The following is a 253,049-nucleotide window of genomic DNA, read 5'->3' as shown; positions in this document are numbered from 1 at the left end:
ATGAGGATGGATAGGAGGTTTAGCATAAAGCAATTCATTCATTCTTAACAGTGCATTGTGACATTTCAGAAAAACACAATGGTTTTGGTTGAGGGGGAAAATAGAGGGATGTGTTGATACTGTTGGGCACTACTAAGGGAGGTTGACTATGTAGTGTAACAGATATGCAAAATTCTTACTGGATGCTACAGGTAGCACTACTCTGCCAGTTGTTGTTTTGGCTGGTAGGCCTGTAGGAAGTTGTAGAAGATTGGATAAAACTCTGGTATGTGGATTCGATATGCTATTACAGTCAACACCAAAGATATATGGACAGTGACACACATTTTAGATCTGTACTTCTCCACCTCAGATTTGAAATGAATGTGAATTCATGAATTTCTGTACAGCACTTTGAGAATATCAGCTGATGTACGAAGGGCTATATAAAAATAAATTTGATTTTGATTTGAAATTTGATGTGACAGCTTAATTTGATGATACTCTATATGGCCAAAAGTATGTGGACACCTGGCCATCACACCTATATGAGCTTGTTGGACATCCCATTCCAAAACCATGGGCATTAATATGGAGTTGGGCCCCCCTTTGTGGATATGACAGCTGCCACTCTTTTGGGAAGGCTTTCCACAAGATTTTGGAGTGTGTCTGTGGGACACAGTCATGCTGGAACAGGAAAGGGCCTTCCCCAAACTGTTTTCACAAAGTTGGAAGCACCCAATTGTCTAAAATGACTTTGTATCCTGGAGCATTAAAATGACCCTTCACTGGAGCTAAAGGCTCAGCTGGATTTTATGCACCTGTTAGCAATGGGTGTGGCTGAAACACCTGAACTCAATAATTAGTAGGGGTGTCCACATACTTTTGGCCATATAGTGTATGTCACTGTCCAAAATGTTGGGAACTCTTTGGAGGCCTTTCCTTTTTGTGGGATATCTTTTGGGTACTTACAACTCATAAGAAGCATGATTTATTTGGCATTGCATTGGGCAGAAATTCTGTTCGTTGTGAAATCATAAATAATTTTTCCATGCAAGACACTTTGTCCTGATATCTGGGCGGTAGGGGTAAACAAAGTTTTCTCTGGAAAGCAGGGTTCCATAAAGAACTCATCTATATCAGCTGTTGGGTACAAAACAGAAAACATGTCATAAGCATCGGATCTACACGTGTTAATATACTCAGTGTATAATCAACTTACTGCTGCATGTATTGGTCGTGTCACTGAGATTTTATATATATATATATATATAATCTCAATGACAGCTGGATCGTTGACTGGCTGTTTGGCAGGCTTAAACTGTAGACAGAAAACAGAGATTGCCATGTTTCAATGCAAGGTGACTTGATTTAAGTTACGTTGAAACAGCTGTGTCAGTGAACACACCCGAGGCTTGGTTTGAGAAACCCGAAGCAGCAGTAACTTACTTGGCAAAAGGAGAATGATGACCCGAAGAACACAAGGCAAGGGAGTAACGTTACGGCTGGTCAGCTGGCTGGTTAACTAGCAGAACGGTAACGTTAGTGTTAATAAGCCTAGTTGACTTGAACGTTAGTCAATTTAGCTAGCGTTACGTTTAGTGAGTCAACGGAGTTAGGTAAGCTAACGTTACCTTGTACTAAAACGTTAACTTACTTAACTTAATGTTAACTAGATAACTCCAGGCATTCAGTTGTTTAATAATCGAACATCAACACTGATTACATAAAATCTAATGTTACATGTTATCACACATACAAATTACCCATTGACCCGACGACGTTACTGCTGAATTCGCGTATCGGCATTCAGCAAAAAGTACCAAATCCCTACCTGTTGGAATAGGTTTCAGATACATTTATTTAAAACGCTCATTTTGTAACCTTCTGACAACGTTTAGAAACATTGGCCAAGAGTTCCTTTTCATACGTGTCAAACAGTACCAAATCTCAACCTATTGGCAATTTTGAAAGATGTTTCAAATATCTTTATTTAGGAATGTTGGGAGAACATTGTTACGTTTGTTTTTGTAACACCAATATACAACCTGAATCCAAAGTTGGTTTAGGTTCCAGGAGCGTGTTGTGCTACTTAGGAGTAGCCTATTTGGGACTCTGCAGATACTTGCCGTGACCTTTCAATATAAAGTATCTCTAAATGACATTTTAGAAAGGTATGGCGTTTTCATTGTAGAAAACCTTGCTTTTCTGAGTAAACTTGGGTCTATATTATTTATGTAGCCTACACTCTGTCCTTCCTTGTCAAATCAAAGAATCCCTCAAAAGTCCCTGAAATATATTTTACATTTACATTTAAGTCATTTAGCAGACGCTCTTATCCAGAGCGACTTACAAAATGGTGCATTCACCTTATGATATCCAGTGGAACAACCACTTTACAATAGTGCATCTAAATCTTTTAAGGGGGGGGGTTAGAAGGATTACTTTATCCTATCCTAGGTATTCCTTAAAGAGGTGGGGTTTCAGGTGTCTCCGGAAGGTGGTGATTGACTCCGCTGTCCTGGCGTCGTGAGGGAGCTTGTTCCACCATTGTTTTTTATTTTGCCTTTCATTGACAGCAATACACATCTGCAGTGCAAGGTTGAGAAAAAACATTTATTCTGTGAAATTAACTTGAACTGTATTTTGTGTTCTGTGCGTACTCTGTTCTTGTCAGACCAAAGAATGGATCAAATGTCCCTGAATATAAATGGCTTTGCTGGTGCTGCTAGGTGGCTCACTTCAACAGTTGACAACAATACACATTGCCCAGATATTCAAGTCAACAATTGCAGGAAAATGAAATCAGAGAGCCTTTTTCCTTAGTCAATCAGATCCTAAAACCAAGATCACGTTGGACATCTAGCTGAACAAAGCAAGGAAATGCACTCTCTAAACAGTACGAATACATCTCAACTCTTTTGGAAACAAAACCATAGCATCAAACAAGAGGTTGGGTCTATCTGCTTACTTTTTAAAATGTTTTTATTTAACTAGGCAAGTCAGTTTCAAGAAGAAAATCTTATTTTACAATGACCTTCCCCTAACCGGATGATGCTGGGCCAATTGTGTGCCGCCCTATGGAACTCCCGATCATGGACTGTTGTGATACAGCCCGGGATCGAACCAGGGTCTGTAGTGACGCCTCTAGCACTGCTTACCTCCCCCCTCTCCTTTTCTTTCATCTCAGGTTGAGGTACCTTTTGTCCCTCCCCCTCTTTCCCTTTCTGGCTTTTTCTCAATTTTACTTCCCTTTGTCTTGTTAGGTTAGTAAATGAACATCTTTACTGGACTGCCTCAAATAGTCCTCGGGGGCCCTTTTGCCCTCCTTTGTAAAAAATTGCCTTTTAATTGCCTTTAAAAAAAAATACGTTTTACTGATCTTATTTTATTTTTGGACTCTTCTCACTTGTAGCTTTAAATGCAACAAATTGCCTATCAAACTAGATAATTTCTCAAACTCATGAATCTTGGAAAAAGTCCTTTAGCCACCGCGAGTGAGGCAGTGCGTTGCTGCACTCGTCTTTGTCGCATGCACGAGCTGTCCACCGGCACCGAGCTGTGAGTTTGAAATGAATACTGAGCGGTGAGTTTGAAATGAATACTGCTAGTAGTAGGTTACTTTGGATTGCTAGCATGTGTTGTCTCCCGGTCAGGGACAGGATATTAGCTAGGATATTTGACTGAATATCCTAGCTAACTAGCTGATTCATCTAGCCTACATTAGAGATGATCAGATGATATAGCACACCCCATTAGTATTTCTAGCAAAGATACTTCACTAATTCCCTTTTATCTTTGGTTTTAGCTTGCTTAGCATACAATGTGTGATGACTGTGTTTTTGCAGAAAATTAAGGCCCATGATATACAAATAATTTGTCTACAGGAGCAGTAAGAAAGTATCAATATAATTGAAGAATGGGGGGCAGCCCTACCAAAGGTCTATCCATGGTGCTGATGGGGCTCCAGGGAAGAGCGAGTTAATACAGGGGGCCTTGTATACAACTTGAGTCATTCAGTGACTCGCTGTGTGTGTCTGATTTTCAGTTGAATACGCAGATTACTTTTATACATATTCTTTGAAATAAACACAGATTCAGTCTGGCCCTACTCATTGATAACCACTATCTGACATGACAGGGTTGGTGTACTGCATGCTGTTATTGCTGAATTGTGGAATCCTTACTTTCACCTGACTATCTGACCATGTTAAGTCAGTGTTTACTTGAAGGAAGGACAGAAGGATGCATTCTCAAAATATTGGAACCCAGCATCCTCCTGGCCTATATTTCTTTCTCCTCTCTCTATGTGTTCTCACTGCGGTCCTGTATGGCTGTTGGTATAGCATGACGCTTGCAAAGCCAGGATTGTGGGTTCGATTCCCTCGGCCACGATACGTAAAATGTATGCAAGCACGACTAGGTCGCTTTGGATAAAAGCGTCTGCTAAAGGGCATACGTTATTGTTATATTACTAACCTTCTGGTGCATCTTGTCCTGTAGATGCATTTCCTGCTGCTCTTCAGTCGCCAAGGCAAGCTCCGCCTCCAGAAGTGGTTCACGCCCATCCCTGAGCGAGAGAAGAAGAAGATCGTCAGGGACATGACCACCATGGTGTTGGGACGGAAGCCACGCTCCTGCAACTTCCTGCATTGGAAAGACCTGAAGATCGTCTACAAGAAGTGAGAAGGGGAGTGTACGGGAGGGAGTGGGAGGGGAGATGAATAGCAAGCGGTGTGCTCTCCTCTCCTAAGGTTGCTTATCAAACGACTAAAGTGGCTTCCTCTTCTTCATATTCAATCATCTGAACTCTAACTGTATTGCTGTATTACTCTGTTATTCCTCTCTCTCTCTCTCTCTCACTGTCTCTACCACTTTCTCTCTCTCGGTACGGTAGGTATGCCAGTCTGTATTTCTGCTGTGGTCTGGATGCTGAGGAGAATGAGCTATTAGCCCTGGAGGTGCTGCATCGCTATGTGGAGCTGTTGGACAAGTACTTTGGCAACGTATGATTCTCTCACACAGCGCTCCATTTGTGTTGATCTCTCTCTCTCCCCCTCCAATTTCCTCCTCTTTGTCTTTTTCAACAAACTGCACTGCCTGCATAGTATGTATTTAACACCGTAAACTGATTTGTGCTAGACTGGACTCTACTTCTTGAACCTTGGGTCATTTTCTCTTCCTCTACCAAGGTATGTGAGCTGGACATAATCTTTAACTTTGAAAAGGCTTACTTCATCCTGGATGAGTTTCTGTTGGGGGGAGAGGTACAGGAGACGTCCAAACAGGTCGTATCCCGCTCCATCGAGGCCTCAGACATGCTACAGGAGGTGAGTGTGAGACCACACTCAAGGTAGATGTTGCCCATGACACAGATCTAGGATCAGTGTTTTCCGCTTCCAATCTTAACTGAGACTATTTGGGGGAGAATTGCAAAAACTAACCTTAGATCAGTGTATAGAAGCAACATTGTAAACACTTTATCTTATGGTCTGATATTGACCTGTTTTTTTACATATGATTTGCCTGGTACAATTGTTATAGTTGCATAATAATTAACCTAATGTTTATTTAGGATTTAATGCACCATTTAGTTACAAGTAGTTACCAATTTTAATGAATTCTTTAAAGTAGGTACTGAAAAGTACCCATTTTACCCTATAATTCCTTAGTAAAAACCAGATGAAAGTGGACTGTTGAAATGGTGTTAATGTCTTGTGGGTTGAATGTGCAGTGCTGTTGACTGACTCCTGATGAGCTCTCTGCTCCTATCTCATAGCTAATAGGCTTCCCTACATGACCCATATTAACTGGTTTACTTATGGCTCTATTATCCTCATTCTGTCTCTCTGTCGGTCTCTGTCCATAAGACTGAACCAATTTAGATTCTTCTCGCTCTCTCGTTGCTGTATGTCTGCTTTGGCAGGAGCTGTCTACTCTCTGTACTATCCATCCAGCCTCTCTGTGGCGCTATAGGCACTAAGCGACACTCTGCATGGCCCTTTTTGGTTTTACTTAGGGATGGGCATTTGAAAACTCGTACTATGCATGTTATTGTGAAATGGGGAAGAAGTTTGTGGTATGCTATTGGTCGTTCCAATTACTGGTTGTTCTGATACAACTGAAAAGGAAATGTAACATAATTTTACTGCACTTGACATAGTCCACAAACAATAAGTTCATCTTAGAATTTGACATTTTGTCAGCGGTTATAAATTCCACCTGCTAAATAGTTGCATTGTAAGTGTTGAGTACTTTTATTTGACTATTAGCAAACAAATACAAACCTTGAATCGAGTACTCGCGCCCATCCCTAGTTTCACTATCTGCTTGCTTAGTAAATACAACTAACATTTTGATCCTAGTCTCTATTGCAACTGTTCAGATAGCATGCATCATCACTCATTTGAATCTTCATCACCTTCATCATCATTGCTTTAGGCTGAGATTGACAACAGTGATTATGAACTGGAGCTTGGATGGCCTTGAATTTGAACAAAGGTTAGAGGCTAATGATTGTGATTCTATTAGTAGCATAGTGCCGTGTGTAAACGTTCCATGCTTATGTCTTAATGGATGTGAGCTACATACAAAGATGTTATGTAGGTGTGACGGAATATTCATGACATTAAAACAAGGCTTGTTGATATGGAGATCACACAATGAATTTGTCCATCTCTCCTCTCCAGACCATGGAGGAATACATGAGCAAGCCTGCGTTCTAATACTGGAACCGGGGGTCTACACACACAAGAAGGAATTTGGAATACAGGACCATTCCAGAACTGGAAGTCTTCCTACTGTACAGAATCCATGGAATTACGAGTTCTAGAATTCTATTTCTATGACGGTATCTGTCTGTTTAGGTGGGCAGGACATTTTATCCTGGATTGAGTGTTCTAAATACTGCTTTATTTTTCCTCGTAAGATAAGGACGAGCCTTTTGCTGTTATTATTGATATGATCACCCATCCTCCTGGATCCTTGAAGTTGTTACTGAAAACTGTGGTTATAACAATCCTAATATATCACCACGAAGTGCTTTTGAATCAATTCTTGATTTCTTCAATGACATGTTGTGCATGTAAGATGTATATCGAAATTGAAGAAGTGCCTCTTTAGAATATGTATTTGAAGTTGCGTTTTAAAATCTTGTAGACTAGCCTTGTTTTGTATTATCTTGGTTGGGACTAGCCTTTTTGGAAAGGGAATTATTTATCTGGGTGAATGTTACTGTTTGTTTTTTATATAACTAATTATTGATTTTGAATGTTGAAGACTTTGGGATTAAAGTGTATTTTGATACCAGAATCTTCTGGGGATTTGTATTTCTGTTGTCGGCTAGACTATTTAATGTTTGTCATTGTTTTTGATGTTTTATCTGCGGTACATGGCCATGGTCCTGAAGTTTTGATTTTCAAACTATTTCACTTAAGCGCACGATAAGCAATGATAAAACACATTTATCGGTATATTTTTAATTTATAGGCAGCCACTGACACTTTTAATTGTACATCTAATTCTGCTTCAACGTTATTTAGGTCCAAGCTTGCACTAGAAGGAAGGGAAGTATAAAAAGAAAAAGCGCTTGTGGAATCCATATACAGTTGAAGTCGGAAGTTTACATACACTTAGGTTGGAGTCATTAAAACTCGTTTTTCAACCACTCCACAAATGTCTTGTTAACAAACTATAGTTTTGGCAAGTCGGATAGGACATCTACTTTGTGCATGACACAAGTAATTTTTCTAACAATTGTTTAGACAGATTATTTCACTGCGAGTAGGGAGGCCTACGAACCTGACTCAGTTACACCAGCTCTGTCAGGAGGAATGGGCCAAAATTCACCCAACTTATTGTGGGAAGCTTGTGGATGGCTACCTGAAACGTTTGACCCAAGTTAAACAATTTAAATCCAATGCTACCAAATACTAATTGAGTGTATGTGAACTTCTGACCCACTGGGAATGTGATGAAAGAATTAAAAGCTGAAATAAATCATTCTCTCTACTATTCTGACATTTCACATTCTTAAAATAAAGTGGTGATCCTAACTGACCTAAGACAGGGAATTTTTACTAGGATTAAATGTCAGGAATTATGAAAAACAGAGTTTAAATGTATTTGGCTGAGGTGTATGTAAACTTCCGACTTCAACTGTATATATAATCATCACTGTATCAATGTAGGTCTAGTGATCAGTGTATTATAATAAGACAACAGAACGCAGCAAGAAGAAAATAATACAGCTAATGCTTTATTAGTCTCCAACTTGTCACACATTATTGAACACATACAAAATGGTTTAGAAATGACCATATATATACCACAACAACCGAAAGAGTCCAACTATTACAGCGCTTGCAGCATCAGGGGGTTGGAAGGCAGGATGGTGACGTCTTAATCTCTAGCCTATATCAGGGAATGACATTTTCACAATGATACAAGATTGGGAACTCACAAACCCAGATATATACACGACACACACACTGCCTCCAGCCCAGCACACTGATTTACGTTATATGTATATATATAAATAATATATTATTTCCTTCATATACACATTTTATGTAAACTAGTAGAATGTTATTGATAGTATAAACATTTATTTAGTAGAGGATGTCTTAAGTCGCTTGTCTTCACAACGTAGCCTACATTCCAGCAACCGGTTTTCCGTGATGCTCCTTTTCCTCCTCCGTCTCTGGAGCTGCGGTCTCCTGTGGAACCTGATCTTTCACCTGGATCTCCGCGGGCTCCACTACCTCCTCATTACCCTCTGAATCTCTCTTTGTCGTTGTGTCCGCTTGGTCAAAGTAATCTTTCATGGCTTGTTCGTATAGCTCGTAAGGAAACTGTCCGTTCGCCTGAGATTGGGTGTTGCGTTTGCTGATCGTGCTGGGGTACTTAGTTAATATTTTGGCCGCCAGAAATGTCATCATCTCATCTTCGTCCGCCTCATCATCGTTGGCAGATTCTCTCTTAAAAGGCATCTTGTTGAGCTCCGACATAAATAAGTTTTCCCTTCGGCCGGATGAGGATGGGACTTTTGGAGCAGCCGCGGGAGGCGGTGCTGGTGCTAAAACTCTCGCCGGGGCGGGTGGTGCTGAAACTCGGGGCGGGGAAGGGGCACTCTTGAGCAGCCGCCGATTCACAGGATAGTCGTTGCTGATGGTTTCCATTTCGACGATATTCAGGAAGTTTTCCTCGTCCATGTCTTCAGGAGTGTTTTTGACTGGCAGTCTCCGGCTGTAGTATCTGATCTTCGGTTTGCTGCTGGTCGTGTAGCGGGTGATAGCTTGTGGGTGATGGTCTAGTTTTCTGATTTCCTCAGTGATCAGCATGTCGATAAGGTCCTCAGGGGGGATGTGGAGTTTGAGGGAGATCTTTAACAGCTCGTTCAGGGCCCGGGGGTCCACCAGGGGGTGGCGGATTAGTCTCTTTTTTTGCTCTCCGGCTTGCCTATTGGCTGTCTCATGTTTGCTCATTCCCAGGATCTTTAACAGGTAATAATCTACTAGTTTAGTATCGGGGTCCTCTTTATTCTGGCCGGCTCTGCGTTGCATCTGCATTCCGTCGCCCTTCTCTTCCTCCTCCTCGTCATAGTTCTGCTGCAGAGCCCTGTCGAACTCCTCGTGGCTCCTGTTCACCACCTCCTCTGTCTCGACATTCTCCTCTACAGGAATCCACTCCTCCCCACCCGCCACGTTCTCGTAGGCCAGGTTCCTCGGACTGAATAAATCGTCATCATCGTCAAAGATTTGGCGCTTCTGGCTGTTGGAGGTGGATGGTTTCCGCAGCTCTTTGAAGATGGATCGCAGGTTGGTGAGGCTCTGAGGGGTGTATTTTTCCTTCAGGTCCTCTGTGGCGCGCTTGGAGCTGTCTCTATTTTCCTCGTCCTCGAACATCAGTGGGTACTTCTTGTGCGGCCTCGGGAAGCCACTGTAGGCAGGCGTGTTCACGGGGCTGCCTGTGCTCGCTGAGGGGTGCCTGTGCACGCGGCGGTCATTCACCGGCACCACAAGGGCGGGTCTGGGGGGACTAGCGGGCTGCTCCTGGAGGGTCCTGAGCAAGGCTCTCACCAACTGCTCAGCCGGGATGTCCTGCTGCCTCTGGGCCGGCGGGGAGGACTGCCTTTCGTGTGCGCCTTCGCCCTGGAGAGAGGCGAGCTGGAGGAGAATGCGGAACTTCTCGACCTCATCATAGTCTTTTGTTGGCTCCTCTCTCTCTTGGCCCCCATCTGTCCGCTGCTTCAGGCTCTCGATGTACTCCAGGGCTTTGATCATGTCGGGGCTGGGCGGGTAGACGGCGGGTTGCAGTTCTTCGGCCTCCCCACCTCTGAGCCTGTGGTGGCGAGGGCGGGACGCGCCCTGCACAGAGAATGCATGGAGGAGGAGGCAGGCGAGAACAACAGCTTTTCCTGTGGATAGTTTGAAGAGTGACAGCATCTTATTATAGCCTAGAGAGAGAGAGACAAAGGGAGGAGTTCAATACAATGATATGCCTGAACACAGGGGCGTCAGGCACCCATTATTTTAGAGGGGGCACAAAGTATTTGAAGATGGGGGGGCGGTTGGAGAATTTAGCATTTTTCAAACACCTGAAACAGCTTTTTCCTGCAATCTAGAGCCACAATCATTATTTTTCTGCATAGGTTATCTAAGCAGACCTCTTTACCTGTTCAATTATCATTTTAATAAAAAATGCACATTGATTCTGTAGCCCTTTCCTGCAGTCAAATTACCTAGCTAGTGGCCTCATGGGTGGAATGTTATTCATATTTTTCATAATTTCATAATTAAAAACCCGCTGAAAATCCAGTGTTTATATTTGAAACGGTTCTGTTATATTTCAGTCTTCTGTGATGTATATAAGGTGTAATATTGGGAAGCAAACTCAAAACTGAATACATTTCAACTGTATATATGACATGGTACAGGTGTCTTCTTTTTTGTAAGCCCATAACCATGTGTGTGAGGTGTATACTTTTGTTTCAAGCAGATTTGTTTAAGACCCTGATTTAGCCCACTGCAGTACAATTAAGAACTGTTATGCTTTAGGAGTTTAGTACAACTGCCACACTTGTATATAGTATCACAGCCCAAGAATTAAAGTATTTTCTGTATTTTCTGAAGTTTAGCAGCCTTGCCAGCAGGCATGCTAGCTAAGATACAGATAACTGTCAAAATAAAGGAAACACTTGAGTGTATGAGGGGAAACCAAGTGTATTGAAAGCAGGTGCTTCCACACAAGTGTGGTTCCTGAGTTAATTAATCAATTAACATTACATCATGCTCAGTAGGGTCATGTATAAAATGCCCATTTGCCCATTATTTTGGCTACCATGGCTAGAAGAAGAGATCTCAGTGACTTTGAAAGAGTGGTCTCAAAGGAGCATAGGGGATTTAAAGTGTCTGTCTGTCTGTCTGTCTGTCTGTCTGTCTGTCTGTCTGTCTGTCTGTCTGTCTGTCTGTCTGTCTGTCTGTCTGTCTGTCTGTCTGTCTGTCTGTCTGTCTGTCTGTCTGTCTGTCACCAGATCTCAACCCAATTGAACACTTATGGGATTCTGGAGTAGCGCCTGAGATGGCGTTTTCTGCCACATCCACAGAACACCAAATTATGGAATTTCTCAGAAGAATGGTGTCGCACCCCTCCAATTGATTTCCAGACACTTGTAGAATCTTTGCCAAGGCACATTGAAGCTGTTCTGGTGGCACTTTATGTTGGTGTTTCCTTTATTTGGACAGTCACCTGTACTTAGACAAGCTATTTTAACTTAATTGATAGTTTGAAATGGCTTGGTAGCTAGTTATGAGGTTGGGAGATTGGGAACCTATCTAGCTGGCTAGCTAAAGCCAACTTCATAAAATTGCTAGGTGGCTGGTATTACAAAGAAACAACAAAACATTACTTTTTATTTATTCATCAATAAGGAATAAACAAACTGCATAGCTTGATCAAATTCATTTACAAACATACATCCTGCAAGTCCTGCCCATCACCAGCAGCTAAAATCAAATCAAAGGCTCCTCCACTGATGATGCTGTCTGTATGCACTAGAGTATATAGCATCCTGTCTAGCATATCTTTGCTCCATGGTGCACCTTGGAAGGAACCACTTACCTGGGAGGGTGTGCCCCCTCCGCAAAATACCAAAATACACTGACAGATCTTTTTAGAAATAACTATGATAAAACACGGGCTTAAAAATGAAGTTTAGTAATTAATTAAACATCTGAAAAAAAAACTATGGGCTGCACATTTATTATTTATTTTATCTGAGATGTTATCTTTACAATTCTTAGAATCTACTAATACTCTTTAAAAAATATTATTATTTTAATGAAATGTCCCCACTGTTTGTTCAGAATCTCAGTTCATTGATAATCCATAGACTATAAGTGGTTATTCAATGCACAAATGATAAAAAGTTGGAAAGTGGGCTATATTTGCGAATCATTCTGTTTTAAATGACTACAGCCTACATCACAGGATGAGTCACTGGCCGTTGTCAGGGCAAGCTTTCGCTTGTGGCTGCCTTTCTCCAAACCTTCATCTCTATTAAAACCCATATGAAACCAATTTCGCGAGGGATAGAATCAAAATTACTTCACATCTCAATTTTGCCCAGTGACAAAATACATGAATAGACTATTTGGCATTCATCACAACAACACACAGCTATCACTTATTCAAAGAAATTCCAAGTGATTAGCGAGATCTGATAAGAGATGAGAACTTGAGCGAGGAGAGATGAGGAGAGACAAAATCAAAAGATGGAATGCTAGAATGTCCACACATGAACCTACAAAACATCTTACTTAGTCTTTGCTTGAGACATGCTAAAAGTCATACGCATGATTTTTTACCTTTGGCAAGATGCTCAGATCGGAGTAGTGAACGTGTATAGCATCTCCTCCCAGTCTTAGGACGAGCGATTCTGTTTTCAGCACCAGGACAGCTCCCAGCGATATATGAAGCAACACCTGATTCGCGCGTCATCACAGCAGTACGCACGCAATAACCAGTCTTTGGAAATAATTATACATTATTTAGGCTTATGATATGGCATGTTAAGAATGCTAATGTGCTGAAAATATATATGAATGTTGTCTGTTTCTAGCTGTATCAATTCTTATCTAAGCCCTATTCATAATTCCCATTGAAAAAGTGGTGGGCTATTTTTGGGAAAATGCTTGTACCAATTAGCTTTGTGAAGGCCAATAGCTATCAATTTGACAATAATTCGTATAGCATTTAATTGTGTAGCTTCATTTACCACCCCATTCAGATTGCAATTCTTGTATTTGCTAATGAGGCACAAATTTACTCAGCAACTAATTAGCTTGTTTATTGACATCCATTGCAATGATTTGCACTAATGGGATTATATGAACAACAAGGCGTCACAGGGTGTTGTCGTATCCTATCCTATTATATCCGTCCCTCTCAGGAGATAAGGGGTTAAATCCCCAGCGATGACTCACTCACTGAACCCACCACCGAGGAACGCTGAAATCGCTGTCGCAGTTCACTCTCGCTCTCTCTCTCTCGCTCTCCCTCCCTCCTCCCGCCGCGGAGGAACGATGCCGGTAAAATATAAACGCAACATGTAAAGTGTTGGACACCTGTTTCATGAGCTGAAACATGGGACCAACCAACAAAAAAGCGTATTTCTCTCAAATTTTGTGCACATAATTTTTTATTTTCCTCGTGTGCATTTCTCCTTTGCCAGAATAATTCATCCACCTGACATATGTGGTTTATCAAGAAGCTGATTAAACAGCATGATCGTTACACAGGTGAACCTTGTGCTGGGGATAAAAGGCCACTCTAAAATGTGCAGTTTTGGCAGCACATGTAACCATTCCATCCCAGGACCTCCACATCCGGCTTCTTCACCTGTGGGATCGTTATTTAAATTGACTGATTTCCTTATATGAACTGTAACTCAGTAAAATGGTTGAAATTGTTGCATGTTCCATATTTTTGTTCAGTATACATATTTTTCAGCATGTGTATCCCTGAAAATAATCAGAATTCATGTAAACATAACAGTTTTGAAAACATAGCTTGTCCAAAAAAAGTGGTCTCTTGGCACAACTTACCCCGGTATGGGGTAAATTGGGCATATGGACAGGGTAAGTTGAACCGCCTTGGGGTAAGTGGGTGATGCTATACTGTGACTGCTGGTAGGTCAACATTTAATTCAGATCGCTCTGTTCAATATCACTTACCCTTCCATTTCTCTGCTACTATACACTGAGTGTACAAAACATCTTCCAAATTATGGGTGGGGTGGGGGTGTTTGCTACTTAATATTTGGAAGGTGTTCTTCATGTTTTGTACACTCAGTGTATAGTAGCAGAGAAATAGAAGGGTAATTGATATTGAACATAGAGATCTGAATTAAATGTTGACCTACCTGCACCCAGCACACCATCACACCTTTCCTACACACTTCTCAGTAGTTGATATATATATATATATATATTGTAAAATCTTTATTTATCTAGGCAAGTCAGTTAAGAACAAATTCTTATTTACAATGATGGCCTAGGAATAGTGGGTTAACTGCCTTGTTCAGGGGTAGAACTACAGAGTTTCACCTTGTCAGCTCGGGGATTCGATCTGGCAACCTTCCGGTTATTGGCCCAACACTCTAACCACTAGACTACCTGCCGTCTCAGTTTCCGACTTACCTTAAGTAGGTGCATAATGGACTTGCAGGCGTGGTTCCCTTGCATGCATTGAATACATTTAATTGAACCGTTGCAAACCCTCCCACTTGCTGGCCAACAGATTTTCTCATGGAGTTTACATTCAATAGGGTTTTCAGTACATTTATCTAAAGCCATCCCTTTAAATTTGGTACCTTTAATTAAAAATGTTTCAACAGATTATATTGAGAAAAGGGTTCAGAATATTAGGGATCAATGAAATAAAGCCATGTAAATACACACATATTTGTCTCCTTTTCAGCACCAATTGGTAGATAAAAAAATACTCTGATCTTGTGTATTATTTATTTAAGGTTAGGAAAATATTTATGAATTATATGAAAAAAAAGAGGTTTGGAGAGCCTTTATGAACAAAATATATTGGCGAATAAAAGACACAGTGGTTTGATTAATCCTAAAAGTTGCCATATTCAATTGTTCAATCCATGAAATATTGGAAAGTGAGAAAAGTGTACAATAGTCTCTATAGAAGTCTATAAATCTACCTTAATAATCCTCACTAATCATGGAACTATGATGACGACGGTCCTGTCATCATGAACCGTGCGCCAGGCTCCAGGTTTAAAATGTTATGAATGGTCTGCATTCCATAATGATTCAAAGAGGCTACATGTCCCAAATGATTGCACAACTGTCACGTCTGCTCTCGCTCCCCCTCTCTGGTGATCGAGGGCGCCAGGCGACCCATCATTACGCACACCTGTCACCATCGTTACGCATATCATCCCTTCATGGGACTCACCTGGACTCTATTACTTTATTGAATACCTCTCCTATATCTGTCACTTCCTAAGTTTCTTCCATGTGTCGGCGTTATTGTCGTTATGTTTCCCCTGTCCCGAAGCTGTCCTTGTTTGTTTTATGTCGGTTATTTATTAAATGTTCACTCCCTGTACTTGCTTCTCGTCTCCCAGCATCTGTCCTGACACTAATATTGGAAGCATCGGGGAGTTTTTTTTGTTGGGTTGGTGACGTCGGGTCCGGGTGCCGCTGCCGAAGGAACCAGGGATGCCTTAGCTGGCTCTTCGGGCTTCCATGCCTTAGCTGGCTCGAGAGCCTTTCTTGCCTCGGTTGGCTCGCCAGTCTCCCATCCCACGTCACGCCTCAGCCGGCTCGTCGGGCTCACACGCCTCAGCCGGCTCATCAGGCTCCCATTCCACGTCATGTCTCAGCCAGCTCGTCAGGCTCCCATCCCACATCATCTCTCAGCCGGCTCGTCAGGCTCCCATCCCATGTCATGTCTCAGCCGGCCCATCGGGCTCCCACGCCTCGGCCGGCCCGACAGGCTCGGCCAGGTGGGACGCGGGTGGTGCCCCAAGGGGGTGGGTACTGTCACACCTGCTCCTGCTCCCCCTCTCTGGCACGCGAGGGCACCAGGTGGCCCATCATTACGCACACCTGTCACCATCATTGCGCGCATCAGCTCTTCATGGGACTCACCTGGACTCTATTATTTTATTGATTACCTCTCCTATATCTGTCACTTCCTCAGTTTCTTCCATGTGTCGACGCTATTGTCGTTATTTTTCCCCTGTCCCGACGTTGTCCTTGTTTGTTTTATGTCGGTTATTTATTAAATGTTCACTCCCTGTACTTGCTTCTCGTCTCCCAGCGTCTGTCCTCACAACAACTTGTAATGCGTTAGCCTTATAGGATCCTTTAATCCACTATTGCTAGTGATCCTCAGGAACAACCACACTAACTTGACAGCGGAAAGAAAGGTAAACTAAGGATGTAATGTAACAAGGTAAACAATGGGCCACATGTTATTCAGAGCCTAAATAGTATGCCTCATTCCATTTCCTCTGCAAAATGCTCTCATGGTCAACAGAGCTGTTGGATATTCAGACAAACCGTAGCAATATACAATAGCATTTCTATTGTTTTGTCACTAATTACAGAATACAGTTCACCAATACACTTCATCACAATAATTAGTAAAGCCTGAGTCACCGTAGAAGTTTACACATAAGGGAATGCACATGAAAACAGCATACAATAAGTGTACTGGACAATTTATTGGTGCCTCTGCATTAGCATTATAAATTACAATATGTTCAGAATTGTATGTATTGATCATTTACAACAGGCCAGCATAGCCAAAATATTGATAATTTGACCCCCCCCAAAAATATTAGAGCCATAAGCCTAATATAGGCACCTGGTCGCCCTACAGTGTGCAGCAGGACCCATTGATATGTACAATTTGTAACACTTATCTCCCATCTGAATGCTTGAAAGAAATTATACAAAGTAACAAAATGTTTTCTCTCAGGAAAATGTACCAAACCTTAGGGACAGATTCACAATTTACTGGGGGGAGGGGTGGTCCAAAATAGGGGAGGGTTGTCAAAAAAATGTCTTGCTTTGGGGAGGGTTGTGTGGTTTTTTATTGGGCACAGGGGAGGGTTGTGTGGTTTTTTATTGGGCACAGGGGAGTGTTGTGTGTTTTTTTTATTGGGCACAGGGGAGTGTTGTGTGGTTTTTTATTGGGCACAGGGGAGGGTTGTGTGGTTTTTTATTGGGCACAGGGGAGTGTTGTGTGTTTTTTTTATTGGGCACAGGGGAGGGTTGTGTGGTTTTTTATTGGGCACAGGGGAGAGTAGTGTGGTTTTTTATTGGGCACAGGGAGGGTTGTGTGTTTTTTTATTGGGCACAGGGGAGGGTTGTGTGGTTTTTTATTGGGCACAGGGGAGAGTAGTGTGGTTTTTTATTGGGCACAGGGGAGGGTTGTGTGGTTTTTTATTGGGCACAGGGGAGGGTTGTGTGGTTTTTTATTGGGCACAGGGGAGGGTTGTGAGTTTTTTTCCCTCATTAACATTCACACTTTTGCATGTTTTACTATATCATTTCAATCCATCCTAGACAGATTTCCTCATCATGTGCCTTCCCTATATCAAGCTGTTTTGGTACTTCCCTTATGCACTACGCTTTTCCGTATTGGTAAATGTTACTATACCACAGGTCAGTATAGTCTAATGGTCTATCCTGCCCTCTATCCACCATTTATAGTGACAATAGTGGCAGGTGGATCGTTTGTCAATAGGCTAACTAGCAATCATACCACACATAAAAGCATTCAAAGCTGCATACATTTTCTATATGAATAGACAAGAACAAATAGGAATAGCTGATAGGCAGTGGACAAGCCAGGTGCATCATTCAGCATGAAAAAACTGAAGACATGAAACACACAGCTCAAAAAGCTCCCCTACTGATCTTGTTTAGGGACAATACGATTATCCTACCTAGACTATAGTAGCCTACAACACCACAATGCAATAAATAATTGCATTATTGTTTTCAAGTGAGTACAAAATTCTACTCTAGGCTGCAGGGGAAATAACGGTGCAAAAGCCCTGTGATTTGAACGTTTCATTATATTTGGATCAGTTGTGTGTCTACTCTTGACAGTTTATAAGGTCTAGAAAGGCACAGTAGCAGGTCAGTCTGGCTGTATTTTTACTTCTGATACTGAATGTGCTGTCTGTTTCAGATCATCATTCTCCCAAGTCTTCCTATAATAATGTGGCCACATAGAGTATTCTCCCGGCAGGCCCAGTTATTCAGGAAACCTTAATGAGCACTCTGCGTCCTCTCCAATCCGAGCGGCTATTCTTTGCGCACCTAGAACCTAACGCTTCAATATAGCCTAAATATTTATTATTTAACTTTTAAAATGTATTACCTTTTATATGTGGCATAAACACAACCAGTCACAATGTTTTAATCTGATTAGGCTACTTCAAAAGTCTCCTGTAGGCATGCGCACATTCAACCAAAATATAATTCCAGCATCCTCAAAATGGCTTGACATTAACCAGGTTTCCATCCAAACGTTTTATGCAGTAAAGTAGCCTACATGTTGGATAAAAAAATGTCATGACATCATGGAAAAGCATTCAGTTTATTAGGCTACAGATGATCTAGAACTTCACAGGGTGGTGAAAGTGCTCAGTGAGGAAGTTGATGCTCTTTTCAATAAATATGGAGGGTCTTATTCTGGTTCACATATTGATTGATGATTGGCTGCCATTTGTCAAATAAAAATAATCTCGCAATTATCTTCTGTTCGTAACAATCTCATCATGTAATAGGCTATATCTGCACTGTAGCTGCAAGCAGTTGGCTAGAGAGCATGTGCCAATACCAGAGTGGGCACATTCTCTATACCTACGCAACATTGTCTGTGACAAAACCATCAGCAGGCCTAGAGTTCAAAATACCAAGGAAACTAATTTAACTTTTTTATTCGGTACATGGGAATTTAACCACAAAAGTTATTTTTATATGCACTACGTATTTACACACAAACTTTAATCTGCAACAAGTCAATTTGATGGAAACACAACTCTGATGGGAAAATGCGCCAGGGACGATACATTTTTTTAAAGCCAATAAATAAAATTGTAGCTGGGCCAAATTGTCAAGGAGAGGCTGTCTATCATAGCCTACACCATGAATTCGAGCTTTAGTACTATTCTATCATGCCTTGCGTGCATGTGAGCCTGCTGCTGAGGAAAGAAAGCATGAGAGAGGAGCCTTGGCTTAGCCCACTGTTGATTGTGAAGATGGAGGCCTTTTTCATTGAGGTAAAACAAAAGTTAGAGGAAAAAGAGTATGGCTATAGTGAAAAGCCTACAAGTGGAATTTAATATACTGTAAGCTTTAATATTGTAGTGGAAGACGAGAAGAACGTTGGCATGGCCAAATGCAGGCTACTGTGCAACTCCCTATTCAGGTAGGATGCAATTTTGGAACTTACATTTTGAATCATTTGTTTTATCATTATTATTATTATATATACTTGTTATTGTTTTAAACATATTTATAAATCGAAACCAGTTTTTTAAATATGCAAAACCCGTTTTGTTTAATTCTGTTGAGACATTTTCATTGTCTAAATTAAATTAGATCTGTTTTTTTTAAATTGTGTGCTCCTTATTTAGTTTAAGATAGGTTATAAGTAGGTCTGTTGGGAATGCTAGGCACTTGCCTTTATTGGCAATTGCTTCTGATTAGTAATTTTCTTTGGCCAAATTAAGTTCCAACTGTAATGCTGAGTTTGCCGCAATATAATAGCCTGCTCATATATTCTCTATAAACGTTAGCTTGACTTACTTTGATATTACCCTAATGAAGTGTATACACTTTTGTGAAGGTTTGGTGTGGTGTGTCTATTACTAAGCTGTAGCTACTAAAAGCCTATGATATGAAGGCAGTGTGCACCAGAGCTCCAACTGACTCTAACAGTTGAACTTGAGGTGAGGAAGAATGTTTCAGGCCTACCAGCTTCTCTTCCTTCAGGAGAAATAAAACAAGAATGGGCAAATTAAGTCATGCATTCAAAATCTTGACACACAGGTCCATGTGTGCACACATGCAAAAAAATGTACATTTTTATTTTGCCTTTATTTAACCAGGTAGGCTAGTTGAGAACAAGTTCTCATTTACAACAGCGACCAAATCAGTTTGAAATCAAATTAAAATCATCTGCTTTGGGACATCCCAAGGACCTCTTCTAGCTGGTTGATCCAAGTCTTAATGGAGGGAAGAAATGTGTTGTGCTGTTGTGTTATATAATACAGTAGACACCTAAGCCTATAAGAGTATGCATGCAATGCCTTGATGCATTTAGTGTTCAAATCTCTTGCAGCTTAACCGTGAGGTGGACAATTATTGTTTTAGGAAAGTAGCCTAAAAAAACAATGAAACATATTTTTTAAGGACATGTAAATGTGGCTCATTTGGCCAATATCTGTCATTTATTGATGGCGCTGGCTGTGCCAAGTCAGATCTGAATGCATATTGATGCCCGGTAAATTTGTCAAATGTCTGGTAAATTAAAATCTTCCTGGTCACGTTGTCTGGCGCCAAATTGTCCTAAAGCAAACCCTGTAATGCTCATATTGTTTATATGCAGATTTTAGAATACAGCACTCTACCAATCAGGCCTTTATGGTAGAGTGGCCAGACGGAAGCCAGTCCTCAGTAAAAGGCACGACAGCCCACTTGGAGTTTGCCAAAAGGCATCTAAAGGACTCAGACCAGGAGAAACAAGATTCTCTGGTTTGATGAAACCAAGATTGAATTCTTTGGCCTGAATGCCAAGCGTCACATCTGGAGGAAACGTGGCACCATCCCTATGGTGAAGCATGGTGGTGGCAGTATCATGCTGTGGGGATGTTTTTCAGCGGCAGGGACTGGGAAACTAGTCAGGATTAATGAAAAGATGAACGGAGCAAAGTACAGAGAGATCCTTGAGTGCTCAGGACCTCAGACTAGAGCGAAGGTTCACCTTCCAACAGGACAACGACCCTAAGCACACAGCCAAGACAATGCAGGAATGGCTTCGGGACAAATCTCTGAATGTCCTTGAGTGGCCCATTCAGAGCCCAGACTTGACCCCAATCAAACTTCTCTGGAGAGACCTGAAAATAGCTGTGCAGCGACGCTCCCCATCCAATCTGACAGAAGTTGAGAGGCAGAGAAGAATGGGAGAAATTCCCCAAATACAGGTGTGCCAAGCTTGTAGCATCATACCCAAGAAGATTGAGGCTGTAATCACTGCCAAAGGTGCTTCAACAAAGTACAGAGTAAACGGTCTGAATACTTAAATGTTATGTTTCCGTTTTAAAAATGTATACATTTGCAAACATTTCTAAGAAATGTTTTTGCTTTGTCATTATAGGGTATTGTGTGTAGATTGATGAGGGGAAAAAAACTATTTAATACATTTTAGAATAAGGCTGTAACGTAACAAAATGTGATAAAAGTCAAAACCTCCCGAATGCACTGTAAATATCATGCGGCTGTCCATGGTACTGATTTGTGTGTGTGTGTGTGTGTGTGCATGCGTATACAAGTAAAACAAATAAGTTGACTCACCCTACTTGTAGATTAGTTGAAAGCCAATGCCATCCTCCTCTCATTCATGTTGGCAAAACGTTCTATGGCTCTGTCATACAGTAAGCTTTTAGTTTTTGTTGTCATAGGCTACCTAGCTAAAATGCTTGCTAGCCTAACTCCCTGACTTGGGCAACAATGAACCAGCTAAGTTAGCTTGCTAGTTAATGTGAGCCTACTAGGCTACATATTGAACTTCAATCGTCTCAGGGCAGTGGCACAATATATTTGTTTATGGTTAGATCCGAATTGTCATCATAATCATTGGCCTGTACAGTTAATTAATTCAAAAACACAATTCCAAATTCCCATCTCCATCCTCGGCTTAGGAAAGGGCCAATTTAGCAAGATAGCTGCTGCAGGACATCAACACAAGCAGACCAGAAACAGACACGTTTTCTGACAATGACATTTTGCTTTGGATGTGATTTGATTGGTGTGAAGCCAAATCCAAACTGGCCTCCTTTGGGGGGCATTTTGCTGCAGCACAACACTGATTGGCTATTTATTTTATATAGTTTTTTTAAATCAAGGGACACCAAACGCTTGCCGCCATCAATCAATCAAAAGGTACGGCGGCAACATGTCATACTTTTTTGTTTAGACAGCATCAGACACATACTGAGACAGACAGGTGCTGTTTCCCTCGCTCTGATGATTTCTCCGGTGAGATTCAGCTTGCAAATTGAAGTAAAATTATGAAAACACAGAGATAAAAAAAGAGAAATGACTGTATCATTCTTTTTATTTTTGGGGTTCAAATATGTGGGAAAGCCTGGCTTCCCTTGGCATCCATGAATACATGCCATTGGTCTTGATCATATACATAATGCACTGACTGCTAATTTGACCGCAAGGAGTGTTACCTTTAAAACAGCCTACAAGGCAGAATCCTGACTTATTGGCCTCTGAGGTTGCTATTAAATATGATCAAGCTCTGAGGCTGAAATTTTGATCAGCCTGTCAGGATATTTTTTTAATTTTTTTTTCACCTTTCTTTAACCAGGTAGGCCAGTTGAGAACAAGTTCTCATTTACAACTGCGACCTGGCCAAGATAAAGCAAAGCAGTGCGACAAAAAACAACAACACAGAGTTGTTCGTGGGATAAACAAAAGTACGGTCAATAACACAATAAAAAAATCTATATACAGTGCAAATGGAGTAAGGAGGTAAGGCAATAAATAGGCCATAGTAGCGAAGTAATTACAATTTAGCAAATGAACACTGGAGTGATAGATGTGCAGATGATGATGTGCAAGTAGAAATACTGATGTGCAAAAGAGCAAAAAAAATGTAAATAAAAACAATATGGGGATGAGGTAGGTAGTTGGATGGGCTATTTACAGATGGGTTGTGTACAGCTGCAGCGATCGGTAAGCTGCTCAGATAGCTGATGCTTAAACTTAGTGAGGGAGATATAAGTCTCCAACTTCAGCGATTTTTGCAATTTGTTCCAGTCATTGGCAGAGGAGAACTGGAAGGAAAGGCAGCCAAAGGAGGTGTTGGCTTTAGGGATGACCAGTTGGAGCGCGTGCTACAGGTGGGTGTTGCTATAGTGACCAGTGAGCTGAGATAAGGCAGCGCTTTACCTAGCAAAGACTTATAGATGACCTGGAGCCAGTGGGTTTGGCGAAGAATATGTAATGAGAGCCAGCCGACGATAGCGTACAGGTTGCAGTGGTGGGTAGTATATGGGGCTTTGGTGACAAAGGACTGGAGCTCACTCACTCTGTGCATTTTAATATTATCCATAAAACATTAAGTGTCCCTTACAATTATACACATATCAGTTATGCAAGCTAACAGCCATCAGAGATAACAAGCTAGCTTGTTGAGCAGACTACATTTTTACATTTTAGTCATTTAGAAGACACTCTTATTCAGGGCAACTTACAGTAGTGAATGCATACATTTAATACATAATTGTTTTTTGTACTGGCCCCCCGTGGGAATTGAACCCTCAACCCTGGCATTGCACACACCATGCTCTACCAACTGAGCCACAGGGAAGACTACCTAAGTAGCTAGCTAGCTAGCTTGCTCACTCACTCACAAGACTAGCCACGTTAGCTGTGTTGTTGCGTGCATGCGATTGTCTGTGGTCTTGGGGATGACACACGCAAGGGAGACAGTGCTGTGTGTCAGGTATCATTCAGGGCTTAAATGCTCCACGAGGGCTTAGATGCCCCAAGAGCTCTTAGAAAGGTCAGGGACATTTAGCTTGTTAAAATTCTAACTTAGAAACTGATAATGAACTCCAAACACAAATGAAAGCATGATGTTAACATGAAATGTACCATCCCTTAGTTTAGCACTCAATAAAAACACATGCGCTGATCCACCGTGCGTTCTGCCGCCTCAGCCATACTGTCACTGTCCACTCCTATTTATAGAGTTTATCTCATGATCTGGACAAAACAACTTTCGTTATGTCGATATCATGAGAAAAATCTTGTGATCTGGACCAAAAAAACGTTTGATATGTTTTGATCGTGAGATAAATAAGTTGTGATCTCGACATAATGTCCTCTCTGGACTTCCGTATCTAATAGAAACTGTATCCACTGGTTAAATGGAAGAGAATGAGGTGGTTGCCATCTTAGAGCCCACATTTGTTTTGCAACAGCCTGCCATCAGTAATCTTCTCTGATTGATTGAGAGATTCAAGGGGCTGTCATCGTTATGTAACATAATAGGTGGAAAGCATTGAATATTTAAATTAATGAGCTTTGAAATGAACTCTGTAACTTTGCATTTAACTGCAGGGCACTCCCGCATCATATGAAGGAATGTGCCTGCCTGATTTAGGGGACACAGTGAACAGTTGGGAGTTGGGGCCAATTTCATCGTAAAACGTTTCATTGGTGTTAAATACATTCTGTGAACAAACTTAAAATGTATAAATTGATGGTTCAGATTACGAGATGCCATGGTCATATTTTTCCATATTCTGTTCCAGTTAAAGCGTGGCTCAGAGTCAATTAGATCTTTCCCTCTTTGTAAATGTATTAATTTTATCCGGATCGTTTACCTTGCCGTATAAATTTTGAAACCGCACTATGAATTTGATCCAAATAGGGGGAGCCATGGGAAGCATTGAACTACAGAAATTCTGCAGTGGCAATATTCATTTTTATAATATACATTCTGCCGGTTAAAGCAACTGGGGATATTATTCCATCTACTGAGGTCAGATTTATTTCATTTTATTATATATCAGAAATATACCTACTGTGGTGTCAGTGGACTTGGAGCCTACATTGACTGTTGGCACAGAACTGTTGACATTTTTACTAGTTACATTGTGAATGCTTAGCAGGAAAGGAACATTTTCCAATTCACACAGTTATCAAGAGAACATCCCTGGTCATCCCTACTTCCTCTGATCTGTCGGACTCACCAAACACACATGCTTAGTTTGTAAATTATGTTGGAGTGTGCCCCTGGCTATCCTTAAATAGAAAATGGTGCCATCTGGTTTGCTTAATAAATGGAATTTGAAATGATTTATACTTTAACCTTTGATACTTAAGTATATTTTACAATTACATTTACTTTCGTAACATTTAAACGTAAAACATGTTTTAATTTGCTTTTGCACTGCATGGATCACCGGTGCGGTTGAACGCAGCATTGCTGTATGGCGCACTGATAATGTATTGAAGTAGCCAGCTTAGAGCAGACACTCGACCGACGCATGTCCCCCAATACTCTACCAGGGTTTTTCTACAACATAACTAAGTTAACCCTTTGTTACATTTTATCTTAGGCAATGTAGCTGTAATATGCTTACATGTTTCTCATTTGCATGGTGTTTAGTTTTTTGGTTATTCATTGTCCAGCTTTAAAAACAGTAGTCAGACTGCAACATTTTAGTAGCCTAGCTAGGACTGTGGCATGTGTCTGTACACTTTCCCTCCGCAGTGCGCTGTGAACGCGACACACGAAAGCAGCGCAATTGACACTGAATTCACAGATGTAAGCAGCATCAGGCTGTAATGATGCGAGCGCTTCAGCCTGTAATTTCCAAAGTAGATGACTCAACTGTTGACTCATTTATACTCACTGTGTGTCCTAATGTTCTTTAGTGGTCATTTATATCCACGAGTGAATCCTTTATCCTTTACATTTTTGACAACCAAGACAACATTTTCTGTAGGCTACAGCAATGACCTGTTAGAACCGAAACTTGGCATGGACATTTATCCTACAACACCTTTAAACTTTCGGTCTGGTAAAGATGTGGCATTAGTGATAATATCATACAGCCTGGCTCGTGTTTATGGCTGGGAGGAAGTGGTGTGTGTGTGTGTGTGTGTGTGTGTGTGTGTGTGTGTGTGTGTGTGTGTGTGTGTGTGTGTGTGGCAATGCACTGCCATTTCGTGTGCAGCACATTGGCATCGCTTGCTGTGACTTGTAGTGCAGTGCATCGCAGTCAGTATGGACGCGGGCCAAAATTAATTGACAACCCAAATCATTGCAAGGGCCAGATTGAAATGTGTCAAGGGCCGGATTTGGCCCAAGGGCCTTGGGTTTGACACCTGCTATAGTGCAATGCATTGCAGTCAGTATGGAAGTGGGCCAAAATTATTTGACAACCCAAATCATTGCGTGGGCCAGATTGAAATGTGTGAAGGGCCGGATTTGCCCCAAGGGCCTTGGGTTTGACACAATAAATTCATTTGACTTTGTGAAAATCAATTTTTTGGACCTAACTTCCTTATTGTAACGCCCTGGCCATAGAGAGGGGTTTTTGTTCTTTACTTTGGTTAGGCCAGGGTGTTAGATTGGGTGGGTGTTCTATGTTCATTTTTCTATGTTTTTGTATTTCTTTGTTTTGGGCCGTGTGTGGCTCCCAATCAGGCACAGCTGTAGTTCGTTGTTGCTGATTGGGAGTCACACATAAGGAGCCTGTTTCCTTTGGGTTTTTGTGGGTGATTGTTTCTGTTTAGTGCTTTCTGTTTCATTGTTAGTACCTGACAGAACTGTCGGCTGTCATTTTGTTTATTTTGTCAAGTGTTCTCTTTTTGTATTAAAATTCATTCAAGATGAACACATCCTCCGCTGCACCTTGGTCTTTCTCTAACGACGGCCGTTACACTTATCACTTTTTCCCATGTGTTTTTTTCCTTCACAGACTCTATGAAATTATGACCTCTTCCTAAATATTTGGTCACATGATTCATTTTGTGTATGATTTCCTAGAAACTTTGGGTGGCTCAAGTAAACCCTTGGCTCAGCTTACCCACTCTCCCCTAAAATAAGGCCATTGATCAGGGCACCAATCACAGACCATCACAGGCTGGCGCAAGGTCAGCGCAAAGCAGTGGCAGGCTTAAAATGATAGCTGTGTGTATCAACAACATGCCAAAGGACCTACCCAGTTATAGTCACTAAAAATACAATTTATTGGTGGGAATTTCTATATAATGGTATTCACACACTTGTATTACTCAACCTTACGAATCCTCATAAAACCCAGCAAATTGAATCATTTAAATGTCACCCATTGATGCCTAAACCACTTCTCAGGGTCCTTCTACCTTCCAAAGTGCATCAAACTGTTCACTTAGAAACCCATAAACTCCCAGCATTCACCCATAAGTGCTCTTCCAATTCACCCATAAGTGCTCTTCCAATTCACCCTTGCAATGCCCTTCACATAACCAACAAGTCACTTGCTCCCATCATGTACAATAACTTGAGCTTTTTGCACTCCCACCAACGTTGTAGCCACTAAAGTACTGACTAATTCCTCCCTCTTTACCCCCCAGGTGTGCTTCATTTTGTGGAGATCTCATGGAGGACACGTTTCATTTGACTGCTATTGGAGGTGTTTTTCTTTAACATGCCATCAGCTGACTATTCTCTAGGCTAGGGAGAGCAGAATTTGTGTGTGTGTGTTTGTGTGCGTGCATGTAGTATGTGCTTGTGTGTGTATACGTGCTTGTGTTTTACTTGTGTGTGTGTGTGTGTGTGTGTGTGTGTGTGTGTGTGTGTGTGTGTGTGTGTGTGTGTGATAAGGCTGTTGTGTAATACCTCCGCATCATGTTTCTGACATCATCACTCCCTCCATTCATAAAAATACAGCTTTTAGCCAGTGGGACAGAGATTCAGAGATTAGGTGATATGGGGGTGATGGAAACATGCAATCTTCTGCATTACATCATGTACATGTTATGTTATGTGAGTTCTTCATTATGAAATGTTTGCCCTAGCCGATAGGGTGTGTGTGTGTGTGTGTGTGTGTGTGTGTGTGTGTGTGTGTGTGTGTGTGTGTGTGTGTGTGTGTGTGTGTGTGTGTGTGTGTGTGTGAGCACGTCTTCCTGACACTGATGGAGAAGTGTGATGCTATGACTCTCTCTGACATGGCAAGCTTGTTATCACCCTGTCCATAAAAAATCTAACCGTCTGAAGGTTGCTGTGGTGTGTGTGTGTGTGTGTGTGTACGTGTGTGTCTGTGTGTGTGTGTGTAACAACGTAACAGATGCAGCTATCTGACAGTGTGTGTGTGTAACAACGTAACAGATACAGCTGTCTGACTGAGTGTGTGTGTGTAACAACGTAACAGATACAGCTGTCTGAGTGAGTGTGTGTGTGTGTAACAACGTAACAGATGCAGCTGTCTGACAGTGTGTGTGTGTAACAACGTAACAGATGCAGCTGTCTGACTGAGTGTGTGTGTAACAACGTAACAGATGCAGCTCTCTGAGTGTGTGTGTGTGTAGCAACGTAACAGATGCAGCTGTCTGACTGAGTGTGTGTGTGTAACAACGTAACAGATGCAGCTGTCTGACTGAGTGTGTGTGTGTGTAACAACATAACAGATACAGCTGTCTGAGTGTGTGTGTGTGTGTGTGTAACAACGTAACAGATGCAGCTGTCTGACAGTGTGTGTGTGTAACAACGTAACAGATACAGCTGTCTGAGTGAGTGTGTGTGTAACAACGTAACAGATGCAGCTGTCTGACAGTGTGTGTGTGTAACAACGTAACAGATGCAGCTGTCTGACTGAGTGTGTGTGTGTAACAACATAACAGATACAGCTGTCTGACTGAGTGTGTGTGTAACAACGTAACAGATGCAGCTGTCTGACAGTGTGTGTGTGTAACAACGTAACAGATGCAGCTGTCTGACTGAGTGTGTGTGTAACAACATAACAGATACAGCTGTCTGAGTGTGTGTGTGTGTAACAACGTAACAGATGCAGCTGTCTGACAGTGTGTGTGTGTAGCAACGTAACAGATACAGCTGTCTGAGTGTGTGTGTGTGTGTGTGTGTGTGTGTGTGTAACAACGTAACAGATACAGCTGTCTGACTGAGTGTGTGTGTTTCTAACAACGTAACAGATACAGCTGTCTGACTGAGTGTGTGTGTTTCTAACAACGTAACAGATGCAGCTGTCTGACTGAGTGTGTGTGTGTAACAATGTAACAGATGCAGCTGTCTGACAGTGTGTGTGTGTAACAACGTAACAGATACAGCTGTCTGACTGAGTGTGTGTGTGTAACAACGTAACAGATACAGCTGTCTGACTGAGTGTGTGTGTGTAACAACGTAACAGATACAGCTGTCTGACTGAGTGTGTGTGTGGGAGGGACTGCTCTGCTAGGGATTTTCTCGACACATTAATTGCATCTTTTAAAAAAAGGCGGTAAAACCTTGAAAAAAAGACTTGATGAGAATTTGAATTTATTAAAGAGCAGTTGAAAGTGGCACTCTGTGTAACACTCTCTTTCTTTGAGCCGGATGAAGTACACATTTTATGTTGCAAAGAGATCGGAGGTTAACAGTTTAGTACAGGAGATAGAGAATGGGACTCTGGTGTCCAGTTCGGCTAGGATACTGATTTAACTCCTAGCTGGGTGTGAGAGAAATGATAAGAGGCAGACAAATGAGTCCATGGCCCTCCAACTCCAGCACCACATAAAAGATGATTTGTTACAGAAACCTTTACTAAAGAGAGAAACGGACTGGATCAAAGGCAACGATGCAGGGGATACCCCCAAGACTGTGACAAGGGGTGTAAGTAAAACTTGTTTGAGTCAGTTAGCTGAATTATATCTAAATTTGTTATTACATTATAGCCAAATCAGCCAGCTCTTAGGTTGATCTGCGTTTAATTATTTACATTAGAATATCTGTCTTCAGATTACACATTTTATCAATTCCTCAATTGCTTTTCAAAACTTTCAAGAAATACAAAATGGTAGTGTCTTTCACGTGTTTGTGATATGCTGTGTTCCCAGTGCAACATTGAGCTGCCATCTCAGTTCCCCTTAAAGCCTCTTTATGACAAAGTGATGACTGAGCCTGTGTCACGGCTGTCGAAAGGAGCAGACCAAAGTGCAGCGTGGTTGTAGTTCCACATTTGATTAAATCTGTGAAACTTTGCAAAAAAACCATAAATAACTGAATATGACAAAACAACAAACCGTGACACAGAGAGAAACAAACACTACTCAAAAGATAATAACCCACAAAACCCAGGAAGAAAAACCCCTACTTAAATATGATCTCCAATTAGAGACAACGAGGACCAGCTGCCTCCAATTGGAGATCAACCCCCCCAAAAAAACATAGAAATAGAAAACTAGAACTAAACATAGATATAGAAAACATAGAACAAAACACAAAACACCCCCTGTCACGCCCTGACCTACTCTACCATAGAAAATAACATCTTACTATGGTCAGGACGTGACAGCCTGTGATGCCTCTTCAGCGTCATCCAGGCCTGTGCTGTGAAATGTTCCATACTTACTCACATAGTAATGACATGAAGGCACACACACAATGATGTTTATAAATTTTCTGGAATTGAAATCTATGCATTTGCGTGTGTAGATGTGTTTTTAATGTAAATTTGATTGGTGGATTCAAATTAAAGTATTTCAAATGTGTGCATGTGTGTGTGGGGGGGGGGGGGGGAGGATAGGCTGCTGCACCCATGGCAGTGAGAGTCACAGTAAATGAGTGTAATTATGAAAAGTGCTCATTGTGTCATGCACATAGAGTTACCTCATCCTCATGTCTTTTTCTCTCTCTCATTATTACTGTACAACCTCTCTCTCGCTCACCTCCTCTTATTACTTCTCCCTGATCCCTTTATAAGCTCTCATCTATCTCCCTCTGTCTCTCCCTCTCCCTGTCATATCTCCATCTATCTCCCTATGTCTCTCCCCCTCCCTGTCATATCTCCATCTATCTCCCTCTCCCTGTCATATCTCCATCTATCTCCCTCTGTCTCTCCCTCTCCCTGTCATATCTCCATCTATCTCCCTCTGTCTCTCCCCCTCCCTGTCATATCTCCATCTATCTCCCTCTGTCTCTCCCTCTCCATCATATCTCCATCTCTCTTCCTCCTCTGTCTCTCTCTCTCCCTGTCATATCTCCATCTATCTCCCTTTGTCTCTCCCTCTCCCTGTCATATCTCCATCTCTCTTCCTCCTCTGTCTCTCCCTCTCCCTGTCATATCTCCATCTATCTCCCTCTGTCTCTCCCTCTCCCTGTCATATCTCCATCTATCTCCCTCTCCCTCTCCCTGTCATATCTCCATCTCTCTTCCTCCTCTGTCTCTCTCTCTCCCCATCTCTCTCTGTCATCTACTTGCCTCTCCTCATCATGCTCTCCAAAGTTTCTACAGTAAACTGGTTCACCAGTAGTGTTTATTGGGATGTCAGTCACAGCCTACAGAGTATTAGTCAGCTCCTGCACACACAACACACGCGCACACACCCACACAGACAATGAAGCTCCAGCTCAAGAGCTCAAGGCCTCGTATGCCGCTATCACTGTGTATGTGTGTGTGTGCGTCACAGCTCTTGGGATTCATGACGTTCATATTTCCGCCTAGAAGCCAAGGTAGCTCTTTGTCAAGAAACATTTTAATGAATTGTTATGACCTCGGTTCCCATCTCCGATGTCATTATGTTCTATTAAGTTATTCTGCCTTTATTTGTAACAAATTGAATGTGTGTGTAACACTGACAGACAGAGAGAGAGAAAGAGAGAGATAGATTACATTTCTCTTTCATTGTCTTTCATTGGGTGAATTGATCACTAATGTGGCTCTCGTCGTCTCTGTAGACCAGAGGATGAGAAAAAGGAGTGAGGGAGAGAGAGAGAGGGCTGAGGAATGAATGGCACACAGTTGCCATGGTTCACCTTTCTTTCAACTAAGGTATCCATGGTGACTTCTTCTCACAATTCAGCTCTCTTGACTCTCCCACCCAGGGCCAGATTAATGCAGGGGCTTACTGAGGCTGAAGCCCCTTAGCCCAGGCCTTTGGTGGGCCCAAGCAGCAGTACATGTTTATACTTTTTTTAAAGTACAAAAATGTAATAAATGAATAACCCTTTAGAATCCATAATGGCCGTCAACAGCCTTTCTTAAAATTACTATAGCGGCCGCGAACACCTTGTTTTTGTAACAATAATATCTTCGTCAATATTGCTAAACTAACTTGCTAACAACCTGTTGTCGTATTTGTGTGGCTGTTGTCATCAACCAGAAACTGGAAACAGGGTATACTGTCATTTGACCTTAAAAAAACTTTGGACAAGAGGTTGTATCTTTGTTGGTTAGTGATACGGATTCTGACACGTCATTGCACTTTGAAAGCGATGATGTCGAGATGAGTGAAATAAGTAAACAGCAGATATATGTTTGGTGTTGTTGATGTTTGATGCTGTGAAACTTGGGGAATAGCTCTCAGATTAGCAAATCCTGTCATGATCACTTGGTTGGTACAGGCGAGCACATCAGCGGTGGAGCAGGAACTTGAATGATTCCTCTCCGTTTCATGGAAATAGTTGCAGTGTTTAGCTGTATATAGTCATCTAACTTGTTGGTTGTTTGGTCTTGTTTTTACCGATGTAATTCATATGGAAACCTCCCAAACTGCTTGCTATAGCTAGCTAGCTAGCTAGCTAGTTGTGCAGGGCGGTAAATTTGGGCTGCCCTTGCGATACTTCAACCTCAGCTGTCACGTTCAATAGCTAGCCATACAGACAACCAGCTAACTAGCCACCGAAATGGATATTAGAGTAATTTGTGTTTATCTGTTGGGTTTACGTTATGGTTTTCCATGTTTGTTAGGTACAGATATTCATAGACTATACATTGCCTCATTTTCCTATCATTTAAAAGATCAGCTCTTTCTGATATTTGTTTACATAGCCAATTAACAAGTTGCTTGTTTTGTCCTGTTTCTACCAATGTAATTCATTTGGAAACTGTCCCAGCTTTGTAACTAATCAGCTAAAATAGGTTAACTCAGTAGTTAGTCTGTCAAGCAAGAAAACGAGAGTTTGAGTCAACATTGTACGACCCTGCCTCACACAGGAAGCGGCGCAGGTCCTAATCCAGGCACTTGTCATCTCCCGTCTGGATTACTGCAACTCGCTGTTGGCTGGGCTCCCTGCCTGTGCCATTAAACCCCTACAACTCATCCAGAACGCCGCAGCCCGTCTGGTGTTCAACCTTCCCAAGTTCTCTCACGTCATCCCGCTCCTCCGCTCTCTCCACTGGCTTCCAGTTGAAGCTCGCATCCGCTACAAGACCATGGTGATTGCCTACGGAGCTGTGAAGGGAACGGCACCTCCATACCTTCAGGCTCTGATCAGGCCCTACACCCAAACAAGGGCACTGCGTTCATCCACCTCTGGCCTGCTGGCCCCCTACCTCTGAGGAAGCACAGTTCCCGCTCAGCCCAGTCAAAACTGTTCGCTGCTCTGGCACCCCAATGGTGGAACAAGCTCCCTCACGACGCCAGGACAGCGGAGTCAGTCACCACCTTCCGGAGACACCTGAAACCCCACCTCTTTAAGGAATACCTAGGATAGGATAAAGTAATCCTTCTAACCCCCCCCCCCTTAAAAGATTTAGATGCACTATTGTAAAGTGGTTGTTCCACTGGATATCATAAGGTGAATGCACCAATTTGTAAGTCGCTCTGGATAAGAGCGTCTGCTAAATGACTTAAATCTAAATGTAAATGTAATTGTGCTTCACTCGCCACGCTGTCACTTGATCGTCTTACTCCCTCCCTACAAAGACAACCAGCTAAATATGCCCATCAAAATAAATGAATTATTCGAAACCTGTTTTGCTAAATTGCACAGTGTCATCTTTGTCATCTTTTACTTTCAACATCCTAAAAAAATAAACAATAGTTGATGATGTGTTGAATGTGTAAACCATTGTGCCACATACTTTGACTTCTTACCATCTATGAAAAGTTATATGACCATGGGTATTGAAGTGTGTGTACCCTATATAGCCTTTATGGTTACGATCTCCCCCACTCTATCTATATTCATGAACATCCTTTTGTGTACTCTATCCTGTCTGACTATCCATCAGTCTGACATACATATGTAGCACACCATGAACTGAGAAACACACACTCACAACAGTTCCAAAAGAATAAAGACATGTCTATATACAGTGTTGTAACAATGTGCAAATAGTTAAAAGTACAAAAGGGGGGAAAAAAACATAAATATGGGTTGTATTTACAATGGTCTTTGTTGTTCACTGGTTGCCCTTTTCTTGTGGCAACAGGTCACAAATATTGCTGCTGTGATTGCACACTGTGGAATTTCTCCCAATAGATATGGGACTTTATCAAAATGTTATTTGTTTTCGAATTCTCTCTCTCTCTTTCTCTCTCTGTCTCTTTCTCCCTCCCTCCCTCCCTCCCTCCCTTAGTCTGTTCCTCTAGGTCAGTGAAAGCAACAGAAGTGATGTGGAGAGTCAGGGCTCAGAAGCAGAAGGCAGGGAGGAAGAGGAGTTAGAAATTATGGGAGGGATAGAGACGTGGAGAGAGAAGGCAGGAGAAGAGAGTGGAGGGAGAGAGGAAGAGAAGAGTGAAGAGGAGGGAGAGGAGAGAGGAGGGAGAGAAGAGTGGGGGGAGAGGAAGAGGAACCAAAATGAGTGGATACTCTGATCAATCTGGTCTTGCATTCAAACAAACAATAGCCCAGGCCAATGAAGCGACACACAGATTATACTGTCGTGAAAATTTTACACAGGGACACTCGAAGTCAATCTTAAATGAATAATTCTTTATTATCAGCGCGCTGGAGAGGTTCCAACCAACTCAATGCACAAAGTACACATGTCGATCAGGAGCTCCACCTGGGGCAGCCTCTTTAGTTCTCTCAGTAGAAAAATAAGTATATATACAATGTGAGCAAATGAGGTGAGATAAGGGAGGTAAAGGCAAAAAAGGCCATGGTGGCAAAGTAAATACAATATAGCAAGTAAAACACTGGAATGGTAGATTTGTAGTAGAGGAAAGTGCAAAGTAGAAATAAATAATGGGGTGCAAAGGAGCAAAATAAATAAAATAAATAAATACAGCATGGTGAAGTTATTAATGACACTTTGGATGGTGTATCAATACACCCAGTCACTACAAAGATACAGGTGTCCTTCCTAACTCAGTTGCCGGAGAGGAAGGAAACACAGGCAATGGAACATCTGGATAGAAGAAACGGCTCAAGTCGCACAAAAGGGAATATATCGTTGCGGATGAAGTTAGTATAAAATTTATGCCGCAGGCTTTGGCTCCGAGGGTCATGTGTTCAATCCCAGTGCTAAGCACTAGTGATGAGAAACCGAGGCTTTCTAAATGCTTCAGAGCTTTCACCAAATTGTGCCGAAGAAACAGTTTATTACACTGAGCTACATTATCGGTTCACAATGCACATTAATAACATCTACTGGTCAGCAATAATTAGCTGCAAGTGATTATCAGGTATAATTGTTTTCTACACTGTTTTCATCAAAACGCCGTGGCGCTGTGGTAAGTCATTGGCTTTAGCAGCACATAGCCTAATCAGTTGGAATACCAGGTTTGCATCTTACAACATGCTTCCCTTTTCTGCCTTCAAGTTTACTATACTGAACAAAAATATAAACGCAACATGCAACAATTTGAATGATTTTACAGAGTTACTGTTTATATAAGGAAATCAGTCAATTGAAATAAATGAATTAGGCCTCAATATATGGATTTCACATGACTGGGAAGGGGTGCAGCCATGGGTGGGCCTGAGAGGTCATAGACATACCTACTTGGGAGCCAGGCCCAGCCAATCAGAATGTGTTTTCCCCCACAAAAGGGCTTTATTACAGACAGAAATACTCTGCAGTTTCATCAGCTGTCCGGGTGACTAGTTTCAGAGGATCCCGCAGGTGACGAAGCCAGATGTGGAGGTCCTGGGCTGGTGTAGTTACACGTGGTCTGCGGTTGTGAGGCCAGTTGAACGTACTGCCAAATTCTCTAAAACAACATTGGAGGCAGCTTATGCTAGAGAAACTAACATTGAATTATCTGGCAACAGCTCTGGTGGACATTCCTGCAGTCAGCATGACAATTGCATGCTCACTCAAAACTTAAGATATCTGTGGCATTGTGTTGTGTGAAAAAACGGCACATTTTAGAGTGGTATTTTGTCCCCAGCACAAGGCGCACCTGTGTAATGATCATGGTATTTAATCAGCTTCTTGATATGCCACACTTGTCAGGTGGATGGATTATCTTGACAAAGGAGAAATGCTCAGTAACAGGGATGTAAACAAATTTGTGCTCAAAAGTTGAGAGAAATAAGCTTTTTGTGCGTATGGAACATTTCTGGGATCTTTTATTTCAGCTCATGAAACATGGGACCAACACGTTACATGTTGCATTTATATTTCTGTTCAGTATAATAAAATAAAAAATTGCAATCCATGGCATTATTATAAATGCTTAAGACAGAAGCTTATACTATACTAAATAAAATGAATTATTTGAACACCCGTGCCGAAAGTGTGATTTCACATAAAACTATTTTCAAAAGTGTGCCTTTAACAGGATTTTACCTTATACCCTCAAATCCCTGTGTCACATCTTCTCCTGCTACGCCCTCTGGTGTTCATCCGGTGTCTTCTTGACCTGCAGTTACTTCCCCTGTACACTCTCCCTCTCCCTCTCCCTCTCCCTCTCCCTCTCCCTCTCCCTCTCCCTCTCCCTCTCCCTCTCCCTCTCCCTCTCCCTCTCCCTCTCTGTGTGATTGTGTGGTTGGAGACAGGTGTGCTGGAGTCAGAGCAGATCCCTACCAGCTGCAACTCGTTCCATAATCAAGACCTCTACAAATACTCAGTCCTGCCACTTCCACTCTGCCAGATTGTAATCTCTGCTCAGTTAGTTCATGATGCGAACCGTTTATGATTACGCAAGATCCAGTTACTCTGCTGTGCCTGTTTCCCTGCCTGACACCATTTATCCTCTCATTGCAGTTACCGCTCTGGCTCCTGTTCCACATCTCACTACCCAACTACCTTGCTCCGGATTTTACTCACCACTACCTTGAATTCCTCTCAGAACCTGTTTACCCTGATCTACCAGCTAACTCCAACCTCCGTCTCCACATCTGGCTTTTCTGCAACTCATCCGAGCTTCCCCGGATCTGCACTCCATATCTCTCTCTGTGTAACAAATATTTTGGTTTATTCATCCCTGTTTCCTCATCTGAGTCTGCTCTTGGGTTCCCCTGTGTCACTCCGCTTAACAGTGTTCCATAGTTCTCTACTCTATCAGCTAAGGTACCAGTCTGACAAAACTGCACGTCCAAAATCCTAGCTATATTTGTAAGTATGGTGTCTAGTTGAGGTCAGTGTTTGGAAGCACCGGAACCACGCCGAATCAGTGGGATCTCGCATTTTGTAACTCACGATTTGAAAAAGCATGTGAACAAACAAAGCTTTGTTTTAAGCCTTCTTGAAACCTTAACCCTTAACCTACCCAAAACAATTCATGCCTAAACTTAAGTTTTAGTTACTTTGTTTTTTTGACTGACAGCTAAGATACAGCTCCACATGGCATAATTAAAACGTCAAGCCGTGACGTAATTCTGTTGCTGCAGTTACACCACGGGTTGGCGTTTTAATTTGTTGGTTGGGTATTTGGTAGCGTTCATGATACCGTTGACCTTAACAGGGGCCCAGGAAAAGTGGAAGCATAACAGCCCCCTAACAAAGATCCACCACAATATTTTACAGTAGATGTGAGGTTATTTTCTGCATACATCCTCCTTCCGACGCCAAACCCACCGCTGGTTTGCGTGGCCGACAAGCTCTATTTTAGGTTAATTTGACCATAGCATCCGGTTCAAATCCAAGGGCCTCCAGGTGTTTACTTTTGTTGGTTTCTCTCAAGGCTTTTTTTCTGGCTACCCTTACAAAGAGGGGCCGTGTAAATTTAGAGATCATTTTGTTCATAAAATCAATCATCCAAAACGGAAAGAATTGTATCTCACGGAATAATGGTTACTGTAACAGTGAGTGATTCGTGCTTTTTGAGGTTGGTTTTGATTCTATTATATATTTTGTTTAAAATCCTTTTTTTTTTTACATTAAATGCATTGTGGGTTGAATGCTGTAACAGGAAAAAAAGTTCCATGATGGTAGTGCCTGCCCATTATTGCTTAACCATTTATTCACTTTACAATATTTTTGTGATTACTTTATTTAATTCCAAGTCTATCTTCTCATCTCTTTAGAGCTGCTGCCTATACTGTCTGACGAAATCACTATTTTAGTAGTTCTTCAAAGTAAATAAGGCATAGTTTTGACTGAATACCAACTATCAATCACATAAGTCATGTATTTTCAGGCTCGCGACATGTTCTCTTCTCCATGTCTGCTCCACACAGACCGGAAGAGTTTAAACTGACACGTAATGGATTATGGTCGTTGTAGTTAATTACCAAGTTTTCTGCACTAAACTGTCGAATATTGGCTTGTTGGAAACTGCAACTCCCTACTACATCGCACAGTTCAGGTTTGATCTGATTTATCTCTAGAGAAACTGCCCATTGATCTCACTGAAAAAAACCAAACAATTGAATTCAAATAATTGAACCGACTTCGATCGGGCGCACCAACATTTCGGTTAATCGCTCAGCACTATTGTAACAGTTTTCCTTGGTTTGGGTTTATTTAAATCCTTCTCACATGCGCAAAGCATACATTCAGAGCGACCCGATCATAATACCCATGGTCAATTTGGTTTGACGTTCGATATCCCTATGGGGCTAGTTATGGGTGTAAATATTGTTCCATTTTTTTTGGAGCAAAATAGCTCAGTATTTGTATTTATTTGAGTATTTTATTGCTTATTATCAAGGGTTCCAATCATTTGAGGTGACTACATCCTCCTGCCAATCTACTCTCATCTTCCTCCTCCCTCCCTCTTCATCCCCCCTCTCCTGCCCCTCGCTTCACGCTAAAAGCAGGGGGTTGCTAATGTGCTAAATTTATGAGGTGATTAGCACAGAAATATGCTGATTAAGAGAGGAGAGGATATGAGAGGAGTGGAGAGGGGATGAGAATAGGTCAAAGAGAAGAGAGGAAGATGGAGAGGAAAGGATACAAAAGGGAGAGGAGGAGAGAAGAGATGAAAGAAAAGAGAAGGCAAAGAAGAGAGGAAGAGAGAGAAGAAAAGAGGAAGCATGGATGCTTTTTATTAGGGGAGAGAAGAAGGGGCCTAGAGGTGTGACTCAGAAGACTGCAGGAGACTATTGGTATTTTATTCACAGTGTCAGACAGACATTTATCTTGTTACCTATGCACACTTACCCTATCACCAAAAAGCATAATACCTGGGTAAATGCAAAGTCATTTGACAGATATTTGAATTATATTATCTCTCTTACCTTTCCAATCAGTGAGCATCATAATGTAAATTATAATGTAAACTTATTTTCCTCTTTTTTACAATGTCCATATGTTGTTTTTCTTTCTTGTTCTCTGCTTCTCTCGTCTATTCAGTTTTCAAACATACAGTATGTGTTCTTAACTTTCTTATCTTCTCCTCCTCTGTTCATCCCAATCCCCCCTCCTCTCCGCCACACTCTTTCTCTCCTCCGCCTACCTTTGTCACATTCACTCGTTCTACTGTGTGTTATTCAGACTTTTCCTCTCCCTGCTCTTCTCGCTTGTCTCGACCTCTCCACCTACTCTTTCTGTATATCCCCCTCTACCTCCACCTCTCTCTCCCCCCACTCTGTCTTTCTCTAATCTCCTTTATGCCCTCCACCGCTCTCTCATGTAGAGTGTGTGTGTGTGTATCAGTAGCGGTCGGTGACGTTTAAGATGAGGGAGGACAATATTTTTTTCATGGGCTTGGCTTCATTTCTATTGACATCTGTCGCTTTGATTATTTCTGCTGTAGACCTTCATTGCAAAACAGTGTGTTTTAATCAATTTTTTGGTGACTTGAATGAGAGGTACACAGTGTGACGCAGTCTCTGTCGTAAGGGCAGTGAGAGGGGAGGCTTGCCTTCTAGCCCAGCTTTAAAACTGTTCCACCACTATAACTAATGAAGACCTCCTGTATCTCTTCTTGTTCCTTGCATCCTTCTTCATCTTTAAGTTATATGGTCCATTGTACACCGAGTGTACAAAACATTAGGAACACCTGTTCTTTCCGTGAAATAGACGGACCAGGTGAACCCAGGTGAAAGCTATGATCCTTTTTGATGTCACCTGTTAAATAGATGAAGGAGAGACAGGTTAAATTATTATTTTTAAGCCTTGAGACAATTAAGACATGGATTGTGTATGTGTGCCATTCACATGGTTGAATGGGCAAGACAAAATATTTAACCGCCTTTGAACGGGGTATGGTAGTAGGTGCCAGGCGCACTGGTTTGAGTACGTCAAGAACTGTAACGTTGCTGGGTTTTTCCACGCTCAACAGTTTCCTGTGTGTATCAAGAATGGTCCATCACCCAATGGACCTCTAGCCAACTTGGCAACTCTGGGAAGCACTGGAGTCAACATAGGCCAGCATCTCTGTGGAATACATTCGACATCTTGTAGAGTCCATTCCCAGACAAATTGAGGCTGTTCTGAGTTCAAAAAGGGGTGCAACTCAATATTAGGAAAGTGTTCCTAATGTTTTGTACACTCTGTATGTTCCTATGTATGGTAATTGTTATACCATCTTATGGATTAACTCATTAAGACTCCTAATGTATTAGTCATAAAAGTACACTTGGCTCACCTTTCTTTTTTTTACTAGGCAAGTCAGTTAAGAACAAATTCTTATTTTCAATGCCTAGGAACAGTGGGGTAACTGCCTTGTTCAGGGGCAGAACGACAGATTTGTACCTTGTCATCTCAGGGATTCGATCTTGCAACCTTTCGGTTACTAGTCCAATGCTCTAACCACTAGGCTACGCTGCCATCCCACCTGATGGGAACTGTCATACTTAGGCTATGCAGACATATTTTTAAGACCTTAGTGTTAGTGTTTTTGGATAACGAGCAAAAGTGTGTATATTCACACATACTGTTCAGTGTATTGTACCATTCTCTTTCTATAATGACCTTCATTGGTTGCTACTTGACTAATGGCCTTGGCACGCATAGCTCACAGCACACAGTGGGAGGTTATTTGTTCATTACAGTCCTCCACCTTTCCCTCGCTCCATTCCTCCATCCCTCCCTCCATCCCCTGACAATGTGAGGTTGTGGAGGCGTTGTTCTGGAGAAGAGTCTGCAATGGTAATTGATGTGATGGTGTTGATAACGCCAGCATTTGACCACACTGGAGACAAAGCTCATTATAGAGAAAAACGTACACACATGAAATCAGATGGAAATGGGAAGACAGATAAATGCACATGTACTTATATGAGTGAGAAATATGCTCTCAAGTGCACAAACCTGCACACACTCACTTCAGCTTTCTGAGTCATCAAACCAGCAGCAGTCTGCCACACCCTAGCCTCCCTGAGAACTGTAATTGGAAAGCCTGGTGAAGTTAATGGCAGAAAGTAGCTAAAAAGGGGTGGAATCACAGTTTAAAACAGTGACGCCTCACATCACGTTAAACCAATCGAATGCCTTGCTTGGGCAGAGCAGAGTTGTAATGCCTTCATCACTCTATTTTGTATATAGAGCACACTTCTGGCAAAAAAACAATAACTCTTTTGTATATAGAGCACACTTCTGGCAAAAAAATAACTCTGTTTTGTATATTGAGCACACTTCTGGCAAAAAAATTACAGTTTTTCCTCCAGGTTTTTCTTCCATTTTCTGCAATGTTGCAAACTAGCATACGCAACAGCTCTCTGCTCTTTGTCCTAATCCTGTCAGAAAACAGTGACGTGACGAACATAACACGCAGCACTCTTTCTACGGGCATGTGGGGGGGATGGTTCTTGAAATGTAACATCCAATAAAAATGTAGCTGTTGAAACACAGCGGACCATTCTAGCCGTTTCGGCGTACACAAAATTCTCCAGACCTACACAGGTGGCGTGACAACAACGTGATTTCGACATATGGCTAAGCAAGACTAGCCACACCCCAATCCACGCCTGGGATTTGTTATTATAGTGAGATTTTCATAACCGATCCTCCCACTACCTTCTCTTATTCTTCTCCCTCATCACCCTCTCTCCCCCGCATTTATTTTCCTCCTTCCTTTCTCTTTCTCTCCAGCACATTTCACCCATCATACCTATCTTCTCTTTTTCTCTTTTTATTCCTGCATTTGTCCTCTCTCTCGCTCTGTGTTGGTTGTGTGATGATACTACTGTGGCTGTCTCCAAAATCGTTTGCCCCCATGACTCCCCCCTCTGTGTCCCGTGACTCCCCTTCTACATCCCCCCACACTCATTCTATAAATACCCAGCACTGGTGAGTCATTGGTGAAACGTCTGTCGCTCCCTCTTGCTCTTCTTCCCACATCCCCCTCTCCCTCCCTCATCCCTCTCTCTCTTTCATCTCTCCATCTCGCTCCCTGCTGAGTCTCTTCCTCATTAAAGAGCTCACACACCAACACAGCACAGTACGGCACAGTCCATTCCAACTCAACACAGCACAGCCCCAGTCCCGGCCCCAGTCTCAGTCCCAGCCCAGACCTGCCAGTGTGAGCAAGAGAGCAGAGCCAGGTTGTGGGTGAGTTCAGTTCAACAACTTTGGTGTTATTTGTGTGCATTCTCAGAATCAGACTATAAGCTCTGATTCTGAGAATGCACACAAAACAACATTTAAAGGTATTGAACTCTGAGAGTGTGGGCTAAACATTGTACTTGAAGGAGACAAAGGGGTATGCATGGGCGGAGAGAAAGAAGTAGGTGCGAGACCAGGGGTTGGAACAAAAATTATTTCCCAATCATTTCATTTTGAACAGAGCCCCCAAAATTGTTTGTTCCATTACAGTACCAGTCAAGAGTTAACACACCTACTAATTCAAGGGTTTTTCTTTATTTTTACTATTTTCTACATGGAATCATATAGTAACCAAAAAAGTGTTAATGAAATCAAAATATATTTAATATTTGAGATTCTTCAAATAGCCACCATTTGCCTTGATGACAGCTTTGCACACTCTTGGCATTCTCTCAACCAGCTTCCTGAGGAATGCTTTTCCAACAGTCTTGGAGGAGTTCCCACATATGCTGAGCACTTGTTGGCTACTTTTCCTTCACTGTGCGGTCCAACTCATCCCAAACCATCTCAATTAGTTGGAGGTCGTGTGATTGTGGAGGCCAGGTCATCTGATGCAGCACTCCATCACTCTCCTTCTTGGTGAAATAGCCCTTACACAGCCTGGAGGTGTATTTTTGGTCATTGTCCTGTTGAAAAACAAATGATAGTCCCGCAAAGCTTAAACAAGATGGGATGGCATATTGCTGCAGAATGCTGTTGTAGCCATGCTGGTTAAGTGTGCCTTGAATTCTAAATAAATCACAGACAGTGTCACCAGCAAATCACCCCCACACCATAACACCACCTCCTCCATGCATCAAGGTGGGAACCACACATGCGGAGGTCATCCGTTCACCCACACCGCGTCTCATAAAGACACGGTGGTTACAACCAAAAATCGCAAATTTGGACTCATCAAACCAAAGAACAGATTTCCACCGGTCTAATGTCCATTGCTCGTGTTTCTTGGCCCAAGCAAGTCTGTTCTTCTTATTGGTGTCCTTTAGTAGTGGTTTCTTTGCAGCAATTCGACCATGAAGGCCTGATCCACGCAGTCTCCTCTGAACAGTTGATGTTGAGATGTGTCTGTTACTTGAACTCTGTGAAGCATTTATTTGGGCTGCAATCTGAGGTGCAGTTAACTCTAAATAACTTATCCTCTGCTGCAGAGGTAACTCTGGGTCTTCCTTTCCTGTGGTGGTCCTCATAAGAGCCAGTTTCAACATTGCGCTTGAGGGTTTTTGCGACTGCACTTTCAAAGTTCTTGAAATGTTCTGCAATGACTGACCTTCATGTCTTAAAGTAATGATGGACTGTCATTTCTCTTTGCTTATTTGAGCTGTTCTTGCCATAATATGGACTTGGTCATTTACCAAATATGTCTATCTTCTGTATACCACCCCAACCTTGTCACAACACAACCGATGGCTCAAACGCATTACGAAGAAAATAAATTCCACAAATTAACTTTTAACAAGGCACACCTGTTAATTGAAATCCATTCCAGGTGATTACCCCAGGAAGCATGTTGAGAGAATGCCAAGAATGTGCAAAGTTGTCATCAAGGCAACGGGTGGCTACATTGAAGAATCTAAAATATATTTTGATTTGTTAAAACTTATTTGGTTACGATATGATTCCATGTGTTATTTCATAGTTTTTATGTCTTCACAATTATTCTACCATGTAGAAAGTAGGAAAAATAAAGAAAAACCCTTGAATGACTAGGTGTGTCCAAACTTTTGACTGGTACTGTATATCGTTCATTTCTGTTCCTTTTTAAACCTTGGAAATCGACATGTTTTTACATTTAGCTCTAAATGAAATTACCTCAGCAATCAGTGCGGATAGAGCATCTGGACAAACAAGTGTAGGGCGTGAGTTGTGACTGAAATTTTGCAGGGGGCAAGAGACCAAGAGACGTTGGAGGAGAAGTCTTGGCTTGAAGCCCTGGACATCTTGTTATGACATGCATTATTTGAATTAGGCCCACGGAATTATACCTATAGAGGAGTGAGTGGCTTCTATGAAGGAACTTTCAATGTCTTTGTAATTTTAGGCGAAAATTGAAAAAAAGGGTCTGATCCTTTAGAGGTTAAAGTTGGACAAGAGCTAGCAAGCTAGCTAGCTAACAAGAGTGTGTGTGCAGAGCGGCACCAGAATTAAAATAAAAACATGTTTTACCTTTTTGTAGTTTACTATTGCATCCTTAACTAGCATTGAAAAAGTTAATCCATTCTTCTCTAATTAAAAATACCTGTCCGTAATTTTTGAATCACGCTTGTAACGTCAGTAGGCTACAGTAGACTATGCTTCGAGGGGCAGGTAGCCTACACAGGCACTCGCACTGGCAACATTTTTCAGCTGGCAGGCAGACACTGGAATAAGTTTCTGAGTGACAGAGGGAGGGCTTTGCATAGGTGCTTTGTGCTTTTTTGTCGGACTGGGGGGAAACAAATGCACGTAACATAAAATAACGTTATTAACCGCTTTTAAAATAACGGTTTGGTTCCAGAATAGTATAAAAATGACTTTTGCACTTTCTGAATCTGTTCTTCAAATCATTTTGTTATTTTCCGGTTTTCGGTTCTGTTCCATGAACCAGTTCCAACCCCTGGTACACACACACACGCACGCACGCACACCAAGTGTATGTGTGTCCTGCTGGTGGTGGTTTCCATTCGGTTTTGCCTGACCCGCCACTCCTGCCTGCATGTGTGTGCGTCAGAGGGTCAGTGGGCCAATACAGAATGTGTTACTGATGGGAGGTAAGTCAGACTCAAGCGCCAGTAGGTCTGAAGGAGGGACAGCCAGGGGAGCTGCCATTGACGATGACTACCTATCTCTCAGTAGTACTCTACAATGGCTTCTGCTCCAAGTCTTCCACCCACTCTCCTTTTCCTTCCCTGATATGTACAATAATTGGAACTTTCTAAGGGAAGGAGATAAGGAGATGAATAAAGGAAGGAAAGCATTAAGGGAGTTAAGGGAGGGCGGAATCTTAAAGTTGTCCGTGACTATTTTGGAGGGTGAAATGGTAATATGAAATAATATTAATTTGGTGGGTGCTTATATCTGTCCTATTTCACACATGTACAAGTGTGTATTAATATGCCTGTGTGAATTGGAAATGTGTTTTGCATATTTTAGAGTGGGGTTACGTCACGGCCTGCTTTACAGTAACAAATATTGGGACCTATTCCAACTCCCCCTGAGACACCCACGTAGCTTGGGGTCACGTCACGGCCTGCTCTTCAGTAACACATATAGGTGATGATAATAATAAAGGATTTCATCCACAGTATTGCATCTATCTATACAGTATTTTGCCACCTTTCATTACAAACCACAGTCCCGCACGTTTGTTTGCATATGAATGTATTGGAATTATCCTGATATTCATGCAGCAAGGGTATAGATTTAGCCCTTGATAGAATGGAATTATAACGTAATTTCATCCTAGTCTGCCGGGATCAGGGGAATTGACTTCCTGTGCGTTAGCATGGAAGGCTTTTGTTTACTCGAGCTGATATGAATGACTGTGAGTGTTGTATGAGATGAGTGATATGAGGTTGTAGGGGAGTGGACGGAATATGTAATGAGAGAACCTGGAACAGTTTGTTCTGTCCACGTCAATTCATCATGCATCACACAATCATCTTCACAACTGACACACACACACACACACACACACACACACACACACACACACACACACACACACACACACACACACACACACACACTCTTCCTCCTGGCCTTCATTGCCATAGAAACGCTCACTTCGAGACACGATTCTAATCAAGCCACCGTGTTAGTCACTCTGTGTCTGTGATGGAATGTACAGGTGTACATACAGTACATGCACAGACACGGTTACAAGATCATTCTCATTCAAAAGGCATATCCGCATTCACAAGAATCACAATAATCCTCACAGCAACTATGAATGACACGGAATGAGCACATACAAATATGGGCATTTTTTTAGACCAATCACAAACTTTGATTTTCATGACAGTTTTCCAAGGTCAAATTAGAAATATATCAATCAAATTTATTTATAAAGCCCTTCTTACATCAGCTGATGTCACAAAGTGCTGTACAGAAACCCAGCCTTAAAACCCCAAACAGCAAGCAATGCAGGTGTAGAAGCACAGTGGCTAGGAAAAACTCCCTAGAAAGGCCAGAACCTAGGAAGAAACTTAGAGAGGAACCAGGCTATGAGGGGTGGCCAGTCCTCTTCTGGCTGTGCCGGGTGAAGATGCTTTTTTATAAGGAATGTGACACTTGCAAACAGCCCATGATGTCAGTAACCCACACAAATGTATAAATAGTGTACATTCAATCTGTATTTCATATTTCATCAATAATAGTAACCATAACTAGAGCTATAACAAAAAAATAGGACTATGTATTATTGTAATACCAAAAGGGATATCCGAGTAAATAGGTTACTGTCTGACACAAACAAACACACAGTCTTCCAAACGGCTATCAAAAAGGCAACCAATTATAGATCTGGACTACAATTCATTGGTTCTTTTGGAAACATCCATGCAGTACATTGCAGCATATAAAGCAATACTGTAATACTCATTTGCCATTGGACAACTATTATAAAGTATGTTGTGATTGCTCCAACACAGTTTTCTTAGCTGTCACCAAACCAAACTCACATTACAACATATTCTCAATCACCCTGTTTTAGTTTTATCTCAATAAAATGTTCATCTGTGATTAAATATAGAGAGATACATGTGCATACTTGTATCTTTACTACTCAAAATCAGATCAAAACTTAAAAAGACAGGTTAAACATGTCTAAGTGAGGACAAGTAATCAAAACTTTAACATTCAAATTTAAAAGTTTTACAATGAGAAGAGATAATGAAAGAAATGTAAAGGACCATAATCTAATGACTCAGAACTTCAAGTAAAGGTGTCAGTCAATGTAAAAAGCTGCTCAGAACACAATCTAAAATTAGGTGTAAGTCTGCCATCTTGTGGCGGTTTTGGATGAGGCCGCAGAAATACTTTTATTGAAAAAATGCACGTATATGTATAATTCATAACTGTGTATATTTTGGGGGAATGAATCTACTTGGGTTGTGGCCATTTTGTATGGATTTCTTGACATATGAGTGACCTGATATTTTAGCTTTTTTTCTATAGATGGTGTAATAATTTTCTATTATCTTAAATGTCTTTGGTATTCACTTGCCTCTGCTGTTTTATACATTTTAAATAAGCCTACTACTACATTCTATTGTGAAGTATTCTCTGATGCGATGAAGCATTTTCTAGTACGTTCCTCTAATTAGCTAAATTGACCACCTGATGTCACTGTTGTCACATGCAAACCCAAAACCAACTCGTGCACGCACAAACTCATGGGTGCATACTTGGAACATTAAAAAAAGTTTAAACTTTTTCTGTCTCAAAATGCACATTATCCAATTAAAATCATTGACATGGTTACAAGGGATAAAACACTACATGTTAGCTGTTAACAAAACCTAGAGGGCACTTTTAGCCCTATGCTAACCTGACCAGGTGGCATTGATTATGTCCAGTAACAAATTCTGCATCAGCCAATTACAAATGTTGACGTAGTTGGACTTAATGGAACACTTTCCATGAGTGTCCTTAACATAAGCAAACGGCACCATAAAAGTTCTTAAAACACCCACAAAATTTCACTAATAGCACACAGTGTAGCCAGCCTGACTCCAAGTAATTTTCCCGTTTGTGGCAAGTTTGAAATCCAGGTGAGATATTGGCCGTGTTTGACAGCATCAAAACGACTGCCGACTGACTGATTGATCTACCAATTGCATAATAAATATAGGCTCATTAGTAGATCAGTCAGTCAGTCAAAATGTACCTATGGTACATTGCGGTTTTGATTCTCTCAAACACAGCCAAATGTTTTTCCTTTGAAATGTAGCATTACATTTATTCTAGTTAGGCCTGCGCCTAACTGGGCACAGACACCAGTTCAATGTTTAGTTTTGATTAACATTTGGTTGAGTTGTCAACTAACGTGAATTCAACTTGAAATCAACAAAATATCTCACCATGTCATTGGATTTAGGTTCAAAGTTGGTTGAAAAAACTACGAAATTCCTTTACGTTGATGACTTTTTGCAAATCCAATCAGTTTTCCACGTTAATTCAACGTCACCGAATTGCATTTTTTTTGTTGAAGTGATAATGCCCTCGAAGCTGGTGTTCGGAGGATATATTGGCACAGTTTGTTGGCCCTCGGCGAAAATAACACCCGTGCCAATATCCTCCAAACACCGGCTTCTCTGGCATAATCACTTAGGGCTTGTTTGTAAATTCAATCTGGAGTGCCAAAGTGCACTCAGAGTGCGCTCCGGCCGTTCGTTAATTCAGAGCGTTGTCAGATTGTCCATTCGTAAATTCAGAGCGTTTGGAGGAGTAGGGTTGATCCGAGTGTTCTGACCTCACAACGGCAGTCAAGCACCCAAGCTAACTGGCTAACGTTGGCTAGCTTGCTAGCTACTTCCAGACACAAATGAGAGAACACCTCACTCTGACCATTTTACCTGCCCTATTTTTTTATTTTTTATTTCACCTTTATTTAACCAGGTAGGCCAGTTGAGAACAAGTTCTCATTTACAACTGCGACCTGGCCAAGATAGAGCAAAGCAGTGCGGTACAAACAACACAGAGTTACACATGGGATAAACAAACATACAGTCAATAACACAATTGAAAAGTCTATACAGTGTGTGCAAATGTACTAAGATTAGGGAGGTAAAGCAATAAATAGGCCATTGTGGCAAAATAATTACAATTTAGCAATTAAACACTGGAGTGATAGATGTGCAGAAGATGAATGTGCAAGTAGAGAGCAAACAAATAAGGAGCAAACAAATAAATAGCAATATCAGGATGAGGTAGTTGGGTGGGCTATTTACAGATGGGCTGTGTACAGGTGCAATGATCGGTAAGCTGCTCTGACAGCTGATGTTTAAAGTTAGTGAGGGAGATATATGTCTCCAGTTTCAGTGATTTTTGCAATTCGTTCCAGTCATTGGCAGCAGAGAACTGGAAGGAAAGGCGACCAAAGGGGGAGTTGGCTTTGGTGGTGACCAGTGAAATATACCTGCTGTAGCACGTGCTACGGGTGGGTGCTGCTATGGTGACCAGTAAGCTGAGATAAGGCGGGGCTTTACCTAGCAAAGACTTATAGATGATCTGGAGCCAGTGGGTTTGGCGACGAATATGGAGAGAGAGGGCCAGCCGACGAGAGCATACAGGTCGCAGTGGTGGGTAGTATATGGGGCATTGATGACAAAACTGATGGCACTGTGATAGACTACATCCAATTTGCTGAGTAGAGTGTTGGAGGCTATTTTGTAAATAACATCGCCGAAGTAAAGGATCGGTAGGATAGTCAGTTTTACGAGGGTATGTTTGGCAGCATGAGTGAAGGATTCTCTTTGTTGCGAAATAGAAAGCCGATTCTAGATTTAATTTTGGATTGGAGATGCTTAATGTGAGTCTGGAAGGAAAGTTTACATTTACATTACATTTACATTACATTTAAGTCATTTAGCAGACGCTCTTATCCAGAGCGACTTACAAATTGGTGCATTCACCTTATGATATCCAGTGGAACAACCACTTTACAATAGTGCATCTAAATCTTTTAGGGGGGGGGTTAGAAGGATTACTTTATCCTATCCTAGGTATTCCTTAAAGAGGTGGGGTTTCAGTTGTCTCCGGAAGGTGGTGATTGACTCCGCTGTCCTGGCGTCGTGAGGGAGCTTGTTCCACCATTGGGGTGCCAGAGCAGCGAACAGTTTTGACTGGGCTGAGCGGGAACTGTGCTTCCTCAGAGGTAGGGGGGCCAGCAGGCCAGAGGTGGATGAGCGCAGTGCCCTTGTTTGGGTGTAGGGCCTGATCAGAGCCTGAAGGTATGGAGGTGCCGTTCCCTTCACAGCTCCGTAGGCAATCACCATGGTCTTGTAGCGGATGCGAGCTTCAACTGGAAGCCAGTGGAGAGAGCGGAGGAGCGGGGTGACGTGAGAGAACTTGGGAAGGTTGAACACCAGACAGGCTGCGGCGTTCTGGATGAGTTGTAGGGGTTTAATGGCACAGGCAGGGAGCCCAGCCAACAGCGAGTTGCAGTAATCCAGACGGGAGATGACAAGTGCCTGGATTAGGACCTGCGCCGCTTCCTGTGTGAGGCAGGGTCGTACTCTGCGAATGTTGTAGAGCATGAACCTACAGGATCGGGTCACCGCCTTGATGTTAGTGGAGAACGACAGGGTGTTGTCCAGGATCACGCCAAGGTTCTTAGCACTCTGGGAGGAGGACACAAGGGAGTTGTCAACCGTGATGGCGAGATCATGGAACGGGCAGTCCTTCCCCGGGAGGAAGAGCAGCTCCGTCTTGCCGAGGTTCAGCTTGAGGTGGTGATCCGTCATCCACACTGATATGTCTGACAGACATGCAGAGATGCGATTCGCCGCCTGGTTATCAGAAGGGGAAAGGAGAAGATTAATTGTGTGTCATCTGCATAGCAATGATAGGAGAGACCATGTGAGGATATGACAGAGCCAAGTGACTTGGTGTATAGCGAGAATAGGAGAGGGCCTAGAACAGAGCCCTGGGGGACACCAGTGGTGAGACCGCATGGTGCGGAGACAGATTCTCGCCACGCCACCTGGTAGGAGCGACCTGTCAGGTAGGACGCAATCCAAGCGTGGGCCGCGCCGGAGATGCCCAACTCGGAGAGGGTGGAGAGGAGGATCTGATGGTTCACAGTATCAAAGGCAGCAGATAGGTCTAGAAGGATGAGAGCAGAGGAGAGAGAGTTAGCTTTAGCAGTGCGGAGAGCCTCCGTGACACAGAGAAGAGCAGTCTCAGTTGAATGCCCAGTCTTGAAACCTGACTGATTAGGATCAAGAAGGTAATTCTGAGAGAGATAGCAGGAGAGCTGGCCAAGGACGGCACGTTCAAGAGTTTTTGAGAGAAAAGAAAGAAGGGATACTGGTCTGTAGTTGTTGACATCGGAGGGATCGAGTGTAGGTTTTTTCAGAAGGGGTGCAACTCTCGCTCTCTTGAAGACGGAAGGGACGTAGCCAGCGGTCAAGGATGAGTTGATGAGCGAGGTGAGGTAGGGGAGAAGGTCTCCGGAAATGGTCTGGAGAAGAGAGGAGGGGATAGGGTCAAGTGGGCAGGTTGTTGGGCGGCCGGCCGTCACAAGACGCGAGATTTCATCTGGAGAGAGAGGGGAGAAATAGGTCAAAGCACAGGGTAGGGCAGTGTGAGCAGGACCAGCGGTGTCGTTTGACTTAGCAAACGAGGATCGGATATCGTCAACCTTCTTTTCAAAATGGTTGACGAAGTCATCCGCAGAGAGGGAGGAGGGGGGAGGATTCAGGAGGGAGGAGAAGGTAGCAAAGAGCTTCCTAGGGTTAGAGGCAGATGCTTGGAATTTAGAGTGGTAGAAAGTGGCTTTAGCAGCAGAGACAGAAGAGGAGAATGTAGGGAGGAGGGAGTGAAAAGATGCCAGGTCCGCAGGGAGGCGAGTTTTCCTCCATTTCCGCTCGGCTGCCCGGAGCCCTGTTCTGTGAGCTCGTAGTGAGTCGTCGAGCCACGGAGCAGGAGGGGAGGACCGAGCCGGCCTGGAGGATAGGGGACAGAGAAAATCAAAGGATGCAGAAAGGGAGGAGAGGAGGGTTGAGGAGGCAGAATCAGGAGATAGGTTGGAGAAGGTTTGAGCAGAGGGAAGAGATGATAGGATGGAAGAGGAGAGAGTAGCGGGAGAGAGAGAGAGCGAAGGTTGGGACGGCGCAATACCATCCGAGTAGGGGCAGAGTGAGAAGTGTTGGATGAGAGCAAGAGGGAAAAGGATACAAGGTAGTGGTCGGAGATTTGGAGGGGAGTTGCAATGAGATTAGTGGAAGAACAGCATCTAGTAAAGATGAGGTCAAGCGTATTGCCTGCCTTGTGAGTAGGGGGGGAAGGTGAGAGGGTGAGGTCAAAAGAGGAGAGGAGTGGAAAGAAGGAGGCAGAGAGGAATGAGTCAAAGGTAGACGTGGGGAGGTTAAAGTCACCCAGAACTGTGAGAGGTGAGCCATCCTCAGGAAAGGAACTTATCAAGGTGTCAAGCTCATTGATGAACTCTCCAAGGGAACCTGGAGGGCGATAAATGATAAGGATGTTAAGCTTGAAAGGGCTGGTAACTGTGACAGCATGGAATTCAAATGAGGAGATAGACAGATGGGTCAGGGGAGAAAGAGAGAATGTCCACTTGGGAGAGATGAGGATTCCAGTGCCACCACCCCGCTGGCTCGATGCTCTCGGGGTATGCGAGAACACGTGGGTAGACGAAGAGAGAGCAGTAGGAGTAGCAGTGTTATCTGTGGTAATCCATGTTTCCGTCAGCGCCAGGAAGTCTAGGGACTGGAGGGTAGCATAGGTTGAGATGAACTGGCTGCAGACCGGCAGTTCCAGAGGCTGCCGGAGACCTGGAACTCCACGTGGGTCGTGCGCGCTGGGACCACCAGGTTAGAGTGGCAGCGGCCACGCGGTGTGAAGCGTTTGTATGGCCTGTGCAGAGGGGAGAGAACAGGGATAGACAGACACATAGTTGACAAGCTACAGAAGTGTTGTTTCTTGTATTATTGTCTCTTGTGTCTTTAGAGAACTGTTTCACTTTGATATCCTTTTTCTTCTGTCCTGATTTTCTCTTTCTTTTCTTCTGTTAACTAGATATTCTTTGTTGTTCTTCGTTAGCTAGCTAGCTTCTTCCAAAAGAGTCCCTAGCAACTGCTTAGCAACTGGTAAACAATTCAGCTAGCTAAGATAACTACAATTTTATGAAAAATAGTTATTTTTCAAAAGCCTATCTTCTTTGTTTGTTGGTTGTTTTTTCTCCTATTCAGTCTTGCAGTTTTCTTTTGCTTTTTCCGATGTACTTCACTCTAAAAACCATGTAAATGTCAATATTTGTAGGAGCTCATTTTTCAGCTGCTGCTGCTCAAATTGGAGTTCCGGAATCGGAATCGTTTACAGTCTAACCAGACACCTAGGTATTTGTAGTTGTCCACATATTCAGGATTAATATCCTAGCAGAAGCACTCAGACGAGAGTGCTCTGAAATCGGAGTAGATAGCCAGAGTGAATTTTTGAATGCAGCCTTAATTGGAACTCTCCACAGATCGAGTTTGAGTCTGGTTGCTGAGCAACCGTGTTTTATTTGTCCAAATGATACCAGTCAAAAGTTGCTAGCTCATGTCTAAATTCTCTAACTAAATACATACTGCAATTCCAACCCCAGAACATCTTATCTTTGAAACCTCAAAATATCTCAACTTGATTAGCTAACAGCTTGAAGCTCCACATTTTGCCATGGAATTATTAACGTTATGTTCAACAACCAATCAGTGATCACACACAAAATACAGCTGCATAATGCCATTACCGAAAGGCCAGTCTCTTTGGGACACAGAGTACAAGGAGTGGAATGTTAGCTGAACAGACTGGTACCCAGGCTATCGAGGACCAGCAGTGAACAGTTTTATCCTTAACAAAAACGCATGATTCAAGGGGGGCTCGAACCAATAATGTATGTACCCGGCCAACTTCATGTCAACCGCTTTAGCGATTTGTGCCACCTGCAGTGATGGTAATAACTGAAGTCCATAAGGCTCTTCTACTTTTTTTAAATGATGTATGTTTAAACGTACATGTTGCAATTAATATTTTTTCCGTAAAAGCAAGCGTGTGAAATGAATAAGCAAAAATGTGGTATTTCGTAATATACTGTATGCTAAAACATGCCTTTTTAGTTTGTCTAACGTAGGTATTAGTAGCTAGTAGCCTAGTCCAGGGGTTCCCAAACTTTTTCACTCAGGCCCCCTTCCAGCATCGGGGAACATCTCGCGCCCCCCATTTCTATGGACACAAGCACTATTCATACACAAACTGTTCACACCCCTCTTGTTGGCTGAGAGAAAATGTTGCATGTTTAAAGTTTATTTCCTGTAATTCTACACATTTTGGCAACGGGGTGCAAAGAAAATGTAGCAGTTTTAAAGCAAATTTTCTTGCAATTCTATACATTTTTCCATGACTAATATGTATTCATGTGATATTTGAGTAACTCGAACATTACTACAACATCTATGGGCTAAAAAACATAGCTAAAAAATGTTAGCTGACATGGGCTAGTTGATCTGGACTTTTCTGACAAGTTATAAATAGCTCCCTAAGTTATGCAATGACTGACATGACAAGAGGAGTAGTGATGATGCACTACCCAATTTCGAAATGTCACCTTGTGCATTCTACTATTACAACTTTCAAGAGTAAGTTGAAAGATGGACTGAGTTCCTTAAAAAAACACTGGCCTAGTCAAGGATGCATCAATCATGTAATATTGGGACTACATTTTACAGACCAGGTAGAACAAAAGTAAACCTTGAATTTTGAGGTTTAAAATTACCCTTTGGTGGCCAAGTTGAGCTATTTTAAAGGCCCAGTGCAGTCAAAAACGTCACTTCCCTGTGTTTTAAATATATTTCCACACTATGAGGCTGGAATAATACTGTGAAAATTATGTGTAAGAGCTGTTTGAGCCATGTGGCTCAGTTGGTAGAGCATGGTGTTTGCAACGCCAGGGTTGTGGGTTTGATTCCCATGGGGGACCAGTACATGGAAAAAATGTATGAAATGAATGTATTCACTACTGTAAGTCGCTCTGGATAAGAGCGTCTGCTAAATGACTAAAATGTAATATTCAGACTATTTTGGTGTGAGCGAGTTTTGGCCTTCCCTGGTGACATCACCATGCAGTAAATTAGTCAATAGACCAATAAGAAAGAGTTCCAGCCTCTCTGCCAATAACAGCTAATTGTCAGTTTCCCCATCCTCACTCAAATCACTCCTAGACAGTCCTAGCAAAATTCTTGATTGAGAAATTGCTCTGCGCTAAGAAGCTATTGCTAAAAAGCTATTTTGGTTTCATTTGACCATTTTAATTGAAAGCAGGATGTCTAAGTTGTCATTTTCAGGATGGTAAAACAGTTTGTGTCAACTTAACATACCAAAACCAGATAGAAAGCATGCAGAAAAGATATTGAACTATATATATTTTTTAAATAATACCATCTTTGAGAACTACCAATCAAATAAAAGCTAGACAGTCAGGGAGAATTGAAAATTCCCAAAATTGTCTCTGAGCTCCATTCAAAACGATGTAGAATTGCTAGAAATGAGCATCAACAATGTGTATTTTTTTTTATTTTTATCTCAGCTCAATGGACAATGTGTAGAAGTGCAGAAAATGTGCTTACAACAGCACAATTTTCTCTATGCTGCCAAGATAATGGTACCTTTCTAGCTAAATGTTAGAGTTTACACTTTCTCCTCCAATGAAATGTGGGGAGGTCAAAATAATGAAACTGTCTTCCAAATCTAGTAATGTTAAAATGCTGATTACTTGCCATTATCATTCACTTGATAAGACAATATGTTTTTTTGTTGGTGCTAACATATGATGGGGGTTCCTGGGTCGCTGGTTTGCCTGGGCGGGTGCCCTGGGCAAGAAAAGTTTGAAAACCCCTATAGGCAGCTCAGCCTCTCTCAGGGACACCCACGTGTGACTGCTGCGTAACAGGGGAATGAATGGTCCCAAAATAGCAATATGAATTTCAGCAAACAAAGAAAGGCACGCAACTACAGAGGACAAACATAGGTAAGTGTTTCATAATTAGCATTTTTTTTATGATTGACCTTGTAGTCTGAGCTGAATTCCACAAAGCCTGGTCTCTGTTCAACTCCGTTGGTGGTGTTCATCAGACACTTCCTTCACCATGAAGGTTAGTTTAGTCAGATTGAAATATATTTATACAGGGATGATGACGAGGACACAGTGCTAAAACGTATTGGGTCTTTCAATAGGGAAAGATGTGGAAAATAATGTTATGTATCTATATCCCATATCCTTGCTTTTAATGAAAACTAAACTCATAGACTACCATCTTTCATCATCTGAGGGAATATAGAATAATCAATAACCATGCATTGCCATCAAGAAAATGCCATATTATCGCTTCATGAAAGAGTGATAGCTAAGAAATAACTGATCTCAACAAATAGTTTATTGATTGACTATTGCCATAATATTAATATTCAATAATTATAGGTCAATGGTAAAAACTTGCAGAAACATACACATTTGCCAATCAGGATAGTGTACTTCAGAGTGAGTGTTGATGATTTAGGGCAGGGGTCCCCATTACATTCAGCCGTGGGCTGACATGCAGTAGTTGTAAATCAATTGTACACTGAAAATTGCCCACAATAATCCCAATCAGTATTTGACGAAAACAGAATAATTTCTGACCTGGGATATGATCACATATGTCTCTATTTATGCGTTTGATTACTTGGGAACAGATTTCCTAAACGAAAATAAGTTTGACCTCATTTCCTGGTGATTTTAGTCTTATGTCCAAGAAAAAAATATGTAATTGTTTTGTTTTGCTCAGAAAACTTTGGGGGCCCAAATAAAATGCCGACTATTGGGGAACCCTGATTTAGGGGGACTTAATTTGTTATGGGCCCCACACAGACGGTGATCCACTGGTATCATGTCTTCAATATTAGAGAGGAAGTGATTTAGCACAATCCTATAAGAAAATATCCATTCACTGTTGAAAATCTGAACACATTCTGGTCTCAGGTTGGGACGGAGGGGCCGGGCCGCCCTTACTTGCTCGGCCGTCTCTAGAACGAGGATCTACTGTGTTGTATTGTGAGTTTTCATCCGCAAATCGTGGAAGATGGCCGACGTACCGGCGGAGTGCACCATCAAAGTGATGTGCCGTTTCAGGCCCTTGAATAGTTCAGAGGTGGCCAGAGGGGACAAATACATCCCAAAGTTTCAAGGGGAAGACCATGTGGTCGTCGGGGTAAGTTGGTTGCCATAGCTATTTATTTGTATGCAAGCGAGTGCCCTCGATAGTGCTCTGCGCCATTGGTGATCGGCCAGTGTCAGAACAGTAGCTAGTTAGCTTAGCTGGCTAACATACCTGTCCACCCACATCAGCTATGTTTTGCACTAACGTTAGTTGTAGGCTAGCTCACCCACACCATCGCTGATCAGGACAGGACAGTATTTTTGGCTAACAATTGGTGGCCAGTCAAGTGTGTATAAGTTGCTAGCTGTATTTCGCTGATTTGGCGAGTCGACTTCAGTCGACGTGATTAGTTAATCTTGCCGTATCGGCTAGCTAGCCAGTCAGCTGTCACTCAACAACAATGGCAGCCAAGTGCTTGCTAACGCCTTTGCTAACGTCAGCTAACTACACTAGCGCCAACGTGATCTGCTAACAACATGTAACTAACTACACGTTGCGTTCAAAATAATTGCACATCTTTTGAGGTAACACCCAAAATCTGCTGGGACTGAGTTAATTTATTTAACTAGCTAACGTTAGCTTTCAAATCATAGCAATGCTTGAAATTGCTATCTAGTTAGGCCAGTAGAACTGGCAATGGCAAATTAACTAGTTTGTCTAACGTTAGCTACACCCAGCAGCAAAGATGTTTAAGAATTTTACTAGTTAACTAGTATGAACTATTTCATCAACAAGATCACTGACAAGCCAGCTATGATGATGATGCCCCCTGACCCTAGTAAATTTAGTCAAACAAGACTGCTGTGGGATACGGAACACATCACGATACAGCACTGTGACTGTATCAAGAGCAGAATTCAGATGCAATATATTTCGTTCATTTATAACCACTGACAGTACATGTGTTTTGTAGCTAGAATTTATTCATTTCATAGTCTGTAGCCTAAAATAGGGTTCTAACATGATGTAGACAAATACATTTCATAATGATGTTATTGTACTTGGCTACATTAGTTATTTCTGAACATATCTGGTTACAGTTACACCACTGGTCCATTAGTAAATAGATTCAGGAAATGGACGTTTGTTTGTTTTCTTTGGCCTAATTAGTCATCTTGAATTGTAAAACATTGGGCACGTCTCAAATCGCTCCCTGTGTAGTACACTACTTTTGACCAGAGCCCTATGGGGTGTACTGTATATAGGGAATAGGGTGCCATTCAAGATGCACACTTGTTATGACAAAAGAAGGAAGTGCCTTCTACACAAAGTGGTGCTTAGAATGTTTTCAAACAGCAGACCTGGCCATCATTCCTGATTTAATGGAGAAATCTGTTCGAAAGAAAAAACTATGTACATGTCATTAAATTAAATCATCCATATGTATTGATCACATCTTTACTAATGCTGCAGAAATCTGCTCTAATGCAGTATCCACATCCATTGGATGTAGTGATCATAATATAATAGCCATATCTAGCAAAACCAAAGTTCCAAACGCTGGGCCTAATATAGTGTATAAGAGATCATACAAGAGGTTTGGTAGTGATTCCTATGTTGAAGATGTAAAGAACATTTGCTGGTCTGTTGTGTGTAATATGGACTAAGCAGAAACTGCACTTGATACATTTATGAAATTGATTATTCCAGTTACCAATAAGCATTCAGCTATTAAGAAAATGACCTGGCCTTCATTCCTTATTTAATGGAAAATTAATGGTTTTGAAAGATAAAACAATGTACTCGTCATATAATGCCATATTTGCGCTACAGGCCCTCAGAGAATAAGAACGATATGAGGAATGACCTTCCTTTGTCATTGTTCAAACAGAGCTTTAACTTTACAATGAAAGAACATAGAGTAACTCCAACGGAACCAGGTTAGAAATAACTGGACTATTCCTCAAATTGACAGTAAAGCAATAGACATGAAAAAGGATGGTTAAGTATTATATTTTCACTACAAGATATCCTCCTGTTTCTCATGGACTTTGATGCACTGGACATGCCTCACCAAAGCCAACATCATTAAGTCTATAAAGCTTTTTACTGACAGAAATAAATTGTAGTTCAGTAACTTATTTGCACTGAGTGTGTCCTCACAAATCTTCACCGTCAACCTACCTTTCAACACAGTCAGTGTCTCTTGTTTTCATTTAGGTAGTGCACTATTTAAGCAATAAGGCACGAGGGGGTGTGGTATATGGTCAATATACCACGGCTAAGGGCTGTTCTTATGCTCAACACAGAGTGCCTGGACACAGCCCTTAGCCGTGGTATATTGGCCATATATTACAAACCCCCAATGTGCCTTATTGCTATTATAAACTGTTTACCAACAGAATTAGAGCAGTAAAAAGCAGTTTTGTCATACCCGTGGTATATGGTCTGATATACCACGGCTGTCAGCCAATCAGCATTCAGGGCTCAAACCACCCAGTTTATAAATAATAATAACACACTTTGGTATAGCCTAGTCGTAGGACTTGGCCTAGATTTGGAGGCTGAATGAAGAATTGCATAATTCATGGGAAACACACTCAAGATCAACAGACCTTTGGCGGTTATGGCCTACTATATGTCATCATGGCTGTTGGCTACTGAAAGGGATGCTCAGTAGGGATATATTTGGGCCAGGGGTGGATCTGATCTATCAAAATGGGACTAGGCCAGCTTGCCTATCATCCAAGTTGGAAGATAATAATATAGTGTTTCGTAATATAAAATATAAAATAGATTTTGAAGGTGATGGTTGTCTCCGGTGCTTGTTTTGTTTACATTTTCAGGGCTTGTGACATCACTTTCCCAGCATATTATCAGCTAGTTGTAGGATCTGAGTTTAGGCTTATCTGTATGTGTAACTAGACTCCACATCTCAATCTGGGCCTAGAGGTGTAAAAGGGACTATCAGATACATTTGATTGATTGATTAGTACCATGACCTCCACTGATGCTACCGTTGTGCTTACAACAGACTCCCCATCACACGCATACACACACAGCACCATGAGAGTGTGCTACTTTTAGCTTTAGCAGTGGAAACTAACAGCAGGAGGAGAAGGGGAAGAGGATTGTAACTGGGAGTAGCCAACTATTCAGGCAGTTATTACCAATGTCCTTCACTTGTCCTTCAACTCCTTTGCTACCCCTGTGGCTATTTATTTTGCTCTCTGAGTGATCTTGGATTTATCACTGGCCTATTGATTAGAAGTGTTTGTACATTCAAGACATCAGATTTGCCTAAAGGGTGTTAGACCAAGAAGCCAGTAGTAGTATGCATGAAAGAGATGACTTCTAAATTCTAAAACAATGGTTTCACTGTGTCATCATGATTATCACTGAGTAATCATTGTTTCCGGCTGCAGTGTAGTGGAGGTAACTGGGGCACTGCCTTCCAGACTCATGGGGACTTTGAACTGGGGCAGTGCTCAGGCTGTACTGTTAGTAAGGGGCCTGGCTGACCTGATGTTATGGGTACAGCTACAATTCTTGGCTTCAGTGGCGGTCATGAGTTTGGTCCAAATGGCACCCTTTCCCATATATAGTGCAATACTTTTGACCAAGCTCCGTACGATATAGGGAATAGGGTGCAGTGCAATAGGGTAACAATTGGGACTAAACCTCGGTCTGGTTATGTTGTGTCTGGCTGAACTTTAAGTGTCAAGTCTCGTGACTGACCAGTAGGTCAGGTGATGCCAGGCAGATAACTGTTTATATTTAGAGTCATATTCCTGTAAAGCTTAGAACGGATCTCATGTCAAATGCTGTTGAAGTAATATGGTTACAGGTTCACCAGCCTCATCTTAAGCCTATTCTTGTGGGAAGTTGCTATAGACCACCGAGTGCTAACAGTCAGTATCTGGATAATATGTGTGAAATGCTTGAAAATGTATGCGATAACAACAGAGGTATATTTTCTGTGTGACCTAAATATTGACTGGTTTTCATGAAGCTGCCCACAAGCTTCAAACTGTAACCAGCCTGCAACCTGGTTCAGGTTATCAGTCAACCTACCAGGGTATTTGCAAACAGCACAGGAATTAAATCATCCATATGTATTGATCACATCTTTACTAATGCTGAAGAAATCTGCTCTAATGCAGTATCCACATCCATCGGATGTAGTGATCATAATATAATAGCCATATCTAGCAAAACCAAAGTTCCAAAGGCTGGGCCTAATATAGTGTATAAGAGATCATACAAGAGGTTTGGTAGTGATTCCTATGTTGAAGATGTAAAGAACATTTGCTGGTCTGTTGTGTGTAATACAGACCAAGCAGAAACTGCACTTGATGCATTTATGAAATTGATTATTCCAGTTACTAATAAGGATTCAGCTATTAAGAAAATTACTAAAATGTGTTAAATCCCCGTGGTTTGATGAGGAATTTAAAAATTGTATGGTTGAGAGGGATGAGGCAAAAGGAATGGCAAATAAATCTGGCTGCACAGCTGATCATCAAATGTACTGTAAATTGAGAAATCATGTGACTAACCTTATTAACAAAAAGAAGAAACTACTATGAAACAAAGATGAATGATGGTAAAAAGATTTGGAGCAAAAGGTGGACTCTGCTCCATCCTTCATTGGATCAGATGGCTCATTCATCACAAAACCCACTCCTGCCAACTATTTCATATTTTTGTTCATTGGCAAGATTAGCAATTTTGGGCTTGGCATGCCAACAATAAACTCTGAACTACACATCCATTCAAAACTGACCAAATTATGAATGACAAGCATTGTAATGTTGAAGGGAAGGGAAGCAAAAGTAATTATGGTACCTAAGAGTAGCACAGCACCCTTTACTGGCTCAAACAGCTGACCAATTAGCCTGCTACCAACCCTAAGTAAACTTTTGGAAAAAATTGTGTTTGACCAAATACATTGCTGTGTCACAGTAAACAAATGAATAACTGACTTTCTGCATGCTTATAGGGAAGTACACTCAACATGTACAGCACTTACACAAATGACTGAGGATTGGCTAAAAGAAGTTGATAATTAGAAGCTTGTGGGAGCTGTTTTATTAGACCAGTGCAGCTTTTGACATTATCGGTCATAATATGCTGCTGTGAAAACATATGTGTTATGGCTTTAGATCACTGCTATATCATGTATAGAGTTATTTGTCTACAGAACACAGAGGGTGTTCTTTAATGGAAGCCTCTCCTACATAATCCAGGTAGTCGGGCATTCCTCAGGGCAGTTGTCTAGGCCCCATTTTTCAATCTTTACTAATGACCTGGCACTGAGTAAAGCCTGTGTGTCTATGTATGCCGATGACTTGACATTATACACATCAGCTACCACAGTAAGTAAAATCACTGCAACACTTAACAAAGAGCTGCAGTCAGTTTTGGAATGGGTGGCAAGTAGTAAGCTAGTACTAAACATTTCAAACTAAAAGCATTGCATTTGGGACAAACCCTAAACCTTGGGACAACCCTAAACCTCAACTAAATCTTGTTATGAATAATGTGGAAATTGAGCAAGTTGAGGAGACTAAACTGCTTGGTGTAACTATGAATTATAAACTGTCATGGTCAAAACATATTGATGCAACGGTAGCTAAGATGGGTAGAGGTCTGTCCTCAATAAAGTGCTGTTCTACTTTCTTGACATTGCTATCAACAAAACAAGTCCTACAGGCCCTAGTTTTGTCACACCTGGACTACTGCCCAGTCATATGTTCAAGTGCCACAAAGAGGGGCATAAGCAAATTACAGTTGGCCAAGAACAGAGCAGCACGTCTGGCCCTTGTATATGGAGAGATAACATCAATGACATGCATGTCAATCTCTTCTGGCTCAAAGTAGAGAGATTGACTGCATCACTATTGGTCTTTGTGAGAGGTATTGACATGTTGAAAGCACCGAGATGTCTGTTCAAATGACTAGCACACAGCTCAGACACCCATGCATACCCCACAAAACATGCCACCAGGGGTCTCTTCACATTCCCCAAGTCCAGAATATGGGAAATGCACAGTACTACACAGAGCCATGGCTACATGGAACTCTATTCCAAATCAAGTAACTCATGCAAGCAGTAGAATCAGATTTAAAAAACAGATAAAACTACATCTTATGGAACAACGCAAACTGTGAGGAACACACACAGGCACACACTCTTCGCACACGTACACTGTGGTATTGTTGTATGGTGATATTGTACATTTTCTGTTGTGGTATAGTAATGTTATACTCCTTTATTTGTAGTTTTTTTGTATGATGTGCCATAATGTGTTTGGACTCCAGGAAGAGTAGCTGCTGCCTTTGCCGTGTGTGTTGCTTAGTTTATGGTCTAGATTACAATGTTAACTAGCAAGCTGCGCTAATGTTGCTATTTTGTAGAAAGCCTTTATTGATACTAGCCAGATGGCCAAAGCTAGATAACTACCTAGCAAGATGACGAAGAAACGATTTAATTCACTTTCCATAAACTCTTACTGCCAGTGCCAGCCCATAACCAAATGTTTAGCCAGCTAGCTAACGTTATTCGCTAGCTAGCACAATATAGCTAGAGCGCTAGCTAGCTAAGGACGCTGCACTAACTCGGAAGCTGTTTCATGGAAACTAATCCATTGTGATTTAATTATGTCAATAGTAGCTAGAGTGGTTAGCTAGCTTGGAGGAATTATTTAGTGTTGTGTGCATTGTGTCTGTTTATTTAGCTACCATCCCATTGCCCAATAATGTTTGTACTATGTTTTTGTGCTGCTACCATGTTGTGTTGCTACCATGCTGTGTTATGTTGTCTTAGGTCTCTCTTTATGTAGTGTTGTGCTGTCTCTTGTTGTGATGTGTGTTTTGTCCTGTATTTATTTTTTTAATCCCATGCCCCCGTCCTCGCAGGATGCCTTTTGGTAGGCCGTCGTTTTAAATAAGAATTTGTTCTTAACTGACTTGCCTAGTTAAATAAAGGTTAAATAAATAAAATAAAAAATCCCATAGCCTACGTTTCCTATGAAGTGTGACTGGCTCATGACATTTAACAGTGGACGTATGAAAAAAATTCCATATTAAAAGAAAGTGTCACTCCTGTTGGCTCCCCACGTGGGGGTTTGTGCTCTCTGATTGGCTCAAAGTCAAGTTGTTGGCCACTGATTAGCATTGCACTTCTACAAGGAGAAGGGGCAGGTTCATCGCTTCGGTCGGCACGCAGCAGGTACAGCTTTTGTTCTAGCAAGAGAAAGAAAGGCCTCCCACTGTGATAAGTACCTATCGGCAGGGAGATTCTCGGGGTGTTTCATGCTTAGGACACTAGTTCTACAACACCTTGCTACGAAAGTAGCTTGCAACTTAGTTTCATCACGTCATGTAAATACATGGTATCAACTGCGAGTTGAATGCCTGGTCTTGAGTCAGCTCAGCTGTCCTACAACAAAATATTCTATAGCTGGCTAGATTTGTCTCATCTCGTCTCTCCTTAAGTACGTTGTTTGATCTATCCAGGGGGAAAAATCCCAAATGACTTTTATCCCTACAACCGGTGTAGGCTACATGTGGACATTGCACAGACATCGCCCAGTTTGAGTGTAGATACATTTATCAACTAAAAACCTATGTTCGTGTTACAAAGACAAAACATTCTGTGCTGTAAATATCATACTGATGTGCTTATAAAGACAGTATGTCTACACTTACCTAGCAAATAAAAATAAGTTGTGTATAGACTACAACTTCAGCGGTCTAACCAGAACTAGAATGCCATTCTATTTGGCCAAATCTTAGGAGGAAGCTTTGTCAGTAGCCTACAGAGTAATACGAGAAGAGTGAAATTGCTGAACTTATGTAGACATTCTGAACAAAGTGTTTTGATAACTTTCAAGTGTAACAGTTCCATGTTGAATAGACCATAGTTCACATAGTACTGTACTGTTAATATAACAATGTGCAAATATTATACCTTCCTGTCCTGTATAAGACAGGTGTTCCCGGATATGTTTGAAGAATACACAGGGGCCCCACCCAACTGATGGTACCATTCGATTCAATAATAACAGAAGACAACAAAATGTAATAGATGTCTTATAATTGTAATGCAAGGTCTCAGTATCAACCTGTCTTTCAGTCAGAGGAATCCATTTCAAAAGCATCTCTTCTGCCCAGCTGTAGAAAAATGAGGAAGAGTTGATGAGTGACATGTATCGAAAGAGTGATATTACTAAACACTTGTAATGTACTGTTTTATTAGTAATTACCCTTTGTCCCTTCTGAGGTGTTTGCCAACATCTGATGGGCATGGCAGCGTAGATCAGCTCCAGGCCCCTCTCGTCACAGATACTGGTCATGAAGGAGCCCAACTTCAGCTCCTATATCACGGAGGGAGATAGAGAAGGACTGTCACCATACAGTCATGGAAGCCAACAGTAAATACACAGTTGAACACAGCCAATCAGAGATCCTGATTCACAGCATGGTTGGGTTTACAATAGAAATAGAATGACTAATGTCATACTCGGCTTCCTGCCATAATCAGTTTAATATTGAATTATTCTATTTCTGTGGGCATTACTCACTCGGGCACAGGTGTAATCCGTTGGCACAGTGGAGGGGGGCACCTCTTTACACCATACAAGCACACAGTGCCTTCGGAAAGTATTCAGACCCCTTTACTTTTCCCCCATTTTGTTATGTTACAGCCTTATTCTAAAATTGATTGAATCGTTTTTTCCCCTCATCAGTCTACACACAATACACCATAATGACGAAACAAAAATAGGCTTTTAGAAATTTTAGCTAATTTATAAACATTTAAAAATAGAAATATTCTATTTACGTTGAAGCACCTTTGACAGCGATTACAGCCTCGAGTCTTCTTGGGTATGACACTGCAAGCTTGGCACACCTGTATGAGTAGTTTCTACCATTCTTCTCTTAAGATCCTCTCAAGCTCTGTCAGTTTGGATGGGGAGCATTGCTGCACAGCTATTTTCAGATCTCTCCAGAGGTTTGATGGGTTCTGAATTCTAAACTTGAAATATTGTTAATCATCAGGTATTCTATGGAAAGGATAAGGGCCACTGGTTGTTACACCAGAAGTTAATGGTTATCTGTAGGAGTAATGTATATGGTGTAGTCAGTTAAGGTTGGATATGAGCCAGGGGCTTGGAATGTACTGAGGAAAGGAAAGGCAATTCATTTTATTTTTTATTTAACCTTTATTTAGTCAGTTAAGAACAAATTCTTATCTACAATGACGGCCTACCCCAGCCAAAGCCTAACCCAGACGACGCTGGGCCAATTGTGCGCCGCTTATGGGACTCCCAATCACGGCCGGTTGGAATTGAACTAGGGTCTGTAGTGACGCCTCTAGCACTGAGATGCAGTGCCTTAAACCGCTGCGCCACTCGGGATAAGGGTTGATAAGGGTGGATTAGTGAGGAATGGGGGCCGAGGTCAGGTCAGAGTAAGGGAGAAGGAACAGTTTATTACCCACATCACTTAACTTCCTGCCTAGCAATAAAGATGTAATGTTTAGAGGGAAGGAGGAGACTTCACCTAAATTGGGGTATATATACACTTGTGCTGGTGGGAACATGTCTTTGTCTGTTCAGCTGTCTGACCCATTGGGTGAATAAACTTCGTTTGAGCTTTAATAATCGTCTGAGTTTTTACTCTGTTAATTTAGAACCTTCCAGGCTCTGGCTGGGCCACTCAAGGACATTCAGAGACTTGTCCTGAAGCCACTACTGCATTGTCTTGGCTGTGTGCTTAGGGTCATTGTCCTGTTGGAAGGGGAACCTTCACCCCAGTCTGAGGTCCTTAGCACTCTGGAGCAGGTTTTCATCAAGGATCTCTGTGCTTTGCTCCATTCATCTTTCCCTCGATTCTGACTAGTCTCCCAGTCCCTGCTGCTGAAAAACATCCCCACAGCATGATGCTGCCAGCACCATGCTTCACCGTAGGGATGGTGACAGGTTTCCTCCAGACGTGATGCTTGGCATTCAGGCCAAAGAGTTGAATCTTGGTTTCATCAGACCAGAGAATCTTGTTTCTCATGGTCTGACAGTCTTTAGGTGCCTTTTGGCAAACTCCAAGCGGGCTGTCATGTGCCCTTTACTGAGGAGTGGTTTCTGTCTGGCCACTCTACCATAAAGGCCTGATTGGTGGAGTGCTGCAGAGATGGTTGTCCTTCTGGAAGTTTCTCCCATCTCCACAGCGGAACTCTAGAGCTCTGTCAGAGTGTCCATCAGGGTCTCGGTCACCTCCCTGACCAAGGCCCTTCTCCCCCGGTTACTCAGTTTGGCCGGGCGGCCAGCTCTAGGAAGGGTTCCAAACTCCTTCCATTTAAGAATGATGGAGGCCACTGTGTTTTTGGGGACCTTCAATGTTGAAGAAAGGTTTTGGTACCCTTCCCCAGATCTGTGCCTCGACATGATCCTGTCTTGGAGCTCTACGGACAATTCCTTCGACTTCATGGCTTGGTTTTTGCTCTGACATGCACTGTCAACTGTGCACTGTCAAATACATTTGCAAACATTTCTAAAAACCTCTTTTCGCTTTGTCATTATGGGGTATTGTGTGTAGATTGCTGAGGATTTTTTGGTATTTTATCCATTTTAGAATAAGGCTGTAAAGTAACAAAATGTGGGGGGGGGGGAATCAAGGTGTCTGAATACTTTCCCAAGGCACTCTATACACACAGCACTAATTACATTGTCAATGGTGGTAATGTGAATTCCAGGACAGATAGTATTTTGACCTTTTGACCATATGAAATGTGACCAACCTGATTCAGGTGTGCTCCATTACTCTGAAGCTGGACTAGTGTCTGGCCACAGCCTCAGCCTTCTGTTACAGCTCATGATATGGTAAAGGGGTTCCAACGATGCTGCTGAACATCAAATCCATCAGGTTTGGCACGTAGCCTGTGAATGAAGTAAAATATCATCACTCAATAAACCAATAGCGAGAGATAACTTTCACTACTTTGGAAGTCATTTATATGCTAATAAAGGGACTGTAAAGTTACAGAATAGATTCAGGCCGGTGACGCTGACGCCGTTTCTATGCAATCAGCTGTGTACGTTGCTGAATTGTTTTATTTAACCTTTATTTAACTAGGCAAGTCAGTTAAGAGCAAAATCTTATTTACAATGATGGCCTACCCCGGCCAAACCTGGACGACGCTTGGCCAATTGCCCTATGGGACTCCCAATCACAGCCGGATGTGATACAGCCTGGAATGGAACCAGGGACTGTGGTGACGCCTCTTGCACTGAGATACAGTGCCTTAGACCGCTGCGCCACTCGGGAGTGCAAAATGCTTGCTGATATATTTTTGTTAATTTCTGCCTGAGCCATATTTGTAGTTGACCACCCACATTTTTTGGTGCCATCCATTCATTTTTGCCCTACAAAATACACTTTAAACTTTGAGAACGGGCATGTTGTTTTGGGTTAGCAGATGAAACCCCCGAATGCTAACTAGCTAACTACCTAACTTGCAAATCCGGGTTAGTTATATCTTTGTCCAAGTTGAAATGAGTTGACTTGCTAGCTAATGTTAGCTAGCCAATTTGAGTTTAAAGATTATTGAAAGAAAGATGTCTACATCCTATTAGCAAGCTAGTATCCAAGTGCCTGCCCTAACATGACCTATGCACATCTTCCTCTGACATGCTACATCACATTACACGTTAGTTTGATAGATTTAACTAGCGACCGTATCATTCATCTGTGGTATCATAAACTAGCCTGGCCCGCTGGCATTATCAAATCATGTTGTATAACCAAAAGTAGCTACTAGCAAGCTCGTACCAGCTATCTACTTAGCTAACGTACTAACCAACACCAGTGTGTTGACAGGCAGCAGAAGTGACCGCGTCGGATGTAATCCATTAATGGCCATCTGGCAATATTGTTGAAATGCGTTGGAATTTTGCACCGACTTTATGGAAGACAATTTTCACTCCTATTAGCCAAGCAAAATGTCCATGCGTTGGACCATATCATATACAGACTTGACTACAAATGTCCACATGGCAGCTGGGCAATTGGCCATCACTGAAAAAAGTGGCCATGTAAGTAATCATACCCAACCCTCCAGGATGTCATGACGAACTCACTTTTGGATGAGACTGACTTTATGGCCAAAATTATCCTATTTACACTTTAGCCAATTTAGGTGTTTTTAATTCAGCCTGATAATTACTGCTGGGAGGACAATGATATGGTCTGGTCTGCCCCCAGATCAGGCCAATGGTCTAGTCCGACGTGGCTTTGTGAATGGTTCGTGTCCATCTGGTGGATAGGGAGGGGGAGAGAGGAAGGTTTTTGCACAGTCCTAACTGGGGCCTTATCTATCAAGCATTTCAGAGTATGAGTGCTGATCCAGGATCAGGTCCACCCTGTCCATTTAATGTTATTCATTAATGTGATGAAAAATGCTAAACTGATCCTAAATCAGCACTCCTACTCTGAGTCACTTTATACAGTTCTTCAAGCTGAACCGCTAAAGTGCCTATAGTTAAGCAAAAAGGCACGAAGGGGTGTGGTATATGTCCAATATACCATGGCTACGGACTGTATCCAGGCACGACGCAACGCGGAGTGCCTGGATACAGCCCTTAGACGTGGTATATTGGCCATAAACCACAACCCCCTGAGGTACCTTATTGCTATTATAAACTGGTTACCAACGTAATTAGAGTAGTAAAAATATGTTTTGTCATACCCATGGTATATGGTCTTATATACCACGGCTGTCAGCCAATCAGCATTCAGGGCTTGAACCACCAAGTTTATAACATCAGTTTAATACCCTCTGTGGTTGACTTTTTAAAATGTATTCTTATGTCCATTATTGCCATCTCATTAGAATGGTATGTGCTTTGTTTTCTCCCTCCGTGCTGCTCTCCTCTGAATTGGCACCTTATTCCCTACATAATGCACTACTATTTACTAGAGCACTATATAGGGAATATGGTGCCATTTAGGAGACAGACCATTTTTGATGTAGGCTACCTAGCTCATTAGGCCAGAGCTGCAGAGCTGAAGCCCAGAGCTGTGGGAGTGGGGAGACGAGAGCCACCGCACTATTCTGCATCCAAAATGGCACCCTATTCCATATATATTACACTACTTTGACCAGCTCACTATATTGGTTATCTGTTGTGGACAGACTACATAAACATAAATGATCTGACCAAATTACGGAAGATTTTAGTTCTGGGTTAACCAAGATTACTACTGTGTATATACAGCACCAGTCAAAAGTTTGGACACACCTACTCATTCAAGGGTTTTTCTTTATTTGTATTATTTTATACATTGTAGAATAATAGTGAAGACATCAAAACTATGAAATAACACATGGGATCATGTAGTAACCAAAAAAGTGTTAAAAAGTCTAAATATATTTGAGATTCTTCAAAGTAGCCACCCTTTGCCTTGATGACGGCTTTGCACACTTTTGGCATTCTCTCAACCAGCTTCATGAAGAATGCTTTTCCAACAGTCTTGAAGGAGTTCCAACATGCTGAGCACTTGTTGGCTGCTTTTCCTTCACTCTGCGGTCCAACTCATCCCAAACAATTTCAAGTGGGTTGAGGTTGGGTGATTGTGGAGGCCAGGTCATCTGATGCAGCACTCCATTACTCTCCTTGGTCAAATAGCCCTTAAACAGCCTGGAGATGTGTTTTGGTTCATTGTCCTGTTGAAAAACAAATGATAGTCCCACTAAGGGCAAACCAGATGGGATGGCGTATCACTGCAGAATGCTGCGGTAGCCATGCTGGTTAAGTGTGCCTTGAATTCTAAAATAAATCACAGACAGTGTCACCAGCAAATCACCCCCACACCATCACACCACCTCATCCGTGCTTCATGGTGGGAACCACACATGCGGAGATGATCCGTTCACCTACTCTGCGTCTCACAAAGACATGGCGGTTGGAACCAAAAATCTCAAATTTGGACTCATCAGACCAAAGGACAGATGTCCACCGGTCTAATGTCCATTGCTCATGTTTCTTGGCCCAAGCAAGTCTCTTCTTATTATTGGTGTCCTTTAGTAGTTGTTTCTTTGCAGCATTTCGACCATGAAGGCCTGATTCACGCAGTCTCCTCTGAACAGTTGATGTTTAGATGTGTCTGTTACTCTGAAGCATTTATTTGGGCTGAAATCTGAGGTGCAGTTTACTGTAATGAACTTATCCTCTGCAGCAGAGGTAACTCTGGGTCTTCATTTTCTGTGGCTGTCCTCATGAGAGCCAGTTTCATCATAGCGCTTGATGGTTTTTGCGACTGCACTTGAAGAAACTTTCAAAGTTCTTGAAATTTTCTGCATTGACTGATCTTCATGTCTTAAAGTAATGGACTGTCGCTTCTCTTTGCTTATTTGAGCTGTTCTTGCTATAATATGGACTTGTTCTTTGACCAAATAGGGCTATCTTCTGTATACCACCCCAACCCTGACACAACACAACTGATTGTCTCAAACGCATTAAGATGGGAAGAAACTCTACAAATTAAGTTTTAACAAGGCACACCTGTTAATTTAAATGCATTCCAGCTGACTACCTCATGAAGCTGGTTGAGAGAAGGCCAATGGTGTGCAAAGCTGTCATCAAGGCAAAGGGTGGCTACTTTGAAGAATCTCAAATTTCAAATTTGATTTGTTTAACACTTTTTGGTTACTACATGATTATTTCATTGTTTTGATGTCTTCACTATTATTCTACAATGTAGAAAATAGTCAAAATAAAGAAAAACCCTGGAATGAGTAGGTGTCCAAACTTTTAACTGGTACTTTAGGTAATAGGTTGGCTTTTGGGACGTAGCATGGGTTAGCCTCTATGGGCTAGGCGGGACGAATTCGTCCCACCTACGTAACAGCCACTTGAAGCCTGTGGCGCGATTTTCAAAACCTTAAAAATCCTATTACTTCAATTTCTCAAACATATGACTATTTTACAGCTATTTAAAGACAAGACTCTCGTTAATCTAACCACACTGTCCGATTTCAAAAAGGCTTTACAACGAAAGCAAAACATTAGATTATGTCAGCAGAGTACCAAGCCAGAAATAATCAGACACCCATTTTTCAAGCAAGCATATAATGTCACCAAAACCCAGAAGACAGCTAAATGCAGCACTCACCTTTGATGATCTTCATCAGATGACAACCCTAGGACATTATGTTATACAATACATGCATGTTTTGTTCAATCAAGTTCATATTTATATCAAAAACCAGCTTTTTACATTAGCATGTGACGTTCAGAACTAGTACCCGCAAACTTCCGGGGAATTCGCTAACATTTTACTAAATTACTCACGATAAACGTTCACAAAAAGCATAACAATTATTTTAAGAATTATAGATACAGAACTCCTCTATGCACTCGATATGTCCGATTTTAAAATAGCTTTTTGGTGAAAGCACATTTTGCAATATTCTAAGTACATATCACGGGCTAGCTATTTAGACACCCGGCAAGTTTAGCACTCACCATAATCATATTTACTATTATAAAAGTTTGATTACCTTTTGTTGTCTTCGTCAGAATGCACTCCCAGGACTGCTACTTCAATAACAAATGTTGGTTTGGTCCAAAATAATCCATCGTTATATCCGAATAGCGGCGTTTTGTTCGTGCGTTCCAGACACTATCCGAAATGGTAAAGAAGTGTCGAGCGCATGGCGCAATTCGTGACATTTTTTTTTTTAATATTCCATTACCGTACTTCGAAGCATGTCAACCGCTGTTTAAAATCAATTTTTACGCCATTTTTCTCGTAGAAAAGCGATAATATTCCGACAGGGAATCTCCTTTTCGGCAAACAGAGGAAAAAATCACAAAGGCGGGGGCGGTCGGGTCACGCGCCTAAGCCTAGAGTCCCTTGATCGGCCACTTGAGAAAGGCGATAATGTGTTTCAGCCTGGGGCTGGGATGACGACATTCTGTTTTTTCCCGGGCTCTGAGCGCCTATGGACGACGTAGGAAGTGTCACGTTAGAGCAGAGATCCTTAGTAAAAGATGGAGATGGAAAAGAAGTTCAAGAAATGGTCAGACAGGCCACTTCCTGTAAAGGAATCTCTCAGGTTTTGACCTGCCATTTGAGTTCTGTTATACTCACAGACACCATTCAAACAGTTTTAGAAACTTTAGGGTGTTATCTATCCATATGTAATAAGTATATGCATATTGTAGTTACTGGGTAGGAGTGGTAACCAGATTAAATCGGGTATGTTTTTTATCCAGCCGTGTCAATACTGCCCCCTAGCCCTAACAGGTTAACATTCTATTGGGCTGTCTGTGTGTGGAGTTGATCATGGGGTTGTTTTGACAGAGTGGTGGGGTGTTGTATTTATTGGTGGTTATAATTAGCTTTTTCTGTCGAAGAGAGCTGTGTTTCTTGGGTGTGCATGTGAGAGCAGATTGATACCTTTTTGATAGCTCATTTGGATGGTATAGCCCCTTACTGTGGCACACTTTATGTTGGCTTCATCTTGATTTTAAAGCTGTGTTTAAATTGAATGTCAGACAAGTTGTTAAACTCATCCTCTAATCTCTCTCTTTCTGTCTGTCTCTCTCTCTGTCTCGCAGAGCAAACCATTCCAGTTTGACAGAGTGTTCCAGCCCAATACGACACAGGAGCAAGTATACAACGCCTGCGCCCAGAAGATCGTCAAAGGTGAGCTCTCCTCATTCATTGTTTATGAACACTCTCCCTACTGTAGGTGTTTTGTTAATGTGTCCATGCACAAACCTGAGGAGAAAGCCGGTCTGAAAGAGGATTAATTTTGCAGTGACTACTTCCTTCTGGCTGTCTATTTGGTTTCTTTTTGTGTATTTCTGTGAGAGGGGTTGAGTACAGAAGACACATTACTGTCTCGTATGAATTCATGAAGTAGTCTTCTTCTTTCAGATGTTCTGGAGGGGTACAACGGGACAATATTTGCATACGGACAGACATCTTCCGGCAAAACACACACAATGGAGGGTAACCTCCATGACACAGATGGAATGGGGATCATCCCCAGGATAGTGCAGGACATCTTTAACTACATCTATTCCATGGACGAGAACCTGGAGTTCCACATCAAGGTAGGTACTGGTTAGTTCTCTACAAATACATCCCCCTGCTTGCCTCCTAAATTGCACTCTTTTCCCTAGATGGTGCACTACTTTTGTCAGGGCCCATAGTTTCTGGTCAAAAGTAGTGCATTATGTAGGGAATAGGGTGCCATTTGGGATGCATATTTGTTCTGTCCAAGTAGAACAACTCTTCCTACTCTCCATAGGCAGCATGCTAACCTTGAATTGCCACAGCTAGTTCAAAGACACTCCGTAGCATCACTTCACTTAGCAGGTTTTTAAAACCTATTGATTTCTCTATGTGGGATCTCTGCTAATAAGAGATGACTCTTCTCTTCCAGGTTTCATATTTTGAAATTTACTTGGACAAGATTCGGGACCTCTTGGATGGTATGTCCCAGGCAGAGTGAACACAGACTGTCCCAATGGCACCCTTTTCCCTACTTTTGACCAAGGCTCTCTGGTGAAAAGTAGTGTACTACGTAGGGAATTTGGGTGCCATTTGGAACACACAATGTATAGCGTACCTCTCCTTTTTGCTCGTGGCCATGCTACAGTAGTGTGGATAATTGGCTAGTTTACATAACGATCTGTTGAAAGGCTATGTAGAGCTTATCTAATGAATGAAAATTTGCATGTTGAAAAGGGTGGAAATGTTACTGATATTGGAATGAATATTCAGTTCATTTTTGGACTGAAAAGAATGTCTGCATATTGGTACGTTAATATGCTGTATCTGCATCTGCCATTACGTAAATTCTCCACACCCAGTTTGAGCATGAGGTTTCTTCACACACGCTATGGCTGCATTTACACAGACAGCCCAATTCTGATCTTTTCCCCAATTATTGGCAAAAAGCTGATCTGATTGGTCAAAATATCAATTAGTGGAAACAAGTCAGAATTACTCTGCCTGTGTAAACGCTGTCAAGGATACTTAAATGGCTAATTCAGGAGTCTCCAACCTTTTCTAGCATGAAAGCTGCTTAAAAAAAATCAACATGTCATTAGCAAAACATTTTTTCAAGCTTTAAAATAGGCACATTCTTCTTTTCTCTCTCCTGCAACTCGTCCCCGGGTCCTTAGTATACATGAGAAAGTAGTGCACTATGTTTTCTGTCAATATACCTAGTAAAATAATGGTTAATAAACAACTCTTAAGGGGGGCCCTATAAAATCTGTGACTCTTTTTTTTTTCACCCAAATTATTTTGTATATATTGTTTTTGTATATTGGTTTTTCACTCTCAAAATTACAATTGTTCATAGAGAAGCAACGAAATTGTATGTTCTGAGACCATGTCAATGCTTACATCGCATTCGAATACCATTTTATTTTAGGTCTGGAAGAACACTAACACACTTCGATAATTTAATTGCACATCTGACCCTTTAATTGCACATCTAGCGTGTACTGAATGTGCAGTCTAATATGCTGGTTTAGTGACGCTGCTGCTAATTTCATAGCAAAGTTTGCAAATAACAGATACAAATGATATACTTACTGCCAGGTAAACCCTACTTTGCAGTTAACATTTAATTGAGAAGGTTTTGGGGGAAGTATTTCTGTCAACCCACAAGATGGTTATTGCATAAACTGGCTACACACGGAGTGACAGGCAAACGCGCGCACCACACAGACAGACAGTGGCAAAATGGCTGGCAATTATTTGGCAGATAGTGTGTTAGGTTTGGCTTTTTAAGCTAATATGTGAGATTTGTTTATGACAGTTTGCGGTGGAACACGTGAATATTGCATATACTTTTAGAATTGTTTGGCGAGCTACTCGTAGGTGGGCTGAGAGCGACTGGTAGCTGGCGATCGACCTGCTGGAGACCACTAGGATAATGAAATGTATGTTTCCTTCTCTCTTCTCCAGTGTCAAAGACAAACCTGTCGGTGCACGAAGACAAAAACAGAGTTCCCTATGTCAAGGTGAGGCTTCAATCCAGGGATGAACTAACTATCCCTCACCCATTCAACTGTCACAGAGTTAGACCGCAGCCACCTAATAACAAAAGACATGAAGGTGTCACCTGACCTTGTTAATGTAGCTATTCCCTATGAAAAGACACATTATCTGAAGATATGTATGCACGCACTAGTGCAAGTCGCTCTGAATAAAAGTATTTGTTGAAATGGCATTTATTATTGTTATTATTATGTTATTTAGAATGTATAAGATTGCCCAGTGTCACATCATTGTTTTTTTTGTCCACAGGGATGCACTGAGAGATTTGTCTGCAGCCCAGAGGAAGTCATGGACACCATCGACGAAGGAAAATCTAACAGACACGTAGCAGTTACAAGTAAGAGACCGCACCAAATCTGCATCCCAAATGGCGCCCTATTCCTTTTATAGTGCACTACTTTTGCTCAATCCCCATAGGGCTCTGGTATGGGCCCTGGTCAAAAGTAGTGCACTATAAAGGGAATAGAGTACCTTATGGGACGCATCCCAAAGCACCAACCCTGAGCCTCACTTATCTTGTGTGTCCATTTCAGTGCCATATTCTTTGCTGAAATGGTTCCACTGTCTGTAATGTTACCTGATACGCCTCAATAGGTCATTGAGCTTGATTTTCTTTTTGTTCTGATTTAAGAAATGGTGCTCAATGGTTTCTCACGCTACCCTGGTCCCAGATCTGTTTCTGCTCTCTTAACGACTCGTCACGCATTGCCACGCCAAACATGGCATGACAGTTCCATAAAGTAGTTGGCAAGAGAACACAAACAGATCTAGCATCCAGGCGATTCTCACACGTGTCAGAGCTCTGGTTACCGTAACCGACTCATCCATAAAATCGGACCAATCTACTGTATACAATAAGAAACAGTGTCCAACATACTACATGATCATGCACTCTGTAGTGTATATTCATTCCCTTTATAGTGCACTACTTTTGAGGGCTCTGGTCTATGTAGGGAATGGGGTGCCATATAAATGCCTGTTCAGTGCTGATCCCAGATGTGTTGTCTTGCTGTAGATATGAATGAGCACAGCTCCAGAAGTCACAGTATCTTCCAGATCAACGTGAAGCAGGAGAACACTGCTACCGAGCAGAAACTCAGCGGAAAGCTCTACCTCGTCGACCTGGCTGGAAGTGAAAAGGTTGGAAAAGCCCTCGCACGTCTGAGTTAGCTTGTTGCAGGGGCGTGGGAGTAAACAATGATATTAGAGAAGAGAAACCTGAACACTGCTCTTTCGTGTTCTGATGACGGCTGAGGCAGATACCGTTACGTAATCTTAATAAAGGTATACTGGCAAGAGCGGTCTCTCTCGCTCTCTCTTCGGCACTCTCTCACACTTAGTCCTCTCTGCTACATGGTAGAAATGGAAAAAAGATTTCCATCTCTGAGCAAATGCACATAGCCCTTCTGTCTTTTCCCAGTTGCCTAATGTTGTTATTATCAGAACGGATATCAGAACTGATTAACATTGTTAGGCAATGTCATTCAGACCACATGCTTGACCCATGATAATATACTATTAAGACCTCTTAAGGACTCTGTTGCAAAGAAAGTGTTAATGTTCAAGTCCTCCATCTTACCAGAAGGTCCCTGTCTGTCTCTTTCCTCCCAGGTCAGCAAGACGGGAGCAGAGGGTGCCGTGTTGGATGAGGCCAAGAACATCAACAAGTCTCTGTCATCACTGGGCAATGTCATTTCAGCTCTGGCCGAAGGGTCTGTGAGTACTTCTCTACTATGACGGATGTTATGACTGGCGGTTTGTTTGGTGTTCATTCAGTGCAAAGACGCGTAGACTCACTAAAGACCAATACCTCACATCAAAAGTATCCTCAATTCTTTAAGAGATGAAAATACATGTACCTCAAGGCAAGGTTTTGGTTCAAGCTGATTCAAACTTGTCTAATTCTACACCATTTGTTTTAATGATAGATTGGTTTGTTTTGTTTCTTTGCTCAGAATTTCACAACCTGGAGGCAATTCTATTGTTGTTTCTCTTAATGAATTTTCTTTGTTTGTTTGGTCTGCTTTGTTTCAGGGCTATATCCCATACAGAGACAGTAAAATGACCAGAATCCTTCAGGATTCTTTGGGGGGGAACTGTAGGACCACCATCGTCATCTGCGCCTCCCCCTCCGCCTACAACGAGTCGGAGACCAAGTCCACTCTCATGTTCGGACAGAGGTGGGCACACTCACTAGCTCTTAAAAGGATAGTTCACTCAAAAACGATCTTCTCAGTAGTCCACTGTTGATACAATCCCCTAAAAAGTGTGCATGTCAGCAGTCACATTTTCAACATAGAGCAAAACGTGTGATGATGATGAGTTTTACATCATATGAAAAAAATACATAAACATTTGACAATGAGTTACCAACAATCACTATTTTGTGAGCTATTCAGGGCTGTTGAATTAGAATAGGGTGTAATGCTTTTGTCCTGTTTATGATGTTTCCAGAGCGAAGACCATTAAGAACACAGTGTGTGTGAACGTGGAGCTGACGGCAGAACAGTGGAAGAAGAAGTACGAGAGGGAGAAGGAGAAGGGAAAGGCCTTGAGGAACACCATCACCTGGCTGGAGAATGAGCTCAACCGCTGGAGGAACGGTGAGGAGGAGAGGACATTCACCTGCGCTGAGTCCCATATGGCATCCTATTACCTATGAAGTGCACTACCTTTGACCAGGGCCTACATAACATTGACACCCTTGACAGCCCATAGGGCTCTGGTCAAAAGTAGTGCACTATATAGTGAATAGGGCGCCATTTGAGACGCACACGAGGTTTGGGCACAGCTCTTCACATAATGGTCTCATTTTAGCTGAGTGGCTGCATCATTCACTGGAAACCATCTGCACTGAGTGGAAAGACTCCAACCCCCCCCCCCCAGCTTCATCCCAAAAATGTATTAATCGTAGATTATTCAAATAATCCTCCCTCCCGAACACGACACCAAACGTACACATGTACGCACGCACCCACACACATGTTAACCATGCAAACCTGGGGCGTGTTATTGGGTGCAAACCGGAAGAAAACCACTCTTTTGTGAACAGTCTCGCTACGTTATGCCTTACCTTAATGAACAAGACCTGCTGTTCTACTAGGTCTGTGCTGTACAGTAAAGGCCTTGCAGGGTGTCTGTCTGACCTCTCTGGGGTAAAGTCTCCTCTCGGTACAGATCTAGGATCAGCTTTCCCTCCACCAATCCTAACCTTAACCCTTAGTGGGGAAAATGCAAAAGTGACTGAAGTTCAGCTTCTAGAAGCAACTTCATCCTACTCCTTTCTGAGCTTTCTGTGTCACCACGCTGCCCCCTGCAGGTGAGAGTGTGCCGGTGGACGAGCAGTTTGACAAGGAGAAGGCCCAAGCTGAGGTGTTGGCCCTGGACAATGTGCCCAACGACAAGCCTGCCTCCACCCCCAACATGCCCCAGCTCCGTCTGACCGACGCAGAGAAGGACAAGTGTGAGGTGGAGCTGGCCAAGCTCTACAAGCAGCTGGATGATAAGGTGAGAGAGACCTGCCACAGAGCGTGGTGTGTGTGTGTGTGTGTGTGTGTGTGTGTGTGTGTGTGTGTCTAAGCTCATCTTTCATCTTTGCAATGACCGCTTCTGTGACAGCCATCAATGGCCCTGCCCATGCTGTCTCCATTATGGGCCAGTTGCACCCTCGTTCCAACTCAAGGGTGAAACCGGTCCCAGAACCTCCAGTCCTGTAGGAACAGAACAGCCAGCCACACTGTGGTCATAGAGACCACAGCGTGGAACGGTCAATGGTTGAATTCAGAGAGGGTACTGTGCTTGAGCGAGAGCAGGCTCTGAGGTTATGTGCTGCAGTCTTCTCTCAGAAACACCGCCATGGACTCCGTGTTAACCACTTCATTTTGAAGGTAGACAATGCTCAAACTGAGGCCAAAATGTAGACAAACTTGATTGTTTAAACATACAGTTTGAGCCCTGTTTAAATGAGTGATGCTAACCATGTCCTCTATCTGTGTGTCCAGGATGATGAGATCAACCAGCAGAGCCAGCTGGCAGAGAAGCTCAAGCAGCAGATGTTGGACCAGGAGGAGGTGAGTTTGTCTGTTTCCCAAATGGCACCCTTTGCCCTATATAGTGCAGTACTTTTAACCAGAGCCCTATGGGTTGAATCATAAAATGGATTCAAAACATGTTTGTATTTGTAGCTACTGGCGTCGTCTCGGCGCGACCACGATAACCTGCAGTCAGAGCTGAACCGCCTGCAGGCTGAGAACGAGGCTTCCAAGGATGAGGTGAAGGAGGTTCTGCAGGCATTGGAGGAGCTGGCTGTTAACTATGACCAGAAGAGCCAGGAGGTCGAGGACAAGACCAAGGAGTTTGAGATGGTCAGCGATGAGCTCAACCAGAAATCGGTGAGACAATGTTCCTCACTGTCCCTGCTCATGAAGAGAGCTGTCTGTGTCCTATTCATTGTGATGCATTCTAGGACCTGCATGTCATTTTTTCCTGGTCGCTTTAATATATTCTTATAATATTTTAAATACATTACCAGTCAAAAGTTTGGACACACCTACTCATTCCAGGGTTTTTCTTTATTTTGACTATTTTCTACATTGTAGAATAATAGTGAAGACATCAGAACTATGAAATAACACATATGGAATCGTGTAGTATCCAAAAAAGTGTTAAACGAATCCAAATATATTTTAGATTTTAGATTCTTCAAAGTAGCCACCCTTTGCCTTGATGACAGCTTTGCACACTCTTGGCATTTTCTCAACCAGTTTCATGAGGTCACCTGGAATGCATTTCAATTAACAGGTGTGCCTTGTTAAAAGTTCATTTGTGGAATTTCTTTACTTAATGCATTTGAGCCAATCAGTTGTGTTGTGACAAGGTTGGGGTGGGATACAGAAGATAGTCCTATTTGGTAAAAGACCAAGTACATTTTATGGCAAGAACAGCTCAAATAAGCAAAGAGAAACGACAGTCCATCATTACTTAACGACATGAAGGTCAGTCATTCCGGAAAATTTCAAGAACTTTGAACGTTTCTTCAAGTGCAGTCGCAAAAACCATCAAGCGCTATGATGAGACTGGCTCTCATGAGGACCGCCACAGGAAAGGAAGACCCAGAGTTACCTCTGATGCAGGGGATAAGTTCATTAGAGTTACCAGCCTCAGAAATTGCAGCACAAATAAATGCTTCACAGAGTTCAAGTAACAGACACATCTCAACATGAACTGTTCAGAGGAGACTGCATGAATCAGGCCTTCATGGTCGAATTGCTGCAAAGAAACCACTACTAAAGGATACCAATAAGAAGAAGAGACTTGCTTGGGCCAAGAAACATGATCAATGGGCATTAGATCGGTGGAAATCTGTCCTTTGGTCTGATAAGAATTTGAGATTTTTGGTTCTAACCGCCATGTCTTTGTGAGACGCAGAGTAGGTGAACGATCTCCGCATGTGTGGTTCCCACCCTGAAGCATGGAGGAGGTGTGATGGTGTGGTTTGCTGGTGACACTGTCTGTGATTTATTTAGAATTCATTTAATACTTTTTTGGTTACTACATGATTCCATATGTGTTATTTCATAGTTGTGATGTCTTCACTATTATTCTGCAATGTAGAAAATAGTAAAAAATAAAGAAAAACCCTTGAACGAGTAGGTGTGTCCAAACTTTTGACTGGTACTGTATGTGAGTTATAGCCCTTTTTTGCCCCTAATGTTTAGGAAATGTTCATGTTAAAATGTTTTTCTCTCTCTCTCTCTCTCCAGAGCGTCCTGACGTCCATTGACTCTGAGCTGCAGAAACTGAAGGACATGAGCAACCACCAGAAGAAGAGGGTCTCTGAGATGATGTCATCACTACTGAAAGACCTGGCAGAGATTGGCATCGCCGTGGGCAGTACCGAGATCAAGGTAAAAGCACATGACACCTCACCACATCACACTCCAAAGATGGGTATTATTTTATTGGCAACTAAAGGAAATATTTAATGTCATTTTCTCCAATCAATCAATCAATCAAATGTATTTATAAAGCCCTTTTTACATCAGCCGATGTCACAAAGTGCGATACAGAAACCCAGCCTAAAACCCCAAACAGCAAGCAATGCAGATGTAGAAGCACGGTGGCTAGGAAAAACTCCCTAGAAAGGCAGAAACCTAGAGAGGAACCAGGCTCTGAGGAGTGGCCAGTCCTCTTCTGGCTATGCCAGGTGGAGATTATAACAGAACAGCAGGGTCAAATAATAATAATCACAGTGGTTGTAGAGGGTGCAACAGGTCAGCACCTCAGGAGTAAATGTCAGTTGGCTTTTCATAGCCGAGCATTCACAGTTAGGGACAGCAGGTGCGGTAGAGAGAGCGAGTCGAAAACAGCAGGTCCGGGACTACGTAGCACGTCTGGTGAACCGGTCAGGGTTCCATAGCCGCAGGCAGAACAGTTGAAATAGGAGCAGCAGCACGACCAGGGGGACTGGGGACAGCAAGGAGTCATCAGGCCAGTTGGGTAGTCCTGAGGCATGGTCCCAGGGCTCAGGTCCTCCGGGAGGAGAGGGAGAGAGAGAGAATTAGAGGGATCATACTTAAATTCACACAGGACACCAGATAAGACAGGAGAAATACTCCAGATATAACACTGACCCTAGCCCCCCGACACGAACTACTGCAGCATAAATACTGGAGGCTGAGACAGGAGGGGTTGGGAGACACTGTGGCCCCGTCCGACGATACCCCCGGACAGGGCCAACCTGAATAAAATGAAACACTACTCCGACTCCTTTCTCTCTGTTTCTCATTCTCTCTCACTCACCTCCCTCACCCCTAGCAACACGACGGCAGTGGTCTGATAGATGAGGACTTTACGGTGGCTCGTCTGTACATCAGTAAGATGAAGTCGGAGGTGAAGACCATGGTGAAACGCAGCAAACAGCTGGAGAGCACCCAGTCAGAGAGCAACAAGAAGATGGACGAGAACGACAAGGAGCTGGCCGCCTGTCAACTAAGGATCCAACAGGTATTACCACATTGTTTCATATAGAAAGTGTATTATTAAAGGATCTCTATGGGTATTAGCCCGCTTCTCTCATCGTAGTTCTAGATCTACACACTCCACAACAGCCTCAATCTGCCACTGTCAGGGTTGTGCTCAATTCCATTTAAATTCAGTCATTTCAGGAAGTAAACAAATTCTAATGCAATTCCCTTCCTGAATTGACTGAATTTAAATGGAATTGGCCATAACACTGGCCACCATACCATAATCACTCTCGCCAACCTAATCTTCCACTGATGTTTGGCTTGACAATGAAAGTGGAGTAGGCAAAGCACAAACAGATCTGGGATCAGGCTTACTCTTTCCTGTTCCTCCCATGAACACAGTAATCAAACTGAGACCTGCTAAAGAATCACTAGCTATTTAATCCACATAAACCCCATGTGTTTGTGTAATTAACATTCTCCATCCCCCCCTGCAGCACGAGGCTAAGATCAAGTCCCTGACAGAGTATCTTCAGAACGTGGAGCAGAAGAAGAGACAGCTTGAGGAGAACGTTGACTCTCTGAACGAAGAACTGGTCAAGATCAGTGCCCAGGGTACCACACACACACACACACACACACACACACACACACACACACACACACACACACAGCTACTCTCTATGCACTGACAACACATAATGGAATACATTGCATATAAACATCTCTAAAACAGATTGAAGGCCTATAGTGCCACCTAGTGACAAATGTTTCCCTTTTGCAGAGAAAGTCAACGCCATGGAGAAGGAGAACGAGATCCAATCAGCCAATGAAGTCAAGGTACGATGTCTTCTCCATACCACAGGGCTGCCTTCTACTCCAAATTAAATTTCAGATCAGTGGTGTGACCCAAATAGTGCACTACTTTTGACCTAGCGGACTAAACTCCACTCCATGGTGAAGGAAGTTTCTGATGAATTTCACCAACGGCGTGGAACCGAGACCAGGCTTCATAAAGTATTGGCCTTGGGCGAATTGAGTAGTCGGAGCTAGATTCCACAGAACCTGGTCTCGGCTCCACGCCGTTGGTGGAGTTCATCATAAACTTCCCTCATCGTGGAGTTTAGTCTGCTACTTTTGACCAGGCTCTGGTTAAAAGTAGTGCACTATATAGGGAATATATACCAGTACCAGTTGGGACGCAGACCAGAAGTCATGATATATTCCAGATGATTCAGTTGATTGGTGAACTCTTGGTAAGACTAGTCCAGACTTGTCCACTTGTCCGACTGCCTACTATGATGATATGTTAGGGATGTTGATTGGTGTCCCTTGACCTCTGTGTGTCATCCCCAGGAGGCTGTAGAGAAGCAGATCGCTGGTCACCGTGAGGCCCATCAGAAACAGATCAGCAGCCTCAGGGATGAGCTGGACAAGAAGGCGCACCACATCACTGAACTGCAGGAGTAAGAGACTAAACATACCCCATGTACACATTGTCCACTGTTTACTGTGGTTATGTCCCATTTGGGAGGCAACTACTATGTCTCCTGTCTCCAGTGCTAGGGTGTTATATTGTGTTGTTGTGTTACACTGGGGCCAACCTTCCTGCCATTCAGGACCTCTATACCAGGCTATACCAGGCGGTGTCAGAGGAAGGCCCTAAAAATTGTCAAAGAGTCCAGCCACCCGAATCATAGACTGTTCTCCAAAAGGCTTCTTAACAGCTTCTCTACCCCCAAGCCACAAGACTGCTCAACAGTTAATCAAATGGCTACCTTGACTATTTGTATTGACCCCCTTTTTACACTGCTGCCACTCACTGTTTATTATCTATGTATAGTCACTTTACCCCTAGCTACATGTACATATGACATCAATGACCTGGACTAACCCGTACACCAGCACATTGACTCGGCACCTGTTGTATTCGGCGCATGTGAAAAATACAATTTGATTTTGATTTGTTCCAGTCTCAACCAGAAGATCATGCTGGAACGGGAGCGTCTCAGGGTGGAACACGAGAAACTCAAGTCTACCGACCAGGAGAAGAGCCGCAAACTTCACGAGCTAACGTACGATACATACACGTACTGACAGTGGGCATGTTCAGAATATGTGATCGCTAATTGCTGTGTGGCATATACACAATGATGTTGGTTAGCTTAGATTAGCACTATACTTGTCTAATGTTACTGCAGTCAAGCTGTGGCTAATGCGTCTGTGTGTTGTGCTGTGCAGGGTGATGCAGGACAGGAGAGAACAGGCCAGACAGGACCTGAAGGGATTGGAGGAGACCGTGGTGAGTAGACTACAATTAACAACAGCTCTTCGGCTTTCCCCTTAAAGGGCGGTTAAAAGGTACATTTTAATTAACCTTTATAGTCAAACTTCTTTCTTTTCATGAATCTCTATGCCTTTCTATGATTAATAATTGCAAAAAAGAAGGGTAATTTGGGTGAGTGTTTCCATCCTCCTTTAACCTCTCTAACACTTCCCCTACTCCTCCAGGCCAAGGAGCTCCAGACTCTGCACAACCTTAGAAAGCTGTTTGTCCAGGACCTGGCTACCCGAGTGAAGAAGAGTGCTGAGATGGACTCTGATGACACAGGAGGCAGCGCAGCTCAGAAACAGAAGATCTCCTTTCTGGAGAACAACCTGGAGCAGCTTACCAAGGTTCACAAACAGGTATGTTCTCAACTATGAAACCAACAAATACACCCAAACACACTGAAATCATACCAACTCTAGTGCTTTTGGAGATGGCTAATTTGTCAAACCTCTCTCTCTCTCTCTCTCCCTCTCAGCTGGTACGTGATAATGCAGACCTGCGCTGTGAGCTTCCTAAACTGGAGAAGCGTCTGCGTGCTACGGCTGAGCGGGTCAAGGCCCTGGAGTCGGCACTGAAGGAGGCCAAAGAGAACGCTGCACGCGACCGCAAACGTTACCAGCAAGAGGTGGACCGCATCAAAGATGCCGTCAGGGCTAAGAACATGGCCAGGAGGGGCCACTCTGCTCAGATCGGTGAGGAGAGAGGGAAGATGCACACACACACTGAATGCTGTAATCCTGGTGGTTAATGTATGGTTGGATATTCAGTATATTAATGGATGCCATTCCTAAACTGAGTTCCTCTAGCATATATTTTTGTGTACTGCTTTTACATTGACTGCCTTGTGTGTGACTTATGCTTTTATTGTTTTTGCGCTCATACAAAACACATTGCAATATATGTATTCCAATACCTACAAATGGCTTAATAAACTTGATCCTTGAACGTTGAACACAAACGTTATTCAGTACATAAATGGATGCCATTCCTAAACTGTTGTGTTCCTCTGCCCCCCTCCACAGCCAAACCCATTCGTCCTGGCCAGCCTCCAGTGGCGTCCCCCACCCACCCCAACGTGAACCGCGGCGGAGGGGGTTTCTACCAGAACAGCCAGGCCGTGGCCATCAGGGGAGGAGGAGGCATGAAGCCAGACAAGAAGTGAGTGACTGACTACTGCCTCAATGGGAAAAATATACTGTAGAATATGATGAGAAACACAAGTTTGATCCTGGATCCATAACTCCCAACATGGGGATCATTTCGACTTCTCCCATATATCTAAGAGTTGATGCAGTGTAGTAATGTGTGTAGGGCCTGTGTGGCTCAGTTGGTAGACCATGGTGCTTGCAATCAATGCCAGGATTGTGGGTTTGTGTCCCACTGCTGCCCCCCATACAAAAATGTATGCAAGCACTACTGTAAGTTGCTTTGGATAAAAGTGTATTTTATATGGCATATACACACAGTTTATTAGGTACACCCATCTAGAACCGGGTCGGACCCCCCCCCCCCCTTTGCCTCCAGAACAGCCTGAATTCTTCGGGGCGTGGAACCGTTTCTGAATTGGTGTCAAGGGACCTAACGTGTGCCAGGAAAACATTCCCCACAACATTACACAACCACCAGCAGTCTGTACTGTTGACACCAGGCAGGGTGGGTCCATGGAGTCATGCTGCTTACTGCAAATCCTGACTCCTCCATCAGCATGACGTAACAGGAACTGGGATTCGTCGGACCAGGCAATGTTTTTCCACTCCTCAATATTCAGTGTTGGTGATGGCGTGCCCACTGGAGACCCTTCTTGTTTTTAGCTGATATGAGTGGAACCCGGTGTGTTCGTCTGCTGCATTAGCCCATCCAACGAGTTGTGCGTTCCGAGATGCCGTTCTGCACACCACTGTTGTACTGCGCAGTTATTTGCCTGTTTGTGGCCCGCCTGTTAGTTTGCACGATTCTTGCCATTCTCCTTCGACCTCTCATCTACAAGCTGTTTTCGCCGAAAAGACTGCCGCTGACTGGATGTTTATTTGTTTGTTACACCATTTTGGTAAACCCTAGACACTGTCGTGCGTGAAAAGCACAGGAGGCCGGACGTTTCTGAGATAATGGAACCGCGCCCCTAGCACCGATGATCATACCACACTCAAAGTAGCTCAGGTCACACGTTTTGCTCATTCGAACGTTCAATTGAACAGTAAGTGAATGCCTGTCTTGCCTCTTTATTTAGCAAGCCACAGCCACATAACTCACTGTTTGTAGCAGCAAACCATTTTTTTTAAGAACGGGATGGTGTACCTAATAAACTGTTAACAGAGTGTATATATTATAGTGTATGCAGTGTAGTAATTCTGATGACCCCCTCCATACCACATAGGTCAGATGGCTAGAGTAGAGACCGGATCTGATACACAGGTGAGATGGACAGGTACCTCTGTGGCGGAGGAGGCAGGGATGATGCCCATAACACGCTTAGTATGAATGGGCCTGTTTGAGAGGCAGCTAACCACAGGGCTTGGGAGTTTTTAATGGGTCAATTTCCTACTGTAATTGACCTGTGTTAACAGATTCGAAATAGTAGAGCTCTGAAGAAAACTGCTGTGTGGTTGAATGGCCTTGACTTTTCTGGTGGCTAGCATGGATCCTCTGATATGAGTCATGTTTGTTTTTTGCTAACCCCTGCTAATGTTTTCTAAAATCTTATTACCACATGTACATCTAACATGCCAGATTATTTCTCTCTTGGGAGATGCCAGTAACACTTTGTGTTAGTAGACGTCACCCATGTCTGGTAAGACTAACAGCCCTCCCTCTCTTCCTCTCCCTACCTTCCTCTCTCTCTCTCTCTCTCTACCTTCCCTCTCTCTCTCTCTCTACTCCCTACCTCCTCTCTTCCTCTCCTCCCAACTTCCCTCTTTTCCTCTCTTCCCCAATTTCCCTCTTTTACTCTCCTCCCCACCTTCCCTCTATTCCTTTCCTCCCCACCTCCCCTCTCTCTCTCTCTCTTCCTCTCCTCCTCTCACATCTGAAGCCTTTGAAGATGGGAGGGGACATGACCACAGAAGATGCAGATGGATATCACCCTGGCAACCTGTCATTCCATTACAGCCATTGGCTTCCTGCAGGCTATATATTAGAGAGAGGGAGGAGTTTTAATATAAATATAGAAATATTCCTGCCCTGTACAGATCCACCTACCTTCATGTTTCTTCTCTCCGGAACAAACAACAACAATGAAATCAATTTAATATACAAAACAAAACACACACCCAGACACCCACCAACTGCAGGGTACAGTCTTGGCTCAATGAACTACATTTGACTTGAATGTGTAGCTTTGTTTTTCGTGGCACAGTTTGTTGTCATCTTTGATGTCTTAAGGTTTAGTTTGCACTGTGCCAATGTGAATGTACGCTAACCGGGATTTCAAAAGAGATGAGAAAAAAAGAAAAGGCGACTGATCCTTGATACCACAAACATTCTTAGGCTAATCCCTTGTACAGTACATTACTATTATACTGGTTGTACCACACTTCTTTCTATCAATAGATTTTACAAGCTTCTTAAAAGGTTTAAACTGAAATAGATGCCATTTTGAGCACTACTATCCTGTTGTACATATGTAATATGGCACTGAACATGCTTCCTTAAGAGGTGTTTGGCTTTGAAATGCCAAGAGGTGCGATTTCAGTTTAGATTTAATTAGAGTACCTGTGGTGGCCATTGTTTTTATTGTAAGGAAAATAAAGCGACACATACTTGTGCGGTGACTACATTAAACAGATGTCAGAAGGAAAGAGGAGTCTGATCAGGAGCAAGCTTTCATGCCTGCGTCCCAAATGTCTTTACTTCTTCAACGGTTTTCAATGCAGTGTTACTGCTTGGATGTTATTTATCTATCTGCACATTGGAGCACATAGATGGCACACACACGCTTGTCCTAGCTAGCTAGGTCCTCTCATCCACTCGCCATCTTTGTCCTGACCTCCTCTAAACAAACCATTGGCTGGTGGTTGTATTAACATTTTATTTGTAAATGAACTGTTTATAGTACTTTTATCAATGGGCTCCTTTCAGTGCCCTCACCCCCACCACCAGTAATGTCATAACGAGTGGAGTAAATACATTTAGGGGAGCCTCTGATTAAATTCATATTGGGAATCGATATAAGGCAGACGTTTTCCAAAATCACCCTCTTTTCATTAAGTCAGGTCAAGTGCACATGTCATCTTATTGTGGATTGGTGTAGTTGTATATCTGTCTCACTGTTCTCTAGCTTGACAAGCATATCTGATCTGTATTGGTTGGAATGTTGGATGGCAGTGTTCGATTGGCTCGCCCTTGCCACTGATCAGCCAGTTAGATGAGCAGGGGGCCTTTGGCTAGGAAGGGGATTGGTCGGGTTCAGTCTGCTGGTAAACTAGTCTGGGTCCGAAATGGCACAGCCCTATGGGCCCTGGTCAAAACTACATAGTGAATACGGTGCCGTTTCAGACACAGCCTATCCGAAAGCAGTGCATCTTGGAAAGTGGTTTATTAATTATCAAAGTTGCAATCAGGAGCCAAGGACTTTATACATTTTACACTTCTTGTCTTCTTGTTTTGTTGTTTTCTTTTCCTATGTGAGAGTAAAATGTCTCTCCAACCCTTGTTTTTATGTCATTTTGTGTAAATTCTGAAGCATTTGCTGTTGCTGTGATTGCAGCATGAAACAAAAACACTGACATCTTGTGAGTACAATATTATATATCAATGATATACTGTTAGGTGTGACCAGGATTGAGTCTTTTTAATAGTCTGCAGCCACAGCAAGGTGTCGGTGTTTTATGTTATGAACTTTTGTTGTTTTGGAAGGATTTGACATAAAATTTACATAAGATAGCACTTCAGAATTATTCATCCGATACTCCTGCGCTTCGTGTAAAGTTTAAACCTTTAAACTGGGTTAGAAAACACTCCAACTTGGTAATTTATGGGGGTGTAAACCATGATTTTCTGCTATTAGAGGCTAGTTTGGGAGAGGTAGGTATCCTATACCTTTGACAGGACAATGTCTATCAAGTTTTCATCTTTGTAACCTTTAGAACAGTAAACACTTTGCAACATGGTCTTCAAAGTGCATAGTACCCTATCCTTACCTGCCAGGGTTCCACTGTACTCCATCAATTTAATGGATATGAAATGGGAAAGTACAGAAAAAGAACAATAACCATTTGTCCATGATGTTTACCAAATTAATTTGTTTGCATTGATTCTAAAGTAAAGCGTAGCCACTTTATTACTGTGTAATAGTTACTTAAATTTCTAATTGACAGATAAGGATTCCATCAATGGAAAAAGGTACTGGATCATTCCGAGGGTACGTCCCAAATGGCACCCTATTCCTTATGTAGTGCACTACTTTTGACTGCATAGGGAATAGGGTGCCATTTGGGACAGAACATAGAGACCTGGGGAGGAGTTGGAGGGGATGTTCAAAGTTTATTGATATCACCATTTTGGATTGACTGCATGATGTAAATGTATGTGTGATTAAATAATTATGAGGAAAACCTACCTGGTGTCGTCTAATTCAGTGCTTGACTCATTCGGTCTCATTCAAACTTTCTTATGGAGTGCATGGCAAGTTCTAGGATGATATTTCTGGGTGGGCAGACAGAAATTTGTTGGCTATATCTGAGCTAATAGGACTCAAGCGTTTTAACATGACTCGAGCGAGGGTAATCATTTGGGCTGGCAACAATGACGTTTGGGAGGGAAATGCCCTGCCCTGCACCCCAACTAGAGACGGCCCTGTGGAGGTGATCTAGATTCTATTGTGTCGGATATTGAAAATGCTAAAAGTAACCTGACGTTGCCAATTTTGCATTAGACTATCTTTGTTATATTGTTCATACCACTGAGAATTTCAGTTGTAATGGGGTGTAACCTTGATAGATAGATAGTGTCAAATTGCATGTGACAATGAAAATAATCCGGCAATAAATATTGAGATCTGATATACTGTGAACAGTACTGCATACAGTAGCTTTATGAGTCTGCTGTAGCCATACTTGACATTACTGCAGTGACCACCAACCTGTTTTCAGAGCATTTCATATTATTCTGTACACCCATTTAGTATGATATGTTATGTTTCGTACGGTATGTAATAATTTGTTGATGTCCATCACTCATTCTGTATTATATGTAAGGAATGTGCAAAGCTTACAATGTATTACGAATTTGCAAAATGTACAATGTGTTGCGAATTTTCAAAACGTACGATATGTTACGAATTCTAGCTAGGTGGCTAACGTTAGCTAGGCTAGAGGTTAGGGTTAAGGTTAGTGTTAGGGGAAGGGCTAGCTACAAGGTTTAGGGAAAGGGTTAGCTAGCATGCTAAGTAGTTGCAAAGTAGCTAAAAAGTGGTAAGTAGTTGAAAAGTTGCTAATGATCTAAAATTGTAAAGTTGTCTGTTGCCAAAGTTAGTTACTTTAAGGAGCATTTCTCTCTCTGTGGGTCTAACCCCAAGAAGTTCTGGAAAATGTTAAACCTGGAGAATAAACCCTCCTCCTCACATCTGCCAATATCCCTTAATGTTGATGATGGGGTTGTTACTGACAAGAAGCACATGCCTGAGCTCTTTAATCACCACTTCATTAAGTCAGGATTCCTATTTGACTCAGCCATGCCTCCTTGCTTGTCCAACATTTCCTCATCTCCCACCCCTTCTAATGCAACTATCCCCAATGCTTCTCCCTCTTTTTTCCCCTGTCCCGCTACAAAGTTTCTCCCTGCAGGCAGTCATTGATTCTGAGGTGCTAAAGGAGCTCCTTAAACTTGACCCCAAAAAAACATCTGGGTCAGAAGGTTTAGACCCTTTCTTCTTTTAAGGTTGCTGCCCTATCATCGTCAAGCCTATCTCCAACCTGTCTCTCATTTCTGGGGAGGTTCCCATTGCTTGTAAGGCAGCCCCAGTTCGTCCTTTTTTTTAAAAGAGGGAGATCAAGCTGATCCTAACTGTAATAGGCCTATTTCTATTTTGCCCTGTTATTCAAAAGTCATGGAAAAACATGTCAATAATCAACTGACTGGCTTTCTTGATGTCTATAGTATTCTCTCGGGTATGCAATCTGGTTTCTGGCTCAGGTTATGAATGTGTCACTGCAACCTTAAAGATCCTCACTGATGTCACCATTGCCCTTGATTCTAAGCAATATTGTGCTGCTATTTTTATTGACTTGGCCAAAGCTTTTGATACGGTTCACCATTCCATTCTTGTGGGCCGGCTAAGGAGTATTGGTGTCTCTGAGGGGTCTTTGGCCTGGTTTGCTAACTACCTCTCTGAGTGCAGTGTATAAAGTCAGAAAATCTGCTGTCTCAGCCACTGCCTGTCACCAAGGGAGTACCCCAAGGCTCAATCCTAGGCCCCACACTCTTCTCAATTTACATCAACAACATAGCTCAGGCAGTAGGAAGCTCTCTCATTTATATGCAGATGATACATTTATATGCAGATGATAGTCTTATACTCAGCTGGCCCCTCCCTGGATTTTGTGTTAAATGCTCTACAACAAAGCTTTCTTAGTGTCCAACAAGCTTTCTCTACCCTTAACCTTGTTCTGAAAACCTCCAAAACAAAGGTCATGTGGTTTAGTAAGAAGAATGCCCCTCTTCCGACAGGTGTTATTACTACCTCTGAAGGTTTAGAGCTTGAGGTAGTCACCTCATACAAGTACTTGGGAGTATGGCTAGACTGTGCACTGTCCTTCTCTCAGCACAAATCAAAGCTGCAGGCTAAAGTTCAATCGAGACTCGGTTTCCTCTATCGTAATCGCTCCTCTTTCACTCACCCCAGCTGCCAAACTAACCCTGATTCAGAAGACCATCCTACCCATGCTAGATTACGGAGACATCATTTATAGATCGGCCGGTAAGGGTGCTCTCGAGCGGCTAGAAGTTCTTTACCATTCGGCCATCAGATTTGCACAAATGCTCCTTATAGGACACATCACTGCACTCTATACTCCTCTGTAAACTGGTCATCTCTGTATACCTGTCGCAAGACCCACTGATTGATGCTTATTTATAAAACCCTCTTAGACCTCACTCCCCCCTCTCTGAGATATCTATTGCAGCCCTCATCCTCCACATACAACATCCGTTCTGCCAGTCACATTCTGTTAAAGGTCCCCAAAGCACACACATCCCTGGGTCGCTCCTCTTTTTAGTTCGCTGGCGACTGGAACGAGCTGCAAACAAACACTCAGACTGGACAGTTTAATCTCAATCTCTACATTCAAAGACTCAATCATGGACACTTTTACTGACAGTTGTGGCTGCTTTGTGTAATGTATTGTTGTCTCTACCTTCTTGACATTTGTGCTGTTGACTCTGCTCAATAATGTTTGTACCATGTTTTGTGCTGCTACCCTATTGTTATGTTGTGTTGCTACCATGCTGTGTTGTCATGTGTTGCTGCCTTGCTATGTTGTTGTCTTAGGTCTCTTTATGTAGTGTTGTGCTGTCTCTTGTTGTGATGTGTGTTTTGTCCGATATTTATATTTGATTTATTATTATTTTTTAAACCCAGACCCCCGTCCCCGCAGGAGGCCTTTTGGTAGGCAATCATTGTAAATAAGAATTTGTTCTTAACTGACTTGCCTAGTTAAATAAAGGTTCAATTAAATAAAAATGAGATTCAAACTCACAACCTTCGGCTAGACGCCAAGCCACCTTACTTTAGTTTTTGCCTTAAGTAACCATCTGTCTTACATAACCATACCTAAGGTAACATATACTAATTTCAGTGTCCCGGATTTAAATTGACTCTGTTAGGTCTACTATGTTACGTCTAGTCTATGAGACCAGGCTGCGACCACAGGTGTTTGGAGACGTTTTCCCTTCCGCCACAAGGTGGCGGCAGTACCCCATCACTGCTCTCTCCCTCAAAAAAAGGTTGCGGGCTGTCTTGTGGTAGCGAAGTTTGTAGGTAGGCAAAAGCGGGAGCGAGCACGTCAGGGAAAAGTGGAAACGAGGTGGAGAAAATGTGTGTAGTGCTGCAACCAGTGGTGTGACTTCAGTGTTGGGTTGACGGGGAAGTGAAGGGGAAAACACAGACGAAAAGTTGATGGAATTAACGTTATACCCTCATCACAAGTGCTTAGTTTTACAAAACAAGGATTATCACCGCCAGAAGAAAAGGTATGTCAAGTCTGATTTATTGTGTCTTTTCCAAGGAGATTGAAAAATGTCTTATTTAGCAACCATAGTTAACGTTAGTGCGTCTTTCCACAAATGTATATGTTTTCAGCTAGCAAAATTACCCAATTTTCGGGAATTAGAATCAACCTGTTTAGACTCGCCGTTTCACGGCACACGACACTGGTCGTTAGATTGTCGACAAGTAAATTACTGGTTAGGTGAGAGCTTGGAAACATTGACCATGTACCTAGGAGGTAAACACAGACCAGGTAGAGTTGCTTATTTTGTGCCCTGGAATGTGAAAATGAGTATGTTAAGACTCGTCTTCCCTTACACCACCTAGCTAGCTGTAGTTACCTATTGAGAAAGGCAGCCTGGTCTCAGAGCAAAACCTATTATATTTGACTAAAATCAGTGTCACTTCATTTAGTATACTGCTACTTATGTTAGGTTACATTACATTGACTACACGTTACATAAATGTAAATACGAAACACTCATAAGTTTGTTTGGTATGGACAGTAGGTTGCTTAAGGCAAAAATGAAAGGAGGGTGGTTGGTTGGGCGTATACCTCAAAGGTCTAGCAAACCAAAGGTAACGTGTTTGAATCTCATCACAGACATCTTTAGCATTTTAGCTAATTAGGAACTTAGGATGTTAGGTTAAAGGGTTAACCTCTTACATCTAGACGTTCCGCTAGCGGAACACCTGCTCCAATATCCAATGATGGGCGTGGCGCGAAATACAAATTCCTCTAAAATCCGAAAACTTCCATTTTTCAAACATATGACTATTTTACAGCATTTTAAAGACAAGACTCTCGTTAATCTAACCACACTGTCCGATTTCAAAAAGGCTTTACAGCGAAAGCAAAACATTAGATTATGTCAGCAGAGTACCCAGCCAGAAATAATCAGACACCCATTTTTCAAGCTAGCATATGTCACAAAAACCCAGAAGACAGCTAAATGCAGCACTAACCTTTGATGATCTTCATCAGATGACACACCTAGGACATTATGTTATACAATACATGCATGTTTTGTTCAATCAAGTTCATATTTATATCAAAAAACAGCTTTTTACATTAGCATGTGACGTTCAGAACTAGCATACCCCCCGCAAACTTCCGGGGAATTTACTAACAATTTACTAAATTACTCACAATAAACGTTCACAAAAAGCATAACAATTATTTAAAGAATTATAGATACAGAACTCCTCTATGCACTCGATATGTCCGATTTTAAAATAGCTTTTTGGTGAAAGCACATTTTGCAATATTCGAAGTACATGGGCTAGCTATTTAGACACCCGGCAAGTTTAGCCTTCACCAAAATCAGATTTACTATTACAAAAGTTTGATTACCTTTTGTTGTCTTCGTCAGAATGCACTCCCAGGACTGCTACTTCAATAACAAATGTTGGTTTGGTCCAAAATAATCCATCGTTATATCCGAATAGCGGCGTTTTGTTCGTGCGTTCCAGAAACTATCCGAAATGGTAAATCAGGGTTGCGCGCATTTCGTGACAAAAAAATTGTAAATATTCCATTACCGTACTTCGAAGCATGTCAACCGCTGTTTAAAATACATTTTTATGCAATTTATCTCGTAAAAAAGCGATAATATTCTGACCGGGAATCTCCTTTTCGGTAAACAGAGGAAAAAACAGAAAGACGGGGGGCGGCCAGTGCACGCGCCTAAGCCCACTGTCCCTTGATCGGCCACTTGAGAAAGGCGATAATGTGTTTCAGCCTGGGGCTGGAATGACGACGTTCAGGTTTTTCCCGGGCTCTGAGAGCCTATTGGAGCCGTGGGAAGTGTCACGTTACCGCAGAGATCCTACATTTTGGAATGAGATGTCAAAGAAAGACAATAAATGGTCAGACAGGCCACTTCCTGTAAAGGAATCTCTCAGGTTTTGACCTGCCATTTGAGTTCTGTTATACTCACAGACACCATTCAAACAGTTTTAGAAACTTTGGAGTGTTTTCTATCCAAAGCTAATAATTATATGCATATTCTAGTTTCTGGGCAGGAGTAATAATCAGATTAAATCGGGTACGTTTTTTATCCAGCCGTGAAAATACTGCCCCCTAGCCATAAGAGGTTAAGGTTAGTATCTAATGTACTATATCATACTAAAGCAGTCAAACATAATATATCATGTTAAACGGGTCAAATGATATCCAGACATAGGATACTATGTCATACAACTTGTATTATATTGTACGACCACTATTAAATTGGTAGGCCAGTGTAACGCTAACGTAAAGTAACATTAAATGAAGTGGCATGGATTTAGTCAAATCTATTACGTTTTGCTCTGAGACTAGGTTGAGAGAGGAGAGGCAGAAATATTCCAGGAAGCTATGCATTGGCACCGACCTTCATTCTGTTACCAAACTTTGCATTTGCAGGGTGATTGTGTTTTTATAAAATGTTATGTAGAAATTGTTTGAAGTAGTCCTTGTAAATAAAGTTGTTTAACTTTGCAATCATTGTTTTTTGTTTGACATTTTAAAGTGAAAAATCTGAGTCTCAGCATCAATCATTTACTGTGGAATTGCCCTGATTACAGCATAACCTCATCCCCAGCCTCAATTGCTAGAGAGTGGGCTGGCCTGGGACAAGATTAGTTGCAGTGTTGCAATAGCATCACGATGCCCTCTGTGTATTTTAGTCCAGGATCTGTGTCTTCTCTTACCCTTGAAAGTTTCCTCTAATCCCGGTGTTAGTTTCCAAGTTCTCTTATATCTCCTTACCTTGGTGTCTGTCTCTTTCTATTCTGTAAATAACTGAATGCAGCATCAATGAAATGTTCTAAAATAAAGGCATCTTAAACAGCAGTACAGCAGCAGGCCATTGTGTAGGCCTGAATGAATATTGCCTTAAACCAAAGTCTAGACAATTGAAATAACCTTCAGTAAAAGTTGCTGATGTCAATGTTACTTCCTCAGTCAATGCCTTATTATCTGTGAGGGAGGGAGGGTAGCTAAGTGGTGTGCTGACGGTGGCAGATTCTCCATTCCAGTCCATGTAGCCCTTTGCTCATTAGATGAAAACCCCGGGCCCTCGTCAAAAGTAGTGCACTATATAGGGAATAGGGTGCCATTTGGGATGCAAACACGGAGTTCCATCATTCCTAACTTGGCCTGACTTCTGTCCTGTAGCTAGTGACACTTTGTATTCAGTCAGTGCCATTGAAACTGCCCCTCCCAATCCTATCCCATCCAACACCTCATTGTACTTATACCATCTTTGTTCCTGGAGGAACATAGGGCGTGTACTAAAGCACCTCATGTAAATCCCATTATAACAGAACACCGAAGTGGCATTTCAAATGCAATTCTGTGCCTCAGTGGGTATTAGCGCTCTGTAGTGAGCAGGCAGATCAAAACCAGACGTGGTAAAGGGATAATGTGACATTTTGGCAATTAGCATGCTAGCTGTTGCTGTAGACTTCCAGTCATTGCACTAACGCTCGTTGGCAATGGTTCCAGAAACTACCTTAACTCCACGCAGAGATGGTATCCATGAGTTCATCAGATTGGGTAAATAGAAAAAAGGGCTTAATTGCCAAAATGTCACACTATCCCTTAAGGCACTGTGTCAAACACAATGCCTGACACATCTCTCTCCGTCCCTTGCAATGATTTGGGTTGTCAATTCATTTTATCCCGCTTTCATACCGCCTGTGACACACTGCACTACAAGTCCCAGCAAGTACTGCCAACATGCTGCGTGCCAAATGGCAGTGCATTGCCACATACACCCGCAGCGTTGGGCCGAGATGATCTATGGAGGGAGGAGCTGGTTTTTACATTGTGTATATTTATTTCTTCTGAGCATATTTCTGTTTGTTGGCAACGTCAATTCTTGCAACGAAATAATACTTGTTTTGTTCGCTAACTGGACAGGCAAACGCAGTCGAGTACTAAACTGTAAACCAATCAAAACTTGTGTACTCTCATACATGGTACTATCTCTGCTGATCACGTCTGGCAATCATGTTATCCGAACCAAAGGTAGTAGACAGCTGGCGACGGCTCGAGAGAGATCTGTCAGACCAACTGCTATCAGGTAGTCTTATTTATTTGTAATCTAATTAACTTTTTTGTTTATAGAAATGTGATACCAACAATGCAAGCTGTAAAATGACTCCCAACTTAGAACACAGCAACCTTCGTAATGTAACTAGCTTGCTATTTAGTTACAAGTAGATCTGTTACTAGCTAGCAGAAGCAGATAGCTTTATCACGAGTTAGCATGCCATTCCGGGACAAGAAACGTATTAGCTATTGGTTTATTCCAAATCAACCTCTACAGGATCGGTGTGTCCCCCGCGCAGGATGGTTGAGCTAACGTAGGCTAATGTGATTAGCATGAGGTTGTAAAAATTCCCAGGACATAGACATATCTGATATGGGCAGAAAGCTTAAATTCTTGTTAATCTAATTGAACTGTCCAATTTACAGTAGCTATTACAGTGAAATAATACCATGCTATTGTTTGAGGAGTGTGCACAATTATGAACTTCAAAATGTATTAATAAACCAATTAGGCACATTTGGGCAGTCTTGATACCATTGCATATTTGTTCAAAATGTTGTATCAGTCTAAAACTTTGCACATACACTGCTGTCATCTAGTGGCCAAAATCTAAATTGCGCCTGGGCTGGAATAATACATTATGGCCTTTCTCTTGCATTTCAAAGATGATGGTACAAACAAAAAAAACAATGCATGTTTTTTTTACTTTGTATTATCTTTTACCAGCTCTGTGTTATATTCTCCTACATTAATTTCACATTTCCACAAACTTCAAAGTGTTTCCTTTCAAATGGTATCAAGAATATGCATATCCTTGCTTCAGGTCCTGAGCTACAGGCAGTTAGATTTTGAATTGAAATTGAAAAAAAGGGTTCGATCCTTTTAAGACCATAAAAATCTATAGGACAAGTAGTGTAAAGGTAATACAGTCAAGGCAGGACCCACTAATTTCATTCATACTGACAATTAAGAAATGCCACATTATCCCTGTCAATAGTTGGAGTAGGATGATTACAGAGCACCCTGCCTCAGAATGTCAGGATGTTCATTTTCTAGCTCACAAACTACATTCTTGCTGTGATAATCAAATAAAATTATCACTTTTGTCTCACATTATCTATCCAGCGCTCCTGTGTCCTGCTCCCAGAGATCAACCAAGTGCTATTCACCAAGCATGGGCTGATTCACTCACCTGTAAGGAGAACAATCCTACCTGCAGTTTCAACTAGCCCTGCTGTCAGTATTTAGACATTGGGACCACATATGCATTTGCCTGTTGTCTTTTCTTTGTGGGTTTTGTCTTACACAGTCTATTGCGTTTTAGAGTGGAAAAACACCCACTACAGGTACACATGCTTGTTTGAGCATCTCGGAGACTAAATTCAATGTAGAATCAGTTTGACAGGTGACAACTTATTTTACTGTAACATGCAGTGGTGAGAATTCTATTCTCCCCGTCTGGAGCCCAGGCTTTTGACATAGATGAGAGTTCTCGTCTCTGGACCACACAAGCTTTCTATTGTGTTCTTCAAAGGCACTTGTCTCTCTCTACAGATCTCTCGGTCAGATACATTGGTGACCAGGGTGGGATCCTTTTGAGAAGCCTATGGGTCTTGGCACACAAATGCTCCTTGAGAGAAGGGGGAACAGTGAAGCATGCGCTGTTGACCGTTGAGTCTCCATCAGAGGCCCAGGCCCGGGCTTTTGGCATTTTTTGGAAACTCTCATTTCTGGACTGCCGCATTGTAAGATTGTGCCCTCCAAGGCACTTGATATCAAGGCCTAAAATGAACACCCGCCAGGAGGACGGCTCTCATAGTAATGTCTGGAATGGCATCAAACCATGTGTTTGATACGTTCCAATAACTCCAGTTATTACCACAAGCCTGTCCTCCCCAATTAATGTGCCACCATCATCCAGTGCAAGTGTTTCACTCACGTTTGTGGATAAAAATAGAGTTATAAGTCAAGTATGGCTGAGACACCCTTGCTATTTGTCTTTGTACTCAATAAATGGTGAAACACTGTTTGTGATGGTGTTCTTTGCTGGAATGTATACTGAACAAGAATATAAACACAACATGAAACAATTTTACAGTTCATATAAAGAAATCAGTCAATTGAAATAAAATCATTAGGCCCTATGGCACTGCATCTCTGTGCAAGAGGCATCGCTACAGTACCTGGTTCGAATCCAGGCTGTATCACATCTGGCCGTGATTGGGAGTCCCATAGGGTGGCGCACAATTGGCTGCTTTGTCCGGGTTTGGCCGGAGTAGGCCGTCATTGTAAATACGAATTTGTTCTTAACTAACTTGCAAGTTAAATAAAGGTTAAATAATTGTATTTAAATAAATAATCTATGGATTTCACATGACTGGGCAGGGGCGCAGCCATGGGTGTGCAGTCTTGGGTGTGCCTGGGAGGGCTTAGGCACACCCACTTGGGAGCCAGGCCAAGCCTATCTGAATGAGTTCTTCCTCACAAAAGCGCTTTATTACAGACATAAATACTCCTCGGTTCCATAAACTGTCTGGGTGGCAGGTCTCTGATGATCCCGCAGGTGAAGATGCCGGATGTGGAGGTCCTGAGCTGGCGTGGTTACACGTGGTCTGAGTACATGTACTGTCAAATTCTCTAAAACTATTTTCTGGGCAGCTTTCAATCCTCTGGCAAAAGCTCTGGTGGACATTCCTGCAGTCAGCATGCCAATTGCACGCTCCCTCAAAACTTGAGACATCTGTGGCATTGTGTTGCATGACAAAACTGCAAATTTGAGTGGCCTTTTATTGTCCTCAGCACAAGGTGCATCTGTGTAATGATCATGCTGTTTAATCAGCTTTTTGATATGCCACACGTGTCAGGTGAATGGATTATCTTGGCAAAGTAGAAATGCTCACTAACAGGGATGTAAACAAATTTGTGCACAACATTTGAGAGAAATAAGCGTTTTGTGCATATGGAACATTTCTGCAATCTCTTATTTCAGTTCATGAAAAATGGGACCAACACTTTACATGCTGCGTTTTATATTTTTGTTCAGTATTTATGCATATAACGTACATTATGGAAAACATGTATCGCACTCAGTCATGGTAGAATAATGAATGCATTGGCAAGATTTTGTTTGGCACTGTCAACTTTTACAATGTTAGTAGGAAAGTTAATAATATAAAATACCTAAATATACTCGCATTCACTGAACATTTAGTATTTGAAACTCAAACATTGTATTTCTATCATTCTCCATACTTTATATTCCGACGCATCCGATATTGTGTTATTGGGCAGCTGCTATTTGAGAACTCATCTGGTTTAGAAATCTAACTCTTATTGCAGCGCACTGTACTATTTTAGAGAATATTTTATTGTAAGGTATGCTATATGGGCATATCCATCGAACAGGACCTATGAGCACCAACATGAAGTTCTCAGGAGCACGTCACATTGGGTGTAAATGAAAGCTAAGAGTATATTTTGAGAAATTAATGCATTTCTTTAAAAAAATGTAACCTTTTTCCAATCCTAAAAATTAGGAATAAGCAAAGGCTTTGATTTCTAGTCAAACAGATGGAAAAGGCGTCTTAGACAACATCTACCAGAAAAAGTCTTAAAAGGTATTAGAAATACATCAGAACCCTTCCAACTAATATCAACACATTTAGTTTTGGAGAAATGATTTGCCTACTGTAAGTTTAAGAAACATTGCTTTGTCTTGCAATTCCGTTACCAAAACGATACCACGGCACAAAACATTTAAAAAAAAGAAAATTGATGTCAAAATGACACTTTTTAAGAATAATTACCACTTTCTAAGAATAATAAAAATGTTTACTTGTCAGAGGCACCTGAAAAGCCTCAGGGAAGCAAGGTTGCTGGAAGAGACTTGTCCTGGCTACTCTCGATTGTCTCCTCAGAGTTAGATATGGATTATATAGAGCTGCTGCGTCTTCCTGTCATTCTGGCCACCCGAATTAGGAGTCCTCTCATCAACAGTCTGTCTGGAAAAGATGCAGGCAATCAGACAGACCCAGGCTCCGTCCCAAATGGCACCCTATTCCCTATGTCAGTGTTTCCCAAACCTTGTCCTCGAGTACCCCTGACAGTACACATTTTTGTTGTAGCCCTAAACAAACACACCTCGTTCAGCTCTTTGAGGGCTTGATGATTAGTTGACGAGTTGAATAAGGTGTGCTTGTCCAGGGTTACAATAAAAATGTGTACTGTTGGGGGAACTCGAGGACCAGGGTTGGGAAACACTGCCCTATGTAGTGCAATACTTTAGAACAGACCTATGGGCTCAGATTTAACATTCTGTAAACCATTGATGATTGGTGGGATTATTAGCCATGGCCCATGTACAGTAATGTAGTAATCCAGGGATGGTGATATGGCTGTTGTTGCTGAGGTATTCCTATTAGGAAGGGTTAATCCCACTGGAGTTAGCAGAGTTTTCCACTTCACTTATTCAACTTCACTTCAGGCATCTTTTCATTTCATTTTGCTTGTCAGAAAAGTCTGTATAGCCTTCTCCCTCTAGAATGAACGATATGCATCTCCTAGTGATTTATTGACAGGACAGACACCTGTCAGTCACAAAGCGAGCGATGACAGGGAAACACTGTTCATTTGTCAGTCTTCTGTCTGTCCCACCTCTCGGTACCCGTGTTATTTTTGTGCACTGTGGTTGGTTGCAGTCTAATTTATTTTCATTGAGGGAGAGCATGATGCTTCTTCATCGTCTCCTGTGAGTGAATTTACACGTCCCATGTAATGTAAGTGGTAAAGATGAGTTGAAATCTCATAATAATTGTTTTGTGGCACATTCATTTATTTACTTTCACGTGTTTCAACTTTCATATAGCCAGCCAGTAGATGGGCTATTAACTGTGCTTTGACTGACGACCGAACAGCATTGTTGACTAGTTTATAAAAGGTGTTGAATAAAGTAAATCTCTTACACTACCGGTCAAAAGTTTTAGAACACCTACTCATTCAATGGTTGTAGAATAATAGTGAAGACATAAACTATGAAATAACACATATGGAATCATGTAGTAACCAAAAAAGTGTTAATAAACAGATCAAAATATATTTGAGATTTTTCAAATAGCCACCCTTTGCCTTGATGACAGCTTTGCACACTCCTGGCATTCTCTCAACCAGCTTCATGAGGTAGTCACCTGGAATGCATTTCAATTAACAGGTGTGCCTTGTTAAAAGTTCATTTGTGGAATTAATTTCCCTCTTACTGTGTTTGAGCCAATCAGTTGTGTTGTGACAAGGTAGGCGGGGTATACAGAAGATAGCCCTATTTGGTTAAAGACCATGTCCACATTATGGCAAGAACAGCTCAAATATGCAAAGAGAAACGACAGTCCATCATTACTTTAAGACGTGAAGGTCAGTCAATACGGAACATTTCAAGAACTTTGAAAGTTTCTTCAAGTGCAGTCGCAAAAACCATCAAACGCTATGATGAAACTGGCTCTCATGAGGACCAACACAGGATTGTCAGACCCAGAGTTACCTCTGCTGCAGAGGATAAGTTCTTTAGAGTTACCAGCCTTAGAAATTGCATACCAAATAAATGCTTCACTGAGTTCACAAGTAACAGACACATCTCAACATCAACTGTTCAGAGGAGACTGTGTGAGTCAGGCCTTCATGGTCGAATTTCTGCAAAGAAACCACTACTAAAGGACACCAATAAGAAGAAGAGACTTGCTTGGGCCAAGAAACACGAGCAATGGACATTAGACCGGTGGAAATTTGTCCTTTGGTCTGGAGTCCAAATTGGAGATTTTGGGTTCCAACCACTGTGTCTTTGTGAGACGCGGTGTGGGTGAACAGATGATCTCCGCATGTGTATTTCCCACCGGAAAGCATGGAGGAGGTGGAGTTATGGTGTGGGGGTGCTTTGCTGGTGACACTGTCTGATTTTATTTAGAATTCAAGGCACATTTAACCAGCATGGCTACCGCAGCATTCTGCAGCAATACACCAATCCATCTGGTTTAAGCTTAGTCGAACTATCATTTGTTTTTCAACAGGACAATGACCCAGCACACCTCCCAGGCTGTGTAAGGGCTATTTTACCAAGAAGGAGAGTGATGGAGTGCTGCATCAGATGATCTGGCCTCCACAATCTCCCGACCTCAACCCAATTGAGATGGTTCGGGATGAGTCGGACGGCAGAGTGGGAACAGCCAACAAGTGCTCAGCATATGTGGGAACTTCTTCAAGACTGTTGGAAAAGCATTCCAGGTGAAGCTGGTTGAGAGAATGCTAAGAGTGTGGCTGCAAAGTTGGCTGGATGACCTTTGGGCGGTGGACTATTCTTGATAAACACAGGAAACTGTTGTGTGCAATACCCAGCAGCGTTGCAGTTCTTGACACAAACCGGTGTGCCTGGCATCTACTGCCGTACCCTTTTCAAAGGCACAAAAATATTTTGTCTTGCCCATTCAACCTCTGAATGGCACACCTACACAATCCATGTCTCAATTGTCTCAAGGCTGAAAAATCCTTCTTTAACCTGGCTTCTCCCCTTCATCTACACTGATTTAAGTGGATTTAACAGGTGACATCAATAAGAGATCATAGCTTTCACCTGGTCAGTCTGTCATGGAAGAGCAGATGTGCTTAGTGTTTTGTATACTCAGTGTATGTACATGGTATCGTATTAGGAAAAGTAAACCGAAGATCTTGCTTGTATTTTCCTAGGATTCTAAGCCCATGTTGAGACTTGCAAGTGACCGCTAAAGTGACTTGGCAGTTTAGCCTAGAAATTGGTTCTCTTTTTTTTTTTTTAAATGATCTTTTATGTGAACGTCGGGAACTGAATCACATCGGTGAAAGAGCCGTTCATTTGGCTCCCAAATTTATGTACTGGCAGGCTACTACTGCTTTTTCGCAATTATCTGCAAATAAGTTATGAACACATTCAATGAAGAGGTTTAATCCTCACTACAGGAGCAATAGGTAGTGGAGAGAGAGAGACTCATTCTGGTCCAAAATATGGTAAAATGAAACATATTGACGTTTATAAAAGCTAATGATATTTATATGGTGTTATTAAAGATATTGATATATTGTAGGCCTACTTATTTGATCAACTGCATTTTTAAAACCATTTTCCTGCAATTGTATATTGTTTTTCTACAGGGAATCCATGTTAACTTGACAGAAGACAACCTTTTTTCTTAGGTTTTGCCACAACAAACTAAATTGAAAGAGTAGACTGGACTTGTTTTTTCTGAATAGATTAACTAGGCCTAATCTACTGGCTTCCCTCAAAGTCCAACCGACAGTGATTGATTGACAGGTCTGAAACTCTGCCAACTCTGTGACTCTCAAACATCTTGCCCCCTCCCCTGACAATCCCACCCACAGTGATTTGATTTATAGGCCAAACTGTTAAAGGGATAGGCTAGTTCACCCAAATTGCAAAATGCCACATTGGTTTCCTTACCCTTAATGTCCACCGCCACAGAGCCAATAAAATACATACACTACATGAACAAAAGTATGTGGACACTGGCTTGTCGAACTCATTCCAAAATCATGGCCATTAGTATGGACTTTGTCCACCCTCATTGCTGCTATAACAGCCTCCACTCTTCTGGGAAGGCTTTCCACTAGATGTTGGAACATTGCTGCGGGGACTTGCTTCCATTCAACTATTACAAGAGCATTAGTGAGGTCAGGCACAGATGTTGGGCGATTAGGCCTGGCTTGCAGTCGGCGTTCCAATTCATCCCAAAGGTGTTTGATGGGGTTGAGGTCAGGCCTCTGTGCAGGCTAGTCATGTTCTTCCACACAGATCTCATCAAACCATTTCTGTAGGGACCTCGCTTTGTGCACCGGGGCATTATCATGCCAAACAGGAAAGGGCATTCCCCAAACTATTGCCACAAAGCTGGAAGCACAGAAACGTCTAGAATGTCATTGTTTGCTGTTGCGTTAAGATTTCCCTTCACTGGATCTAAGGTGCCTAGCCTGAATCATGAAAAATAGCTGCTGACCATTATTCCTCCTCCACCAAACTTTACAGTTGGCACTATGCATTGGGGTCAATAGCATTCTCCTGGCATCCACCAAACCCAAAGAACACATTTGGACTGCTTTAGAGTCCAATGGCGGCGAGCTTTACACCACTCCAGCCGACGCTTGACATTATACATGGTGATCTTAGGCTTGTGTGCAGCTGCTCGGCCATGGAAACCCATTTCATGAAGCTCCCGACGAACAGTTATTGTGCTGCTGTTGCTTTACATAGGTAGTTTGGAACTCGGTAGTGAGTGTTGCAACCGAGGACAGATGATTTTTACGCGCTTCAGCACTCGGTGGTCCCATTCTGTGAGCTTGTGTGGCCTACCACTTCGCGGCTGAGCTGTTGTTACGTTTCCACTTTACGATAACAGCACTAACATTTGACCGGGGCAGCTCTAGCAGGGCAGAAGTTTGATGAACTGACTTGTTGGAAAGGTGGCATACTATGATGGTGCCACGTTGAGTCACTCAACTCTTCAGTAAGGTCATTATACTGCCAGTGTTTGTCTATGGAGATTGCATGGCTGTGTGCTCGATTTTATATACCTGTCAGCAACGGGTGTGGCTGAAATAGCCAAATATACATATTTGAAGGGGTGGCCACATACATTTTGTGTATATACAGTACAAACTATGGAAACATGTAGTAACTAAAAAAGTGTTAGTGTTAAACAAATCAAAATATATTTTACATTTGACATTCTTCAAATAACCGTGATGACAGCTTTGCACACTCTTGGCATTCTCTCAATCAGCTTCACCTGGAATGCTTTTCCAACAGTCTTGAAGGAGTTCCCACATATGCTGAGCACTTGTTGGCTGCTTTTTCGTCACTCTTCGGTCTAACTCATCCCAAACCATCTCATTTTGGATGAGGTCGGGGGATTGTGGAGGCCAGGTCATCTGATGCAGCACTCCATCACTCTCCTTCTTGGTAAAATAGTCCTTACACAGCCTGGAGGCGTGTTGGGTCATTGTCCTGTTGAAAAATGAATGATAGTCCCACTAAGCCCAAACCAGATGGGATGGCGTATCACTGCAGAATGCTGTGGTAGCCATGCTGGTTAAGTGTGCCTTGAATTCTAAACAAATCACAGACAGTGTTACCAGCAAAGCACCATCACACCTGCTCTTCCATGCTTCACAGTGGGGAATACACATGCGGAGATAATCCGTTCACCCACACCGCGTCTCACAACGACACAGCAGTTGGAAACAAAAATCTCCAATTTGGACTCCAGACCAAAGGGCACATTTCCACCGGTCTAATGTCCATTGCTCATGTTTCTTGCCCCAAGCAAGTGTCTTCTTATTATTGGTGTCCTTTAGTAGTGGTTTCTTTGCAGCAATTCGACCATAAAGGCCTGACTCACACAGTCTCCTCTGAACAGTTGATGTTGAGATGTGTCTGTTACTTGAACTCTGTGAAGCATTTATTTGGTGCAGTTAACTCTAATGAACTTATCCTCTGCAGCAGACGTAACTCGGGGTCTTAACACCTTGTCACAACACAACTGATTGGCTCAAACACATTAAGAAGGAAATCAATTCTAAGACAAATGTACTTTTAAGAAGGCACGCCTGTTAATTGAAATGCAAAGCTGTCATCAAGGTAAAGGGTGGCTATTTGAAGAATCTCAAATATAATATTTTGATTTGTTGAACACTTTTTTTTGGTTACTACATGATTCGATATGTGTTATTTCATAGTTTTGATGTTCACTATTATTCTACAATGTAGAAAACAGTAAAAATAAAGAAAAACCCTTGAATGAGTAGGTGTTCTTTAACTTTTGACCGGTAGTGTATATCTTGCAGTAAAACTGTAAATATGACTTTAATCTCGAAGACGGGTTTCATTTTACTTAGAAAATAATCCTCATCATATACTGTAGGCCTAGGCAATATCCAAAACAACTAACACACTGAATTCATACATTTTCAATAATTGTAATTTAAAATTTGTCACAACGCATTTTACCAATCTGGGAGGTAAAGTCATTTAAAGTATTCAATAATTTGGCTGTGTATTTCAGATGGCATCAAGGCATTAGAATGTACCAGAGGCCACCAAAATAGAGTTCGATCAGCCCAAAAAATATATATATTTGGGATGCAGCCTAGGCGCAGTGAATTGTGATTCATAAAACTATATTTTTACCACGGTGGATTAGCGTATTGAGTTTGCATTTAAATTGCCCATGGGACACTGTGTTTATGCTTGTTTATTTGGATCCTCTCTCTGGCTTTTTTTTAATTCTCTGGGATGTGTTTTGGGATCCATCTGAGTGTTCAGTGGTAATGAATTATGAGGGTTAAATCTTCATGCTGCTGGATGAGAATAGAAAACTCTGTGCTGTTTGTTAAACAAACCTTCTGTCTCCAAACGATGTGCTTCATATACAAAACATTGTATGCGTCTTATGCGCAGCAAAAGTTGCGCATCCAGTCTCCAGAGCAGACCCGTTAGTCTTTTGGCTACACAATAGGGTCCACAAAAATAGGTGTGTAAAGCTACATGCCTAGGCCCTAGGCATTGTCGCTAGGCACACAGATAATCTGGTAAGGAGTTTGTCGTCACTGACTGAGCCACCTCCAAGGCTTGGTTAGCCACGGTAACAGTAGCCTAAGCCCTATGAAGAGAGGGGACCGTGGGTGTTGGTGAGGTTGGTTACGGAAGTTCTGCTTTAGGACCCCTTCAGTAAGCTCATCCGAGGTAGAACTGCCCGTTGGGCAGGATCTTATCTCCTGGTTCTGTAGTGTGAGGCAGCTTGATGTACAAGTCACCCCCTGGACAGTACACTAGTCTGTCGTAGGGCCTTGCCCCCAATCGGTCACATTTGTAAATCTTTGGTATGACTTGACCAAACCCCCAATCTTCTAATCTCAGGCCAGACACTCTAACCCCCAGGGCAAGGCCCCTAAATTGGTACCCCTTTTTGAGCAGTTTTTAGACAAGTCTTAAAGCCACTCTCTGTGGCCCCTGTCTGGGCGTTGGCACATTGAGTGGAGCCAGGGTATAAATACACAAGGCAGTTTGGCTCGCTGTGGTCGTTCTATGGGGACCCTTTTCTTAAGTCCCCAGTAATTAGGTGACTCAAAACCAATGTTTTTGAAAAGGATTGTTTGGTGTACGCCTGGAAATGTGAGGGCAATGAAACCGTGTTTGTGTGGTGACTGATTTTAAGATGACGACTGTCATGCTTTTGTGTTAAAAGATTCCTAATTGGTTAAAGTTGGATGGTAGAATGTATGCCAATACTGTGGCCTAAGCCTATGTGAAACAACTTTCTGAGGCACAGCAAATAAGCAATTGACTTTGGCCGATAAAATTACAAACAATCCGCCCCTTCTTGAATGAGCACAATTTAGCCCATTAACCTAACATTTCCAGATGTTTTGACATCGCAATGAGCTATGTTTTTTATTACTCTCTTGGGTTGCCACTAGGGTGGCAAAGGGTTTTGGGGTTGGGTTGTCATGAAAATTCAAATATGTTTACTGACTGTCTACTTCTCTGGGCCAGTTGTGTGAATGTCTAGCCTGGGATGTCAAATGTTAGCTTATTGCAATGAGTTATGGTTTAAAAATTCTTATATGGGATACCACTGTATTCAAGGTTTTGTGAAAAGCTCCAATACTTTGGCTGGCTGACTGACTGTGAATGTCTAGCCTGAGATGCCTAGCCAAACTATATAGGCCTATTTGTTAGGACTGCACGATATGGGCAAAAAATCTAATTGTGATTTCTGTACCAAATATTGTGATTTTAGATTTTACTTCCGATTTATACATCAAAACACTTGGGTAAATGGTTGGAATCATAGAAATAGAATGATCATTATCATTTTATGGTTGGATACAGTGGACACTTGGAATGCTATTTTGTTTGGCATGACAATGAATGAAAAAGTAAGGGAGGAGATATTTGTGACAGAGTTGGAACCAAAGTGTTTGTCAGTGTTTCCCATGGGACCCTAATTAAATGTAAATAGATCGCCTTTACCTCTGATTAACACTGTAACCACTGGGCCTCGAGGTATTTGACATTTTTTTACTTTTCAAGTACACTCATATAAAAATACAATTTGAACATACTTTTAGAACACCAGGCTAGCACTGGAAAAAAATGTGTGCATTTATGTATATGCCAACAGATTGAAACAATACCTAATTTATCATAATCATTACAGATAACAAACCTAATTGCTAATTTGCCCCATATACAGTGCATTTGAAAGTATTCAGACCCATTGACTTTTCCCACATTTTGTTACTTTACAGCCTTGTTCTGAAATTGATTAAATAAAACCATTTCCTCATCAATCTACACACACTACCCCATAATAACAAAGCTAAAACAGGTTTTTAGAAATGTATCCACATTTATTAGAATAACAAAAACAGTACCTTGTATTTTCAGACCCACAAATCCAGTGCACTCATAGGCCTAGCACTGGCCAATCATATAGCTCAGATCACCATGTCTGCAATTTCCTAGAGCCATAGACCTGTAAAAAAAAAAGCCTCAAACACACAGCAAAGTTGATACGGTGAGATTTCAAAACTTTTAAAACCATGATGAGAGAGACTCAATGAATACAGCAAAGAGCTGCTATTTGTTATGAGTAAGTTCATGTTTAAGTTGTTATTCAGCACTGTCAACACTTTGGGCATTTTATAACTCATAAAGTGTTGAACATTCTCCTTACTTCAACTCATGCTACAACCAGCACTGCAGCTGTAATGAATGAGCAATGCAAAGTGTTGCGATGAGCTTGCGATGTTGTTATTATTAGCGGCTTGTGACTTTTTTAATATCAAGGAATATTTCACTTTCTCTGGTTATAGGAATAACAACATGAATTTGTGCATGAAGCAGAAATAATGCAGTGTGACTTGAGTTTTAGCTGGAAGACTTGTCCCCTTTTCTCTGCAGAGGGAGGGATAGCGGAGGGACGGTGTGTCGGGTTAGAGGCAGCCTCACCACTGCTCCCTCCCTCAACTCAGACTGACCATCAGAAGCAGGCCATCAGTCCATAGACATGGGAAGTATTTGTATTTATTTTTTATTTAATTAGGCAAGTCAGTTAAGAACAAATTCTTAATTACAATGACGGCCTACTCCGGCCAAACCCGGACGACGCTGGGCCAATTGTGCGCCGCCCTATGGGACTCCCAATCACGGCCAGATGTGATACAGCCTTGAATCGAACCAGGTACTATAGTGACGTCTCTTGCACTGAGATGCAGTGCCTTAGACCGCTGCGCCACTCAGGAAGTAGGGCTGCAGCACCCCCTGATAAATCACAATAAAAAAATCTATATATTATTTTTTCTTCCACCAAATTAGTGCACTAGGCCTTTATTACTCCTGCAGGAGCGGAGAAAAATAAACGTCAGCATAGCCCCTCCCGACACTAGGGCCTGCTCCAATCCTTCTCTCGACAGTTGAAGGAGCCTCCTGTGCCCAATTGATAATCACCCCAACAATCGCCTTGAAACTGAACCTAAACTATACAGAAACAAATTTGACACATGACAACAGAAATATCTGAAGAGTTATATTCGGAAAATTATAGCTCTGTAAATCAAAATTTTCCGTGGTGCCCCGACTTCCTAGTTAATTAAGTTTACATGATTAGTTTAATCACGTAATAATAATTACACATAGAGAATTGATTTGATAAAATAAGTATTCACATTTAATGATAGTAAAGACACGACACCATCGAGAACTACAAAAAAGTTGCTTTTTTTCTCATCATTGATGCCCTAAATTTAGCAGGCGCTATCGACAGATCAGTAGGAAAAGTGATGGGCTACTTTCTGCACATGTCACTGTCAGTGTGAACCGGAGTGACTTGACACAAAGCTGGCCAACCAACATGTAGCTAAAAACAAAACTGAGTTAAATGGTTCCGGTCTCCCGTGAAGCGTTCATCCATATATACGGATAAGAGTCTAGCTACATTTTACAGATATAAGTTTCTAATTTTGTCAGTCATTTTTATTGCAAATTAATGCATACTGTTAGTTAGCTAGCAAACATTAGCTTGCTGGCTCGCTAGCTAATGTTACGTGTATGATCTGTGTAGTAATAATATTCAATTCAAAAACCATTTGCATTTCTAGTTATAGCCTAATGTTAGCTAGTTAACATTAAACCTAGTTTGTTAGCTTTAGCTACCTTAAGATTCATACTACAGCTATGACAATGTTTGTATTGGTAGTAGTATGAGTTGGGGTTATGCCGGTTTATTGTTTAGCTAGCCACCTAGCTAGCTACATGTCTAAACAAAAGACTCCACTTCGGCTGGATTATTACATGACCCATCAATTTAGCAGGTGTGTCTGGGGGTGATTAGGGCCATTGATTGTATTTCATGAAAGTGTGTACATGCCCAGACAATAGTGACCCATCCACTTAGCTAGATGTGGGTGAGGGGTGGTTACAGCATTTCCTTCACATGACCCATCAATTTAGACAAGTGTGTCGGGTAAGCGTCATCTAATAACGATAACATATTTATAAAATATTTTTATTTGGACACGTTCGGTTTTTGATATTGCTACTATGCAAGTCTGCAAATACTATCACTGTACCGTTTACACCTTCAGTATCCTGTGCATGTGACAAACTTTGATTTTATTTGATATAGCGTGTGTTTACCGCATGGTCTCACGTGAATCCTTAAAGAGATTGGTGGGACTAAGGCTTATAATAGGGTGTGAACGATGCTGAATGAGTGTAGACAAAGAGGAGCTCTCCAGTAGGTGTACCAAATATTCAAAGCCATTTCCTCAGAAGTGGGTTACAAGTTTATCAATTTTCAAAGCAGAATTACTTTCCCATTGTTCCTCATCTGTAGTGTATGATATACAAGTCTCTAATTTATCCAATGTAAAAAAACACAATTTCAAATTTTGCTACATAAGACTGAATCGAGGCGGTCGGTCACATACTAAGCATTTTTTAAACTTTTGTTTTTTGTATGGAGATCTCAGCAGTGTACTGTAACTTCTTAACATTTCGTATCTCCCATTGTTACGGTGTGAAAACAGTTTTCATGGGCACACATATCCAAAATAATGTATATATATGATTGCAAAATCCAATGCTTCAAACAGAAAGAGTAACTTTAATATGATTAATAAAACAAAAATCCATACGTCATTAACTGGGTTCTTCAATAATTACACATCGTTTTTTGATGCGCATTTGATGTCTAGCTGTTTAGTTCAGTAGCGGTTTGTGGGTGAAATCACTAGGTGTCACGATTCCCACCGACGGTGGCGCCCCCTCCTGCTCGGGTGGCGCTCGGCGGTCGTCGTCACCGGCCTATTAGCTACCACTGATTCCCTTTTTTGGTTTTCCCTTTTTTGGTTTTGTGCACCTGTGTTTAGTTTGGGTAATTAGCGGGGCTATTTATTTAGCTGGTCCGCTTCCGTGTTGTGCGGGATTATTTCGTTACTGACGGCTCATGTTCGTGTCGGCGCTGTTTTACGCCGTGTGTGTTTTCTCCCCTGTATTTGGGAATATTTGTTTTGTGTGTGAGTGTACATTAAATACGCCACTACCCTGTGCTCGCTGCTTCCTGTGCCTCATTCCTTCACCACGACTACCAAGCCATTACACTAGGGAAGACACGCTAGGAGAGAAAGCCATATTACAACGTATGGTTTAAATGCGTTGTTTGCTCTATAACCTGTTATTTCATATGCCTTTACACCGTGATATATTGGCCTAAGGCCGAGACAATAAGAAGACACAGTGGCAGAATAAATTCAACCACACCTTTGTTTCATCACAAAACCGGAGAGCAACATCTGTCCAGTGGAGTCCACAAAGCGTATTGCATGTAATAAACAGTTACATGACCTACTGCATGGTAAATCAAGTTAATGTTTCCGAAATGTTGATTTACTATTGCTTTAGAACACTGGAGTGTTACTGCAAGTCGTAATGAAAACAGGAGCCGCCTCCACTATTTCAGCACCATTTCAATTTCAACCTTTCAACATCATGAAATCACTTATGCTTAGTCTAATACATTGACAACTAAAAGATTCCAAAAATAGTTTAGTTCAATCAAGCTAAATATCATGTGGCTGTCCATGGGACTGATGTGTGAGTAGAAAAAACATGTTGACTCTAGGGCTGTCCCCGACGGAGTCAATTTTTAAACGTGTATGTCGTCATATATTTTTCCTATGTGTTTTAATTAGGGCTGTCAAAGTTAACACATTTTTAATGCCATACATTTTTTGACACCATTAACGCATTTTTCTTACTGTAGTTTGACCCCCTGAACCATCCATTGTTCAAATTCAAGCCCTGGCAGCCAATGTGCTAGTTTGACAACCACTTTATTAGCTAGCTACTTATATGACTGAATGATGGAGAATGCTACAGTAGTAAGGGGCTTTTAAATGGTCATTTCAATTTCAAATCCCTCCCAGATGGCTCTCTGGATAAAACCGAAGTAATTTGCATCTACTGCAAGGCTGAATTTCTTTATCACCGAAGTACATCGAGTATTCTTCATCATTTACAAGCGAAACATGCTGTTGACGCCGGCAATACAAGTAACGTTACTAGTAGCAATGGAGGACATCTTCGGCAGGCTAAGCTAGAAGAGGGTGGGCACCGGAGGCCTATGGACAAGTCGACAAGCAGCAAGCTAACACAAGCAATAGCCAAGTGGATAGCTACAGCTTGCAGGCCAGTCCACATTGTGGAGGAAGAAGGCTTGAGGCATATCATTCGGATAGCATTAAACGACTCCACGTATGAGTTACCCTCGAGCCACCATCGTTACAAGAATACACTAGCTGTATGAAAGCGAGAGGGCAATGAAAGCGGAGGAGTTGAAACATGCAACAGCTGTTGCTCTCACAGGAGACCACTGGACTTCGGTCAGTAACCACAACTACCTTGGATTTCATGGATCTAGCAAAGCAGTGGAACATTGAAAACAAAGTTACCACAGTTTGCACGGAACATGATTGCAGCTGCGAGACGTCTCCCTTTTGAACACCGGCCCTGCACCGCGCAGTCTCCAAAGGTCCATCAGTGTCCCTACAGAACAGCGGGTTTGCCAATGCCCTAGCCAAATGCCGAAAAATTGTTGTGCATTTCAAGCACAGCCATCAAACGCTGCAGAGCTAGGACAACAGCAAGTTGCAAATGGGCTAAAGGAGTCATTTGCACAAGATGTCACAACAAGATGGAGTTCCACTCTGGAAATGGTAAAGTGAGTCCACAGAAACCAACAACCACTGAGAGATGCTCTGGCCTACCAGAAAATGAACATCACCATGCCAACCACAGCGGAACTAGAGAAAGTGCAGAAGCTGGAGGCACTACTGGAGCCCTCCAGGTAATATTCTTTATCTCACTATTAGTGTTATAATTGTGTGTGTGTGTGTGTGTGTGTGTGTGTGTGAGAGAGAGAGTCTGCATATAACAAGTCTCTCAAAATTGACTAAAGTTATTTTTAATTATCTTTCACTGCAGGTACTTGACTGAACTTCTGGGAGGAGAGAATTACATTTCCTGCTCAGTGGTGTTGCCTGCTTTGTGTCATCTCCTTTGGGGGATAGATAGCTCTGCTGATGACCATGCCTACATGGTAAGATTCAAGCTGACATTCACAACAGGCCTGGAGTAATGCAAGGAAAACACCAACCTCACATAGCTGAAGATCGCCATAGCACTCGACCCAAGGTTTAAGGACCTGAAGTGCCTTCCCAGACTTGAGAGGGGTGAGGTGTGGGCTTTGGTCAGCAACTTGCTGAAGGAAGAGAGGCCTGCATAGCAACCTGATAAAGCAACAGACTCAGAGCCACCAAAGAATAAAGCTTCCCTTTTTGAGTTATTCTGAGTATGACTCTGAAGATGAGGAGTCCATTGAGAAATGTGTGGAGCGTTACAAAGCAGAGCCCAGCATCAAAAAGCAGGACTGGGCACACACCAGGCTGGCCTGTAGTGTACGAAGGTACCTGGCAACGCCTGCCACATCAGCACCTTGTGAGAGGTTGTTTTCACTCTCTGGGCACTCTCTGGGACGAGAGCAGCTTTATCATCTGAAACTGTCAACAGGCTTGTTTGTCTTTGCAACTGGCTCAGTGAAAAGAAATAGGAGGACGACTGAAGTGTATGGTCAGAGGTTTATGTTCTGTGGAATTCATGACATTGTTGGACAGGTTCATGCTCTTTGTTCTTTGTATCCATAGAGCCAGTTATTTGTTTTCTTATAGTAAACCCTCCAGTCAGTAATTGGGAGAACAATCATTGAAGTGTGTGTGTGTGTGTGTGTGTGTGTGTGTGTGTGTGTGTGTGTGTGTGTGTGTGTGTGTGAGAGGGAATTTATGAGGGAGCATTAGTAGGCCTGCTGGGAGCATTAAGTTATGAGACTTTTGTATTGCTTAACTTGTTTATGGTGAATATGCCATTAAAACATTATTTTGTGTTTCAATCCCTACATGCCTATAACTCAATACACAGCTTTTTGTAATGTAGAAATCTTTATTTAGCACCAAATTTGAGCAAATAGATTTTTTTTGCGATTTAATCGAGATTCACTACAGAATTGAATGCGAGTAATCACAATTATTTTAATCGTTTGACAGCCCTTGTTTTAATCAAATCAACTATATGCACTGAGCTTCTTTGATGCTTTAAGCGAACTGTTTGAAATAATTAAGACACACAAATGACTAGAGGGAGTCCGACTGCAATTGATTTGTTTGTGCTGGGCCTGGTTCAGACTTGCTGTGCTAAAAAAAAGACAGAGTGACTGTGTGACTAGCATCTGTTGTGTCTCTCACCTCCCTGCTGTGTGGCATGTGACCAATAGGGCCTGACCTAAAGTACACTGCTCCAAAAAATAAAGGGAACACTAAAATAACACATCCTAGATCTGAATGAATGAAATAATCTTATTAAATACTTTTTTGTTTACATAGTTGAATGTGCTGACAACAAAATCACACAAAGATAATCAATGGAAATCCAATGTATCAACCCATGGAGGTCTGGATTTGGAGTCACACTCAAAATTAAAGTGGAAAACCACACTACAGGCTGATCCAACTTTGATGTAATGTCCTTAAAACAAGTCAAAATGAGGCTCAGTAGTGTGTGTGGCCTCCACGTGCCTGTATGACCTCCCTACAATGCCTGGGCATGCTCCTGATGAGGTGGCGAATGGTCTCCTGAGGGATCTCCTCCCAGACCTGGACTAAAGCATCCGCCAACTCCTGGACAGTCTGTGGTGGAACGTGGCATTGGTGGATGGAGCGAGACATGATGTCCCAGATGTGCTCAATTGGATTCAGGTCTGGGGAACGGGCAGGCCAGTCCATAGCATCAATGCCTTCCTCTTGCAGGAACTGCTGACACACTCCAGCCACATAAGGTCTAGCATTGTCTTGCATTAGGAGGAACCCAGGGCCAACCGCACCAGCATATGGTCTCACAAGGGGTCTGAAGATCTCATCTCGGTACCTAATGGCAGTCAGGCTACCTCTGGCGAGCACATGGAGGGCTGTGCGGCCCCCCAAAGAAATGCCACCTCACACCATGACTGACCCACCGCCAAACCGGTCATGCTGGAGGATGTTGCACGCAGCAGAACGTTCTCCACGGCGTCTCCAGACTCTGTCACGTGCTCAGTGTGAACCTGCTTTCATCTGTGAAGAGCACAGGGCGCCAGTGGCGAATTTGCCAATCATGGTGTTCTCTGGCAAATGCCAAACGTCCTGCACGGTGTTGGGCTGTAAGCACAACCCCCACCTGTGGACGTCGGGCCCTCATACCACCCTCATGGAGTCTGTTTCTGACCGTTTGAGCAGACACATGCACATTTGTGGCCTGCTGGAGGTCATTTTGCAGGGCTCTGGCAGTGCTCCTCCTTGCACAAAGGCGGAGGTAGCGGTCCTGCTGCTGGGTTGTTGCCCTCCTACGGCCTCCTCCACGTCTCCTGATGTACTGGCCTGTCTCATGGTAGCGTCTCCATGCTCTGGACACTACGCTGACAGACACAGCAAACGTTCTTGCCACAGCCACAGGATGAGCTGCACTACCTGAGCCACTTGTGTGGGTTGTAGACTCCGTCTCATGCTACCACTAGAGTGAAAGCACCGCCAGCATTCAAAAGTGACCAAAACATTAGCCAGGAAGCATAGGAACTGAGAAGTGGTATGTGGTCACCACCTGCAGAACCACTCCATTATTGGGGGTGTCTTGCTAATTGCCTATAATTTCCACCTGTTGTCTATTTCATTTGCACAACAGCATGGGAAATGTATTGTCAATCAGTGTTGCTTACAAGTGGACAGTTTGATTTCACAGAAATGTGATTGACTTGGAGTTACATTGTGTTGTTTAAGTGTTCCCTTTATTTTTTTGAGCAGTATAAATCATAATCACATCAATAAATTGGTTCTAACAAACTCTGAACACTGTAACACATGTGACAGCAAAATTGATGCAGAGGATGTGAGAAATCAACTCAAACGGGGGACTGTTTACTGGTTTCTCAAGAGGTAAAGGGGAAGTCAGATGTGTGGAATAAATTTGACTAGTTGTGGAAAATACTGGAGATTAAGAAAAATAAATTAAGGAGCAAGCGCTGTTTGCATATTACGTGTGCCAAACAAGTGCTGTTAGATTACATTTTTCTGCACATTGTAAATAAAGTAAACAACACTACATCAATTATAACTGTACGAGTCTGTTGTAAGTACATTTTTTTGTAAAGCCTTCACTACAGCAAAGACTAAAAACAGAGCCATTCATTCGTGAATGCAATTTCCTAAATGGAACGGCTTAGGCCTGTTCATTGTTTGCGCTAATTATTCAATGGTCACTTTATTTATTTTAAAACAAATGCTTGATTTGCATTTCAAATCATGAATGACTTGTATGCTGTGTGATGACATGAAAGAATAAATAAATTGATTGATACAGTAGCCTATATAATTATCGAAATATAGGCCTATGTAAGTTACGGTATTAAGACTAAACAGGATGCGCTCTTAGGTCTACAGCTTGATGGTGGTTATACAAGGTTGCTATACTAAGCCTACTATTGATAATGATCTTAATTATAACAGTAATAATAACAATAAGAAGAAGATCAAGGATAAAGGAGGGTTATTATTATAAATAAAACATTTCTGACAATTTGGAACAGTGTAAACCACACTAGTAGTGAAGACATCAAAACTATGAACACATATGGAATAATATAATAACCAAAAAAGTGTTTAACAAATATATTTTAGATTCTTCAAAGTAGCCACCCTTTGCCTTGATGACAGCTTTGCACACTCTTGGCATTTAACCAGCTTCACCTGGAATGCTTTTCCTGGAATGTCTTTTAAAGGAGTTCCCACATATGCTGAGCACTTGTTGACTGCTTTTCCTTCACTGCGGTCCAACTCATCCCAAACCATCTCAATTGGGTTGAGTTTGGGTGATTGTGGAGGCCAGGTCATCTGATGCAGCACTCCATCACTCTCCTTATTGGTCAAATAGCCCTTACACAGCCTGGATGTGTGTTTTCGGTCATTGTCCTGTTGAAAAACAAATGATAGTCCCACTAAGCGCATACCAGATGGGATGGCATATCGCTGTGGTAGCCATGCTGGTTAAGTGTGCCTTGAATTCTAAATAAATCACAGACAGTGTCACCAGCAAAGCACCATCATACCACCACCTCAATGCTTCACGGTGGGAACCACACATGCAGAGATCATCCGTTCACCTGCTCTGCATCTCACAAAGACACGGCGGTTGGAACCAAAAATCTAAAATTTGGACTCTTCAGACCAAAGGACAGATTTCTACCAGTCTAATGTCCATTGCTCTTTTTTCTTGGCCCAAGCAAGTCTCTTCTTCTTATTGGTGTCCTTTAGTAGTGGTTTCTTTGCAGCAATTCGACCATGAAGGTCATGCTGTTTAATCAGCTTCTTGTTATGCCACACCTGTGGATTATCTTGGTAAAGGAGAAATGCTCACTAACAGGGATTTTAAAAATCTGTGCTAAAGATTTTAGAGAAAAGCTTTTTGTGTGTATTTCTCAGATCTTTTGTTTTAGCTCATGAAAAATGGGACCAATACTTTACATCTTGTGTTTTATATTTTTGTTCAGTGTATATCAAAATAAATACAATTTGACTCTGGATGACAACATAATGATGCTTGTTTCCAAGATCCTAAAGAATTTAAATCCGCTTCTTGTTTTGTTTCCTTGCCACGATACTAATGAGTATCTCGATTAGGGCTGGGAATTGCCAGGGACCTCATGTTACAATATTATCACGAGAGTTTGCTGCGATGTGATATGCATTGCGATTCTCACGATTCTATATGTATTGCGATCAGTGTTGGGGGTAACACGTTACAAAGTAATGCATTAGAGTACTCACTTTTTTTTGTGGTAACGAATAACTTAGCACGATTTATTTCTCTCAATCTAAGTAATCCGTTACTTAGTTACTTTTTGAAATAAGCAAATCATTACTTTTACCTTTTTATTTTTGTTTTGTCCCCAAAAATGTTAAATCCGTTCTCGTAAGTTCACACTCTTCCTATTTCTTTAAGAAAGTTGTGGAGGGAAGCTAGCTAGCTAGCAAGATGGTAGAGACAACAGCCTTTACATCGTGGAAGTATTCATATTATTTTGAATTGGTAGAAGAAAAGCAGAAAAACTTAAACTATTAAAAAAATAAAATGAAAACTGTGCCTCGATAAGCGCCTGTCAACTGCGAGGAACACAACTTCAAATATCAAGAAGCACCTCCAGACCAAGCACAGCTCCACAAGACTAGTAGAGAAAGACCCATGCCAGCCGATTGCCGTTGATGGTGCTTCTGCTCCAAAACAGAAAAAGCTATATTTCTGTTCAGCTAAACCTACCACCCCGACAGCACTAAATGAACATGTCAGCCTGCAGGCGCTAGAGCGCGATGAGCAAAAGCCCCCCCACCCCCCCAAAGCGCTGTGATGCAGTGCCTTAGACCCCTGCGCCACCCGGGAGGCCAGAAGCAACACTTTTCTTTGCATTCATCATTTCAGATAGTTTAATTTGGAATTTTGTTAGAACAGTTGGACATGGGCTATTATTTATTCATCTTTTGGTAACAATTTCCTTGACACCCAACGTCATAACACGTTATGACACGGTCATAACCATGTCATGTCATAACAGCTGACAACTTATGTGTCATGACAGTGTTATGACCTTATTATATTTAGACCTGTTGTGACATATATTGTGTTATTTTATGGCTGGTTATGACACACACATAATCGTATAAAAACCCACAAAACCTACCATACAAGGCAAAACATTCCATTACACCATAGCATATGTGTCAACGGTATGTTTTTTATTTATTTACCATATTAAATAATCATTGTAATTTCACACACATTAATGTCAGAAATGCACCTACCCCAAAGCTCTGTTGCTGATGATTGGGATGAATGCAGGAGCAGATTTCAGGAGCAGGACAAGACACCCTCTATTTGACTGATGACTGATATAAGGGCATGTACGTGATAGGCCTATCAGGCTTATATGATTATGATGGCCATAATGCTTCTTGACAGTGTCATGATGTGTATTTCCTTAGTCTAAATAAAGTTACATACGATAGTCATAATGCTTCATGACAGTGTCATTAAGTGTTTTTTCTACAAGTTAGAGTTATGCGAGTCATACTACCCATAAAACCTAGCGGTCAAACAAGGAAATGGTTACAATCGTTTTTCCACCATTTAATTTTTCCCATAGAGAATATAAGAAACACTTCAAATAAGGGCTGTGTTTTGAGTAGGCTTACCCTGGTGTGATGTTTTGATAACATGTAAATCTCTCTTGGACAAGGTAACTTTTATTAATATATTCAGCACTATTTACCTTCGTAGGATACAAATCTGAATGGTCAAATCTGATTTATTTGCTGTCAAGTGGTTTTTAGACTTATTTGGCTTGCTAGTTACTATTCTGGCAGTTTTGACAAGAACATGTGGTAGCGAACTAACTTAATTGTTTGCAAACAAGTTTTTGAATGTGCTAGACAACTAAACAGATGGCCAAAAAGGACTTGTTTTGAAACTGAATCATCATATCCTTTGAGACATTAAGTGTTCACTTACACTATGATTTTGAACATTCAACTGGGAAACGTCCATTTCAGGCATTGTTGTCACCTTAGCTTGCTACATAACTTCTGAGTGATAGTAAGCACGAGCACCACCACCCATCAGCCTACACATCTGCGAGCACACCCGTCGTTACTATGACAACTAGCGTAGCTTTGTCAGCGAATGGGGGGGGGGAGGGGCACCGCTCCCACTGGCTTTCTGTCCGACTTCCACCCACTGCCGCAATAACTGGTCCCCAACCCAACCGCAGTCCTGCAATGTTATTTTAGGCACATGTGACTCATCTCGTTTGCCAGTCATGGTCCCAGGAATTTTCACCCTATAGGCCATATCAAAATCCGCAAAGAACTTAAGAAATAGGTTAAATTACCAGAGATTTGGGGATCACGTGACCCTTGAACGAGATGGCCGCATGAACTAAGAGCTCCGCACAAGTAGTTTCCAATTCTTAATCTTACCTCCACTTCAAGTTAAAACTCCATTAGCTTTAGTCAAAAAGTAATGGCGGCTACAAAAGGCGACATTACTTGTGACATTTTTACCCGGACTCGAGCAATAGACGCGGAAAAAGCCTCCAAGAAACAGCTAGCTTCAGAAAAAACTAGCGCCATTAACCAGGATCAAGAGAACACGTCCCCTTCCGAGGCCCAACGACTGCCAACCTCGCACTCTGTCAGACATCCTTTCTGTGCTGAGATCCCAACGTATCGAACTCAACATCAAATTAGATGGCATTAACTCTCAGCTCAGTACGATAGGGGGCAAGGTGACAACCCTGGAAAATGCTTTGCCTGACATCAACAACAAGATAACCATCAACTCGGGGCGCCTGGATGAGGCAGAGGGGAGAATCCTATCCATGGAAAACTCACTGGCAGACGCCATGGAAACCATAGCATCTGCTAAAAAGAAAATAGAGCATCTGCAAGAGAAAACAGAGGACCTGGAAAATAGGGGTCGAAGAAATAATTGTGTTCTATTAAATCGGTCCAAAAAAGAAGAGGGAAACATGCCACTGATCCACTACCTGCAAGACAAACTCCCCGAGTGGCTCCACCTATCCACCGACAGGCCCATAGAAATTGAGAGAGCTCACCGAGCACTGAGGCCCCCACCAGCAGCCAGACAACCACCGCGCCCAATCGCCATACGTTTCCTGCGATTCACCGACATGGAATGAGTCCTACAGGTGGCAAAAATTAACACCATTACAGTGGGAAATGCCAAACTCACCTTACACCAGGACTTGTCAGCTGGAATACGCCAAAAGCGCCAAGAGTTTGACGAGGTTAAGAAATACTTCATTGACCGAGGCATCTTTAGGGGATTCAAATACCTAAACGAGCTCAGGATTCTACACCAAGGAGCCCTGCGACACTTCAAAATTCCCAAAGAGGCAAAACATTTTTCGAGGGACAATCCTGGCCACTGAGAAATCGACCAATGATTAAAAGCGATTACTGTTTTTACTGATGGAGGTAAGACGACCATCCAATGGCACACCCGCCCTGCTAAATGTCATTATAGCCATCTAATTTGTATTTATTTTCTTTTAGCTGAGAGAGGGATAGGTCCTATAGCCTAACCTAGGCCTACTGACGTTTTGGCTTACCTTTATTTCCCCTTTTTTATTTTCATTTGCAGTTATCATTTTCACATAGGCCTCCCCCATTTTTATAGCCTGTCGATTATGACACATTTATAGACCTAACTAGAGTCTCAATGTGTCAATTTTATGCCTATGGCCTTATCCTGTTATTTCGTTTTGAATAAAAACAAACAACTTATCCTATAGATCCATTTTAAGGATTTGCTCCATTTCTGTTTAATTTGGTCCAAACGATTAGCCCTATACCCTTTGGGGGAGGTATTTGTAGGTTAGGCTATTGATTTTATTTTCTCCCTCTTTTTTTACTGTGGTCTGGACGGGGGCTACGTTGTCACTTAATGCTGGTCAGAGAGGATGAGGCATTTCTTTGGGGGGGGGGTTTATGCGTTGCTAACTGTTCCTGTTTTTCGGAACACAGAATTGAGACTGAGCGTGGGGTTAATAGATCCAACAGGATATGTCGAGTTGTTTGGGAACTCGGCTGGGGTGTTCAGAGATTGTTCTTTTATGTACACCATTTACTTATCTTTTATGTGATCGCAGCTGTAACTATTATCCACCTATACCCAGAGATGACTTGCACTAGAGTTCGATTACTGTTCGATGACTTTGACTAGTACCTTAAATCTACTGACATTGAACTGCCATGGTTTAGGTCATGCAATCAAACAGAAAAATATACTATGTGCTCTTAAAAAAGAAAAAGCAGACATTGCGCTGTTACAAGAGACACACCTCTGTGATGCTGAACATGCTAAATGCCGCAGAACTTGGGTGGGACAGGTGTTTTTCTCGTCTTTCAAATCAAACAGTAAAGGCTCATCCGTTTCCATAAGCATGTTCCATTCATAATTGACAAAAACATATCTGATCCAGAGGGGAGATTTATTCTGATAACTGGGTCACTGTATGGGCAACTAATTACTATCTTAAACATATACACCCCTAACACAGATAGTCCTGCTTTCATGTCAAAAATGATAACCCTGTTTAATGAGCATTGTGTTTCCTTTGGAGTGGGGGCTGGAGATTTTAATTGTACCCTCAACCAAACCCTGGACAAATCATCTCAAGTTCCCACCACAAACCCTAGATCTGCAAAGATGTTGAACTCTCGTACTAAAGAGATGGGACTGATATATATCTGGAGAGAGACTAATAGCTCATCTATGGACTATACATACTACTCTAATGTCCATAACACCTATTCTCGTATAGATTACATTTTTATCGCAAAGATTTAAGTAAATTCTGCCACGTGTACAATCGGACCAATAGCACTTTCAGATCACGCCTTTGTCCACCTCCGCTTTGACCTCTGCAAAAACATCCGAAGTCAAAGAGCTGAAAATTCAACACCTCCATGATATCAAACTAAGCGTTCCATACATTGGTTACTACATGGATAAAGAACTACACACAAGACAACGAAGACTCCTGTTTCTCCGGCCACAATGTGGGACGCTGCCAAAGCCACGCGAAGAGGTCATCTAATTGCATATGCTCCCTCTAAGAAAAAAGCAATGGAAGAACACAGGTTAGATTTTGAGAGGGAGCTGGAACGCTGTGAAAAAGTTCATAAACAATCCCCAGCCAGCGCCTCCTGGAGTCAACTTAAAGCAGCCAAAGCCAAACTGAACTTGGACTATACTCAGGAGAACCTTTTTCTTTACTAAACAGAAATACCATGAGTATAGCAATTGACCTAGTAGATTGATTGCTTACCAATTTCAAAAAAGAGCAGTCGGAGCGTACAATCCTGGCCATACGAACAGCAGATGACGAGGTCAAACACAATCCAAATAAGATAAATGTAACTTTTCGTGATTTTTAGTGCAAACTATAGACTTCTGAGAGAAAACATATGGATGCAGAACTCCATTCTTTTCTAGAGGGAATCTCGCTACCAAAACTATCAGAGACCGACCAAGAAGATCTCAACTCCCCCTTCACTCCTGAGGAGGTTTACAATTATCTGTATGTGTGGTGTACAGAGTAGAGGTCGACCGATTAATCGGAATGGCCGATTAATTAGGGTCGATTTCAAGTTTTCATAACAATCGGAAATCGATATTTTTGGACACCGATTTGCCGACTTTATTATAAAAAAATATATATATATATTTTATTTTATACTCCTGTCACGCTCTGACCTTAGAGAGCCTTTTTATTTCTCTATTTGGTTAGGTCAAGGTGTGATTTGGGTGGGCATTCTAGTTTTTCTATTTTTTTTGTTTGCCGGGTATGGTTCCCAATCAGAGGCAGCTGTCTATCGTTGTCTCTGATTGGGGATCATACTTAGGCAGCCTTTTTCCCACCTTAGTTTGTGGGATCTTGTTTTTGTATTGTTGCTGTGTAGCCTGCAGAACATTACATTTGTTTTGTATTTTGTTGTTTTGTTCGGTGTTCATTTTAAATTAAGTAAAATGTTCGCCTACCACGCTGCACCTTGGTCCAATGTTTACGACAAGCGTAACAACACATTTATTTAACTAGGCAAGTCAGTTAAGAACACATTCTTATTTTCAATGACGGCCTAGGAACGGTGGGTTAACTGCCTTGTTCAGGGGCAGAACGACAGATTTTTACCTTGTCAGCTCAGGGATTCGTTTTTGCAACCTTCCGGTTACTAGTCCAACGCTCTAACCACCTGCCTTACATTGCACTCCACGAGGAGCCTGCGTGGCAGGCTGTGACTGCCTGTTACGCAAGGGCAGCAAGAAGCCAAGGTAAGTTGCTAGCTAGCATTGATTGTTTTTTATAAGACAAGTTTAATCTTAACATAATCACTAGTTAACTACACATGGTTGATGATATTACTAGTTAATCTAGCGTGTCCTGCATTGCATATAATCGATGTGGTGCCTGTTAATTTCTCATTGAATCACAGACTACTTCGACAAACGGGTGATGATTTAACAAGCGCATTTGCGAAAAAAGCACTGTCATTGCACCAATGTACCTAACCATAAACATCAATGCCTTTCTTTAAAATCAATACACAAGTATATATTTTTAAACCTGCATATTTAGTTAATATTGCCTTGTCGTGTCTTTGGGGTACCATTAAACTGAATACATGTTTATCAATTAACTCCCTGTAATTATTATCACGCGATTAAACAGATTAATCGTTTAATTGTAATTAACTAGGAGATCGGGGCACCAAGGAGAATATTCAGATTACAAAGTTATAATTTTCCTAATATAACTTTCCTATATAATATAGGCCGATTATCTTCTGGTTTAAATGGTGTATTTTACCTCGAGTCCAGTCTCATTCCAAACGTCGTAAATTGTTGTATCTGCACGAACCCAGTCTTTACTAAAATCATCCATACATCAATTGTCTTAAAATCATTTATTTACTACACTAAGTAATTAACAGAAAACATACAAACAGTAATTATCGTCACAAAGGATTGGTATAGTAATGTGCCCTAATGGCTAACAGGCATGGCTGGTCTGTTAGACAATGGGTCATAAACGGTCAGCTGAGAAGGTACACAGAGTTCATTAATATTAACAATTGACAATTGAAGGCTCGCTCATTCGGGAACAATTGCAATCAATATATATTTACGCTCATGTGTGTCATCGGGATCCTTGTTGGAGAGTTTTGTCCGCGTTCTCTCTCTCTCTCTCTCTCGGTTAGAATGGATCTTTCAGAGCGACATTCATTAATGTCGTCATAGAATGGATGTTTCGTTGGTCTTCGCGTTCAATTATATAATTTACTTAGCTGCAGACTAATAATTAATATCAAAGACTTGTTCTTATTCTGTCGGTCTCGATAGTCTAAAAGTTAACCACATGGTGTAGTTCACTTTCAGTAGAGAAATTGGATGGTAAAACCTATTGGCCATGGAGTGGAGGCCTGGTCTAAAGAAATGTAAATCAGGGTGGGTTTTATAGTGACCCTTGAACAGGCTTGTCAAATGACGCCTGGTCCTGTATGTGTCCCTGGGGGCGTGCCTATGACTGAGTTAGACTTGGTTACAGAAATACAATTCTATCACATTACATCAGTACATAGCATCTCAGTGTATTACAAAAGCTTTATCCTTATTAATACATTCTATACAACCATTATGATGCAAGTCTCAAGCTGAGGCTATTATATAAACAGTTTTATGGTAATATGGCTATATTGTCTCTTCTGAGTATCACAAAATTGTACCAAGCGGACCAGTTCGTAGCTGGATTCTTCACTAATCTTCCATACCTTTTCCAGAACACACATGTCGCTCGGTTCTCCAATTCTATGAGTTGGAAGAATTTCCTTTGTCTCTCTATGAAACATGTGGTAGGAGATTCTCCTCTTAGGGTTTTTACAACCCTTTCACACAGGGCCTAGGTTGGGGGGAAGGTAGGTTGGGGAATGGTACAAAGGGGAGGGGGTCAACTGTCCTTCCTGTACCCAAAGAGGCCAACGTCATGACAGCCTGCTAACATGAATTTCTTATAACTAAGGAAATTGTGTCACTTCTCTTGCGTTCCGTGCAAGCAGTCAGGGTATATGCAGTAGTTTGGGCCGCCTGGCTCGTTGCGTCCATTTATTCCTAACAAAGGCCGTAATTAATTATGACATAACATTGAAGGTTGTACAATGTAACAGCAATATTTAGACTTAGGGATGCCATCCGTTAGATAAAATACGGAACGGTTCCGTATTTCACTGCAAGAATAAATGTTTTGTTTTCGAAATGATAGTTTCCGGATTCGACCATTTTAATGACCAAAGGCTCGTATTTCTGTGTGTTATTATGTTATAATTAAGTCTATGATTTGATAGAGCAGTCTGACTGAGCGATGGTAGGCACCAGCAGGCTCGTAAGCATTCATTCAAACAGCTCTTTCGTGCGTTTGCCAGCAGTTCTTCGCAATGCTTCAAGCATTGTGCTGTTTATGACTTTAAGCCTATCAACTCCCGAGATTAGGCTGGTGTAACCAATGTGAAATGGCTAGCTAGTTAGAGGGGTACGCGCTAATAGCGTTTCAAACGTCACTCGCTCTGAGACTTGGAGTAGTTGTTCCCCTTGCTCTGCATGGGTAACGCTGCTTCGAGGGTGGCTGTTGTCGATGTGTTCCTGGTTCGAGCCCAGGTAGGAGCAAGGAGAGGGACGGAAGCTATACTGTTACACTGGCAATACTAAAGTGCCTATAAGAACATCCAATAGTCAAAGGTATATGAAATACAAATCGTATAGAGAGAAATAGTCCTATAATTCCTATAATAACTACAACCGAAAACTTCTTCCCTGGGAATATTGAAGACTCATGTTAAAAGGAACCACCAGCTTTCATATGTTCCCATGTTCTGAGCAAGGAACTTAAATGTTAGCTTTTTTACATGGCACATATTGCACTTTTATTTTCTTCAATACTTTTTTGTTTTTGCATTATTTAAACCAAATTGAACATGTTTCATTATTTATTTGAGGCTAAATTGATTTTATTGATGGATTATATTAAGTTAAAAAAAGTGTTCATTCAGTATTGTTGTAATTGTCATTATTACAAATACATGCGTAAAAAATCGGCTGATTTAATCGGTATCGCCTTTTTTGGTCCTCCAATAATCAGCATCGATATCGGCGCTGAAAAATCATAATCGGTCGACCTCTAGTACAGAGATGGTGTAGTCATAAAAAAATCATGTTAACCACGATTATTGAACACAATGAGTCCATTACAGTATGTGATTTGTTAACCTCTACGGGATGGTTGTTGCTAATGTGACTAGAATGGCATTGTATTCAACAGCCAACTTTCCGGGACATAGACATGTCTTATATGGGCCAAAAGCTTAGATTAACCTGTTAGGGCTACGGGGCAGTATTTACACGGCCGGATAAAAAATGTACCCGATTTAATCTGGTTATTACTACTGCCCAGAAACTAGAATATGCATATAATTATTGGCTTTGGATAGAAAACACCCTAAAGTTTCTAAAACTGTTTGAATGGTGTCTGTGAGTATAACAGAACTCATATGGCAGGCAAAAACCTGAGAAGATTCCTTACAGGAAGTGGCCTGTCTGACAAGTTCTTGTTCTTCTTGACTCTCTTTATTGAAAACTGAGGATCTTTGCTGTAACGTGACACTTCCTACAGCTCCCATAGGCTCTCAGAACCCGGGAGAAAGCTGAATGATGTAATTCCAGCCGCTGGCTGAAAAACTTTAGCGCCTTGGGTAAGTGGTCTATCAGAGGACCATCAGACTGAGGCTCGTGCACGAGGGGATCCCATGTTTTTATTTTCTCTCTCTTTGAACATAAACACGCGTTTCCCGGTCGGAATATTATCGCTTTTTTACGAGAAAAATTGCATAAAAATTGATTTTAAACAGCGGTTGACATGCTTCGAAGTACGGTAATGGAATATTTAGAATTTTTTTTGTCACGAAATGCGTCGTGCGCGTCACCCTTCTTTACACTTCGGATAGTGTCTTGAACGCACAAACAAAACAGAGGATATTTGAACATAACTATGGATTATTTTGAACCAAACCAACATTTGTTATTGAAGTAGAAGTCCTGGGAGTGCATTCTGACGAAGAACAGCAAAGGTAATAACATTTTTCTTATAGTAAATCTGACTTTGGTGAGGGCTAAACTTGGTGGGTGTCTAAATAGCTAGCCCTACTCAGAATATTGCAAAATGTGCTTTCACCGAAGAGCTATTTTAAAATCGGACATAGCGAGTGCATAGAGGAGTTCTGTATCTATAATTCTTAAAATAATTGTTATGTTTTTTGTGAACGTTTATCGTGAGTAATTTAGTAAATTCACCGGAAGTTTGCGGGGGGTATGCTAGTTCTGAACGTCACATGCTAATGTAAAAAGCTGGTTTTTGATATAAATATGAACTTGATTGAACAAAACATGCATGTATTGTATAACATAATGTCCTAGGTGTGTCATCTGATGAAGATCATCAAAGGTTAGTGCTGCATTTAGCTGTGGTTTGGGTTTATGTGACATTATATGCTAGCTTGAAAAATGGGTGTCTGATTATTTCTGGCTGGGTACTCTGCTGACATAATCTAATGTTTTGCTTTTGTTGTAAAGCCTTTTTGAAATCGGACAGTGTGGTTAGATTAACGAGAGTCTTATCTTTAAAATGGTGTAAAATAGTCATATTTTTGAAAAATTGAAGTAAGAGCATTTCTAAGGTATTTGAATAACGCGCCACAGGATTCCACTGGCTGTTACGTAGGTGGGACAATTTCGTCCCACTGGCCCTAGAGAAGTTAACATCTCGTGAAAGCACCCGCATTGCCAGATTTAAAAATAACTTTACTGGGAAATCACACTTTGCCATAAAAGGGGATGCTATACTCAGAAAAATAGGCTAGCGATACAGGTCAGCGCCATCTTGGAACAATCGAATATCAAATCTACTCTTGTATACTATTGTAAATATTCCCTTACCTTTGATTATCTTCATCAGAAGGCACTTCCAGGTATCCCAGGTCCACAACAAATGTAGTTTTGTTAGAAAAAGTTAATTTATGTCCCAATAGCTTCTTCTTGTTAGTGCGTTCCGAAGACTACTCAAAATGTACCGTCGTGCTCGTGACTTCTCGTCTCGAAAGTGCAATTTTTTTTTATTTAAGTTCGTTCAAACATGTCAAACGTTGTATAACATAAATCTTTAGGGCCTTTTTCAACCAGAGCTTCAATAATATTCAAGAGGGACGGTTGCATTGTCTTTCTAAACGTTTCGAAAGGGGAGGGTAGCCAGGGGTGCCCGTGTCATAATGGTAATGACTCTCCCTCTATGACCAAGTTCCACAGACTCTCATTCGGTCAGTTTGTACTGTAGAAGACTCAAACCACTTTGTAAAGACTGGGGACATCTAGTGGAAGCCAAAGGAAGTGCTCAATGAATCCTAACTCACGGTGTGATTTATAGGCAAAGTGCTGAAGTTGAGTCCGTAAATCAGATTTCCACTTCCTGTTAGGATCTGTCTCGGGGTTTTGAATGCCATATGAGTTCTGTTATACTCACAGACACCATTCAAACAGTTTTAGAAACTTTAGGGTGTTTTCTATCCACATCTACTAATTATATGCATATCCTAGCTTCTGAGTTTGAGTAGGAGGCCGTTTAAAATGGGCACGTATTTTTTTCAAAAATTGCTGTAGCGCCCCCTATCCTTGGCGTGCGTCAAGAGGTTAATTCAGAGTACTTATGTATGTTTTTGGAAAACTTGCTAACATAAAAAAGCGATTTTTAATGTCATTCTGTTACAAACCTTTACATTTGCAATGTTCTTCAAGTAAATGTGTTTTTATAAAAGTTCTGTTAGTTGGTGAAAATAGTCATTGTGCATAGAGTATGGTTTGTTTAACTTTGCAATGAATGTTTATTGTTTGGCATACATTTTAAGGTGAAAAATGTGATGCTCAGTGTCATTCTGTTGTCATGGAATTGCCTAGCTAACATTTGCTTTGCCATAGCTAGTAGGGCTGGGAATTGCCAGGGACCTCATGATACGATATTATCACGATACTTAGGTGCCGGTACGATATGTATTGCGATTCTCAATATTCTATACCGTATATATTGCGATTCGATATTGCGATTCCATGTTCCAAACATATTGCTAACTATATAGAGAGACTATAGGGTGGCGCACAATTGGCCCAGCGTCGTCCGGGTTTGGTCGCAGTAGGCCGTCATTGTAAATAAGAATTTGTTCTTAACTCACTTGCCTAGTTAAATAAATTAAAAAATATATTAAAAAAAGACAGTTTTGATCAGTCATAGAAATAAGTGCTGAAAACATGTTGGCTCACTATTTAAAAAAAAGATGGAGAACAAGCTATAGGAAACATATAGGATACTGGCACAGTTACAGCATTTACCACCTTCACAAGTGCAGTCTCAGTGCTATGATGGGGTTTAAAACCAGACTGAAGCGTTTCGTATACGTTGATTGTCTTCAGGAAGGCAGTGAGTTGCTGCACAACAGCTTTTTCAAAAAGAATTGAGAGGAATGGGAGATTCGATATAGGCCGATTTTTTTTGTAATTTTTAATTTTTATTATTTTTTTTTATTATTTTTTTTTGTTGTTGTTGGTGTGTTCAAGTTTCAAACATGTTCTCAAATGACATTGAAATGGCAGCAGCGGTATGAGAACCAGCACATTCTTAAGCATGCAATACGGCTTTCCTCAGTACGAAATCCTTGTCGACCACTGTGCTGTCAGACTCCGCATGCTCATGGGGCTGACATCGCTGGTCCAAATGTCAGTTGTGAAGCTAATAGCAGTGAGCAAGTAGCTCATAGATGTGCGTTTAAACAATACTGTGTAACTCCGATAGGGGAACATCTGAAAAATCCCACCTACTTGGTAGTGTGTGCCGGGGCTCGACCAGTCGGCGAAACCCAACATCATCCATGACAGAGAACGGTTGCTTGTCAAGGGAAATGAATTCCATTATCTTGGCATTAACTTCTCCCTCCTGGCCAACATCCGGTGAAATTGCAGAGGGCGAAATTCAAACTACAGTATTATAAATATTTAACTTTCATAAAATCACAAGTGTAATACATCAAAATAAAGCTTCACTTCTTTTTAAACCAGCCACTGTGTCAGATTTCAAAAAGGCTTTACGACAAAAGCATACCATGTGATTATCTGAGGACAGCGCCCCGCATACAAACACATGAAAAACATATTTCAACCAGGCAGGTGCGACACGAAAGTCAGAAATAGCGATATAAAAAATGCCTTACCTTTGATGATCTTCTCCTGTTGGCACTCCAAAAGGTCCCAGTTTCATCACAAATGGTCCTTTTGTTCGATAATGTCCTTCTTTATATCCATAAAAACTCAGTTTAGCTGGCGCGCTTCAGTCAATAATCCACCCAGTTTCCCTCCATCAAAATGCATACAAAATGAATCCCAAACGTTACTAATAAACTTTTCCAAACAAGTCAAACAACGTTTATAATCAAACCTTTGGTACCCTAATACGTAAATAAACTATACAATTTAAGACAGAGAATCGTTATTGTCTTTACCGGAGAAAAATACCAAAGAACGCGCTCTCTTTCTCGCGCTTGGAAACACTACAGCCAAAATGGGAGCCACCAAGAAAAACTACAATTTCTGGCTAATTTTTCCAAAAACCAGCCTGAAACTCTTTCTAAAGACTGTTGACATCTAGTGGAAGTCCTAGGAACTGCAATCTGGGAGGACTTGGCCTTATAATACAAGTGATAGCCATTGAAAATAGTGGTAGGATAATTTGGGGGGGGGGATGGTTTGTCCTCGGGGTTTCGCCTGCCATATCAGTTCTGTTACACTCACAGACATAATTTAGAGTGTTTTCTATCGAAATCTACCAATTATATGCATATCCTAGCTTCTGGGCCTGAGTAACAGGCAGTTTACTTTGGACACGCTTTTCATCCGGACGTCAAAATACTGCCCCCTACCCAAGAGAGGTTAATGGATTTCGCCTTTGAGTTGTCTCGCTGAAATGTTCTTACCCTTTCAAATGACTGCTCGACTTGAACTTGTTTTAGTTGTTGAAAGTGTGCACTTAGTATTTTTCTGCTTATGTTCTGTGTAGCTCTGTATTTTTTTGTGGCGTCATTACGTCATCTACCTACATTATATAGGTATGCACGTCAGCTTTAACATCGGTTTTGCACATCGGCGTTAAACTTGACATCGGACCGATGCTGATGTTGGCATTTTTAGCTAATATCGACCAATTCCGATATGCTTGCCGATTTATATCATGCATCCCTAGTTGACATGCGTCTGTTACTTGAAGTCTTTGAAGCATTTATTTGGGCTGCAATCTGAGGTGCATTTAACTCTAATGAACTTATCCTCTGCAGCAGAGGTAACTCTGGGTCTTCCTTTCCTCTGGTGGTCAGGTTCATCATAGTGCTGGATGGTTTTTGCGACTGCACATGAAGAAACTTTCAAAGTTCTTGACATTATCAGATTGACTGACCTTGTAATGATGGACTGCTATTTCTCTTCGCTTATTTGAGCTGTTCTTGCCATAATATGGACTTTGTCTTTTACCAAATAGAGCTATCTTCTGTATGCCACTCCTACCTTGTCACAACGCAACTGATTGGCTCAAACGCATTAAGAAAAGACATTAAACAAATTAACTTTTAACATGGCAGACCTGTTAATTGAAATGCATTCCAGGTGACTACCTCATTAACCTGGTTGAGAGAATGCCAAGAGTGTGCAAAGCTGTCATCAAGGCAAAGGGTGGCTACTTTCAAGAATCTCAAATATAAAATATATTTTGATTTGTTTAACACTTTTTTTGGTTACTACATGGTTACTACATTATTTAGTAATGTTGATGTCTTCACTGTTATCCTACAATGTAGAAAATAGTACAAATAAAGAAAAACCCTGGAATGAGTATGTGTGTCCAAACATTTATAATTTGTATAATTTTTACACATCGATTCTTGGAGTCAAAGTATAGATATAATATAGTCCAAAATAATATTGCGATATGGAACTATCAACCCCCCCACCCCAGCACTACTAGCTAGTGCATTTAGCTAAATGGTATTTTAGAGCCCTGCTCACAGCATCTAATCCAGAGGTATTCAAACTTTTTCAGCAGGGACCTAATTAATATCTTTCAATTCATAAAATATTCATCATTTATCAAACTGAAAAGAAACCAATAAATACATTTCCTCAATAAAACAAAACATAATGATGATAATTGTCCCATACAATAATCTGTACTTTTTTTAGTTTTTGTTCAAATGTATTTTTATTTTTGGCAACCCCACTGTAGTTCCCCGGCGACCCCACTAGGGGGGTTGCAGCCCGACTTTGAATACCGCTGCTCTGATCTTATCTACCACTCAGGCTTGGAGCAGCACAAGTCTTAATGTACAACACCATAGATCCTTGTGTATGGGGTTACTGAGTCAGTCTTCTCTTCAGGCTATGCTCCTGAGTCCCAGTCCCTCATACTGTGTGTTTGTGTAATCTTATCTACCTCTCAAGCAGCTTCTTAGGCTAGGAGCACAACTCTTACTGAGTTTACATAGACTTGGGGAAAGTGTTCAGTCTATGCTCCCTCATCCCAACCATCCATTCTATATTGTTTGTGTCTAAACGAAGGATGCAAGACCAGAAATCTTGGAGTTAGACGATTCCAGATCTCTTGCTGATTTCCTTCCTGATTCCAGGAATGTTTTAACAGCATTTTGCAACCCTTGTCTGTATGTGTACTAATGTTATCATAACATAGGCCTAATCTCTCTCCCCTGTTTCCTCCTCCTCCCCAGTTACACAGTGAGACATGCAGAGCCAGGCTGTGTCCCTGCGGTGGTAAGCTCCAGCCAGCATTTTCACGGTCATGGCATCAGATCGAGAGGGGCGTGGGTGTGAGCTGCCCATTGCCCCAGGCCAGGTGTACATTGAGGTGGAGTATGATTATGAGTACAAGGCCAAGGAGCGCCAGATCTCCATCCGCCAGGGAGAGTGCTACATGCTGGTGAAGAAGACCAACGAGGACTGGTGGCAAGTCAAGAAAGAGGAGGGGACCAAGGCGTTTTACATACCAGCGCAGTATGTCAGAGAGGTCCGCAAGGCCCTCATGCCCCCTCCCAAGCCTCTGCACCTGGGGCATCACGGTGGAGGGAGCGGGGGGAACTCGGTCTTGGTCAAGGCAAGCGTCTCTAACGAGAACCTAAACTTGACCAGTTTCAGCCGGCCCTCTCCCTCGTCACCCTCCCCCTCCTCATCGTCGGGGGCTGCCCTCACCCCTCCGAGCCAGCGCAGGGACAGGGACGCCAACCAGAATCCTGGTAGAGACCCTGGCAGCCTCACAAACCATGACAGGGCCCTGGCAGACATTATAAAGAACAACCACACCCACCCCCACCCTCACAACCATGCTGCTGGACGAGGATGTAACACGCTGCCCCGTGCCGATGCCACTTCCCCTGAGCTCCGCAGAGTGCCCCTGAATGTGGAGATGCCCCCGGGGCACTGTGACTCAGAGGGTTCGGAGAGACGCAACGACTCGGAGTCTGGAGACGAGCTGAGCAGCAGCTCTACTGAGCACCTGCAGGTAAGAATGGAAATATCTTAATTTCTCTAGTTTTAGATGGAAGCTGGTGATTTTCATTATGGGGTTTTTACTTCTGCAAAGCTTACTGTATGAAATGTTTTCTTGCTTTTCATCAAATCAAATGTTATTTGTCACATGCACCGAATACAACAGGTGTAAATCTTACCGTGAAATGCTTACTTACAAGCCCTTAACCAACAATGCAATTCAAGAAATATAGTAAAAAAAATATTGACTAAATAAATGAAAGTAAAAAATATAAAGTAACACAATTAAATTACATAACAATAATGAGTCGATGTACAGGTTAGTTGAGGTAGTTTGTACATGTAGTTTGGGGTAAAGTGATAGATAGATAATAAACAGCCAGGAGCAGCAGTGTAAAAACAAAGGTGTGTGGGGGGGGCGGGTCGTCAATGTAAGTAGTCTTGGTGGCCTTTTGATTCATTGTTCAGCAGTCTTATAGCTTGGGGGTAGAAGCTGTTAACGAGCCTTTTGGACCTAGACTTGGCGCTCCGGTACCACTTAACGTGCGGTAGCAGAGAGAACAGTCTATGACTTGGATGACTGAAGTCTTTGACAATTTTTGGGGCCTTCCTCTGAACCCACCTAGTATATTGGTCCTGGATGGCAGGAAGCTTGGCCCCAGTAATGTATTGGACCGTACACCCTACCCTCTGTAGTGCTTTATGGTCAGATGCCGAGCAGTTACCATACCAGGCGGTGATGCAACCTGTCAGGATGCTCTCGATGGTGCAGCTGTATAATTATTTGAGGATATGGGGACCCATGACAACATTTTTGTCAGTCTCCTGAGGGGGAAAAGGTGTTGTCGTGCCCTCTTCATGACTGTCTTGGTGTGTTTGGACCATGATAGTTTGTTGGTGATGTAGACTCCAAGGAACTTGAAACTCTCGACACTCTCCACTACAGCACCGTCAATGTTAATGTGGGCCTGTTCGTCCCTCCTTTTCCTGTAGTCCAAGATAATCTCCTTTGTCTTGCTCATATTGGAGGGAGATGACAGGCCACCACACTGCCAGGTCTCTGACCTCCTCCCTATAGGCTGTCTCATCGTTGCCGGTGATCAGACCTACCACTGTTGTGATGTCAGCAAACTTGGTGTTGGAGTTGTGCTTGGCCATGCAGTCGTGGGTGAACAGGGAGTACAGGAGGGGACTAAGCACGCACCCCTGAGGGGCCCTGGTGTTGAGGATCAGCGTAGCAGATGTGTTGTTGTCTACCCTTACCACCTGGGGGTGGCTTTCAGGAAGTCCAGGATCCAGTTGCAGAGGGAAATGTTTAGTCCCAGGGTCCTTAGCTTTGTGGGCACTATGGTGTTGAACGATGAGCTGTAAACAGCATTCTCACATAGGTGTTCCTTTTGTCCAATTGGGAAAGGGCAGTGTGGAGTGCGATTGAGATTGCGTCATCTGTGGATCTGTTGGGCGGTATGCGAATTGGAGTGGTTCTAGGGTTTCCGGGATGATGGTGTTGATGTGAGCCATGACCAGCCTTTCAAAGCACTTCATTGCTACCGACGTGAGTGCTACGGGGCCATTATCATTTAGGCAGGTTACCTTAGTGTTCTTGGCCACAGGCACTATGGTGGTCTGCTTAAAACATGTTGGTATTACAGACTCAGAAAGGGAGATATTGAAAATGTCAGTGAAGACACTTGCCAGTTGGTCAGCGCATGCTCGCGGTACACGTCCTGGTAATCTGTCTTGCCCTGGGCCTTGTGAATGTTGACCTGTTTAAAGGTCTTACTCACATCGGCTGCGCAGAGCGTGATCACACAGTCTTCCAGAACAGCTGGTGCTCTCATGCATGTTTCAGTGTTTTTTGCCTCGCATTCTTGGTCGCAGGGACTATGGTGGTTTTCTTGAAACGTGGGTATTACATACTCGGTCAGGGAGAGGTTAAAACTGTCAGTGTGGTGGTATTGAGGTAGAGCTCTTGTTCTTCTTTTAGGTAGCCTTATACACTATTCATTTTCTGAAGGAATTGATAGAGTAGGCCTGAATGGGATGTATACTGGTAGTTGGTCTGAGCTTTGCCATCATTACCTTTTAAGTCATCATAGTTTAGAGCACAATATGTTTTCTGGTGATAGGCTTGTTACACAGGGTTTAGTTTATTAGGTTCCCCATTAGCTACTGCACTAGCAGCGGCTAATTTTTCTGGGGTCCACATTAGGGTTGAAGGTGAGAACCCGGTTACCAAGATTTCCTGGGATTTACAACCCAAAGCCACTCCCTTTTCCCGGGATAAATAACTGTGAGAAATCGGTAAATTATTAATATGAATAACATGGTGTGAAATTGAACTGTTAAATTATATGCAATGTCTAAATCTGGCTTCTCAACGCTCAGGGTGGGGACAGACCCATCTCAATATGGAGCGCAGGTCACATGTAGATCTATCATCTCAAAATGTTTACTTTTTTTTCTTCTGACCAGTAGGCCAACATTTGCTGCAGCATAGACTAATATAAAGACCGAATGCATGTCTAATTTACCCATCTCCATCTGTCTTTCGGGGCTCACCTTGTTTTTTAATTGTAAAGATTTTAAAACAATTTTTATTGCAGCTGCAGAGTTTTTTAAAAATAGCCTGTCACTCGAGTATTGTTGCTTTGAATCGGTGCACGCACAAGCATTCTCTTGCAGTATTTTTCTCTCTCCATCAACACCATTCAAATTGGATCCAAAATAGATAATCCTGTTCTATATTGATATATAGCCTTATGTTTAGATGTCCTAGCCTACCTCTTTCAGGTAATAAAGCCAATGCAGTATTAGCCTTATATTAACTAATTCATGATGGGTTATGCATAGTAAGCTTCAAACTTATAGCCTATCTCTTCTGCAATATGCAAGCACCTGTGCTCCACTGGCCTCTACTTAAAAAATGCTCCTTAGCTTGTGGAGTCCCATGCAGGAAAAGCTAGACTAGAACAGCTTGGTAGACATACAATATATTTTTTTTATAGCATTTCTTATACTAACTGACCATTCGAAGAGGGATGCAAGCTCTTGTTTGCCGAATGTTAAATACAGCAGCCAATAGAATTCACTGGTAGTTTCAAAGAAGAGTGAACGCACAATGGTGGTAGGCTATAGCAGTTATCTATTCAGACCCATAACCATTCAATCTTCGTGTAGAGAAACGAAAGCCTTATTCATCTAATTCTAGTCATATACAGTGCATTCGGAAAGTATTGACATTTTCCACAGTTTATGCTACAGCCTTATTCTCCTCATCAATCTACATACAATACCCCATAATGACAAAGCAAAAAGAGGTTTTTAGGTTAAAAATATTTATGAAAAATCACATTCACATAAGTAGTTAGACCTTTTACTCAGTACTTTGTTGAAGCACCTTTGGAAATGATTACAGCCTGGCACAGCTTGGCACACCTGTATTTGGGTAGTTTCTTCTCTGCAGATCCTCTCAAGCTCTGTCAAGTTGGATGGGGAGCGCTGCTGCACAGCTATTTTCAGGTCTCTCCGGGCTCTGGCTGGGCCACTCAAGGACATTCAGAGACTTATCCCGAAGCCACTCCTGCGTTGTCTTGGCTGTGTGCTTAGGGTCGTTGCCCTGTTGGAAGGTGAACCTTCGCCCAAGTCTGAGGTCCTGAGCACACTGGAGCAGGTTTTCATCAAGGATCTCTCTGTACTTTTCTCCTTTCATCTTTCCCTCGATCCTGACTAGTCTCCCAGTCCCTGCCGCTGAAAAACATCCTCACAGCATGATGCTGCCACCACCATGCTTCACCGTAGGGTTGGTGCCAGGTTTCCTCCAAATGTGATGCTTGGAATTCAGGCCAAAGAGTTGAATCTTGGTTTCATCAGACCAGAGAATCTTATTTCTCCTGGTCTGAGAGTCCTTTAGGCACTTTTTGGCAAACTCCAAGCAGGCTGTCTCATGTGCTTTTTACTGAGGAGTGGCTTCCGTTTGGCCGCTCTACCATAAAAGCCTGATTGGTGGTGCTGCAGAGATGGTTGTTCTTCTGGAAAGTTCCCCCATCTCCACAGAGGAACTCTGGAGCTCTGTCAGAGTGACCATCGGGTTCTTGGTCACCTCCGTGACCAAGGCCCTTCTCCCCGATTGCTCAGTTTGGCCGGGCAGCCAGCTCTAGTTCTGGTGACTGAGAAGCTCAGTTCTGGTGACTTTTTAAAAGTAGAAAATAAGGGAAAACCGCACACTCTAAGAGCTCAGATGCAAAAATGTAATAACCAACGTTTCGACAGCAAAGCTGTCTTCATCAGGGTATCATCAAACACTGCGAGATGAGTCATTTATATAGTGTCAAGAAACACACAGGTGTTTGTAATCATGGCCAAGTGTGGCCTAATATCATTGGTTAACTCAAATATTTAAAAAATGGCATACAAAGAACATACAAAAAGACAAACAAATGGATAGCATACGATCATAGCATTTGTAGTCTAAAATATATCTCACAAACAATTACAATGGCAAAATCACAATAATCACAAGAATGGCTTCAGATCAAAGTCTATGTTGAGACCGAAGGGAGCAAGGGTCTTTAAATTAAAGATCCAGGCAGCCTCTCGTTTTAACAATAAATTATCAAGGTCACCCCCTCTCCTCGGGAGGGTGACATGTTCGATGCCAATATAACGCAGAGACGAAATCGAATGGTTTGCTTCCAAAAAGTGGGCCGCAACTGGGTAAGTCAAGTTTTTGCACCTAATGGTGCTACGATGCTCTGAGATACGTACTTTTAATTCACGCTTTGTTTTACCCACATAATTTTTACCACAAGGACAAGTTATAAGATAAATAACTGCCTTAGTGGAACACGTAATAACACCTTTAATTGGGATAGGGATCTGTTTGTCTTTTTGTATGTTCTTTGTATGCCATTTTTTTAAAATATTTGAGTTAACCAATGATATTAGGCCACACTTGGCCATGATTACAAACACCTCTGTGTTTCTTGACACTATATAAATGACTCATCTCGCAGTGTTTGATGATACCCTGATGAAGACAGCTTTGCTGTCGAAACGTTGGTTATTACATTTTTGCATCTGAGCTCTTAGTGTGTGGCTTTCCCTTATTTTCTAGTTTTCTACTCCGCTAGCCAGCACCTCGCCTTTATAGGTGTGCGTTTCTTTTTTCTTGACTTTTTAAAATGACATTCTACCCCAAAATTAATTAAAATACAATTATCTCAAATATAATTTCCACCAATGAGACAAATAACATATGTGACTCACCACCTGATTCGGTCTTAGGTAGCAACATTTGAATTTCTGTTTTTTACATTGGATAAAAGTAGAGACTCAGAGCTACAAAATGGTATATCATACACTGCATTTGAGGAAACAATGGGAAAGTCATTCTGTTTTGAATGTTGATCAACTTGTAAACTCACTTTTGAGAAAACCATCTTTCAATGTCTTGGTACTACTATTGGAGAGCCCTTCTTTGTCTACACCCATTCAGCATTGTTCACACCCTCTTAAGCCTTAGCCCCACCCATCTCTTTAAGGGTTGAGCTGTGCGTTCTGTACTAACTTGCCAGCTACTTCCAGTAATCTGAGAGAGAACAGCTCACTGAACATTACTCGCCCTAGCAGAGCTGGTTGGGCTGTTATGTTATCCAGAGCGTTGGTGACTGCAACTGTGATGTCAGATTGTCCGTTTGTAAATTCAAGAGCATTTCGCGTTCAGAACGCACACTGGATGCTCTGGCCAATAAGTAGGGTTGTTCCGAAATCTCTGACCTCACAACAACAGTCGAGCACCCAAGCTAACATTGGCTAGCTACTTCCAGACACATAATGAGAAAGCACCCCACTCTGACCATTTTACTCCCCCTAGCAGAGGCTGTTAGGCTGTGTTCATGTTATCCAGGGCTTTGGTGACTGTAACTGTGCTGCTGGCAACAATTGAATTACGCTTTGCTGCCGATGTTTATTGACACCGGACATATTCAACGGTTGTTGAGCCTTAAAAAATGTATCAGTTATTCTGCGCTCTGGAACACTAAGACCAGAGTCTTTTCTTAAGAAATGTAGCTAGCTAGGTAAACAATGAATCCCAACGCATGACTTCACGTTAGCTAGCTAGCTAACAGTACACTAACTTGAAATTAAAATACTTTGTCAAAATTGTATATCTAGCTAAACAATGGACCATAATCCCAACTCATGACGTTAATACCCTGCATGATTCTGCAGGTTGCTAACCAACCAGGTTCTATAGCTATAACTAGTCAAGCAAATGTGTCTGAGATACGAAGAATAAGATCATACACAACGTAAAAAATGTAATGTGTCCAGCCTAACGTTAGCTAGCGACCCAGCCAGCTAATGTTGGCTAGCTAACAGTACACTTGAAATGAAGCCACTTTCTGTCAAAATTAGAAACGTGTAATATCTGAAAAGGTAGCTAGCTAGCTAACCAGTATACATCATGGTTGGACGTGTCTCCTGTCTGATGCCATGCATGGTTGCCCTTAGTTTGACGATGTAATCCAGACTGGTGTTTTCTCCATCTCCTTAGATATCATACTCGAATTCCGCTGATTTCAAAACTCGCTCCCCCAGAAAGTGGAGATTATACACATAACGTTAGCTAGTGAGCCAGCCAGCTAACGTTAGCTAGCTAACAGTACATTTTAACTTGACATTAGGTTTATGCAGTTTTACTACGCAACACTTTTTTTTTTTAAAGCTGCGTTTGACACGATTACCTAGACATACTGATCAGCTACAATAGACAGACCAATCCAAACTCATCTCTCATCATGTCCAGCCAACTCATTATCTCAGCCAATCATGGCTAGCTCACTTTTTATGTGGCTAAATCAACTAGGCTTGTAAATGTAACAATTTTATTCGTATTTACAGATGGCATACACGTTTTTGATATTAAGGCACATGAAAGTTAACATGTTCGAGAAGGCATTTTTGCCCCCCAAAAAAACGCATTTTGATAAAAAATATTTTTTACGTTCATACAGCTCTCCTGTGAAGTCGTGACTTGCGACATATGCCTAGTTTCCTGAATCGGGTCATATATTGGTAAAACTATTTGGTGAAATTATTTTAACATATTGGACCAGTAGAGCCCTATCTTTTGCCAGATTCAGTTTTTTTCCCCAAATTCAGTTTTCTTTGTTTTTAGTTTTTACAGGATTCTGTTTTATCAGGTTTTCGCTCTCAAAATCACACTTTTTTAAATAGAAAAAAACATTGGATGTTCTAAGTCCACAACAATGATTTTAAGCTACTGCTCGACCCTATTTAGACGACTGATCCATTGTTTGGTCAATAGGCTGTTGGTTGACAGAGATTTTTTTTGTTGAGCAGTAGCAAAACAATTATAATAACAATCATGATGTACAAGACTCCTTTCTGATCCGTACCGGTCTGAGTGGACTGATCAATTGTGGAGGCCGTGGGAATGGCACTGTCCATTAGTCTAAGGTATTTGCTACTGAAATTGTATATGGTTATATTAATGTAATCACACAGCATAAGAGTCATTATTGATCAGAAATATAATCAAGCATTTTCGTTTTAAAATAATAAAGCGTCCATTGAATAAGTAGCGTGTGCATGCAGTTGATTTGATTAAAACACAAAGAATGTGTCTTTATATGGAAAAATACACGTTTGAAAATTACGACCAATCGATTGGTCGAAAGATGCATTGTTTTTGTCGGGGACAGCCCTATATCATTCTGCCAGGAAATACATATCACTGATGCATTCTGTTCATGTAGGGCTGTGACTGTAATTGAATAACCCTGTAACTGACCGTAATGGATGAAGACCATCGTGAAAATAAAATAACCATCAAAACTGCTTGGTTGTTGTAGCGTATCCTTCTCATTTACCTTTACATTTTGTCAATTTAATTCCATCTTACATTGATTTCCTAACTTGCTTGCCACACAGCCTTTGATGACTTGTGATTGTTTGGCTGACAACAACAACATACAAGTTCAACTCCCGCGAAAAGCCTGAGCAGTTATTAGTAAAAAAATGTTTTTTAACTGTGTCAATTGTTCAAAGTAGTCATTGTGTATAAAGTTGTATGGTTTGTTAAACTTTGAAATCAATGGTTTTTGTTTGGTATACACTTAAAGTGAAAAATCAGTCTTAGTGTAATTCCGTTACTATGGAATTACTCATAGTGAGAGAGCTGTGTGTGTATCCCAACAGTGGGATAATTCTCTTATCGGCTATATTTGAGGAGAAACTGACCCAGTTTGCCACCACTGTGTGTGCGTCCTAAATGATACCCAATCTTTTATATAGTGCACTATATTTGACCAGGACCCATAGGGGGTCTGTAGTGCACTATATAGGGGATAAGGTGCCATTTGGGACGCAGCCTCTGTGTGTCCCTCGTCCTTTTCCTTTGGCAGTCACGCTCTCTCTCTCTCCCTCTCTTGTGTCCCATTTCACTGCACCGCAGGGAGAGGACTGAGGAGCTTACAATTTTCTTAGAATTCATCACTGTATTCAGGAAATCTCTCTAGATTCATCCTGAAATAGCGACATGGACTCAGGATTCTGAAAAACCTGTGTTTAACTCATGCCTAGAAGACACTGCGGTTGCTCTATCCATATGCCCCTTTTTAGTACACTGACATCACGCACGGATGCACACGACTTTTGGATCCAGAAAGAAAGTCATCGCCATCTCTGTCCATTCTCTGAGTCGATATTCACGTCATAAGAAGGAATTCCCCTCAACCACCCCCCCAAATTGGGGAAAACAAATATTCTTTCCCAATGAATCCCATTCTAAAATAGCCAACTTTGTTGTACATTTTTGGTTATACAGAAATAATAAAAAATGCAGAAGAGCTGCTGCTGTTCAATGTACAGTGCATTCAGAAAGTATTCAGACCCCTTCACTTTTTCCACATTTTGTTACGTTACAGCCTTATAACATTTATGAAATAATTGTTTTCCTCAGCAATCTACACACAATACCCCATAATGACAAAGAGAAAACAGGTTTTTAAAATGTTTTGCAAATGTATTGAGGTTATGTCGACATAGGACTCATTTTACTGTGGATATAGATACTTTTGTACCCGTTTCCTCCAGCATCTTCACAAGGTCCTTTGCTGTTGTTCTGGGATTCATTTGCACTTTTCGCACAATGTACATTAATCTCTAGGAGACAGAACACGTCTCCTTCCTGAGCAGTATGACGGCTGTGTGGTCCCATGGTGTTTATACTTGCGTACTATTGTTTGTACAGATGAACGTGGTGCCTTCAGGCGTTTGGAAATTGCTCCCAAGGATGAACCAGATTTGTGGAGGTCTACAAAAAAAATTCTCAGGTCTTGGCTTATTTCTTTTGATTTTCCCATGATTTGAAGCAAAGAGGCACTGAGTTTGAAGGTAGGCCTTGAAATACATCCACAGGTACACCTCCAATTGACTCAAATGATGTAAATTAGCCTATCAGAAGCTTCTAAAGGCATGGCGTAATTTTCTGGAATTTTCCAAGCTGTTTAAAGGCACAGCCAACTTAGTGTATCTGAACTTCTGACCCACTGGAATTGTGATACAGTGAAATAATCTGTGTGTAAACAATTCATGGAAAAATTACTTGTGTCATGCACAAAGTAGATGTCCTAACCGACTTGCAAAAACTATAGTTTGTTAACAAGAAATTTGTGGAGTGGTTGAAAAACCAGTGTTAATGATTCCAACCTAAGTGTATGTAAATTTCTGACCTCAACTGTGTGTGTGTGTATGTATGTATATATATATATATATATATATATATATATATATATATATATATATATATATATATATATATATATATATATATATATATATATATATATAATATTTTTTACCTGTTTGCTATAGGGGGCAGTATTTTCACGGCTGGATGAAATACGTACCCAAATTAAACTGGTTACTACTCTGGCCCAGAAACTAGAATATGTATATTATTAGTAGATTTTGATAGAAAACACTGAAGTTTCTAAAACTGTTTGAATGATGTCTGTGAGTATAACAGAACTCATATGGCAGGCAAAAACCTGAGAAAAATCCAACCAGGAAATGGAAAATCTGAGATTTGTAGGTCTTCTTTTGAATCCTTATCAAAACTACAGTGTCTGTGGGGTCACGTTGCACTTCCTAAGGCTTCCATTGGCTGTCAACTGCCTTCAGAAAGTTCTTTCAGCCTTCTCCTGTTACTGGGCAGATAATAGTAGCTCAGTCAATGAGTGGACTGCCTGAGGACAATGGGCTTGGGTATGCGCGATCCCGCGAGCACGCCGTTGCTTTTTTTTCTCCTGGAATGAATACGCTATTGTCCGGTTGGAATATTATCGTAATTTTACGTTAAAAATACCCTAAAGATTGATTGCAAACAACGTTTGACATGTTTCTACGAACCGTAATGGAACATTTTGACTTTTTGTCTCTGGTACTGCGCTCGCGCGTTATGCCTTTGGATAGTGATCTGAACTCATGAACAAAACAGAGGTATTTGGACATAAATATGGATTATTTCGAACAAAAAGAAAATTTCTTGTGGAAGTAGCAGTCCTGGGAGTGCATTCTGACAAAGATCAGCAAAGATAAGAGAATATTTATAATACGCAAGCGTCCCACCTAGCCCATAGAGGTTAAACTAATGAGAAAGAGGCACAATCTTCAAACCAAAGAGATTTGCTGCTGAAATGTATCAGCATGCAGCAATGTCCATCAGCAGGTGTGGAGAACAATGATGACAGCTCTCTGGGTGGACAAGAACAGGTGGTCACACCAGACCTAGCCATACCTCCAAACAATGTAGGCAGAGACCCTACTATCAGATTCGTTGCTCCACGTCACCGATGACAGTGGTGCTCGTGCTAAATCCGACTCCCAGACAAAAAAACATAAAAGATCCCGGTGAGTGGCCAAAAGATATGAATGGATCTTTACAGGATATGTTAATGCAGGCTGGGCCATATCAGGATAAAGTGGGGAATTTCCCAAGAGTTGAGGGGCAACGGTGGCTCACTACAATAGGAAGATGGTGAACGGGAGAGAGTGGTGAGGACATGGCTCGTTTATTCCAAGCAAAACGATGCAGCCTTCTATTTTTGCTGCAAACTTTTTTCACATGAGGACAAATCTGCGATGATCAGGGATGGAACCAGAGACTGGAATAATCTGTGCCACCACCTCAGCTCGCTTGAGAAGTAGCATGATCGCCTAGATAGTTTCCAGAGGTGGAAGGAGCTGAAGATCAGGCTGGTGTCCATGCAATCTATCGATGCCCATGTCCAATGAGAGGCTCATAGAGAGGCTCATAGCCCTGATAAGCCTAATGGTCACCCAGAACATTTCACTACGTGTGACCACCGGCAGGCTGAACAAGCCAAATAATGGGAACGTTTTGAGGTTTGTGGAAATGCTGGGTATCTTTGATTTGATTTCAGGATTATGGACAGCTACCGAGAGAACATCGCTGACTGAAATGCAGCACCACAGCAGAGAGAGGGAAGATGCCACTCTAGGCGGGCCATGAAATGAAGAAATTCTGAAATGTATGTTGGACAATCAAATTAGATATGTAAATAAACAAAAATTAGTTAAGGCTGGGTCATTGACAGAAAGCTTAAATATTCCCCTGTGTCAATACTTTGTAGAAGCACCTTTTGCAGCGATTACAGCTTTGAGTCATCTTGGGTATATCTGTATCAGCTTTGCACATATGGATTTGGGGATTTTCTCCCATTCTTCCTTGCAGATTTTCTCAAGTTCTCTTAAGTTAGATGGGGAGTGGTGGTGAACAGCAATCTTCAAGTCTTTCACAGATTTTCAATGGGATTTAAGTCTGGGCTTTGGCTGGGCCACTCAAGGACTTTCACAATGTTGTTCTGAAGCCATTTCAGTGTTGCTGTTGGAACATAAATCTTTTCCCCAGTCTAAGTTCGTTTGTACTCTGAAGCAGGTTCTCATCAAGGACTTGACTGTATTTGGCACCATTTATTGTTCCCTCTACCCTTACCAGTCTCCCAGTCCCTGCCACTGAAAAGCATCCGCATAGCATGATGCTGCCACCATCATGCTTCAGACACAGTGCTTTGTATTCAGGCCAAATGGTTACATTTTTATGTCATCAGACCACAGAATATTTTAGCCTTATGCTCTGAGTCTTTCACGTTTCTTTTTGCAAACTCCAGGAGTGCGGTCATGTGCCTTTTTGCTCAGGAGTGGCTTCCGTCTAGTCACTCTCCCATAAAGCCCAGATTGGTGAACTGCTGTAGAGACTGTTGTCCTTCTGGCAGGTTCTCCCATCTCAGCCAAGGAACTCTGCAGTTCTGACAGAGTGGTCATTGGGTTCTTGGTCACCTCCCTAACCAAGGTCCTTCTTACCCGGTTGCTCAGTTTGGTCGGATGGACAGCTCTAGGCAGAGTCTGGGTAGTTCCATATTTTTTTCAATTTCCCAATGATTGAGACCACTGTGCTCTTGGAAACTTTCAACACTCTAGAAATTGTTTTATATCCTTCCCCAGATATATGCCTCATAACAATCCTATCTTGGAGATCTACTGACAGTTCCTTGGACTTCATGGTATAGTTTCTGCTCTGACATGCACTGTCAACTGTGGGACCTTATATAGACAGGTGTGTTCCTTTCTAAATTATGTCCAAACAAATGAATTGGCCACAGGTGGACTCCAATCAAGTTGTAGTGACATATCAAGGGTGATCAAAAGAAATTGGATGCAACTGAGCTCAATTTCAAGTGTCATAGCAAAGGGGTGTGAATACTTATGTAAATTATATATTTCTGTATTTAACTTTCAATGCATTTGCAACATTTTCTAAAAACACATTTTCACTTTGTCATCATGGGGTATTGTGTGTTGATGGATGAGAAAAAAATATATTTAATCCATTTTGAATTCAGGCTGTAACACAACAAAATGTGGAATAAGTCAAGGGATATGAATACTTTCCAAAGACATTCATAATTTGCACACACACACTCACACAGTGAAGTCAGCTCAGACCTATCCGGCTCAGAGAGGCCCAGCTCCTGAGCTCCAGCAGGAGCAGCACATCCCTAGTAAAATTGCAGAAAATGTTCTTTAAAACTGCAACATTTTCTCTCAGCTGCATGGAGACATTTTGTAGAATTGCAAATATTTCTCTACACCGCCAAGATGGCGCCCTCTAAAATAATTTCTAAAATTCAACCGCGCTGACGGGCTGACCGCACCCCCTGCCACACCCACCACCTAAGGCCCTTTTTGATCCAGAAAACAACCCTGGTTACACAACCCATTTTGCTGTTGCCTCTGGCAAACATGCAACTTTTTATCAAGATGAGCTGACTTTTGACTCAGCACCACCACCAATAAAACACTGACTTGAATGACTATTGAATATGACTTGCATATCATTCCTGATAATGGTATGGGCTTGGTTAGATTCATGTTTAGAGTGCATTGCTTAGATAATGTGCTGCTTAGAAGAATGTAAGTGATTTAATTACTGAAACAAGGAATGATATTATGGAAGCACAGGCTTCCATAATATTAGATACTTAAGCAGATTGTCCAAACCATACATTAACACCTCCTTCCCCTCTTCTCTATCCTCTTTCAACCTGCTTGTTATTCTAACAAGCCAGTGAGTCAGCAGAATGACCACCTCTCCCTCCCTTTCCTCCTCTCCCTCACTCTCTTCCTCCTCTCTGATATGCACAAAGAACAATATTTGTCTAATCATAACGAGAGGACAAGCGCCGGGTCTGAAGGCCCGGCCTTCCTCTACCCTCGCTGGCAACTGTAATCAACTTTTTAATGAACTCTCTCTCTCTCTGTCTGTGTAGCATCGACTGTCCTCATGAGGGATGAGCACACACAAACACACACACTGAACCCCTCAGATGGAGCCAGAGATGTGTGAGAGAGATTGGCCTGCTGCAGTCATGTTGTTAATTCTCTTTTTAATAGGTTTATTATGACACATTGTGGCAGAGCAGGGTGCCATATATATTTTTTTAGAGGGGACATAGTGGGGACAGGGTTTTGTTCTGGTATGGGCTGTATCCTTATATTGCAATGCCACGCCCACGGATGTTAGTTTCTTCTTCCTGACCAATCGGAATCCACGCTTCAAGATTGTTTTGAGCATGCGGACTGGGATATGTTCCGGGTAGCTTTGGAGAATAATATTGACGTGTACACCGAGACGGTTACTGAGTTTATCAAGAAGTGTATAGGAGATGTTTTACCCACTGTGACTATTATAATGTACCCTTACCAGAAACCATGGGTAGATGGCAGCATTCGCGCTAAACTGAAAGCCCAAACCACCGCATTTAAAGGTGGCAAGGTGACTGGGAATATGGCAGAATACAAACAGTGCAGTTATTCCCTCTGTAAGGCAATCAAACAGGCTAAACGTCAGTATAGAGACAAAGGGGAGTCGCAATTCAATGGCTCAGACACGAGACATATGTGGCAGGGTCTACAGACAATCACGGACTACAAAAGGAAAACCAGCTACGTTGCGGACATGGACGCCTTGCTCCCAGACAAGCTAAACACGTTCTTTGTCCGCTTTGAGGATAACACAGTGCCAGCTACCACGGACTGTGGGCTCTCCTTCTCCATGGCCGACGTGAGAAAGACATTTAAGTGTGTTAACCCTCGCAAGGCTGCCTGCCCAGACGGCATCTCTAGCCGCGTCCTCAGAGCATGCGTCAACCAGATGGCTGGTGTGTTTACGGACCTATTCAATCTCTCCCTATCCCAGTCTGCTGTCCCCACATCCTTCAAGATGGCCACTATTATCCCTGTTCCCAAGATTGCAAAGGTAACTGAACTAAATAACTATCGTCCCCGTAGCACTCACTTCTATCATCATGAAGTGCTTTGAGAGACTAATCAAGGATCATATCACCTCCACCTTACCTGTCACCCTAGACCCATTCCAAATTGCGTACTGCCCCAATAGGTCCACAGACGATGCAATCGCCATCACACTGCACACTGCTCTATCCCATCTGGACAAGAGGAATACCTATGTAAGAATGCTGTTCATTGACTATAGCTCAGCATTCAACACCATGGGCCTACCCCAGGGGGTGAAGGTAGAAAACAACACCTCCACTTTGCTGATCCTCAACACAGGGGCCCCATAAGGGTGTATGCTCAGCCCCCTCCTGTACTCCCTGTTCACCCATGACTACGTGGCCATGGACACCTCCAACTCAATCGTCAAGTTTGCAGACGACACATCAGTAGTAGGCTTGATTGCCAACAACGATGAGACAGCCTACAGGGAGGAGATGAAGTCTCTGGGAGTGTGGTGTCAGGAAAATAACCTCTCACTCAACGTCGACAAAACAAAGGACTCGATTGTGGATTTTAGGAAACAGCAGTGAGAGGATCTGCAGAGAAGAATGGGAGAAACTCCCCAAATACAGGTGTGCCAAGGTTGTAGGGTCATACCCAAGAAGACTCGAGGCTGAAATCGCTGCCAAAGGTGCTTCAACAAAGTACTGAGTAAAGGGTCTGAATACTTATTATGTGATATTTCTATTTTAAAATAAAGCTGTAGCGTAACCAAATGTAACAAAAAAATCTAATGGTCTGAATACTTTCAGGATGCACTGTACATTTGAGGGTCTGCCCATCTGCAAGTCAGCAATTTGAGTCCATTGTACAATTACACACATTTTCACCTAGGTAGACAGACCCATTACCCCATTTACACCAGGCTGCAGTCAATGAGCTTTCTATTGGGTTTGGTGGGGGACAGATTCTATTTTCACAAGGTTTTCAATAACTACATTTCCAAGTTTGGTTATAAAAAGCAAAATATGTCATAAGGTATGGTCGTCGAGGAGGGTAATCTGAAACCACAGTGCTTGGAGCATGGACAAAGTCTCATTTACACCGGCTGGGACACCCAATAAAGGGAGCCCCCTTCACCTACCCCCTGTGTGACTAGCCCACAGACCTCGTTTTCCATTCGCAACCTTACTGGTTCCTTCTGGGCTTCTACTCCGGGCCTGTGGTGGTCCCGTTGGCTGGGGATGGTCCCTGTATCCTTCTAGGTCATTATGGGCCAGCAGGAGGCAGACGACGGTCCCCACTATTGCGGTGAGACCAATCCAGAAGCAGGTCCTTTCATCCTTTCCATTCTGATATACTGGTTTTGGCCGCTTCCTGCAGTGGGACGCCTGTATCCACTTATCTCGTTCTGCTACCTTGACAACGGAGGATGTGGTCAGGAGAACCTGGTATGGTCCCTTCCACCAGGGGTCTTTCCAACTTTTTCTTCGAAGATCCTTGACCACAATGACATCTCCTGGTTTCAGGTTGTGATGAGCAACACCTGCAAGGTTCGGCAGAGTGGGAAGAGATACACAACACAATAAGCCACCATGCCGTCTTCCATTCCCTGAAATGTTAAGCTATTTTGTTGGGAAGGGAGTGTTAGTCATTCTCATGGGGCATCTAGTTAGTACCTCGTGTGGGGAGAGACCAGTCACAGTGTGAGACCTACCCCTCATGCTTGTTAGTGCCATCGGGAGTGCTCTTACCTAGGAATGATCTCTCGCAGGAGAGTTTTGGCCACAGTACATGCTGTGGCTATTCGACACGGAAACACCTCGACCGACTTGGAAAGCATATCAACAATAACCAAACAATATTTGTTTCCTTCAAATGAGGTTAATTCAATGAAGTCCATCAAATGTTCAAAAGGTCCTTCTGGCCTAGGGTGGGATGCGGGGGTTATAAAAATACCATGTCCTACATTGTCAGTTATACAAAAACATTATTTTTTTACAGAAAATGTCAGCAAGCACAGTAAATCCCACAGTTCTCCTATATTTATTTACAAGATCTACCATCCTTCCTTTAGACACATGGTCTTGACCGTGTGACAACATTTTTTAAGGAATTGGAAAGTACAACGGGGCATGGCTGATCTGCTCAAATCATCCAGCCACACTCCTAAGGTGTCTGTATGACATTGTCCAGTCCACCTTTGTTTCTCTGATGCATCAGCCATTGCATGCAACGCAACAATATCATTAACAGAGAAAGGGTTAGTGGAAACAGGAACTGCTGATATCTGTTAAAAGGGGGGAAACCAAAACCTACTGTTCTTCCATTGCCCCAAAATCATGCACCATCCCAAAAGCATACCTACTGTCAGTGTAAATGTTTACTGATTTATCCTTTGCCAATATGCATGCTCGTGTTAAGCTAAAAGTTATGCTGCTTGTACATGTGCCCCATGTGGGAGACGTGCACTTTCCACAGGAAAGGATCACCCTTGTCATTCCGCTGTGCGGAAGATGCGGTGTCTTAGCCTGTGTAATAACTGTGTGCACTGCATGGGGCACAAGTACAATCAATTCGGTCATTGCTACAATATCAGAACATGCCAACAGCGCCTCAGTAGTAGCCGCCACAGAGCGGAGGCAGGAAACCATACCTCTTATCACTGTATCCAAATGCTAAGGGTAATATCCCACTGGCCTATACCCTACCCCATGATACAGTGTCAGCACTGCTGACATGAAACCATGATTTTAACCTCTCTAGGGTATGTGGGTCGCTAGCGTTCCACCCGCAGGGGACACTATTCAACAGCCAGTGAAATAGCAGGGCGGCAAATTCAAAACTACAAAAATCTCATAATTCAAAATTCTCAAACATACAACTATTATATCCCATTTTAAAGATACACTTCTCTTTAATCCAACCACATTGTCCGATTTCAAAAAGGCTTTATGGCGAAAGCATAACATTAGATTATGTTAGGACAGTGCCGAGACAAGAAAAACCACAGTCATTTTCCAAGCAAGGAGAGGTGTCACAAAAACCAGAAATACAGCTAAAATGAATCACTAACCTTTGATGATCTTCATCAGATGGCACTCATAGGACTTCATGTTACACAATACATGTATGTTTTGCTCGATAAAGTTCATAGTAATATCCAAAAACCCCATTTTACATTGGCGTGTAATGTTCAGAAATGTTTTGCCTCCCAAAACTTCCGGTGAATGATCACATCAATTTACAGAAATACTCATCATAAACGTTGATAAAATATTCAACAGTTATTCAAAGAATTATAGATGCACTTCTCCTTAATGCAACCGCTGTGTCAGATTTCAAAAAAGCTTTACGGCGAAAGCAAATTTTGCAATAATCTGAGTACAGCGCTCAGATATCAAAACAAGCCATACAGATACCCGCCATTTTGGAGTCAACAGAAATGACAAAATTACATTATAAATATTCACTTACCTTTGATGATCTTCATCAGAATGCACTCCCAGGAATCCCAGTTCCACAATAAATGTTTGTTTTGTTCAATAAAGTCCATCATTTATGTCCAAATACCTCCTTTTTGTTCACGCGTTTAGTCCACTACTCCAAATGCGTGCAAAATGTCACGACGAAAAGTCAAAAAAAGTTATATTTACGTTCGTAGAAACATGTCAACCGATGTATAGTATCAATCTTTAGGATGTTTTTATCATAAATCTTCAGTAATATTCAAACCGGACAATTCCAATGTCTTCAAAAAAGAAAAGGAACACAGCTAACTCTCACGTGAGCACGCGCCTCTGAGCTCATGTCATTCTCTCAGTCATCTGACTCCAGGACCTCTTATTCTCTCCCTATTCACAGTAGAAGCATGAAACACCGTTCTAAAGACTGTTGACATCTAGTGGAAGCCTTAGGAAGTGCAAAAATGAACCCTAAGTCACTGTATACTGTATAGGCAATCACTTGAAAAACTACAAACCTCAGATTTCCACACTTCCTGGTTGGATTTTTCTCAGGTTTTTGCCTGCCATATGAGTTCTGTTATACTCAGACATCATTCAAACAGTTTTAGAAACTTCAGAGTGTTTTCTATCCAAATCTACTAATAATATGCATATCCTACCTTTTGAGCCTGAGTAGCAGGCAGTTTACTCTGGGCACGCCTTTCATCCGGACGTCAAAATACTGCCCCCTACCCTAGTGAAGTTAACCTGTCTGGTCTAGGGGGCAGTATTTTCACGGTCGGATGAAAAACGTACCCAATTTAAACAGGTTACTACTCTGGCCCAGAAACTAGAATATGCATATTATTAGATATGCATATATATTATTATTAGATTTGGATAGAAAACACTCTGAAGTTTCTAAAACTGTTTGAATGGTGTCTGTGAGTATAACAGAACTCATATGGCAGGCAAAAACCTAAGAAAATTCCAAGCAGGTAGTGGAAAGTCTGAGAATTGTAGTTCTTCTTTTGATTCTCTATCGAAACTACAGTGTCTCTGGGGGACGTTGCACTTCCTAAGGCTTCCATTGGCTGTCTAAAGCCTTCAGAAAGTGGTTTGAGCATTTTCCTGTAACTGGGCATATAATAGGAGCTCAGTTACTGAGTGGTCTGCCTGGCAACAAAGGGATTGGATATGCTCGGTCCCGCGAGTGCGCCCCTCCTTCTTTTTCTTCTTGAATGAATATGCTATTGTCCGGTTGGAATATTATCGCAATTTTACGTTAAAAATACCATAAAGATTGATTTTAAACAGTGTTTGACATGCTTCTAAGTACGGTAATGGAACATTTAGACTTTTCGTCTCTCGTTCTGCGCTCACGCGTTATGCCTTTGGATAAGTGATCTGTACGCACGAACAAAACAGTTATTTGTACATAAATATGGATTATTTCGAACAAAAACAACATTTCTTGTGGAAGTAGCAGTCCTGGGAGTGCATTCTGACGAAGATCAGCAAAGGTAAGAGAATATTTGTAACACTAATTCTGAGTTTTGGTTGCCCCGAACTTGGCGGGTGTCTGAATAGCTCGCCGTGATGGCTGAGCTATGTACTCAGAATATTGAAAAATGTGCTTTCTCCGTAGAGCTATTTTAAAATCTGACACAGCGGTTGCATCCAGGGGTAGTCTATCTATAATTCTTAAAATAATTGTTATATATTTTTTCAACGTTTATGATAAGTATTTTTGTAAATTGATGTGCACATTCACCGGACGTTTTGGTGGGAATACATTTTCGGAACATCACGCGCCAATGTAAAATGCTGTTATTTTTTTTTTTTATTTTTTGTTGTTGATATAAATATGAACTTTATCGAACAAAACATACATGTATTGTGTAACATAATGTCCTAGGAGTGTCATTTGATGAAGATCGTCAAAAGTTAGTGCTTCATTTAGCTGTGTTTTGGGTTTTATTGACACATGTGCTTGCTTGGAAAATGGCTGTGTGATTATTTTTGTCTATGTACTCTCCTAACATAATCTAATGTTTTGCTTTCGCTGTAATGCCTTTTTGAAATCGGACAATGTGGTTACATCAAGGAGAAGTGTATCTTTAAAATGGTGTAAAATAGTTGTATGTTTAGCTAGCGTCCCACCTAGCCCATAGAAGTTAAGAAACGAACAAATTAAATGTTTTGGTGTGGTCAGGCAAACCCAGGCAGGGTGTTGACATCAATGCCTGCTTATGTTTAACCAAAGCAGCCTCAGGTGACCTTTCCACCACACCAGACATTTCTGTCTTTTTTCCATAGAAGCAATCTTGCAAAGATTGCACTGTTTCCGTATAATCCTTAAGCCAGGGCCTGCAGTACCCCCTACCCCTAATAGAGACATCATGTGTTGTTTTGTGATGGGTTTTGGCAAGGCCTTTATTGCTTCTGATCTATGTTTTGAGACGGCGCGACCCTCAGAAGTAATGTCATAACCCAAATATTTAACTGAACTCCAACACAGCAGCATTTTGGAGAAGAAACTTTTTGCCCATTTTCTGCAAGGAAGATCAACAGTGCTTTCGTGCCCTCATTACAGGCTTTCTCAGTGAGGGAGCAGACCAAGAGGTCATCTACATACTGGATAACCGTACTTCCTGATGGAGCCACAAAGCTCTCCAGGTTTCTAGCCAATTCCTGAGCAAAGATGGCCGGTGACTCGACATACCCCTCAGGCATGACAGTCCACATCCATTTTTTTTGCAGAGGAACATGAAAAAGAACCAATCTTACGATTCCTCAGCTACTGGAATGCTGAATAATGCATTAGCCAAATCAATCACTGAAAAACAATAGCTACCTGGTGGAACTTGAGAGAGAATGCTCACCTTATTAGGCACAAGTGGTGCTCGAGCATATACAGTGCATTCGGACATTATTCAGACCCCTTCACTTTGTCCACTTTTTGTTACGTTCAAGCTTTATTCTAAAATTGATTCAATTGTTTTTTCCCTCATAAATCTACACACAATACCCCATAATGACAAAGTGAAAACAGGTTTTGAGAAATGTTTGCAAATGTATTAAAGCCCCCCCCAGAAATAAGACATTTACATAAGTATTCAGACCCTTTAGTCAGTACTTTGTTGAAGCACCTTTGAGAGTGATTACGTACTAAAGCTTTCTTGGTTATGACTCTACAAGCATGGCACACCTGTATTGGGGAGTTTCTCACATTTCTTCTCTTCAGATCCTCTCAAGTTCCATCAGGTTGGATGGGGAGTGTCGCTGCACAGTATTTTTAGGTCTCTCCAGAGATGTTTGATCGGGTTCAAGGCTGGGCTCTCAAGGACATTCAGAGACTTGTCCTGATGCCACTCCTGCGTTGTCTTGGCTGTATGCTTAGTTGTTGTTCTGTTGGAAGGTGAACATTCGCCCCCAGTCTGAGGTCCTGAGTGCAATGGAGCTGGTTTTTATCAAGGATCTCTCTGTACTTTGCTCTGTTCATCTTTCCATCTTTCCCTCCCTTTCCCTGACTAGTCTCCCAGTCCCTGCTGCTGAAAAATATACCAACGGCATGATGCTGTGAACACCATGTTTCACCGTAGGGATGGTATTGGCCAGGTGGTACCTGGTTTCTTCCAGATGTGACGCTTGGCATTCAGGTTTCATCAGTTTCATCAGACCAGAGAATCTTGTGTTTCATGGTCTGAGAGTCCTTTAGGTGCCTTTTGGAAAACTCCAAGCGGGCTGTCATGTACTTTTTCCTGAGGAGTGGCTTCCATCTGGCCACTCTACCATAAAGGCCTGATTGGTGGAGTGCTGCAGAGATGGTTGTCCTTCAAGAAGGTTCTCCCATCTCCACAGAGGAACTCTGGAGCTCTCTCAGAATGACTATTGGGTTCTTGGTCACCTCCTTGACCAAGGCCCTTCTTCCCCGATTGCTCAGTTTGGCCTGGTGGCCAGCTCTAGGAAGTGTCTTGGTGGTTCCAAACTTCTTCCATTTAACCTGTCTGGGCTAGGGGGCAGTATTTGCACGGCCGGATAAAAAACGTACCCGATTTAAACTGGTTACTACTCTTGCCCAGAAACGAGAATATGCATATTAGTACATTTGGATAGAAAACACTCTAAAGTTTCTAAAACTGTTTGAATGGTGTCTGTGAGTATAACAGAACTCATATGGCAGGCCAAAACCTGAGAAGATTCCATGCAGGAAGTGCCCTGTCTGACAATTTGTTGTCCTTCTGTTGCATCTCTATCAAAAATACAGCATCTGTGCTGTAACGTGATATTTTCTAAGGCTTCCATTGGCTCTCTAAAGCCGCCAGAAAGTGGAATGGGGTGTCTGCTGTCTCTGGGCAAAGAACAGCAGCAGAATTTGTAAGTGGTCAGCCTGGGGACAGTGAGACTGAGATGCGCGTTCACGAGACTACTCCATTTTTTTCTTTCAGCCTTTGAATTGTATTCATTCTTTGAATGAATACAACGTTGCCCGGTTGGAATATTATCGCTATTTTACGAGAAAAATACCATAAAAATTGATTTTAAACAGCGTTTGACATGCTTCTAAGTACGGTAATGGAATATTTTGCATTTTTTTGTCACGAAATGTGCTCGCGCGTCACCCTTCGGATAGTGACCTGGACGCACAAACAAAACGGAGCTATTTGAATATAACTATGGATTATTTATTTATTTGGAACCAAAACAACATTTGTTGTTGAAGTAGAAGTCCTGGGAGTGCATTCTGACGAAGAACAGCAAAGGTAATCCAATTTTTCTAATAGTAATTCTGAGTTTAGTGAGCCCCAAACTTGGTGTACTCAGCTATGTACTCAGAATATTGCAAAATGTGCTTTCGCCGAAAAGCTATTTTAAAATCTGACACCGCGATTGCATAAAGGAGTTCTGTATCTATAATTCTTAAAATAATTTATGTATTTTGTGAACGTTTATCATGAGTAATTTAGTAAATTCACCGGAAGTTTTCGGTGGGTATGCTAGTTCTGAACATCACATGCTAATGTAAAAAGCTGGTTTTTGATATAAATATGAACTTGATTGATCAAAACATGCATGTATCGCTTGCGTCCCACCCTAGTCAACAGCCAGTGGAATCGGGTGGCGCGAAATACAAATACCTCAAAAATGCTATAACTTCAATTTCTCAAACATATGACTATTAAACACCATTTTAAAGACAAGACTCTCGTTAATCTAACCACATTGTCCAATTTCAAAAAGGCTTTACAGCGAAAGTACCCTTTTTAACCATGGAATCATGTCATGTGCTTCAGCCACCACCATTGCTTATTCCGTGGGAACAGGTAGTTTCTTTCTTCTTGCTCCTGCTGCTGCCCAATAGGGTGAGAAAAAGATTGCTGTTGAAGGTGACCATTTCCCATTGCCTTGCACTTCATACAGTTCACTATGTGCATCTGTGAGAAGGACCGCTGCTGCGGTTAATGATTCACCATAGTATATGCCATATATTCTCAGTTCTATTTTTTCTGGGAGCTTTGTGTAGCGTATTTCAAAGCCTTGGTCTTCTTCAATGGAGGGAACTGCTGCTGTTCAGTGAAGGTGTTTTGGAACCTCCCAGTCTTCCTGATGTGGGGAGGTAAAAGACATCCCTCTGAGTTCTCCTTCTATGAATGCATCTTCCAAAAGTCAGTTATAGTTGGACTGCCATACATGTAAAAATTCCACTTGTTGGTGACTGAATGGAGTCACAGGAGATGTGAATATTCATTTTGCACATGAGGTCCTCCCAGTAGATTTACTGGGCATGATGATGAATACAGGATTCGATGTCTCCACTTGCCAGTTTCCCATGCTACGGGGAGGGGATATGTAAAGGGATCAATAGAGGGGATACCCGATGAGCCAACAGTTTTGCATTGTTCATTTTGAGGTGATACGTTTCAGGGCTGATTTCTTAAGGAAAGAGACTGATGCATCAGTGTCTACTAGGAATATATATTTTTCTCCCAGTATCTCACTATCAATTAGTGTTTTTTCTGTTCAGAGAGTAGTTTGTTGTAACATCTGTAGGGGTGTTTCCTCTTCTTCTTCTTCTGTTTCCGCCTCATCCTGTTGTTGGTCTCCAAAAGGGTCATTTACCCTCATGTTTCTGGGGGGTCCATTCTACTCCTCTCTGTCTTCATTTTCTTGGCAGTCTTTGGTGAAATGTCCTGGTTTACCACAGTTATAACAATTCCAATCGTTTCTTTCCGGGAGTCCAGAGTTCCCACCTATCCCCCATCTTCTTCCTCAACCTCTACCTCTTTATAGACCTCTTCCTTGACCTCCTGTAGAACATCAGCAGAGCCGTTTGCAATTTAGCTCCAGCTTTTGTAGTCTTCGCTTTTATTTGTCTTTCTGCATGGGTATATGTGTTTCACATCAGCCAGTGTCTTTGTTTCCCATCCTATACAGGTGGTGGTTACAGATGTTTTTAGGTCTTGGCGTAAGCCAGTGATAACAGCATGACACAGCAGACTGGTATATGATTCTTGGTCAGGGGCGAGACCAGAATGTAGGAATATTTTTTTTCCATCCTCTCTTGGTAATCTTCAACGGTCTCATCAGTTTTCATAAAGTGGATTTTCTTCCAGTGTGTGTTTTGAGAAAGCTGCTTTCACATTGTTGAACACTGCAGTAAGCTGATTTGTCCATCCCTTGCTTCATTGCTGTCCCAGTCTACTTTGCAATGGGTCCACTTGAATTTCAGACAGCGGCAGAGTATTTCTTCAATTTCTCTGGTTGTTGGATTGTACATTGTTACTATAGCTCGTACTTCAAATTTCACTGCATCTTTAGCAGGATCAGTGACATCTTTTACTAATGCCTTGACTTCATCCGCATCCCATAGTCTTTCCACTGCTATGGGTGCCCCTCTTGTAGGTTGGAGTATTGTATGAGGGGCATATTGTGTGGCTGGTGAAAGGGGTGGCATGGGGGTCAGCGGCCGTCCGTCATGGTCCACATAATCTTCAAAGCGTACTATTGGATTTTTGTGTCACTGTGGCCTTGCAAGATCTAATCCAGTCAATGAGTAATTATGTTCAACTGGAGTTCCCAAAACCTGTCTTTGTGGAGTGGTTTGAGGTGACTGGTAGGGTGGTGGCACTTGATCTTGTCCCACTATGGCTTGGTCTTGGAACTGTGGTTGGGGCTGCAGTAAAGGCTGTGCCATCGATTGGGCTGTTGGAAATGCTGGATACAGGCTGTTCTCTTTTTTTTCTTTGCTCGTGTTCTTCTCTCACTTTCTTATGTTTCCTTTCCTTTGTCTACTTGCTTCATCATTACTTCTTTCACTGTGCTGCCCTTCAATATGTCTGCTTCTCTTTTCCATTTTCGAAAATCATCCCATTTAACTTTTATTTTCTTGTGTTTCTTCTCTGCCTCTTCCAGCTTTTCTCTGGCTTCTACAAGTGTCTCTGTACTGACAGTCCCATTTAAAGGGAATGCTCCATTTGTCCATTTAGTCCATTTAACTGTTTGGTCTAACACCCCGTTCCCAAATTTCTGTATTTTCGTTCTTACTACGACACATCCCCATTCTCTCTTGTAGTTCCCTATCTTGAAACAGGCACACTTTAACTATAATCTGCAGTACTGTTGTTGTAAAATACAGTCGTATCTCCCTAAAAAACTGTGCATTATTGGTCCCTGTCAATGTTGTATTTTGTGTTTCTGTAGTTACACTCTTACTTTTATAATACAGGAGTTTAGATATAAATTCCTCACGATTTCTTCCTTCTCACCAATATTCTATTCATACAACCTATTCAGTAATAGTAATCTCTCCTTTCATATCTTCACACAGAATCCCTACATGAAGTCCACACATAATTTCTTAGGCATTCACTTCCACACCACCAGCAACGATCAGCACAGCGCAGTCCGCCTGAGAGGTAGCAATGATCATGTTCTCACTCAAACTTTTGAATGGTCCTGTCAATGCCTCACTACCTGGAAATCAGATGGCCGGTGGTGTGGACAGAACCCCAAGTAATGTTATTAATCGAAGTCCACACAGAACTTTGTGCACTTCACAGAAATTGCATAGGCATTCAGACACACACACACACACACACACCCTTCACACAGAATCCCTACACAGAACATTCGTTCAGTTCACACAGAACTTTCTTAGGTATTTATTCAGATACGCACACACACACTCAAGACACACTTTCCCGCTTCTTGTTGCATCTTTACGAAGTTCCCAAACATTTGTGTAGTCACCTGAACTACTGAGGTATTCCCAGAATGCCTATGTAACGTTATTAACGAGGTTCCCAAAACCTTCGCCAAGTTCTCTCTTAGTACAGGGATCCCTTAAACACCATTACCATAATTTCCGGACTATTGAGCGCACCTGAATATAAGCCTCACCCACTGAATTTTTTAAAAATTATTATTTTGAACATAAATAAGCCGCACATGTCTATAAGCCGCAGGTGCCTACCGGTACATTGAAACAAATTAACTTTACAGGCTTTAACGAAACACGGCTTGTAACAAAAATAAATAGGCTTTAACGAAACACGGCTTGTAACAAAAATAAATAGGCTTTAACGAAACGGCTTGTAACAAAAATAAATAGGCTTTAACGAAACACGGCTTGTAACAAAAAATAAAAAATTTGCAGTAAACAGTAGCCTACCAAGAAAGTCATTGCTCCAGACCAAGCTCCCGTGCAGCAGCTCTATTTCCTTTTCCAACAGCCAGATCAATCGCCTTCAACTTGAAAGCTGCATCATATGCATTTCTCCGTGTCTTTGCCATGATGAGGGTGACAAAATGACTACCGTAATCAGAATGATGGGAAGTTTGAGCGTGCTCGATTTAATCTAACCTGTTAGGGCTAGGGGGCAGTATTGACACGGCCAGATAAAAAAACGTACCCCATTTAATCTGGTTACTTCTCCTGCCCAGTAACTAGAATATGCATATAATTATTGGCTTTGGATAGAAAACACCCTAAAGTTTCTAAAACTGTTTGAATGGTGTCTGTGAGTATAACAGAACTCATATGGCAGGCAAAAACCTGAAGATTCTGAACAGGAAGTGGCCTGTCTGACAAGTTGTTGTTCATCTTGGCTCTTTTTATTGAAGACTGAGGATCTTACATTTTACATTTTAAATTTTCTTTGCTGTAACGTGACACTTCCTACGGCTCCCATAGGCTCTCAGAGCCTGGGAAAAAGCTGAATGATATCGAAGCAGCCCCAGGCTGAAACACATTATCGTGTTTGGATAGTGGCCGATCAGAGTACTCTGAGACTCAGGCTCGTGCACGAGGGCACGAGATGTTTTTATTTTCTCTCTCTTTGTACGTATACACGCTTTCCCGGACGGAATATTATCGCTTTTTTACGAGAAAATGGCATAAAAATTGATTTTAAACAGCGGTTGACATGCTTCGAAGTACGGTAATGGAATATTTAGAAATGTTTTGTCACGAAATGCGCCATGCTCGTCACCCTTATTTACCCTTTCGGATAGTGTCTTGAACGCACTAACAAAACGCCGCTATTTGGATATAACAATGGATTATTTGGGACCAAACCAACATTTGTTATTGAAGTAGAAGTCCTGGGAGTGCATTCTGACGAAGAACAGCAAAGGTAATACAATTTTTCTTATAGTAAATCTGACTTTGGTGAGTGCTAAACTTGCTGGGTGTCTAAATAGCTAGCCCTGTGATGCCGGGCTATCTACTGAGATTATTGCAAAATGTGCTTTCACCGAAAAGCTATTTTAAAATCGGACATATCGAGTGCATAGAGGAGTTCTGTATCTATAATTCTTAAAATAATTATGTTTTTTGTGAACGTTTATCGTGAGTAATTTAGTAAATTCACCGGCAGTGTTCGGTGGGAATGCTAGTCACATGCTAGTCACATGCTAATGTAAAAAGCTGTTTTTTGATATAAATATGAACTTCATTGAACAAAACATGCATGTATTGTATAACATAATGTCCTAGGGTTGTCATCTGATGAAGATCATCAAAGGTTAGTGCTGCGTTTAGCTGTGGTTTGGGTTTATGTGACATTATATGCTAGCTTGAAAAATGGGTGTCTGATTATTTCTGGCTGGGTACTCTGCTGACATAATCTAATGTTTTGCTTTTGTTGTAAAGCCTTTTTGAAATCGGACAGTGTGGTTAGATTAACGAGAGTCTTGTCTTTAAAATTGTGTTTAATAGTCATATGTTTGAGAAATTGAAGTTATAGCATTTTTGAGGTATTTGTATTTCGCGCCACCCGATTCCACTGGCTGTTGAGTAGGTGGGACGCAAGCGTCCCACCTAGCCCATAGAGGCTAAACAGTAAACAAAAAAGATGTTTGACCTTAACCCGTTCGGCAATTTCATTGGTCTAATGAAAGCTTCATGCCGCCAAAAAACTGAGCACGTCACAGAATGTTTTTAATTTTTTTGAAAGTGGGAAAAATCCATATATTAGCCGCGTCATTGTTTAAGCCGCGAGGTTCAAAGCGTGGGGAAAAAAAAGTAGCGGCTTATAGTCCGGAAATTACAGTACTTAATTTAAATTGACTTACTGAAATCAGTTGAGTTGTCCTTCTAGGTTTCGTGGATGTTGTGTTTCCTCCCGGATGCGTCCCACAGTGGAGGTCTGGTCAGGGTGGGTCCTCGTCCTCTTTGGTGAGACGGGAATTTCCCTCTTTGGTCTTCTGAAGAATGCGCCACCAGTGTTCACTCTCAGACCTTCAATGATGGATCACGTCGAGAAGATCAAATATCCTGTTTCGTGATGCCAGAATTGTTGCTGACCACTGAGGACTCAAATTAAAAGTAAATGAAGCAATCGTTATTATCACAGCCGGAGAGGTTCACTACCTCAATAAAAGCCTGATGAAAACTCAGTCCCTTTATACTGCTACACAAATAAATCATAAGCATGGTGGTTGGTTCGTGCATGAGATTGACTGATATCACAACAGGCTTCTTACCTTGAAACTGAGATACACCTTATACTTCCCAGAGCAATGTTTTGGGCAGACTGCCAAATTGCTCATCAGTGATAGTGTGGATTCCTCCTTCGTACAATGTCAGTCACTCGCATGAACCCAACCAAGTAGGTTAAGAGAAAAGCAGCATTGTGCTAAAAATACGTTCGTAAACACAATAAAATATCCATCACATTACATCATGCAACTCTTATGTTTGGATTTCTAAGACATTCCCAGGTTTATAGGCCTATCACAACTAAATAAATAATTTATATTATTGTGATGCTGTAGGCTATATTAAATGGATTATTTCAACTTTTGAAATGTAGATGTTCCAAAGGCGTGCATCAGCAGCTTGTATGTGTGGAAGCCTGGAGATGCTAAACATGTTTATCTTAATTAACGGTCAAATACCGTGAGACAGGCATTCATTTGCTTGACAATTACCGGCTGACAAAATGTCATGATCACCACAGCCCTATCCTTAATCAGTACTACAACTCTGCGACGCTGGATAAGTACAGTAGGACCCCTGCGCTCTGTTGTACGACAGTGTACTGTAGTAGTGAGTAATGTTCAATGTCACAATCTAGACCTAATGTAGAGGTGAGCCTTTTCCCTCTGCACCTGAGTTGTAGAGGCAGAGGGTGTGTTCTGTGTTCCTGCTGGGAGCGACCCTGGCACTCAGCCCACTCCTGTGTTGTTTGCTCACTCGCTTTCTCTCGCTCTCTCTCGCTCTCACTCTCTCCCTTCAGTCTCTTGTGTAAGAGACCAAGGGTTAGGGTAAGCTTAGTAGAGGAGGCTAGGCTCAGGGGCTTAGCTACGTCCCAATTATCTGTAAAATTATCACAAATGTAAAAACATTGGATTGGTGTAGGCATGGGCTAGCTGGAGTTTCCATATACCAGTCAGTTCCTTTCAAATCAATTAAGGAAAGTGAACAAGTGATCATGGGGACTCGCCCAGTGTCCTGCATTCCGTCCTTCACTCTCTCTGTTTATCGCTGTCTCTCTCTCCCTCTCCCAATCTCTCTCTGTCCCTCTGTCCCTCCCCCCTCCACCCACATCTGTCCCTCTCTTTTTTTATCTTCTGCCTCTGTTCCGGCTCTCTTCTAACAGCGCTGTTTTAGATGGGGCGGAAATTGATAGTTACATATTGCAATATTATTTTTGTACGATATTATATGGATATTTGACTCAAAGTATATATGTTTTTTGCTACTGTAGGTAGCACTAGTTGGCTGTACCTGCGCCAACATTTTTCATACCTTTTGCTTGTTTTCCATCTTCTTTGTAAATAGTGAGCCGGCATGTTTTCAGCACTTTTATTTCCCTGACTGATCAAAACGTGTTTTCTCATTCTCTCTCTTGTCTCTCTGCAGCAGACATATAGTGAACAATATGTTTGGAACATCAAATCGCAATAAAATCTAAGTATTGAATCGCAATACATAGAGAATCACTCGAATCGCAATACATATGGTATCGGCACCTAAGTATAGTGATACTATCGTATCGTGAGGTCCCTGGCAATTCCCAGCCCAACACAGTGGCCGCTCTTATGTGAAGCTTTTCTTAATCCCCCTGTGAGCTTGAATTGGAAATCTGGTGGTGCGTGTGTGTGCATTATATTGTACGGTGTGGGGGGAGTTGTATCTGATGGGACGGGCTGTGATGAGTGGTATTGCATGTGGATTGGTTGGAGCACAGTGCCAGCAGCAGCAGCGGAGAGAGAGAAACTGGCTGTTAAACCAGCCAGAGAGAGTAGTGTCACTTTGAGCTTGGCATGCGTGCTTTCTGTTTTATGTAAGTGTATTGGTCTGTGTGTGTAGCTGGCAGTGTCCTTCCCTAGCACAGGCAGCAGTGTCTATCTAGCATGCCTCGATGATAGTCAGTCAGTGAGAGAGAGGGCTGCATTTTTTGTCTCTTCACTGCCCCTGCACCAGCACCACAGGATAGAACACTGAGGATAGAACACCGCATCAATCCAATAGGTACGCCATGTACCCAACCGACGAGACGGTTACGGTAAGACCGCTGGTTCACACACACACACACACACACACACACACACACACACACACACACACACACACACACACACACACACACACACACACACACATTATGTTCTTCTATCCTTGTGGGGACCTAAAATTAGTTTCCATTCAAAATCCTGTTTTCCCTAACCCTGATTGTAACCCTAAACCTAACCCCTAAGCTTAAAATAACCTTTATCCTCATGGGGATGTGGTACCACGAGGGAGAATTTTCCTTGTTTTACTATCCTTGTGGGGACTTTGGGGGATTTTAGGTCCCCACCAAAGATAGAAGAAGAAGAACAAACACACACACACACACCAAACAGGAACAACACACAGGAAGTCAACACAGGACTTACGGTAGTTTGTCTTTCGAGTGATCTGTTTTTAACTATTTTGTATGGACTGTGTATAATTAACATATTACCTCTGCTTGCAAACCAACTTACCCTCTGGGGACAATCAAGTTGTATTAATTGGCTCAAAAGCACAATACAATTGACAAAACATACCACAGAGAGGAGCACATTAAAACTTGACATACCTACAGTAGAAAATTATGTCAAGTTTATTTCTCAACTCTTAATATTTAGCTAATTACACTCATTGAAGCTAATTACACTCACTGGGCTATCTGACATAGACTTTAAAAAAGCACCTGCAAGAACCAGTTCCACTGGCTGCTGGTAAGCTTTCTTGACTTGGACATTCATTTTTGCCAACACATGGCTAACCTTTGTTTAGCCAGCTGAACAGCTGCTACTAGTGAAAATGTAGCTAATAGGCTATGTTAGAGTTTACACTTCCTCTTCCAATTATAATGTGGAGGTCAAATTATGAAAACGATCAACCTAGTCTATTCATTTTGAAATGCTGCTTACTTGTCCTTGCCATTATCATTCACCTGATGATATGACAAGTGTATTGCTAACATAAACTCAGTATAAAAAAACTGTCAACATGTTTGTATGAACATAACAAGATTCAACAACTGAGACATAAACGGAACAAGTTCCACAGACATGTGACTAACAGAAATGTAATAATGGGGGGTCAAAATCAAAAGTAACAGTCAGTATCTGGTGTGGCCACCAGCTGCATTAATTACCGCAGTGCATCTTCTCCTCATGGACTGGACCAGATTTGTCAGTTCTTGCTGTGAGATGTTACCCCACTCTTCAACCAAGGCACCTGCAAGTTCCCGGACATTTCTGGGGGGGGAATGACCCAAGCCCTCACCCTCCGATCCAACAGGTCCCAGACGTGCTCAATGAGATTGAGATGCGGGCTCCTCGCTGGCCATGGCAGAACACTGACATTCCTGTCTTGCAGGAAATCACGCACAGAACGAGCAGTATGGCTGGTGGCATTGTCATGCTGGAGGGTCATGTCAGGATGAGCCTGCAGGAAGGGTACCACATGAGGGAGGAGGATGTCTTCCCTGTAACGCACAGCGTTGAGATTGACTGCAATGACAACAGGCTCAGTCCGATGATGCTGTGACACACCGCCCCAGACCATGACGGACCCTCCACCTCCTTATCGATCCCGCTCCAGAGTACAGGCCTTGGTGTAATGCTCATTTCTTCAGCGATAAACGCGAATCCGACCATTACCCCTGGTGAGACAAAACCACGACTCATCAGTGAAGAGCACTTTTTGCCAATCCTGTCTGGTCCAGCGACGGTGATGTTGTTGCCGGTGATGTCTGGTGAGGACCTGCCTTACAACAGGCCTACAAGCCCTCAGTCCAGCCTCTCTCAGCCTATTGTGGACAGTCTGAGCACTGATGGAGGGATTGTGCGTTCCTGGTGTAACTCGGGGCAGTTGTTGTTGCCATCCTGTACCTGTCCCGCAGGTGTGATGTTCGGATGTACCGATCCTGTGCAGGTGTTGTTACACGTGATCTGCCACTGCGAGGACGATCAGCTGTCCATCCTGTCTCCCTGTAGCGCTGTCTTAGGCGTCTCACAGTGCAGACATTGCAATTTATTGCCATGGCCACATCTGCAGTCCTCATGCCTCCTTGAAGCATGCCTAAGGCACGTTCATGCAGATGAGCAGGGACCCTGGGCATCTTTCTTTTGGTGTTTTTCAGAGTCAGTAGAAAGGCCTCTTTAGTGTCCTAAGTTTTCATAACTGTGACCTTAAGCTGTTAGTGTCTTAACGATCGTTCCACAGGTGCATGTTCATTAATTGTTTATGGTTCATTGAACAAGCATGGGAAACAGTGTTTAAACCCTTTACAATGAAGATCTGTGAAGTTATTTGGATTTTTACGAATTGTCTTTGAAAGACAGGGTCCTGAAAAGGGGACGTTTCTTTTTTTGCTGAGTTTAGGATTGGGGTCCCTGGGTCACCGGTTTGCCTGGGCGGGGGTTCCTGGGCAAGAAAAGGTTGAAGACCCCTGTTTTATCAGACGCTCTTATCCAGAGCGACTTCAAGTCAGTGCATTCCGCTAATTTTAGTAGTTTACGTCATCACAAAGCAAACAGATGCACAACAAGCCACTGATGGCAGCTGGGGCTTTCAAATTAAAGTATACTATCTCTCTGCACTGTGAGCACTAGGACATTATCTTTATTGGCCTGCAGTATTTTATAATACTTCATTTGTGGCATAAAATACCACATTGTTACACACAAACTCTGTAAGCATATGTACATGTAACTTTGAGCTAGTAGTGCTACACATGCATGCACGCATTGCACACACACAATATGCTATACACAAATGCATTGCACACACACACAGTGCTATACATGCATGGCACACACACACACGCAGTCATCATATACGCACACACTACATACACACACATAGTTGATCTTGCTGCTTTCCGTTTGAGTAGGGCTTAAACCCATCCAGGTACCACAGACTGGTCCTATTGTTTAATTGTTTATTCTTTAACATCCCGATCACAGCTGCCCATAGAATTCCTTGAAAGATAAGAGGACAATTTTCTTACAAGATCTGCTGCATATCAATAAGCAGTGACTAACTGGACGCTTGAGATTCATGGTTTGATCTTGTCTTGATAGGGATGATTGCATGGCATGCCGCGGGTGGTGACTAAGCTAAGAGGGTGTGTGTGCAAAGCACATGCCATATTACATAAGCGTCCCGGGACGAATTGAGGCTATGTCACATTTGTTTGGACAGCTGGCTGGTGAGAATAGCCTGGGGGAGTGTAATAATAATGTGTTCTGGACAGAATATTTTGTGGATTTTAATGTTATTGTTGCGCAGGAGAGGGGAGAGAGAGAATCACACATTTCACTGCAGTTGATATGATGCAGCTTTGCGTTTTAATGTCTGCGCCTGGGTGTCGCTTTGTTGTGTATCCAATATTTTATTGGTGCTATAAGTATTAGCTGGTGATAAACAAATGTCCCCTTTGCAGACTAATAGTGCTATCTTGGGATGATTTCATGAATTTATCATTGGTTGACTGGTTCCGTAAATGCTGCCAGCTCAAGAATCGGTACGAACCCAAACAATCATATCGTTTGGGCTCTACACACGTCCTGTTTTCAAGGAAGACCGAGCCTAACCAAATCGATCCTTGAGCAGCAATATACACTCTGCCTAGTCATTCAGTGACTCAAACTTAGGGGCAAGTGCAAGCAAGCAGAGGCAGACCTTATTCCTCACATCAGAAAATGAGGAATTTCAGAGTACACTGTCATTTCTCAGACAACTGTAAGTACATACAGTATGGGTATTTGACACTTTTTGACTGTTCGAGTACTTAGATTATTTCTTTTTGAGTATGCAAATAAAAAATAAAACATTTTTAGTACACAAGGCCCATATGTGCACATTTATCTATATGCCAATAGATTGCAACAATGCCTAATTTATCATAACCATTACACATAACAAATCCTAATTTCTAAATTGACCCATATATATTCATTCAATAAAAAAGCAAGTACCATTCAAGATTGATTTATTGAAACCGTAGTATCAACTGGTTAAATTATATCGTGGACCTCAATCTTCAAAAAGGCAGTAACCTCAGCAGTGGAGCTTGCTTGTAGAAGCCTATGGCTGCGCAATGGCATAGCCTTTTTTTGTTAATTAAGCAGACAAGACGCTCTTATTTCCTCAGCCCTTATCACAGTCAAGTCAGATCTATTTTATTGTAAAAAAGGAAAAACATGATGTAATACAACAGAATAAAATATAACAGAATATTTTTCCAAATGGATAAAAGTTGCCACATCAAATCAAATTTATATAGCCCTTCGTACATCAGCTGATATCTCAAAGTGCTGTACAGAAACCCAGCCTAAAACCCCAAACAGCAAGCAATGCATGTGAAAGAAGCACGGTGGCTAGGAAAAACTCCCTAGGAAAAACTCCCTAGAAAGGCCAAAAACCTAGGAAGAAACCTAGAGAGGAACCAGGCTATGAGGGGTGGCCAGTCCTCTTCTGGCTGTGCCGGGTGGATATTATAACAGAACATGGTCAAGATGTTAAAATGTTCATAAATGACCAGCATGGTCAAATAATAATAATCATAGTAGTTGTCGAGGGTGCGACAAGCACGTCCGGTGAACAGGTCAGGGTTCCATAGCCGCAGGCAGAACAGTTGAAACTGGAGCAGCAGCACGGCCAGGTGGACTGGGGACAGCAAGGAGTCATCATGCCAGGTAGTCCTGAGGCATGGTCCTAGGGCTCAGGTCCTCTGAGAGAAAGAAAGAAAGAGAGAAAGAGAGAATTAGAGAGAGCATATTTAAATTCAGTTCCAAGTGATACACATCTCTTATGCCTTGAACAGTTATTCTCAAATTAGAAACGGGGCTCTAACCAAAATCTTTCTTTTCGATATACTGACGTTCGATTTAGTTTATTCTTCTTTGGAAATTTCAAATGGCTCAAACTAATGTTTTTGCATATTTTCAGTGTGGAAACTGTCTATATTTAGGGGTTATAGCCTAGGTTAACCCATTCTAAAAGGCACTAGCAGTTTGCAAAGTAGCTTAAGCAGAAAATAGACGGGATGCAATTATTCCAAATCTGCAGGTCTTTGTTGGAACATATTTTCCTACTTCAATCAACCAGTCCATTTTGAATTTGTGATAACTGTCGTCATTTGGCAAGGAATGTAGCTTGTGTACCCCATCAGTTAGACACATTATAATAGGCATTTATTTCTATAGGCTTAACCGGAGCTTGTGTGCACACTTAGCACATGTGTGGAGGGAGCGGTCAGAACGCAATTGAGTGAATGAGACATGGAGGGGAAAGATAATTTAGGGAGATGAACAGTGTGATGCTTGGTTTATTTTTTGTTGTACCCCGCAAGTGCACATGTACAAATGGAACACTAGTGTCAAAGCAAATTAACGTTGTCTTCAAGACAAACATTTCCCATTTTCCCCCTTGCCCGTTCGGGAAGCAGCAAAGCACATTCCACAAAACAGTTTTACATTATATATTAAAAAAAGCGATCTCTGATTAAAGATCGAGCTTTGACGTCCATTCGAGTGCTGGCTCGCTCATGCCCATTTCTACACATGGGCAGGGCCCCAATCTACATTTATTTTGTAAATGGAAATTCTACTGTGCTAAGAGTGCTCTGACATTTAAGCTAGTGGGTGGTGGTGAGGGTGAGCATTGGGATACGGATGGTGGTTTGGTTAAGGGGCTCCCTTCCCTTCACCACAGAAATGTAAACCATAGGGCCTAACTAAATCTTGTCTACTCTTTCAATTTAGTTTATTGTGGTAAAAACCTAAGAAAAAAGGTTGTGTACTCTCAAGTAAACATAGATTCCCTGTTGAGAAACAATATAGAATTGCAGGGAATGGTTTGTTTTAATATATGCTAACATTTTCATGGGGAGAATCCCCAATTTTATACAAAGTCAGGCATCCAAGAATAGTCCTACTGTACAGGTATGATTGAAGAATGAAGCAGGTGTTACTTATATGGTATTATTAAAGATATTGATATAGGCCTACTGATTTGATTAGTGTTTACAATGGAGAAGTCAACTGCTGCTTTCAAAGCCCATGTTTAACACCTGCTTAATAATACCATATAAATATCATTAGCTTTTATAACCGTCAATCTTTTTATTTTTGTATCATATTTTGGACCAGAGTGAGGCTCTCTCTCCACTACCTAATGTTCCTGCAGTGAGGATTCAATATGGTTCAACACCTTAAAGCCCTCAAAGCTCATTACTAAGCTAAGGTCCCTGGGACTGAACACCTCCCTCTGCAACTGGGTCCTGGACATCCTGACAGGTTGCACCCAGATGGTGAGGATAGGCAACAGCACATCAGCCACGCTGACCCTCAACACGTGGGTCCCTCAGGGGGGTGTGTTTAGTCCCCTCCTGTACTCCTTGCTCACCCACGACTGTGTGGCTATGCACAACTTTAACACCACAATGAAGTTTGCTGACAACACAATGATGGTCGGACTGATCATCGACGGCAATGAGACTGCCTATGGGCAGGAGGACAGAGATTTGTCAGTGTGGTGCCAGGACATCAACCTCTCCCTCAACGACAGTAAGGCAAAGGAGCTTATCGTGGACTACAGGAAACGGAGTGCAGAGCACAATCTCATTCACAAAGACGGGGCTGTAGTAGAGTGGGTCGAGAGCTTCAAGTTCCTCGGTGTCCACATCACTAAGGATCTATCATGGTCCAAACATACTCCAACACAGTCGTGAAGAGGGCACGACAATGCTTCTTCCCCCTCAGGAGGCTCAGATCCTCAAAAAGTTGTACAGTTGCACCGTCGAGAGCATCTAGATTGGCTGCATCACCACTTGGTATGGCAACTGCTTGGCATCCGACCGCAAGGCGCTACAGAGGATAGTGCGTACAGCCCAGTACATCACCGGGGCTAAGCTCCCTGCCATCCAGGACCTCTATACCAGGTGGTGTCAGAGGAAGGCCCAAAAAGTTGGCAAAGACTCCAGCATCCAAGCCATAGACTGTCCTCTCTGCTACCGCATGATAAGCAGTACCAATGCACCAAGTGTGGAACCAACAGAACCCTGAACAGTTTCTATCTCCAAGCCATAAGACGTATAAACAAGACTGCTAAATAGCTCATCAAATAGCTACCCAGACTATCTGCATTGACCCTTTTTTGCACTAATTCTTGCACTGACTCTTGCACTGACTCTATGCACACACACTGGAGTTACACACTCACACATACTTACACTGACACCCCAACACACACACACACACACACACACACACACACGGACATGCGCACACACATACTGGATATGCCTATACACACACTGCATACATTTTCACAATCACCGCATACGTTGCTACTAGTCACTTTAACCCTACCTACAGTTGAAGTCGGAAGTTTACATACACCTTAGCCAAATACATTTAAACTCTGTTTTTCACAATTCCTGACATTTAATCCTAGTAAAAATTCCCTGTCAAAGGTCAGTTAGGATCACCACTTTATTTTAAGAATGTTAAATGTCAGAATAATAGTAGAGAGAATGATTTATTTCAGCTTTTATTTCTTTCATCACATTCCCAGTGGGTCAGAAGTTTACATACACTGAATTAGTATATGGTAGCATTGCCTTTAAATTGTTTAACTTGGGTCAAACGTTTCAGGTAGCCTTCCACAAGCTTCCCACAATAAGTTGAGTGAATTTTGGCCCATTCCTCCTGACAGAGCTGGTGTAACTGAGTCAGGTTTGTAGGCCTCCTTACTCGCACACCCTTTTTCAGTTCTGCCCACAAATTTTCTGTAGGATTGAGGTCAGGGCTTTGTGATGGCCACTCCAATACCTTGACTTTGTTGTCATTAAGCCATTTTGCCACAACATTGGAAGTATACTTGGGGTTGTTGTCCATTTGGAAGACCCATTTGCGACCAAGCTTTAACTTCCTGACTGATGTCTTGAGATGTTGCTTCAATATATCCACATAATCTTTCATCCTCATGATGCCATCTATTTTGTGAAGTGCACCAGTCCCTCCTGCAGCAAAGCACCTCCACAACATGATGCTTCCACCCCCGTGCTTCGCGGTTGGGATGGTGTTCTTCGGCTTGCAAGCCTCCCCCTTTTTCCTCCAAACATAATGATGGTCATTATGGCCAAACAGTTCTATTTTTGTTTCATCAGACCAGGGGACATTTCTCCAAAAAGTACAGTCTTTGTCCCCATGTGCAGTTGCAAACCGTAGTCTAGATTTTTTTATGGTGGTTTTGGAGCAGTGGCTTCTTCCTTGCTGAGTGGCCTTTCAGGTTATGTCGATATAGGACTAGTTTTTACTGTGGATATAGATACTTTTGTTCTGGTTTCCTCCAGCATCTTCACAAGGTCCTTTGCTGCTGTTCTGGGATTGATTTGCACTTTTCGTACCAAAGTCCGTTCATCTCTAGGAGACACAACACGTCTCCTTCCTGAGCGGTATGACGGCTGCGTGGTCCCATGGTGTTTATACTTGCGTACTATTGTTTGTACAGATGAACGTGGTACCTTCAGGTATTTGGAAATTGCTTCCAAGGATGAACCAGACTTGTGGAGGTCTCCAATTTATTTTTCTGAGGTCTTGGCTGATTTCTTTTGATTTTCCCATGATGTCAAGCAAGGAGGCACTGAGTTTGAAGGTAGGCCTTGAAATACATCCACAGGTACACCTCCAATTGACTCAAATGATGTCAATTAGCCTAACAGAAGCTTCTAAAGCCATGACATAATTTTCTGGAATTTTCCAAGCTGATTAAAGGCACAGTCAACCTGGTGTATGTAATCTTCTAACCCACTGGAATTGTGATACAGTGAATTATAAGTGAACTAATCTGTCTGTAAACAATTGTTGGAAAAATGACTTGTGTCATGCACAAAGTAATGTCCTAACCGACTTGCCAAAACTATAGTTCGTTAACAAGGAATTTGTGGAGTGTTTGAAAATCAAGTTTTATTGACTCCAACCTGTATATATAAACTTCTGAATTCAACTGTAAATGTAAAGCACATAGCTACCTCAATTACCTCATACACCTGCTCATTGACTCGTTACTGGTACTCCCTGTATATAGTCATGTTATTTTCTACTCCTTATATATGTTATTTTTACTCGTTATTATTCGTTATTCACTGTGTCACTATTTAAATGTTCTTTTTTATCTCATCTTTAACTCTGCGTTGTTGAAAAAGGACCCGTAATTAAGCATTTCACTGTTAGTCTACACCTGTTGTCTACGAAGCATGTGACAAATATTTGATTTGATTTGATGCAGATAATCGCCAAAAAGCAGAAGTAGGCTACCAGTATGCAAATTAAGGCGCCAATGAGTGTCTCTCTCACGGTTCCTGATGTTCACCTAAAAGTTCTGTTCAAAAAAAGCATTCACTAGGCTACACTGACGAGTCACTTTAGCGGCCACTGGCAAGTCACGAAATGGGCTTTGAATCCTAGGAAAATACAAACAAAATATTTGGTTTACTTGTCCCGATGCGATGCCATGGACATATAACTACATTGTGTGATTTTTATGGATAGCAAAGGGATATAGGATATAGACTTTATTTGGTCAGTTCAACACCTTTTTTAAACTAGTCAACACTTGCTGTTATGACGTGGGAAAAGTATGGAAAACACTGGCGCTTATGTACTTAGAGAAAACACTGACAACTTTTGCCCCGTGCCTATAGGGCTCTTTGGATGCTTTCAACAGGCTACATGCCTTTTATGATTATTTTAGATTGTCCTTATCAGTGAACAACATTTCATTGAATCGTTGGTCTTTATACCAGTTTCAAGTGCATATTCAAACAATCCAGAGTAGAAATCACAGCCTTGTACTAAATCTATCAACCCAGTGGCCAATCGGTGCTGAGTCAGAGCTAAGAAACATGGGATATCCCTTATTTCACTGCGGACCGATGCACAGACTAGTCTATTCATCCCGCGACCCTTGACCTTGTGTGGTCGTATTAACGCTGCAGCTTGACGGCTCTCATTCATTCACTCCACACTCCAGAGGATCTGCGTCCCAAATGGCACCCTATTCCATTTATAGTGCACTACCTTTGACGAGGGCCCTGGTTAAAAGTAGTGTTCTGTGTAGGGAATAGGTGCCATTTGTGACTCATGTCCTCTGGAGTGAGATTGATCTTCCTCATTATGACCATGGCAGTGAACCAGTGACACTAGCACTTGGCGCTGATGATGATGACGACTATGAGAATCTCATCATCTCACTCTAAGCCAGGGATGGGCACCTGGCGGACCAGGCCCGCGGCTCAATTTCCCCCAAAATATACAGTACCAGTGAAAAGTTTGGACACACCTACTCATTCAAGAGTTTTTCTTTATTTGTACTATTTTATACATTGTAGAATACTAGTAAGAATAAAGAAAGGTGTGTCCAAACTTTTGACTGGTACTGTATATATTTAGGAACTCAGTCGGGTTCTCAACTTACTGTTGAGAGTGGCATAGTAGAATACATAAGGTGCAATTTCCAGGAGCCGCCAAAAGTCTACGGCTGGCTCTGACTTCATGTGTGGTATGGATGTTGGTACGCAGACCCGTGAGCCACTGCGAGCCCTCATGATGAATACATTTTTTTTGTGGCCCCCATCCCCATCAAAGTTGCCCATCACTGCTCTAAGCTGTCAGAAAACTAGGCCTTTGTGATTGAAAGATAATACCAAGCCAAAACACTAAGGACTGACCCTTCTCAATCAAGCTGCAGACAGAAACAGTAACACTCAATCACAGAACTCAGCTCAGAAAGTGACTGGTCTGCTGTCTGATTGGTTTACTGTCAGGTCCCTCCTGGTCAAATCTCCTCACCCCTTCTTACCCATGACTGTCTGTGCATGACTCAATCTTAGATCACAGATTCTTCTGTTAGGCTTGCCTTCATTCTCCTCCTCTTCCTCTTGATCCTTTTGAGTCTTCTATGGTGCTACTGCACCACACAGTGTCCATTCTGTGCCTAGTTCGCCTCTGAGTACCAGCCCTAATCCTTTGGGACATTATCTGTGTTCAGAGGCACTGCAGTGTGAGAGTAGGTCAGTCTGCAGCGCAGCCTCTCCCTCTGTCACCAACAACTCAGTACTGGCTGGCTGATGTGGGTTAGCTTAGAAGCCCTAGTCGGACTCCCCTGAGAGAGTAATTGATCATCGCAGGCAGAGTTCCAATTTTAACCAGTCTGCCTGGGCCTTACTGCGTAGAGAGAGTCCCAGAAAACAGGCCAACTCTGTTGCTCCAGTTCCTCAGAATCTACAGTTAGTACACCTCTCTCTTTCGCTCGCTCGCTCTCTCTCTCTGACCCATTTCACACTCCTCTTCTCACTGTCTTAAACAGCATCATGTATCAACCTGTCCCCCTCTTCTGAAAGATTGAAGAAAAAAAAGTAAGAGAACATTTATCTCCTCAAGCAACAGAAAGATTTTTCTTTTAAAGCCACGTGTCCCTCCTCCCTATCCACAGGCACATGTTATAACAGCACACCCCCGCCTTTATTACATGAGGAGAGAGGAATGGTATGAGGAAGGGAACACACAACTATCACTGTATCCCAAATGGCACCCATATACTGTCCACTACTTTTGTCCACAGCCCTATGGGCCCTGTTCAAAGTAGTGCACTTTAGGGAATAGGGTACTATTGGGTTCCAGCTTAGGCCAAGTCAGATCCCACACAGCCAGCCAGTGACATGTCAAGACCTCACCTACTAAAACCTTTGAGGCAGGGAGAACAGGAATTTAGAAGGGAAAATATATTTGAATCAACATAAGATTGCAAGCCTGTTGGATTACAAGTAAATGACTTACAATAATTCATAACCAATAGTTGCCCCACCTCACCAAGGTGGACTAAAGCAACTCGACATCCTTAGCGGAGGCCCTTAGAACAGTAGGATAGTGTTGAGTACTGTGAGGAAATGCAGAGCACACCTCTGGTAACACCACAGCTATTTTAATGCCATATACCATTTATCAGCGGCTCATCAAACAAATGGGCGAGGAGAAAAACATCACCAGATGCTGCCTTTCACAAACAAATTGTGTTTTCTCCTCAGAGCGGCGTTAACGGTTTTATGAATGGCTGCCGTTTAGGTCCGCTGTCTATCTCACCACCGCACCGCCCTGCCAGCGGAGAAATGTGAAATTGAAAAAGGAGGGGAAAATCAACAAATTGAATAAAGAGGGAAGGAAGGAAGGAAGGCAGGCAGCGAGGCAGATGGGCTGTTAGCTGGTGTAGCTAGCTGGTCTTCCAGATGAGGCCAGGCGTTGGTTGGTTGGTTGGTTGGTTCTCAGGGCAGACTGAGGTTGTTTCTGAAATTGCACCCTATTTACTATATAGTGCACTACTTTTGAGCAGAGCCTACAGGGCCCAAAAGTAGTGCACGATAAAGGCAATAGGGTGCCATTTCACACACAGCTGGAATCTCCAGGGCCTGGCTCTGAGGAGAGAGGACTGAGAGGAGGAGAGGACTGTAGTCTGCAATTACTCCAATGACCACGCAAATACTGCAAGGTCAAATAGAGTCCCAAATGGCACCCAATTCTCTATGTAGTGCACTACTTTTAGTTGTTAGCGTGTTAGTTGTTAGTACAATAAAGCCCCTGACCAGTGACCACCATCATGCCATAGTTCTTTGGACATAGTCAAATGTCTCATTTGTCTTTAGCGACAGACCCTAAACTAACACAGAGTACCACTTGGCAATGCTCTTCAGGAGCATTCAATTCCTGAGTTGGCTATATAGGTCTAGGTCTGTATCGGCCACACAGCCCTGGAGAACACATTTAACTGGGCAAGAAATAGGCTAGCAAGGTATAAAATCAACATGTTTTTCATCAAAGTAGTCGGATCTGTTTTCATTTTATTCTGGAAGAATCAATTATATACTGTGCAAAACACCATTTTTTTTATTTATTTCTGTTCTCGCAATCAGGTGAGAATTTACACCAGAGCATATCCTATCCAGCAAATGCCCAGGCAGACAATCTAGCTAGTAGCTAGCACATGGAAGTGGTATTTAAGAAGAGTTGAATCCAGGACACCTGATCTGTTGACTTTTCCCAGGCGGCAGTATCCAGCAGGACTAGACACCACAATGGCCCCTCTTTCGCTCTACTACTGTGGTTGGGAGTAGGGCAGGCTGGTAGAGAGCTGATCCTCTCTCTCTCTCTCTCTCTCTCTCTTCCATCCTCTCCCTATGCCTCTTTCTCTCTTGCTCCCCTTCCTTCTTTCTTTTTCTCTCTCCCTCTGCGTTCTATCTCTCTTGACCTTGGTCTGAGTAGGAGGGAGGGCATGGCCACTACATGATGCTGATTATCAGGCTCTTGCCAAAACACAGGAGCAGCACCAAGGTTGAGACACTAGCGACAGAAAAAGAGGATGAGTCCCAAATGGCAACCTATCTCCTCTGGGACCTGATCAAAAGTAGTGCGCTAGGGAATAGGGCACCATTTGAGATGCAGCCAGAGACAGAGCAGTCACTGCGTCAGCGTCTCTCAACACTCTCTACTTCCTGTCCTTTTGCTGCTGCTGTCTCTCCTCCACCTTATCTCCTCTCCTCTCTGCTGACAGATACAATTGCTGGGTGATACATCAAGAGGATGTGGCTCTAAGGCTGGCCGCAGTTAGACAATAAATATTAAGCGTCCTACTGTCTATCCCACCACGCTACTCTCATTAATCTAGTCACAGTTTAGGATGCATCCCGAATGGCACTTTCTTCCCTATATAGTGCACTACTTTTGACCAGAGGATCTTGTGGTCAAAGGTAGTGCACTATATAGGGAATAAGGTGCCATTTGAGAGACAGATTGCAGAGGAAAAAGTATACACTAGGCTATGGCCTTGAAGGATGGGCTTTTTTTCGATCAGGGATAGAATGTGAAATGGATAGCGTCGGCAGCCAGGCAGGCATAGAAAAGGTTTGTTGAAGTGCAATTCTGACAGACTTGATTTGATTCATAGTTATTCATGCGTGTTGAGAATCTCAACTGTCCTTGGAAAACCGTTATCTTTCCATTCAGAATTTCTGTCATTTAAATCCCAACTGCCAAACATGTATTTCTGGTTGGCAACACTGAACAAAAACACCCCTCAAAACCAGTTGAGCAAGACCAATGTATTGACTCAGTTTTCTGTGGGATGCAGCGAACACAGAATGTAGGTGAACTAAACACATTATGCCATATACGGTGTCTGTGTACTCTAAGCAGAGGCACAAAGACAGTGCTGCTATAGATAAGAAGAAATCAAAGCTCTGTGTCAGTGGGGAGTAGGATATCAGTCAGTTCCTGAGCTCTCACACACACTATACACACACATAGTATACACACACAACCTTTAGCCAAGTAGACTCTCACACATTCTCTGTCAATACCACTCTCTCCTTCTCCCTCCCTCTTTCCGTTTCTCTGACAGACATTGTCCCACTCATGCCGCTCTATTTAAAGAGAGAATACGGACAGCACAGTCACAGCAGCTCCAAATATAATGTGACTCTGAGCTGCTCTAATCGTTGATCCCTGTCATTCTGACGTGTCATAGTGTGCCATATCATGCTGGCTCTGCTCTCCTGCACAGTGGTGTTTGGCCTTTCAGGCAGCACATGTTGCTGTGTTATTGTTAGCTGTACTCCTCCCAACTGGTGAGTAACGCCCGTAATCTTGAGTCAGCCTAGATTCCTTTTAGTTGAACTAATCTTCCTTTAGGGGTTACTGTGTTTAGTAGACTGTTTGGGTTTCCTGTATTATTCTTTTTTTGTGCACCTGGCACATTGTGCATGGGTGAAATTAAGTTGAATTGAGAGGTTTTGTGAAGCACCAATACTATGTCCTCAATCTTGTGTAATTATTTAGATAATGTGATAATTTATGCACACAGGACTCTCAAGTTCCTGTCATATTTTCAGTCTTAGGTCAGGACCCATGAGCACCAACATGTGAAGTTCATAGGAGAATATTAAATTGACGGTCAAATTAAAGCAAAGTCAATTTTTTCATGTTTTATTGAGACATATAAACACTTTTCAACCATTTTAAGCAAAGACTTTGATTTATTAGAAAACATCTACAGTACCAGAAAACATCTACAGTACCAGAAAACATCTACAGTACCAGAAAAAGTCTTCGAAGGTATTAGAAATACTTCAAAACACAATAATGTTGAAGTAAAGACAGCAACTAATATTAACAGTTATACTGTATCTAGTTTAGGATATGTTTTTCTTCCTTCTGTAAGTTTAAGAAACATTGCCTTGTGCCTTGTAATTCCATTACCAAAAACCCACATATTTTTCAGATTTCTCTCCCTCATGAAATCCACATATCTTTCACCATAGTTTCTAATTTCTCTCCCTCACAAAGGTAAGAAGTAAAGGTAGACCTACACTACATGATCAAAAGTATGTGGACAACTGCTCGTGAAACATTACATTCCAAAATCATGGTCATTAATATAGAGTTGGTCCTCCATTGCTGCTATTACAGCCTCCACTCTTCTGGGAAGGCTTTCCACTAGATGTTGGTGCTTGCTTCCATTCAGCCATGAGCATTAGTGCGGTTGGCACTGATGTTTGGCGATTAGGCCTGACTCACAGTCGGCGTTCCAATTCATCCCAAAGGTGTTCGATGGAGTTGAGATCAGGGCTTTGTGCAGTCCAGTCAAGTTTTTCCACACCGATCTCGACAAACCATTTCTTTATGGACCTCGCTTTGTGCATGGGGGCATTGTCATGCTGAAACAGGAAAGGGAATTCCCAAAACTATTTCAACAAAGTTGGAAGCACAGAATCATCTAGAATGTCATTGTATGCTGGGGCATTAAGATTTCCCTTCACTGGATCTAAGGGGCCTGGCCTGAACCATAAAAAACAGCCCAGAGCATTATTCCTCCTCTACCAAACTTTACAGTTGGCACTATGCATTGGGGCAGGTAACATTATCCTGGCATCCGCCAAACCCAGATGGTGAAGCCTGATTCATCACTCCAGAGAATGCGTTTCCACTGCTCCAGGGTCCAATGGCAGCGAGCTTTACACCATTTCAGCCGATGCTTGGCATTGCAGATGGTGATCTTAGGCTTGTGTGTGGCTGCTCGACCATGGAAACACATTTCATGAAGCTCCCGACGAACAGTTCTTGTGCTGATGTTGCTTCCAGAGAAAGTTTGGAACTCGATAGTGAGCGTTGCAATCGAGGACAGACGATTTTTACATGCTATGAGCTTCAGCACTCGGTGGTCCCATTCTGTGAGCTTGTGTGGCCTACCACTTTGCGGCTGAGCCGTTGTTGCTCCTAGAGGTTTCCACAACAATAACAGCACTCACAGTTGACCGGTGCAGGTCTAGCAGGGCAGAAATTTGTCTTGTTGGAAAGGTGGCATCCTAAGACGGTGCCACATTGAAAGTCACTGAGCTCTCCAGTAAGTCCATTCTACTGCCAATGTATGTCTATGGAGATGGCATGGCTGTGTGCTGAATTTTATACACCTGTTGGTAATGGGTGTGGCTGAAATAGCCAAATCCACTAATTTGAAGAATGTCCACATATTTTTGTATATATAGTTTATCAATGAATTAGTGTTTTTACTGATAACAATTTTGTTTGTCAGTTAAGTGATTAAAACTCAAAATGTTGTTACAATATTGGTAACAGAATTTATGAAAAATTGGTAACAGAACTTCTGCTGATAACTGTTTTGTTTTTCTTTCTGGTGGTCAAAGCAAGAGGGTGAAAAGTCTGGTCCCCCCCCCCCAATAAAAAATGAATGTCACCTCTCCCAGCTCTTACTGACTCCTACCCATGAGCCCCCTCTCTTTCCATTTACTGTAACCAGCATCCTCACCCACTGAGCACTGACCGACACCGGACATCCATGGTCATTGAAAAATTGTTTCAATTTGTCATTCATATTCATAATTAAGCATTTCTGTGTAGTACAGATCAGGGACACATGATGAAATTCCGTTACCACAATTCTGTTACTGGCTGTAAATCCACTTCACGTACTGTAGTTTAGTGTATATTGTTAAAAGTAGTCCTAGTTTATTTTACCTTTATTTAACTAGGCAAGTCAGTTAAGAACAAATTCTTATTTTCAATGACGGCCTATGAACAGTGGGTTAACTGCCTTGTTCAGGGGCAGAACGACATATTTTTACCTTGTCAGCTCGGGGATTTGATCTTGCAACCTTTCGGTTACTAGTTCAACGCTCTAACCACTAGGCTACCTGCCATGGTGGCATCCTTTTGCATGGAGTCGTATGGTTTGTTAAACTGTGGAATAGCTGTTCCAGCTGGTACTGTAGCTATTTGCCTTGTCTTTGAAGAGTCCTTTAAAGAGCAACTGAACACAAAAACTAACCTCTTGTTGAAAACGGCCAATGTGGCATTGATATTAGTCCGAAAATTGACGATCATTTTTGTAATAAAATCTGTATATTCCACAGAAAATTATGAATGAGGTCCTCACGACTTACATGAGGTTTGGAACAACGACTGCGCTGATTGGGCTCTATCCAAACGTAGCCTCCAGACAGTGAGACAGACCTGTCCCATTACGCAGTGCCTCGGACTTGGACTTGTTTATAGAAGACGTCGCCAGTGTTCTGTTGAAAGAACACTTGGCTCTAAGCCCTTGATGGAGTGGCCACTTGTTGATGTGTTTGATAGTGATCACTCCAGTCTGCCACTGTTTTGGGAGAAAGGAGAATTGAGACGATGTGCACTTGCACCCCAACTGTCACTTGTCACTATTCCAACATTCTAAACCCATTCGTGAGCATCTTATGTCCCGCCGCGACCTATTTTGAAACATGATTCACTATGAAACACTGCCAGGCAGATGCACACTCTTGGTAATAGATAGTAAGAATAATAAGGCACCGAAGCGCACACGTTGCCACTCGCTAGGGACTTGATAAGCTGACTTAGCTAAATCAGTTCAATGTGCCTGCTAGCTACTACTAGCTATCTTCATTAGCAAACACAGAGATGGAACTTAGCTAGCTAGCTAGTGATTTTGGGCACTGATAAACAGCGTGTAGTTTATTTATGATATGTTGACAGCTTGCTGATGATGAAGTTGTAGACATGTTCTCAGAAAACAGTCCTGAGCGCAGCCAGCAGCAGCGGGCTCGATACTGTCTGCAGTGCACTGACTAGGCTAGTTTTTCATGCAATTTGATTTACTTGAAAAATACTGTACCAAACACCTTAACTAGATGTAATATTGTGCTACTAAGAAAAAACATCTACATTTAATTACAGATTTCTTGATTTATCTTAGATTAATTCAGACTATTTTTAGGAAGTGATATTGGTTATGTTGTTGCTACCGTGACTCAAGAGGGACAAACAACAGTAACTGCCAGGGTGCAATATGCGAACATAGCACACCAACATCGAACCACAACCCCAAGCCAAATCTTGTTTTTCTTAATGAGCAGCAGAAAAACATATGTGGAGTCAGTGCATTCAGCCCCCCTTTAATGACAACGTATGATGTTGTCCTGAAGAACAAGCCTCTTGTGTCATGCCCTGGTCCAGTCGTGACTCACTCTTTTCCGTTGCCCACTCTTTCTTCTATAACCTCATCGTTCCGTCTGGTCTATGAGGAACCATTGTTGTCTGTCTGCGACATGAATGCCTGCTCCCAGGCTGTTCATAACACACACTCAATCATGTTATCTCTTCTCCTTATTCCATGTGTCTCTATGCAATAATCAACCGTCTCTCTAGCCTATAGTATTACTTTTCTTCACCCACTAAACTGGCTGCAGAGTGGCTCCTTTCCTCACTCCTTGTCGATCTATGCTTGTGTCGTTCCCTGACACTGTATCTCAGCCTGGCAATGTAATATCTAATGTCCAGGTTTCAATGTTAGACTCTGCCTGTGGTTGTAGTTGTCTTTGGTACGCAGATCCATTCTACAGGCCCACTATCCCCGGTCGGTTACGCACCTACCGACACTGTCGTCAGAATCCAGTGGCATTGGACTTGGGTCCCCTACCCACCCATGCAGTACAGGCCATCATGCATGAGGGCCAATAATAGGTATTTTCATGAGACTGTGTAATGACGGGTGTTGGGTTCCCACAGTACTGTGTCTTAAATAGCACCTTATTTTCTAGTACACTACTTTTTTACCAGGGGACGTAGGACTCTGGTCAAAAGTAGTGTACTACATTGGGAATAGGATGCCATTTTGGGTCACAGACAAGGATGAGCTGTGTCACTGGGGAACTCTGCTTGCAGGAAGGTAATCATGTCGGTATGGTAGTCCCATAGAATGTCCCATAGAATGAGAGAATTAGTGAATTAGAACTCATTCTAAGGGCCACTCCTCCCCCTGCACATTCATCACCACTCTGTGTAGGAGTACTTAGTGTTATGACTGTATGGGGCCTGTGTTCTGTTGCATTGACGGTTATCTGTGACATCAAATACACAGAATGGTAATTAAACCACTGTGTATTTTTGCATACATTACAGAAGACGTTGCCCCTAGACACTGATCTAAGCTCACGTAGTTATGTATTGTATTTCCTCCTTAAGTTTAGGGTTTGGGTATGCTGAGCTGATCCTATATCTGTGTGCCTACGGGGAACTTTTACCATCATGGTCTCATCTGATCTGAGTGGTCTCAGCTGGCCATAGTGCCAGCCTCTGTAGACATGGAGCAATGCGATCTGACAGACAGACCTCAATCCTCTATGATGCCACACTGAAGGACAACCACTCCAACCAGTGAGAAGTCTGGTTGATGCCAGGGCAGAGTGACTGGCAGGGAAAAGGGCGATTCATAATAGGAAACCGTGCATAATAGTTTTGTCTGGCTGCTCAGTGGGAGAGGCTGTTGAACTGGGTTTGCCTTGCATCTGTAGGATTAGAAACAGGCTGCCATCTGCATGGCTGTCTAGAACCAAACCCAGTGTCTGGCTGTCTTTTAGTGCTTTGGCCCGGGTAGTGGGTACCCATGGCAGGTGCACTTTGAGAACACAGCCGACCACTCAGTAGGAGTCAGAGTATGGGAGCTGGAGCGGAGCGTGCCCGACTGGAGCGTGGAGCGAGATTCCCTAAGGCCGGCGTGTCGGCCTTCTCGCCCGTTCCAATTTTGCTCCAGTAGCGCTCACTTTCAGCAGCTCAGGGCATGCCCGGCCCAGCATGCATCTGTAGTCTACTTGTGTGCTGCTATAGCCCCTTGCTTTAGCTACTGTCATGGAGTTCGCTAAATATTTTCATTAAGAAGCTGATAAAACACATAGGTGCTAAATCAAGGTGACTTACAAAGATGAGGACCAAGAGGGAGTGTTGTGATGTAATGTCCACAACTAAAGAATCATTGTGGACTCTGAAAAGACACGTATCCCGAAAGCATGATGGTGTAACCTACTTATTGTGTGCACATGCTAAAAGAAAGGAACGAGGTGGGTAGACAACTGTTGTAGCAAAGTATTTATAAATAAAAAATCTGATCTCTTAAAGTTTAGTTCATTTTTGTTCTATTATCTATACAATAGGCCACAATTGATTTTTCCCACTATCAAGGAGCTTTCAATTTTGATTGGGTTATTTTGCCTAAAAACCTTTAGGCCTGGCTATATAAAAACAGCTTTACATCTCTGCCCACCTTGGCAAGAGTGGCTGAAAGGGTGTTTATCATCCCCAGTGGTTCTGCCAGTGAGGAGAGGATACTCTCTGCTGCTGGACTGCTCTACAGGCACCATCGCATGAGCCTGAAACCACAGACTGGCAAAACTTGTGTTTCTAAAAATGATTTCAAAGGCACTGTAGACTGAGCCTAATAAGGCATTTTTTGTTTAATTTGTATTTCTTTCTAAGTAAGTCACAACCTATATGCTCAATCGATAGACTATAATGATTTAGTACAATGAAATGTTGAGTGCTTTATGTCCCTAACAGCCTATTGTCGCACTCGCAAATGCTTCACAATGTATTGCTTTGTAGGCTATAGCATTGAAATAATTTAAATAATATAGCCTAAATAACTCTGTCTGTCTCCTGACCTATTTATATGCTGTTTAATATGACATTTGAAATGATGAGCGATTCTTACGTTGAGCTTTTCATGTTTATTCAATTACTTTTCATTCAAATCATTTGTGTTTGTTTCAATACTTCAAAACCAAATGGTAGGTCCAGGTAGTCACAAAAATAGATGGGTGTTGGTTAAATTATGATATTTAGGTATGGACCGCAGAGCGGTTTTTAGCAGAGCCGTTGGAAAGGAAGTGAAGCAATGAGAGGGATTTCCGACCGCTCTACTCCGCTCACATACTCTGGTTCAAGTCAATTATTTGGAGACCCAGCTGCACTCAACTAGTACAGTGTTTCCCGACTCCAGTCTTCAAGTACCCCCAACAGTACACATTTACAGTGTCGCACACCTCACTCAACTCATTGAGAGGCTTGATGATTAGTTGACTAGTTGAATCAGACCGGGGCTACAATATAAATGTGTACTGTTGTGGGAACTCGAGGACAGGAGTTGACAAACACTGCTGCAGTACATTAGAGCAACTGATGCTACTGTTTATGGTCAAACCTCACCTCAGCAGTAGGCTAAAGCATCCATGCCAAAACCAACTCTCTTGGTTTATCTCTCACAGTTTCACAGGTATGTCAATAGAATTCATCAATTGTGCAGTGATATGCGCTTAGGTCGGCGTCAGACTAGTGTTTTGGTACAGCTAACTTTCGCCTCCAGGCTATGTTCGTCAGTGTTGCGTCTTGCAGGCTCTAATGTGATAGGATCGTGTCTGTCACCTCACTACACTTGAGACTCTTCCCCCCCACCCCTCTCCTGTTCACCATTATCCTAACCTGGCCCAGTCAGATGATGAAGGGCTCTTACCTTGAGGAGAGTAAATTAGGCTTCTCTGCTTGTAGTACAGGAGCGTTTAATGTTGTGTGCCCGAACAGCCGAAAAACCCTTACCGAAAATAACTAGGGTTGCAAAATTCCAAGGATTTACAGGAGAATACCAGATTTCCTGCTTTGTCTTTCATGAAGAAAAGGCTTGTATTGAATCTGTGTTCATCGAGATGATGAAATGTAAAGAGAAAGATACAGGTAACTGCCAAGATAAAGGACACACCAACATTGTTTCTTAATAGGCTGTTGGGCCACCATGAGCCACCAGAACAGTGTGGAAGCACATGCTTTCAATATACTTTGTATCCCCAATTTACTCAAGTGTTTATTTGATTTTGTCTGTTACCTGTATATACATAGATTTGTCTTGGCTCCTTCAAGTTGTTGATGGTTGGCCCTGTCCTGAAGCAACAAGTTAACCTCGAACACTGCTGAGCCACTATGACCCACTGGACTGTAATGGTGTGTCACCAGTCCCCAGCCCAACACTGCAACAAACCTCAAACAGTAGCTGGAAGGATCCCCTCGTGGTGCAGTCTGAGAAGATCTTTAGTCAGTTGCTGCTGAGACACACACACACACACACAGACCCCCTGACGTTCAGACATGCCCTGAGGGGAGACACACAGACATTGATCAGTAGGCAGCAGCTGCAGCAGCTGTGCTCTCAGACGCAGTCACACTCTGCTCAGTGTGTGTGTGTGTGTGAGATATAGAGGGACATTCACTGTAGGGACTGAAAGCCCGCCACAATGCACTGGGCATAAAGAATGCTGTACACACAACTGTCCTTCTTTCCAGTAGTGGGGACACACCAGCTATGGCTGCAATATGGTTAATGTTGCCTTGCTGTTGCCGCTGGAGCTACCGTAGCTATCACCTCAGCTGGGACTGCTAGGTCGCTATGGTGGTGGTTCACCTGCTGGGGTGACCAGATACTGTTCGCTACAGCCTAAGAACACTATACATATTTAGCTGAATGTTTGGCCGACTGGTTTTCTTTTGGCTTGTCTAAAAGAATGTCCTTTCTTCTCTCTTGACCAATTTGTATCAATAGTGGACTGGAGACAGGAACCATCCAGAACATAGATGGTACAAGTGGAGTTGGCTGGAAAATGGGGCTCTGTTTGCTCTCTGCCTTATTTAGCAGAGAGAAGAGGGTTGTGTCCCAAATGGCACCCTACTGTATTCCCTATGCAGTGCACTAGTTTTGATCAGAGCCATATAGGCAATGGTCAAAAATAGTGCACTTTATAGGGAATAGGGTGCCAATTGGAACGCAGAGTGGATTTAATGGTTCCCATAAACCAGTGTTTTCTGAATCTACAGTGACAGATCATCTATCCATCACTCGAGTCTAATACCCCTGGTCATAATGATTCGCCTTTTAATGCAAAATATCAGGCTACTGTTTTCGCTTGCATATAATGATCAGTGTGTGCTAACTTCTAGCATCTATATATCCCTGCGTTATGAATGTATGCATGCATGCATATGTTATATGCGGCTTATCATATGCATGGCTGGTTTTGTGTAGAATCAGGTCTATGATGCTAATGGTAATGCTGCTGAGGTGAACCCTGAGTAGCCTACAGTGTCCAAACGGGAGAGGTTATGTTAGGTGAGATGAGGAGAGGTGGAGTTATAGTAGGTTAGGAAGAGGACGAGGAGAGGTAGTGTTACAGTAGGTTAGGTAGAGGATGAGATGAGGTAGTGTTACAGTAGGTTAGGTAGAGGATGAGAAGAGGTAGTGTTACAGTAGGTTAGGTAGAGGATGAGAAGAGGTAGTGTTACAGTGGGTCAGTTAGAGGAAGAGATGAGGTAGTGTTACAGTAGGTTAGGGAGAGGACGAGATGAGGTAGTGTTACAGTAGGTTAGGTAGAGGATGAGATGAGGTAGTGTTACAGTAGGTTAGGTAGAGTACGAGAAGAGGTAGTGTTACAGTAGGTTAGGTAAAGGACTAGAAGAGGTAGTGTTACAGTAGGTTAGGTAGAGGACGAGGAGAGGTAGTGTTACAGTGGGTCAGTTAGAGGACGAGATGAGGTAGTGTTACAGTAGGTTAGGTAGAGGACGAGAAGATGTTCTGTTACAGTAGGTTAGGTAGAGGACGAGAAGAGGTAGTGTTACAGTAGGTTAGGTAGAGGACGAGATGAGGTAGTGTTACAGTGGGTCAGTTAGAGGACGAGATGAGGAAGTGTTACAGTAGGTTAGGTAGAGGACGAGATGAGGTAGTGTTACAGTGGGTCAGTTAGAGGACGAGATGAGGTAGTGTTACAGTAGGTTAGGTAGAGGACGAGATGAGGCAGTGTTACAGTAGGTTAGGTAGAGGACAAAGAGAGCTAAGATGAGGTGGAGTTACGGTAGGTTAGGTAGAGGATGAGATGAGGTAACGTACCAGTTTAAAGTTTGGACACCTACTCATTCCACTGTATCACTATCTCCTCTCGTCCTCTAGCTAACCGACTGTAACACTACCTCATCTTACCTTTCCTCTTCTCATGCTCTACCTAACCTACTGTAACATCACCTCATCTTACAGTACCAGTCAAACGTTTGGACACAACTACTCATTCCAGGGTTTTTCTTTATTTTTACAATTTTCTACATTGTAGATAATAGTGAAGACATTCAAACTATGAAATAAGACATGTGGAATAATTTTACAGTTTATAAGTAGCCACCCTTTGCCTTGACGACAGCTTTGCACTTGACGACAGCTTTGCACACTCTTGGCATTCTCTCAATCAGCTTTATGAGGTAGTCACCTTGAATGCATTTCAATTAACAGGTGTGCCTTGTTTAATAGTTAATTTGTGGAATTTCTTTCCTTTTTAATGCATTTGAGCCAATCAGTTGTGTTGTGACAAGGTAGGGGTGGTATTACAGAAGATAGCCCTATTTGGTAAAAGACCAAGTCCATATTATGGCAAGAACAGCTCAAATAAGCAAAGCGAAAAGACACTCCATTACTTTAAGAGATGAAGGTCAGTCAATCCGGAACATTTCTAGAACTTTGAAAGTTTCTTCGAGTGCAGTTGCAAAAACCATCAAGCGCTATGATGAAACTGGCTCTCATGAGGACTGCCACAGGAAAGGAAGACCCAGAGTTACCTTTGCTGCAGAGGATAAGTTCATTTGAGTTACCAGACTCAGAAATTGCATCCCAAATAAATGCTTCACAGAGTTCAACTAAACAGCATCAACTGTTCAGAGGGGACTGCGTGAATCAGGCCTTCATGGTCGAATTGCTGCAAAGAAACCACTACTAAAGGACACCAATAAGAAGAAGAGACTTGCTTGGGCCAAGAAATACGAGCAATGGACATTAGACCGGTGGAAATCTGTCCTTTGGCCTGATGAGTCCAAATTTGAGATGTTTGCTTCCAACCGCTGTGTCTTTGTCAGACGCAGAGTAGGTGAACGGATGATCTCTGCGTGTGTGGTTCCCACTGTGAAGCATAGAGGAGGTGGTATGGGGGTGCTTTGCTGGTGACACTGTCTGTGATTATTTAGAATTCAAGGCACACTTAACCAGCATGGCTACCACAGCATTCTGCAGCGATATGCCATCCCATCTGGTTTGTGCTTAGTGGGACTATCATTTGTTTTTCAACAGGACATTGACCCAACACATCTCCAGGCTCTGTAAGGGCTATTTGACCAAGAAGGAGAGTGATGGAGTGCTGCATCAGATGAACTGACCTCCACAATCACCCGACCTCAAGCCAATTGAGATGGTTTGGGATGAGTTGGAATGCAGAGTGAAGGAAAAGCAGCCAACAAGTGCTCAGCATATGTGGGAACTCCTTCAAGACGGTTCCAGGTGAAGCTGGTTGAGAGAATGCCAAGTATGCAAAGCTGTCATCAAGGCAAAGGTTGGCTACTTTGAAGAATCTAAAATCTAAAATATATTTTTATTTGTTTAACACTTCTTTTGGTTACAACATGATTCCATGTGTGTTCTTTTATAATTTTGATGTCTTCACTATTATTTGACAATGTAGAAAGTTGTAAAAAATAAAGAAGAATCCTTCAATGAGTAGGTGTGTCCAAACCTTTGACTGGTACATATATATATATATATATATATATGGGATTGGAAATGAGGCAGACAATTACATTGATGGACTCCAAAATCCATCTGCAATATTAAAGCTGATCTACCCCCTTTTAAAAAAAGGTTATGTAGAGGACGAGGAGAGGTAAGATGAGGTGGTGTTACAGTAGGTTAGGTAGAGGAGAGGTAAGATGTGGGGATGTTACAGTAGGTTAGGTAGAGGACGAGAAGAGGTAAGATGATGTTACAGTATGTTATGTAGAGGATGAGAAGAGGTAAGATGATATTACAGTAGGTTAGGTAGAGGACGAGAAGAGGTAATGTTACAGTAGGTTAGGTAGAGGAAGAGAAGAGGTAAGATGAGGTGACGTTACAGTAGGTTAGGTAGAGGACGAGAAGAGGTAGTGTTACAGTAGGTTAGGTAGAGGACGAGAAGAGGTAGTGTTACAGTAGGTTAGGTAGAGTACGAGAAGAGGTAGTGTTACAGTAGGTTAGGTAGGGGACGAGAAGAGGTAGTGTTACAGTAGGTTAGATAGAGGACGAGAAGAGGTAAGATGAGGATAGGTGGTGTTAGTACAGTACTTGGGTTACTCTTTTTGCCTGTGTCATCAAATCCAGCTCTCTGTGTGAATGAGGAAGAAGTAAAAGGGACAAGATATGTGTGTGTACATATGTGTACTTACCTTGCTTTTGTGTGCATGCTTATGTGTGATTTAGGTAAACCTGTACCACATGTTTGTTTGTTTGTGCACTCTCACTCCGAGAGTAGAGCAGGTTGCTGTGCAGCATTGGGGTTGTAGTACTGAAACTCCTGACTTCCACCATTTTTCTAGAGTCCTGCCCCCCTCCCCCCTTCCCTCCTCCCTCGCAGACCTATTAGAATCCTGTACGGAGAGAGACTGCCATCTCATGAATCTGCATATGAACTATTGGGTCCAAGTTACTCCCACTCTAAAATCTATCCTGTGATCAACTTTCTCTGTAGTGTCAACATTGTTTGGATTTATACTCTGGCTCAAAAGTAGATGATATGCTTTTATCCTGAAGATAGATGGTCTATTAATGAAACGACAAGTGGAAGGATTTATTTATATATATATATATATATGTATGATGTTACAGTAGGTTAGGTAGAGGACGAGAAGAGGTAGTGTTACAGTAGGTTAGGTAGAGGACGAGATGAGGTAAGATGTTACAGTTGGTTAGGTAGAGGACGAGATGAGGTAAGATGATGTTACAGTAGGTTAGGTAGAGGACGAGAAGGGGTAAGATGAGGTGATGTTACAGTGTATGTATGTATGTATGTATGTATGTACACTGCTCAAAAAAATAAAGGGAACACTTAAACAACACAATGTAACTCCAAGTCAATCACACTTCTGTGAAATCAAACTGTCCACTTAGGAAGCAACACCGATTGACAATAAATTTCACATGCTGTTGTGCAAATGGAATAGACAACAGGTGGAAATTATAGGCAATTAGCAAGACACCCCCAATAAAGGAGTGGTTCTGCAGGTGGGGACAACAGACCACTTCTCAGTTCCTATGCTTCCTGGCTGATGTTTTGGTCACTTTTGAATGCTGGCGGTGCTTTCACTCTAGTGGTAGCATGAGACAGAGTCTACAACCCACACAAGTGGCTCAGGTAGTGCAGCTCATCCAGGATGGCACATCAATGCGAGCTGTGGCAAGAAGGTTTGCTGTGTCTGTCAGCGTAGTGTCCAGAGCATGGAGGTGCTACCAGGAGACAGGTCAGTACATCAGGAGACGTGGAGGAGGCCGTAGGAGGGCAACAACCCAGCAGCAGGACCGCTACCTCCGCCTTTGTGCAAGGAGGAGCAGGAGAAGCATTGCCAGAACCCTGCAAAATGACCTCCAGCAGGCCACAAATGTGCATGTGTCTGCTCAAACGGTCAGAAACAGACTCCATGAGGGTGGTATGAGGGCCCGACGTCCACAGGTGGGGGTTGTGCTTACAGCCCAACACCGTGCAGGACGTTTGGCATTTGCCAGAGAACACTAAGATTGGCAAATTCACCACTGGCGCCCTGTGCTCTTCACAGATGAAAGCAGGTTCACACTGAGCACGTGACAGACGTGACAGAGTCTGGAGACGCCGTGGAGAACGTTCTGCTGCCTGCAACATCCTCCAGCATGACCGGTTTGGCGGTGTGTCAGTCATGGTGTGGGGTGGCATTTCTTTGGGGGGCCGCACAGCCCTCCATGTGCTCGCCAGAGGTAGCCTGACTGCCATTAGGTACCGAGATGAGATCCTCAGACCCCTTATGAGACCATATGCTGGTGCGGTTGGCCCTGGGTTCCTCCTAATGCAAGACAATGCTAGACCTCATGTGGCTGGAGTGTGTCAGCAGTTCCTGCAAGAGGAAGGCATTGATGCTAGGGACTGGCCCCGCCCGTTCCCCAGACCTGAATCCAATTGAGCACATCTGGGACCTCATGTCTCGCTCCATCCACCAACGCCACGTTGCACCACTGACTGTCCAGGAGTTGGCGGATGCTCTAGTCCAGGTCTGGGAGGAGATCCCTCAGGAGACCATCCGCCACCTCATCAGGAGCATGCCCAGGCGTTGTAGGGAGATCATACAGGCACGTGGAGGCCACACACACTACTGAGCCTCATTTTGACTTGTTTTAAGGACATTACATCAAAGTTGGATCAGCCTGTAGTGTGGTTTTCCACTTTAATTTTGAGTGTGACTCCAAATCCAGACCTCCATGGGTTGATAAATTGGATTTCCATTGATTATTTTTGTGTGATTTTGTTGTCAGCACATTCAACTATGTAAAGAAAAAAGTATTTAATAAGATTATTTATTTCATTCAGATCTAGGATGTGTTGTTTAAGTGTTCCCTTTATTTTTTTGAGCAGTGTATGTATGTATGTATGTATGTATGTGTGTGTGTGTGTGTGTGTGTGTGTGTATATATATGATATATATATATATATATATATATATATATATATATATATAGGGCAGTCTAATATTAAGCTAACATATTCACTGTCACTGTTGGACCAATCTCCTCCTCCCTCTCCCTCTCTCTCTCTCTCTGTCCCTCTGTCTCTTTCTTTCTCTTCCTCCCTCTCTCCCTGAGTATGTGACTGTGGTTGGGTTAGCTGCAGCCAGAGGGTGAGAGTGGCCCACTCAGTATGCAGCAACAGCCCCACTGGCAGAAAAGCGAGTGAGAGAGCTGGAGAAGGAGGGTCACAGAGGGAAACAGAGTGGGAGGGAGAGAGGGAGAGAAACAAAAGTAGAGAAACTGAGAGACACAGAGAGAAAGACTGACACAGAGACACACACACAGAGGGAGAGAGAAAGACCCCTGCAGGTCTCCTATCTGGAATTGGCTGCATCAGCGCCCAGCAGCCCCCTGCAGCCCTCAGCCTAGGCTGTAATTAGGAGATTTGGAATGTGCTCATTGTTTATCCTGTCTGCTCCTAAATCAGTGGTGCTGCGTAATTGACTGCACTGCGGACAGTGTTGTGGCGTGCTGCAAGGGTACACTCATTCATTCTTTCAAATTACTTTGTGTGTGTTCGCTCTGGGATTTCAGTAGCTCTATCACTGTACAGCAGAAAAACTGAAGCTACAACTGTGTGGAATTACAGTATAATTGTCTAATCATTTCATTGAACACCCGTTTCCTTTAGTTACGTCTGTTCCGCAAGGGAGCACTATTGAGTCACCCAATGGCTGCATGTCAAATGGCACCATATTCCCAATGAAGTCCACTACTTTTGACCAGAGCTCAGTGGGCCCTGGTCAAAAGTCGTGCGTATTCTAGGGAATAGGGTGCCATTTAGGAAACAGCCATCGTTCAAGAGGTCAACCATTTTATGTCCCCTGCTCCAGTGGTCCCATTGTGTACTTCAGGGTTGAGACTGAGAGAGTATTGATCCAGAGCCCAGTCTGTCCAGTTAGTCTCCATGCTCCCAGATGTCCATCTGTCCACCAGTTGGTGGGCTCCATACAATACAATACAACTGATGACATGGAGTAAAAACATAAATGAACTTACGTGGCATACTGAGTGTGTCCCAAATGTCATCCTATACCCTATATAGTGCACTACTTTTAACCAGGTCTCTACGGACCAGTCTACAACTACTGTACCCAACTGCAAACTCTGGTACTGTTTGTTCAAATACCATTACCCCTAAGAACACATCCTGGATCAGTCATTTGTGTGTGTTCCATGGGTGGGACTTCAGGGTAATATGAAAGTGTAGACTAGTTGATTTCTCCATTGACGATTTAAAAACATAACTGTCACCTCAGAAGAAGGGCGGGGAAGGCTTAGCTGGGAGTTTCCTAACCACCATTGTTCCCTACAGTGAAATTACACACACACACAAACACTGCAGATGAATGATGATATTCTGTCTGGCTGAGAGAGAGAGAGGAGTGTTCCTGTGGTTTTGTGGCTGATCAAATGAGGATTCTATTTAACTGATGCTTAATGGCAGAGTCAGGCAGGACCTCCCCTTAGAGAACACACACACACACACACACACACACACACACACACACACACACACACACACACACACACACACTGGATGGTTGGACAGAGAGCAGCGTGGCTTCCTGAGGGGTCGATTAGGACCAGAGAGCTATGAGACCCTTTACACTCGTACCCATATACGGGTTGAAAATGACAGATTTGGGCACTGATAAAAGACTACATTTGAACCTAGTGGCTGAACAGTAACATGCTAGACATGACGTCAGACCTCAGGCTCTGTGCTACACAGTGCTGTATGGGTTTTGTTGACAGCCGTTCAGAACTTGAGCCCCCTTCCCTCCCGTTTGTTGAGTGAGTGAGGAAAATGCTAATGTAATTTGTAAATTTAGATGTTGAGGATTATAATAAATACTCAAATCAAATGTATTTATATAGCCCTTCTTACATCAGCTGATATATCAAAGAGCTGTACAGAAACCCAGCCGAAAACCCCAAACAGCAAGCAATGCAGGTGTAGAAGCACGGTGGCTAGGAAAAACTCCCTAGAAAGGCCAAAACCTAGGAAGAAACCTAGAGAGGAAACAGGCTATGAGGGGTGGCCAGTCCTCTTCTGGTTGTGCTGGGTGGAGATTATAACAGAACATGGCCAAGATGTTCAAATGTTCATAATGGTCAAATAATAATAATCACAGAGAACAGGTCAGCGTTCCATAACCACAGGCAGAACAGTTGAAACTGGAGCAGCAGCACGGCCAGGTGGACTGGGGACAACAAGGAGTCATCATGCCAGGTAGTCCTGAGGCATGGTCCTAGGGCTCAGGTCCTCCGAGAGAGAGAAAGAAAGAGAGAATTAGAGAGGGCATACTTAAATTCACACAGGACACCGGATAAGACAGGAGAAATACTCCAGATATAACAGACTGACTCTAGCCCCCCAACACATAAACTACTGCAGCATAAATACTGGAGGCTGAGACAGGAGGGGTCAGGAGACACTGTGGCCCCATCCGATAATACTGCCAAACACTCTGAGTCCAAATGTGTACTTCACATTTCCATATAATAAAACTCATGTCATATACAATGTTGATGATCACTATGCTTGATGTACAGTTACAAGATGACATGGTGTCATACCCTGGGTTAGCCTAACACTGTAATATCGTATTTGATTGAATAGCTAGTCATGTTGGCAACAGAACAAGCTTTGAAATGATGCCCACCTGACCCAGATTTTGATTTATAATAGACCATTTTTGGATTGTGTTAAAACAGTAATTGTGTGATAGGGTTGTGTTCCAGCTAGGAGAGTTTAAAAAAACCACTTTATAGTTGAAGAATCTTCTTGGAGTCATAAAAGTGCATTGAAATGACATTGAAATGTGCACACTATGGAGAGGCGTGTGGCCCCTTGGAGACAGCAGTTAGACCCTTGTAATTGAGACATAACACAGTTTTCCTTCTGTATTTACTGTAGTTGCAGAGGGCCTTCCTTCTAAATTATTCATGTAACCAACTAAACCAAGTCAACGCCAACGGTTCAGTGTACAAAATACATTTTAGTGTTTCATTTCCTTTCTCGGCTGACTTCTTCCCTCGTTTCCCTTCCTTCCGGCCTTTTCCCTTTCGGTTTACTATTATTTACTTTATCATGGCTTTGGTGGTTGGATAATAAATACTGGTCAGCCGAGTGTTTACCTGTTGGCCTATTCCAAACCCGTTGTGGTTTAGAGAGACACGTTTTGAGAGAAGTTCCATTTTGGAACAGTTTAATTTATATGTCATTTCATAAATGCTCTTCTGATAAACACTTTATATAGCCTAGGGGTAGCCTAGTAGGGAACCAACCATTTTCCTGGTCAGGTCACCTTGTCCAGACAAACTCCTGGGGCCTCATTTATCAATCAGGCATGGGCACAAATATGTGCGTAAACCATGCGGGGGAGCATCTCCACACAAAGTGTGAGATTTATCAATATGACCGTTTGCTTGAGTGTGTGTAAATTTGCACATAGCCATGACCATGCATACACATGTTGCCAAGTGGTGGAATAAGGGAGCTGCTTTTCAAGCATAGCCTAGTGAATGGGGAAAATATACAGTGGTTGTTCCTTTAAAGGTTTAGAGCTTATGCCGCGACCGTTTGTGGTAGATGGTGGCAGATTGGTGGCAGATTCTCTGCCACTAGAGTCCTGCATCAGGCAACAACAACAGAAATTGCTGGCGGTGGTCCTGGAGTTGAGAGAGTACTTGGGTAAATACAATGGCGCAATTACACTTGGGCTTTTGGTTTCTATCCCCCTAAAAACAGACATAAATAATTCTAAATAACAAACTGACTTTATTTACCACAGTGTTAAAGAGTGATAGCCCCTCTATATAAAGTGAGTTTCTGAAACACGGAGTCCTTCTTTGCTGATGTGAAGAAGAAACTGAATGATAGACTCACTCATTTGTGGCTTTGGATCCAAATAAATAAGTACCAACATTCTTTCTGATAGTCTTTAATAAAGAAATGTTTTGACCAAGTTAATCTGCTGATGTTGTGTGTTCAAATTTTTTGTGACATTGTGGTTACATTGAAGTATGTAAACAAAATAAATCGAATAAATCCTATTCATAATGAATAATCAGAAGCTTGTAATTTTTCCTTAATTTATTTATTTAAGATTTTATTTTACATTTTTAGACAACACAAAACATACACAAACAACTACATCACACTTGCCCAGACCCACCTGCTCACACCCTCATCTCCAGCGTCCAATTCACTCTCCGCCACATGGCCTCAAACTGCACCATTTTGTTTCTCTTCGTCGCCCACACACACTTTCAACATTTGAATAATAAGGCATTTAAAAGGCTGACATTGATTGATTTTAATACTTCCGACAGACACGTTTCTAACTCCACCCATAACTTTTTGGCATTCCCAGAAGACATGGATTATTATAACCTAATGAAAAATGAACCTGGTAATCTAAGACCTATGGGTTTAAACTTCTAAATGAATATATTGAAGATAACTGAAACATTCACACCTCCATTAATGTACAGTCTAATAGCTCTGCGTGAAGAATCCCCCAATTTGTGCCACGGTTTAGACTACCGATAGATTTTTTACATTTAAGTCATTTAGCAGACTTAAGTAGTGAATGCATACATTTCATACATTTTTTTCTGCGTATTGGTCCCCCGTGGGAATTGAACCCACAACCCTGGCGTTGAAAACACCATGCTCTACCAACTGAGCCACACGGGACGCTGTGGTAAGTCAGAGTTTAGTACTATTGTAAAGTGTAGCCTAATGGCCAAAAAAGGTGCTTAATGGCTATTCGATGCTTAAGTATTCTAAAGTTTTATATTTCTAACTCCAAACCTCATGCAACCGCAAAATGTTGGATAAAGCATATACTTTACAGTATTTGTTCATCAACATCTTTATGCTTTCGTTAATAAAATAATGATAAAAAAGACTTTCAAAATGCAGATGTTTAATTCAACTACTGTACATTTTAGTTGCACTTCCCCCCCAAAGCTCCACGACCACGGGTACAACCTTGTTGAGATGATCATTGTATTTGTTGCATTGTTGTATCGTCAGTTTCTCAAGCCAAAACCTCTTAATGGCCTTCACCAGTTTGTCTTTGCTTATAGGCTTGGCAGAGTTACGGATGAATGTTTTCAGTTGATGCCAAACATGTTCGATCGGGTTTAAATCAGGAGACTTACATGTACAGATGAAAACATTTTTTTTTTTAGATATACTGTAGGCCTACTGTATGCGAGGTGAGTCTCACTTGTGTTGGGTAATGTGCTGTTAAAAGTGTTACTCTGCTGACGCATTGAAGAGGGCGAGGAACGAGATGGTGTCACAATCCATGCCAGGCACACCTGTGAGCTCTGGAACTCCACCTCCATCAGGCAGAGTCAACAAACGTGGCGGGTTCGTCAGGTTGTCGGTTCATCCTGACATTTCCATTCCATTTCTGACAACAGAACTTGACAAACTGCTCACAAGACACAGCAAGGGCCGTCCAGACCGTTATGCTGTTCTGCTATTCCAAGGATGTGTAACCGAAGAGAGATACCACGAGTGGACACAGAACACCAACTGGGATGGATCCTGAGGCAAATGTGGCTTACCAGTGAACCTCCGAGTGTTCATCATTAATACTGTGTCTCAGAAGTTTCTGTCCATGACTGATGCAACCCGAAAAAGCATTAAAGACGGAGTTAATGAGTACTTGAGGTCACCAAGAAAGTCTGGACATGGCCTGCTCTCCCTTATTGAAGGAATTAGGCACTTTACTATGATGGCTACAGTAAACATCTCATTGTCCTGTTGGTTTTTGTCAGACTGAACAGTAGCCTAATAAGCATATACATTTTAAAACAGTTTTTAGTTTTTATCTCGAATTCAGTAATATATTTGTATGACTGTAGATGCTGTGTAATTTTAGAATACACTTCTCGGTTTACAGTAGTGATGGACAGCTGGAGGTATTTAGAATAAAAAAAATCCAACAGTTGTTTTTCACAAGTGTAGCAGGTTGTGAACAACGTTTCCACTCCAAGAATGTGAATGGTAAATGACTGTAATTAATACATTCATTCAACACATTGGAATACAAAAGAAGCCATCCACCCATGATGGTCTATTAGCAGGACAATAGAGTCTTGGCAAGAAGGACATCAAGGAGGAGGGTAGGAAGAGCATTGTAATTAAAGACACCACACAGTAGCCTAATAAACATATGCATTTTGAAATAGTAAAAAAAAAAATTGAATTCAATAATATATTCCTATCACGGTAGATGCTGTGTTTTTGGTTGATGACAAAGCCATAAAGCCTCTGCTACTAAACACAGTTAACCTCTCTGGGCTAGGTGGGACAAATTCGTCCCACCTACGCAACAGCCAGTTGAATCCCGTGGCGCGATTTTCAAATACCTTAGAAATACTATTACTTCAATTTCTCAAACATATGACTATTTTACAGCATTTTAAAGACAAGACTCTCATTAATCTAACCACACTGTCCGATTTCAAAAAGGCTTTACAACGAAAGCAAAACATTAGATTATGTCAGCAGAGTACCCTGCCAGAAATAATCAGACAGCCATTTTCAAAGCAAGCATATAATGTCACAAAAACCAAAACCACAGCTAAATGCAGCACTAACCTTTGATGATCTTCATCAGATGACAACCCTAGGACATTATGTTATACAATACATGCATGTTTTGTTCAATCAAGTTCATATTTGTATCAAAAACCAGCTTTTTACATTAGCATGTGATGTTCAGAACTAGCATACCCCCGCAAACTTCCGGGGAATTTACTAACAATTTACTAAATTACTCACGATAAACGTTCACAAAAATATAACAATTATTTTAAGAATTATAGATACAGAACTACTCGATGCAATCGATATGTCCGATTTTAAAATAGCTTTTTGGTGAAAGCACATTTTGCAATATTCTGAGTACATAGCCCAGCCATCACGGGCTAGCTATTTTGACACCCAGCAAGTTTAGCCCTCACCAAAATCAGATTTACTATGACAAAAGTTTGATTACCTTTGCTGTCTTCGTCAGAATGCACTCCCAGGACTTCTACTTCAATAACAAATGTTGGTTTGGTCCCAAAATAATCCATCGTTATATCCAAATAGCGGCGTTTTGTTCATGCGTTCCAGACACTATCCGAAATGGTTAATCAGGGTCGCGAGCATGGCGCAATTCGTGACAAAAAGAATCTAAATATTCCATTACCGTACTTCGAAGCATGTCAAACGCTGTTTAAAATCCATTTTTATGCCATTTTTCTCGTAAAAAAGCGATAATATTCCGACCGGGGAATCTCCTTTCAGGTAAACAGAGGAAAGAAATCAAAGTTTTCGGTCGACGCGGGCACGAGCTCAGAGTCTCACAGTACTGTAACCAGCCACTACCCAAACAGAGCTGCTTTGTTTCAGCCAGAGACTGCAAAGCACCGATTGCAGCTTTTTGCCGCCTTCTGAGAGCCCATGTAAGCCGTAGGAAGTGTCACGTAACAGCGGAGACGCTTTGTATTGGATAGAGATAAGCAAGAAGGGGAAGAAATGGTCAGACAGGGTACTTCCTGTACAGAATCTTCTCAGGTTTTGGCCTGCCATATGAGTTCTGTTATACTCACAGACACCATTCAAACAGTTTTAGAAACTTTGGAGTGTTTTCTATCCAAATCTACTAATTATATGCATATTCTCATTTCTGGGTAAGAGTAGTAACCAGTTTAAATCGGGTACGTTTTTTATCCGGCCGTGAAAATACTGCCCCCTAGCCCCAACAGGTTAACCTCTATGGGCTAGGCGTCCCACCTACTCAACAGCCAGTTTAATCCCATGGCGCTATATTCAAATACCTCAAAAATGCAAAAACTTCAATTTTTCAAACATATGACTATTTTACACCTTTTTAAAGACAAGACTCTCGTTAATCTAACCACACTGTCCGATTTCAAAAAGGCTTTACAACGAAAGTAAAACATTAGATTATGTCAGCAGAGTACCCAGCCAGAAATAATCAGACACCCATTGTTCAAGCTAGCATATAATATCAAAAACCAGCTTTTACATTAGCATGTGACTAGCATTCCCACCGAACACTGCCGTTGAATTTACTAAATTACTCACGATAAACGTTCACAAGAAGCATAACAATTATTTTAAGAATTATAGATACAGAACTCCTCTATGCACTCGATATGTCCGATTTTAAAATAGCTTTTCGGTGAAAGCACATTTTACAATATTCTCAGTAGATAGCCCGGCATCACAGGGCTAGCTATTTAGACACCCAGCAAGTTTAGCACTCACCAAAGTCAGATTTACTGTAAGAAAAATGTTATTACCTTTGCTGTTCTTCGTCAGAATGCACTCCCAGGACTTCTACTTCAATAACAAATGTTGGTTTGGTCCCAAATAATCCATTGTTATATCCAAATAGCGGCGTTTTGTTCGTGCGTTCAAGACACTATCCAAAAGGGTAAATAAGGGTGACGAGCACGGCGCATTTCGTAACAAAAAATGTCTAAATATTCCATTACCGTACTTCGAAGCATGTGAACCGCTGTTTAAAATCAATTTTTATGCCATTTTTCTCGTAAAAAAGCGATTATATTCCGACCGGGAATCTGCGTTTAGGTAAAAAGAGGAAAGAAAATAAAGCACGGGGTCGACTCGGGCACGCGCCTAAGCCCATTGTCCTCTGATCGGCCACTTGCCAAACGCGATAATGTGTTTCAGCCAGAGGCTGCTTCGATATCATTCAGCTTTTTCCCGGGCTCTGAGAGCCTATGGGAGCCGTAGGAAGTGTCACGTTACAGCAAAGATCCTCAGTCTTCAATAAAATGAGCCAAGATGAACAACAACTTGTCAGACAGGCCACTTCCTGTTCAGAATCTTCTCAGGTTTTTGCCTGCCATATGAGTTCTGTTATACTCACAGACACCATTCAAACAGTTTTAGAAACTTTAGGGTGTTTTCTATCCAAAGACAATAATTATATGCATATTCTAGTTACTGGGCAGGAGTAGTAACCAGATTAAATCGGGTACGTTTTTTATCCGGCTGTGACAATACTGCCCCCTAGCCCTAACAGGTTAAAGCAACATCTCAAGACATCAGTCAGGAAGTGAAAACTTGGTCGCAAATGGGTCTTCCAAATGGACAATGTTTCGCAATGCAAATAGCCAAGGTCAAACACGAGCACTGAGGCTAAGAACAATTGGTGTATATCAATGGTGATCTCCTATTGTTTGATAAATCACTTTTTCTATGCCTACGAACATTCAAAATTCCATTAAGTAGGATTTCAGAATAGTTTCTACGCAATATTGATAAATGAGGCCCCTGACCCTTTCTATAAAGGACCCGACCTCAACATAGCGAAGGTCAGCTGTATGCAAAAGGGGAACTTTCCTTCACTTGCTATCGCCGGACTCTGCTGTTGGTTTGCGGAAGCTCGTTCTTCCACTCCCTCATCTCTCCTCCACTGTCTCTATTAAACAAGCCATTCAACAACACCTCTCTCGCTCTTTCCCTCTGCTCCAGACTGTCTCTCCATCGGTTCAGGGTGGTAGACCGGAGTCTCCTGTCTACTCTAACCTTCAGGAGCTGAAGATCTCTCGGTCAAGCCTACCTCCCAACCCCTCCAGCTCCCCACTGCATGTCCTGGGGGACTGGGAGACACACAAGGTCTGTACTGTCACTGTGTCATGTATTGTAACTTACGTATCATCTAAGAATGCCGCCCAAATGGTACCCTATTCCCTATTTAGTGCACTACTTTTCACCATTGCCCAGCTATATAAGGAATAGGGTGCTGTTTGGGATGCAGCCTATATCATGTTGCCTGGCATATGTTTCTTTGTCATTTTACTGTTTTTAACCATGAGCTGAAGACAAATGGCAATTTGTTTATGAAATATTTTAATGGACAATTCAAGATTTTAAATTCAATTAAATTCCAAGGACCAGAACGGCAGACACTACTACTTCAACCGCGCCACCCAGGAGCGGACATGGAAGCCCCCCCGAGCCAAGGACGCTAGCAGTGGTAGCAGCAGCCGGGGGGAGACTCACAGCAAAAGCACTGGGGAGGCAGAGGTATGTAGATACTGGGACATATACTGTATATTGAAAACACACACACATACTTACTCAAACACACATTCAGGCATAGACACAAGCAAATGCAAACGCATGCATGAACACTAATGGGGTATGTGCTTGTACTCTCATAAGCCCATCCAAACGCATTCGACAGAAAGAATCACTGGTGCATTCTGGCAGTATCACAGTTATCTTTTGGAATGGTTTGCAGAACACCACACTGCCATCTTGTGGCCAGAAGCACTCAGTGTTCCTTAAACTGTGACTGTTGTGGGCTATGTCACTGCAGTATTTTAATTTTCATGTCTAACTCTCGACACCCGGTCACAATCTTCAGAGCAGGGCTCAGTGAAATACTGTATGGGATCTCTGGCTCTCTGTGCTTTTCAAACCTGTGTTCAAATACTGTTTGAAATCATGCAAAAAAAATGTATATGTGCTTGATTGAGTTTGCCTGGCTAGAGTCGAAGTTTGATTTGATTTGTCTGTGAACATAAATATAATTAGCATAAAAAAATCCCCTATCAAAATCCGTCTGTTTCAGCTAGAGATATTGGCACAGTTACTCCAGCACTTTGGATTTGAAATAATACAATGACTATGAGGTTAAAGTGCAGACTGTCAGCTTTATTTTGAGGGTATTTTCATCCATATCAGGTGAACCGTTTAGAAATTACAGCACGTTTTGTACATAGTCCCCCCATTTTAGGTTACCAAGAGTATTGGGACAAGTTTAGTATTTGTTCCCATATTCCTAGCACGCAATGATTACATCAAGCTTGTGACTACAAACTTGTTGGATGCATTTCCTGTTTGTTTTAGTTGTGTTTTTCCTATTCTTTTGTGCCAAATATCAATTGTATATTAAGTAATGTATTGTGTCATTTTGGAGTCACTTTTATTGTAAATAAGAATAGAATATGTTTCTTAACACTTCTACATTAATGTAGATGCTACCATGATTACGGATAGTCTTGAATTAATTTAGAATAAAGATGAGTGCGAAAGTTACAGATGCACAAATGTCATACCCCTCACCATTACAATAACAGGGGAGGTTAGCAGTTTTGTGGGTTATGATATTTGTGGGTCTATACTCATCACGATTCATTCAGTGATAATACACAGCCAATGTCTCCATCCACCCCCCCCAATACTCCCAGAAACAATGTTTCCCACCCCTCCGGGCCTCAATTACGGCAGTGCAATCGTCTCTGATTGATTGAGAGATTCAAGGAGCTATTATTGTTATGTAACATAATAGATGCAAAGCATAGATATTTACATTCATGCACTTCTAAGTGAAGTTTGTAACTTTGCCCCAGAAGCATTTAACTGCAAGGCACTCACACATCATATGGAGGAATGTGCCTACCTGATTTAGGGGACACAGTGAACAGTTGGGAGTTGGGGCCAAATTCATCGTAAAACGTTTCCTTGGTGTTAAACACAGTCTGTGAACAAACGTAAAATGTATAAACGTTGACCTTTTCCACATTTTGTTAGGTTACAGCCTTATTCTAAAATGGATTCAATCATTTTTTCCCCCCATCAATCTACACACAATACCCCATAATGACAAAGCAAAAACAGGTTTTTAGACATGAAAATATCACATTTACATAAGTATTCATACCCTTTACTCAGTACTTTGTCAAAGCACCTTTGGCAGCGATTACAGCCTTGAGTGTTCTTGGGTATGACGCAAAAAGCTTTGGGGAGTTTCTCCCATTCTTCTTTGCAAATCCTCTCAAGCTCTGTCAGGTTGGTTGGGAGTGTTGCTGCACAGCTATTTTCAGGTCTCTCCAGAGATGTTCGATTGGGCCACTCAAGGACATTCAGAGACTTGTCCCGAAGCCACTCCTGCGTTGTCATGGCTGTGTGCTTAGGGTCTGGGTCCTGTTTGGAAGTTGAACCTTCGCCCCCAGTCTGAGGTCCTGACTGCTCTGGAGCAGGTTTTCATCAAGGATCTCTTTGCACTTTGCTCTGTTCATCTTTCCCTCGATCCTGACTAGTCTCCCAGTCCCTGCAGCCGAAAAACATCCCCACAGCATGATGCCAACACCATGCTTCACCCTAGGGATGGTGCCAGGTTTCCTCCAGACGATTTGGCATTCAGGCCAAATCTTGGTTTAATCAGACCAGATAATCTTGTTTCTCATGATCTGAGAGTCCTTTAGGTGTCCTTTGTCAAACTCCATGTGGGCTGTCATGTGCCTTTTACTGAAGAGTGGGCTTTCATCTGGCCACTCTACAATAAAGGCCTGATTTGGTGGAGTGCTTCAGAGATGGTTGTCCTTCTAGAAGGTTCTCCCATCTCCACAGAGGAACTCTGGAGCGCTGTAAGAGTGAACATTGGGTTTTTGGTCACCTCCCTGACCAAGGCCCTTCTCCCTGGATTGCTCAGTTTGGCACGGCGGCCAGCTCTAGGAAGAGTCTTGGTGGTTCCAAACTTCTTCCATTTAAGAATGATGAAGGCCACTGTGTATTTGGGGACCTTCAATGCTGCTGAAATGTTTTGGTACACTTCCCCAGATCTGTACCTTGACACAATCCTGTCTCTGAGCTCTATGGACAATTCCTTCGACCTCATGGCTTAGTTTTTTGCTCGAACAGGCACTGTCAACTGTGGGACCTCATATAGACAGGTGTGTGCCTTTCCAAATCATGTCGAATCAATTGAATTTACAACAGGTGGACTCCAATCAAGTTGTAGAAACATCTCAAGGATGATCAGTGGAAACAGGAGTTTAATATTGAGTCTCATAGCAAAGGTGTTTCTGTTTTTATTTTGAATACATTTGCAAACATTTCTAAAATCCTGTTTTTGCTTTGTCCTTATGGGGTATTGTGTGTAGATTGATGAGGAAAACAATTAATTTAATATATTATAGAATAAGGCTGTAACGTAACAAAATGTGACGCTCTCCAGATTGCAAGGCGTTATGGTGTAATATTGGCACATGAGCATGACATTTTGAATCCCAGTTACACTGTATTTCAATTTTGCGACAAATAGAAATGATGTGAGAAATAATAGGACCAAAGCGTATTTTACATTGTGTAAGTGATATTTCAGTGAAGAACACCTCTTCCAGGGATATAGGAGACACCATAGTTCTCTCTATACTCAGCCAGGGTGTAGAAGAATCATGACTAAACCAATTTAGGATGGGATGAAATGCTAGAGCCTGGAAATACCATTTTAAAGTTTGGTACAGATAGTCCTTTTCCTCTTTGCGAGTTTGTTAATTTTATTCGGGCTTGATTACCTTGCTATATACATTTTGAAACTGCACTATGGATTGTATCCCAATAGCCAGAAGGGGGAGACGAGGGAAGCATTGAACTATAGAAATTCAGCCCTGGCATTATATTCTTTTTGACAATAGATATTCTGCCGGTTAAAGCAACTGGGATATTAGTCCATCTACTGAGGTTGGGTTGAATTGATTTGAGCGTTCTGTTAAAGTTTCTGGTAATGGTTTTATCTAAGGAAGGAAATATACTGCATCTATTCCCAAATGTTTAAAATGGGAAACAATTGGGATTCCATAAGTAGAGAGGGAGTCCTCCATCGTGGTCTTGAACAGCAGTAGGGCAGATTTGGTTTAATGTATTTTATAACTTGAGATGGAGCTGAATTTGTCTATGATCGTCAATGCTTTTGGGAGGGATTGAGATACATTGTCTAAATAATGTAAAATATCGAGATGACGTGATCCGTAGAATTTAGAGATATTGGTGTAATTTATTTTGATTGTCGAATTGCCTGTGCCAGGGGCTCCAAAGACAATTAAAATAGCAGAGGTGAGATGGGATCACCTTGCCAGCTACTTGTAGTTATTTTGAATGGAACAGAGCAGGTATTGCCTGTTATTACTATGGCTGAGGGATTGGCATATAGTATTTTAATCATATGAATGAATTTGGAGCCAAGTCCCATATGTTCCAAAACCAGCCAAAGATATATGATCGTTCTCATCAGCTTTTTCTGCGTCGAGAGATACTGTTGATCTGCCCAATGGTCTTTGGTTCCTGATGAAGCATGTAAGATATGTAATAGACGACGGAGGTTACCTGAAGATAATAATTTTTTAACAAACCCGCTTTGGTCAAGATGTACCAATTTGGGTAAGTAAGTTTCAAGAATTTTTGAAAATAGTTTAATATCCGTGTTTATCAAAGATAAAGGGTGATAGTGAGAGCACTGGGTGGAGTCCTAACCTTTTTTTTAATGTAAGCTAAATTAATGCTGTATTTACATCCCTTCCAAATGAACCTTTGAATGGCTGTGTTCATCATTTCAAGTAACAGTGGACCTAATTGCTTCAAAAATGTTAAATAGACCTCAGGAGGAATACAGTCACAACCAGGTGATTGGCCTTTATTCATGTTATCCAATGCCCTTTATTCATGTTATCCAATGCCCTTTATTCATGTTATCCAATGCCCTTTGGAGTTCATGGAGAGAGATTTGGGCTCTCAGCAGGCCGGATTCCTCAGTTGAGAGAAGAGGAGTTCTTATATCTTTTAAAAATGACTCGATCTGGCTTGGTGTGGATTTACAATCAGAGGTGTACAATTCTTCATAGAAACGGGAGAATCGTTGGTTTATTAATTTGGGTTCTGATAATAATTCACTTGATTCATATTCAATAGTTGCACATTTTATTTAAGCCTTATTTTACCAGGTAAGTTAAACTGAAAACACATTCTCATTTACAGCAATGACCTGGAGAATAGTTACAGGGGAGAGGAGGGGGATAAATGAGCCAATTTGAAGCTGGGGATGATTAGGTGGCCATGATGGTATGAGGGCCAGATTAGGAATTTAGCCACACCGGGGTTAACATCCCTACTCTTATATAAATACCATGGGATCTTTAGTGACCACAGAGAGTCAGGACACCCGTTTAACGTCCCATCCAAAAGACGGTCTTCAGGGCAATGTCCCCAATCACTGCCCTGGGGCAGCATGTGGGTCGCGGAGTGATCTTCAAGAAAACTGCAGAATAAAGATCTAGTAAACCGCAAAGCACACGGGCATCACCCACTCCTGCAGCTGCCAAACTGTAGAGAGCGAAGTTGCACTTGGCCAAATCAATTCCAGTAATTAATGAAATAATCATACATTTGCTCTGACACGTCACGACCCACTATTAACAGGTCAAGTGGGTCGTGATCCATACTTTAATAAAGGCTGAGTTAGGCAATCAGGTCTGGGTAGATGCTGATCCTATGCCCTGCGTAGGTCAGACCCCCAGATTCCGTTGCAAGGTGAACTATTCGCAGCGTGACTTCAAAGCTGTGGATCCATACAATCATACACCTGATCTGTTCCGGAGAGGACCCATGTGGAGCGCAATGTTAATCAGCGGCATGGGACACAGCTTCTCCTGCCCGAGCAGTTTATAGAAAAGGAAGTAGGGTTGCCCGCTTCAACACCAGTTTCAAGTCCTGTGATCCGCACATTGAATTTACAGGAATGATTTTCGAGTGATTCTGTTTTCTCTATTAGGAATTAGATTTTTCCTTCCAACTTAGCTCGCGCTGTTTCCAGGTCATGGAGTCGCACCTCTGTCGCATTGGCTGTCTTCTCCAGACTTTCCACTTTAATTGAATAGGTATCCACTTTAGCAGTAAGCTCTCACAATGATACATTTACCGGTTTACTACATTTACCTCTTACTATTGTAAGTCGAGGGAAAATGTAATCTCTTCACGAACAGTCTCTCTCGTATAGTAACGGCCAGCTCTTTCTGTTGAGAGCAGATGGACAAATTCTGGCTGCTAGAGCACAATAGACATGCTATTTATTGTCACACAATGAATGTCCACACCTTAATATGATGATTAGTATTGAAAAGTTTTAGGAAATAAGTCTGTTAATTCATAGTAATTTGCAAAAGAAAGCCACGAAAAGGCCCCCGCATTTCAATGCATGCCACCGGGGCAGCAGGTAGCCTAGTGGTTAGAGTGTTGGGCCAGTTACCGAAAGGTTGCGGGATCGAATCCCAGAGCTTACAAGGTAAAAATCTGTCATTCTGCCCCTGAACAAAGTAGTTAACCTACTGTTCCACGGTAGGCCGTCATTGTAAATAATAATTTGTTCTTAACTGACTTGCCTAGTTAAATAAAGGTTAAATTATAAAAAATAAAACTAATAAAAACTGAAAGTTATTCATTGTGTTTCTATGGGCTAATGGCAGTGAGGCCCAATTCAATGTTTCATCAAATACTTTTTTATATATATTTTTTTTTTACCTACAGTGGTCCTAAAATTCAAAAACAAATAGCTAAATGATCCTTGGTATGAACCTCTAAAAACAATTCCATATGTCAGCTTGGTAGAAATCCAGCCCTGGACCCTTAGACTCTATGAGGTTTTAATGGACCTATAGAATAGTTCCACAACTGTAAACCCCTCTCATCTGGCACTCCAGGCAGGTTAGAGCAAATGCTTAAAGTATTTGAAAGATTTCAAAGGATTGGTGCTATGCTGTGCTGTGAATGACTGCAGTGTTCTTGGCTGTACATTGTGGGTGACTGTGACCTCTATACTGTAGCTCTGACTGTGGTTGGTCGTGATTGGTGCTTTCTATTCTCTATGCATAGATAACTCAATGGTGATTGGTCCTTATCTCTCTCTCTTTTTTCTCTTTCTTTCTCTCCCTCCCTTTCTCTTTTTCTTTCTCTCTCCTTCTCTCTGCCTCTTTCTGTCTGCCTCCCCCTCTCTCTCCCTCTTCCGTTTCCCCCTAATCATAGACAACTCTGCCTCTCTCTTTCTCCCCATCCTTCCTTCCTCTCCTCTCGCTCGCCATTGGTCGCTTCCAGCCTCTGTCGTTGGAGGACAACTGCCACAGCACGTATTCTAGCCAATCAGACAGCCAGTATGGCTCCCCGCCTCGAGGTTGGTCAGAAGAGCTGGATGAGCATGGACACACTCTGTATGTTAGTGACTATACTAATGAGAAGGTACTGGGGACTCTCTCTGTGTCTGTCTTCACTGTCATGGCCTCTGAGTTCTTCTCTATATTACACTTAGACTGGACCACTGCACCACACTAGGTGCTTTTTCAGTGTGTCAGTGATGCTCATCTAGTCTTCTTTGTGTGTGTGTGTCCGTGTCCGTCCAGTGGATAAAGCATGTTGATGAACAGGGCCGACCCTACTACTACAGTGCTGACGGCTCAAGATCTGAATGGAAGCTGCCCAAGGTATGGCCCAGCCCAAGTACACTACCTCCAATTTACCCTGCGTTCATAACCAAGTGGGAAAAATCTACTTGAATGCACCTCCAACTGGTAATTACTAGTGGGGAACTCGTCTATCATCCCTGAGCTCCGACTTCTCCCACATGGTGACCTCTGACGTCACCAACCAAGGAAATGACCTCCATAACAGCATTTTCTGTAGTTAAATGCAACAACAAAACATTATTTATAAAAAGCAATCTATTAATATGTTTTTTAAACACTGTCATTTGTTTACAGACATGGTAGCTGTACTTTTTGCTTATGGTTGACGCAGCTTGTTGGCCATTACCAATATGAGCTTCTCTTATTTTTTTTGTGTACTATTTACCCCTTTTTCTCCCCAATTTCATGGTATCCAATTGGTAGTTAGTCTTGTCCCATCGCTCCAACTCCCGTACGGACTCAGGAGAGACGATGGTCGAGAGCCATGTGTCCTCCGCCGCACTGCTTCTTGACACACTGCTCGCTTAACCCGGAAGCCAGCCGCACCAATGTGTCGGAGGAAACACAGTACAACTGGCGACCGTGTCAGCGTGCATGCGCCCGGCCTGCCACGAGTTGCTAGAGCGCGATAGGACAAGGACATCCCGGCCGGCCAAACCCTCCCCTAACCCGTATGACGCTGGGCCAATTGTGCGTGGCCTCATGGGTCTCCCGGTCGTGGCCGGCTGCGACATAGCCTGGGATCCAATCTGCGTTTATCAATGAGTTCAAGGCACGTGAATGCATCCAACTGGTATTTACGACTTCACAACTGGTAATTTCCACCTTCCCAGTTGGTTATGAACACAGCATTAGTTTAATAGTTTGGACTGGTTGCTTGTCCCCAAACAAAGTTACACTTATTTGTTTCATATAGGTTTGTCTTTCTCGTTGGAAGTGTTAATGTTTATTAGTACCTCTGTATGATGTTTGTCCCCATCCCTCCTCTCTCTCTCTCTCTCTCTGCAGTACAACCACTCCCCTCCTCCTCTGCCGGGCGGAGGAGACACTCCTAAGAGCCGCAGTCTGGACAGGAAGCATGTAGAGCCCATCGTCCTGACCAAGTGGAGACACAGCACCTACGTACTGGACACCAACGACAAGGTGAGATGCCCCAAAAAATGAAAGGTCACATTTCTAGTCTCTGAGGTATCTTGTCTAGTGAGTTTGTTTATTATGTGAATGTGAGCTGTAGTTGTAGTCTTGAGTCCCAAATGGCACCAGGGCTCTGGTCAAAAGTAATGCACTTTTTGTTTTTTATTTAACTTTTATTTAACTAGGCAAGTCAGTTAAGAACAAATTCTTATTTACAATGACGGCCTAGGAACAGTGGATTAACTGCCTTGTTCAGGGGCAGAACGACAGATTTGTACCTTGTCAGCTCGGGGATTCCATCCAGCAACCTTTCGGTTACTGGCCCAACACTCTAACCACTAGGCTACCTGCCGCCCCGAGAGGGTGCCATTTGGAACACGATCATGATGTGAATGTGAGGGGGTAGTTGTAGACTCATGATTCTGTTCTGCAGTGACTCATCAAAAACAACAGGCGTTTCCGTACAGGCTCTGGCCGCCCCCACCCTTACAGACAGACAAAAGTCAGTGCCCCTACACCCTCCAATCCCAGCAGCCAATCACCTTGCTTGTTAATCACAGAGAGTTAATCACTATCCTTCATCTAATCAAATTTTACCTTCATCCAATCAGGCCTATCACGTTCCGAGCTTAGTGCACTTCCTCCTGTTAATTCCTATTTATCTGAAAAACGATATGACATTTAATGATGACCCATTGATCACTTCTATAATAATATATCATATAAACTATAATCACTTCTATAATCTACAATAATATATGTAGTGTCGATGTAAGCATGGCGATATCAACCTTTCCTTTCCCTCAGTTAGTAGTTTGATTTCAGGTTCAATCAAAATATATTAATTGCATGGTTTAATTATGTTATTTTAAAAGAATACTTGATAACGTTCAACAACTCTATCTGTCCTTAACTATCCATCTCCATGTCCATGTAACCACTCATTATATGTTGATTTACTTCTGTAACTGTCTCTGGGGCTGTTCCAGAAAGCAAGACCATTAACTTAGCGAGCTAACTTTGAAAAGCAGTCAGATTCTGTATATCTCTTCATTTTCTGGTTAATTTTAAAATATAATCTTGAATATGGGTATGTGTTGTTAGTTGTCAAGTTAATTATACCATGCTAATTTCAATCCAGGTATTTCAGAATATTTAGGACAGTTAGCTGGCTAACTTATTGATCGTGCTTTCTGGAACATCCCTCTGTAGTACTCAGTAGTTCTTAGACTGTGTTGTCATCCTCATCACTAGGATGCAGCGTTGGGCCCCAAGGTCCCCGGCTCTCCTGACTCTGACTCCTCAGACCCCTCGTCCCTCAAGCCCCCCACCTCTGTTAGTATCCCCCTTTCTCTCTCACCTCTCCTGTAGTGTGGCCTTCCCGGTCGACTGATGTCAATTTTCATAGGAAATGGTCGAAAATCTGTAGAAAATCTGGTCTTTTGTTGTGCCTGAATTGTCAAATGACTTTGCTCTGCTGTCTTTACTGGTGACTCTGTAAAAATTCTACCTGTATTGGAACCAACAAGTGGTGGTGGTGACTGTAACCCTGTATCACAGACTAGACTGTGGGGATACTATTAAGTGTTGTCCTGCTGTGGTTTCACTGCATGATTTCAGTCATACTAAAGTTTCTACTTTCTTGTCTACTCTTTCCTTCAGTCTCTCTGGTTTGGGCTGTTTGTTTGGGCTGCTTTTTGTATGTCTGTGTGCCTTTTGGTCAAAAGTTGTGCACTATATAGGAAATAGGGTGTAATTTCTGACAGAGAATGTGTATTGCTTTTTTTTCCCCTGTCAGTCATGTCTGGCCGCCTACATGTGGTGATGATGATGATGATGTGTGTCTCTTTGTTTCTCTGCAGCCTTCAGAGAAGTGTGGTGTTCTTAATGTGACCAAGATCACCGAGCATGGCAAAAAAGTACGGTGAGTAGTACTGTTTTAGGAGAGGAGCAGGAGTTTCCTACACATATTTATAAACTGCTGGTCAAAGCAACACAACATGGAGTGTTTGTTGAGTTGAAATAAGATGTATGAATGAGGTTTTTGCCCCAAAGCAAAAATAGATTTTGTGTCCGAAATTGCGGCTTGAGCCAATCGTTTTTCAATGGGGGTCATCCGTTGAGGGATGACAGACAACTGACATGATTGTCTGTAAAAAAAAAAAAAAAACGTTTACTTAAGTTTAACTTTTGACAGACAAAAACTGACAATGGTAAATTCAGATGTTTTCTTTATACGTCTCTGTGTGGCCTCAGCCTGAATGATGTAGGATGACGTATGTGTGTGTGTGTTTGTGTTTACAGGAAAAATTGGACGTCGTCTTGGACAGTCCTCCGGGGCTCCTCGCTACTATTCACTAAAAGCCAGGGGGGCGGGACAAGCTGGGTGAGTAGTGTCAATCTGCTACTGTACTCTAAACTCGTGTGTTCAAACCATTAAATGAAATAGAGTAAAACAGGAATAGACCCTCTGACCATGGCAATTTACCCCATCCCTCTCTACAGCAAGCCATATTAACTTTTTGTTTTATTTGTATTTTTTTATTTAACCTTTTATTAAACTAGGCAAGTCATTTAAGAACAAATTCTATTTACAATGACTGCCTACCCCGGCCAAACCCTAACCCGGACGACGCTCGGCCAATTGTACCTTGGTGGCTCCTCCTTCGCTGAGCTGCTACTGTCGCTGCTAGGCGACTGGAGACTTTCCTCGGTGGTCAAGCCCCACCCTGTCTGGTCTAAAGTACTGTATATAGGCAGAAAAGAGAAATGCGTAAAATAACTTTTCAATTTAGAGTAATAAAGAAATTGAATAATTTTATCTGAGCAAACCAGAAACTTTTCAATATATAAATTGGATGGTTGTGCAGGACTATGGTAGATGAAGTAATCAATCTATCTTTTCAAACTGTATTTATCTGGTCAATATGTCAGAGTATTACTGTATGACTGTTGTTTTTAACATGAACTCAGAAAAAAAAGAAAAGTCTCTTTTTCAGGACCCTGTCTTTCAAAGATAATTTGCAAAAATCAAAATAACTTCACAGATCTAAATTGTTAAGGGTTGAAACACTGTTTCCCAGGCTTGTTCAATGAACCATAAACAATTAATGAGCATGCACCTGTGGAACGGTCATTAAGACATTAACAGCTTACAGATGGTAGGCAATTAAGGTCACATTTATGAAAACTTAGGACACTGAAGAGGCCGTTCTACTGACTCTGAAAAACACCAAAAGAAAGATGCCCAGGGTCCCTGCTCATCTGCGTGAACGTGCCTTAGGCATGCTGCAAGGAGGCATGAGAACTGCAGATGTGGCCAGGGCAAAAAATTGCAATGTCCGTACTGTGAGACACCTAAGACAGCGCTACAGGGAGACAGGACGGACAGCTGAACGTCCTCGCAGTGGCAGACCACGTGTAACAACACCTGCACAGGATCGGTACATCCGAACATCACACTTGCGGGACAGGTACAGGATGGCAACAACAACTGCCCGAGTTACACCAGGAATGCACAATCCCTCCATCAGTCCACAATAGGCTGTTGTGAGAGGCTGGACTGAGGGCTTGTAGGCCTGTTGTAAGGCAGGTGCTCACCAGACATCACCGGCAAAAACGTTGCCTATGGGCACAAACCCACCGTCGTTGGACCAGACAGGACTGGCAAAAAGGGCTCTTCACTGACGAGTCACGGTTTTGTCTCACCAGGGGTGATGGTCGGATTCGTGTTTATCGTCCAAGGAATGAGCGTTACACCGAGGCCTGTACTCTGGAGCGGGATCGATTTGGAGGGGGAGGGTCCGTCATTGTCTGGGACGGTGTATCACAGTATCATTGGACTGAGCTTGTTGTCATTGACGGCAATCTCAAAGCTGTGCGTTACAGGGAAGACATCCTCCTCCCTCATGTGGTACCCTTCCTGCAGGCTCATCCTGACATGACCCTCCAGCATGACAATGCCACCAGCCATAAGGCTCGTTCTGTGCGTGATTTCCAGTAAGACAGGAATGTCAGTGTTCTGCCATGGCCAGCGAAGAGCCCGGATCTCAATCCCATTGAGCACGTCTGTGACCTGTTGGATCGGAGGGTGAGGGCTAGGAATGTCCGGGAATTTGCAGGTGCCTTGGTGGAAGAGTGGGGTAACATCTCACAGCAAGTACTGGCAAATCTGGTGCAGTCCATGAGGAGGAGATGCACTGCAATACTTATTGCAGCTGGTGGCCACACCAGATACTGACTGTTACTTTACACTCAATTAGTATTTGGTAGCATTGCCTTTAAATTGTTTAACTTTGGTCAAACGTTTTGGGTAGCCTTCCACAAGCTTCCCACAATAAGTACATTTTGGCTCATTCCTCCTGACAGAGCTGGTGTAACTGAGTCAGGTTTGTAGGCCTCCTTGCTCGCACACACTTTTTCAGTTCTGCCCACAAATGTTCTATAGGAATGAGGTCAGGGCTTTGTGATGGCCACTCCAATACCTTGACGTTGTTGTCCTTAACACATTTTTCCACAACTCATTGTCCATTTGGAAGACCCATTTGCGACCAAGCTTTAACTTCCTGACTGATGTCTTGAGATGTTGCTTCAATATATCCACATCATTTTCTTTGCTCATCATGCCATCTATTTTGTGAAGTGCACCAGTCCCTCCTGCAGCAAAGCACCCCCACAACATGATGCTGCCACCCCCGTGCTTCACGGTTGGGATGGTGTTCTTCGGCTTGCAAGCCTCCCCCTTTTTCCTCCAAACATAACGATGGTCATTATGGTCAAACAGTTCTATTTTTGTTTCATCAGACCAGAGGACATTTCTCCAGAAAGTACAATCTTTGTAGTCTGTTTTCTTATTGGCGGTTTTTTAAGCAGTGCCTTCTTCCTTGCTGAGCGGCCTTTCAGGTTATGTCGATATAGGACTTGTTTTACTGTGAATATAGATACTTTTGTACTTGTTTCCTCCAGCATCTTCACAAGGTCCTTTGCTGTTGTTCTGGGATTCATTTGCACTTTTCGCACCAATGTACATGAATCTCTAGGAGACAGAACGCGTCTCCTTCCTGAGCAGTATGACAGCTGCGTGGTCCCATGATGTTTATACTTGCGTACTATTGTTTGTACAGATGAACGTGGTACCTTCAGCCGTTTGAAAATTGCTCACAATTTCCAATTGACTCAAATTATGTCAATTAGCCTATCAGAAGCTTCTAAAGCCATGATGTCCTTTTCTGGAATTTTCCAAGCTGTTTAAAGCCACAGTCAACTTAGTGTATGTAAACTTCTGACCCACTGGAATTGTGATACAGTGAGTTATAAGTGAAATAATCTGTCTGTTAACAATTGTTGGAAAAATGTATTGTGTCATGCACAAGGTAGATGTCCTAACCGACTTGTCAAAACTATAGTTTGTTAACAAGAAATTTGTGGAGTGGTTGAAAAACGAGTTTTAGTGACTCCAACCTAAGTGTATGTAAACTTCCGACTTCAACTGTATATATATAATCTCAATGATGCACCTGTTGTTTAGTAGTAGATGACAAACTCTAACTTAGATACATCATCTCAGTATTATCTCACCAAAAACACTGGATTGACAGTGAGATTGACAAGCTCCATTGACACCACACTGTTGTGTCGTGTGTGTTTCTTCACTATATACACAAAAGTATGTGGACACCCCTTCAAATTAGTCGATTCGGCTATTTCCGCCACACCCGTTGCTGACAGTTGTACAACATTTTGCACACAGCCAAGCCATCTCCATAGACAACCATTGGCAGTAAAATGGCCTTACTGAAGAGCTCAGTATCTTTCAACGTTGTACTGTCATAGGATGCCCCCTTTCCAACAAGTCAGTTCATAAAATTTCTGCCCTGCTAGAGCTGCCCTGGTCAACTGTAAGTGCTGTTATTGTGAAGTTGAAATGTCTAGGAGCAACAACGGCTCAGCCGCAAAGGGGTAGGCCACACAAGCTCACAGAACGGGACCCCTGAGTGCTGAAATGCGTAGCTCGTAAAAATAGTTTGTCCTCGGTTGCAACGCTCACTACCGAGTTCCAAACTGCTTCTGGAAGCAACGTCAGCACAAGAACTGTTCGTCGGAAGCTTTATGAAATGGGTTTCCATGGCCGAGCAGCCACACACAAGCCTAAGATCACCATGCGCAATGCCAAGCAACGGCTGGAATGGTGTAAAGCTTGCCACCATCTGGCAGTCCGACGGACGAATCTGCGTTTGGTGGATGCCAGGAGAACGCTATCTGCCCGAATGCATGGTACCAACTCTACAGTTTGGTGGAGGAGGAATAATGGTCTGGGACTGTTTTTCATAGTTTGGGCTAGGCCCTTTACTTCCAGTAAAGTGAAATCTTAACGTTACAGCATACAATGACATTCTAGAAGATTCTGTGCTTCCAACTTTGTGGCAACAGTTTGGGGAAGGCCCTTTCCTGTTTCAGCATGACAATGCCCCCGTGCACAAAGCGAGGTCCATACAGAAATGGTTTGTCGAGATCGGTGTGGAAGAACTTGCCTGGCCTGCACAGAGCCCTGACCTGAATTGGAACGCCGACTGTGAGCCAGGCCTACAGGCCTAATCGCCCAACATCAATGTTCTTGTGGCTGAATGGAAGCAAGTCCCAGCAGCAATATTCCAACATCTAGTGAAAAGCTTTCCCAGAAGAGTGGAGGCTGGTATAGCAGCAAAGGGGGGACCAACTCCATATTAATGCCCATGATTTTGGAATGAGATGTTTGACGAGCATACTTTTTGTCAACATACTTTTGGTCATGTAGTGTACTTGTTTCTCCCTGTAGTTTGGAGGCATCCAGTCCAAGCCAGAGTTTACTGTGGACCTGAGAGGAGGGTCTATAGAGTGGGCTTCCAAAGACAAGTCCAGCAAGAAACATGTTATAGAGGTGAGTGAGCTCCTACACAAAATTCAAACGGGGGGTGGCAGGTAGCGTAGTGGTTAGAGTGTTGGGCCAGTAACTGAAAGGTTGCTGGATTGAATCCCCGAGCTGACAAGGTAAAAATCTGTCGTTCTGCCCCTGAACAAGGAAGTTAACCCACTGTTCCCCGGTAGGCCGTCATTGTAAATAAGAATTTGCTCTTAACTGATTTGCTTAGTTAAATAAAGGTTAAATAAATAAATAATAATAATAATAAAAGCTTCTTGAATATGTCCCCTTGGGGCAATTTTATTAAGGCTATAGCAGTGCCTCAGACAATGGTAGCACTACGTGTATAGAACATGAATGATGACAGGGAGGATTATTTCATGTTGGTGTAATGTCTTACTGTTAAAAAACGTATTTGTCTCCTCCTGCAGCTGAAAACCCGTCAGGGCACAGAGCTGCTGATCCAGTCAGAGAATGACAGTTTCATCAATGACTGGTACAGATCACTGATGGACACCATCAGCACACACGTGAGTCTACACAAACACACACACAACACACACATGACACAAATCTGATTCATCATAATGTTTGTCACCTTGAAATTGAAATGATCTTGAAATTCTTGATTCAGTTCCACATATATCCACTAGGTGGCGGAGTTGGCATGTTTAGTCATTGGGCCTTGATGGTATTGCCAGCCCAAAGGTAGCCTACCTGTTTCTGACTGTCCCCTTCTGTTTCCCTGTTTGTGTGTTACCTACCACACTGTAGGCCTGGGAGTCAGATGAGGCCATAGAGGAGGACATGCCAGAGTCTCCTGGAGCTGAGAAACAAGACAAAGAGAAAGATCACAGAGACTCTAAGAGCAGAGGTTAGTGCAGCCTGTCTGTCTCTGTCTGTCTGTTACCCTAACCCAAACTCAAACCCTCATGTATGTTTGAGATCGTTAATCTTTGTCTACCAATTATGTTATTGTTGATCATCATGTGTGTCAGTGTGTTAAGTCATCTCCCATTGCTATTTGTCTACAGAAGATGTTGATTATCATTTATTGTGTTAAGTTTAATATGGTAAAATCCCATTGTTATTAGTCTATAGCCATGAAACCTGTCAGTGTTTCTAGAGTTAGCAGTAAATGTGTCATCTGAACTTCTATTCTCATTGTTCTGTAGCCATGAAGAGTTCCACCAGTATGGACACATCAGATGACAAGAAGACCAGACACAAACTTATGAAGTTCCTCACGCGCAGACCCACTCTGCAAGCCGTCAGAGACAAGGGCTACATCAAAGGTATTACAGAGAGACGGCACCGAACCATAGAAATAGAAATGCTAGAATGGGTGTTTTCTTTATTAAGAGGTGGCAGGTACAAATGGCAAAATATTTGTAAAAAGAATGAGTGTCATATGTCTCAGTTAAATTTATTTGAATTGTTCTGCTTCCTGTGGGGTGTAGCCAATTCAAATGTCAATTTGTGGGTCGAATTGAATTAAATTCAGGAATTTCAAATTGACCCCAACCCTGATACACTCAGTATAGCTGACATGGTGATGACCATTCTAGTTATTCTATTTCTAAGCAGAGAACTTTACCAAACGTGTACAATTAGGACTTCATTTTGGCAATGGCAAACTAAATCCGTGCCATTGAGTTGTTGTGTTAAAGATAGAAGATCCTTTGTTTTCCAGTAGCGGAGTACTTTGGACCTCCTATAATAATAACCCTTTCCCTGTCTGTGTGTCTCAGACCAGGTGTTTGGCTGCAGTCTGAGTGACCTCTGTCAGAGAGAGAACGCATCCGTGCCAAGTTTCGTCACGATGTGCATCGACCACATGGAGAACAATGGTATGTGTGCTCGGTAACACTTTACTTGACACCTAACGTTATCATAATATGTCATAACAGCTGGCGTAACTTGTCGTAACCTGTCGTAATATGGTCATAACACTGTCATGACACACCTACGTAAGTGTCAAAACACATAAAACCTACCAACATTCCATTACTCTATAGCCTACTTGTCAATAGTATTTTTATGTTATATAACATTTTCTGTAATTGTCCATATTAAATGACCATTGTAATTGCGCACACATTGATGTCAGACATGTACCTAACCCAATGCTGTGTTGCTGATGACCAGGTTGAATGCAAGATCAGATTTCAGGAGCAGGATAAAGACACCTTCTTTATGACTGATAACTGACATAAGGGCATGTTCGTGACGGGCCTATCTGGCTTGTATGATTATGATAGTCATAATGCTTTATGACAGTGTCATAGTGTATTTTCTTAGTTCAAGTAAAGTGACACAGTATAGACATAATGCTTCATGACAGTGTCATAAAGTGTATTTTCTTAAAGTTATTTAAAATATGATGAAAAAAACATGACTGTAAAGAATTCATTACGACAACAAAGGATTTAACAAACAAACTCTCAAACGAAAGGAAACCTCTTGGCAGGGAAGAAACGCATTTGAATAAATGTGTGTTTTGACGCTCTTATGTGTCATAACCAGCCATAAAATAACACAATACATGTCACAACAGGTGTAAATATATGTGCCATGACAGTGCTATGACCATATTATGACAGGTTATGTCAGCTGTTATGACAGATTATGACATGGTTATGACCGTGTCATAACGTGTTATGATGCCAGGTGTCAGAGACTGTGTTACCGTGTGCTCCTGTGTCTGTCTGTCTGTCGGTTGTCTCTCATTCTGGTGGTGTGATGATATAGGAAAAATAAAGGATTACCAGGCACTCTAAACAGATAGAGTGCCTGGTAGACAGAGTGCAATTTAAAGGCCTTTGTTGAGTTTGCATATCCATGAAGGAAAGTTAAAACAGTGGGCTACTGCTAATGTTGGTGTGATGATGGTGCTCCTGTGTGCTCTTCTGTCTGCAGCTCTGAATGTGGACGGGCTGTACAGAGTGAGTGGGAATCTGGCGGTCATCCAGAAACTACGCTTCGCTGTCAATCATGGTAGGTACTACTGCTACTGTCCGCTCTCTGTATACTGCAACTAGGCTTGTTCTGCTAACTTTACCAGAAAATCTCCTGGTTTTCCAGAAGTCCCGGTTAGAATATTCAGGATTTCCTGCTTATTCCCTCTAACCAGGACTTCTGGAGATTTTAGGAAAGTTACCAGAATTGTGCAACTCTAACTGCAAGCCTGTATACTTGTACCTAAAGCGTACGTAGTACACTGAATAACCCTGTGTCTTTATCCGTGTAGATGAGAAGGTGGACCTTGAGGAGGGAAAATGGGAAGATATCCACGTGACTACGGGAGCGTTGAAGATGTTCTTTAGAGAGCTACCTGAACCGCTCTTCACTTACAACTTATTCCATGACTTTGTCAATGCCATCAGTAAGTGCACTGTTCCATTAATTGAAAATGTTCTTAATTTATCATCATTAGTGACATTACAAATGTTGATGAAGGAAGGTTGTTACTACTGTAAATACATGTCATTGAGTTATTAGATCATGGGTGGGCAACTAATCCCCTTTTGAAGGCCCTCGGATCAATATACACAAAGTGCAATTTAGAAATTGTGCATCAGCAGTTTTTCTCTTGTTATGTCAGTCACTGATAGTCAGTCAATTTGACCATGTCAGCTAGCATTTTTTTGATTGCTAAGTTAGTTTAGGTCCTAGCTATCTAAACTTGTTATCATGGTTGAATTACCAGCTGGGGGCCCCCATTGATTTTGTTAGTCAGTCTCACTCGGATATCATATTAAAATGGGTATGGATGTGGGTACGCAGACCCAGAGCAACTGCATTCGTCTTAAGATAGCTAGGTTGGACCATTTGTCTCATGCACTGCGACACATCTTCTTCGCATAGAGTTGTTCAGGCTGTTGATTGTGGTCGGTGGAATCTTGTCCCACTCCTCTTCAATGGCTGTGTGAAATTGCTGGATATTGCTGAAACACGCTGTTGTACACGTTGATCTAGAGCATACCAAACATGCTCAATGGGTGACATGTCTGGTGAGTAAGCAGGCCATGGAAGAACTGGGACATGTACAGAAAAACAGTCCCATCCGGCATGGGGTTGTGCATTGTCTTTCTGAAACATGAGGTGATGGCGGCGGATGAATGGCAGGACAATGGGCCTCAGGATCTCGTCTCTGTGCATTCAAATAGCCATCAATAAAATGCAAATGTGATTGTTGTCCATAGCTTATGCCAGCTCATACTATAACCCCATGGCCACCATGAGGCACTCTGTTGACAACGTTGACATCAGAAAACCGCTTGCCCACACGACGCCGTGCACACTGTCTACCATCTGCCCGGTATAGTCGAAGGTGAGCATTTGCCAACCGAACGACGCCGAAATGCAGTCAGGTCAAAACCCTGGTGAGGACGACGAACACGCAGATGAGCATCCCTGAGACGGTTTCTGACAGTTTGTCCCGAAATTATTTGGTTGTGCAAACTCACAGTTTCATCAGCTGTCCGATTGGCTGTTCTCAGACGATCCCGCAGGTGAAGAAGCCGGATGTGGAGGTCCTGGGTTGGCGTGATTACACGTGGTCTGCGGATGTGAGGCCGGTTGGACGTAGAGAAATGGTTCTCTGGAATTAGCTCTGGTGGACATTCCTGCAGTCAGCATGCCAATTGCACCCTCCCTCAAAACTTGAGACATCTGTGGCATTGTGTTGTGTGACAAACTGCACATTTTAGAGTGGTCTTTTATTGTCCCCAGCAATAATGATCATAATAATGATCATGCTGTTTAATCACCTGCTTGATATGCCAAACCTGTAAGGTGGCTGCATTATCTTGGCAACGGAGAAATGCTCACGAACAGTGACGCAAATAGATTTGTGCACAAATGTGTGCGTATGGAACATTTCTGGGTTATTTTATTTCAGCTCATGAAACATGGGAATAAAACTTTACGTGTTGCATTTATATTTTTGTTCTGTATATTAGGGGGGGACAAGTGAAATGTGAGTGTTAGTTCATGAAAGGCTTTTTAAGTGTTGTTTTTACTGTGTCTAAGACAATTTTCTTCTGTAACGTTTGTCCTGTCTTCCTGTTAAACAGAGATCCCAGACTATATGCAGCGTGTCCAGTCTATCAAGGAGCTGGTCAAACAGCTGCCCAAACCCAATCAGGACACCATGCAGGCCCTCTTCAAACACCTCAGGAAGTAAGTCACACTTCAACAGTGAACTAAATTACAATGTGATCTGATTGTGTTTGCCTTATTCATGTTGATCCACTGTCTAGCAGGAGTAGGGTTGCAAATTCCTAGGTTTTCTAGAAATATAACTGTTCTGTACAATTCTATAATACTACAGCTTTGGCTCTAATAACCCCGCATATCTCGCTCTCTGTCTCTGTCTCTCTCTCTGTCTCTCTCTCTCTGTCAATTTTTTTTCAATTCAATTCGCTTTATTGGCATGACGTAACAATGTACATATTGCCAAAGCTTATTTTGGATATTTACAATATAAAAAATAAATAAAAAATGAGAATCAAAATTGTCAACGGGACAACAGTAACAACAATAACCAAGGGTCAAAATAACCATACATTCAACAATAACAATAATCATACAGTAGAGGACATGTGCAGGTTGATTGGTCTGTCAGACACTGTCCCTCAACTTATGGCAGGCAGCAATGTAGTGCGCTGCCAACCCACAGCTCTCTGCGTCCTCCCCCAACAGGACGGGTAGCCTATCCTCATCAGAGATTATTTTTTTTCTACTGCATCATTGATTGTATGTTGTTTTACTCCATGTGTAACTCTGTGTTTTTGTATGTTGTCGAACTGCTTTGCTTTATCTTGGCCAGGTCGCAATTGTAAATGAGAACTTGTTCTCAACTTGCCTACCTGGTTAAATAAAGGTGAAATAAATAAATAAATAAAAAAATAAATAAAGAGAGTTCTTTGAAACCTTGAATAAGGGTTTCAAATTTGGGAAAATGACACTCTCTAATTGTTTATATTTTTTACATTTTGTCAGGAAATGCAGCTCCGTCTCAGGTTCTGCTGTTGTGCAGTGGTTGCACAGTCTTTCCTCTACAGGGAGCCAGGTTTTCCTGTGTCTACCCTTCTCAATGGCAAGGCTGTGCTCACTGAGCCTGTACTTTGTCAAGGTTTTGATCAGTAACTATGGTCAAATATTTAGCCACAGTGTACTGTCGATTTAGGGCCAGATAGCACTGCATTTTGCTTTGTGTTTGTGCTTGTGTTTCCCAATAAGCAATGTAGTTTTGTTTTGTCTGTATTGTAATTTAGTTTATTCTGATTGATTGGATGTTCTGGTCCTGAGGCTTCAGTGTGTTAGTAGAACAGGTTTGTGAACTCAGCCCCAGGACCAGCTGTCTCTGTCTCTCTCTCTTTGTCTCTCTCTCTTTGTCTCTCTTTGTCTCTCTTTGTCTCTCTGTCTCTGTCTCTCTCTGTCTCTCTCTGTCTCTCTCTGTCTCTCTCTCTGTCTCTCTCTCTGTCTCTCTCTCTGTCTCTCTCTCTGTCTCTCTCAATGTCTCTCTCTCTCTCTCTCTCTCTCTCTGTCTCTCTCTCTCTGTCTGCTGTCTCTGTCGCTCTCTCTCTCTCTCTCATACTGTGCTTTTACTTACTTTCATCGCCTCTTGCCAGGCCGTCAATGTGAAGAAGAAGTTGCGTTTAATTTAACTGCCTGGTTAAATAAAGGTTAAAGAAAATAACTTGATCTCTCTCTGTCTGTCTGCAGGGTGATTGACCACGGCGAGGAGAACCGTATGACGACCCAGAGCGTGGCCATAGTGTTTGGCCCCACCCTGCTCAGACCCGAGACAGAGACCTGGAACATGGCTGTACACATGGTCTATCAGAACCAGATAGTGGAGCTCATCCTGCTGGAGTACGAGGGTATCTTTAGGTAGAAACCAGAGGGGAGACTTTTCCCCGTGTACAGATCTAGTACCAGCTTACGCTCCCCCAATCCTAACCTTAACCATTGGTGGGGAGAATGCCAAACTGACCCAGGATCAGTGTTTGTTACGGTCTATGGTAATGAATACAACCCCGGCCTACTCTCTGAACAACACCACCACCATGACCATACAGAGCTCTCAACCCAGCGCAACCAGACCAAACCCAAGCCTCATCTTCCTCTAACGCGTGGTCATTCACAGCACACCTCAGATTCCATCTCCCACAGACCAAATCTGTATGAATACATGGCAAAAACAGAGGTGGACTTATTATCCACGACCAATAAACCAACCAAGTTGAGACTCTTTGCACTTAGCTGCAAACATGTATGCTTCCCCCCTCCTCTTCTCACCATGGCTGGATTTGTGGGACTTTCTGCCAAAGACAAAAAGACAAAAATCCACTTCTGTCTATACACTGGATTTCCATGGCCCGTACCTGAGTTAGCCTCTCGCCTGGATAGACTGGCCGAAGGATACTGTCCGGATGGAGCGTTGAAGAGAGGACAGACACTATATTATGGTTAGGGTGGAGTAACAACCTTGATATGTTCAGGAAAGGTGGGTCTGTCAGGCAGGCCTCAGTAACCTCAGTCTCCCAACAGTGGCATCAGTATTGCAGGGGGAGGGTCTATCTATCCACTATTCTGGCTGCACTAGACAGTATTTAGCCTACACTGTACAGTATATTTACCTGTTAAGGACATACAGACCAGACTGTATAAAGAGTTCTGTCTGTCTCTTGCTTGGTCTCTCTGTCTGCTGGGACACCTTCAGCTCCTCTACCAACACAATGTCTGCATCCCAAAACGACTTCTGAACAGAGCCCTATGGGCCTTGGTCAAAACTGAAAATAGTGAGCTATATAGAGAATAGGTTTGGTGGCATTTGGGACTCAGGCAATAAAATACTTTACCTTTATTTTCTATATGCTGTTCGTTCAGGCACCTCTTCTCTCTGTGGGCTCAACTAGAGAATCAATGAATGTCTGTAAATAAAGTGGCTTTGTCTCCCTCTGCTGTTTCTAAAGTAAAGAGCTGGGAGAGTGTGGTTGCATCCCAAATGGTACTCTACTCTATATAGTGCATCATCAAAAGTAGTGCACTATATAGGGTATAGGGTGCCATTAGATATGCAGCCGGTATGTACCTGTATGTCATGTAATGAGCTATGTGGTAGAGTCTTACCTCCTAATACAGCCCTGTGTGTGCGTACATTTGTGTGTGCGCTTGCGTGTCTGTGTAAAGGCCACAGCACGCATCAGAAATGACCCATCTCCTCTAAAATACACACTTCTTTTCTCTCTCTCTCTGGAGATACTGGAAGCAGTCCGTTTTACACTACTCAAAGGTAGTGCACTATATAGGGACTAGGGTGCCATTTGGGATGCTACCACTGACTCATGGTTTTACTTCAGCCATTCATACCAAAACTGCTCTGCTTCTCTGGTTTTTAGAACAAGTCCTCTCCTATCAGTCAGATAACTTAAAAACACAGAAATGGTACTCAGATGTGTATATCTTTGGACTGGTTGTAAATGTATTATAATAAGGCAAGCAACATTTAATAAATAAATGTAAGCAACGTGTGTGAATGTGTGTGTATGGACGGAGGACTGATGGACAGGATGTCCGTAATACAGGATGTTGTACAAATGTCTGATAGTACTTAAAGTACGACTTTTTGGTGACCATTAGAAAATGGAGGAAGCAAACATGTATATTTAAGATCCATTCCACAGAAATTATATGAACTGTTTAGGGTTGAAAAATTCCAGTAACTTTCCTAAAATTCCCAGGTTTTTCAGAAATCCCTGTTGGGAGGATTCTCCGGATATTCAGCAATTTCCTCCTGATTCCGGGAACATTCATACCAGGATTGTTGGAAAGCCTGGGAATTTGGGGAAAGTTACTGACATTTTACAAACCTAGAACTATTATATGAACTGCGCTTTTAAAAGTTTAGCTGTATTTTTGGTAAGTGGCACATTTTGAATGTAATTATTTTCCAAACTGCTGTTCATAACTTCTTTGTTTAATTGGAATAAAGGCCTCCATTGAGACCCTGTAAAAACCTGTGGCAGTCTTGTTTTATCACACGTTCCCGTCTGATATACACGCACACATTTCTGCACACGTGAGCACTGATACCTTCAACCAAAAATGTGCACGTTTCCTCCATCCATGCACACCATCCATGCACACGAGGCAAAGTTCATTCAGATGGGGCTTGTTGATACTGTATATCATGATATGAGTTTTTGCTGAGAGGGCACATGTCTCTAACTTTGTTGATTGGAAACATTTCTACTTGACTTTTGTGATGAAAAATATGATTAAATCATTCATATACTTCCATAGCTAATGATTAGAAAACAATCTCTTGAAATGATAACAAATTCAGCCAAAAGGCAAAGGTTGATTCATTTAATTGTGTCTTGGGAATACACTTATTGGTGTTTTTTGTTCTGCTTTCTGTGTCGCATGGTTTATTATAGGACCAAATCAGATAAGTAATCTTGTGGTGAATCAGTTTGATTTACCACCTTATTGTTTGGCTTCATATCTGCACGTGTCCCAGTTATCACCAGGTTATGGTTTAAGAGGACAGGATATAAAGTGGACAGCTGAGACAATAACAGCAGAAATAACCACAAGAAGAGGAAATCACCATCAAGGAATGAGAATGAAGAGTGTGGTAGCTCTGCTGGTGTTGCTGCACTGCTGTCTGTCTGGAGCCCAGGTCCACAAAGACAGAGACAGAGTCAGTGTGAATGAGATCCATCAGTTTGACTATGAGGATGGAGAGAGCAGAGGGAATGACATTCAGGTTGACAAACAAAGAGCGGAAGCTGCAGCCACAACACACAGCCAGCAAACCTGCCAGCCTGACATCCACATTGTGCTGAGAGAGATGAACACCATGATGGTGGAGCAGAGAGTTGAGCTGAGACACACGAAGACTGAACTGGGAGCCATGGAGGCCCGACTGAGAGCCAGTGAGAGCCAGGTGGAGGAACTGAAATCCAAAGTGGAGGAACAGACTAGAAGGAATGAAGGTTAGCTAAATAATACAGAAGGTAATAATACTTGGTATGGATTATTTCATAAATATGTGACTGTTTATCTCGCACATTGTTTTGTACATCTAATTTCAGCACAAGCAGTGGAACTAAGCTCCATGGAGACTCGTTCTAACATAACTGAGAGCCACGTTGAAGTTCTGAAGAGACATATTGAAGGTAATAGTTAGAGTAATGTTTGAAACACTTTTTAGCATAACGTTTGCCACCAGAAGTGAAACAGCAGACCAGTAATGTTTCCTATGTGCATAAAGCCTAGCTAATTCTGTTAATCGCTGACAAGATGGTTTCATTGTGATGATCTGAATGACTGACCTTATTGTTGATGACATGTTTGATTTGGCGTGGCGAGAATCTGTCTCCGCACCATGCGCTCTCACCACTGGTGTCCCCCAGGGCTCTGTTCTAGGCCCTCTCCTATTCTCGCTATACACCAAGTCACTTGGCTCTGTCATATCCTCACATGGTCTCTCCTATCATTGCTATGCAGACGACACACAATTAATCTTCTCCTTTCCCCCTTCTGATAACCAGGCGGCGAATCGCATCTCTGCATGTCTGTCAGACATATCAGTGTGGATGACGGATCACCAGCTCAAGCTGAACCTCGGCAAGACGGAGCTGCTCTTCCTCCCGGGGAAGGACTGCCCGTTCCATGATCTCGCCATCACGGTTGACAACTCCCTTGTGTCCTCCTCCCAGAGTGCTAAGAACCTTGGCGTGATCCTGGACAACACCCTGTCGTTCTCCACTAACATCAAGGCGGTGACCCGATCCTGTAGGTTCATGCTCCACAACATTCGCAGAGTACGACCCTGCCTCACACAGGAAGCGGCGCAGGTCCTAATCCAGGCACTTGTCATCTCCCGTCTGGATTACTGCAACTCGCTGTTGGCTGGGCTCCCTGCCTGTGCCATTAAACCCCTACAACTCATCCAGAACGCCGCAGCCCGTCTGGTGTTCAACCTTCCCAAGTTCTCTCACGTCACCCCGCTCCTCCGCTCTCTCCACTGGCTTCCAGTTGAAGCTCGCATCCGCTACAAGACCATGGTGATTGCCTACGGAGCTGTGAAGGGAACGGCACCTCCATACCTTCAGGCTCTGATCAGGCCCTACACCCAAACAAGGGCACTGCGTTCATCCACCACTGGCCTGCTGGCCCCCTACCTCTGAGGAAGCACAGTTCCCGCTCAGCCCAGTCAAAACTGTTCGCTGCTCTGGCACCCCAATGGTGGAACAAGCTCCCTCACGACGCCAGGACAGCGGAGTCAATCACCACCTTCCGGAGACACCTGAAACCCCACCTCTTTAAGGAATACCTAGGATAGGATAAAGTAATCCTTCTAACCCCCCCCTTAAAATATTTAGATGCACTATTGTAAAGTGGTTGTTCCACTGGATATCATAAGGTGAATGCACCATTTTGTAAGTCGCTCTGGATAAGAGCGTCTGCTAAATGACTTAAATGTAAATGTATGTAATTTGACCCAGAGGTTTCAACATTATTCAGTTTGCAGTTACCAGGAATTAGTAATATTGACTTATCTACATTTGACAGACATAAAGGTGGCTTTCTCCGCCTCACTTGGAGGACCTGCTTTTAGTGGACAAGTTGGACCCTTCAACACTGGAACCACCCTGGTCTACAGAAATGTCTACACAAATATTGGCAACGCTTATAACCCCACTACAGGTACAGTAAATTATACACATCACCTGTTGTCACAGACACTTTGTAACCAAATTACAGTGCCTTGCAAAAGTATTCACCCCCCTTGGCATTTTTCCTATTTTGTTGCATTACAAACCTGTAATTTAAATGTATTTTTATTTGGAATTCATGTAATAGACATACACAAAATTGGTGAAGTGAAATGAAAAAAATAACTTGTTTCAAAAAATTCTAAAAAAGAAAAAATGGAAAAGTGGTGCGTGCATATGTATTCACCCCCTTTGCTATGAAGCCCCTAAATAAGATATGGTGCAACCAATTACCTTCAGAAGTCACACAATTAGTTAAATAAAGTCCACCTGTGTGCAATCTAAGCGTCACATCATCTGTCACATGATCTCAGTATATATACACCTGTTCTGAAAGGCCCCAGAGTCTGCTAAACTACTAAGCAAGGGGCACCACCAAGCAAGTGGCACCATGAAGACCAAGGAGCTCTCCAAACAGGTCAGGGACAAAGTTGTGGAGAAGTACAGATCAGGGTTGGGTTATAAAAAAATATCTGAAACTTTGAACATCCCACGGAGCACCATTAAATCCATTATTCAAAAATGGGAAGAATATGGCACCACAACAAACCTGCCAAGAGAGGGCCGCCCACCAAAACTGACAGACCAGGCAAGGAGGACATTAATCAGAGAGGCAACAAAGAGAACAAAGATAACCCCGAAGGAGCTGCCAAGCTCCACAGCGGAGATTGGAGTATCTGTCCATAGGACCACTTTAAGCTGTACACTCCACAGAGCTGAGCTTTATGGAAGAATGGCCAGAAAAATAGCCATTGCTTAAAGAAAAAAATAAGCAAACACGTTTGGTGTTCGCCAAAAGGCATGTGGGAGACTCCTCAAACATATGGAAGAAGGTACTCTGGTTAGATGAGACTAAAATCAAGCTTTTTGGACATTTAAGGAAAACGTTATGTCTGGCACAAACCCAACACCTCTCATCAACCGGAGAACACCATCCCCACAGTGAAGCATGGTGGTGGCAGCATCATGCTGTGGGGATGTTTTTCATCGTCAGGGACTGGGAAACTGGTCAGAATTGAAGGAATGATGGATGGCGCTAAATACAGGGAAATTCTTGAGGGAAACCTGTTTCAGTCTTCAAGAGATTTGAGACTTGGACAGAGGTTCACCTTCCAGCAGGACAATGACCCTAAGCATACTGCTAAAGCAACACTCGAGTGGTTTAAGGGGAAACATTTAAATGTCTTGGAATGGCCTAGTCAAAGCCCAGACCTCAATCCAATTGAGAATCTGTGGTATGACTTAAAGATTGCTGAAAACGGGTGGAACCCATCTAACTTGAAGGAGCTGGAGCAGTTTTGCCTTGAAGAATGGGCAAAAGTCCCAGTGGCTAGATGTGCCAAGCTTATAGAGACATACCCCAAGAGACTTGCAGCTGTAATTGCTGCAAAAGGTGTCTCTACAAAGTATTGACTTTGGGCGGTGAATAGTTATGTATGCTCAAGTTTTCCGTTTTTTTGTCTTATTTCTTGTTTGTTTCACAATAAAAAAATAATTTGCATCTTCAAAGTGGTAGGCATGTTGTGTAAATCAAATGACAGAAACCCCCCCAAAGTAAATTTTAATTCCAGGTTGTAAGGCAACAAAATAGGAAAAATGCCAAAGGGGGTGAATACTTTCGCAAGCCACTATGTATAGTTTCATGTTGTATGTTACACTGCATCTACAAAAAAGCCTAAATGTTGTGTTCTGATACAGGGATCTTCACAGCACCAGTGAGAGGACTCTATCTGTTCAGGTTTTACATCTTTGCATGGGGTGATGATTCAGTTCCTACAACCACGGCCTTGTTTAAGAATGGACATCAAATAGCTATGGCATTTGCTCGCCAAGCTGCTGGTAGTGTTAATTCCTCCAATGGAGTGTCACTGCTGCTGGAGGTGGGAGATGTGGTCTACGTGCATCTCTGGGCTGAGCGGCAGATATTTGACAATGTAAATCGCCTCAGCACCTTCAGTGGTCACCTGCTTTTCACGATGTAAGAGGATTGTTGCAGTCATTTTATTTCAATATCAAATCATTTCTGGGTGACAATGAAGTACCTTACTGTGATAGATTTCAATTATAATGGGCAACAATTGCTTTTTAGCAGAAAACTATTTCTCAAGCAAGACGTTTGCTTGGTCTGTGTGTGGTCTGAGTAGAGAAGAGAAAACTGAAAACTAGATTTTATTGGCAGAGGTTTGTAACTCTCTTTGTTATTGGTCTACTATTATTAACCAATTTACTGCATGGTGATGTCACCATGGAAAGCTGAAACTCCCTACCTGAACTTATCCAATAAGAAACATTTGTTTTTTCGTTTTCTGTTGCAAAACGTTTTGTTACAGTCTATGGTAATGAATACAACCCCGGCCTACTCTCTGAATAACACCACCACCATGACCATACAGAGCTCTCAACCCAGCGCAACCAGACCAAACCCAAGCCTCATCTTCCTCTAACACGTGGTCATTCACAGCACACCTCAGATTCCATCTCCCACAGACCAAACCTGTATGAATACATGGCAAAAACAAAGGTGGACTTATTATCCACGACCAATAAACCAACCAAGTTGAGACTCTTTGCACTTAGCTGCAAACATGTATGCTTCCCCCCTCCTCTTCTCACCATGGCTGGATTTGTGGGACTTTCTGCCAAAGACAAAAATACAAAAATCCACTTCTGTCTATACACTGGATTTCCATGGCCAGCACCTGAGTTAGCCTCTCGCCTGAATAGACTGGCCGAATGGAGGATACTGTCCAGATGGAGCGTTGAAGAGCAGAGGACAGACGATATATTATGGGTAGGTTGGAGTAACAAACAAATGTTCAGGAGAGGTGGGTCTGTCATACAGGCCAAAGTAGTGCTGAGGAGTATTTCTGTCTGTAATAAAGCCCTTTATGTGGGGAAAAACTCATTCTGATTGGCTGGGCCTGGCTCCCCAGTGGGTGGACCTGGCTCCCAAGTGGGTGGGCCTATGCCCTACCAGGCCCACCCATGGCTGTGCCCCTACCCAGTCATGTGAAATCCATAGATTAGGGCCTAATGAATTTATTTCAGTTGAGTGATTTCCTTCTATGAACTGTAGAATCTTTGGAATTGTTGCATGTTGAGTTTACATTTTCTTTCAGTATATATGAACTATTCAGGGTTGCAAGATTCCAGTAACTTTCCCAAAACTCCCACGTTTTTCAGAAATCCCCAGATATTCTGCAATGTCCTCTTAATTCCTGGAACATTCAAACCAGGATTTTTGGAAAACCTGGGAATTTGGGGAAAGTTACTGGAATTTTGCAACCCTAGCACTATTATATGAATTGGGGTTCTGGAAGTTTACCTGTATTTTCAGTAAATGGCATATTTTGAATGTAATTATTTCCCAAACTAGATGCTGTTTATGACTTCATTGTTAGATTGGAATAAAAGCCTCCATTGAGACCCTGTAAAAACCTGTGGCAGTCTTGTTTTATCATAAGTTCATGCAAATTAATTCAGTCATTGCTGCATCTCTCGTCTGACACACGCACACACACATTTCTGCACACGTGAGAACTGATACCTTCAACCAAAAACGTGCACGTTTCCGCCATCCATGCACACAAGGCAAAGTTCATTCAGATGGGGCTTGTTGAGACTGTATATCATGATATGAGTTTTTACGAGGGCACATCTCTTTTTGTTGATCGTAAACATTTTAAAAAAATATGACAAAATAATTCCTATACTTCCACACCTAATGATTAGAATACAATTTTTTGAAATGATAAGAAAACAACTTAAAGGCAAAGGTTGATTATTGTTAATGTGGTCTTGGGTATACGCTTCTTGGCATTCTTTGTTCTTTTTTTTGTGTCACATGGTTATCCTTGGACCAAATCAGATAAAAGTAATCGTGGTGAATCAGTTTGAACTTTGTTTGGCTTCATATCTGCACGTGTCACATTTATTCTGTAAGGGCAATTAGCATAAAAACTCTAAAGACTTCTAAGGTAAAATGTTGGATTCACCACTGCTCTTGGTCCATTTCAGCTACAAACACCACCCCAACATTGACATGTGCAGACTGACTGAACTTAGATGGCTTCAACAGAGCTATTGGCCACCATTCCTACTTTATAAACTATAAAGCTTGCTGTATCCCCATTCATTTCAATGGCGGAACGCAGGCTTCAACATTCTAAACTGAAATCCCTGCCACAAAACCTTCAGAATGTTCAAACTAAAAACATTTTGAGAACTTAAAATTACAGTACATTACAGTAACTCCACACCTACAAACTACCCTAAGACCTAGCCCATAGCGTATGACAACCCTATTACTACCATTACCAATACTACCATTACTACTGCCTTCACTACCACTACTTCACCATGAATACTTCACTAGCTCTGGGCAAGTTCTGGTCCAGGATGTAGCTAGCTCAGGTCCGCACTAGCTCTGATCTATCTCTGGTCCGCACTAACTAGCTCTGGTGTAGAGTGTTGCTGGTAACTGGCTAAATATGGTCTGCACTAGCTGTGGTCTAGCTCTGATCCAGGATGTAGCTAGAAGTATTGGTCTCGCTCTGGTCTTCACTAACTAGCTCTGGTCTGCACTAGCTGTGGTCCAGCTCTGGTCCAGGGCTTAGCTAGTAGCTAGCCAGCTCTGGTCCAGCTCTGGTCCTGGGCATAGCTAGTGCCTAGCTAGTTTTGGTCTACACTACCTCTGGTCTGCACTAACTAGCTCTGGTCCAGGGCATAGCTAGTAGCTAGCTAGCTCTTGTCCAGCTCTGGTCCAGGGCGTAGCTAGTAGCTAGCTCTTGTCCAGCTCTGGTCCAGGGCATAGCTAGCTAGCTAGCTCTGGTCTGCTCTAGCTCTGGTCTGCACTAGCTCTGGACCAGGCCATTGCTAGTAGCATTGGTCTAGCTCTGGTCCACATTAAAAGTATCAGCGCTCATGTGTGTGCACAAATGTGTGTTCACAAGTGTGTGTGTGTGTTTGAGAGAGAGAGAGAGAACACGTGTATGACATGATAGGAGGGCCGAGCACTCCCCCATTTTCATCGACGGGGCTGTAGTGTAGCAGGCTGAGAGCTTCAATCTATCCAAATAGAAGCCTCAAACAAGGTTCTAAAGACTGGCTTCTAGTGGAAGCCATTGGAAGTGTAAAATGACCCCACAGACACTGTAGTTTGGATAGGCAATCACTTGAAAAACTACAAACCACTTCCTGGTTGGATTTTTCCTCAGGTTTTTGCCTGCCATATGAGTTCTGTTATACTCACAGACATCATTCAAACAGTTTTAGAAACTTCAGAGTGTTTTCTATCAAAATCGGCTAATAATATGCATATCTTAGTTTCTGGGCATGAGTAGCAGGCAGTTTACTCTGGGCACGTCAGTCTTCCAAGCTACTCAATACTGCCACCATCCATAAGAAGTTAAATAATATACAAAATAAATAAAATAAAATCAGTTTAGATACACAGCCTAGCTACACATAGTAACGTGATATGTGAATGCTTCCATACAGCTGTTACACCTGATAGCAATATTTTAACTAACCTTTTTTTGGCGATACTTTTATTGTTCTAGATTTGTAAGAAACTTGTCTCTCCGTGTCCAGTTGCAGGTGGAACTCCAAAAAACTGAGAATATACAGAAAGATATTAAATCCCCTTTTTGCACAGAGTGAGGAGTTCCCTCGACATCTTAGCTGCAAGACATCTTGCATTTCCCAACATCTTTGCAGGAACTAGTCGTTTCTATGCCACGCTGCCATATGCAAATATTTGACTCTGGGCCCGAGTATTAGGCAGTTTACTCTGGGCACGCTTTTCATCCGAAAATGAAAATACAGCCCCCTATACCCTAAAAGGTTAATACTCCCCACAAATTGAAAAGCATTGGATTGGTGTAGGCATGGGCTAAACTAGAAGAAGTTTCCACAATATTTTGTATACCAGTCATTTCCTTTCAAATCCATGAAGGGAAGAGAACAAGTGCACACGTTTGGGGAAAGGTTTGATTATTGGGACATACGCCTTGTTTTTGGTTAGGTTAGTTGTTAATCAATGATCATCAGTGTTATAGGGTCATATGAAGCAGGAGGGGGGCAGTTCTGCATTGTACCCCACCCCAATGCCTCCAGCCTTATGCAAGACCAGTCCTGTGTGCTGTAAGTGCCATTGAACAGTGTTATTTTTACTTCACAGATGTAGCCAGTACATCTTTCAATCTGCGCAAGGCCCATATTGAATAATGTTTGTTTACTTGCTTGGACACATTTTTTGTTAAATTGTGCTTCATCCCAAATGGCACCATTTTCCCTATTGGTGCACTATAGGGCTCTGTATGTAGGGAAAAAGTGGCCATTTGGGATGCGGCCAATATAGCATGAATAAGGAATCTTTCATGTGTGTGTGTGAACAAAAAGTGACAAAGAGAATAAGATGGAAAGGTTTTTACTGTATTTAAGGGGGATTTTCCTGTGTTGGAGCGTCAGCCATTATTAGTGTGCACTTGTTTTAAAAAATGGTGGCAAACTAACCCTCACTTCAGGTAACAAATGTTAGTGAATATGGTCCCTGTGTTTTATGACGTGTTTCAGTTGATTTTACCTAACAGTGTTACTTAATTCTTTCAGTTTGGCTTTAGTACTTTTTTCTATGTGTGCATTTTCAACAATGGCAGTATTAGAACCCTTTTCACTGATGAAAGTGTACCTATTTAGTTTTTAGAGGACTTTTTATATTTATGTGTCTTATTTTTATATTTCTTTATGGTTATTTATTTATTTATGAATGACACACATTGTAGTGTACAATACTGTAGTTTGAATTGATACAATAATAATATATTTTAGCATGAAAAATTATTTGAAGGTCAACGAATCCAGAGCGGTCTGAAGTACAGCTCTAGGAGTCATGAAGTTTGTTTTAAAAAAAATAACCTGAAGTATTACGTTAACATGATGTCTGTGAGGAGTTCCCTCGCCATCTTAGCTGCAAGACATCTTGCATTTCCCAACATCTTTGCAGGAACTAGTCGTTTCTATGCCACGCTGCCACATGTAGAAGTCGATGGCAGCGCATCACATAGTGCGACCAAAACAGATCTACATACTGAGGCAAGAGGCATTTCTCACTCGATACAAAAAGTGAATTTTATATTTTTCTGAATATTCTCTGGTTTTTGGAGTTTCATCTGCAACTGGGCACAGAAGTTTATGGGACAAGTTTCTTCCGAATAGAAATGGAAGGAAGTGTCGCCAAGAAAAGGTTAGTTGAAAAATTGCTGACGGGGCTTTCCACTAGCTAAGGAAGCATTCAAATATCACAGTTACAATGTGTAGCTACTACACAGCCCAGCTCTGTAAACTACTGACAGGATGGTTTTATTATGATACTCTGAATAACTGACCTTACTGATTTGACCCAGAGGTATCAACATTATTCAGATAGAGTTGATTCATCTCTATCTCACAGACAGGAAGGTAGCTTTCCTAGCCTCACTTGGAAGACCTGCTTTTAGTGGACCTCCCTGGTCTACAGACATTTCAACTCAAATATTGCAAATGCAGGTAGGCTAGTGGTTAAGAGTGTTGTGCCAGTAACTGCAAGGTTGCTGGTTCAAATCCTTGGGTGCAGAGGATGTCGATTAAGGCAGCCCCTGTACCTCTCTGATTCAGAACTAGAATTATGGGCGCAGTAGCTGGTGGTGGTCGCAATAGGGCTGGGTTTTGATGAATAAACAAGTTGTAGGTATGTCGAGGCTTGACCCCTCACTGGCCAATCAGAACGTGCTCCTTGGCTAAATATGTGGTTGCTTCCAGTTGTGTATTTACGTTTATGTATGGTGTTGTCATCAACTCAAATTCGAATCTTAGTCCGTTATAGCCTAGCTCTTTAAATAGCTTGCCCCATGTTGTACATGTTTGAAGTCCACATTATTCTAATTACATTGCTTTAATATGGAAATAGATTGTTAAACATAGACTATAGCATTCACATTGATATAGGGGCTAGGCATACTCTAAATTGCAGTCTGGACATGGACATGCCAAACTTAGTCAATCAACAAGATTACATTCACTAGGCTTTTGATGAGGCCTAAAAATACAGTGTATAATTCAAATCAAATTCTAATGAAAGTGAAACAACAACTTGTTTTAAATAGGCTATGTCTAAATACAGTGACAGGCACCATTATTGCTCCCTGTGTGCATATAATACAGATAAGGCAACTTGGACTATGGAGGGTTTTACACACATCCAAACTTTTCACATGAGCTGGACAAAGATCCAATATAAAGATAAAGGGGAATGTCCAGTCACTGTTAGACTGCTCACAAAAAAAATTAAATAGCCTCGGCTACAAGTGGATTCAGCACCAAGGACAACGATCGGAATTCCCTTGATTTGACAGTTAGGTCCAGCAGATGAAAGTGGAAGATGCAATTTTTTACAAAATGATAAAAGTAAAAAAATAAGCAGTCCATTGTATTACCTTTATGTTCCTAAACAGACGTTATATAGTCACTGACACTTTTCATTCAATGGCTGTCGCACATAGTCCTATAATGAGTCCAAACTATTGACAGAAGCTGCATGGACAAAAAACAGGAATGAGTGTTGACTGTTTTGCTGCTTATGATATTTCAGTAAAGCATTGGTTAAAGGCTACTGATTAGGCTACCGTGCACCGCCGCTGGCAAAATCAATGCCTTAACCAATTGCGTTACCGTTAAGACCAGCGTTTGGTGAGTGTTAAATATGACCAGTAGAACTGCTTGAAATTGGCACATTGGCACACGTTTTTAAGGACACACCTCAAATATTTCCACCCCTCCCACCTCAGCGCAAGCGAGCTGATATAAGACAGGTAAATTACCAACCCTGGCGCCAGGGTAGTAGAGCGCTGACATTTACAATAAGAAATTGTCAAAGAGTGTGCTTTTGACACTAGCGCCGCCTTAAGCCTGTCGCATGCTTCCCAGTCGAAACAGTTAGTGCATATATTATGACATGCTTTTGTGACATTTTTGTTTGTTATGGTGTTCGGCAGGGTTTTTTTCCCGGCTGTTTGTGCACAGAACATTGTTTCTTGAGGCAAATCGAAGTTAGGTAACCAAAGTCTATGTGATTCATCTGTGATTGATTGGTCAACAGTACTACTCTTCGTAGAAGTGGGAACTATGGAGGGGATTCTTCAGTGACGCGTTTGTTGTCATTCAACAAGAATCGACTCATTATTATGCAAATGTTTTCACTTGAGAAATACTGCACCAATCATCTTAGTTAGATGTAACATTGCACGACTAAGACCTCTTTGGCAAAAACATCCAAATGAATGACATATTTCTTTATTCATCTTAGATTCATTCAGACTAGTTTGAGAAGGTGCTTGGCTATGTTGTTGCTAAGGTGGGTCAAGTGGGACAAACGACAGTAATATTTTTACTTGTTTTCAAGCAAAGGTATTTAGGGAGTATACGAGTACATACGTTCGCTTCGCCTAGCCGAGTTGTGCTAGGAGCAAAACGAACCTATGTATGCGGACACCTTAAACGCCAGCCAAAAATAGAGCCCGTGGTCTAAATCAAACCAAACAAACACAAAAGGGCACAGAAAGTGGTGCAGCCCAGGAGACAGGCGTCCATACTGTCATCTCATCAACTTATTCTGGTTCAAACTTCAGTAGCCATGTACTCCCGACACACCCAAACATACACACGGATGCACACACACAAACTGTAGTTTTACAAGCTCATAAAGCCAGTAAAGCAGTAAATCGGCCTATGGGGTTTACGAAACTGGAGCAACGTACAGTAGATATGCAACCTACAGTCGTGGCCAAAGATATTGGCACCCTTGCACTTCTTTCAAATAATTCACTATAACTTACAGAAAACTGTTCAAATAAAAACATATTTTGGAATATACATACAGCACCAGTCAAAAGGGAAATGAAATAACAATGAAATAACACATATGGAATCCATATCAAATCATGTAGTGACCAAAAAAGTGTTAAACAAATTAAAAATATATATATTTAAAATTCTTCAAAGTAGCCACCCTTTGCCTTGGTGACGGCTTTGCACACTCTTGGCATTCTCTCAACCAGCTTCATGAGGTAGTCACCTGGAATGCATTTAAATTAACAGGTGTGCCTTGTTAAAAGTTCATTTGTGGAATTTCTTTACTTCTTAATGCATTTGAGACAGTCAGTTGTGTTGTGACAAGCTAGGGGTGGTATACAGAAGATAGCCTTATTTGGTAAAAGACCGAGTCCATATTATGGAAAGAACAGCTCAAATAAGCAAAGAGAAACAACAGTACATAATTTCTTTAAGACATGAAGGTCAGTCAATCCAGAACATTTCAAGAACTTTGAAAGTTTCTTCAAATGCAGTCGCAAAACCCATCAAGCTCTATGATGAAACTGAATCTCATGAGGACTGCCACAGGAAAGGAAGACCCAGAGTTAACTCTGCTGCAGAGGATAAGTTCATTAGAGTTAACTGCACCTCAGATTGCAACCCAAATAAATGCTTCACAGAGTTCAAGTAACAGACACATCTCAACATCAACTGTTTATTTTTTTATTTTTTTATTTCACCTTTATTTAACCAGGTAGGCCAGTTGAGAACAAGTTCTCATTTACAACTGCCACCTGGCCAAGATAAAGCAAAGCAGTTCGACAAAAACTACAACACAGAGTTACACATGGAATAAACAAACGTACAGTCAATAACACAATAGAAAATCTGTATATAGTGTGTGCAAATGAGGTAAGGAGGTAAGGCAATAAATAGGCCAACAGTGGCAAAGTAATAACAATTTAGCAATTTACACTGGAGCGATATGTGCAGATGAGGATGTGCAAGTAGAAATACTGGTGTGCAAAAGAGGGGAAAAACAAAAACAAATACGGGGAGGAGGTAGGTAGTTGGTTGGATGGGCTATTTTCGGATGGGCTGTGTACAGCTGCAGCGATCGGTAAGCTGCTCTGACAGCTGATGCTTAAAGTTAGTGAAGGAGATATAAGTCTCCAGCTTCAGTGATTTTTGCAATTCGTTCTAGTTATTAGCAGCAGAGAACTGGAAGGAAAGGTGGCCAGAGAAGGTGTTGGCTTTGGGGATGACCAGTAAAATATACCTGCTGGAGCGTGTGTTACGGGTCGCTGCTGCTATGGTGACCAGTGAGCTGAGATAAAGCGGAGGTTTACCTAGCAAAGACTTAGACGACCTGGAGCCAGTGGGTTTGGCGACGAATATGTAGTGAGGACCAGCCAAAGAGAGCATACAGGTCGCAATGGTGGGTAGTATATGGGGCTTTGGTGACAAAACGGATGGCACTGTGATAGACTGCATCCAATTTGCTGAGTAGAGTGTTGGAGGCTATTTTGTAAATGACATCGCCGAAGTCAAGGATCGGAAGGATAGTCAGTTGTACAAGTGTATGTTTGGCAGCATGAGGGAAGGAGGCTTTGCTCCGAAGTAGGAAGCCAATTCTAGATTTAATTTTGGATTGGAGATGCTTAATGTGAGTCTGGAAGGAGAGTTTACAGTCTAACGGTTAGATGTCTGGTTAGACTCTAACCAGACACCTAGGTATTTATAGTTGTCCACATATAGAGTCAGAACTGTCCAGAGTAGTGATGCTAGTCGGGTGGGCGGGCGGATGCGGGCAGCGATTGGGTGAAGAGCATGCATTTAGTTTTACTAGCATTTAAGAGCAGTTGGAGGCCACGGAAGGAGTATTGTATGGCGTTGAAGCTCGTTTGGAGGTTTGTAAACACAGTGTCCAAAGAAGGGCCAGATGTATACAGAATGGTGTCGTCTGCGTAGAGATGGATCAGAGAATCAACAGCAGTAAGAGCGACATCATTGATATATACAGAGAAAAGAGTCGACACCCATAGAGACTGCCAGAGGTCCGGACAACAGGCCCTCCGATTTGACACACTGAACTCTATCTGAGAAGTAGTTGGTGAACCAGGCGAGGCAGTCATTAGAGAAAGCAAGGCTGTTGAGTCTGCCGATAAGAATACGGCTTTTGACAGAGTCGAAAGCCTTGGCCAGGTTGATGAAGACGGCTGCACAGTACTGTCTTCTATTGAGGGCGGTTATGATATCGTTTAGGACCTTGAGCGTGGCTGAGGTGCACCAGTGACCTCAACTGTTCAGAGGAGACTGTGTGAATCAGGCCTTTATGGTCAAATTGCTGCAAGGAACCACTACTAAAGGACACCAATAATAATAAGAGACTTGAGCAATAGAAGTTAGACCGGTGGAAATCTGTCCTTTGGGCTGATGAGTCCAAATTTGAGCTTTTTAGTTCCAACCACCGTGTCTTTGTGAGACGCAGAGTAGGTGAATGGATGATATCCGCATGTGTGGTTCCCACAGTGAAGCATGGAGGAGGTGTGATGGTGTAGGGGTTCTTTGCTGGTGACACTGTCAGTGATTTCTTTAGAATTCAAGGCACACTTAACCAGCATGGCTATCCCAGCATTCTGCAGCGATACGCCATCTCATCTGGTTTGCACTTAGTCGGACTATCATTTGTTTTCCAGGCTGTTTTCCCACACCTCCAGGCTGTGTAAGGGCTATTTGGCCAAGAAGGACAGTGATGGAGTGCTGCATCAGATGACCTGGCCTCCACAATCACCTGACCTTAACCCAATTGAGATGGTTTGGGATGAGTTGGACCGCAGAGTGAAGGAAAAGCAGCCAACAAGTGTGGGAACACCTTCAATACTGTTGGAAAAGCATTGCAGGTGAAGCTAGTTGAGAGAATGCCAAGAGTGTGCAAAGCTGTCAAGGCAAAGGGTGGCTACTTTGAAGAATCTGAAATATATTTTGATTTGTTTAACACTTTTTTGGTTACTACATGATTCCGTATGTGTTCTTTTATAGTTGGCGTCTTACTATTATTCTACAGTGTAGAAAATAGTACACAAAGAAAAACCATTGTGTGTGTCCAAACTTTTTCCCTATGTAGTGTACTACTTTTGACCATGGCCCATATGGCTCTGGTCAAGATTAGTGCACTATGTAGTTAATAGGGTGCCATTTGGGACACATCATAGCTCCCATGGAAGACCTGGCAAGAGCTCACTCAATCAAAGGTGATTAAACCAATCTTAACACTTAATTTTTCTAGTCTTGAAATCTTGTTTAAAGATTATTTACGAGTATTGTTCTCCTTACCTTTGTAAATGTTGTGGGTCTACACTTGAGGAACCTTTTTCAGAATGTCACTCTCCACTTCCATGTCCCAAATGGCGCCTTATAATATTTCCTATATTGCAATACTTTTGACCAGAACCCTATGGTGAATAGCGTGCCATTTGGGAGATACATTTGTCAGCATTTCACACCATGCATTAACAAAGATGGTCAAATGGTTATGAAGCAATCTTTTTATTAGGAAAACATTGACAAGGTTATTGGTTCAATTAATGACATCAGGCAGCAAATAACATGTCAGCTGAAATGTCTTCATCTGTGCAGCAGAGGGCAGAGTGGAATCTCTTCATGAGCATCTCTGATGATAAGTGTTCCTTCACTGTCAGGGTTACCCTTCTGTCACTAAAATAAAAAAAAGTGCTATGTAGAACCTTAAAGGGTTCTTTGGCTTTCCCCATTGGAGAACCCTTTCTACACAGAGTTCTACCTAGAACCAAAAAGAGTTATCCTATGGGGACAGCCAAAGAACCCTTTTGTAACCCTTTTTTCTAAGAGTAGTCTTTCTCAGCAGCAGAAGTTGTTCTGCTTACCCTCCTGCCTGTGCTTCCCACAGGCTCTCCTGTGTATTACCATTCCTAAGATAGCCTGGAATACCAGTCTGTTAGTGCTATCATTGGGCTCCTTTCCTCTCCTTGTCGTGCCAAACTTGGCATGACAAGGAGTTGTAATAATAGCCTGGGATACCAGTCTGTCTGTGCTATCATTCCAACTCCTTGTCATGCCAATCATGACATGTTTGGCACGACAAGGAGAGGAAAGGAGTCGAATTATAGCCTGGGATACCAATCTGTTAGTGCCATCATTGGACTCCTTTCCTCTCCTTGTCGTGCCAAACATGTCATGATTGGCATGACAAGGAGTTGGAATGATAGCACAAACAGATCTGGGACCAGGCTATTCTTAAGCCATCTTGTATTGATAATGACCGTGGCACGTAGTCATAAAGCATCCCAGAGTAGGAGTGCTGATCTAGGATCCGGAACCCGTCCGTTGATATAAAATATTATTCATTATGATCTTAAAAGCTAAACTGATTCCAGATCAGCACTACTACTGAGATGCTTTATGAATACAGGCCCAGAAACAAGAGGATGTGGGGTGTTCAGAGGCTGGGAGAGGAGAGGGGTCTGGTCTAGCAGAACCCCCCAGGCATTAGGAGTCAATATACTGTAACAAATATGCTACCAGGGCCATCTGGCATGTTAGTTCATTGGGAGAGAAGACACACTGTTACGAATCCCTTTTGCCCTGCAGTCTAGGGGGGATGGAAACGAGACCCGTAACATTTCCCATGCAAATCATAAGAGTGAAACGGAACAGTGAGAACTAAAAACAGACAACCTAAATCTTCCGTGAAACACTTTAGGTTTATTGTTCAAATACATGGTAATGGGGGGGGGGGGGCTGAGCTGAGCTGGACACAAGGAAAGAACTAATAAATATATACAAAAAAATACCCTTAGCTAGTCTAGCCTGCTTCATGAACAGCTAACTAACTAACAAATAAAATACAGTGGGTGGTCCGCCCAGTTCTAACTAGGGTACTTAGACAAAGTTTTCCTACGGGTAATGTATGCCCATGGGCAACTTGGCTTGGTATCCCCTTTTCCCACCAACAAACAGTTATACATCACAACAATACATACTCACATAATAACAGACAAATGTGACATGTAGGCGAAAAAACAAAAGAGAGATAGCTAGAGAGACAACTGATTGGGTTTCTTTTAAACCAAGGGAAAGAGGCTGTGATTGGGTAAGGGAAACGGAGCAGGTGTGTCTTCAGATTGGCGACTGATTGGCGACTGATTGGCGACTGATGACTGCCACCTGTGACTAGGGCAGAAGGAGAGAAAACAAATACACACAGGATACCTGTATCCTTAACACACACACACACACACACACACACACACACACACACACACACACACACACACACACACACACACACACACACACACACACTGTATCAGATGTTGAAACACAGAGTATAGGGGCATGTACAGGTATGACAGTATTAGTAATAAAGCGCTAAGCACACATACACAAACTCAAAATCAATGAATAATAATGTTTCAGTTCATTCCAAAAACAACATTTTGTTTATTGCTTATAGGCCATACAGATTATGATGTTCTTTTCATCCATATTGTCAGAAATCAATCAATTTGTTTTAAGATGAAATACGTATTAACTGTTTCAAACTGTCAAAGAGTCCTTCAATTATCCTCTTACAGTACATGGTGAAGAGCAGGTGACCACTAAAACTGCTGTGGCGATTTCCATGATCATTTATCTGATTCCCAGCCCTGAGATGCATGTAGACCACATCTTCTACCTCCAGTAGCAGTGACACTCCATTGGAGGAATTAACAACATGGCCACTACCTTGGTGATCATAAGTACAAGCAAGCCATTTGTTGTTCATTCTTAAACAAGAATGAACATGTAGGCTGTGAACTTTAAACTCCATATACAAAAAACCTGAACAGCTACAGTTGAAGTCAGAAGTTTACATACACTTAGGTTGGAGTCATTAAAACTAATTTTTCAACCACTCTGCAAACTTCTTGTTAACAAACTATAGTTTTGGCATGTCGGTTAGACATCTACTTTGTGCATGACACAAGTAATTTTTCCAACAATTGTTTACAGACAGATTATTTCAATTATAATTCACTGTATCACAATACCAGTGGGTCATAAGTTTACATACACTAAGTTGACTGTGCCTTTAAACAGCTTGGAAAATTCCAGAAAATTATGTCAAGGCTTTAGAAGCTTCTGATAGGCTAATGGACATCATTAGAGTCAATTGGAGGTCAGGACCTCAGAAAAACTTCAGAAAAAAAATTGTAGACCTCCACAAATCTGGTTCATCCTTGGGAGCAATTTCCAAACGCCTGAAGGTACCACGTTCATCTGTACTAACAACAGTATGCAAGTATAAACACCATGGGACCACGCTGCTCAGGAAGGAGACGCGTTCTGTCTCCTAGAGATTAATGTACATTGGTGCGAAAAGTGCAAATGAATCCCAGAACAACAGCAAAGGACCTTGTGAAGATGCTGGAGGAAACAGGTACAAAAGTATCTATATCCACAGTAAAACGAGTCCTATATCGACATAACCTGAAAGGCCGCTCAGCAAGGAAGAAGCCACTGCTCCAAAACCGCTATAAAAAAGCCAGACTACGGTTTGCAATTGCACATGGGGACAAAGATCGTACTTTTTAGAGAACTGTCCTCTGGTCTGAGGAAACAAAAATAGAACTGTTTGGCCATAATGATCATCATTATATTTGGAGGAAAAAGGGGGAGGCTTGCAAGCCGAAGAATATCATCCCAACCGTGAAGCACAGGGGTGGCAGTATCATGTTGTGGGGGTGCTTTGCTGCAGGAGGGACTGGTGCACTTCACAAAATAGATGGCATGATGAGGAAAGAAAATTACGTGGATGTATTGAAGCAACATATCAAGACATCAGTCAGGAAGTTAAAGCTTGGTCGCAAATGGGTCTTCCAAATGGACAATGACCCCAAGCATACTTCCAAAGTTGTGGCAAAATGGCCTAACGACAACAAAGTCAAGGTATTGGAGTGGACATCACAAAGCCCTTACCTCAATCCCATAGAAAATGTGTGGGCAGAACTGTAAAAGCATGTGCGAGCAAGGAGGCCTACAAACCTGACTCAGTAACACCAGCTCTGGCAGGAGGAATGGGCCAACATTCACCCAACTTATTGTGGGAAGCTTGTGGAAGTCAACCCAAAACGTTTGACCCAAGTTAAACAATTTAAAGGCAATGCTACCAAATACTAATTGAGTGTATGTAAACTTCTGACCCACTGGGAATGTGATGAAAGAAATAAGAAATAAAAGCTGAAATAAATCATTCTCTCTACTATTATTCTGACATTTCACATTCTTAAAATAAAGTGGTGATCCTAACTGACCTAAGACAGGGAATTCTTACTAGGATTAAATGTCAGGAATTGTGAAAAACTGAGTTTAAATGTATTTGGCTAAGGTGTATGTAAATTTCCGACTTCAACTGCATATTGTAATGATTTAAAAAAAATATTTTATACTAATTACTTAGAGATTTTGTTTAACAAGTAATACTTTTTTCTCAAAGACGGTCAAAAGTATTGGCACCTGTTTTCAATATCTTTCAATACTTCACATTGCAAGGATAACGGCACTGAGCCTTTTCCTAAAATGTTTTGTGAGATTGGAAAAAAATATTGGGAGGGATCTTAGACCATTGCTCCATAAAGAATTTTGTTTACATTTGTTGGATGATATAAATGTCTGGCGTCGAAATAAGGAT

The 253,049-nt window shown here is 42.2% G+C and overlaps 5 protein-coding genes, 1 long non-coding RNA gene and 1 other non-coding gene across 13 annotated transcripts in view; 4 read left to right on the top strand and 3 right to left on the bottom strand.

Annotated features, from left to right (window-relative positions):
* Positions 1-7,306, top strand: part of ap1s3 (AP-1 complex subunit sigma-3) — an 11,558-nt gene extending 4,252 nt beyond the window's left edge. The window contains exons 2-6 of one of the 2 annotated variants that reach the window (XM_014191952.2): positions 4,483-4,661; positions 4,877-4,985; positions 5,172-5,309; positions 6,421-6,480; positions 6,669-7,290. In XM_014191952.2, coding sequence (XP_014047427.1) covers positions 4,483-4,661; positions 4,877-4,985; positions 5,172-5,309; positions 6,421-6,468 — 474 coding nt within the window. In that variant the 3' untranslated portion in view covers positions 6,469-6,480; positions 6,669-7,290. 2 annotated transcript variants of the gene reach the window in all.
* A 907-nt stretch (positions 7,307-8,213) lies between these two features.
* Positions 8,214-12,907, bottom strand: scg2 (Secretogranin-2). Its single transcript, NM_001141636.1, has 2 exons — positions 12,846-12,907; positions 8,214-10,435 (listed from the first exon to the last, which is right to left on the bottom strand). Exon 2 carries the CDS (start codon positions 10,422-10,424, stop codon positions 8,631-8,633), a length of 1,794 nt encoding a protein of 597 aa, NP_001135108.1. The 5' UTR covers positions 10,425-10,435; positions 12,846-12,907; the 3' UTR covers positions 8,214-8,630.
* Positions 12,908-57,230: 44,323 nt separating this feature from the next.
* LOC106600599 (kinesin-1 heavy chain) lies at positions 57,231-91,416 on the top strand. 2 transcript variants are annotated; one of them, XM_014192088.2, is made up of 25 exons: positions 57,231-57,585; positions 74,100-74,187; positions 74,422-74,600; positions 74,933-74,981; positions 76,471-76,526; positions 76,813-76,900; positions 77,579-77,703; positions 78,175-78,279; positions 78,598-78,743; positions 79,018-79,166; positions 79,883-80,070; positions 80,565-80,633; positions 80,748-80,954; positions 82,326-82,469; positions 83,380-83,568; positions 84,029-84,146; positions 84,316-84,371; positions 84,888-84,997; positions 85,505-85,606; positions 85,773-85,833; positions 86,043-86,219; positions 86,339-86,555; positions 86,886-87,021; positions 88,238-88,275; positions 88,892-91,416. In XM_014192088.2, exons 1-24 carry the CDS (start codon positions 57,457-57,459, stop codon positions 88,248-88,250), a joined length of 2,901 nt encoding a protein of 966 aa, XP_014047563.1. In that variant the 5' UTR covers positions 57,231-57,456; the 3' UTR covers positions 88,251-88,275; positions 88,892-91,416. The 2 variants fall into 2 exon arrangements, with proteins under 2 accessions (XP_014047563.1, XP_014047564.1); XM_014192089.2 differs by lacking the exon at positions 88,238-88,275.
* LOC106600600 (uncharacterized) lies at positions 65,559-65,863 on the bottom strand. The gene is made up of 2 exons (XR_001327853.2): positions 65,745-65,863; positions 65,559-65,652 (listed from the first exon to the last, which is right to left on the bottom strand). It is a non-coding gene; the product is annotated as an uncharacterized lncRNA (long non-coding RNA).
* Positions 91,417-94,845: 3,429 nt separating the features above from the next.
* On the top strand, positions 94,846-233,704 carry LOC106600601 (rho GTPase-activating protein 12). 5 transcript variants are annotated; one of them, XM_014192091.2, is made up of 19 exons: positions 94,846-95,046; positions 137,257-138,044; positions 207,897-208,040; positions 208,317-208,451; positions 215,226-215,411; positions 215,597-215,677; positions 216,668-216,802; positions 218,048-218,128; positions 218,656-218,717; positions 219,098-219,179; positions 223,608-223,709; positions 224,123-224,221; positions 224,466-224,565; positions 224,867-224,986; positions 225,443-225,541; positions 226,611-226,688; positions 226,942-227,076; positions 228,770-228,875; positions 230,424-233,704. In XM_014192091.2, the coding sequence occupies exons 2-19, from the start codon at positions 137,328-137,330 to the stop codon at positions 230,593-230,595; spliced, it is 2,634 nt and encodes an 877-aa protein (XP_014047566.2). In that variant the 5' UTR covers positions 94,846-95,046; positions 137,257-137,327; the 3' UTR covers positions 230,596-233,704. The 5 variants fall into 5 exon arrangements, with proteins under 5 accessions (XP_014047566.2, XP_014047565.2, XP_014047567.2 ...); XM_014192090.2 differs by having other exon boundaries at positions 215,226-215,435; XM_014192092.2 differs by lacking the exon at positions 218,048-218,128 and having other exon boundaries at positions 215,226-215,435.
* trnae-uuc (transfer RNA glutamic acid (anticodon UUC)) lies at positions 202,985-203,058 on the bottom strand. The gene has a single exon. It is a non-coding gene; the product is annotated as a tRNA-Glu (tRNA).
* Positions 233,326-239,381, top strand: LOC106600603 (uncharacterized). The gene is made up of 4 exons (XM_014192095.2): positions 233,326-233,704; positions 233,804-233,887; positions 235,287-235,421; positions 237,188-239,381. Exons 1-4 carry the CDS (start codon positions 233,326-233,328, stop codon positions 237,469-237,471), a joined length of 882 nt encoding a protein of 293 aa, XP_014047570.2. The 3' UTR covers positions 237,472-239,381.
* Positions 239,382-253,049: the final 13,668 nt, after the last annotated feature.

This window comes from Salmo salar, chromosome ssa03 (genome assembly GCF_905237065.1).
Source record: "Salmo salar chromosome ssa03, Ssal_v3.1, whole genome shotgun sequence".
NCBI lineage: Eukaryota > Metazoa > Chordata > Actinopteri > Salmoniformes > Salmonidae > Salmo > Salmo salar.
The sequence above is the reverse complement of the archived record's forward strand: the minus strand, read 5'-3'. Positions and strand labels throughout refer to the sequence as shown.

Bases quoted from the DNA above. Each gene is read 5' to 3' on its own strand.
- scg2 (NM_001141636.1), bottom strand. From the start codon at position 10,424: ATGCTGTCACTCTTCAAACTATCCACAGGAAAAGCTGTTGTTCTCGCC.
- LOC106600599 (XM_014192088.2), top strand. From the start codon at position 57,457: ATGGCCGACGTACCGGCGGAGTGCACCATCAAAGTGATGTGCCGTTTC. The intron at 77,704-78,174 runs GTTGGAAAAGCC...CTTTCCTCCCAG, and splicing joins ACCTGGCTGGAAGTGAAAAG to GTCAGCAAGACGGGAGCAGA. The intron at 83,569-84,028 runs GTATTACCACAT...CCCCCCCTGCAG, and splicing joins GTCAACTAAGGATCCAACAG to CACGAGGCTAAGATCAAGTC.
- LOC106600601 (XM_014192090.2), top strand. From the start codon at position 137,328: ATGGCATCAGATCGAGAGGGGCGTGGGTGTGAGCTGCCCATTGCCCCA. The intron at 215,678-216,667 runs GTATGGCCCAGC...CTCTCTCTGCAG, and splicing joins CTGAATGGAAGCTGCCCAAG to TACAACCACTCCCCTCCTCC. The intron at 216,803-218,047 runs GTGAGATGCCCC...CCTCATCACTAG, and splicing joins TACTGGACACCAACGACAAG to GATGCAGCGTTGGGCCCCAA.
- LOC106600603 (XM_014192095.2), top strand. From the start codon at position 233,326: ATGAGAATGAAGAGTGTGGTAGCTCTGCTGGTGTTGCTGCACTGCTGT. The intron at 233,705-233,803 runs GTTAGCTAAATA...ATCTAATTTCAG, and splicing joins ACAGACTAGAAGGAATGAAG to CACAAGCAGTGGAACTAAGC. The intron at 235,422-237,187 runs GTACAGTAAATT...GTTCTGATACAG, and splicing joins CGCTTATAACCCCACTACAG to GGATCTTCACAGCACCAGTG.